At 34.5% G+C, this 288,358-nt stretch overlaps 1 protein-coding gene across 1 annotated transcript; it reads left to right on the top strand.

Moving 5' to 3' along the window:
• Positions 1 to 208,242: 208,242 nt before the first annotated feature.
• Positions 208,243 to 214,960, top strand: SLITRK6 (SLIT and NTRK like family member 6). Its single transcript, XM_014862920.3, has 2 exons — positions 208,243 to 208,848; positions 211,214 to 214,960. The coding sequence occupies exon 2, from the start codon at positions 211,237 to 211,239 to the stop codon at positions 213,757 to 213,759; it is 2,523 nt and encodes an 840-aa protein (XP_014718406.1). The 5' UTR covers positions 208,243 to 208,848; positions 211,214 to 211,236; the 3' UTR covers positions 213,760 to 214,960.
• Positions 214,961 to 288,358: the final 73,398 nt, after the last annotated feature.

Here is a 288,358-nt window from a genome sequence, read left to right as displayed (position 1 = left end):
ATTTCTTGTTTATTCTTTTTTGTATTTTCCAACTCTTTGTTGAAGTTCTCACTGTGTTCATCCAGTCTTCTCTCAAGATCATTGAGCATTCTTATGAGTTTTTTTTGAACTCTTTGTCAGGTAGATTGCTTATTTCTTTTTCATTAAGTTCTTTATCTGGGGTTTTGTCCTGTTCCCTTGTTAGGATGTATTCCTTTGCCTCCTCATTTTGCCTCTTTCTCTGGGCTTATATCTATGTATTAGGTGAGTCAGCTATGTCTCCTGATCTTTGAGAAGTGGCCTTATGTAAGAGATGCCTTTTGAGGCTCAGCAGTGTGCTTCCCTCTTGTCACCATTCCAAATGTTCAGGAGTGACCCCTGTGTGGGCTACTTGTGTCCTTCTGCTGTGGCAGAGTTGCTGTTACTGCAGGTACCCAGGGAGTCTAGTCTTTCTCTCCCTGGCTGGCTGTTTGTAAGTTGGGTTTGGGGAGCACCAGCACCATTGGCTTCAAGGTCTAATAGCACACTCCTCTTGCAGTTATTCTGTTACTTGAGTAGATACCCAGTGTAACTGGTTGCTAGGTTCAGGGGCTTACAGTTGCTGTAGGTCTCAGGCCTGCAAGGCTGTTGTCATTTCTCTTAGGAGTGCAGCTGAGTGGGGCTTTCCCTAGGCATGGTAGCACCCAATTGTTTCAGGATTTGGAAGCCAGTCCTCTTTGTGGTTGTTTGTGAAGCACAGTCTTCTGCCACTGATAAGCCCCATCCCCCACAAGTCCACACACACCATCAACACAGCACCTGTACATGCACACTTTCTGATGCCCTGGAGCATAACCAGTCACCTCACTGCAGAGGCCCCCACACTCTCCACCAATGCCCCTCATAGTTCACCAACCTTTCCCACAGGCCCTGCCCACAGAGGGGGACATACTCACCTGCCTGTAGAGGATCAAGGCACCCAGTCTATGTAGGCTGACAATTAGCCTGAAGGCTTGCTTTTGGGTGGGGCCATTGCCTAGGGCAACCTGCCTGCCCTGGCTGGACTAGATTAAATCTGTGCTCTAGTGGGTGTGGCAGACCCCAGGGCTATCAGGCCAGGGGAAGACTTTCAATGGCATCTGCCAGCATCTGTCTCAGCATGCCTGTACTAGGTCACAACAATGGCCACCACCAATGTCACAGTCTCTGGAGAGATCTCATCTCTCGCTGAGATGCACCCAGAGCCTACCAGATGAGTCTCTTTTCACCAAAAAAACATGCAGCTTTATTTTGGGTGATTTTAGGCTGCTCTCTGAGATGGGTGAATTTGTTCATAGGCCCTTTAATAGCTGAAGTTTATCGGTTTTTGTCTGATACTTTTTCTGGAGATATTCCCCCTTGCAGTTAATAGCCAGCAAAGACAGATAGTAGGACACTTGTCTCAGTTGTGCTGAGTCTGAAGGATGCTAATAATGCAAATGTGCCCCTACTAAGGACCCCACTTCTCCAGGGAGGTCTGTGTACCTTAGGGTGGCTCCTGCCTGGCTGGCTGTGAAGCTCTACCACTCAGGAAGGGGGCTTTTTTCTCTCCAGAAGGAATTTCTGCCTCTTCCGCCTCTGTCAGGACTATCCATTTTTGTGGGATTCTTTTTATCCAGTTTTCAATTTTCTCTACAGGGTAATTTTTCCAAGAATAGGTGTATCCTGGTTGTGTTTGTGGGAGAAAGTGAGATCAGAGTCTGCCTATGCTGCCATCTTGACGAGATCCTGTATACTTCTGAATTTTGTCACAGGTTGAGTTCATTTTTGTTGTTGTTGTTTTATGAGAGAGAGATAAATTTAGATAACAAAAAGTTGGTTTTCAAACAGACATGTAAAAATAATAATACAGGCCTTTCTGTCTATATGCTGCAATTTGAAATGACAGAGATCCTTAGAATTCAAGGCCTCAGTTGTTTGATTAAAGACAACTGTTTCAGAATATCAAATTTATAAATGAGAATATTATCTTAGGCTTTTCTTAAGAAATTCCAGCTAATTTCTATCAGAAAAGAAAAAAATCTGATGACAAAATCAATATTAAGTATTTTCCTTCACATACTAATGGTGAGAAAGTCTCTTAAATAATTTTAATCATTTTTTCCAAAAATTAATAATTCAGCTGATTTTAAATGCAGACAACTGACAATATTCTCAATTGAACAAAATGCATGTATTTCTAAAGGTAACTTATCTTATTTATGTCAGATAAACTAATAAGCAGAAAACAAAACTATATCATTTGAGGAAAAAAAAACCCCATGCACAAAAATCATAAGCAAGTTCTGCTTTGATGTTGCAGATAGCCTGATGATTATGGGGCTAAATTTAGAAGGAAATATTTTTAAATCACCTAAGATATACTTCCAAACATTTTACTTACTAAACCCCTTCTTTATGTACACATTTTATTCTCACTTTAGCCATTTTCAAATTTGAATGAACACTACACACCCTTTTATTGTGGATGTTATGCAGTTTATGAGCCCAAATTGCATTAGTTTGCATTCCAGTTTACTCATTGAATAGCTAGGTGACTAGGAAAGTCAATTTTCTCAGGCTTTTACAGATTTCATCTCACCATTTTATATGCCTTTTGTTTTTCAATTGTTGATTCTCAAATTTTTTTCTTTTTTTGAGGAAGATTAGCCCTGAGCTAACATTTGCTGCTGATCCTCTTCTTTTTGCTGAGGAAGACTGGCCCTCAGCTATCAATCATGCCCATCTTCCTCTACGTTTTACATGTGGGATGCCTGCAATAGCATGGATTGGTGAGCGGTGTGTAGGTCCATACCTGGGATTCAAACCGGCAAACCCTGGGCAGCCAAAGTGAAATGTGTGAACATAACCACTGTGCCACTGGGCTGGCCCCTCCAAATATTTTAATCATTATTTCTATAAAAGTTTCCTGCCTTGACTCTCTGATTATTTTTTAAAGGTAATTGATATTTGGTATTCTGAAATTTTACAATTTGATTTCATATGGGTTCCTTTATATACATTTTCCTTGGGAATCCTTAGGGTCTTTTTAATGCATATGTATATTATATATATAATATATACGAAATTATATTTTTTACATTTTAGAACTCTATTTAGCCATATATTAATTATTCTATTTTCTATATTGCTTTATTTCTCGTTAATGTGTTCCATCTCTTTGCTGCTCTACTTTCCATTTAGAATAATTTCTTCAGCTCCATCTTCCAATTCACTAATTTTATCTCCAACTCCATTTTTATGTGATTTTATTCATTCTTCCAAATTATAATCGTAATAATTAACTCTTATATAAAGTTTCTATTAGTCCTTTTGAAAATATGCATTTTTTTAAAAAAAAATTTCCTGTCTTCTATTATCCATTGTTTTATGTAGTATATTGTATACCTGACAATTCCCTCAGTAGAAAACTCAGGATTCTTATTCTGCTGTGTATTTTTTTAATTTCTTATGACTCTGTAGTAGGATAATATATTTATTTACGTTTAGTAGTTTGGGATTGTGAGCTCTTTATGACAATGTTTATTTTTGGAAATGCTGAGCAGCAAAGAGACATTTTTCGCATTCATACTAACAACATGTAGCTGCTTAACTTTAGTTTTCAGTTTCATGCTTTTCAGACTGAACAGCTTTTATAACCAGGTTTTAATAGCCATGGAATAATAGGAAGGAAGATCTGTTACCACAGTTTTGAAGAGAAATATTCCCTGCTAACCAAATCCCAGATGAGGTAAATTTCTTTTTTTCTTTTTCTTTTCTCCCTCTCTTCTCTCCTGTCCTCTTTTCTCCTCTGTCTTGCTGTATCCTTTCTCTCTCACTTTATTTTAGGTCAATTTTTTTACAAGTGAAATTTTTCTTCTTGCTTGGATCATGGCTTACATATTATCTCTTTCTTGCTAACTCCAGCGCCCTCTCCCAAAACTGTCCAGGGCAGCTATTTTTTCAGTTGAAGCTTACCATTCTAAAGATTCCATGATCCTCCCGGTCGTTTGCCTACACCCATTACTATAGGATTACTAAATGATGTTCATTATGTTTAATTCAGTATTTTAGGTATTTTGATTGAGGAACATTTTCATATTATTGAGCAAAAAATAATTTCATGTCTGTAAATAAAATAGCTTTCTAAAGTTATAATTTCAGGCATCTGAACAGTTATTGAGGGACATATTTTTATGCAAAATACCATTCAAATCACATTTTGTGTGAAAATCTTCTATAAAGCTGAAGACTAGCAGTATCCTTTTTTTGTTTTTCATAGCTTTCTATGCTAAGGAAAGAAAAAGTATTTCTAACTCAATTTTTGTACTGATTGATGTTACATCATGTTCTTACTGCTCTGTGGAAGCCAGCTGATGTTAGTGAGAAATTACTTTATTCGTATGTAAAATGGCATTTCTTCCTTGTTGGAAAAAAAGAATTAGATATATATCCCATCTTAAATTCTCTAGCACTTGCTTTTCACCATTGTATAGACCAATAGATTTGGCTATGGTAGGTAGCTTCCATAGCATTTAAATGCTAGCATTTTAAAACAGCTGACAAGATTTCCATCACATTGCACCCTCTGTCCCTTAGTTTCTTCTTTGTTGGAAATTTAAAATTTATTCCACCATTTCTGCATAATAGTGGCACCTGAACCTTATAAATTAAGAATGGAGTCAAACAGAAGTTAATTGCCTTACTCAGAGACACACACAGTAAATCAATGGTAGAATCAAGTATAAATGAATTCTTTGGTCACAAATAACCACCATTTCCTACAAGAATATAAAGCTAATGTAAATTAAACTTTAGTCAGCCTAAATAATAAAAAAGCTCTAAAATCCAATGTGTTTCAAAACAGCTGAGCCAAATAGAAGAAACTATTGCAACAAAAATATATTCTCTTTTTTATCTTTTATTCCAGGAATATCTATGGCATTATTCCTGATTAAAGCACTCCATTTTCATTGTAGAAAATAGAAGACAAAAAGCTGACCTATTTTACATGCTTACCAGGTCTAAAAACTAAACAGATTTTAATAACTCCTATCTAATTTGTTATAAGCATCTTAATTATTTAACAAATTATCTTGATTCAGTAGTTTTTAAATTTTGTGCATTATTTAAAATAAATATTATTAAATTATTGTTTTATGTATTTATTTACTCCAGAATTATTTAAAAGTTTTTTAGTAGTGTTTCTGATAGAAATGGATAGAGATAGTACCCACTCCTAATTTGCCAATTATTTACTTACTAATGCTGCATCTTTCAAAGTCTGTATGGACGAGGCATCCCAAGAAAAATTACTTTTTGCTGTCAATATTTGATTTTAAACCTATATGTAAACAGCCTTTGTGGGTGATATGAGTTAAGCCTTATGGTAATTGCAATGACCATATATATGTCATTGAAGTAAGGACTTGGTTAGAGATTTGTCAATTATTTATGCTATAAAGGGTGTAGTAAGAATGCTTTTATTCGAAGCCAGGGGAGTGACCCTCCCTACCTAGCAGGTGAGTTGTTACATATAAGTCTCCACCAAGGATAAGAGGGCATAGGCATTTCCAAGGAGAGAAGATCACACCAAATGCTCCACAGGAAAAACTTCTTCCCCAGGCTGCCACTGTCCTTAACTACTGCAGTCTTGTTCTGCAAAGGTTTATGAGCATCTGCACTATGCCAAGAGGTGGGTCTCGGGTACAGATTTCACAACAGCTGTTGAGACCAGCTGCTAATAGTCAAGTGTCATCTCAATAAAATTCCTGTGAATGCTATGTAACTAGATGAGAAGACAAGGCCAGGATTTCCAAGAAAAGCTGGAGATTTCCATCAGCCAAAAAGGACAAGGAGAATGTAGCTGTTCATTTATCTCACCTGTTAATTGATCTTATTTGGGAATAATTTATTTTCTTCTTTGTTCTTTTTAAATATAGCTGGCCTATATTAGTAGATATATTATAACCATTTAAAGAAAATTCGTCCTTTGAAATTGGCACAAAGTTGCTAATCTGTCTTGTTACATTTCTGCATATGGGAGGTGTATAACTATCTCCTTTTAATGATTCTCTCAGACATAGTAACCTGGATGAGTATTTGTATCCTCTCATCTTGCTACCTTAAACTCTCTTCATGCCAAATTTGCCACATGATGTCTTCTATACCTCATTCCTTTGAATTAATAATCAGTATTAGTACAGGTATATTAAAATTTTTTATCCTGATGTTTTAGTCATCTGAAGCATAATTATCCTATCTCTACTCCTTTCTATTTCCCAAGTGCACCAGAAAGAACAAGAATGATTATTCTGAAGTGATATTTGACCTGTCAAGACATTCTCTTCTTTGAACTCTCTCATGGTCTTTAATTGCCTCTTACATGAAATTACAACATTTAGCCCAAGACAAAAAACGACTTTTTGTCCCATTCTTTACTAAAATATTCACATTTCTTCCCTTTAGCTTGCCATATCTCTGACTCCATCATAACAATATATCATTACTTTAGCAAATTTTGTGTTTCATATTAAATATTTACAATGCTCAACTTTATTGCACATTTTCAAAATTTCATTTAAATTTCACTTTATTCATGAAATTTAATTCTAATGCAATCTTTTTGAAAGCATGCCTCTATTCCAATAATATCCTGCTTATCTTTTGTCAGAAAAACTTATTTATCTGGAATTTTTTTGTATTATTTTCTCAATTCAGACACATAATATCTAGTCAATATTTTATTAACTTACATGCAGCATTTTCTTTATTTTCAAGTCCTCAAAGTGTTTCAAGAGGCAGTGTGCTCAATTAGGGAACTCAAATGCCACTTATCAGTTACATTCTAGAATGAGTAAACATAATGTCACCTCATTAATAAAGGCTTTTTTTTGGCAAGCCTATTTGCCTTTTGGATAATTACCTTTTAATTTCAGTATTCTTCATTATATTTCTACTAAAATTGAAAATTTGCCACTTTTTCTATATATTTCTAGGCATATCTCCTTGTCAAAGTGGCAATTCAAGTTGTCTTTGTGTCATTTAGTCCTTCCTTGCCTTGAATTTTCTCCATCTTTTACTTCTCTAAAATACAATGTGTGCCTACTCTTTGATTTCATGATGAGAGCTTATTAAATGTTAAAAGTACAACTTTTCATTACTCCTGAAATTTGAGATGGCTGTGCTTAGAGGTGAATTTGAAGTTGTTGATTGAAGTGGGATAAAAAAATCATAGTTATTTTACTACTGAGATCCTCAAAATCCCATGGAGAACAGAAAATGTGAAGAGAAGTAATGACTAGAGCAGAAATGCATCAAGTACATGTAAGGCCTCAAGTTGTAATTATGGATATCGATCTGTTAGCTAATTATATCTAATCAGTTCATTTATAAATAATTAGCAGTTTATGTGGTACTTTACCTCTACCAACTAACTGAAATTTGATGATATGTAGGGTGACCTCATTTAGGGTATATTAAACAAGGAGATATCTCATATCCTTTTAACTAACATATGCCACGGAGAAGTAAATTGTGTACTTTAAATGTTTTTGAAAACAAGGAAATCAAGTCAATTTAAATTCCAGTTAACTACATCGATTAATCTCTGTGAAAGGGATAATACTAGCTATGTTGCCTTACGTAATGGGGAAAGAATAGTCTATTCAATTAGTGATGCCAGGAAAACTGGACAACCACATGCAAAAGAATGAAACTAGACACTTAACTTACATCCTACATATAAATCAACTCAAAATGGATTAGACTTAAATGTAAGACTGGAAATTGTAAAACTTCTTGAAGAAAACATAGGGAAAAGCTTTTAACATTGGCATTGGCAAAGATTTCTTAAGTATGTTGAAAGCACAGACAACAAAAGCAAAAATAGACAAGTAGGACTACAGCAAATAAAAAGGTTCTGAACAGCCAATGAAACAACAAAATGAAAGGCATCCTACAGAATAGGAGAAGATATTTGTAAACCAGTTATCTGATAAAGGGTTAATATCCAAAATACATAAGAAATTCCTACAACTCAAAGGCAAAATATCAAATAATATGACTATAAAACAGGCCAAGGACCTGAGGAGATATTTTTCCAATCAAGATATACAAATGGCCAACAGGCATATGAATAGGTGCTCAGCATCACTAATCACAGGGCAATGCAAATCAAACCCACAAGGATATGCAGATATCGCCTTACACCTATTAGAACTGCTATTACCAAAAAGGAAACGGAAAAAAAATAAGTGATGAGGATACAGAGAAAAAAGAACATTTGTACACTGTTGGTGGGAATGTAAATTGGTGTAGTCACTGTGTAAAATAGTATGGAGTTTCCTCAAGAAGTTAAAAATAACACTACCATACGATCCATCCATCCCACTCCTGGGAATGTATTGAAAGAAATTGAAATAAGGGTTTTGAAGAGATAATCTCACTCCCCTGTTCATGGCAGCATTATTCACAATAGCCGGGACATGCAAACAACCAAAATGCCCACTGATGGATGAATGTATAAAGAAAATGAGGTATGTACCTCCAAGGGAATATTATTCAGTCTTAAAAGAGAAGGAAACCCTGCCATTGTGACAACATGAACGAAGCTACAGGACATTATGCTAACAGAAATATACCAGATACAGAAGGACAAATATTACATGATTACATGAGGAATCGAAAATAATTAAATTCAGAGAAGTACCTGGTTGCTAGGGGACTGGGGGTAGAGGGAAGGGAGGTATTAGTCAGAGTGTATGAAGTTTCATTTATACAAAAAAAAAAAAGGAGTCCTAGAGATCTACTGGACACCATAGTGCCTATAGTTACCAATACTGTGTTTATCATATATTTAAAAATTTTCTGAGAGAGTAGACCTTACGTTGTGTTCTTATCACAAAATAATAATAAGAAGAGATCAGAGGGCACAAGGAAACTTCTGAAGGTGACGAATGGTCTAAGGAATAGACTGTGGTGATGGTTTCATGGCTGTATACTCATTTCCAAATTAATCAAGTTGTATACATTAAATATGTATAGCTTTTTGAATTTCAATCTTACCTCAGTAAAATGGCTAAACAAAAAAGACTAGCTGTTTATTAACCCTTCTGAGATCAGTTTCTTCATTTCTAATATCAGAAAAATAATGCCTATTTAAAATCCCCAGCAGCAGACTTAGCACTTTTATCCACAGGTCCTTAATACATAAATGGGCGGTATACTCAGCTCTCGTTTTGTAACAGGTCATCTATCTGTAAATTTCATAGGTGACTCCTCTCTACTCATTTTATGTTCCCTGTAATCTCAACCAGCATCTGAATTGTTTGTTGTTTTGGAAACATGGGATTGCTCCAATCTACATTCCAAAAAGGTATATATGTGTATATATATATATGTATATGCCTTTTTGTATACCTTATACTTTATATATATATATATATAATTTTTTTTCCTGCTTGTACGAAGTTGTTGTGGTCTTCTATTAACCTTACTAGGAGGTGCAGCATAGTAGACTTCCTGCTACCCCCCCCAAAGAGTGATACACTTTATGCAGATAATCAAGAAAAATAACACCTTAATTGCAATTTCTTTAATTGCATGAGAATGTTGAAACAGCCAGGTGGCAGTCCATAAATAAATAAATAAATAAATTCAATGGAAAAAGAATTATTCTGTCCACGAAAAAAGCATTCAACTTTTAAGTACTAAGAACTCTAAACAAGCAGAGACTAATCATGGAAATGGGAAGAGGATTTTTGCAAATGTGGCCTTAGGTGTTCCAGTGAGAGGTTTCATTAGCAATTGCAGAACTTAATTCCAGAGCCGAAGTTACTGGCTATTCCATAGATATCATCATCCATGGGTTAGTGGCACAGAGAGAACTACATATTCTTGTGGATAGAATCCCAATCTCATATTATTGGTCCCCAGCTGGTGCTATAACTGAGTCATCATGTGACTACCCCTCCCATCTCTACAACCAGCTGCATCTGGGTGAGGAGTGGTACATGCTTAGTGTATAGGTCCTATGAGTATTGGTCTACTTCTTTTATTTTTCTGAAAATGTGTTCTTTAAATGGAAGCAATGTCCTATAGGATTCCAAAGTAATAAACGTTATAATCCATAAGGACTTCTGAACCATTTTCATTACAAACAAGTTCACACACTCAAATGTCTTTGTTACCAGGTAGTAACATAAGTACAAGAAGCTCTAACCAGGGATATACCTTATAGGCAGTATTGGAAACTGTGGTCACCTGGGAAAATATATTTATTTCAATATCCCTTTTTTTCTTTCTGGCCTCAAGGTTTATATTATGTGGTTTATGAATATATTAATAAGGAAGAAAAAGATTTTCATAATGGTTTCAAAATTTCAAAAGTTACCATGCTCACAAGTTATTTAGCATTTCACACTAATATGAGAGCAATATTATTGCCTTTATTCATTTTCCTTTGCTTCTTTAAAACTATACCTTATTGAGACTACCATAAGCAAGATTAAAGAAGAGTTAGTAAATAACTCAGTTGACTACACAACCGCCTGGAAGATGTTTTAAAAGGGACACACACAGGTATTAAATGAGATACTATCATACAATCAGTTTCTTTTATGAGGCCTATTTTGGTCTGTTTTTTTTCTTTCATTTATATAGTAATAACTATTATTTAGGGAAATCATATTTGACTTCTACTTTCAATGCACAGAGATATGTTGCAATATTTTGCTAAATTGAAAGGATGCATTACATTTGACCGTGTTAACGTATGACCCAGAAATTCCACCAATAGTTGCTAGATAAAATGCCTGTATGTGTGAAAGTAACACCACCAGTACGTGGGCATTCCACAGATGATTGTTAGTAAAAGCAAAAATTCCATTAAAAAAATGTTCATCAAAAGTGAAATAGATTAAAAACATGGAATCTCCTTAAAACAGAAAATTGTGTTGCTTAAACTAAATGAGCTAGACCTACGTACAACAACACTATGTCTCAAAATCATCATATAGATGATATTTAACCAATTACAAGATGACTGGTATTAGAACACATAAAGGAATATTAATGTTGATATATATATAGTAAACATATATAACTTAAATTAGAGATATGCAACCAGCTTTAAGACAGTAATTATATCTAAAGGCAGAGATTTTTAGAATTATATAGAATGGAAAGAGATTAACAGTGTTTAATATATACATTATAATATATAATTATATATACATTGTGTATATAATATATACATTATAATATATAATTATATATCATTGTGCGGAACAATGGTTCTCAAAAGATGTCGAAGTCCTGATCACCCAAACCTATGAATATGTTATATTATGTGCTAAAGGGACTTTGTAGATATTACTGTTAAGGATCTTCAGATGGGAAGATCATCCTGGATTGTCTGAGAGGGCCTAATATAATCTACAAGGGTCCCTGTAAAAGGTCATCAGGAGCATCAGAGTCAAAGAGAGAGATTTGAACAGTCTATGCACCTGGCTTTGAAAATCGAGGAGGAGGCCACCAGCCATTGAATGCAGGTGGCTTCTACCAGCTGGACAAGGCAAGGAAAGAGATGCTCCCCCAGAGCCTCCAAAAGGAAAACAACTCTGCGAGCACCTTGTTAGCCCAGTGAGACTTCTGACCTGCAGAGCTGGAAGCTAAGAAATTTATGTTGCTTTAAGTCAACTAAGTTTGTAGTAATTTGTTACAGAAGCAATAGGAAACTAGTAGATACATATATGTTATACATACGTAAGTGTACATATAATGAAACTTTAAATGTTCTAGTCTGTTTTAAGCTTGAATTTTAAAAGAAAGACTTGCAAAAAAGAAAATTTTGAAAATGCACAGGTGAACTCAAACTGTTTCAAATCCTAACAGCAAATAACAAAGACCTTTAAAGACATGACCAGTGATAGAATTTAAATTTCAGAAAGTTAGCTAGAAGCGCTTGTTAAAAACAACTAAAGACAGAAAGTAAAAAAGAGTACTGAATGTTACATTATTCTAATCAGGAGTTAAAATTTAAAAAAAATTAAAATATGAGAATCGGTTTTGTAAGCAGAAAACTTGGGAAAACAAACAAAATCTACTCCTTTGATCTATATTGGAAAAAAGCACTGAAAGGATTCAATCTTCCTCTTTAAAAATAAAATCAACCACAAAACACACACGCACACACACACACACATCTCAGGAGATTTACAGAAATGAAAATAAAAACGTTTACTCTAAGGAAAGTTGCACAAAGTCCTGAGTACCCATTTTGTCTCATGAACCTAAAAAGCTGTATTAATTAAATATCCATGAAACAAGACTGAATGTTCTCAAAATTAATACAGAAAAAAAAAGACATGACATATATTTCAACATGATAACAATTACTTACTCTTTCCTGACCAAACAGTTAATTATGACATTTGGAAAATATTATTCAATAAAAATAAATTATGTGGAAAGATCCAATAGAGCTGTGGACCAAAATAAACTGGGGGCAAGTTCTGCATCATTCTCCGTCTTTTCCAATGTACAAATACTTACACATGGAGTCTTTGATATATTTGGCGGCATGTCAGGCATGGCCATGATTCCCTGAACAGGCTTTGCATATTAAAGAATACTTCTGATATCAATTAAACTTTCCAGTTTTACAAAATGGCTATGAACCTTGTTTTGTCTTTAAGTGATAGCCGCTCACATTTTATTCATCTATGTGTCTTTATACATTTTAATTGAATTTCCCAGATATTATCCAACTTATCGATGTGATGTTTATATGTTTATTTGTGTTTAATATAATCAATGCAAAACACCTGGTTTATAGATTATAATTCAAAAACCTATGAATACTACAACAAACTAGATTATAAAACTCCTCTGCAAAATTCTATGCATAGTGTCCTTGTCCGATGGCCTGGTCATGGAGCAGAGTTTCCGAAATATGCTGAGATGGGAAATATTCAAAACTTTTTAGAGGAAAGGTAAACTATGTTTTCCAAACTTACTTCAGATGTACTTTAATTTAACTTAGTTTAAATTTAATTTGTGTATTTTTTTAGAATAGACTTTTTTTCCAGTTTTGTTGAAGTATGATTGACAAATTAAAAAATATATCTTTCAGGTGTACATATGATGCTTTGATATACACGAATATTGGGAAAGGATTACTGAAATCAAGCTAGTTACATATCCATCACCTCACATAGTTACCATGTTGTGTGTGTGTGTGTGTGTGTGTGTGGTGGGAATACTTGAGAGTTATTCTCTTAGCAAATTGCAAGTTTATAATATGTAATTACTAACCATACGCACCATGCTACACATTAGGTCTACAGAACTTACTCATCTTATAACTAAAAGTTTATACGCTTTAACCAAACTCTCCCCATTTTTCCTACCTTCCAGCCCCTGGTAATCACTGTTGTAATCTGTCGTACTAAGAATTCAAAGTTTTTAGATTTTCACTCCACAAATGAGATCATGCAGCATTTGTCTTTCTGTATCTGGCTTATTTCACTTAGCATAATGTCTTCCAGATAACCATGTTTCTTCCAAATGGCAGGATTCTCTTCTTAAGGCTGAATATCATTCAGCCTTATATATACTTTTATATATATATATATATATATATATATATATACACACATATATGTATATATATGTATGTATAAATATGCATATATATATTTATATACCACATTTTCTTTATCCTTTCATCAATCAACTTACACTTAAGTTGTTTCCATGTCCTGGCTACTGTGAATAATGTTGCAAAAGACATGGAAGCCCAGATTTCTCTTTGAGATAGTAATTTTACTTCCTTTGGATATATACCCATAAGTGAGATTGCCGGATTATATAGTAGTTCAACTTTTAATTTTTTGAGAAGACTCTATACCCTTTTCTATAATGGCTATACCAATTTACATTCCTCCCAGCAGTGTACGAGGGTTCTCTATTCTCCATCTCCTCACTAATACTTGTTATCTTTTGACTTTTTGGCACCAGCCATCCTAACAGACATGAAGTGATATCTCACTTTAGTTTTAACATATATTTCCCTAATGATTAGTGATGTTGAGCATCTTTTAATATACCTGTTGGTCACTTTTATTTCTTCTTTGGAAATGTCTATTTAGTTACTTTGTACATTTTTTAATATGGTTATACGTTTTTCTGCTACTGAGTTGTTCAGTACTATGTTGACTAGAAATGGTGAGAGTGGGCATTCTTGTCTTGTTTCTGTTATCAGAGGAAAAACTTACCACTGTTTACTATTGAGTATTTAAAATGTGGGCTTGTCATATTTGGCCTTTACTATGTTGAGATATGTTCCTTCTATGTCCAATTTGTTGAGAGTTTTTATCATAAAATGATGTTGAATTTTGTCATATGTTTCTCTGTATCTATTGAGATGATCATATGGTTTTTTTATATTGCATTTTGATAATGTGGTGTATCACATTTATTGATTTTGAGCGTACTGAACCATCCTTGCATCCCAGGGATAAATCCCACTTGATCATAGTGTGTGATCTGTTGAATTTGGTTTGCTGGTATTTTGTGGAGAATTTTTGCATCTATATTTAATCATGGATATTGGCTTGTTATTTTCTTTTTCTTGTAATGTCTTTGTCTGTCTTTTATCAGGGTAATACTGTTCTTGTAAAATAAGTTTGGAAGTATTTGAGAAAAATTGGTGTTAATTCTTCTTTAAATGTTTGATAGAATTCACCAGTGAAGCCATCTGGTCCAGGGCTTTTCTTTGTTGGGAGATTTTTGATTACTTATTCGCTCTCTTTACTTGTTATTGGTCTGTTCTCATTTACCATTTCATCATGTTTTAGTCTTGGTAGCTTGTGTGTTTATAAGAATTAATCTGTTTCTTCTAGGTTGTCTAATTTGTTGGGGTATAAGTAGTCATAGTAGTCTCATGAATCTTTGCATTTCTGTGGTTATCAGTTGTAATGTCTCCTTTTCCATTTTCTATTTTACTTATTAATAATATCCTCTCCTTTTTTGGTGGTAAGTAAGCTGAGGAAGGTGGACAGTCACTGACTATGCTTTCACTGTCTCCTGCGGGAGAAACTGCAGGCCCAGGAGGTGTCTCTTAGCCCTGAGCTCTGCTTCCTTGAGGAAGGAGTGATGCGGATAAAGTGAAACTCTTCTTGGTACTCCTTTCAATGTGTCTAAATATTAGAATTTTTTGCTCCAGCTGTGTGCTGGGACTTCTCTGCTGGAGTCCTGGACTCCCACAAAGGCACTCTTATCACTGGGTAACTGTCAAATTGATGCTCTGTGAGGGGATGATGGCAGAAAACTATTCTGCCATCTTGCTGACATCAGTCAATGAGTAGCTATCTTATTCAAAAACAATATATACAAAGGAAATGTGAAAAATTCACAAGTATAAATACATCTGACTTTTCAGTAAGTAACTAACACCTGGAACAAAAGGCAGGACATCACTCACTCCCGCAAAGTCCGCTCATGTCCCCCTAAGTCACAGTCGCACCTCACACAAGTGTAATAATCAATACTCTTCCTTCCAGCATGATAAATTTTGCCTGCTTTTAAGTTTTAAATGGAATTGAATGATGTGTCATCTACTGCATCTGGCTTCTTTTGCTCAATATTACATTTATAAGAATTAATCCCATTGGTTTGTATATTTATAATTCATCTATTTGAGTTGCCATATAGTAGGAACTGGCAGCAATTTTGTTCCCTAAGGAATATTTGACAATGTTGGGGCACATTTTTGGTCATAACAACTAGGGAGGTATTGGTACCATCCTTTAGTGGGTAGAGAAATCTTATAGTGCACTGGACAGTGCTCCACAAGCAAAAATAGTCAGCCGAAAATATCAGCAGTGCAACTGTTGAGAAACGCTTCCATATAGGAACCCAATCGATGAATTATAACACAACTTATTTGTCTAATGTATTCTTGTTAGACATTTGGATTGATTATACTTTCAGGTTATTCTGAACAGTTCAACTATAAACATTCTTATACCTATGTTTTGGGTGCTTAAGAGTAGAACTAAAGTAGAAATCAATAACAGATAGCTCAGAAAACTTCAGTGTACTTCCAAATGTTCTATATTTTCTAACAAATTAGTTTATTTCTATTTTATCTTAAATTTAAGAATCAAATATATTTAACTTTAAAGAGCTTCCATTTAAGTCTTAGTTATGTTTATAGTATACTCCCTCAGTAAGCCATATATCTCCCTGTACATGTATATAAAGTACTTTCTAAAAATACGATATTGAGTGAAACAGAAGTTTTCTAACATTGATCATATTACTTCAGTATTTTCTTTTTCCAATGCCTATATCAAGTGCTGTCTTTCTCAGTCTTTCCATTGTCAGAAGAAAATATTTATTTTTTGAGCTTTTAAACCATATTTTAAAATCTATAATAATTTATTTTACTTTTAACTACATTATAATTAATTTTGTAAGCATTTCTCACTGTCTACATTTTTTTTTTCACTTTTGAACTACTTATTGTTACCTAAGAAAATCTCTGGCTTCAGAAAATGTAGTACAGATGCTGAATGAATGGAATAATATAAGAAATTTTCCTTTCATGTAACTTTAAAACAAATATTGGTGCATTAGTAAGTTTAGTCCGAGAGTCCAATTAAGTGTCTATTGAAAATGTTTCCAAATGCTGAGTCAATATGTAATTTTTCTATTTCTTTTGGTAACTCTAATTTTGAATGGTTTTCTTGTTTTCCGTGTATCTAAAATCAAAAATAGGAATATATTAGATATGTGGGTTTGAAACTGTATGTGATATCATAATTAAGACGACATTACCATCCTTAAGAAGTTTCAAGTGTCTGTCACACTAAAGCTCAGTTACTTTTACAAACCTAATTATGCCAAAAGCTGGCAAAATAGCCCTCATGGAAAAAATAAATTTCAGCATCTGTGATATAAACTATAAACCCTTAGATTAGTCATTTTTAGCAAACTTGGCAGATACAAATAAATGAAACACTGTAGCTGAATTTTTGACAACTACACACAAAATATTTACATTTTGAGAATTTTGAAAATATTCATAAAATTCTTCATGTTATATAGAATTTATTTTACAGTTAAAAAGTGCGAACTTCAGTTATAAAATAAGTAAGTCCTAAGGAGGTAACGTATGGCACGGTGACTATAGTTAATAACTACGCATTGTATATTTGTAAGTTGCTAAGAGAATAGAGTTTAAAAGTTGTCCTCACAAGAAAAAAAATATCTAACTCTGTATAGTGATAGATGTTAACTAGACTTATTGTGGTGAGCATTTTGCATATATACAACATCTGAAACTAACATGTCAATTATATCTCAATAAAAAGTAAATAAATAAATATTTTGCTTTGAATTAGTAACACTGATTTTCAATATCTGGTTTTCTCTAGCATAGTTTTTAAAAATGTGCACATATATTTTAAATAAGACTGAAAAATACTGATATAACAAAATTTGAAGTGACAGTTCAGCTTAAAACAACGTGCTTTTGATTTCAACTTAAGTTTTTTCAAAGTTTCCCATGATCAGTGATTATTATTACTTATATCAGGAAATAGGAAATTTCATCTTTAATGGGACAAAAAAGTAAATAACTGAGGCTTTTGGAGACAGATAGTGTCTGTCACAACACTCAGCTCTAATGTCATAGTGTGGAAGCTGCCATGGACAATGTATGAGCAAATAAGGTGGTTGTTTCCAATAAGATTTTATTTATAAAAAATGGGTGGTGGACCAGATTTGACAAATAGGCTACAACTTGTAAAATTCTGATTTTTATCACATTATACATTATATTTTTATACAGACAATAGTTAACTTTTGGAAATTATATATGGTTCTTCTTTTAGAAACGTGCAATACTAAGGATGGTTCCATTTAACATTTATTAAAAAATAATTTGGGAATGGACTATAAACTATTAAATGGATGAACTTATTAGTGCAACCGGATCTTTCCCAAGAGAACAAAACTATACTGTAAATAATGAAGAAAAAATAAAATGAGGAGTTATTAATTTAAAAACAAAGTATTTTCTCTGCCATAAACTTACTGAATTAACAAATAATTGTAGAGTAAATTTTATGAAGCAGGAGGAAAAAAAATCTTTCTTTTCTTTAAATAACTAACAAAATAAACATTAGTCTTGTGGGACTTCCAGTTTCCTTTCCAACAGGAAAAGAGCTGGTTGGAAATCATCACTCTCATCTTCGCAACAAGAAAAAAACAGAACAAAGTGAAATCAACAGCTCTTCCTAAATCCTTCAGATAATTAAGGTCTTAGGGCAAACTGTCACCCTGAATGCTGGAGAGACAAGCAAATACACAGAATCACAGCTTATACAGAGCAGCAGGCCACAGCTGGAGCCAGTATGATAGGAACACTTGAAGTTGTAATTGACGAATTGCCAAGGCTCAGTGTAGACTAGTTCAAGAGTTAAAAACTCTGAGGGAGGCCTTATGAGTTTTACCTCCGTATTAGCCATACAGAAAGCTCATCCAAATCTGAACAAGTTACTTTCTGGATATTGATAACTGATTCTAAAGTTTATGTGAAAGGCAAAAGACCAGAATAACCATCATAATATTAAAAAATTCAAAGTTGAAGGACACTACGTGATTTCAAGCTACAGTGATATAGGCAGTGTGTATGAGCAGAAAAATAGACAAGTAGATGAATGGAATAGAAAAGTGAGCTAGCAATTGACCCTCACAGATATAATAAATGGATTTTTATGAAAGAAGCAAAGGCAATCCAATGGAGAAAAGATAATATTTTCATAAAATGATGCTGGAACAATTGGGCGAAGCCCCAAAAAAGAAATCTGGCTACAGACTTTACATGTTTCACAAAATTTGCCACTAATTTTTAAAGCACAAAGCTTTAAAAATCCTGCAGTATAACATAGGAGAAAATCTAGATGAGCTTGGATGTGATGATGGCTTTTTAGATAAAATATAAAAAGCATGATCTAAGAAACAAAAATTGGTAAGTTGGACTTTATTAAGGTTAAAATCTGCTCTCCAATAGACATTGTCCGGAGAGTAAAACAACAAGCCACAGACTAGGAGGAAATATTTGAAAACCTCATATCTGATAAAGGACTGCTGCTCAAAATACATAAAGAACTCTAAAAATTTGACAATAAGAAAAGAAACGACTGAATTTAAAAATGAGCAAAGTATCTGAACTGACACTAAAGAAGATAAATAGATTGCAAAAAAGCATATGAAATGATGTTCAATATCCTATATCATTAAAGGATTGCTAATTAAAATGAGATACCACTACACACCTATCAGGATGGCTAAAATCCAAAATGCTAGCAACACCAAATACCAATGAGGACATGGGACAGCAGCAGCTCAGACAGATTGCTAGTGGGAATGCAAAATGGTACAGCCACTTCGGAAGACTGTTTGACAGTTTCTGCCAAAGCTGAACACAGTCATATGATGCGATCCAGCAATCATGTTCCTGGGTATTTCCACAGTTAAGTTGAAAACTTATTTGCACACGACTTCAACAGGAATGTTTATAGCATCTTCCTTTATAATTGCAAACTAGAAATCAATAACTGAAGAAAATGACAAATTTCTCACTAATCAATTGGTTAAAAAGGAAATTCAAAGAAATCAAACAAGACATTGAACTGAATGAAAATAAGTATAAAAATACCAAAGTGTATGGGTTATAGCTAAAACAGTGTTGAAAGGGAAATTTATATCACTAAATGTTACGTTAGGTGAAAATAAGTATTAAATCAACAGTCAAAGTTCTTACTTAAGAAACAAGAAAAGGGATCAAAATAAATGCAAAGCAAATAGAATGAAGAAAATAACAAAGACAAAAGCAGAAATCAATTAAATTGATACTAGAAAAAAACAGAGGAAAAGCATGAAACAGAAAGCTGTTTCTTTGAAAAAGTCAATAGACTTGAAAACCTCTAGGAAGACTAAAAGAGAAAAAATAGAATGCAGAAATTACTAATACTAAGAATAAAACAGGATCTCATTATGGACTGTACGGACATAAAAAGGACGAGTCCATGCTGCAAACAACTCTACACATGTAAAGTTGACAATTAAGTTAAAAGACATCAATTTCAATAAAAGGAAACACTACCACAAGTTTCCCAATATGAAATATATACTTTGCAAAACCCTATAACTGCTAAGAATATTGAATTTTTAATGAAAAATGTCACCAAGAATGTTATCTTCAGGGGCAGAGAATTCTATGAAATGTTATAAGAAGTAACACTAATTGCAAGTGGTACAAGAAAAATGAAGCAATTGCTGATAAAATTGATGGTATACATCTGGGCATATATCTTAGAATACAAAAATAGTTACAGGTGTTTTAAAAATAAAACAATTAAAAAAATCCCTGAGCATGCATTTATACTCTTAGGGGAGGTAATATATTCTTAACTGAAAACACACAATCGACATAAATTAAAATGCAGACTTTTCTCTTTGTTAAAGAATAATGACAATAACTAAAATGAGCAAGTTTAACAAAAAATATACTTTAATAAAAACATTTGCAATACAAAGACAAAGTACTTCAGAAGACTAGAACGGACCCCCTAATAGAGAAATAGACAGGAATATGAAAATGTAAGTCACATCACAGCAAATTCAAATGACCAGCATACACATGAAAAGATGCTGAAATTCACTGCCAGTAAGAGAAATGCAACTTAAAATAAAAATGAGATATCACTCACACATACCAGACTGGCAAAGTTAAAATGAGTGGTAACATCTATTGTCAGCAGGAATATAGGCAAAAAATGCTCTCCTACATTGCTTGTAGAGATGTGAATTGTTAAAAACATCTTAGAAAGCCATCTGGCAATCTCTACAAAAATTAAAAATACATTTACACTCTGTTCCAACAATTCTATTTCTGGGAATCCATCTCCCATAGTAAAAAATACACTCGTGTACAAGGATAGAAGTTCAAAGATGTTTATTGCCACATCCTTTGCAATGACAATAACAACAAACCTCAGAAATAATAGAAATACCCATTGGTCTGTGCATTTATAAAACCACTGAAAAGAATGAATTAGACCTATGTCAACTTGTTAAAGAAGTTAAACCTCGCTTTGTGTAACAAATTCAGAAAAATGTGCATAAGAACTGTGCAATATTTAAGAACACTTATGATGAAAAACATCTCCATATAGATGATTAGATGACCATAAAGCAAAACGAAGAAAATGAAACCAAAAGCTACCTTCGTTAGCATGTGTTAATAGCGTGTTGAGTGGATCGATGTGAGTGGGTGTTGTAGCAAAGGAGAGACCCAAGTAATAAAAAAAAGAGCAAAACACGTACTAAATATGTATGTCTATTTAAAAAATGAAAGAAAGCAGTAAATCAGATGAAGCTTACGGAAGGAGCTGTTTTAGAGCTGATGTCGTCTGTTGAAAGGAAACTATTTATTTTGGTTGACAAAGTGTCTGCTAACAACAGTCTGGCAGTAAACTCATTATAGAACAGCTTTCTTTTAGTGCCAGAATTTGGGTTCCCTTGGTGACTATAGTCCTTAAAGAGAAAATAACTCGAGCAGAAGCTTAAGTCTTTGAACAAAGATTTAGTGGATTTTCACAAAAGCTTCTATAGCTAAATCTTCACTCTATATCTGCATCATTTTCTTGAAGTTTCTATGATCTCTTCCCTAATCACTATGTTCTGAGAAATATCTAAAGGAATTTTAGTTTAAGAGAAATTGTATAAAGTTTGCTAAAAATTAATAACAGAAAATAGATTTAGCAAAATTACGTTTTCTTTACTCATATACTTAAATATATTTGTATTAAAAAACATTTTAGTGTTTTGTTTGCAATAATTTAAGATGTGATGATTATAAAGGAAATGCATTAATTTTGTTCAGCTAGGTAGCTTTAATTCCCTGGTTTAAGTACTAAAAGGCATTGCAATTGTGAAAACATACTTTGGAGAAAATGATCATCTTCAGTGGGAATACTAAAAGTTTTTTTGTGTTTAGAAGACACAAGTGACCCAAACAATAACTTTTCAGGAATTCTTAGCTGTCCTTGACAAAGAAGGCATCTAATGTAATTTGCCACTCTGTCAAAATCTCATTTTCTGAAGCATACTTTTGCAGCTCCCATAGCACAGCCTAGGAAAGTCAATAAGCAATATGAGCCTTAAGAAGGAAGTATTAGTACAAAAGAGATTTCTGTTAAAAATATATAATAAAATTACATGTAGCAAAAGCATAATCAAAAGAAACCATATGATATGAATTCTAAGTTAGATGTTTAGAAAAACCAAATCAGGATTCATCTGCCAACACCTAAATATTTAGCAGATAAAGACAGTGACACGATATTCAATAACTTTTGAAATAAGGGATTTTATTTAGTAATCTCTTAGTTATAAGGACTAATTGATAATAATAAAGTGACAAAAATGCAAATGCAAAATGTTGGGTAAGAAGATTAACTGTAATAGAAGAAAATACAATATTCCCATCTACCCCCCACTATAAAAATACAACTAAAGGTGGGTGAAGTTTTCACTATTAGAGGAAAGTTTGATCACTTTTGTTCTAATTTTTTCAGGATATTCCTCATGACACTTTTTTCTACATCCATTCAGAAATTATACATTCAAGAAGAATAATTTTGATACGGAGTGGATGGCTGAGACCGACTGTTGTATTCTGAATGTGAAATCACCAAGTAGAAAAGTTCCCTGTCTTCTGACATTGTGTAAATAAGATAGTCTGAAGTTTGGAGTATTTCATGCATTATTTATGATAATCACAGATATCAGGAAAGTCTGTACATGTTAATGAGCCCTCTACACCAAGATCTGAGAGTAGTAATCTATAGTGATAAGCTAGATAATAAAAGATGCTATCAGAAGCAGATCTGTGGATATACGTTTTTTACAAAATGAGAGAGTGGCCTAAGAAAGAGTAGTGAGAAAGTAGTATTTTGTTGTAGTTGAAAGAAATATTACAGGTAGAAAAAATAAGCATATATAATTAACAAAAACAAATACAATCTCATGGCACATCTACTTTTGTTTTTCTAGAAAATTCAAAGAGATGTATACTTCATGATATAAGAAGTTCAATATAAGAAAATGATTGATATAATAAAAAAACTTACAGTGATGGAAGAAATCTTAAAGTTTGATGGAAACTAAAAAGAAAAATCACAATCAAATCAGCATTAGAAGTAGTAAAGATCAAAATGGATCTGTTAGGAAGTTAGAAAAAATGGAAATATATGAATAAATGTAATAATGTTCAAATAACGATATGAATAGAAAAGTGAAGGAACTGGATGGTGTGAGATTTTGTCACACTGCTCAAAACATCGAGCGACTTAAAACTTATGGATTATTTATTTCTGGAATTTTCCATGTAATATTTTCAGAGTGGTTGACTGCTGATAACTGAAACTGCAGAAAGTGAAGCTGTGGATAGAAGGGGACTACTGTACACGATTACACACAACTATTATGCAGCTTAAAAATCAAAGAAAACCGGAGAGGAAGGAAAGAGCAAGGGACTGATGATATCTACAAAGAATCTTTCACAGCTTATCTATAATGTTTTCTTCACTGGTTACAACTTTATTGAGTAAATAATTCACAGATCTCCTTTTTACCCTTTCAAAGTGTACAACTCAATGACCTTTGTATGTTCGCAGAATTCTGTAACCAGCATCACTATCTATTTTTAGAAGATTTTTGTCTCAGGAAGAAATCTCATATTCATTACAAGTCACTCTCCAACGTCTATGAACTCCTGGGCCTTGGCAACTGCTAACCTATTTTCTGTCTCAATGGATTTACCTATTCTGGATATTTCTTGTAAGTTGAATCACGTCAAACTTATTCTTTTGTGTCTAGCTTTTTTCACTTATCATAATTTATTAGGGGCCCATCAGGCAAAGATGATAAATGTTAACATTTCTTAATTTGGGGTGATGAGTTATTGGTTTTCATCTCAAAATATCAATTTGGAAGAAATAAGTAAAGTATGCCTTTAAAAACCTATACAATATTGTGTACATATTGTTAGTAACATAGATTAAATGTTGAATGAAAGGAAATTTTATTCTTAAATTGTAAATAAATTTAAAATATAGTGACATCTGGAATGTAAAATCTCAAGGAATGAGAAACATGGAAAAGGATAAAAGACTCTTGCACATACCTTTTGCTTTACCTTTCATTGGGAGAATTACTTGATATTGTCACTAAAATAACACATGATGTTAACAATTAGAAAAATATAAGTTTAAAAGTGTTTTAATTTTTCAAGTGAAAGAAAGCAAATTTTCAATATATAGTAAACTGCATTAATTAAAGACACATATCTCTGGAGAGAAGATAAATGACAAAACAGAGAAAAAGAGAATTAGAATAATGCAAAATATTAAATATTTAATTGGAGAAGAAATATTTCAGTAATCCTGAAAACCGGTTTCATAATAAAATACAATATGTTGTTTGTGTAAAAACACAACAAAACAAAAACTTAAAAATCCACAAAAACAAAATAATAATTCCAACCACAAATCATCCAGCATAATTTTTCTATGTCCAAATGAAACGTCAATGTCTGTGTGTCCAAAATTTGACTCATAGTTGTCTTCCAAAACATGCTCTGATTTAGTGAGAAGTACCAACTTTTGCCCAGTAACTAACAAGTCATTGGACTCATCCTTGATGCCGTCTTACTATGTACTCCCCAGTCAATACATTACCACATCTTCCTTGAGATATCTCAAATTTGTCTATTTTTTTCACGTGCACCTTCCCAAATTTAGGCTCCCGTTATCCGTCATGTGGAATATTGTAAAGTGCCGTGACATTCGCCCCTGCCTTTAGCCTTGTTTCACTTTAATCATTTCACCAAAGTAAGTCTGGTGAATTTAATCAAATTTAATAATTTCTCTTACTACATTAACCCATAATTCTGATTTCTTGGTTCAAACTGTTAAAAGAATTTCTAAAGACTTTATTTGCTTACATTTTCGGCGTAAGTTTTAACAGTCTCCCACAACACATGTGTATATGCACACAGATTTGTTTCCTCCTTTCTTCCCTCTTCTCTTTATTCTTGCATCATGCAGAACTTTTTTATTCACCTCTGGTAATTCACATATACTGTTCCTTCTTTCTTAATACTCCGCATTCACCTCGCTCAATTCCCCTTGTCTTCCACCACTCAGGTTACAGACTCTCCGATGCAGGCATTGATCCACGTTTTCTTTCCTACCAAATGACTTTTATGTTCTCAGATCACAGTGTATATCCTACTTTAAGTCCACCCTGGACTCAAATTATGTAGTTGTGAAGGTCAGAGGCTCTTCTATTTATGCTGTGCATCGTTACAGCACTTTGGGGACTTACATAGTGTTTGGTACACTGGGTATACGGTAGATATTTGTCAAAGTTCTATCTCCACTTCCATAATTCCTACCTTCAATTTCTCTCCATTTATACATAATTGTTATTTCATATACTTTCCATTATAGTCAAAACGAAGATTTCTCTCATGAGTCCAATAATTCTCAGTAGATAGCAGTACGTTTTACATCATGTGGAATTAAATATATACTAGAATTAAACTCTTAAATGTTTCTATGATCAAATATATCTCAACTTCTGTGGATCCCCACTCTTTCCTTCCTCTTTCCTATAACAACATAGGTGTTTCTCTTTTTTTTTTCTTTTTTAAAAGATTGGTATCTGAGCTGACATCTGTTGCCAATCTTTCTTTTTTTTTCCTTCTTCTCCCCAAAGCCACTCCCCACCACCCCAGTACATTGTTCTATATTCTAGTTGTGAGTGCCTCTGGCTGTGCTATGTGGGATGCCACCTCAGCATGGCCTCATGAGTGGTGCCATGTCTGCACCCAGGATCTGAATCAGCAAAACCCTCGGTCAATGAAGTGGAGCACGCAAACTGAACCATTCGGCCCGGGGCTGGCCCCTAGGTGTTTCGTAAATAGTTTCTATGCTTATTCTTGTTTCCTAGGTTTGGTACCAGTTCTCATCCATTTCCTCAGAACTTGATTTTATTTATTTTCTCCTTTCTCATTAATATCCTAGACCTCCCTCTCTCTTCCACAACCATAATTTCATCTGAATGACGTAATCTTCTATGCCATTTATTCAGCATCTTGTTTTGGCTTCAATTTCCCTGTAGTGTCTGTTGTTTCTGATCCTTTCCCTTCACAAAATTTCAGAGAGAACTGTTTGCATACATAAACCCCAATTCTATACCTTTTGTTTACTGTTCAACCTTCCATCTGTGCCCCTCCACTACAATTTCAATGAGCTTCTGGCAGTAAAATGTAGTGGACATTTTCTAGTCCCTGCCCTGATCTGTAGGAGAGTGTTACATGATCTCTCTCTGCCGAAAGACTCTCTACCGAATTTCTGTGTAAGTATTTTCACTCTTTTCCTCTGGAAGTTCTAATTATCCTTACTCTATACTCAGTTCCTCCTCTTCTGCCATCTTAGAAATCCTAACGTTTTTCCTAGCCTTCCTGTTCTTCTCCTTCTGAACACTCACCTTCAATCTTCCTAATTTCCATGGCTTTGTTTACAGTCTTTATGCTGACAAGTTGTCAAGTTGATGTCTCTACTGCAATAGATGGCAGACGATCTTTAGAGGCATGTATTAATGAGTTTCTGATCAACTATCTCCACTAAGATAAATTGTGGTTTCTATCAAGATGGTTTGTATTAATATGGTTTATATCAAATAGTTCTGATACTGAAGTCCAAACCATGGACCTGAAATTTGCCCCTCTTAAGCACATCTCATAGGACTGTGAATGGCTTTACTTCCACCAAGTTGGTTAACTTTTTTTTTGTAACTCAATATTTCTCATTGTCTACACTCTATCAGTTATGATGTCTCTTCAGTTTTAATTTTAAATTTGTCCATTTATCCACCTATTTCTCTCATCTGTGTTATTCACATGCTAGATGAGGAACAATAATCTTTCCATTGGATTACTGAAAAAGTCACCCCCCACACCCCTAATGGTGAGCTACCTCAATGTTCTTGCAAATATGTCCTAATTGCATAGAAAAGTTAATGTAATTTTCTTACTACTGTAATGCATATATGATATCTATTAATATTATGTTGAAATATAGACATATAAACTCATAGCAAGCAAACTCAAAACATGGGTTTCAAGATAATCTATTTTTCTTATTTCTATTCCTCTCACATCAAGAATTTGAGCATGGTATAATTGCTGCTTGCTAAGCATAATATCTTTTTAAAAAAGACTTAATAAAACCGTATATTAAAGTGCTTCGAAAAAACTCACAGAATATAGTCCGTTTTAACTTTGAGCAGGAAAAATGTAAAAGGCCTATACAGTTTAATCTTACAAACATGAACTTTGTGTCCTATTTTTATAGCAGTCTAATCTGCACCAAGCTCTTTGTGCCACTTACATGAAATATATGATTTGTAAGCAGGCGTCTTGAGCATTTGTTAACATCTGCATCATTTGAGGTGAATTTTATGTTTCTGCTTACGAGCTGAGGGATTTTGTCTAGGATGTCCTAGATATATCATAGTACAAATCCTGACAGAGGTCCATCCTAACAGATGTCCCTCCATTTAAAAGTAGAGATACAGCACTGTAGACAACATAGTCAGTTGTTGGATTACTAGGCTTGCTATCCATAGCTCAAAATGTGCATCTTTCATGTGGACTTTGATATCAGGAAAAGCTTTTAATACTTAGACATTATGAATTATGAAACACTCCCCAAACCTCAAATATAAAATGAAATATAGCTACATTAGGATAACATAGTGTTAAAAATGATAAATAAAAAAATCATGTTTATAAATAGGAACAAGGCAGCAGAGGCTCAGAGGAATGGTTAATAAGAGGTGAGTTAGTATTACAATAAAATTTTCAAGCATGACAAAATGGATAGCAAACACATTGCATAAGTAAACATAGCATGTTTTCATTTCCAAGGGATAGAAGTTAGGAGAATATATTTCTCATGAAATATTTTTGCTTAAAAATGATAATGTGAGTTGACAAATATGAGCACACCTATTTTTGTAAGAATGCCCATTCTTGTATTGTAAAAATCTCTTTGGAAGTTCACCCTGCTATGAAAACCTTCAAAAAATCTGTATCTTGAGAGGTGTTCTAGCAATGAAGAAGTCTTTCAGCATGGGGCTTTATCTCAGCTCACACTGCTGATAGCTCTGCTTGTAATGAAAAGTTACTGCTAGGAAAAAAGCATGTAGTGGTCTTGAAGCTTAAATCTCACTAGCAAATAGAAGCCTATTTTGTGAGAAAGCACTGGGAGAAAAGATTGCAGGCAGTGGTGAGGAAATGTCTTACTTTCATACAACTACATTTTACAGAGAGCCCATAGAAAGCTAGAGTATATTGTCCTTCTTTTGTTGCTTCTCTGGACCAAAAACCCTCACTGTCCACATTGAATTACACCTTTAGTAGATTGGCAATATTATAGTTTGAATATTCTTGCAATGTTTTCCTGGCTACTTCTTCTGAGGTCCACCCACGAATTACACAGGACTCCTTGCTACTGATTGATGGTACACACTCTTATTAAGAGTTCTGAAGGAAGAAATTGAAAAGAATGTCAAATGATTCATCATCACATTATCAGCCAGCTGTCTATCACTTATGTTCAAGGGCACTATTTTTGTCTCCTAACATTTGAAATTTTTAAAAGATAGCTGAAATTTTGTTCTCAAGTGTGTAAAAACATTTTAGAAAAATGACTTGTCATGTATTACCACCTATTCATTCTCTCTGACCATTTTAATAAACCCTTCAATACTTATTGAGCAGGTATTTTGAGTCTAGTTCTGACCTAGAAACCACTAGAAACTCATAGAAGCATAATACTGTGTCCTTGATTTAAAGAATGCAAACCTAATAATAAGAACACTATGACTCAGTGAGCAACAGAAGATAATATATAAATGCTAGGCATTAGAATGTTTAAAATAGATACATCTGACAATATGTAGAGAAACATCAGTGAAGACCAGAATAGTAAGTTGAAGTGGTCAGTGATGGAAGGAACTTGAAGAATGGATATAATATAAATAAGAATGTATCATCAGTGTAGGTATTTTAAGTTGGAAGAACATAAAAGGCAAGATTAGCATAAATTCAGATAATAATTACCTACTTATTGGGAGAATACTATGTGCAGATTCCAAGATACAATACATAGAGGCACGGGCTCTATGTATTGACAACCTAGTGCAAAAAGGTCTTATAATAAATACATTATAGTTTTCTGATTATAGTAAGTAAAATGCACTATAAAACATACCATATGGGAATTAACACAAAATGAGAAAGAAAAGGATAGCTTCCAGGAGTGTAAGACACAAAATATAAGTTTTACAGGATGAATAAATGTTTCCTTGAAAAAGTCCTTGATGTCAGTCAGTTCTAGGCAGTAAACACAATTGCAAAGGGAGTGATACGCCAGAGCGTGAGGCGTGAAGGCATTGTTAAGGCAAGACTGGATCTTTGGGTTTTATGGCTCTTGGGCAGTGGAATACTCAGTAAAGACTAAGAGCCAGTGACCTTGTCATAAAATTATTTAATGTCATTCTAAAGTATTTGAATTTGAATACACTTGAGAGTTCTTGAAGGATTTTTACGAGGAGTGGTATTTTTACTCTGAAGAGTAACAGGCCTTTATTCTTATCTTTTGCATCTCTATTTGGAATATTATTTTCTCATTTTTTTAAGCATATTCTCAAATAAATGTGGATATCAAATTGTCGTTGTGAAACTATTCTCTGATTATAACTGAGAACACTGTGAGTGCGAAGTGAGTAGGACTGAGGTATCTTAATCTTTTCTTTGGAAAACCTATTAGATGGAATAAATGACATGAAGGGAGCATTGAATATTTAAGATGCGTTTGGATAAAGATGAGACGTTGTGCTGTAGATTGTGAAATAAAAGTGTAAAGAACATGGAGACATTTAGAATTGTAATTTTTTTTCACAAATTTTACTAGAACCCACCCAATTCACAAGTTCACTATTAAAATAAGTCCATCAGCAACTTTATTCATATGACTCTATTTTACCCTATGTGTAAACTTTCCTTACGGTCCAGGAACCGACCCCATGGCCAAGTGGTTAAGCTCGCACGCTTTGCTTCAGTGACCCAGGGTTTGCCAGTTTGGATCCTGGGTGTGGACCTGCACACCACTCCTCAAGCCATGCTGAGGCGACGTTCTACATAGAAGAACTAGAACGACTTACAACTAGGATATACAGCTATGTGCTGGGCTTTGAGGAGGAAAAAAAAAAGAGGAAGAATAGCAACAGATGTTAGCTGAGGGCCAATCTTCCTCACCAAAAAAACAAAAAGAAGTCCATTTGGGGAGCATGTCTAAAACAGTCTTGTATTTTCGTTAACAAGAAATTATTCTAGAAAACAATTAGCACCTAATTTGGTGCAGGTGTCAGAGTTTCCATGCTGTTGACAACATTCGGAGTGCTTAAAACACTTTTTTTTTGAGGGACAAGTTAGGTTTACTATCAGTTTAGATTTGTTATTTCTCCGAAAATATTTTATCCGTTTTTCAACAATTCTGACATTGATATTTCAGGCCATAATTTCCCTGTAGTTGTGAAGTTATGTAAATATAAAGCTGAGGAAAAAGTCAGTGCAAACAGTATGAAAATCCCTGCTAACTAGGCACCCACTTACTCCTTTTAGTAAATTCTGACTCAAATGGAGCTGGTGAAAAATCTAGGGCACATGTCCCTATTGCTTTAGGGAAATAAAAAGATTTGGCAAAAGAGTACATTGATGCAAATGATATGTAAATTAGCACTGGCTTTTCATGTACTTAATAGTAGAGACGAGAAATTGAATGGGGGCGTGCCAAAGTGGAGATTTCATGTCAAGATAAATGCAGAGAGAAAAACAAAACATAGAGTTTTCTGAATGTATGCTCTCTCTGCGAGATGCAGACGGCCAGTATTGAGCCTTATGGGCCAGTTAGCTGGGTAAATAACAAACATGTTTTGTTGTGATATCTTTACAAGTAAGCATACCAAAATATAGTGATAAAGCTATTGTCCTTCCTTCCTTCCCATCGGAAAAGACAATGGAAAATTATTGATTCCTTTTACTTATTTAAAAAATATTTTTGTTAGAAAATCTTTTTATATTTAGAAAATTAAAAAGCCAAATAAAAATCCATATTGCTCTCTCTGTAGATGCACATTTAGAAATAATGCATGATTAATTTAAAATTATTTTAGATAGTAATATAATAGCTTCTATATTATTCTTAAGCCATTTAACAAAATAAATTTTACTTATTTACAAGTAGTAAGAAACTAGATCTTGATGAATAATTTCTAATAGTGAATACTAACTTGCGTTTAAAATGACTGACAAAAAATTTCTTTTTGAATAATTAAGGACATGTTTTAGGGAACTTATTTTAGTTAAGGAAAATTAATTGTCATAAAATCTTACCCACATATAGGAAAAGTACCTGTAATATATCATAGAATGAGATAAAATTTTAACCACAACAGAGATTTACCATCTATATTTCCCATATATTAAAGATTATATATAAAGATTTTTTCCTTTGTTTTATAGAATTCAATTCATTCACATTGAAAAAAAAATTTTTCATTTGAGAGTAAACATCTCCCTCTTCTGGAATTTTTATTAAATTCAGGAATCAAAAGATTTCATTAAAAAAGCTAAACAGTTTCAGTTCACCATGTAGATAAATGTGAAAACTTATCAATATGTTTTAAATATAGCTCATGATGACTGAAATTCTATGCAATATAGCTTTAATTCATTTTATATTTGGTGATCACTACTTATAATTTTACTATTTCAATATTAGAATATGTAAAGTGAGCAATTAAAACACTATTTGGTAACAATTAAAATATATATTGATAAGTAATACGTATTTATTTTATTTTTATATCTAGTATTGTATTTCAAATTTTATTCACTTTCATAGACTTTATTGCATTCTCCTTAAATTTGTGTGTGTGTGTGTGTGTGTGTGAGGAAGATTAGCCCTGAGCTAACACCTGTGCCAGTCTTCCTCTACTTTGTGTGTGGGAGGCCTCCACAGCATGGCTGATGAGTGGAGCAGGTCCACAACTGGAATCGAAATCCGAGAACCTGGGCCGCTAAAGTGCAGTGTGCTGAACTTTAACCACTCAACCACCTGGCCGGCCTTAAGTTTTTTAAGTTATATTTACTTAAATAAAGCTCACTTATCTTCACAGTACTCATAACTAAGGCTCAAGTCACAATAAAAGCAAATAGAGAAGTAATTTTTTAAGTAAACTCAAAACAAAATAATTAAAATACTAAGCACTTTTTTTTACTCTCCACCTAAAACTTCAAGACACCTGAAAACAGTATATTGACTGGTTTTGAGCCCTAAGTTTTTCCTAATTTTTAGGAAGATTTTTTTTTCCCTCAGTCAAAAGTTGCATGCAGTAACATTAATGAATAAATCTTTTAAAAATAAAAATATACAGAATTATCCTTAGAAGCCTTAAAAAATTTATTTCTGATCCATGCATGATTTAGGTCAATTATTTGTTACTAAAATCCCAAGTAAAATTAAAAAATTTAAAAAGCCATTTTAGAAACAATTTTAGTTGTTCCCCTGTCATAAATGCCATATGGTGATCTGAATGAAAATCGTAGGTTTTGTAAAAATGTACACTTAATATTTGTAATCTATAAAACATTGGCATATAAACTTGAAAATAAAGACAATTTAAAGGGATACAAGTGTTCTAAATGTTATAGAAACTTAAAAATATCTTTTCTATTCATACAATAGAAATGGAATAAGATGTTTGATTACTTTTTAGGAAATTTATTTTGGAAACTTGCTAAATTTTTTGTAGTAATTCTTAATATCCCTTAGTATTACTTGAAACAGATAATTATTTTCTTCAGCAAAAGGAAAACAACGAAACGAATAAACTACAGGTTAGCCATCTATACATATTACAGTCAAGAGTGATTCCAAGACGATAATAGGAGTGGTCACGCATGGCGGTGCCTCAGAATGGTTGTTCTCATAAGTTCTCACTCTGAAGCTATGGTGTCACCCATCCTTGGAACAATTTTAGCAGTAGACACAGACATTGGGTGTCTTTTTATACTGTTTTCTCAAAGTTCACGTCAGTAGTTTATGACAGATAGCAGTGAGAAAGCTCTAACAATAAATGAAGCAGGAATGTAACTGTGTTCCAGAAGTGTTTAACTGTCTTTTGATCCAAGCTTCTCTGTTAATTCCTGAAGACGTGTCAACTCATGCCTATTGGTCAGACTGAACTCCTGAGGAAAGAAAAAATTGCTCCAAGAAAGGGTTGTGGTGACTCTCTTGCAGCACAAAATCAAACTACAGCTGATAAATACGGGTATAAGCCCCAAAACAGACACTTTAGAATAGTCTTTTGACACAGATAAAGGCATTGGGAAGCAGAACACCAGTTTTAGAATGAAAATAAGTTTCATCCTCAAGCTGATCACAATCATCAAATATATTTGATAACCAAAGTCATCGAATAGTTGATGTATATTGGAGCAGAATATTTGATTGGCTTTTTAATATTAGTATTATCTGCTGAACAATAGTCATATTTTGGACATGCAGACTTCGTTGAGGTTTGATTGTGAAGCCATATTAAACAAATTTTAATGTACAAGAATCTTTGAGAGTCCTGAAATTAGGATAGACTTCTCCAGTGTCAATCTGTGTTATTTATTCAAATATATATTTTATTTTTTTTGATTTAAAAGGATTATCCTGGGGAGTCCCTAAATATGTGGGTAGTATGAATCTGAAATAAAGTCTCTAATAAGAGAAGCCCATGGCTTCAAATTCCGCGAGCCATTTACCTTATTTGAAGTTGGGGAACACATTGTTTTCAAGGTTGCTTTGCTAAAATTAATTCCTCCAAGTCTCTGTTAATCTCACAAACCTTCATTATTGAATTGCGGCCCTGAGTAAGCATTTGCTTCAATGTTTCAATTTATCTGCTTCTGTGATTTCAGCTTACTCAGAAGCATATAAAATTATGTTTGTTTTCACTGTCTGTCATATGGGTAATTTGTGACTATGGGGATCTTTTCATAACACCGAAACTGCCATATTGCTAGGAGAGAAGTATACTAATTTTTGTTTTGAAAAGATAGCTTTAGTCTCTAAAAGGAATATAAATTACGTAAGAATTGAAGCTGGGAAAGAAGTTAGGAGGCTACTGCAGCAGCCTGCATTCTCCCCTGACAATGACGGCTTAGACAAGGGTGATAGGGAAGGAGATGGAGAAAATCCAGTGGAGACACATTGGATCTATTTATGCTTATGGAATGAATCGAAGCGGGAAAATGAACAAAATAGATGAATCAAGTTGATCTTCTTGGGTTATGGTTTTAGCAGCTAGATAGTTGGTGGTATCATTTTTTAAGAAATAAGAATCCAGATATAGCCAAAAATTTTGGGGCGAACAGATATACCTGGGTCCCCAAACACGTGACAAACTCTTCACTATGTTCTGTACTGAAAATATTCCAACTTAGCCTACACTCTAGACTGTCTGTGACCTAATCTTTGAATACAAGCAAGTGCGCGACGTTTATCTTCTACTGGGTCTTCTATAGTCAAACCTAGTTTGGGGATTTAATATTGAAAAAAACATACTTCATAAATTATAGAATTATTAAGCACTGCTGGTTAAGAATTAAAATTTTAATCTAGTCTTTTAGTAAACAGTATAGAATGCTGCAAATCGAAATTTGTGAGATTTAGATTTCTTTATTAATTATGTATTTGAGCTTAAACTTCAAAGTTTAACTAAACCTTGTCAGCACATCGGAGCATATATTACCTTAACATAAATAAACACAAGCAGAAAAAATACATGATTTTTTTCAATAAATATCTCTGTTTTATAACAAAATGCAGTTGTTACTGTTTTTAATTATATGTAGACTGTAGGAATGATGAATCCACATTAAGCACAAATACAAATAAAACAGGGCAGCATGATTGGTAATGAGACCTGGGGTTTTATTACAGGGACTCTTGGCTTGTGGTCTCGTACAAATGCACCTCCGTGTGAAGAAATGATGGCATTTAAAAAAGAATTCTTGCATCCTTCCAAATTTGGCTTGAATTTGATTAATTGTATGCTTGCTGTTTTTATATTTAAGAAATATCTCCAACTTCTGAATCACCCTGACATTAAAAAGTAATAAAAACAGGGGCCGCCCTGTGACCGAGTGGTTAAGTTCATAAGCTCCACTTCGGCAGCCCAGGGTTTTACTAGTTCAGATCCCAGGAGCAGACAGGGCACTGCTCATCAAGCCATGCTGAGGTGGCATCTCACATAGCACAACCAGAATATGCAACTATATATGCCGAGGGGCTTTGGGGAGAAGAAGAAGAAAAAAAAGAAGATTGACAACAGATGTTAGCTCAGGTGCTAATCTTTAAAAAAAAAAAAAGTAATAAAAACAAACTGAGTTAACCTTTGTAGTGAACAATAAGACTAAATTAGACCAATACTAGACAGTGAACAAGACTAATTTGCTGAATATATATTATCTGAAGTAGATTTTTAAATATTCTGTTGATAACTATAGGAAACTATTCATATAATCTAAATTATTACATAAACATAAATTATGATGCCCATTATACTCAAAGAGTGGGATTTTTAATTATTTTAAAAGCATACCTTGGTTTAATACATATTTTAAAAATGAAGGTAGAGGTGGAACCTTTTACAGTTCACCCAGTTAACTATATCTTCTTTTGCTTATAGAATGTGATTTGAAAAATACGTCAATACCATTCCATTTAAAGTGGATATACTCTGGTAAATAGTCAACTGCTAACCATGTCCAGCTTTACGCTTGATCAAAATCTTCTGTATGGAGCACATATGTCAGAGGCAGACAATGCCATGTAGAGGAGGTAAGACAAAGAACATCATCTAACAAGGAATATTAGATCCTCACTAATGCCTGATTAGTTGAGGGTAGTCCTTAAAGATGTGGATAATAAGATGCAAGATGAATCTGTGGCAGGGATCTGCTATGGAATTAGACAATACACTGGAATAAACAGGGAGAGACATAGTAAACAGGCACAGAATTCACATGTGCTGAAAAAATGTTTCACAGAATGAAAAAACTTTACTAGGTAATGTACAGATAAATTATATAATAGAGGCTTAAAAATATTTTAGTTAGCATATTCCTCACTTATTCACACCAACTCAAGCCTTAGAGAAATCACTATTTCTTTCAAAGAATCATTAGGCTCTAGAGTTTTCTGAAATTACTTTGTAAATTTCTAGAGCTTTTTGGGGTACATTTTGACAATAAATGTGATAATATAATATTACTCCAAATCTGAAATAACTTTTAAAAAGTATCTAATATTATTATATCTTTTATCATAATATTAGCACATTCATTTATCTCTACAGTTTAGTGAGCTTGTAGGGACTACTTATATAGTTAAAGATTCTCAAGACTCTTTTATCTGTGACAGGTAAAATAAATGAATTGATGTCTTTGTAGATTCTACAACGACTTGTTTCTATAAACCCTGCCTTCAAGTTTCTGATTATCAGCACACCTGAAATCAGAACACAATTTACTGAAATTTGATATTTTTAGTTCGTAACTCTGTTAAGTATGTGTAGGATAGTGCAAGGACATTTGCTTTGATGTTTATGACTTTCAGTTGTCCTGGACTATAACCTGTTGTAACAAAGTAAAATGTCCTTATCTGTCAGAAAGAAGCAAAAATGATTTCCCAATTTCAAATTTGAAAATATGCATTCTATAAATTAAAGTGCAATTACTTTAAAAAAAGTTTGAAGGAAGTTTTTGTTTGTACAAGAAATAGCATTATATTTTATTTTCATGGTTTGTCATTTTTATACTTAGATGATGAATCCTGATAACACCAAGAACTGTTTGTACTTTTAGCTGACTTTGTTTTCTCAAGATCTGAGAGACCACTTTGCATTTTCGGTTTTTGCTTTTGAAATAAAAATTTTAAGCAAATGGACTAGTAGAGTAACAGACGCTGCCCCAAGGGGAAAAACTAGTGTGAAAAAAAAAAGCTACAAGAAAAAATGCTTGTGGTCTTGACGTGGCACTGCTGTCATCCACATTCTGCTCCCAGGATGACACACATGAAGTCTGCACGTGGAGCCCAATGGGAAACAAGCTTCAATGCAGAAAGTTTTCGTAATATTCCATGATTCCAGCTTGTATCAATCTAAGAGAAAAATATCCATCTACATGTACCATGTTAAGAATGGGATTTTGAGAAAATTGGGCAACTTAATTGGTTATTGATATGTCTGTTCCTTCCCTCAAGATAAATAAGCAACGTTTTTATTGACTGCAATAATTGAAACAGTAGAATTCTAATCATTGTTTCTATAAGTTACAGAATTTTGGAATACATTAACATCCTCACTCCTATTCTGCAATATTTCCAGTATAACTAGGCAAATTTAAAACAGTTCTCAACAAATATCTGACGAAAATTGCAACATGCTTCTACTGAAAACACTAGACAGAAAGATTTTTGTTTTGCCTTGTTTGTTTTTTAATCTCCTTTATAATTCAGTGGTGAATTCTTTTGCTATCAATGTCTAGAAAATGATTTTAATTAGAACAATATGATGGCTGCTAGAAACACCTTATTTACAGATAAACAACAAAAATGCGATGGAGATGTGTTTTCTTCAAACTAAAGAACCTAATCGAAATGACATTTTACCCAAGAAAAAGTTGTTTGTACACTTTGTTAGGGAAATGTTGCTGCAAATCATAGTAGATATGGGCAACTTATTGACAAAGAATTCTGAATGGAGATGCTATTCATGGTCATAATGAAAAGTACTCCCTTCCTTTAGGTGGACTCATTTTGCTCTGTGCTCTCAGAAATTATCATCACCGATCACATTGGACTTTCAGATTGCAATTATTTGGGAGATGTCTCAGGTTGGCAGATGATTTCTTTAAAGTCATTGGCTTAGTTTTATTCTCTATCACCTAACACAAGGTATGCCATATTTTTGGAGTTCAAAAAGTTAAATTAATTAATTTACCCCAAATTTATCTTGCTCTTAAAAATGACGGATAAGCAGTATGCAATTATGAAGATGAAAAACATGAGTTTACTCCATAGACTAGTAGCAGAGAGAAGCCTAATGGCATGTCCTGTCTAATTCGCACTATAAGTTTCCTGAGGGAAATTCCACCAGAATAAATTGTTGTAGTGCCTCTAAAGATGAACTTGCCAAATTGAAATCCATAATCTAAACAATGCAGTAACATGAAAGTCAGTGCCTTTGGGAGTGTGTATTCCAGACCATAAAACCATTCCACAATCGGCAGTATGGTGAAACAGCTCTGACCAATGGCTTCTTCTTTCTAGCCATGCTTCCAGAGTGCGGGTTCACTGAGGGGGCTGCAGGTCCACATCGTATGCTCTACCCTGGCCCTGGGATGACATATTTTCCATTTTGGTCCCAGCACACAAGTCCAAGGTTGTCCTCCCGCCAAGGTCCTCTTTGCCACAGTGGTAGGCTCACTCGGACCTGGAATCCACAGATCCAACATCTAAAGCTTTATTCCTTTTTAATAACCCCACTCTATTTGAAGGGTCTTACTAATTCCTTGGGAGTAAAAATTGTATTGTGATAGATTAATGCAAAATTCTAAAAACAACAAAATAATTAGCAATAGATATTATAAATGTTTACAGGGATTTTGAAAGTATATCACTGTTAAGATATTGCAGTTACTATTGATTATTCTAGCTTTGAGATTAAATAGCTATGGAAACGTGAGTACGCTCCTTTGAAACAGAAAAACTATGGATTTTAATGCATGATTATGATTTTGATAAGTATGTTTATACAGAATGTTGATAATTTTCTAAAACATTTTTACATTCACTGTAAACCAGAATGAATATATTAAAGTAATGTTGAGGGGCAATAATATTTAACGTTTAAAATTGAACTAGAACTTAATGTCTCTTTACATTCTTTTAAAATTCATACCTGCACAAATGACCTGTCTGCCTACCTCCTGTGGTAATTTTAGTTTCTACAGTTATTCCATAATGAGTTCGGCTCTTATAAGCAAATGGTTACATATAAAATAACTGTGAAATCTAAATTACTAAATAAAAAGAATATTCAATTTTGCTATATAAGGAAATAGGATTTAAAAATTGAGATATAACCAAATGTATTTCTTTTTTGAGGAACATTAGCCCTGAGCAACATCTGCTGCCAATCCTCCTCCTTTTGCTGAGGAAGACTGGCCCTGAGCTGACATCCAGACCCATCTTCCTTTACTTTATATGTGGGACACCTGCCACAGCATGGCTTGACAAGTAGTGCATAGGTCCCCGTGGACTCCAGTCTCCCAAAGTGGATCACGCAAACTTAACCACTGCACCACCGGGCTGGCCCCTTAACCAAAAGCATTTTTACAGACACTCTTTGCTAGAATTTGAAACAATATCTCGAACTTCTTATGTAGACTGACCAATCAATTCTAGATTTTGATGACAGCCTGCTTCAAATTGCTTGCAATATGCAAAAGGCCAGAACAGAAAAAGGAGATAGTTCAGCAGTATATTTAAAAATTATTAGTTAGTGACAGTGTGACAATACACACAAACCTTCGTCAGCCATTTATCTTTTCTAATCCCGCACTGTCAAGGAGACAGGAGGTGAGTCTTAAGACAGTTTCTTTTTCATCTCTTCTTTCTGATATATGAAAGGTCATAGTCCTGTGAGTGACAGTAGATCTATAATCGGCCCACTTTAATGTTCCACACCAACAATGAAGAAAGAACCAAGGGCACGAAAAGAAGATCATGGCGTAAGATTTGTTCTATATTAAACTATACTGTTTACATTGAAGCTTGTATTCCTATACACGCCATTTAAATGTACCAAATTATATTGCATTAACATAGTAATAATTTTAAGTTTTTGTAATTAACATTGTGTCCCATGTATTTAATAAAATTAATCAACCTTAACATTACTAGAGTAAAATCTTAGAGAGTAAGAGGTTATGACATAATCTTCTAATATTTTAGGAAAAAATTTCTGTATTTAATGCGTATGTGAATCTAGGCAGACATTGAAATAATAACAATAAAATAATAGAATCAGCACTATTACTATTTTGTTGATCTCTTATATACAACATACTGTGCTAATCTCATGTAGAAAATATTGTTTCTTTATTTTTTAATTTTTTTTTCCGGATGTACATCATATTTTGAATTCTGTATACATTATGTCATGTTCACCACCCGAACACTAATTATAGTGCATCCCCTCACATGTGACCCTAATCACCCCTTTTGCCCTCCCCCTCCCCCTTTCCCAATGGTAACCACCAGTCCAATCTCCAATGCTATGTGTTGTTTTCTTTTTTTGTCGTTTTTATCTTCTATTTATGAGTGAGATCATATGGTATTTGACTTTCTCCCTCTGACTTATTTCACTCAGCATAATACCCTCAAGGTCCATCCATGTTGTCATGAATGGCCAGATTTCGTCATTTCTAATGGCTGAGTAGTAGTCCGTTGTGTATAAATACCACATCTTCTTTATCCATTTGTCCCTTGATGGGCACCTAGGTTGCTTCCAAGTCTTGGCTATTGTGTATAATGCCGTAATGAACATAGGGGCACAAGTATCTTTATGCCTTTGTGTTTTCAAGTTCTTGGGATAAATACCCAGCAGTGGAATAGCTGGATCATATGGTAGCTCTATCCTTAATTATCTGAGGATACTCCATACTGCTTTCTATAGCGGCTGCACCAGTTTGCACTGCCACCAGCAGCGGACAAGGGTTCCCTTCTCTCCACACCCTCTCCAACATTTGTTGTTTCCTGTCTTGTTAATTATAGCCATTCTGACTGGAGTGAGGTGATACCTCATTGTAGTTTTGGTTTGCATTTCCCTGATAGCTAATGATGTTGAGCATCTTTTCATATGCCTGTTGGCCATCTGTGTATCTTCTTTGGAGAAATCTCTGTTCAGATCTTTTGCCCATTTTCTAATTGGATTGTTGGTTTTTTTGTTGTTGAGCTGTATGAGTTCTTTGTATATTTTGGATATTAACCCCTTATCTGATATGTGGTTTGCAAATATCTTCTCCCAATTGTTAGGTTGTCTTTTCGTTTTGTTGATGGTTTCCTTTGCTGTGCAGAAGCTTTTTAGTTTGATGTAGTCCCATTTGTTCATTTTTTTCTCATCTGACCGGGCAAGGGAAAATATTATTTCTATAGAAATCTCTTAGAATTGGTCATGTTAATTGAAGTTACATCATTTATGTTTGAGGATTCAAGGACAATGTTAGTTCTAGTTCTGGGTTATTGTCATTAGAGATTTCCTCTTCATTTAGTACATTTTGAGCAGAATGACCAGTCTGTCCTTGATGTAAATGCCAGCAAAAAATCTCTGGCTTGAAGCTCAAGTGAAGTATTTTTGCCTGTTTCAAAAAATAGAATTTATTTTTATGTTACTTATTTTATCTTATTTGGTGCTTCAAAGAGCAGTAAAATATGTGTGTGTGTGATTTGAAGTGACTACATAAGTAGAGGGAGATGGATTGCTAATGGGGCCGATTCAGTGGAGTTGAAGAGCTGTGGAAAGAATGATAATCCATTATTCTCTTGAAGAATTGAGTGTGTTTGGGCATCTTTCCGAGTTACAGATACAAAAGTAAGCTGTTTTATTCTTCAAGAATAAAAAGTCTGACATACTCAATTATGAAACTACCAGGTAAGGTTGTAGCCCAGCCATCAATAGAATATTTAATATTGGAGGAGTCACTTAAATTCTCTGAGCTTAATTCCTTCATCAGTACAATGTACTTATCTGTCCAGGGTTCTTGAAATAACACCACAAACTAATCTATCCAGTGAATATGACATTACACACAATTGGATCATGTAGTTGATATTCCTGAAAGATTTGATCAAGAAACTTTGAAGAATTTTTTTTGAAGATGGTACAAATTTTTATGTGAGAACAAAAGAGGAGAGAAAAATGAATAGTGCTAGTATCAATCAAAAATTCATAAAAGAGGTGGTGTTTAAGTTAGTTCTTGCAGATTAGATAGAAACTTAAAACTAAGAAAATATAAGAGAAACAAATGACACCATATTGAAGAAGGAAACCATGTCCTGAGAAAACAGGTAGTAAAGAATGCTACAACTGAGGGAACATCACTAAGGGTACTCTGTGCTTGGAGGTATCAGGTGTGTTAAGTCAAGGGGGATCTAGGATCAGAGATGGTGATGTGACAGAGGAGATACAGTATCAGGCGATCCTCATCCTCTTCTTACAACAGTAACAATGACTGTACCAAAAAGCCATGGATGGCTGTTCCTAAGCCAGTGCAGCACACCAGAGAGAACCTCAGAATAACCTTTCAGAAGAAGGGACCTCAAAAATCAAGAATTCCCTCCATACCCCACTTGCATTTATCAAAGCAGGAGAACATTATACAACTCTCCTCAAACAAGCTTCCCGGAAGAGCGTGCTGCCTGATCATGACCACTGAAATTGATCAAAAAGTTTAACACAATGTTGAACATAGAGTCAACAATTATCATACATTTAAGGAAAGCACACATAAGGAATTTAAATTAGAGCAAGCAGAAAGAAAAGGAAATCTACGGAATAAACATCGCCATCATCATCAGAGAGTTGCAAGTGAACCATATAGACGTCTTTAAGAAAGGAATCAAATGTTTTTGCAATTAAAAATATAATCACTGAAATAATAGATACCTAAACAAATGAGAAGAAATACAGAATGAAGTCAATTGGAGAATAACTGTATATATAAATAATTTTGAAAACTTCAATTAAATGAATAGTTTCTAGGAAAAGTAAAAAAATCAAATTATATTCCAAAAGTAATAGATTACACGAATAATAAAGAAACAGAAAGAAAATTGAAAATACGTTCAAAAACCTCCTCCACAAAAAAGGACAAAGTTTAGATTGATTTATAATCAGATTTTACCAACTACTGATGGAAGAAATTTTCCAGAATGCATACAATGAATTATGTGAATAGAAAGACTACACAACACTTTCCCGGGTAACCATGCCTCTACCCTAGTCCTGGGTGTGACTATATAGGATGTATTAGTCTGCCTGGGCTGCCATAATAAAATGCCATAGACTTGGTGGCTTAAATGACAGAAATTTATTTTCTCAACATTCTGAAGCATGGAAGTCTGAGATCAGGGTGCCTGCATGGTTGATAACTGGTGGGAGCGCTATTGTTCGTTTTTGGATGGTCCTCACATGATACGGAGAGAAAGAGGAAGCCAGGTCACTGGTCTCTCCTCTTATAAAGTCATTAATCCCATCACTAGGGCCCCATCCTCATGACCTCATTTTATTCAGATTACCTAACAAAGGCCTTATCTCCAATACCATCACACTGGGGATTAGGGCTTCATCATATGATTTTGGGGGAGGGGCACAAACATTCAGGCTGTAATATTCCAGGGCATTTGGCCCTGTTCTAGGTGCTATAAAGAATGCATATATAAAGAATTTGTTCTAAAATAATTTATTAAGCATGTTTCAGGTAATGTAATCTAAGTCAATATCACTTAGGAACACATATAAATTTTTAAATAAGATAAACAAATTAAAATCCTGCATTCCAATCAAAAAACAGTAAATTAAGACCAAATTGCATTTATCCATAAACACAAAATTAGATACCAAAATTTTTTCAAAATATATGTACTTACTATTAAAACATTAAATGAGAAAAATGTAATAAACCCAAAATAATTTACAAGCCTAAATTTCCAATTTTTTGGAAAATTTACCAGGTTGTTTTTTCTGATGTTCTCTGACTACACCTTAACTGAACAGCCAGTCCATATATTGGGGTTGGGATTAGGCAGGTGGTAGGTAGTCACGACTGGGGCTTGAAGCAGGACTGTGGCTTCTACAATCTATGGTTTAAACGTCTGTCTTTTCTGTCTACACTAATATAATGTCCTGCACCTGAGCCTGTCTTCTCTTTTTTGTTTCCCTGGCTTTATTGAGGAATAATTGACAAATAATTGTGTATATATTTAAAGTGTAAGTGTTATGATTTGCTACACACCTACATTGTAAAATATTTACCACAATCAAGTTAATTACCACATCCATCACTTCATATAGTTTTGTGTGTGTGTGTACTAAGAATGCTTAAGATCTACTCTCAGAAAATTTCAAGCATACAATACAATGTTATATACTATAGTCCCCAAGCTGTACGTTAGCTCCTGAGAACTTGTTAATATGATAACTGCAAATTTGTGCTCTTTGACCGACATCTCCCCATTTCCCCTACCTGCCCTGAGCTTAGGAGTTTGACTGTTTTTCACCTTCCACATATAAGGGATACCATCCAGTATTTGTTTTTCTCTGTCTATCTTCACTTAGCATAATATCCTCCAGTTTCATTCATGCTATTGCAAATGGCAGAATTTCCTTTTTTATTGCTCTTGTGTATGTGGATGAAGGGTTTATATTTTAGTTAGTTTCCAACTTCATTTAGAATTGGTCATTTAAAAAAATTCTTTCACTAAGACTTTCTGAGATTCAAGGTTTTTAAAAAATTTCAGGGTTTCACTTTTTCCCTTAATATTGTCCAACACATTTGTGGACACAAAATAACCAAGAAGCATTCTATAGATAAGAGAGGTAAGGTGAGTTTTACTTGAGCCAGAATGAGGATTACAACCTTGGGAAGACAGTTTCCACAAAGGAAGAAAGTGTTCTGGAGAAGCATGGCTTTCAGTACAGTCTTACACCTTTTTAGAAAAGAGAATATACTTTAAACCTGCCCAGGATAATATTGACCAAAGTTTCAAAAGGGTATTTTGTTGCAAATTAGCAGATCAACTTGACCCTGATGTCAGTAAAGGGACTAAAATAGGCCATTACCGATTGGGCCTTAGGGATAGGGCCATAGGAGGGGAAGCATGCATTCTTATCTTAAGAGAATGCATTCTTCAATGGTTAAAGCAGATGCACAATGTACATTTGATAGGCCACACGTCAGACTTCTTTACTTCAAGCCAAATCACCTTTGAACCAGAGGTTACCCTACATATCTCAATATGTGAACATCTCTTGTCACATTCAAAGTCTACTTAATTTAATCCTGACACTTGTGCAGCCAAATCAGCGAGAAAAATTTTTCCTAAATAGCCCAACAATTTCTCTTTAATTTCTTCTGCCTCTATCCAAAATCTGTCTTCTACCCTCTTCACGACAGAGTAACACTCAACTAATTTACTTCTAGGCATTTGCTGCTATTACCTATGCCAGTATATCAGCATCCCATGTTTGAGGACATTATCTAGGATTTCAATACTGCACTATGCTCATGAGCTCTTCTTGTAGATTTTTCAATTTAGTCAAATAAAAAATTCTCCCCTATTTTTGCCATTGAAGTCAAAATGTCTAACACGAGTAGATGAGCTATCTTGTTTCAGAGTAGATTAATGTGTATTCTCTATTTTTATTTCTTGCTTAAGTTTTTACTTGCGGGTCAACAGGATGAAGTTTGTTGTAAACACATTATAAGACTTCTCTTACTAGATGTCATTTGTATAAATCCAGTCCCTCTCTTTGTTGGCACAGCGCTTGATGGACACAGCAGGTAGTGGGTCTGCCATCTCGGTGGGTGTAGCAGGAGCCAAGTCTATTGTCTGGAGCTGGATGGTCACAGGTGAGCGCAGCAATCAGTTCCTAGCCTAAGGAAAGATGCTTAATCCTTAAGGAAATGCCAACGTTGGGAGGGGGAGGGAAGTTGCACCTTTATCTCAAGAGCCTTTGTTCTTGCCATAGGGAATATCTAAAGCACATATACAATGCATGCTCAAAGGCCTTCGTCAGGCCCTTTCGGAAAGACAAGGTCAAGCCGAATTAGGTTTACACCAAATGGCCTACTCATATTCTCCAATATATCCTATTGATTGCCATTTCAATTTGTCAAATGTATCAAATGTATTTGATATAGTAGATAAAAATGTCTTTTTGTTTGGTTAATGTTCTAATGGTTAAATAAATGAATCAGGTTGATCCTTGAACTCAACGAGTTATCAACATGCTAAGACTTTTCTATTTTTTTGATATAAAATTACAATGATGGCATATACGAATTAATCAATGTCTATGTAAGTGGATATCCAGGAAGTAGAAAATATATTTATATACAGCAATATTAACATTATACAATCACAACATAGAAAAATTATTCAATAAACTACCCACTCTTTTTTCTAGAAATTCAAAGAGTGAAACCTTACATAGTTAAAACAATTAGAATCACATATAGTTCCAAAGTAAGGGATCGAGAGAATTGTGGAAAGGTAATATTTGAAAATAAAATTGCTAAGAAGTATTCAAGTGGTTAAAGGTAATTGTTAATTTATAATTCATTTGAACATAGGTAATAAAATTTGAGCTCTATTTTACTGATTTTTTAATAATTTTTATTATTTGATTTGCATCTTGATGCATTGGCATTTGGTTAATTTTTGTTCCATAAATTCTCAAAATTAATGTGTACCCTCTAAGAAGAAGCTTGAACGCAAGATATGTTCAGTTTCTTAGGTATGTGTTGAAATCTTCTGTATTTCTATTCACTATCAATTACTTAGAAATGTTTTAAAGGATCCTATTCTAATGATGGATTTGCCACTTTATGCTTATAATTTTTAAATGTAGTTTTACATACTTGGAAGTACATCCTTAGGTACATTATATATGCAGTCTTTACATATTTTTAATGATATAACTTTTATCACTATGAAGAGTAGGAATCAGGGTCTCAGAAGAAATAGATGGCTCATTCAAACTGAATAACTTGAGGAATGTTTACCAAAAAGACTCCCCAGAAAACTGTGGATGTTTCACAGTGGAATTTTGCTGTGCATGTCTGATGTTATGGTTTGGTAACCAGATGACAGCTGGTTCATGATAGGCGTCTCTGGAAGCATAGTCATTTGGTGCCCCATGGTCAAGATTTCAATCTCTACCAAAGCTTTGTAGCAAAGCCGGTGAAACTTTTAAATTTTAGAATATTTCGTGGAAGAAAAGGGTATAGCATTTTCTAAAACCATAGTTGTGTTCCCTGTGATTTTCCCACTGGGCTTGGCGGAAATTCCTTGGAAGCCTCTATCTGCCTGTGAGAATCTCCAATACCATTAGACATGCTGAGACATACAGTGAAAATGGCAGGGCAGTTTGCCTCATAGCCTACTAGAGAGACTTTCTTCAGTCACAATTCAAAACTTTACGTGTAACCTGATTAGTGTGTTGGAACAGAGGTCCAAATGCTATGTATCCAAATCAAAAGACAACAAAGAAGCATTTTGAGGCTTTATTTGTGATGGGCTCTTCACCTTGGGGGGCCAAGGAGTGCTGTATTGTGTATTGCTTTATGGCAAGGAAACTTACAGGGAATATGTTAACATGTGCATGACAGTGGGACCCCTTTGACTGAGATTGAACCACCTGGATCTCCAAAGATATTTACATCTTACAATGGAATATAAAGTGATTTTTACCTATTGCTCATCAGTCCAGTAAATATCATGCCATCATTCAAATGGACCAGTATCATGTTTTGTGGAATAATCAAGGTTCCTCTAGATTATCTTAAGACACATAGTAGGAGAGTTGAGGCTTCAAATCCTCTTACTTACATCACCCAGTTCATTAGGTATAATTCCTACTTTTTTCATTGAAAGTTGCTAAACTTTCTACCACATAACAAGCATCCCCCATTCTCTATGTCCTCCATTTTCTAACAACATGTGTCTCTTCCACTAAACCCTCATGCAATGTACAGAATTCTTCCAAAAGTCTGTTCAATGTGATTTAGGCTTTTACTACTGTTCTCAACAAAGTTTTTCTGATTACTGCCCACTAATCATTTCCAAAGTCACTCTCCCATTTTATGACTTGTTATGACTACACTTTAATTCTGGTAACAAAAATCTGTTTTCATTATCTATTGCTGCATAATAAGTTACCCCAAAATTTAGTGGCTTAAAACAAGAAATGTTTATTATCTCACACGTCAAGGCCTTCAGCCCATAGCCAGCAGGCATGTGAGTGAACTTTTGTGTAAGCAGATTCTCTATCCCCAGTTCAGGCCTCAGATGACTTCACCCCAACTCACATAGTGACTGAAAACATATGAGAGATGCTGAACCAGAACATCCTAGCTAAGTCACAATTGGATTTTTGAATCTCAGAAATTGTGTGAGAGAATAAATTGTTGTTGTTTTGAAAGCTGGGGTAATTTGTTACACAGCAAAGGTAACTAAGATAGCAGGTAAAGACTGCTTCCTTCTGATTATTGCAGTGGGGAAGCAAGTTCAATTCAAGGGTTTCGGGAATTAAAAGATTTCAGCCCCTTCTCTGTCTCCCAATGCCTCCATCGTATCTCAGGGCTCCAATCTTTCTCCATTACTTTCCTCAAATTTGAGTTTTGGATACGGTAGGGTTGAGCACTTAATTAATTCCCCAACACTTAGAGTCAGCCATGAAGCTTGTTCTTTGACTATATTTTGTCAGGTAATTTGAAAATGAAAACTCTTTTCAAAGGTAAAAATTGCCAGATTTTCCACATATATTGTGATTTGGACATTTAGAGTTTTCATTTTTTTTTCACTTTTTTTTTTCCAGTATACACTCTCTAGAGCCATCAGATGCCAGCCCTGATGGTCTATGGTTAAGATTCAGCACTGTCACCTTCATGACCCCCGGTCACTTCTGGGTCAGGGAACCACACCACCCTTCTGTTGATTGTCATACTGTGGCAGCTGCATGTTGCTGTGTTGGTGAAAGCTATGCCACCAGCATTTTACATATCAGGTGGGTCACCCATGGTGGACAAGTTTGAGGGAGCTTCCACACTAGACAGACTGGGAAGAATAACCTAGCCACCCACTTCCAAAAAAATGTGACCATGAAAACCCTATGAAAAGCAGCAGAACATTGTCTGACATAGTGCCAGAAGGTGAGAGGATGGTGCAAAAAGACTGGGCAGGGTTCCACTCTGGTGTACACAGACAAGATCACTAGGAATCAGAATTGACTCGATGGCACTAACAACAAAAGAGCCATAAGACAGAATCACAAAACTCTAAAAAATGTTATAGATGCTATTGTAATCCTAGTAACTAAGTGACATAGATAATTAATCTCCCCAAACTTGTTTTCCCAGTGCACTTCATCCCATGTCATTTTGGTGGTAATTTGGTATTCATTGTATACCATGTGCCATGGATACTAGAATGCCACTCTACCTGGATAAGTGGATTAGCCATGTAGAGCTCAAGTAGGTGAGGAGCCTGATCCCATTGTATGCAAAATGGGAATTTTTAAGTGGGCAGGCAAGGTTTATAGAAAGGTACAAAAGATAGTGCATTCCATAGAACTAGTGACAGTGGAAAGCCAATAACGTCTCTACTTTTAGGGGAGGCAGAAATTATTGGAATTCTGATAAAATAAGTGTTTAGATAGGACTATGTGATAAGAGGTAAGGGATTTAATTGACAAGCAGAGCCCCCTCACAGCAAACTAGGAAGAAAGAAACCAAGGAGTAAGCACCCTGACTTCACCTCTCCCTTTTCCTCTGATCTCATTCGGTGACTTCCTTTGGCTAAAGTGAGCTCGAAGCTAGAGGACAAGAAAGTCTTTCAGGACAGTCCATGCCAGTCAGCCTCCTGGATCACAGCAGAGTTGAGGCTGGTCATTCTGGAGGGCAAATGGAAGCTAATCAGTAAATGTGGTTGACCCACTCTTACTTCAATAACGTTTAAACACAGATAAATATTTTGCCTGCAAATACTTTAGTTAATTTTGGCTAATATTTGGTAAATATTTTCCGGTTACCTTTTCTCATTCTTTCACTTTCCAGCTTTGAGTGTCCCTATATTCATGTTTTTCCTATTAAGATTGCATAGCTATTTTTAGTGTGCTTGTGTATATGGGTATTTGTATATGTGTGCTGGATTTTTACTTATTCTGCCAATTTCTCTTATTGACAAGATTTTTTTGTGAAATTTTTGGCTGTATATTTTTTATGTGTTATTCATTTATTTATTTTTGCAGAAGTCTATTGAGTTCACTAGATGTTATTAAATTTCCCTTTCTTATTCTGCTAACACTTAATTTTAACTGTCCTCTCACCAGAGATGATAATCTGGTATACTCTATGTGTGCATATATTTACATACACACACACAAACACAAAAACATGTACAGGAAGGACTGTGTAATAGGATCTAAATATTTAAATCAATTATTCAGTGAATTTTCTTGCCTAAATGGCAACAGATTTTTTAACATCCAAGTTTTACATGTATATCAAAACAGAGCATGTAGTCTGAAATTTATGTCACATCAACAATACTGTACTTTATAACACATCTGTCTTTATTTGTTGTGCCAACTTAGGGAAATATGATGATGTTAATATCAAAATTCGTATCAAGAGATGCTGTAATTCTGTCACAAAACTTAAGGGAGAAATAAGGTATTTTTGTTTTGACCAATAATTCAGTCTGTATAGTAAAACGTTGTTTATGAAAATGCCACAGATAGTAGCTGGCATACCATATGCATATGCTCTTTTACTTAATGGAGCAAAAAGTCAGAAAAAAAAAGTGTTTGATATCAAACTAATGAAAACTTTAGTTTCAGTTTTTCAGAACTTGAAGTTTAAACATCATGATCTTTGATGATTTTTGGTTTCTTTTCATTCATGAAAGAAGCCACGTGTTAGAAGTAACTATATATTTTATACCAACTACTGCAGCTAAATAAAGTATTGACCATAATCACGAGAGCTCAATAATTGACATATTATTTTTTTAGGATTATTATACTATTGTATATCTATCTTACTAAATATTTTGGATGAATGTCATATGGCTCATAGTTAAAATAACTATTGTGAGACTAAGGTAAAATTTTCTTTTTCCTCCTGTTATATGAAATATTATATGGGCAAAAACATTAATTTTAGCAAAACTTCTTGCAAATAAATACCAAGAAAATTCAATAATTCTATGTGCTTTGCAGCAATTTAAATGAAAGTTGGAGGGGCCAGCCCTGTGGTGGAGTGGTTAATTTCATGCTCTCCACTTCAGCGGCCTGGGGCTTCACCAGTTTGGATCTTGGGCATGGACAGGGCACCGCCCGTCAGGCCATGCTGAGGTTGCATCCCACATGCCACAACTGGAAAGACCCTCAGTTAAAATATGCAACTTTGTACTAGAGGGGTTGGGGGAGAAAAAGCAGGAAAAAAGAAAAAGAAAATTGGCAACAGTTGTTAGCTCAGGCGCCAATCTTTAAAAAAATAAAAAATAAATGAAAGTTGGGATGCTCAGCAGATATGTATGAATAAACGAGTGTGTAGTAATATGTTGTATGTAACACATGAGTCCTGGGAATTCCTTAAGGAATTCAATATTCTACCTCCATTTGAGCAGTATAGGACCATTCTGAAGCAGTCACAAACCGGTATGTGTGTTGGATTATATTGCACACAGATATTACTAAATATTTGATTATTTCCTTGACCTATTTATAAATTTATTTCCATCAGTTGCCTAACTGACCCCCCTCCCACACACACACACATACACACTCTTTATATCAAATTTCATCCTGCCAAAATGCAAATGGTCAGTTAGGAACTGCTATAGATTGATGTTTTAGCTCATCAAAATTCATATATTGATGGGGCCAGCCAAGTGTTCATAGGTTCAGATCCCAGGTGTGGACTTAGCACCGCTCATCAAGCCATGCTTTGGTGGCATCCCACATAAAATAGAGAACGATTGGCACAGATGTTAGCTCAGGGACAATCTTCCTCACACACAAAAAATCCGTATATTGAAACCTGATCCTCAGTGTATTGGGAGGTGGGGCCTTTCCAAGGTGATTAAGTCATGAGAGTGGAGCCCTCACGACCCGGATTAGTTCCCTTACAGAAGAGAGCCCTGGGGGAGCTCCCTTGCCCTTTCTGCAGGCCTGTGAGGATGCAGCAAGCAGACAGCCATCTAAGAACCAGGAAGTAGGCTATCCCTAGACACCAGATCCAAAGCACCTTAATCTTGGCCTTTTCAGCCTCCAAAGCTGTGAGAAATAATTTCTGTTGTTTCTATGCCACCCAGTCTGTGGTCTTTTTATTGTAGCATTCGGAACAGACTAAGACAGGATCTCAGCATGTACATATGCAATTACAAATTTCCCACATGGGGTAGCTTACAAGCTTAAAAGCATAAGAAGATTGCAAAGCCTCCTGAGGAAAAATAGAGAGTATACCAGGCTAGGGTTTTTCTACCTATCTCAACAAAAAAAGGTGAAAGAAAGGTGAAAAGAGGCAAATAAGATGGACATGTTTAGATGGATTTATTTATTTATTTGTTTGATCCCACTGACTGACTTATTTTCCTTAAAACTCGAAATCATTTTTGATACCGAGTAATAAGCTTTTAGAGATTGACGTGTCATTTCAAGATGCCAATCAGAAATAGCACCTGTCAGATTGCATTTCTAAAGTAATTCTACTTTACCCAGCAGTTGGGAACAGGTCCCTCTGTTCTAAGTCTCTAATAACTTTGTGACGCTGTTGTATTCAAATATTTGAAAATTTAAGGAAACAAAATAATAAACTGAGTTAATTAACAACAAATTAACTCTGGTGTTTTGACTGTTTTTGTCATTAAAGTAACACAATCAGCATGGTACACAAAGGATTAGATGAAATGATTCAATTAATATTAATGTCAGCCTCGTAAGAGGCATTTTCCATAAAATGAAACTAGGTTGTATATATAATAAAGCACACAAAAGGAAAAAATAGTAAGATTCAAATTTAACAGCATTTAAAAAACATACACGTCAAATTTTATAACAAAATAAAAATCAATTGACATTTTCAGAGCGTTGGTTGACTAAATAATTAAATCGTTCTATTAATTAATTAAAATTTATTAGTTATTAATAACAATAGTGACCATAGTTGTAACCATTTGTTATTGAGCTCATCTGAGAATTTGATGCTGTCACCATGATCAGATAGGGAATGCCAGGAAGGAATTTAATCTAAGCAGAGCAGAGAGAGACAGAGGAAACGCTATTATTGCTGTTGCTGATGGAAATTCTTTTTCTAAGCATTTCACTGTTTCAACTGCCCTGTCAATAAGCATACATGGTTATAAAGAAGGATAATTTAACATTTTTCCTGAGATTTATGAGGAAACTTTGTATTATTTTATAGTAAATGAGATGTATGATAGATTCTAATAGTTGCCTGCTTTAAACCGAAGGCAAATATTTTAACTTTATATATAAATACTTGTCTTATATGTTATTACACCAATAAAATATAACTGACTTTTCAGAAGTAATCTTTTTAGTCACTCTACTAAAACGCTTAACTGATCAAATATAGTGTTTGTTTTGATGGAGTCAGTTGTCACAACGTATTTTATCTCTAATACAGAGAATTCTGAAAAGTTATGTATTTAACTTTTATCTATGAGTTAGCTCCATCACACAAAATCTCATCTTGAGTTTTTACTGCTATAGTGATACACTGAGAATCAGTCAAGTAAAAATAAACAAAATGTAGTCTGTAAAAATATTTTAAACATAACATACATTGGGAGAAAAAGCACAATAATTTTGATCATGAAGAGAGAAATATGTGTATATACCGAAAAATTAAATAGGAAAGATTTTACTTCAAGAACTGTCTTTGCATAAATATTCTTTCCAGTGTTCTTGTGAAATTATTACCGTATGTAAATTTTGGGATTATTACAAGGGACTGTATACTCCTTAACACAGTATTTTATGAGATGACTCCTAAAATCATCCTTATTTGTGAAAAAACTGAATTATGGTACACTTTTTCACTGTAAAAATTGTATGAAAAATATTACTATCAGCTCAGAGAATTTTAGATATTATAACACCAATATGGAGCATCTTGCATCAAAAGATAAGCCCTGTAGTATTTTTTAAAAAGTACAAACACCAATTTTTCAGGATCATTTTGAACAGATCCTTTATTTATACTTTCTCCTGTGACATAGATTACCGAGTGCCTCATCGGCATGAATAAAATTCACATGTTAAAATGTGCTTTGTGACTATATCCTAAGCTGATGGGGCACTTAATGAAAATCTTTATGCTACATCATTTCATTAAGTGATTATATTTAAGAAAACTGAAGGGAAAATAAAACTGGTTCTCTATTCTAATCTAAAATTCTCTCATTTTCCTACCTCTGTTATGAGCTTCTCTTTTTTGATGGGTTAAATTTTGGAGTCGAAAATACATTGGGAACGTTACTGTTTATAAAAATACCAAAAAATGAATGGGGCCATCCCAGTGGTGTAGTGGTTAAGTTTGCAATGCTCCACTCAGCAGCCCGGGGTTTGCAGGTTTGGCTGGCGTGGACCTAGCACAGCTGTGAAGCCATGCTGTGGCAGCATCCCACATAAAATAGAGGAAGATTGGCATGGATGGTAGCTCAGTGGCAATCTTCTTCAAGAAAAAAGAGGAAGATTGGCAAAAGATCTTAGCTCAGGGCCAATCTTCCTCACAAAAAACAAAACAAAATAAAAAAATGAGATGCTGTCTATTTTGTTAGCTTTCTCATCATACACCAATTATTTTGTTTACATTCCCCACTGTCATTTGTTTGATATACATCCTTCCATAAAAGTAAGTGTAATGTCTCTAGACTAGAAAGCCATGGGTGTAATTCAAGAGAGTGGGATAGCAGATGGGTGTTTGATGAGCGAATAGAACAGAAGTGGAATTTCTGGTTGAAGTGACACCCAGAGGCCACATTGTTGAGAATTTCATAGTGAGCACACTCAGTTATTCAATAAATATTCAGTAACCGCCTGATATATGCTAGGCCCTCTACTAAGAACTTGAGTTTGTCAGGGGGAAAACAAAGATAAATCTCTGCCTTTTGAATCTTGCTTTCAAATTGCTTTGAGGAAAAATAGCATCACTCTAGTTTGTGTGAGGAACACAGCAAAGAAGGGCAAGAGTGAAAATGTGAGACATAGCAAGCAATTATTGGAATAGCTTTGATTCACAAATGAAAGAATTGATAAGTTGGATTTCACTAAAATTAAAATTTTCTTCTCTGAAAAAGATATTGTCAAGAGAATAAAACCTATAATTTTATCTCAATATTTTTGAGAGGATTATCTCTGCAAAAGATATTTCAAGAGCATAAAGAACTATAATGTATAGCTTTAGTGAAAGCTGAGGATAAATTGAACAATTGTGGAGGTAATTTTGCAATGGTCAACTAAAATTGTTTACATGTACATTCCATTTGAGGAGCTGCTGAAATAAACAAGTGCATAAATATATACATAAGTACTGGGATTATTTACCAAAAAATATATATAAATTCTAAAGCCCACGTTGGGCTAAAAGACTTAGCATTGGGTTGGCTCTGGGCAGGAGCTGATAGTGAGACCCCCCAGAAAGTCCATATAGCAAGGACTACTCCCTCATTTACATGGAAAAAGAAAAGAAAAGAAAGACAAAAAGGAAATGAAGTTAAAAATAAATACTTGAATGATAATAGCTTGTTAGAGATAATCAGTCTTCAGGATTTCTCTTCAGGAGAGCACATACACAAAAATACTAAGGTGATCTCTCATAAGAGTGGAAATAGAATCTACTCCCAAACCTTTAGTAAGGAAATAAATCAAACTCAAACAATTTGATAGCAAGCAGGAGAATTTTTAAAAGAGAAGCTTAGAAACTAGAGGTTTATTACCAAACACAAAATGCAATGCTAGGCATAAACCTAAATCTAAAAGTAATCGTAGAATTAGCTGCTGAACTAGAATGCTTCAGTGTAAATTCTGGCTATCGCACCCACCCCACGTTTGCTTAAAATTGAATAAAATTTTGTTTCTCAATGTGTAAGGTAAGTATTTGAAAGAGTACTTGCCTAGTAGGGGTTTGCTTAGAACAGTGCTGGACTCTAACAACAGATAGAAGATAAATAAATGTATTATAATATTAGTATATCATCAGTATGGATCCAGTCAGCAGAGAGTGACCACACAGAAAGATAAACACGGAAAGTATATAAATAAATTAACCGTATCAGGAAATTCAATAACAAAGGATTGGCTGACGCGACTAAGTAGAACTCTAAAGAACACAGGAATGGAAGCTATGAGGAGGAGCCTCTTTCCCTGGGGCTGATAAAAGCACCGAAGAAAGACACCTCTGACCCCCAAAACTGAAATCCACATATTGTGGGAGAGGGCACAACCTTGAATCACTGAATTCAGAGAAGCATCATGCTTTGTGCTGGTGAAATTACTGGTAACCTGCCCTCCAAACCATGCCAGAAATGTGTCCTCTGGGGAATAGCAGGGAGGTGTCTCCATTAGTCCTTAGTCCCACTAAGGGCTGCCATTGGCAGCTGCTGGCTGCTGCTGGTTGGCAGGCTTTGGAAAAGCAGTGTGCAGCACAGGCAACCTGGCACTGGAGGAGCTGCATTCACCACAGGGTCAGGCGTGGGGGAAGCCACACACTGTGGGGACGTGTGAGGCAAGCACACTGGAACCAGGAAACAAGACTCTTATCTCCTGCTCTGGTTTCTCAAGTGCCCCCTATTGACAAAGGAAAAATGTTTAATGCACCCAGATCCATTTTCACAGAAGAGGCAAAAAAGAGAGAATTTGGAACTGAGAGGCAGTAAGTTGACCACTGATGACATTAAATTGAAAAAACATAGATTAAACAGACTGCTTTTCCAAATCGTTTTAAGAATTCAAGCTATATGCTATTAAAGAGACATCTCCAAATTATAACACATCTAAAATGTGGAAGACAGAATCCTAAAAGGTCTCCCCAAGATGTCTCAACCTAACCCCCAGGACTGTGGCCTTGATGAAAAAGCATGCTTGTGATTATCTTACATTTCATGGAAAATTAGCTTTTACGGATGCTGTCAGGTTACTACTCAGTTGACTTTAGTTGATTAACTGGGAGTTTATCAACACGGAACTAATCTAATCACATGTCTCTTTTAAAGGCAGACTTTTTCCAGCTACTGCAGAAGAAGACAGAAAGAGTACAAACACGAGAAGGCCTTGTGTCTGGTGAAGATACAAAGGACACACAACCAGGATTTGAGGCCACGAAGCCTCCTGACAGCCAGCAAAGAAACAGGCAGTTCATGCTATGAGTCACCGCATTGTGGCGCCAACCTTAATGAGCTTGGCAATGGATTCTTCCCGAGCCTCTAGGTAAGAACCCAGCTGACTAACAACTTGCTTTTGGCTTTATGAGAACTTGAGCAGAGAACTCAGTACAGCTCGCCTGTGCTTTTTTTAAAAATAGACTTTAATTTTTAGAGGCAGTTTTAGGTTCACATAATATTGAGCAGAATATTCAGAGATTTCTCATATAACCCCTGCCTGCACATCTGCATAGCCTCCCTCAACATCCCCGCTAGAGATGTACACGTGTTACAATTGATGAACCTGCATGGACATGTCATTATCACCCAAAGCCCATAGTCCACATTAGGGTTCACTCTTGGTGTTGTACGTTCAATGCGTTTGGACAAATGTATAATGACATGTACTCACCATTACAGTATCATACAGAGTAATTTCACTGCCCTAAAATTCCTCCGTGCTCCCCTTCATCCCTTCAATTCATCCCTTCCATCCCCCTAATCCCTGGCACCCACTGATCTTTCTACTGTCTCCATAGTTTTGCCTTTTCCACAGTGTTGTATAGTTGAAATCAAACGGTATGTAGCCGTTTCTGATTGGCTTCTTTCACTTAGTAACATGCATTTAAATTTCCTCCAGGTCTTTTCACATCTTGATAACTCATTCGTTTTAGCACTGAATAATGTTGCCCTGTCTGGATGTACCATGGTTTATTATTCCATTCACCTACTGAAGGGCATTTTGACTGATTCCAGGCTTGGAAATTATAAATAAAGCTTCTATAGATATCCATGTTCAGGTTTTTGTGGACGTAAGTTTTTAACTCCTAATTGGATAAATACCAAGGAAACTATGCTGAAGCTAATGATCATGTTATGTTTAGTTTTGTAAAAAAAACATAAACTGTCTTCCAAAGTTGCTGTACCATTTTGCATTCCCACCAGCAATGAATGAGTGTTCCTTTTGTTCCACATCCTCACTAGCATTTGGGGTTGTCAGTGTTCTGGAATTTGGCCAGTCTAATAGGTCTGTATAGACATCTCATTGTTGTTTTAATATGCATTTGCCTGATAACATATGCTGTGGAGCATGTTTTCATGTGCTTATTTGGCATTTGTACATCTTCTTTGGTGAGGTGTCTGGTCTTTTTTTTTCTTGGTGAGGAAGATTGTCCCTGAGTTAACGACTGTGCCAATCTTCCTCTATTTTGTAAGCAGGATGCTACCACAGCATTACTTGATGAGTGGTGGGTAGGTCAGCATCCGGGATCCAAATCCTCAAACCCTAGTCTACCAAAGTGGAGCATAAAAACCTAACCACTACACCACCAGGCCAGCCCCAGGTCCATTTTTTAATTGATTTTTTTTCTGTTTGTTGAGTTTTAAGAATTCTTTGTACATTTCGGATAACCATCCTATGTCCAACATGTCTTTTGCAAATATTTTCTCCTGGCCAATGGCTTCCCTTTTAATTTTCTTGACAGTGTCTTTTGCAAAGAAGGGAGTTTTTAGTGAAGTCCAACTTATCAATTTTTTAATTTAAGGATCATGGCTTTGGTGCTCTAGTTATAATGTCTTTGATTTCATTCACCATTTTTCTAAGATTTTCTCATAGATCTTACACATATTTTGTTAGATTTACACCTACCTGCTTCATTTTTGGGAGTGACATATAAACAGTATTGTGTTTTAATTTCAAATTCCACCTGTTCATTGTTAGTATACCGGAAGGGTATTGACTTTTGTTTATTAACTAAGTATCCTGAAATCTTGTTATAATCGCTTATTAGTTCCAGTTCTTTTTTGTGGATTCTTTCATATTTTCTATTTAGACAATCATGTCCTCTGTGAACAAACACAGCTTTATGTTTTCCTTCCCAATCTGTATACCTTTTATTTTCTTTGCTTATCTTATTGCACAACCAAGGTTTCCAGTATGATTTTGCAGTAGTGGTTCTTGATTTTAATGGGAAAGCTTCTAGTTTCTTGATGTTAATTATGATGTTAGCCATAGGTTTTTGTAGATAGTCTTTATCCAGTTGAGGACATTTCTCTCTATTCCTAGTTTACTGAGGTTATTTATCAGAAATACATGTTGGATTTTGTCAAATGTATTTCCTGCATTTATGGACAAAATCATCTGATTTATCTTTTTTAGTATGTTGATGTGATGGATTATATTAATTGATTTTTTAATATTGAACCATCCATGCATACCTGGGATAAATCCCAGTTGGTCTTGGTATACAATTCCTTTTATATTTTTTTGATTTGACTTGTTAATATTTTGTTGAGGATTTTTACATCTTTGTTCATGAGAAAAATTGGTCTGTAGTTTTCTTTTCTTGTAATATCTTCATCTGGTTTTGGTATCAGGGTAATATTGGGCTTATAGAATGAGTTAGGAAATATTCCTTGTGTTCTTATTCTCTGAAAGACATTGTGGAGAATTGGTGCAATTTCTTCTTAATTGTTTGGAAGATGCACTAGTGAACCTGTCTGAGCCTGGTGTTGTCTGCTTTGGAAGGTTATTAATTATTGATTCAATTTCTTTAATAAATATAATCCTATTCAGATTGTCTATGCCTTGCTGTGTGAGCTTTGGTAGTCTTTAAAACAATTAATTTATTTTATTTAAGCTATCACATTTATCTAAACTATCATATTTGTAAGCTATCACAAACAGAGTTGCTCATAGCATTTCTTTATTCTCCTTTTAATATCCGTGGGATCTGTAGTAATGTCCTCTCTTTGATTTCTGATATTAGCAATTTATATCCTCTCCATTTTTTCTTAGACTGGCTAGAGGCTTATTGATTTTATCGATTTTTCATAGAAATAGCTTTTGGTTTCATTGATTTTCTGTTGAATTTCTATTGATTTCCTGTTTTCAGTTTCATTGATTTCTGCTGTAAGTTTTATTTTCTTCCTTTTTACTTTGGATTTAGTTTTCTCTTCTTTTTCTAGTTTCCGAAAGTGGGAGCTTGGATTATTGGCTCTAAATTTTTCCTCTTTTTCTAATATATGCCTTTAGTGATATGAATTTCCCTCTAAGCAATGTTTTCACTGCATCTCAAAAATTTTGATAAGTTGTGTTTTCCTTTACATTTATTTAAAAGTATTTTTAAATTTCTCCTGAAATTTCTTTTTTGAACCATGTATTATTTAGAAGTGTGTTGATTAACCTCCACATATTTGGGGATTTTCCAGCTCTCTTCCTGTGATTGGTTTCTTATTTAATTTTCATGCGGTCTGAGAGCAGACCTTGTATGATTTCTACACTTTTAAGTGGTAAAGTATGTTTTATGACCCAGAATGTTGGCTTTCTTGTTGAATATTCCATATGAGCTTGAGAAGAATGTGTATTCTGCTGCTGTTGGATGAAGCTATCTACAGACCTTCATTATTTTCAGTTGTTTGGCAGTGTGTTAAATTCAACTATGTCCTTACTAATTTTCTACACTCTAAGTCTCTCCATTCCAGGCAGAGGGCTGTTGAAGTCTCCAACTATCATAGTGAATTCATCTATTTCTTCTAGCAGTTCTATCAGTTTCTGCCTCATATAGCTTGATGCTCTATTGTTAGGTCTAATGTACACATTAAGGATCATTATGTCTTCTGGAAGAACCGAACCTTTTATCATTATGTCATGTTCCTTTTTATCCTTAATAACTTTCCTTGCTTTAAAGTCTACTCTGTCTGAAATCAGTATAGCTACTCCTGCTTTCTTTTCATTAGTGTTAGCATGATACATCTTTGTGTTTAAAGTGAGTTACTTGTAGACAACATATAGTAGGATCTTGTTTTTTGATCCACTCTGATAATTTTTCTCATTTAATGGTGTGTTTAGACTATTGACATTCATAGTAGTTGCTGAGACAGTTGGATTAATATTTACCTTATTTGTTACGGTTTTCTATTTGTTGACTATGTTCTTTGTTCATATTATTTGTCTTTTGTTCCTTTTCTGCCTTTTATGGTTTTACTTGAGCATTTTATAAGATTTTATTTTCTCTTCCTTTTTATATGTGTTATACTTCCCTTTATTTTACTTTTTCTTAGTGGTTGCCCTAGAGTATTCAATATACATTTATAGGTAACATCAGTTCACTTTTAAATAACACTATCCTGCATCACAGGTAGTGTGAATACCTTATTATAGCAAAATAATCCTAATCTTCTCTTCAATCCCTTGTATCATTGCTAACATTCATTTCAATTATACATAAGCATAGTTAATTTAATACATTGTTACTATTATTGTAGCATATTGCAAACTATCTGTCAGATTAATTAAAAATAAGTGTTTTGTTTTACCCCCCCTTATTTCTTCTCTGAAGCTCTTCCTTTCTTTAAGTAGATCCAAATTTCAGGATCATTTTCTTTCTGTATAAATAGCTTCTTTAAATATTTCTTACAAGGCAGGTATACTGATAACAAATTTTCTCAATTTTTGTTTGTCTGAGAAAGTCTATTTCTCCTTCACTTTTCAAGGATAATTTTGTGGGGTAAAAAATTCTAAATTGGTAGGTGTTTTTTTTCTTTCAACAGTTTAATTATATCATTCCATTATAGTCTTACTTGAATAGTTTCTGAGAAGTCTGATGTAATTCTTATCTTTGTTGTTGAGTTTTTTTTTTTTTTTTTCTTCTTGGGCTTCTTTCTGGATTTTTTTTTTAACCTTTAATTTTCTGTAATTTTTTTTTTCCAGGAAGATTAGCCCTCAGCTAACATCCACTGCCAGTCCTCCTCTTTTTGCTGAGGAAGACTGGCCCTGAGCTAACATCTGTGCTCATCTTCCTCTACTTTGTATGTGGGACGCCTGCCACAACATGGCTCAACAAGTGGCGTGTAGGTCCGCACCAGGGATCAGAACCAGCAAACCCTGGGCCACCGAAGCAGAACGTGCAAACTTAAATGCTGTGCAACTGGGCCAGCCCCTTAATTTTCTGTAATTTGAAATGCCTAAGTGTAGTTTTTTTGGAATTTAACCTGCGTGGTATTCTCTGAGCTTCCTAAATCTGTGATTTTGTGTCTGCCACTAATATGGGGAAATTCTTAGTCATTATTGCTTCAAATAATTCTTCTGTTCCTTTCTCTCTTTCTTCTCCTCCTGATATTTCCATTATGCATGTGTTACATCCTTTATAGTTTCCGCACAGCTCTTGGATATTTGATTTTTTTTTAGCTTTGTTTTTCTGTTTCTTTATTGGATTTAGATGTTTTTATTGAGATATGCTCAAGCTCAGAAATTCATTTCTCAACTGTGTGCAGTCTAAAACAAGCCTATCAAAGGCATTCTTCATTTCTGTTACAGTTTTTTTTTTATCTTTAGCATTTCCTTATAGTTGCATTTTTAGAATTCCTATCTCTCTGCTTACATGGTCCATTTCTTACATGGTGTCTAGTTCATTCATTAGAGTCCTTAGTATATTTATCATAGTTGTTTTAAATTCCTGCTCTAATTATTCCAACATCCCTCCTTGCCATATCTGAGTCTGGTTCAGAGGCTTGCTCTATCTGTTCAAACTATGTATTTTGCCTTTTAGCATGTTTTGTGATTTCTTTCCTTATATCTGAGCATGATGTACTTGGTAAGAGGAATTATTCTAAATAGGTCTTTATAATACAGTCATAAGACATAGGAAGAGGGGAAATGTTCTATAATCCTCTGATTATATCTGTTTTTTGGTGAGCCTGTGATCAGTTTCCCAGCCCCCCTCTTAGATGGGAAAGGATGGCTAGAATTGAATGAAGCCAGACATTTCTCTTCTCCCACGTGAAAGGATAAAGGGGCCTGGGAATGATATTTCCCTTCCCTGAGGTCAGTTAAGTTCCAGTTAAATAGTTCCACCTGAGGGAAGATCTTGTTAAGAAAACTGAATATTGTGGCTTATATCCAAACAATTCCTTTTCCCCTACCACTGCCAGAGCAGAATTATTTTTCTCTAATAGTCATAGGGAGACCCTCTAGAGCTCCAGCAGCTAAAACCCACAAAAATGTGGGAGCTTCTGCCCCTCAATAACCAGGGACCAGTAGAGTTTTTATCTCTCAGAGTTGTACATGCTGAGCCTCCAGCAATTCTTCAATTATAGTTTAGGTTTTCTTACTCCAACACTAGTTCTTGTGGAGGTTTCAGCTCAAGGATTTCTGTTCTAACTTGTGATTCTCTGTATTTGCTTTTCTATTTCTTCAATTTTTGACAGTCATTACTCTCTTTGATTTTACTTTTCTCATGAATGTAAAGATATAGTTGATTTTTCAGTTTTTTAGCTTTTTACTTGTTGTTAGGAAAGAGTGGCAACTTCTAAGTTGCTGGACCAGAAATCCCCACGTGGATTTCTGACTTGCAGAGATGTGAGATAATAGACAGGTGCTATTTTAAGCTGTTAATTGTGTGATAATTTATTATACAGTAATAGAAAACTAATGCAAACAGGTTAAAGATAAATGCAGAGAAACAACTTACTGAGCAAATTTTTATCAATAAAAATGTATTAAATAAACATATTGTTAAATTAATAATAGATATATAATAGATCTCTTCCATTCCCTTCATCTCCCTTCCCTCCTCCCTTAAAGTCCAGATAACTTTAGATTTTTGCTATTTTTCTAGGACAGTAAGATAATCACTTCCTATATTACTATAGATATATACATATTCACGGTTTTTAATTGTTGGGATAAAGTATTCATTAAAATTATAGTGGTCTGACTATTTTTATAATTAGAAATGTTTTACCTTCTATTTTTTTGGGGGGGGAGTGTTTCAGTTTGTGAGGAATGGGGGAATTTTAAGGATTTGTTCTTCATTCAATTAACTTTTCTTTCTTTATTTGTCCAGTTGCCACTCCCACGGACCTTATCTTCTTACTTTATTTGAAAATACAAACCACAGGACCCAGCTCTTAGGACTCATACATAACAAGAATTTCTGTAGGCTACTGTAGTCTGAATTTGTCTTATGTTCATTCTCAGCATTCTCTCTTCTACTTCATAGGCATATTTTTATTTTTGTTTGAAATGAGTATTAAAGGTTTTCAAAAACTATTTATGCCAGTCAGAAAATGCTGTTATCTTTAATTTAGAGTATCAGGCGCTTTTATCAGCTCAAGCCCCTTGACACTGTGTGCTCCTATCTGAGCAAATGTAGCAGAAGGAAACAGTGGTAAATACAATGAAAGTAAATTCTAAGATAAACAAGGCTCAGGATATATGCCATTCATATGTTATTTTAAAATGTATTTCTTGAAGTTTATGTCCTCTCCTTGAGTAGCAGATTATGCAAAAATACACCATGCATGCATTTTAAAGTAGTAGTATAAAAATATGCTTGAGAATTGAAACAGTTAAAGTAAAGATGGCTTAACTACACAGGAAGACATATACTGTAAACCTAAATGCAGCCCCGTGATTAATGACAGAAGCTTTGCAATCCATACATCTCAATTCAAATAATGCAAGTAGTCGCCGCTAGCTGTGTCACCTTGGGTTTTTTTAAACTCTTAGTTTTGGCGTCCTAATTTGTAAGATGGGATAACATCATCTGTTCCCCCTGCAATGGTAAAATTTAAATGACACTGGATATGTGAGTGCTTATCACACAGCCTCTCGCCAATGAGGCGCTTAGGAAAAGCAGGCAGCAGAGGTGGAAAGCAGAAAGAGCAGTACTATAAAATTGTTGTCAATCTGCTTCTAACAGATTTTTAAGAGAGTGTTTTGGCCACATGAATCCCACAGCATGAGAGCTGAGTGACACAGGGTTTCACAAAGTATGTACAAGTTCAGAAATCACAGCAACTCCCCAAATATGTCCTCTAAACATCTTTCTATAAAACCCCATATCTATTATGGAGAGCTGAAAACTTTACCAGAAGAAAAAAAGTTTGCTGAACCCCCTTCATTATTTTTTTCTGGGATCTTTTATCCCTTTTTATACTAGACATTTTGGCATTCTACACTTAAGCACAAAAATATCAAATCCTAGATCGTATAGATCGTATTTAAAAGACAGTGGAGAGCTTCATTTATCATTTTGACCTTTACTACTGTTAAGGGAATGTAAACAAATGCAAATTTTAGAATTTTGCATATTTAAACAAAGCCTCCTATCTCAACTAGTTAAAGGTAAAAATGCCTAAGAATGTCTATTATGTTTGTAGACAACTATTTAAAGTCATGTTGATTGGGCAAACTCAGGCAGCATATTAGCTATTTATTCTTTAAAAAGTATTTGATAATATACTGTTTACATAATTGTATAATTACTGGAGATGCAGTAATAAACCACAGACACTAAGTTCTTTCATTCATGGACTGATGTCAGAATGGCCTGAACAACCTACAATCCAGTTAAATATCATGAAGCTGAGATCAGTGGATTTATCTCATGCTTGACAAATTCAGGACTCATCAGTATCTGTCATTACACAGGGCATACAGCCAGCACCAGCTGGAATATGGGAGATTAACCCTGAAATACCCACCAGGTTATTCAGAATTTAGCCTGCCCCAATAGGCATTCAGCTGTTACGCAGACTGTAGTAAGGACTTCAGTAATAATTGGGAGAAGAAACCTTGCCTGTGGGCAACTGTTAGCAACCCATCCAGGAGCACTGCCACACCACAGTGCCTGGAACAAACTGCAAAAGTAATCTGCCGCAGATGGAATATTATTGCAAAAAACCCTTGTTCTTGGGCAGCCTCCTGAAGAAGGTAGTCCTTGATTAAAATGTTCCAGTAAATCTACATTCGTTTAGGGGATAATTGCTACCCTTATGATTTTGAAACGAAATGAACATTGAAAATCTGAATTAACTGAAGTCTTTTTTTAAAGACTTCATTTTTTAGAGAGCAGTTTTAGGTTACATCAATATTGATCAGAAGGTACAGAGATTTCCCATATACCCCCTACCCCCACACATGCAGAACCTCCACCATTATCAACATCCCCCACCAGAGTGGTACAGTTGTTACAACTGACCAACTTACATCCACACACCATGATCACCTAAAGTCCATGGTTTACATTAGTGTTCACTCTTGATCTTGTACTTTCTATGGGTTTGGGCATCTGAATAATGATAAGTATCCATTATTATGGTATCATACAGAGAATTTTTACTGCCCTAAAAGTCCCCTGTGCTCCATCTACTCATCCTTCCCTCCTCCCTAACCTCTGGCAACTATTGATTTTTTATTTTTTACTGACTCCATAGTTTTACCTTTTCCAGAATGTCATATAGGTGGAATACAGTATGTGGTCTTTTTAGATTGGCTCTTTTCACTTACTTACATGCATTTAAGGTTTCTCCACTTCTTTTCATGGCTTGATAGCTCTTTTTTTTTTAGTGCTGAATAATATTCCACTGTGTGCGTATACACATGAAATGTTATACATAAAATTGTTCACACATAAAATTGTGTGCTAAGGTTTGTTATTGTTTCTGTGGTTTATTTTTAATTTAGCATCTTAAATAGTCTTTCTCTAGAATTTTCTATAGTAAAAACTTGTTGATGATTAACACTTTCAGTTTTGTTTACATGTAAATGCCTTTACTTTATCTTCATTGATGAAAGAGAATTTTGCTGTGTGCACAATTCACCTCTAATAATTACTATCTCTTGTTTCTTAGTGGATATGATTTCACTTCTGTCTGGCCCCATCTGTACCTATTAAGAGGTCTAGGATCATTAAAATCTACGTTATGTCTTTCGTTTCTGACATCATTAGATCTTATTTAACTTAAGTCCTATAAAGTTTCTCTAGTGTTTAATAGCTGTAGGTTTATTTTTATCTGTCTTGCTCGGGGAATTCATGTCTTCCATCAATTTTGGAATATTTATAGGCAATATGTTTTCAAATATAATTTTTGCATAATCCTTTTTATACCTTCTTCCTGACAATACCAATTAGACATGCTAATTTTTTTCATTCTAACCTTGATTCCCCTTTAGTCCTCTTTCTGCTTCACGTATTCTTTAACATTTTAAACTTTGGTGTACTACTTCTGTTTCCTTCTCTGTTGCATTGAATAAAACTACTTAGTGTCTTCAGTGAGTTTTAAAATTCAACTCTCGTATTTTTTACTTGTAAAGTTCAATTTAATTATTTGTTAAAACTTCTTTGTCAAATAATCGTAAGTAGAAACGTTTGCTCAAATTTGTTCCCATCTTCCATTTCTTTAAACATTTCCTTTAGAGTAATTTTATTGTGTTCCTGACTATGTCTTGGCCATGTAAACTTTTTTAAAATTATTATTCGGATGCCTCTCAGTAGCAGTGGCTCTTTGTTTCCTTGAAATGTAGCCATCTTTGTTTGTAAGCTCATTTTTAGTTGATCTTGCATTGTGGGAATTCCACGTACCTAAACAGGAGGTGCTTTCTTCCACTGAAAACGTGCATTGCTTTTTTTCCCCAAATCAGAAATTCTGCTCATGTCAGAAGCCTATCTTTGCTCTCAACTTAGAGAGTACCATGATAATGGGAGATTTTCAATCAATTCCCTCCATGTTGCTGCTGTCCTGAAACATAATCTCCCCCTAGCAATTCTGCTATTATCATGTGCCCACAAGAAACCTCGCCTTTTGGCAAGTTTCCTAAGACTATCAAAAAAATCAGTGAAAATATAAAATTTTCAATTATCAAAATAACTTAATGAACAAATGCAGAAGCCTACTATCAAAATGTAGTGACAAATATCTTCTCTAACACACACAAAGAATATTTACAAAATTTGCTATAAATTACACGTCATGATTTAAAAAATATTAAATCTACATTTTCTGATAAAACATTAAATTAGAAATCAATAATAGAATATCCAATAAAAAGCACAATATAGTTTATTTGATAGTCACTCTTTTAAATATCTCAAAAGTCAAAGAATCACAGGACTTCCAGTAACATTAGCCATATGCCAGCTATGTGCATTTATAGACATAAACGTCAATTTTTAGAGTTATGGAGAAACCTAAAACCAATCTTCATTTTTCACACTATAGTTTCCTGATTAGAAAAGGAATAAAGAGGTTGTGTTTTGTTAGTTTGACAACAGATGATCATCCAAGCTGTAATATATAGGCCCATAGAAAAGAAATAGTTACAAAGGGTTACTCCACATGAAACCTGTTCTGTGAATAAATTGTTGGCTTTTCACATGTAGCAACTGAGTTAAAATTGAATCTCAGTGGCAAATGAATCAATATTATTAGCCTTGATAGTTTTAACAGTATATCACATGGTTTCTTTCCATCTCTCTTTCCTACACAATTTTTCTTCTCATTTATCCAGAGGTGATCTCTTTTTTCTTTCTTTCTTTCTTTTTTTTGTCCAACTACATTATAATAAGAGCAAGATATTCCAGCTGGTGTTAAACATTTTACACATCATGTGTGACAATGTAATATGATACTTGACGTTCACTGGTTGTATGTTCTGAATGGTGTAAGAGCTGCAGAGTGCTGGTAAAATGAATAGCTGCTATTACTGAAGAATTTTATCTCTCACCAAAATACAAGAAACAGTTTAGCTGCTTGCCATTCTATCTTCCCATTCATACCATTTGTTCTTTTTAAAAATGCTTTTCTCAATTTTACTTGCTTTAATCAAGAATTAAATACATGGCCAAAAGAATAGACATGGATTTTGGCTCAAAGGGGAATTTCGTGCTTCGTGGAATTCTATTGTGTGTACTATCATAAATTAATGCCAATAATTTCTTCCCAATTCAGAGTGTTGAGACAGTGATAAGAAAGAAATCTTTCAAGAGCCTTATTTACTTTGCTAAATATTGGGAAAATTACCTAACGTTAAAAGATAACCCTAGCATTATCAGTCAGATATAACAACATGGGCAGATTAGTTTGTGTTTGGTAAAAGATATTTATTACTAGTTGTTTTTAAGCAATTCTCTCATACAGGACACCCCCTTCATATTTTTAATAATATTTTTAATAATCATTTTGAAACTTCTGCTGATATCTGAAGATACAGACTGCATCCAAAGTTATTAACAAGATAATATGAGGTTACATACTAATGAAGTTTGTCAAAGGTCGTGAATATCCAGTTGTGACATTTGTCATAACATTTTTGACAACTATATCAGTAGAAATAAACTGAATGTGTAGGATGACTCAAATGGTCTCCAAGTGGATTTTGCATTTATCGTTGCTTTTTTTCCCAAATCAGAAGGATAAGTCCACATTTAGTAGACATAGTATCTATTTGTTTTTTTCCTTAAAGGGAAAATAATACAAAAGTCATTTTACAGTAGGTTGCTGAGGTATATATTTTATTATATTATGTGCTAAATTTAGCATCTCTGTATACAGTTATATATGGAACATCTCCCTAATTCATTGACAGACTAAGAATGAATATAATCCATGTTTCTTTCATTATGAAAATTGACATGATTTTTATTTTAGTTTTGGTGATTACATATATTTCAAGCAGTTATTTTCCCCAAACACATGTTTTCAATCTCTAGGACTACAAAATCATACTTACCTAAGAGAATAATTAAATCTATTTCTTTTCAGCCAATTGGGTCTTATAAACATTAATAGAGTGTTCAAATAATTCACTATAACTTTAACTATACTGTAACATATCAAGCCTTGTGTTGTTTTATGTTAAAAGTGGAAAAATGTAAACTGACGTCTTAGATACAAGAGCCCACTGTATTTTGAAGTACTAAATTTAATCTTTATTTAAAAATACTTAAGTGTTCAATATTGTTTGTTCTTCATAAGCAAGCTTCTCTGGGTGCTCAAACTCCTTCAATAATCATTGTAAGCTTTCTTAGGCCTCTTAATAAACAATGAAACTGAGAATCCCTAATAGTGGGATAAACTTACATTATGTGTCTTCTGATATGAAGTAAGAACAACATCATAAAATGTTTTTCCTAACTATTAAGTCTGATTACTTTATCTGATGAAATCAAGAAAAGAACAACAAGATAAAAAACATACTTGAAGGATTTTAAGGATTAGCGTGTCATAGATGCTTTAACAGGTCAAATATCTGAAAGAAAATGAGAAATCAGGAAGTTGAGGAAGCAAAAATCACAGCCATGGAGAAACCATCTGTATTTATAGTTTGACTCTAGAAAGCTAAATCTTAAGAGAGTGGTGGATTGGAAGTCGATATTAGGAGGCTGGATAACCAGGCTGCAACACAGCTTCAACTCATCTAGAGAGCGCACACAATCACAAACCCTAAAACTGGTTTAAGGTGATTCCAGATTACCTCCTGCCCTAAGTGTGTGGCAGAAGCAAAGAAAAACTATTATTGAACAGAGATAATTCCCAAGGCCTGAAATTATTAACACATTTTAGTACTGTAAACACAAGGTCCAGCACACTTTTAAAAATATTTAGGTAACATACAAATATAAAACTATAGATACTCATATCAGTAAGACTGGTAGCCAGCAGAAAACAAAATCATAGGGCTTCTAGATATTAGAACAGTCAAAACCAAATTTGTAATTGGTAGAACATTTAAGAAAATTTAAATATTAAATTTAGACTAGATATTGCAATTAGTAATTTTCTTGCCTGTGATCACAGTTTCTGCATACATTTTACGTATTTCTTAGGAAACGCATTCTGAAATATGTACAGATAAAGTGTGATAATGCCTTCAGTTTACTTTGAAGTAGTAGAAGGAAGGAAGCAAGGAAGGAAGGAAGAGGAAGATGACAAAATATTAATGAGTGTTCAACATAGTTGAGGCTTATAAGGGGGTTCATATTAACCCATCCATCTATATTTTCTATACATTTCACGTTTTTTATAACACTTTGAAAAGAAAATAGTTAGTACATTTGCTTTTAGGTGTTCAGTAGTTTATAATGAGTTTTGCATCATTGTAATCTTTATAAAATGTTCATATAATAACATAATTCATACAACAAATAACCATAAAAGTGATATCTTATCATAATAGCAAGTTTTGGGGCTTGGGACAGGGTATTTTTGGGGATGTAGGGGAGGAGGACATTTCCTCTCCCCAAATGGGGGTTCGTCTGGCCGGAGAACGAATTAAATTCACATGAGACAGAATAGCAAGAGAAAATTAAACAAAGCTTTATGAGGAACCATGGCCCGGGGCCTTTCTTCCCGAAGGAAGAAAGGGCACCAAAGAAGTGGGGTGCACAGAGTGGTTATATAGCCCCCAAACGGGGTGTTTCACATGTGATTGAAAAGTCCCTTTTACAATAGTCACGAGGCTGCTCTGTCAGCACAGCGCTTGATGGAAATGGCAGATAGGTCTGCTGTCTCAGTGAGCGCCACAGGGTGGCAGGTGTGTTGCCTCGGGCTGCGGGGGGGGCGGGGGGGGGGTCACAGATGAGCGCCGCAATCGGTTCCCAGCCTAAAGAAAGATGCTTAATCTTTAAGGAGATGCCAACGTTGGGAGGGGGAGGGAAGTCAGTTACAGGAGGTTACCAGACTAGCACAATAAAATGCAGATTTTAAGTCCTTGCCTTTGGTATTGATTAAGAGTTTTTGGAGAGTAGGTCATCGCCTTTCTTCTTCCTGGTACAGAGAGGGAGGCACCTTTTACAGATAGAGATTTACCTTACAAATGTAAACGTGTCCTAACAAAGGGCAAGTTCCATTCCTCAGAGCCTCCTTGCCTGTCCCAGTTTATCAAAAGCAATGAGCCTCAAATAATCCTGATGCCAAAGACACATATCTTGGGGTGGCCAATTTCAGGTCCCCACAGGGATTAGGGATTTTTTAAAAATTCTGCCTACGAAAACCCTTTGGTGTGTGTACAATTTACCTTCCCTTTCAAACTCATTTTTATTTTCACCTATTCTTGTTTTGCCATTTTTTTAATTGTCCCTTCTTAATTGTACATGCCAGCATAATCACAGCTTCATAACTCTTGTATTCATTTTGATAATATCTATTCTAATTGAAACAAGTTGAATATCTTAAAATCTTATTTTAAATATAAATTAAAAAGGTATTAATTTAAGGTCTTTGTAAACTAGAGCTTTTCTTTTTAAGTTCTCAAAATAAACTGAGACAAATAGACTAATAGTCGCTGAAAATTGTTCTATATACAAAAGAAGTTGGGTTGGGAATAAATATTTTAGTGAGAGCTTAAATTAATTTTCTTTCTTTTCAGCAATTTCAACAAATTTTGATTTTATCTCCATTTTCATTTTCCTTTTTTTAGTCTTTATTTTCCACTTCTCAACTTACTCTTTTCTTAACTGTTAGGCTGAAACATAATATAATTTAGAAAGGATGCACAAAAGCGGAGAAAGAAGAAGTATGAAACAATAAAGTAGGAAAAAAGATGTTAAAAATAATCTCAGGAATGTATTTTTCAGTTTATAAAGAAGATTTATGCTTTTTAGATAATACTGGTGAAGATTAATAGTAGTAATAAATTAAATGATTATTATTTATTGAAAATCTGTTATTTGTAAGATTCTATGCTAAGAGCGGTACACATACCAGCTTTGTGGTCTAAATATTTTTATCCGCTATTTGCAAATGAAAAAACACTTATGAAGAAAGTGAAGCGGTTTGGACAGTTAAATAAAAACTTAGAATTCTAAATGTATATCTCGCAACTCAGCTGTAATTTTACATCCGCTTTATGTTTCACTTTCCTCTCTTAGGAAGTTGCTAGAGAAACAGCATAGTACAGTAAAAAAAGAGCACTAGGAACTGAGTTAAGCAGCCTGCGTGCTAATCTCAGCACTCCCAGTTATACCAGTGTAGTTTTGGGAAAACTTTAAATATGCCTAGCATCATTTTTCTCATTTCAACAGGCACACTGCATGCACAGTATGCTGTGCAACCACATAAGGTAGCGGAAATGAAAGTACTTCTTGTGAAATGAAAACAGCAGTGTAGCTCTATAATGCATTCATGATGGCCTGAGATACAGCAACTAAAACCATGCACAAGCTGCCCCTCTCTCAGACACCCCCCTTCACTCACCAACACCAGGTAATAAAATCTTTCCCTCTTCTTTATTGTCTTAAAGAGGGAAAACATGATTCTTTCCATCATTATTTATTGTTTAAGTAGCAAGCATAAGGGAAGTTGAAAAATAATAATGTAAATGCTAGAATATTCTATTTCAATCAGGAAACCTGAGTTTGAGTTTTGTCTTCACTAATGAAGAGTTGTTTGATTGTAAATCATCTACTTTCTCTGAACCTGACCTTCCTGATGTATAAATAAGAAATTATAACATCTTCTCTTCTACCTAAAAACTCATGAATTTTAAACACTATAAGAAGAAATGTAACCATAGTTGGTATACTATAAAAAACTATGCAATAATACTGTATGATTAGTAATGATACATTATTATACTATAAAATGATACATTAATGCTAAAATATTATTATAAATCTATTTGTAAAATGGAATCTGGAAAATGTGTAGCAAATATAGAGATATAGTGGTAAATCAACATTGAATTATTATTTTAAACACAGATACCCATATATGGTTTAAGAAAATGAATGAGACAAACTCTAGCAAAAGACAAAAGATGTGGCATACTAGGAGGAATGGTAAGATATCTGTGTAATTTATGTCATCCCCTATGCCTTACTTTGGAAAAAGAAAAGTCAGCAAGCTCACATTTTAGAGAGAATGACTCCTAGCTCCTAGTTTTCAGTAGGCTCTCATGTCAGAACAGTCTCATAAAATCAGATTACAGTGCTTCTTCCATAGTGCTTTGAGGCTACTTCTTTCCATTAGGATTTACATGCCATGAGGTATTCTTATCTTAAAGAGAAAAACATTATGCTAAGTGAGACCCATTCATAGAGCAGGAAGAAGAGGAAGAGGAAGATTATCCTTTCTTCTCCTGTATGAGCAGAAATAGGATGGATCAGAATACTAGAAGGACGACAGAGGTAGAATACAACTACATTATAATTGCCACACCTCAACGGCCATGAATACAGTAGATAAGGGATTCTTCCAGGACAATCATCTTGTAGAAGAGTCAAGGGATGGCCCAAAAGGCAGTTTGATGACTTTCATGCAGCATTGAACTCCCATTCTCCATTACTGCAAATTGATGGAAGCCCCTACCTCAATCCCAAATATACAGAGGCCACATTTAGGGAAGAGCAGGGGGAGGTAAAAATAAGAAATACTGAGAAGACTGAGCTTTTCAAAATACTCTTGAAACTTAATAATTGGCAAATATTTACATACATGCACACACCCAAACCCATTATCTACTGGTGTTGGAGTCCCTCTGGTATAAGAGATTAGTTACAGAAAATAAGAATGCTATATTCTCTCGTCACATCTGCTAAATAGAACATAAAGTTATGAATAAACTACAATTTACTACAAGATTACAGGCTAGAGCAAAAATAAGTGGATGGTTTTATTATTCATTAAAATAATTTATATGGGTATCTCTGTTGAAACCTGATATGCAAGTCTGAAGTCCCAGAGAGAGTTTAGCTAGCATCAGCATTTAAACATTCATCAGTCACATGGAAATAGATAAGAGTATGTGGAGAATAATATAAAGTTAAGGGACAGGCAGGCTTAAACAGAAACTAGCACATGCATAATTAAAAGATAGACCAATGAAGAGAAGTCCACAAATGAAATTTACCCACCAAAGATACAGGAAAACACTAGGAGAAGTTCCTTCTCAAACTGCCTGGGAGGTTGGACACATACAGGGTTATGGAGTGCATTTATGGCTGTAATAGTGAAGGCAGGCCAGGCCCAGAATTCATAAGGTGAGTCATTCAGTGGATTTAACAGCCTCTCCATGGAACCCCAGAAATGATTTGGGATGGAAAATGTAATTGGCAAAATTTCCACATCCCTAAAGTTTGACTGGGATAAAACATGATAGAAGACATGAGAGACAAATAAACCAAGAGGCAAATGTGAGTCCCAGAAAGCAGAAAAAGAAATAGTAAGGAGAGGATAACTATTAAAGACATAGATAGGACCTAATTTCCCAGTAAGGGAAGGCACACTTTTACAGATGTGCAGCAATCTCTAGGTGTGAGCATGACGAATGGGAGAGAAGCCACATGAAGTCACAGCCTCATGAAAATTCAAAGCTCTGAGGTCATTAAGAAGGCAGCTTGCAAGAAAATGTGAACAAGCCTTGACTTGAGACATGTCATCAGAACATAAGATTTCCAGAAATCACGAGGAAAGCCTCCATGGTGCTTAGAGATAAGAGGACCTGGGAGCCAGAACTCTGCACTCAGCCAAATAACCAATGAAATGGGAGGAAAAAGACAGCTGTTTTTCAGATATTCATGGACTCAAAGTTCAGGTGGAACACTCCTTTGGCCTACAGGGAGCTAATGTGACTACCAAAACAGGGGAGGTTGTAAGACAGAGAAATCCTTGCATCTTTTTCACAAATGTGTGTGCCTGGGTGACTGGTGGGAAGCAAGCTTAAAACTATTAGTGGTCCTGGAGGAATGAGACAGGGGACTGGGTGAATGTGGGATAAAAGACTGAGTGTCCTCAGAAACATCTGTGTTTTTTTCTACCCCAAGGATTGAGGAAGGCACATTATGCATTTGTATATTTGGAAAAAGAATGGAAATTAAAGAGTCGGCATGGATGTTATAAAATTACGGTTCAAATGAAACAAAGTAAAATCTAGCAAATTTTGAGTGAAAGATTCTTTTGATTTTAGAGGGAGAAGTCACTTTTAAGCGTACAGATATAAGGAATGTACCACTAGAAATGGAAATGAATTCCAGCAGTAAGTTAATTGTTCCTGTAATCTACGATAGTTACACATTTATAACAAACTTAAGCTCTCTAGAGTATTTCCTAATTTTAAAACTTTTAAGATGGTGAAAAATAATTTTACTTCAGAATAGCATGCAAACATTTTCAATTTTGATGGGAGAGATAAAGAGGTAAAGAAAAGGATGGGATTGTGATTATAGCCTAATTTGGTAGTAAGGTATGAATAGATTTGTCTAAATTAAATTGGGCAAGAAATAGATTTTGAAAATATCATTTAAATAATTTAAAGAACTAGAAACAATATAAAAATCAGTGCTCATCACATTAAAGGAAGAAATCAAGAATTGAGGTGGAATGACAGAATAATAACAGAATTATTTATTGCAACTAAATCTTTTTTTCCCCATAACTAAGAGACAATAGACAATGCAAAAGAAAATAAAATTATATGAATAGTAGAGAGAATGATGGAGTGACTACAAGAAGATCTTCAAATAGGAGTATTTAAGTAAAGTATACATTTCGGGTGAATCGGTTGAGAGTTGTAGTGCATCCTGTTGACCAGCTTTACTATAATTATATGAAAAGGGCTTTAAATATAATTGTTTGTGGATACATTAATAATAAATTTATCACAAATAAATGGACCCCATGTACCATTATGTTATAGTCATTTATCTTAAATGCCAATCTAGAATTTTCATAAAAAACTTTCTACTGTATATATTCAAATTATTTTGTATTTAGGTATTTAATACTATAATTGATATGAAAAAGTGATTCAGGGTAAACACTGACTCTACTCTTGTCAGGAAATGATAATATATTAAAAATTTATGTTTGTCAGAAAATAATTCATTTTGTATGTGGTAATGTAATGTAAAAAAGTTACCAAGACAATTCTACTACAACTTACTATTTCTTCATAAATATTTTAAGCTCTAATTTTAATAATAAAAATATGTCTATTTCTGTTAAACATAAGAAAACATAATATGAGATAATACATTAACATTAACGTGACACTATCTCATCTATTTCTCTGGAATGGAATATATCATGTTAAATAAGCATTGTTCTTTTCCTACGGGAAATGAATGTGAACAATTTAATATTTGTGCATTAAGATTCTTCATTAGAAAACACTCAAGAACTGTATAATTTAGTAGAGAATACAGAAATCAGTATTTTATCAAAACTACCTTTTGGATATGTGAAATTGCCAAATTTATGAAAATGAAATAGCATTATTCAATAGTTTGGCAAGCAGATGGATAAATAGCCTTTGGGCATGTGTTAATTTAACTTCTATATTTTATTTTATTATGGTGTGAATTTTCCACACTTTATTACAGAAACGTATTTTGGCAGCAATATGAACTACTTGCAAAAGAAACACTTTTTAAACTTTTTGTAATGGAATGCAAATAAAGACATATTGTATTCCACTAATAGATTTAACAGAACATGTTTTTAATAAGTAGCAGTGGTGATAGTTTTGATATCAAGTTTACATATTAGATAAATTTAGAGAAGTGGTATTTTGAATAGGCTGTTTGCTCGTTTGAATAGCATGCATGATAATATTATGTATGTAAGGCATACATTCTTAATAATCATTGAGTGATATGCAAGTATCATCAATTGATTTATTATGAAAGACAATGTGCCCTTCATCGATATATGAACTATGCTTATAATGTTATTTGAAATATATTTCCAATATAAATAATATATGGATATCTGTTAAACATTTAAATAATTAACAACGTCGTTTATTTTTCTTTCATTTTAAATCAGTTTGCAGGTGCGAGCCTTGCTTGGCCTTTGGATGGTAATGCAGGTGTTTTTGAACTAGAACATCAAAATTTGATTTATAATTCTTAGCTTTACAGCAAATTCAGGAACATTTTAGTTGTTTAACTTTTGGGGTTTTTTTAGTATAGTAAAGTAGCTTAAGAAATATTTATATTTTTTTGGAGGTGAGGGAATGCATTCTGTGAACCAAGCTGTCTATGTCGTAAGGTTTTATTTAATTATATTACCCAGTACTGGACTTCAGAAAGATTTAGAAATATTTGTACTAGCCATACTAATGTCTGATCATAGAGGAAAGGGAGAAAAATGTTATTCTTGGTATTAGCGTCATTCCTTCTTTCTGTGTAGGGCACCCAGTCACCTGCCCCTTTACTAAACTTTCCTGAATATTAGTAGCACTCACTCTTCTATTAGCTAGATTCAGTAAAGCTATTTATTGTGATAAAACAGGACATGTAACATTTACTTGTTTCCTAGTCTTTCAAGCATTTCAGTGGTTATCAGAAAGCAGCTCCTTGAATATTTTCAATGAGCTGGTGGGCTTTTTTTCAGACATCACTTCTGGATGCCTTATGATTATTCAGAAATCAATAATAGAAAGAGAGCTTGGAAATCCCCCAAATACTTGTAGATTTATTAACATACTTCTAAATAATATGTTTCAAAGAAGAAATCTCAAAAGCAATTTTTAAATGTTTTTAATTAAGCGAAAATGAAAACACAACATATCAAAATATTTGGGATGCAGTGAAAACATTGCTGAAAGGAAAATTTATAGCATTAAAGGAATATATTAGAAAAGAGAAAGTATCTAAAATCAGTAATCTAAGCTTCCAACTTAGGAGACTAGAAAAAGAAGTGCAAATTAAATTCATGATAAAAATTCTCAGTAAAATAGGAATAGAGATGATCTTCTTCAACTTGATAAAGAATACGTACAAAAAACCTACAGCTAAGATCATACTTAATGATGAGAAACTAGAAGCTTTCCCACTAAAATCAGGTATAAAGCAAGGATCCCCTCTCACCAATCCTTTTCAACATCGTACTGGAAGTCCTAGCTAATGTAATAAGACAAGCAAAGAAAATAAAAGGTATACAGGTTGAGAAGGAAGAAATAAAACTCTCTTTGTATGCTGATGAAATGATTGTCTACATACAAAATCAGAAAGAATCTTCAAAATACTCCAAGAACTAAAAAGCAATTATAACAAGACTTCAAGATACAAGGTTAATATACAATAGTCAATTGCCCTCCTATACTCCATTAATGAACAAATTCAATTTGAAATTAAAAACACACCACCATTTACATTAGCACCCTCAAAAATGAAATACTTAAATATAAATCTAACAAAATATACACAAGTTCAAGATGAGGAAAACTCAGATGAATTAAATAAAAAAGGAAGTATATACGTGGAGAAATATTCTATATTCGTGCATAAGAAGACTCAATATTGTGAAGATGTTAGTTCTTTCCAACTTGATCTACAGATTCAAAGCAATTCCAATCCAAATCCCAGTAAGTTAGTTTGTAGACATCATCAAACTGTTTCCAAAGTTTACATAGAGAGACAAAGGACCCAAAATAACCAACACAGTTTTGAAGGAGAAGAATAAAGTGGGAGGAATGACACTACCCACCTTCAAAGAGTAATAATAGAGCTGCAGTAATCAAGACAGCGAGTGTAGTACTGGCAAAAGAACAGAGATCAATGAGACATAATAGCGAGTCCAGAAATACACCCATATTAACACAGTTAACTGATGTTTGACAAAGGAGCAAAAACAATACAATGGAGTAAAAATAGTCTTTTCAACAAATGGTCCTTGAACATCTTGTCATCCACATGCCAAAAAAATGAATGTAGACACAGACCTTACACCCTTCACAAAAATTAACTCACGATGGCTAATAGGCCTAAAAGTAAAACACAAAACTTTATAACTCAGAAGATAACATAGGGGAAAACCTAGATGACCTTAGGTTAAGCGGTGACCTTTTAGAAACAACAACAAAGACATGATCCATGAACGAGATAATTGATAATCTGAACTGCATTAAAAGTAAAAACTTCTGCTCAGAGAAAGACAATGGCAAGAGAATTAAAAGGCAAGCCACAGACTGGAAGAAAATATTTGCAAAAGACATATCTGACAATGGACAGTTGACCAAATATAGAAAGAACACTTAAAACTCCACCATAAGCAAACAACCTGATTAAAAAACACACCAAAGACCTTAACAGATACCTCACCAAAGATGATAGGGATGGCAAATAAAAACTCATGAAAACATACTCCACATTATATATCATCAGGAAAAAACAAATTAAAATAACAAAATAACAATGAGATGCCACTACACATTTATTGGAGTGGTCAAAACCTGGAACACTGACAGTACCAAATACCAGTGAGATATGGAGCAACAGGAACTCTCATTTGTTGCTGGTGGGAATGCAAAATGGCACAGCCACTTTTGAAGAAAGTTTGGCAGTTTCTTACAAAACATATTCTTACCGTATGATCCAACAATCATGCTTGATATGTGCCCAAAGGAGTTAAAACTTATGTCCACACAAAAAATTGCACATGGATGTTTATAGCAGCTTTTCATAATTTCCAAACCTTGGAAGCAACCAAGACGTCCTTCAGTATGTGAATCAATCAACTGTGTTACATCCAGACAGTGGAATACTCAGAGCTAAAAAAATGAGCTATCAAGCCACATAAAGACATGAAGCTAACTTAAATGTATACTACTAAGTGAAAGAAGCCAATCTGAAAAGGCTACCTACTGGATGATTCCAACTATATGACATTCTACAAAAGGTAAAACTGTGGAGACAGTAAAAAGATCTGTAGTATCCAGGGGTTGGGAGGAGATTGTGGGAAAGTGATGAAAAGGCAGAGAACAGAGGATTTTTACACAATAAAAATATTCTATATGATACTATAATGATACATACATGCCATTATTCATTTGTCCAGAGAATGTATAAAACCAAGAGTGAACTGTAATATAAACTATGGACTTTAAGTGACTATGAAGTGTCAATGGAGGTTCATCAATTGGAACATATGTGTCACTCTGGTGAGAGATATTGATAATGCGGAAGCTATGTATTTGTGGGTGCAGCTGGTTTATGGGAAATCTCTGTACCTTCCCATCAATTTTGATGTCAACCTAAAACTGTCCTAAGATATCAAATTCTTAATTAAAAAAATAATGAGAGCTTTTGACATAGTAATTAAAAGTAAAACAACTGTGTGTTTATGTTTGGTACTTTTTATATTGCTATATACATAGTCAATCTCTTATTATTCATTCCTGATGGCTTGATTCCAGAAACTTATTTTCTGAAATGTCAGATATTTCCTGAAATTATCTTTATTGTGATTTTATTTTTAGATATTAATTTGGCTGCCCATATCATTCTAGTTTGGTAGATCAATTCACTCCCACGCCTTCTGATCTTTTGAAGATGTCACTCCATTTTCCCATTACTTTTTGTTGTTGTTTCATTGTTAACAAGCTGTGTTATTATAGTCTGGCATTTATTTGAAAGTACACTATCTTTTCTCTCTAGTATATATGTGATTTCCTCACTATTCTTAGTGTTTGTCAGTTTAATGAAAATGTTTTTTATTTGAATGCATGCATTTATTTGTTTATTTGTATTGGCTAAGCCTTAGTGATCTTCTTGGAAGAATTATGACTTTAATTCTAGAGAATTCTCAGTCATCATCATCTTGAGTATTGCTTCTCTACCACTTCATCTGTTTTTTCCTCCAGGATGTCAATTAGGAGTTTAATGACATCTTTCAATGTCTCCTCTTTGTCTTAATTTATTTCTCTTTCACATTTTCCTTCTCTGTTCACTGTGCTGACTTTGGTGGGAGGGCAGGAGGAGATTCTTAATATAAAATCCTAATTCACAAATTCTCTTTTGGATTACGACTAATGCTGAGTTTACTCCATCTTTGAAAGCTGATTTTAGAGTTTTGTTTATATATCACAGAGTCAGAAAACTGCTATGATAAATGCAAATGAGGGTTTTTTATATTAATGACTATGTATTTTATATATACCTGTTCTTGACATGTCATATACCATTACCTTATACCTGTTCTTCTTTTTTCCTTTGCTTTCTATTATGATCATGATTTTTCCAAAATTCATTTCAGAACCTTAAACATATATACTTTAAAGTCAGCTTGTGTGCATGTTTTATTACATTTGTTTAGGGCTGATCTTCCTATTGTATCATTTTTTTACTTTCTTTGTGTTAAAATACCTCACATGTTTGCAGTGTCATCTAGTGTCAGTGGTTTCTGTTTGCTTGTTTTATCTCTGTTCTTGCGCTTCCTTCTGCAGATGGAGGTTCTATAGATTTTTCCACCTGCCTGGTGGAACTCTAGTCCAAGGTTACACAGGTGATGTGTGGCTCCTGCTCGGTGAAATCGCTGGAGCTAGCCCTAAAGCAGTCACTGAGCCATGCACAATTCAACCCAACTTTTGTTCTAGGGTTTTCTCTAATTCCTACAGTTATGCAGCTTTAAATCATACTCAACCTCCTTTTGCTCTTCTACGGTTGCATTCACATTTGTGTTCCCTGGTTGATTTATCTTTATTTTGTGTGATCTTCATTTTCTTAACTCTTTTAAAAGTTAAATCTCATTTTGCTATATTTGGAAGAAAAGGTGAGGTTGACACAATGAACTCAAAATTTCACATTGACCAAAAGTCCACATAGTTTTCTGTTTCTTTCTAAATGTCTAGAAATTAGTTCTCATACAAATATGATTGTCTCATATAATTTGTTCCCATTTCCTCATCATTCAAGGTTTTGGAGAATAAAAGGCTTTATTCATGTTGCTGGAGTGACTACGAAAATATCCTCAATTTAGGAACACAAAGGGTAATATGAAACTCTTTGCCATCTTAGGAAAACTTCCTAGAAGACTATTATCGCTTCTTTAGTATGATCTCTCATCGCCTCCTTCTACTTTAATCCATAAATCCAGTGAAAAATCATTGGAAACTATTGGTCCACTTCACATAAAGGAAAACAAAAGGATTTAAATAAAATTGAAAATTTTAGAGATTGTTAATTTCACACGACCCTACTGTTGAGCATAAATTGGAAGAGTTTCCTAAACAACCTTATGCAGAGGCCTTGGAATGGCTGTAAAAGGAATCGGTGTGAATTATTTTGCAACCTCAATTCTTTACTTTTTTGGGGAGGAAGATTGTCCCTGAGCTAACATCCATTGCCAATTTTCCTCTTTTTGCTTGAGGAAGATTGTCCCTGAGCTAACATCTGTGCCAGTCTTCCTCTATCTTGTATGTGGGATGACTCCACAGCATGGCTTGAAGAGCAATGCGTAGGTCTGCACCCAGGATCCAAACCTGTGAACCCTGGGATGCTGAAGTGGAACGTGTGAGCTTAACCATTATGCCACCAGGCAGCCTGCAACCTCAATTCTTTTAGTTAATGTGTAGATCATCTTTTCAAAATAGTATTGCTCATGATATGACAAAAAAATAATATTTCTTTTTAGCAAAAATGTTTGGATATTTGGTACAAATATAGCTTTATAAATGATATTTTAAAGATGACTGTAAAATCAAAAGAAGGTAGTTCAATCAGTACCAAAGAATACTGAAGAAAGTTTAGCTTGTGACTGCTGAGTAAATTCAAAATGCTTATAAAAGGACACATTAAAAATAATATGCCTCATCTAGGTCCATGGTGGATGAATTTCTATTGTATCTTTTTACCTTTCACATTTTTCTGAGTTGTGATTTTATGTCCCTATGATATGGAAATTACTCCTAAATATTGTCAGAGTAGAATTATTATGAACACATAGAATTTGTTCAGTTTTTACCAAGCCTTTTGGTTATCCTAAAATTAGATTATGTATTTATTTGTGTCACAATCATGTCTCCACAACTAATAAATTTGTTACTATATGTGGATTAAAATATTGTCTTTGCCTCTAAAGTTAAAAGATTCTGTAAATTTAAGTTTAGAGTTACTAAATATTCAGTAAAATTGTTATTTCTTCCCATACACATGGAATGTGTATATTCAATAAAAATATTTTAATCAAAACAGTATAAAAATATATATCCAAGCATTTACTACAAATTTGCATCTATGGCCCATATAAATAATAATAATAATAATAATAATAATGGTATTTAATAATTATTGATATTTTGAGTGATACAAATTTAAATACTCAATAAGAATTTAGTTTATTTCATGCATTCTCACCAGAGGTAACCCAAAAGGTGGAAATCTGGGATAGGAAGAGAGAAAAATATGTTAGCTATTACAGTAGCTTGTGACCTTCCAAAGAGCCACAGTCCATAAATCCACATCCAGTGTATCTGTGGTGTGAAAATTTAATGGTGAAGGACTAGGGGGAAAAAATAGCTACAAAGCTTCCTTAGTGGGACAATAAAGGGAATAAAAAGGTTGAAAAACACTGGCTCATTTAATCTTCACAGAGAACTTATAGGCACTGATACTATCCTGACTATAGGACAGAAAAACAGAAATATAGAGACTTTTGCTGTACGTTGTAGATCTGGTCAGTCATAAAACAGGAGTGTGAAACGAGGCTGAATTGAGTCCAGTTCTCTAGGTCTCTTAGCCATTAGGTATATTGCCTCTTTATACAAAGACGTTACTCAATTTATTAACCGTATTTGATGAAATAAATTAAAATTTTGTAAAAACGTAATAAATTTATCCCATGTAAAAATCACTATTGTTAATAATTATTTACAAAAATAAGAGCTTTATAAAATTTTAAATAATTTATACTATTATTATCACTAATAATTTTAAACTACGGGTGATATGGCTGTGATTGACAGATTTAGACATTTAACAAATAACAACATAACATGTTGTCTTTATTATATTATATTTATATGTACATATAGTGTTCAATTTTTCATTTACTGGCCATACGTAGAATTAACAGTAGTTCCAGCTTGCAGAATAATGATAATTTTGAGTGTCCATTTCCTATTTCCTACTTTACCCTCCACCATTTGATAAATTTTATACAGGGAAACGCATGTGGACTTAAGCTATTATTTACATCTTAAACGTTAAAAAATAGTCTCTGTTCTCGTGTTCAAAATTTATGATTATGGGTCCTACTCTTGCAATAAACAATGCCGCTTTTTCTTCACATTTTCAGACAGACAGCAGTCAAGGCCCATTAGTCTTTCTGCTGGAGGTGAAAATTAAATTTTTATTAAGTAAAGCAAGCATTAAGTAAGCATCAAGTTGATATAATAATCTCTTCCGTCTTCATGAGTAACTGATCTACAATAACCAAAGAAAAATTGAATTAAAAAATTCAGACAACACATTTTTAGTTAATTAGAATAATATGAAAAGAGTAAATATTAGATCTGAGCAAATGAAAATAAAAACATTCTTATATTTAAACGTCTTTTTAAATATCCTTACATCATACCAAAGTATCTAAAAATAAATACAAAAAAGCCAGCAAATACTAGCCAACAAATAAAAGTTGCATTGAAAACTAAATATTCAGGATTTAATACAAATATCGTTACATGGATTGTCACAGTTGAGGCAACTTGAATTTCCCTCATGATTTGTAATAATTACAGTCACTTATAGTTAATGTCATTCCCCTAAGCCATCAATCATCAGTTGATTTTTTTAAACGGAACCTGCAGAACAAACCTAGACATGCTGTAAGCCGCCAAGATTCATAGATCACAGGCAGAGTCTCAGAGCACCTGACTAAAAACAATTAAAGGTATCTCAGACAATAAGAACTCAAGGAAAAATCTGTGCTTTGCATTTACCTACACAATTCTTACTAAATTTGGGAACTTCAGGAATAATTTTGGACTATTGTCTATTCTTATAAAAAATCTACTAGATATCTGACATACAAACTTTAACAATAGTGAGCATTAGCAGTCTGAGTAACCATGGAAATGGCAGCACTTTTGTTATAAGATTATGTTGTGGAAATACAAAAGAGATCCTGAGACACAAATTTAATAAGTATAGTTACATTTTATGACTTCTGAGTTTTTAGATATAACTCTATAATTATATGTATATGTATAATTGTACAATATGTACACATATTTTGTACAACACATAGGCAATTGTACATCTATGCAATCTGTCATGTATAATTATGTATATGTGGATATAGATTCAGCATATAATAAACCCTGGGGATTTTATTATAAGCTTGGACTTTGTTATTTAGAGTGAGAGAAAGAGAGAGCGAACAACTGTTTGAGAGACTGAAAAGGTAAGCAGAGCATCTGGTGCTCTCACACGAGGACTGGAGAACCAAAAAACTGGATTCAGGGACAAAGAAAGAGAAGACCTAGTAAGCATACAAGGCACTCAGTCAAAGCTCTGAAAGGCTTATCGTTTATGATCAGATAAAAACTGTAAATAGACTAACCATGTTCAGCCTAACATGATATGCCTGTAATCCATCTGCTCGTAACAAGTAAACCGAGTCTTCTTTGGGTGAAGACACCAACAGTCAGAGCCGCTAACATTTTGCATACACAAAGTCTAACATTTCAGTGTAATTAAAAGACATGCCAGAATATAAGATCAACTGATGGAGATACAAGAGAAAGCAGACAGGAGTTCTAGGTGCTGCAATTATCAGAGAAAAAGCTTAATATAGCTAAGATGAATATGACGGAGGAAAGAAAAGAAATGATTGTGTTGCACCAGAGAATTGAAATTAAAAACAACAACAATGGAAATCCTTGAAATAAAAATTTTAATGACTGAAAGTAAGAACTAAACAGATTAAACAATAAATTGGACATAGCAAAAGAGCCTTAGCCAGAGCATAAGCAAACATAAATTCGAGTCTGAGCACCTAAATGCAAAATGTTATTTTTTAATGAAGCTTCTTGAAGAAAATGTAGCAAAATTTTCTCATGACCTTGAGATGCACAGAGACTTTTCAACCTAAATAAAAAGACTGCCACACACAGAGTTAAGTATCAACAGGTTGACTTCAGCAATAGAGTACCTTCAGTCCTTCTGTTATTTAAAAGTCTCTACGATAAAAGTAAAGAGGCTATGTGTAATGCATATATTCAAAGAGAAATCATATGGAGGATATTGAAAGTACTCTTCTACATTAGCTATACAAAAAACTGACACCATAACTTAAAAGTTGAACAAAATCTTGAATAACACTTCACAAAATAAGATAGTCAAATGGCTAATACGTCTATTCAAGGGCTCAACATCATAGGTCATTATTAAAATGGAAATTTATAATGAGATATGAGAAGTTCTCCAGAATAGTTAAATGTGAAAACATTACAATACCAGGATATCAAGTGTTGGAGTGTCAATAACGTATACAACTGTGTACGGGGGAGGGTTGGGGAGATAAAGCAGGAAAAAAAAAAGGAAGATTGGCAACAGTTGTTAGCCCAGGTGCCAATCTTAAAAAAAAAAAAAAAAACAAAGGCTGATTCGTATACAATGGAAAATATTTACGGTTTATTTACATAATGGAATATTATATCATGATTATCAAGAGTGAATTGATGGGTTTTAAAAACATAACAGCATCTAATAAAAGTAACCATCAACATAAGAATGCATGTATTATTCCTCTCTTGTATCCTTATAAAATTCAAAATCAGCCAAAAGCAATGTATGGTAACGTTAATCCAAAGACTGGTTACTCTTAGGGATGGTGGTAATGACAGAGAAGAAAGTAAAAGTAGACTTCTTCGGGTCTGATAAAGTTCTATTTCTTAATAGCTCGCTCTGGGTTGTGATTACTGTGTGTTCAATGTACAATTTCATATAATTTTGAGAATTGTGCACTTAAAGTTTTTAAAATAAGTCCACAAACATATGTGCACATATACTCGAATATTTCAACTAATGCTCACAAAAAGAACGATAGACTCATATTTCAACCATTTAACTGACTCTTGTAATAGAAAATATGCCTAATATAGATGTATTAATAACATAGTCTTTATTAAAATTACATATTCCCCCATAGTTATTCACACATTTTCTCATTCTTACTGAGATAGTTTTTTCTCAAATAAATTATTCAATTAGCATAAGCTGTGTTTATATTCTTCTTATTCACGTATTTTTAAGATTAGAAAATTAAAAATAAAACAGTATTTTTTGATTCTCCAGAAGAGGCATATGGCCTATATTAGTGTGTGTTATCATTTTCTATTTGATGATTATATAGGAGTTCCAGCTGACAACCTGATGAGTCCAGGTTGACAGCAGCAGCAACTGCCAGCCATGTGAATGACCGTCTTGACCATCCTGTCCAATCAATTCTAGAAACGGCATCTGTTTCCAGCTAACACCTGATTCCTGCTGACATCTGATTGCAAATACATGAGCTGCTCCAAGAAATAACTTCCTGATCAAGACATTTCCCAAATCCTGATCCACATTATTGTGAGAAAAATTAAATAGTTGTTTTAATTGACTAAATTCTGTGTTACTTCACTAGAAGACTATTTCATGTTTGGGAAGCAAGAAATGGATTGACATATGGTGTTCAAAAAGGTAGAGTGGACAAACAGAAAAGTGGTGCTAATCTCTCCCTATATTATTTTTCTAGAATGTGCAGAAAGTTTCCATGCCCCAGTCCCTTTCCTGTTGGTCATGTGACTGAGTCCTGCCAATAAAAGTTAGTAAAAATTGATGTAAACTATTTGTAAATCTCCCTTCTAAATCCTTCGGCATCTAATTGATAGTTCTAAGGTTCAAAGTGGGGGGTCCATTAGATGGAAGGAAAGGGGATCCCTAAATGATTGTGTGGATTAGAACTTTATTGGACTATGGCATAAATGAGAAATGAACTTTTGTTTAAACAATTGAGATCTAGGATTCTTTTATCATAGGAGCTGATGTGTCTCACTCTAGTAAACATTATTTTTGCTTAATTTTCCACTTCTGGTCACAGAAAATGTCTTGATTTCAATGGGAGTGTTTACCAGCAAATTGCAGGTCTGTCTCCCCACAGTAGTATGAGAGGTCAATTGCTTTAAAATCATAAAGATGATGTTTGGGAGTTACCATAAGTTTATAGAATGTCAAAGCTATGTCATAAATAAAGTGAGACACTGAGTGACTCTTTCAAAACTTCTACTAATAATCTCTAACTTCTCTTTTTGGATGCTACTGTACAACGAGAAGGAGGAAATGGCATAAAGCGACATCTGCACATGCCCTTCCTGCACCTTGTAGAACACTACATATCCCGGTCACATGATCAGAATTTTCAGAGAAGAATTGAGAAGGCCCCAAACAGTCAAGTCCTGGTCCAAGTGGAAACACATATCGTATGTTTGTGTCAAATCAGTTCCACGCATGTGAATCTCTAGAATTTGTATTCCGCTTTGAGATGTAACAGAGGTGAACAGATAAAGAAAAGAAGTGGTTGTATCATGCTAATTTTTATCACTCAACATAAACACCCTAGTTTTGACTGTGTTGTGTTCAAATTGACTTTTTTATCTAGCAGAAGAAATGAAGAATTCATCCATTAGAAGTACTCCAGAATAGCTTTGCATGGACATATGGTACCACTATAGTAAGTATGACATGATAAATATAATTTTCTATCTTAGTCAGTTGGAGCTGCTATGACAAAATGCCATAAACTGGGTTGCTTAAATAGCCAACGTTTATTTCTCACAGTTGCAGAGACTGGAAAGTCCCAGATCTAGATGCCAGCAGATTCAGTTTCTGGTAAGGACCCTCTTCCTGGATGGCTAGCCACTCGCTGAGTGCACACATTGCTTCTTCTTTGCGTGTACATGCAGAAAGTGAAAGCCCTCCTCTCTCTCTCCCTCCTTATATAAGGACACTAATCCCATCATGTGGGTTCTACTCTCATGTATCGCATTGCATGCTTATATCACAAAAGCAGGCATAGACAGTATGTAAAGGAATCTGTGTGGCTGCGTTACGATAAAACTTTATGTAGAAAAAGAAACAGCAAGCCAGATTTATCTCCTGAGCTGTATGTAGTTTATCACTCCGGACTTAGAGACCGTCAGAGCAAAATCATGGAAGAAACTTGAACCACAAAAGTACCTGTTAAAGCAGAAATCCTCCTCCAGCCTACACAATTCACGTCCAGACAGTTATATGAGAGAGAAAATTAAGCTTTTGTATTTTTGAACCACGCCATTTGGGAGTCCCTTAGTTACAGCATTTTAGCCAATCCAGAACTCCTTATATCTATTCTGCTTACAAAATTACAAAACTTTTAAGGCATTTATCAATTATGATTTCTGTGAAGCTTCCTCTCTTTCTCTCACACAATTTATGGTCTATATCTGCTTCATATTTTGAAACACTTTTCCTCAAAACTATTTCACAGAACTTATTGTATTGTATTATAATTTTACAGTTTTTTTAGCAATGTATACGTCATGTTCACAAATGTGTGCTTTAAATTGTCTATCTGTTTAAGCCAAATGCCAACACATTTGCTAAAATTGAACCAGAACTTTTGTCACAATTTTGTTTTGCTGGACGTTTTTTCAGCTTGAAAATCATTCTTTGTTATCAGGAAGTAGATCCAACAGAAAATTTTAACCTACTCCTCTGTGACTCAGCTCCTAAGTCAGTATAAACAATGATATGGTTGGAAGCATTTTTTTCCTAAGCGAAGATGGTGTATAATTATCACTTGTTAAAAAAAGAATATTTACCAGTTAATTTTTATTGATATCAAACTATAGGTGTATAGTTCTCTATGGTTCTCTTGTACAGTGTCAAAGAAATACCAACAAAACCTTAAGTATCCGTGAATATGAAGCAAAAAGACGAGTCGTCCATAAGAAACATTGGAGTAACCAGCAATTTACATTTGTCATGTTCAATTTTACGTAAATTGAATGTTTCTAATGAATTAAATTGGATTACATCTGCATTAATTAGAAATAAAAATTCAGTAGTGTCATACTCATTTCTTTTCATAATCGAATACAACCATCTGTCAAACTATTTAGGTACTAAAACTCAGTTTTAAAATACGCAGTGAAGGCAATTCAGGCAAAATATGTATTTTAAGGTTTTTCATATTAAAATTTTCTTAAGGTAGTTTCTTGTAATCAGATAGTATTGACTATACTCCATGCATGTTTTTCTTAGTTTGTCTACAGGGCCCCTCAGGGGATATTCTGATGAGTTGTGTAAAATGAATTGCCAGGCTATCCAGCCACTGCAATTAACCAGATCAATCTGTCACTTCTGGTTTGGCTGTCAGGAACAGCCCAAGGCAATTTTTCTGCTTTATGAATGACTCAAAACTAGAATGAGTAGTGGAGAATGAACCTCATTGGCATTAGCACCATCACAGAATTGTCTGTGTCTGTTGCTCATCCTTCACTTTTTGGCATCACGGTCTAGACGCCAAGTGTGTATGAAGTTGGAATATATAGATTTTTAGAAACATATACCACAACATGCTGTTTATACATTTTAAAGGAGAATGATGTGTAGGACTTCATATGTGTGATATTAACATTAGACAATCAATTTGAAGAAAATGCAAATTATCCCTCCAAATATACATTAAATACTGCAGATCTATTTTTGTGATGGGAAAATGCAGAGTTAGCAGTTATATGGTTTATATGTAATTGAAGCATTCACATTGTCAAGACAATTGATAGAGTCAGATTTGAGATAGATACTGATACATGAGCCAAAATTTTATAAACAGAATATGTAATAACCTTTATACCTAGATTGGTTTCATATCACATTTCAAAATAATAATGAGAAAAATCACATTATTATTCACATTGATGAAGATAATTACTTCATCAGTTTTATATTTGATTAATTGAAGGTAGGAAGTATTCAACTACATATTTTAATGAAAAGAATTAAATAAAATATATAATTGAGAGATAAAATATACCATTCTGGAACTAACAAAACAATACCATATTTGTCTTCTATGTTTGTATTATTTAATAAATGTCTCTTGTCTACAATCGTATTCCCTTTATATTATACTTTTTTCATCCAATTTCTGTGAATAAGGCTCATTACTATCATCTGATCAGAGCAACTATGTGTAATTGTATATAAGGAAACTGAGAGATGAAAAATGAGATAATATAAAATATTATATTAACATTTCGGGCAAGCAATATAAATTCTAACTCAAATTGGCTTGAATAAAAATGAAATATATTATCTCACTAAGCTGGGAGTCTAAAAGTAGGACCATGCTTAAGCTAGGGCATATGTGCCTCCTGGGTATTGTCCAGGTAAGGGAAAACAATGCTAAGTGCATGATAAGTTTAGGATTCCAGTGACACTACCAAATTTGGGGCCCTCTCCCCACTTTGCCATTCTAAACATCAGGCATTTAACCTGGGCTCCAGAGGTGAGAAACACCCTTGGGCTCGTTGATTGAGAATATTGTGATAAGAAGTCATGTGCCCAGCAGAAGTCATCCAGGAGTCATCTTGAGAGAGAGGTAAGTTTCAGAGGCAGTAGTGAGAGAAATTCTGACAGCAACTCCTGTGCCAAGAGCCAGCAGTGGTAAGTATGAGGTCCTTACCAAGCTGCTTTGGGGGCAGGGTCTTGACATAAGCTATTAGAAAATGCAATTTGGGTAGGGCTGTTTACTATAATGCTTCTAAACCTGATTTCATGCCATTGGATATTCCAGAAAATTCTGTAGGCTAACTAGTAGCCTCTAATGAATTACTATTCTGCTTTAAACCAGAAAGCATCTTAGATGACTGACTGATATACATGGTAGATCTGTTCATTTAGACAAATAGTAATAAATTAAGACATGTTTGAACCCCTGGACTAATTATTGTCATGAAGAGTAAATCATGACGTAATTTGATTGGAAAAATCCACAGGTATTCTGAAAAAGGAGATAATATCACTTCCCTCATAAGCAGGTGAGAGAAGAGTGACTAATTCAAGAAAATCTCATATTTTATAAATAAAAAAGGAGAGTTAAGGGATATTTGAAAAGCAAATAATGAGTCAACTGCAAATGAGTTACTGCAAGAACTAAGCAGAAATAAAGCTTTTAGTGTTTCTTGAGCCATCCCTAATTCCTTAGAACCACATGCATTGTTTCAATGATACTCAGAAGTGTTAACTTCCTTTTCCACTCTCCTCTTTACAGTGAAGCTTAAAACTTACAGAGCTTATTGTTAAAATTCAAGGAAAATAAGTATAACCTTGAAATGAAAATGATGAGTAAGTGGAGAAGTAAATAATTTATTTGAAAAACATTTATTTAGTTCCTAATTTTGTATGAAGTGCTTGGGAAGCTGCTTGAGGTTACCGTGACGGCAATAATATAAAGAATAAGTTTTAACAACTTTGTTGATATAATTCTATATCATGTGATTAACCAATTTACAGTATATAATTCCATGATTTTTAGTATATTCAGAGAGCTGTGCAACCATCATCACAATAAGTTCTAGAATATTTCCATTCACTCCAAATGGAAAACATGTATCAATTAGTTGTCATTTCCTCAACTCCCAGGCCTGGAGAACCACTAATACAGTTTCTGTCTCTATCCATTTGCTTTTTCCAGACATTCTATGTAAATGCAATCATATAATACATACACTTAATGTTTTCAAGAAGATGTGGTATATATACATAACAGCATACTACTCAGCCATAAGAAATGATGAAATCTTACCATTTGCAACAACATGGATGGTCCTTGATGGTATTATGCTAAGTGAAATAAGTCAGAGGGAGAATAACACATGATCTTGCTCGTAAGTAGAAGATAAAAACCACAACAAACACATAGCAACAGAGATTGGATTGGTGGTTACAATAGGGGAAGAGGGGAGGGGGAGGGGCAAAAGGGGTGATTAGGCTCACGTGTGTGGTGAGGGATTATAATTAGTCTTTGGGTGGTGAACATGATGTAATCTACACAGAATTCAAAATGTATTACAATGTGCATCTGAAAGCTATATAATGTTGTTATGCAATTTTAGTGCAATAAAAAGTAAAAATTTAAAAAAATAGTAATGTTTTCAAGATTTATCCATGTGACTTTTAGGAAAAATACTATTTCTTATTTGTATACAGTTAATATTTTGATTACACAGTTAACAATAATATTCAGGATAAAATGTTAATGATATTTAGGTTTTATTAATACTACCAATGCTTACTCATGTCCTTTAGTTGAATATTGTCAAATTTTATTCTAAACCTTTTCTAATATTTGTTGACGAAAATAATCCATATCCAATCTATAAATGAAAATTTGGATGAGTTTATTCTGAGCTTAAATCTGAGGATTATAACCAGGGAGAGTCTTTCCACAAAGGAACAGAGAACTCCAAAGAGGTTGGGGGGGTATACAGGGTCGTTATATACCCTCAAAGAGGATGTTTCACATATGATTGGAATGTCCCTTTTACAATAGTCATGAGACTACTCTGTTGGCACAGCGATTGATGGAAACAGCAGGTAGGTCTTCTGTCTCCGTGAACACAGCAGGGTGGCAGTCTGTTGTCTCTAGCTGAGTGGTCACAGGTGAGCTGGGAGGTGAGTGCAGCAATCAGTTCCTAGCCTAAGGAAAAATGCTAATGTCGGGGGGAAGTTGCATCTTTATCTCAAGGGCCTTTGTTCTGGCCATAGGAAATGTCTAAGCAGATATGCAATGCGTGCTCAATAGCCAGTCAGGCCCTTTTGGAGGAAAAAAAGAAGTCAGGCCGAATTAGGTTTATACCAAATGGCTTCCTCATATACTCCAATATATCCTATTGCTTGCCATTTTTATTTGTCATATTCTTTGTCTCAGTCAATTAACAGTTCACGACCTTGACAAGTTTTATACTTTAGAGAATGTATTTTCACAGCTTCCCTAATAGATGATGATCTCTTAAAAAGACAGGTACTATGTCTTTTCAGATTTTTACTTTCATAATACCCAGAATTATGCTTTGTTCAAGATAAACACTCAGCAAATGTTTATTGTATTGCTTAATATATTAATGCAGTTACCTATAGTATATACTTTAACTGAGAAATACATTTAGAAGCCATAATTCTCATACATAAAGTACATTGACTTGCTTCAGGGAAAAAAAAAAAAAAGTATTTTCTTAATTTCCTTTAGAAATATACGATCTGCAACATTTTTGAAAATAAAATTTTTTCCCACGCTAGTAACGGCATCCACAGGAGACCCTCAGGTGCTGCTCTGGTATCCTGCAGAGAGACGCTGGGCAGGGGATGATAGGAGCAGTAGTGATGGTGATAGGCAATGGAACAGCCATTCCCCGACAAATGCTTTTCTCAGCAAGACAACCACATAATTAAGAGAAAATAAGAGAAACTCAAGAGTTGGAACACATATATCTGGCTCTTCCTGTCACTGACTGCCTGTTCTAAGCAACAGTCTTTGTCAGGCAAGGGTGAGTGCTACAAAGCAAACAAGAGGACGAAAAAGACAGTAAAAGTGAGATGGGCATGCTGAGTCGGCACCTGCTCATGGTCTCTCTCAAGATCAATGACTACTTTTAAAAATTTAATACTGAATCTATCAATACTATAATCAAACAAAAATAAGTCAAATACTACAGAAACACTACTTACATGATGTCTATGTTTAAAAAAAACGAAAGAGTACTAACGTGGTTACGTACAACTACTGCTTACTGGCGCTCGAGAGAAGCAAAAGAGCGTATTGAGCAGGGTAGTAAAGTTAGATAAAAGCTGTAATTCTCTGCTGCTATCAACATGTATTTATAACAGTTTTGTGTGAAATTACTATCCATTATCAAATGTTCTATTGCATATTATTGTAACAGAGATAACAGAAGTCTTTAATGAAAACCAAAATTTTCTTTAAAGTTTTAAAAAAATGCTCTGAGATTTTAAATGGTTTCTAGTTGCTGTAAACAGTAACTAAATTTTCAACACATCTTCATATATTTTTTTTTATTAAGGTACCTTTGAAGTGGTCTTCTTTAGGAAGAAATTAATTGGCATTTCTTATTTTTTTCTTTTCAGGAAGATTAGCCCTGAGCTAAGATTCACTGCCAATCCTTCCTCTTTTTGCTGAGGAAGATTGGCCCTAAGCTAACATCTATGCCCATCTTCCTCTATTTTATATGTGGAATGCCTACCACAGCATGGCTTGGTAAGAGATGTGCAGGTCTGCACCCAGGATTCAAAGCAGTGAACCTCAAGCCTCCAAAGTGGAGCACACAGTTAACTGCTGTGCCCTCTGGCTGGCCCCTATTGGCATTTCTAAACAATCCCTGATTTAAAATATGATTAGTTAAATTTTCAGTTTTTACCAGATTTAACTCATGCATAGATGGACACACCCCCAAACCCATAGAGATGTATATGGAACAAGTGTAATCAACCATACTTGTTAGAGTCTTGGAGAACTAGTACTTAAAAAAAACCCAGTGAGTTGTGGAAAGTTGTTATTGAAACTCCTGGAGTTTCTTTCATGTATCATTCCTTCCTTGCAGAATGGTCCCATAGTAACCTTTCTTCTCTAAAAATGTCAAAGAAAAACTGCACTAAATAGAGTTAAACAGGCAAGAAGGACTTTATTCAAGAATATTGCAATAAGGTAGAAATATGGAACTCCACTCTGCTGAAGTCAAAGGCAGGAGGATTTTTTAAGTGCTGGAGTGAGCTAGTGGGAAAGTACTGGAGGACACTGTGGGGAGGTTTGTCAAGGTGATCAGGCCTACAGTGTTTGTTAATCGGTGCTTATCAAATTAGGCTCCTACTGATGCTCCCACAGAAACTAGGGGAGAGGGTCTCAAGCTTTCCTGATGATTACGTTTCAAAGGAATGGCTCCCAGGTCTTTGAGAAAGACATTGTGGGGTTGTAAAATAGTCAACAAGTTGAGAGAAGATTTATATCTCTAATGGGGAGAGCAAGAATTTACAATGGGAAGTTTTCTAAAGTAAATGCTTTAAGACGAGGGAGATTGGGGTCTATAGAAACCAACCTGTTGAAAGTTTAGTCAAACTGAGGGAAATGTTAAGACTATTTTGGTCAAAGACCAGTGATTGGTTTTCCACATTCTTATGCATCATCAAAGTACACTGTGGCAATCACAAAGGAGAGGATTTGAAGTGAAATATTATAGAGGTAAAACTCCCAAGTGAATTTATATATGTTGACTTAAAAGTAAAAAGATATATTGTAAGATTTTAGGCATTTGAAATCATAACGTTCATTCAATTATCCATTCATTTAATAAATATTTATTGAGCTCTTCCACATAAGTCTTAGCAGTATCTTTTTGAATTTAATGTCTCCCTGGGCAAAGGAAACAAAAGAAAAAATAAACAAATGAGACTATATCAAACTAAAAAGCTTCTGCACAGCAAAAGAAATGACCAACAAAATGGAAAGACAATGTAACAATTAGGAGAAGATATTTGCAAATAATATATCTGATAAGGAGTTAATATCCAAAACATATAAAGAACTCACATGACTCAACAACAAAAAATCAAACAACGTGATCATAAAATGGGCAAAGGAACTGAACAGACATTTTTCCAAAGAAGATATACAGATGTCCAACAGGCATATAAAAAGATGTTCAACTAATTATTAGGGAAGTTCAAATCAAAACTACAGTGAGATATCATCTCATGCCCATCAGAATGGCTATAACTAACAAGACAAGAAATAACAAGTGTTAGAGAGTATGTGGAGGAAAGGGAACTCTCATACACTGCTGGTGGGAATGTAAACTGGTGCAGCAACTATGCAAAACAATATGGAAATTCCTCAAAAAATTAAGAAGAGAACTGCCATATGATCCAGCTGTTCCATTTCTGGGTATTTATCCAAAGGATACGAAAACACTAGTTGGAAAAGACTTATGCACTCTTAAATTCATTGCAGCATTATTCACAATAGCCAAGACAAGGAAACAATCTAAATGCCCATCAATGGATAGACCTTGAAGGCGTTAGGCTAAGTGAAATAAGTCAGACTGGGAAGGGAAAATACCATAAGATTTCACTCGTATGTGGAAGATAAAAACAACAGCAATAAAGAAGCACAGAGACACAGAGAATAGCTTGGTGGTTACCAGAGGGGAAGGGAAGGATGAAAGAGATAATAGGGCCCATGTGTATGGTGATGTATGGCAATTAGAGTTTGGGTGGTGGGCACAATGTAGTCTACACAGAAATTGAAATGATGTACACCTGAAATTTATACAATGTTATAAACTGATGTTACCTCAATAATAAATAAATAAATAAATAAATAAATGTAAATAAATACATATTGAGCATCAACTAAATAGTAAAGCCCGTGTTTCATACTAAATACACACTGGTGAGTAAAAAAAACATTATCCTTACTCATGCAACAAAGTCTTCTAGGGAAGACACAGTTACAAGAGAAATAGATATACATAGTACAAAGATATAAAAGTTATGATCAAGAAAATACTGCATGAAAACAGGAATAAATCTCAAGGAGGTGTTTCCTTGCTTAGAGGACTGGAAAAGATTTCTCTGAGAATGTGCCATTAAAGCTGAGGTCTAAAAGCTAGGTGACTGGCGGTCACGAAAATTTTCAAGGAGATTGAGTTAGTTCCTCTCAGAATAACCACAAGACTATGAACCCAGATGCCAAAGAAAACAATAAAATGATGTAACATTTTGTGTTCATTGGAAATGAGGAGAGCTCCAGTCATATAAATGAAGGTTGAAGTTGGCTTATTAAGGCATTTAAACTTCAAGTCAATGACAATGGGCATCTTTTAAGTGGATTTACACAAGGCCCTGGCATACTTATATTTGTGTTGTAGTAAGATCAGTCTGTCACTTTTGTAACATTTACTGAGACAGGAAACACTGGTTGAGGAAGAAAAGGTTTAGGGAGAGAAATGATAATAGGAAATAGTTTTATGCTGAACATTACAGTTAACAAAATTTTACCTGAAATAATTATTTGGATGTAATTCTTAGAATTGATTCTTTCTTTCTTCTTCTTCTTCTTTTTTTTTTTTTTTTTTAGGAAGATTAGCTCTAAGCTAACATCTGCCTCCAATCCTACTCTTTCTACTGAAGAAGACTGGCCCTGGGCTAACATCCGTGCCCATCTTTCTCTACTTTATATGTGGGACACCTACCACAGCATGGCTTGCTGAGTGGTGCCATGTCCGCACCCGGGATCCAAACCGGCGAACCCAGGCCACTGAAGTGGAATGTGCGCACTTCACCGCTCAGTCACCGGGACAGCCCCAGTATTGATTATTTCAGTGTAAATTCATAACTTGGTTTGTAGATGGCTGGCCCCTTTGTTTAATAAAAAATATATTTATCCAAATTGACATTTATTCTGCAGATTTTCTCATGTTTTTCAGTTTTGCTCATGATTTTAAAGAGAGAGAGAAGGAGGGAATAGGGAGAGGAAGAGAAAAAAGAGAGAGAAAGAGAGACAATATGAGATGCAGCTTTTCTGCTTTTATTCATCATTTGAAATGAGTCTATAATAATTTTTTAAAAAGTTACTTCCACAGAGACTGTTTAAACTGTATATAATAAAATGTACAAATTAGAAATAGAAAAAGAATAAAACAATGAGTACACAGAGCTTAATTCTTATTAATGTGGGAAACAATCATCAGTTCAAAACTCAGGGGAGGTTCTAAATGCAAAGCTCTCAATTATGCAGTGCGATAGCAAGAGCCTTGGCAAAGAAGAACCACGCATTAAAGATTCAGCTATGGGGAATTATGCCTGTCAATTTCTCAATTTTTACTTCCTCTTTCAGCTATAATGATCAGATGTGGTCAACAAACACAAAGGACCCTCTTGTATCGTCCCCTCTCCTGAGTGTGGACAGAATCCATGACTTGTTTTTAACTAATATACAGAACAGATATCGTGGAATATATGTATTGAATATATTGGTTCTACTGGTTCTGCTTCTCTGGTTAAGCCTCGATTGATATACCAGAGCAGCTAGAAATACCTACTTCTCACTCCTACCCCTGTGAAAAGTAGAGAAGTATGGAAAAAATGACACGTTCTTAACAGGTATTGATTCAGCAAAGCAAAGCAACTCTCATTTTGGCATATGGAGATTGTAACACAAATAGAAGTTGCCATGCACTCATGCCCTAAAGAAGTCATGTCACTAGTCAAGACACATTGATGAACATGTGCTCCAACAATGCCTTTAATTTTAGGTAACAGACCTTGGGAAAACAAACCTACAGACATCTAAGAAGAAATGCCAATTAAATAATAAATTTGGGTCATTATTTTTCAATACGAAAGTCAACAAAGAATCACTAGTTGTATGATAAAGTTCAACCCACAAAAGAGAAAAAGCAAAATTGAAGAAAAATATTTACAAATGACCCTACGGGAAAAATCTATTTAACAGTGAAGAAAAATCACCCACAGATAATTTGAAAGGTACTGAAGAAAATACAAAGTCTGTAAAAGGCAACATACTGATTTAAATATAGAGCAAAAGTTCAATGCCTTCTAATTTGAAGGTAGGAGATTGTCTTTCCTTTGGAACAAAATGCATAGATATGAAAAAATAATATAAGAAGGGATAACTCCATGCACAGGCCCCCAATTATTATAATATACATTTCAAGATCAGAAATGAAAAGGTATCACTTAAAGAAAGAAGCAACTGGAAACCACATTTATTGCATGAATGTGATTGAATAGTTTCACAAAGATCTTTACAGAAGCAAGGACGGAATCATATATATGAAAGAAGAATGGCTTGTTTTAAACAAGAACAGGCCGTTACCAAAAAAATAATAGGACATGTTGGAAATAAAATAAATAATTCATAAAATAAATTAAATGATGATCTGAATGGCTAACTGTAGTATGCAGAATAGCTAATTCTTGGCTGGGAAATTGAGCTGGGGATTTCCCTTTTAGCGAATACTGACAGATAAAAAGATTTTTAAAAATGAGATACAGAAAACAGATTATTAAGTTACAGCCCTCCATTTAATGAGGATTTGGAAAAAGAAAGTTGACACAGAGAAGAAAGAAGTCATACCGGTGAAAGATAGCCTCATATGCGGAAAAAATAAAAACTTATAACCCTGCAACAAAAAAGCTCAACTACATAGGTAAATTTACTTATTTTTAAAAAGTACACATATTTTAGTAAACTTTACAATGTCAAGAAGAAAGAGAAAATCTTAATATTTCCAAGAGATAAAAGAAATATTTAAATAAACTTTTAGTTAAATAAACTTTTACTCAAATGAAGGATTAAACTTCTGTTTAAATGCCTTGATACATGCAATATTGGATGCAGAAAAATACATGCAGGATAAACTAACTTTGCAAAACTCCAACAGTAAGAATAAATTTAAATAAAACATTTTAAGGGTGTTTATAAGTAATAAAAGGATATTAAGGATATGATAGATAAATGTTTTATGAGGGTGGTTGTCTTTGGGGAAAAGACAGAAAAAAGAGATTAGAGAGGAATATAGAGGCCACTTCCATAATGTGCTTAATTTAATAGCTCCCAGGGTGGATAGTGGGATTAACATATATGTTTATAATCATTTTTCAAAATCTACATAAATATGAATTTCAATCTTTCATACTTATCAACCATTACATAATACAATTAAAAATAAAACATATGAACAGGTCAATATAACCTTTCAATAGAGATGATTTTTATCTGTTGCCTCAAAAAAGGAAGAAGTCAATAGAGAAGGAGAAAGGAGTTTTAAATGGCATACAGTGTATCAAGAAAATATATTTGTGAATCCTGGATTAAAACATGTATGCCATCTACTATTCTGCTAAATAAGCCTCTGAAATATTTCTTTATACTTAAATAAGTTTTTACTTATATTCCTAATCATACACACAGAAAAAACAGAGCCATGCTGTAAAGTCCTGGAATTAGACTTGCAACAAAGAGAACAAAGGCACTGATGATGAGAGAAAAGCCGTTGGTATCTATATTTCACTTCTGTCCTTTGTAGTCACCAAACTCTTTGAAGCCCAGTTTCATTGCCTATAAAGTAGGAGGTGAATAATCGCTAATATTCCTCCTAATTGAAAGATTCTTGATTTCCTATAGAAAGAAGAATGTTATGAGCACTGTGGATCACAAGCCGTGGATTGATTCTGTTAGTGAAACTTTATGTATACCAAATTTATGAATGTAACATGTTTTCTAAAGTTTTGCCTGTTTGTCTCTAGGTATTACAAGTGAAAGTATGGTACCGTGAATGTCTTAATGTATTATTCAATTTTTTTACTTTTTATGAAATGTATCAATATTTTTTATTTGAATTAGTTTCTTAAATGTCCAGTTCCCTCTCTCTAGAAATCTAACATAATTTAGCTATTTTCTAATGCTACTTTTGAGACACTAATTAAATTTACATTTAAATACACTTCCCATAAATCATGGAATTTCTTATCTTACTTTGAAATATATGAAAAATAAACAGTTTGGATAACATGAAATAAATTATCCTGATTTTAGTGTACAACGATGCATAACACCTATATCAAGTTATCTGTGTGTGTTTGTATCTTCTGAATAATATTCAGAAGACACTTATGATGGCATAATATTAATTCTTTTTCTATAAGGTTATCTCTATGTTGGTAATCATACAAAAAGCAAAGCAAAATTGTTTTTTGCTGAAAAGTCTGTGTTAAATGACTATTTGATTACTTTTAAATTTAGATGCTTTAAAATAGATTATATTTCTTTTAGTATTGTGTGTTTTACTTTTGTGGCTAACTAACTACTTTAAAAATATCTTTAGATTTCCACTCTCTTAATTGTATTCCACATCATCAATATACTATGAGGCTGCTGGGTGATAAATCTGTTTCAAACAATGAATGGCACATTTGTGAATACCTCATAGGGGGTATAAAGGCATCAAAGTTGTTGGATGATTGTATATTATTTGCCTAATTGTCATTTCTCTACATTTGACCTAAGGTCAGTATCAACTTTTGACAATATTAAATATATTAAAACATATGTTTTTGGGGCCTGCCTGGTGGTGTAGTGGTTAAGTCCGAGTGCTCCGCTTCTGTGGCCCGGGGTTCACGGTTTCGGATCCTGAGTGTGGACATGGCACTGCGCATCAGTCCGTGCTGAGGCGGTGTCCCACATAAAACAGATGAAGATTGGCACAGATGTTAGCTCAGTGACAATCTTCCTCAAGCAAAAATAGAGGAAAATTCGCAACAGATGTTAGCTCAGCGTCAATCTTCCTCACACACACACACACACACAAAACATATGTTTTATTCAATTCAGTTGTATTTATTATGTACTTTAATGACCGACCTTTTTTTGTTTCATTGCAAAGAAAATTGTCATTTTTATTATTGAATCATATCTTGATGGCTAAGAATAAGGTTGGTTTCATTCTATAAATTTATATTTTACATGATAGACAAATATAAGTCAATTTGTACAAAATAAAATACTTTAAAAACGTTAATCCTAATTTGCATATGAGCTGCTGAAAAGTATATCTTAAAAAATTACCATGGTATCCTTTTTCTTGGTGACATGTTAATTTTCAAGTCTACATGTGACTATGATGATATTAACAAATGATTTCTTTATTTGTATAATAAAGAAATGGGGAAAATAATAGTAATATAAAGAGTAAAGGAAAGTCAGAGAAAGCACTTATTTATTCATCATAATTACACTAATGCAATAGATGTCATAAATTGTGCTAACTTTCTTAAGTGTGCATTTTTCCTCATGATCCTTCAACCCTCACAGTTATACATGAGGAAAATTCTCCTTTTCTGTATAATCTAAGCTTTTTTGTCGATTGCAGTTTTGACTGTCATTTATAGGCTCTGGCCTCTGGGACTCTATTGCAAACAAACACACACATACACACACACTGTCATATACACATTCTTATTGCCAATACAAAACAATTACACTGGTGACCTGGAGTAATTATTACATTACTAGCATTATTTGATGAATCATGATCTAATGAATATCGTAAGATAGAAAAATATCTCTTTAAAATATATGTTTCAAATACCTGCATCTCTAAATTTATTTATTTATTTATTTATTTTTTTTATTAATGTTATGATGGATTACAAGCTTGTGAAATTTCAGTTGTACATTTTTGTTAGTCATGTTGTGGGTACACCACTTCCCCCTCCGTACCCTCCCCCCACCCCCCCTTTTCCCTGGTAACCACAGATCAGATCTCCTTCTCAATATACTAATTTCCACCTATGAGTGGAGTCATATAGAGTTCGTCTTTCTCTGACTGACTTATTTCGCTTAACATAATGCCCTCGAGGTCCATCCACATTGTTGTGAATGGGCCAATTTCGTCTTTTTTTATGGCTGAGTAGTATTCCATTGTGTATATATACCACATCTTCTTTATCCAATCATCAGTTTCTGGGCATGTAGGCTGGTTCCACGTCTTGGCTATTGTAAATAATGCTGCGATGAACATAGGGGTGCAACGGACTCTTGAGATATCTGATATCAGGTTCTTAGGATAGATACCCAGTAATGGGATGGCTGGGTCATAGGGTATTTCTATTTTTAACTTTTTGAGAAATCTCCATACTGTTTTCCATAGTGGCTGTACCAGTTTGCATTCCCACCAACAGTGTATGAGGGTTCCTCTTTCTCCACAACCTCTCCAACATTTGTCGTTCTTGGTTTTGGATGTTTTTGCCAATCTAACGGGGGTAAGGTGATATCTTAGTGTAGTTTTGATTTGCATTTCCCTGATGATTAGCGATGATGAACATCTTTTCATGTGTCTATTGGCCATGTTCATATCTTCTTTTGAGAAATGTCTGTTCATGTCCTCTGCCCATTTTTTGATCGGGTTGTTTGTTTTTTTGTTGTTAAGCAGTGTGAGTTCTTTGTATATTATGGAGATTAACCCTTTGTTGGATAAGTGGCTTGTAAATATTTTTTCCCAATTAGTGAGCTGTTTTTTTGTTTCAATTCTGTTTTCCCTTGCCTTGAAGAAGCTCTTTAGTCTGATGAAGTCCCATTGTTTATTCTTTCTATTGTTTCCCTCAACTGAGGAGTTACAGTGTCCGAAAAGATTCTTTTGAAACTGATGTCAAAGAGTGTACTGCCTATATTCTCTTCCAAAAGACTTATTGTCTCAGGCCTAATCTTTAGGTCTTTGATCCATTTTGAGTTTATTTTGGTGTGTGGTGAAAAAGAATGGTCGATTTTCAATCTTTTGCATGTGGCTGTCCAGTTTTCCCAGCACCATTTGTTGAAGAGACTTTCTTTTCTCCATTGTAGGCCCTCTGCTCCTTTGTCGAAGATTAGGTGTCCATAGATGTGTGGTTTTATCTCTGGGCTTTCAATTCTGTTCCATTGATCTGTGGACCTGTTTTTGTACCAGTACCATGCTGTTTTGATCACTGTAGCTTTGTAGTATGTTTTGAAATCGGGGATTGTGATTCCGCCGGCTTTGTTTTTCTTGCTCAGGATTGCTTTAGCAATTCGTGGTCTTTTGTTCCCCCATATGAATTTTAGGATTGTTTGTTCAATTTCTGTGAAGAATGTTCTTGGGATTCTGATTGGGATAGCATTGAATCTGTATATTGCTTTAGGTAGTATGGACATTTTAACTATGTTTATTCTTCCAATCCATGTGCAAGGAATGTTTTTCCATCTCTTTATGTCATCGTCAATTTCTTTCAAGAAAGTCTTGTAATTTTCATTGTATAGATCCTTCACTTCCTTGGTTAAGTTTATCCCAAGGTATTTTATTCTTTTCGTTGTGATTGTGAATGGGATAGAGTTCTTGAGTTCTTTTTCTGTTAGTTCATTGTTAGTGTATAGAAATGCTACTGATTTATGCACGTTAATTTTATACCCTGCTACTTTGCTGTAGTTGTTGATTATTTCTAATAGTTTTTCTGTGGATTCTTTGGGGTTTTCTATGTATAAGATCATGTCGTCTGCAAACAACGCGAGTTTTACTTCTTCGTTACCTATTTGGATTCCTTTTATTTTTTTTTCCTGCCGAATTGCTCTGGCCAGCACCTCCAGTACTATGTTGAATAGGAGTGGTGAAAGTGGGCACCCTTGTCTTGTTCCTGTCCTCAGAGGGATGGCTTTCAACTTTTGTCCATTGAGTATGATGTTGGCTGTGGGTCTATCATATATGGCCTTTATTATGTTGAGGTACTTTCCTTCTATACCCATTTTACTGAGGGTTTTTATCATAAATGGGTGTTGGATCTTGTCGAATGCTTTCTCTGCGTCTATTGAGATGATCATGTGGTTTTTGTTTTTCATTTTGTTGATGTAGTGTATCACGTTGATTGACTTGCGGATGTTGAACCATCCCTGTGTCCCTGGTATAAATCCCACTTGATCATGGTGTATAATCTTTTTGATGTATTGCTGTAATCGGTTTGCCAAAATTTTGTTGAGGATTTTTGCATCTATGTTCATCAGTGATATCGGCCTGTAGTTCTCCTTCTTTGTGTTGTCCTTGTCAGGTTTGGGGATCAGAGTGATGTTGGCTTCATAGAATGTGTTAGGGAGTTCTCCATCTTTCTCAATTTTCTGGAACAGTGTGAGGAGAATAGGTATTAAGTCTTCTTTGAATGTTTGGTAGAATTCTCCAGAGAAGCCGTCTGGTCCTGGGCTGTTGTTTTTGGGGAGGTTTTTGATTACCGTTTCTATTTCCTTACTTGTGATTGGTCTATTCAGATTCTCCATTTCTTCCTGATTCAGTTTGGGGAGATTGTAGGAGTCTAGGAATTTGTCCATTTCTTCCAAGTTGTTCAATTTGTTGGCATATAGTTTTTCATAGTATTCTCTTATGATCTCTTGTATTTCATTGGTATCTGTTGTGATTTCTCCTCTGTCATTCCTGATTTTATTAATTTGCGCTTTCTCTCTTCTTTTCTTGGTGAGTCTGGCTAGGGGTTTGTCAATTTTGTTAATTCTTTCGAAGAACCAACTCTTTGTTTCATTGATCCTTTCTATTGTCTTTTTTGTTTCAATATCGTTTATTTCTGCTCTTATTTTTATTATTTCCCTCCTTCTACTGACTCTGGGCTTTGTTTGTTCTTCTTTTTCTAGTTCCGTTAGGTGTCGTTTGAGGTTGCTTATGTGAGCTTTTTCTTGTTTAGTGAGGTGAGCCTGTATTGCGATGAATTTCCCTCTTAGGACTGCTTTTGCTGCATCCCAAATGATTTGGTATGTCGTGTTCTCATTTTCATTTGTCTCCAGATAATATTTGATTTCTTCTTTAATTTCTTCAATGATCCATTGTTTGTTGAGAAGCGTGTTGTTTAGTCTCCACATTTTTGCACCTTTCTCTGCTTTTTTCTTGTAGTTGATTTCTAGTTTAATAGCGTTATGATCAGAAAAGATGCTTGATATTATTTCAACTCTCTTGTATTTATTGATGTTTGCTTTAGTTCCCAAAATATGGTCAATCCTTGAGAATGTTCCATGTGCACTTGAGAAGAATGTGTAACCTGCTGTTTTTGGATGAAGTGTTCTATATATATCTATTAAGTCCATCTGGTCTAATTTTTCATTTAATTCTATTATTTCCTTGTTGATTTTCTGTCTGGATGTTCTGTCCATTGGTGTTAATGGTGTGTTGAGGTCCCCTACTATTATTGTATTGTTGTTGATGTCTTCTTTTAGTTCTATTAAGAGTTGCTTTACAAATTTTGGTGCTCCTGTGTTGGGTGCGTATATATTTATAAGTGTTATGTCTTCTTGGTGGAGAGTCCCTTTTATCATTATATACTGTCCCTCTTTTTCTTTCTTTATCTGTTTTGCTTTGAAGTCTACCTTGTCTGATATTAGTATAGCGACACCTGCTTTCTTTTGTTCATTATTAGCTTGGAGTATTGTTCTCCATCCCTTCACTCTGAGTCTGTGTTTGTCTTTGGGGCTGAGGTGTGTTTCCTGGAGGCAGCATATTGTTGGATCTTGTTCTTTGATCCATCCTGCCACTCTGTGTCTTTTGATTGGGGAGTTCAATCCATTTACATTTAGAGTGATTATTGAGACGTGGGGGTCTACCACTCCCATTTTGTGTCTTGTTTTCCGGTTTTCTTCAGTTTCCTTTGTTTCTCGTCCCATGGTTTAATCTGTTCTGATGTAGAGCTGCTACTCTCTGTTGTTGTCCTTCTACTTATCTCCTCTGCTCTTGGTTTTGTAGCCCCTTTCCTTTTTTGGATTTTTCAGGAATGAGGGTTTTCCTGAGGATTTCCTGAAGAGGAGGTTTTGTGGCAATGAACTCCCTTAATTTTTGTTTATCTGGGAAAGTTTTTATTTCTCCATCGTATTTGAAGGATATTTTCGCTGGGTAGAGAATTCTCGGCTGTAGATTTTTGTCCTTCATATTTTTGAATATATCATTCCACTCTCTTCTAGCCTGTAAAGTTTCTGCTGAGAAATCTGCTGATAGCCTGATGGGGGTTCCTTTGTAGGTTAGTTTCTTTTGCCTGGCTGTCCTGAGTATTTTCTCCTTGTCGTTGACTTTTGCTAGCTTCACTACTATATGCCGTGGAGTTGGTCTTCTTGCATTGATAAAGTTTGGAGATCTATTGGCTTCTGTCACCTGAAGATCCATCTCCCTCACCAGATTTGGGAAGTTCTCAGCCATTATTTCTTTGAATAGGTTTTCTGCCCCTTTCTCCTTCTCTTCTCCCTCTGGTATACCTATAATCCTTACGTTGCATCTCCTAATTGTGTCTGATAATTCTCGGAGAGTTTCTTCATTTCTTTTAAGTCTTGCTTCTCTCTCCTCCTCTGCCTGCAACAATTCTATATTGCCATCTTCCAAATTGCTAATTCTTTCCTCCATATTATCAGCCCTACTGTTCAGAGCATCTAGATTTTTCTTAATCTCCTCTATTGTGTTCTTCATTTCCAATATTTCTGTTTGGTTCTTCTTTATCGTATCAAACTCTTTTGTGACATAGTTCCTGAACTCGTTGAGTTGTCGGTCAGAATTCTCTCTTAACTCATTGAGAATCTTAATGATGGCTGTTTTGAAGTCATCGTCATTTAGGTTATATATCTCATTTTCTTTGGGATTATTTTCTGTGTATTTGTTGCTTTCTTTCTGTTCTGGAGATTTAATGTATTTTTTCATATTGCTTGATGTTGTTGATTTGTGCCTCCGCATGGAGATAGAGTTTAGTTGCTCCTTTCACTTGTTTCAGCTGCTGCGGTGGGAGGAGCAGCTGTTTATATTTCACCAACCAGGAACCCTGTCCATAGTTGCTAACTGGGCCTGGGCCCCTCTTCGTAGCCACAGTGGCCCTTTGGATTCCCTCCTCTGCCGTGGGGGCCGTCACAGGGGGGCTTCAGGCTGCAGGTGCCTACTGTTGCAGCCCACCTAGATGTGCTCTCTCCTTGGGGTCTGCAACGGTGTTATGGGCTTTTCCAGCGGCCAGGGGTGGGATCACTTATATTTGTCTCTCCGTTGCTGTCGGCACCCACCAAATCTCACTTGTCCTCTATGGGTCGCAGGAGAGCTATTGCCATCTTCTACAGTCTGTGGTTAGTACACCTAGCTATGCTGCTTTTGCCCTGGGGTCTTCCAGCCTTGTGGCTGGCGGCTGGGTGCCTTCTACTGGTGCTGTGCAGAGGCTTTCCCTAAGGCTGCTGTGAGCCTGTAGGGTTTCCCCCTAGGCTACTAAGCTGGGTCTCTGGAACTCTCTCCAGCCCCAGTCCTCTCTGAGATCTCTGGCAATCCCTAGCCTCACGGGGTGGGCAACGGCAGCTGGGGGTCGTCCCGCCCCCTGGGATTCTCTCCGGGCCTCTCCCGGAGCCGTGAATGCTCAGCGTGGCCCCTCTGCTAACGGCAGACAGAGAGTTTTGTCTGCTGCCCGGGCGGAGCTCCGGCACTTCCCCTCCGGGTCGCAGAACCAGCCTTTGAAAGTTCCCTCCGCCCCGGTCCTCTCCGAGATCTCCGGCAATCCCTAGACCCACGGGGCAGGCAACGGCAGCTGGGGGTCGCCCCGCCCTCAGGGCTTCTCTCCGGGCCTCTCCCGGAGCCGTGAATGCTCAGCGTGGCCCCTCTGCTAACGGCAGACAGAGAGTTTTGTCTGCTGCCTGGCGGAGCTCCGGCGCTTCCCCTCCGGGTCGCAGAACCGGCCTTTGAAAATTCCCCCCGCCCCGGTCATCTCCGAGATCTCCGGCAATCCCTAGTCCCACGGGGCGGGCAACGGCAGCTGGGAGATCTCCGTGCCCTCCGTGTCTCTCTCTGGGACCCTCCGGGCGCCCCGAGCACCAGGCTGGGTCTCCCCGCCAATGGCGGGGAGAGACTCTCCCCGCGGGCTCAGGTGTGCAACTCCAAAGTTTCCCTCTGCGTTTAGGAGTAATTGCAGGGGGTTTAGATAGGGTTCTGGTCACCTGTTTCCACCGTCGCTCCTCTGTTGTGTTCTCGCTCCTGCCCTAGATGTGTGTGGATCCTCTGGGGGCGTCCGTTGGAAGAAAGCCGCTTGCGGGTACTAGGCTGCCCGTCGGGGTCGGAGAGTTTTCACCTATTTCCACATCCTCCCGGAGGAAAGTCCATCCGCCTTCCGATGTATAGTCGCGTGGGTGTCTCAGACGTCCTGAGATGCTGTCTGGATATCCTTTGTCAAGCGATAAGTGTCCAAATAATTGTAGACTCGAAGGGCGAGAGACAAAGAGGACTACTCACGGCGCCATCTTGGCTTTTCTCACATCTCTAAATTTTTTCTTTATTTTTGAGACATTACCTTAATGTGTGTTATATTAAAGAGTAAATGGACTTATTATTCCCTTGAAAAAGCACAGTTAAAATAGAGACATAGAGTCCAGCCCAGTGGCGCAGCAGTTAAGTGCGAACTTTCCACTTCGGCAACGGGGTGTTCGCTGGTTTGGATCCTGGGTGGGGACATGGTACCGCCTGGCAAGCTATGCTGTGGTAGGCGTCCCACATATAAAGTAGAGGAAGATGGGCATGGATGTTAGCTCAGGGCCAGTCTTCCTCAGCAAAAAAAGAGGAGGATTGGCAGCAGTTAGCTCAGGGCTAATCTTCCTCAAAAGAAAAAAAAAATAGAGACATTCTTGGTGGTATATAAGAATTGATATTTCTATGATCTAAAATAAACATATTTTAGAAAATTGTGCCAAATTACCTACTGGTTTGTATTTGTTATAGTTCTTTAAAGAAATGTGATTTCAAACTCTGTTCCAGGATTACTTGTAGCAACTGTTTTGGTTGCGTTGTCCTGATACAACTTCCAAGGAAATAGAAACTGTTTTCCTCCTGATTCCCCCATAGAGTTTATGGCACACAACATGAGCCCTATAATCGGCTATAAAGCAATATTGTATAAATGATGTTTACCTGCATACATTTTTTATGGCCATTTGGAGGCTTCGGTTCTGCAGGGAACCAATTTCCTTTTTACTCTGGGATCTGTTTTCATCACGATTAAACAAAGACTCTCCCACCAGCACAGCTGAGATAAAAGGATTTGCTGGGCCTCTATCACATCAGGCAGGTGATGACAGATCCCCATCTATTTCAGGAACAAACTTCAAACTAGCCACAGGTGATTTCCTTTCCATGCTGAATGGCACAGCAGACTTTATGTTTCCCACAACAGCAATCTCTAGCTTACTATTTAGCTCCATGACAGAAAACCAAGTAAACGCTCAGGATGTTAAAATATGAGCAGACATATAAAAAAGGTGAATTTATGTAATTCTCTTGAATCTTCAAAAAGCATTTCAACAAGCATGTTAACCTATATTATTAATTTTGCAAAGACATTTCAATTGTCTACTCATCTATATTATAAAAAAATAAAGGATAAATAATATAGATAAATAGATGGATGGGTAGAGGATTGATAGATGATAGATGGATGAGTCAAAGCAATATGTAGCTGAGCAAGTACAATATAAGAAAGATGAATTTCTAAACTTTATTAAAATATGAATCTACCTACTCCACACATAGTAAACACTATTGCTGAAGCAACATTCTAGAAAAAAAAAGAATGACTTTTAAAATGAGTTTATGTAGGATTTAATGAGTCCTATGTGCATTCAAGTTCCCAAGAGGACATTAAAGCAAGAATTATATTTTAGAATTTAATCATCATCATCATCATTATCATAGTAAAACTTTACTAGATTCACAATGTGTCAGGCATTCTTCTGTGTTTTTTTGCCCACACTCTGGCATTTGCCCTGCTTCACAGCTCTTTGAGGTACGAGAAAACAGAGGGTAGAGATATTAAATAACTGACTAAAGGTCATAAAGCTGGAATGCGAGTTGTGAAAAACATCACTTTGTTTCCTTGTGAACAAGAGTATCACTCATGATTTATATCTTGGCAGTTCCCTGACTGGATTGTTTATCTTTTAAATTAGTTATCAAGTTCTTGTATTGCTTCTAGCAATATGAAATTTTGTCATCATTTCTGTCCATTAGAACATTAATTCTAAGAGATAATCATAGATATTACATAAATAATAAATTTGAAAGGATTGTATTAAGGATATTTAAGCGTATTTATTTGTTATAGGAATTATCTAAGATATTCAATTGCTAACGTGTTCTGATTCAGAGAGAGGGGCACGCAGCCTCCAAACATATTTGGCCATAGGGGCATTCAGTCTCCAATCTATTTGACCATGGCGACACTTCTGTTCTTGTTTTTTTTTTTTTTCTTTTTTTTTTTAAAGATTTTATTTTTTCCTTTTTCTCCCCAAAGCCCCTCCAGTACATAGTTGTATATTCTTCATTGTGGGTCCTTCTAGTTGTGGTATGTGGGACGCTGCCTCAGCGTGGTTTGACGAGCGGTGCCATGTCCACGCCCAGGATTCGAACCACGAAACACTGGGTCACCTGCAGCAGAGCGCACAAACTTAACCACTCGGCCACGGGGCCAGCCCCTACTTCTGTTCTTGTTTTAATGAAACATATTATTTTCTTGATGAATCTGTGTTCATTAGTCTTATAATTCTATAAAATATTTTATAAAATACTGGAAAAATGGTATAAAGCACAAATAGAATGGCTGTCCCACTCTATAGCATTTAACTTCATCTAAAGTATGGCCACAGATATGACACAAAGCCAAGCAGGGCATTCACTCAGTACCTAAATATCATAAGAAATTGGGCCAATATAATGAACCAGTGGAGGAAAACCCCACCACTATATGAGAAAAAAATGAAGTCAAAGGATTTTCTCTAAAACAAATGTTAAAGAATATATGCTATCATGTCTTACTCTTGAAGATGGCATGATAAGATGGATTATTCAATTCCCACATATTCCTATGCAATAGTGAAATAAGTAGCCAGAACATAAGGTCCATACTGTGATAATAATGCCAATAAAATGATATATAATTCTGAAATGAGATATTTCAAAAGTTGTTTATTTGGGCATTCGTCTATTTAATACTTTATCTAATAAATATTTTTTGGTCATCTATGCCATAGCCTAGCCTTGTACAATGATGTGAAAAAGAAAGATACACAAATAGGTAGAATAATAATTAGAAAACAGAAATATGGGTCTTATAACTAACAGTTTTTAGATATCACACTTCCATTCATAAATTGTTACTACTACTACTGATTAAAATAATGGTTACCATTTACTTAGCACTTACTATGTTAAAGACTCGGGGAGAAATTGCACAGTAAAGGTTAAGAGCAGGAACTTTGAGTCGAAGTGCCTGTACTGGAATCAGATATGTATATCTATTAGCTGTTCAAGCATGGACCAGTTATTTCATCTCTCCACACAGAACGATTGTCATCCATTACATGAGAACAGGAAGAGAGCTGTACTGAGAAATAGTGAGAAAGAATGCTTACATTCTTAAAATTAGCCACTGAAAATTAATAAGCATTCAATATATGTTAGGTATTATCTACATCAGTGGTCTCTCCATTTTTATAAATATACCTCTAAAAGACTTTTCAAAAACTTCCTCTTTGCAACTTTTTTTAAATTGGCAAAAAAAATTAAATGGCATTAAATTTGTTATTATTTGCAGAAATAGAGAAAAATTAAAATTTCTGGATTAGAGGCTGGCCTGGTGGCGCAGCAGTTAAGTTCACATGTTCTGCTTCTGGGTGGCCCGGGGTTCACTGATTTGGATCCCGGGTGTGGACATGGCACTGCTTGGCATAGCAAGCTGTGGTAAGCATCCCACATATAAAGTAGAGGAAGATGGGCATGGATGTTAGCTCAGGGCCAGGCTTCCTCAGAAAAAAGAGGAGGACTGGTAGTAGTTAGCTCAGGGCTAATCTTCTTCTTCTTCAAAAATGAATTTCTGGATTATTAGAAATAGTAACATTAAAATTTTTTAATGGAGCTTTAAATGTGTGCAATATCAATAAAATGTCACAGCAATTTGATGCCCTACATTGTCCTTAGAAAAATAAACTAGTTCTCAAGAAAAATTATTTAAATAAATAAGTGAATGGAAATGGAAGGTGGTCGAGTAAAGCCATGTCATGCAATCTCTGAACTCAAAGCTTATATGCCAAAGTTATACAGTAATCTATAACCAGAATGTATGCCTCTTGACCTATCAACTGGTAACTTGATAAAGTCCTCCTTCAATTACCTTGAAACAAACAAAAAAAGGAAAACACCCAATTAACAAAATAACTGGTTACCCAACAATTAGTGTGGTTCACTTTCTTAATATTATATCAATATGTTAAAAATTCTTCTGTGGCTACTTTTAATTTAACTTCCCAGAACAGATGACCATAACGAGGTTACAGGCATTTCTGATTTGTGAAGTTGAAGGTGCTGTGTGCAATTTATGACAGCTGAGTTTGAAAAAGAGAACCCACAGGAAAATCTCTGGCAGATGATTATTAGGAATGAGTATGTAGAATTTGAAGTTCTGGAAATTGATTTCCCTAATGCTTTCTATTGCCAAATAATCATTAAAAAAATTTCATGTACCCAAGGAGCACAGGTCTCATTTTGAAGACGGCAATCATTTTTAGTCCTCAGAACAATCCTGTGAGTAAATAAAATAATGTCCATGTTTATAAATAAGAAAACAATGCCTTATAAAGCTTAGATAATCTGCTAAGGTGGTAAAATTAATGAGTGGCTGAGTTGGGATCTATGCCAAGGCAGTCAGAGTTAGGCTTGTCCTCATGCGACTGTATATGCTGGAATAAAATGTGCCTGAGCCATCATGTTAAGGTTCACAGTGAAAAATACACTTAAAAAATTTTAGAGAGAGATTGAATTTTTGTTAGGACATTGGAAAAAGAGCATCTTGAAAGAAAATAATATCATATGTAAAAAATACCTGTAATGCCTTATTTCATAATTATGAGCTCTAAATTATTCCACATTAAAATTAAAATTTAAAACATTTAAAATCCAGATGTATTTTGCAACCGACAGTATGACACAGTCTAATTTTCAGAGTTTTTCTTTTTAGCTATACATCGAGCATATGTATTTTTGAATTGATGATATAAAATCTAAACTAAAAAATAACAAAAACAACTAGAATTATCATTGTACAGTACACATGTGGGGAGCTTGCATGAGCTGACATTAGGCTGATTAGAAGTAAAAATATAAAAGCTAAATAAAACTTCGTTTTGGTCCCTGTGAATATATATGAATTGTATGTGCTACTTAAATACGATATAACCTCTGTCTTTTCATCAACTTAAGTGGAACAGATAACTAAATGTTAATTATTAATACTTCTGAGAAAGCATATAAGCATTAAGTTTGTACCTCACATTTCACTAAAAATATAGTCATAATTACTTAAACTTACGTTTTGAATTTTGAATTATAATCCTGTGTTTTCAAGTTTAGGGTTTTTTTCCCCCAATTATACTTTGATAGATAGTGACAAATTGACATTAAAACGAAAGATTTCTTTCAGCAAGATATAGTAGTGTCATTTATCTTCAACTTTGTAAACATTTTAATCTCATAATTTGACAAATAAGAAATAATGAAATTGAAAATCAATGAAAAGGAAATTGAAAGGAAATCAACAGAGGAAACAAACAAAACCAAAAGCTGGTTATAGGAAAAGTTCAATGAAATCAATAAGCTTCTAACTAGGCAGACTAAAGAAAAAGAGAGAAGACACAAATTACTATCAGACATAAAAGAAGGGTCATAATTAAAGATCAAATAGAAATTAAAAGAATAATAAAGGAATATTATGAACAACTATATGACCACAAATTTGATAATCCACATGAAATTCATTGAAAAATACAATCTGCCAAAACCCACCCAAGAAGAAATAGACAATCTAAATCTATTAAAGAGAATGAATCAGTAATTAATATCCTTCCAAAGCAGAAAGCACCAGGCCCATATGGGTCACTGGTGAATTTTACAAAACATTTAGGGAATAAATTTTACCAATTCTCTAATATTTTTCAAAGAATAGAAGCATAAAAAATACTCCCTCACTCACTCTATGAAGCCAGCACTAATCTAATACCAAAACAAGACAAAGATATTACAAGAAAAGAAAATTACAAATCAATATTTCTCATGAGTATAGATGCAAAAATTCTCAGCAAAACATTGGCAAGTCAAAACAAAACAAGTATAAAAAGAATTATAAACCAAAAGCAAGAGACATATATCCCAGTTAGGCAAGAATGACTTAACATTAGAAAATCAATTAATGTAATCCATCACATCAACACATTAAAAAAGAAAAACTACACGAATATATAGATAGATGCAGAAAAAACATTTGGAAAAAGTCCAACATTCACTCATGATAAAAATTCTCAGTAAACTAGGTATAATCGGAAATTTGTGTCATCTTGATAAGGACTACTTACAAAAAACCCTACAAGTCACATCATACTTAATGGTGAAAAACTAGAAACTTTTCCACTATAATCTTGTGGAAGGCAAGAATATCCTCATTCTTCATTCTTTTTCAACATTGTACTGGAAGTCCTTGCTAATGCAATAAGACAAGAAAAGGAAATAAAAGATATAAAGATAAGGAAGGAAGACGTAAAACTGTCTTTGCATGTGAATGCCATGATTGTCTACACAGAAAATCCATAAGCATCAACAAAAAAAGTTCTGAAACTAATAAGTCATTATAGTAAGTTTGCAAGGTACAAGACAAATATACAAAAGTCAGTTGCCTTCCTATATACCAATAGTGAATAAGAGGAATCTGAAATGAAAAACACAATATTATTTATGTTAGCACCGACCAAAAATGAAGTAGTTTGGTACAAATCTAATAAAATATTTACAATATCTATATGAGGAAAACTGAAAAACTCTGATGAATGAAATGAAAAAAAGAACTAAATAAATGGAGAAATATTTCGTGTTTACAGATAAGAAAACTCAATATTGTCAAGATGTTAGTTTTTCCAAATTGAGAGATAGATTTAATGAAAACCCTATCAAAAGTCCTGCAAGTTAGTTTGTGAATACTGTCAAACTGATTTTAAAGATTATATGGAGAGGCAAAAGACTTAGAGTATCCAACACAATATTGAAGGAGAAAAAGTTGAAGGACTGATGCTACCCAACTTCAAAATTTACTGTAAACTATGGCATTCAAGATAGTGTGTTATTGGCAAAAGAACAGACAAAGAGATCAATGTAACAGAATACAGAGTGAAGAAATATACCCCAAAAATATATTCAACTGATCTTTGACAGAGGAGAAAAGGCAATATAATGGGAGCACAGGCAATCTCTTCAACAAAAGATTCTAAACAACTGGACATCCACAAGCACCAAAGTCAATAGGGACATAAAACCCTACACACATCACAAAAATTAACTCAAAATAAATCAAAGACATAAACGTAAAGTGCAAAAGTATTAAACTCCCAGAAGATAACATAGGAGAAAAGCCAGATGACCTTAGGTATGGTGATGTCTTTATAGATACAACACCAAAGGCACAATCCATGAAATAATTGATAAGCTGGACTTCATTAAAATTAAAAACTTCATTAATATTGAAAACTTATTTGTGAAAGATAATGTCAAGAGAATGAGAAAACAAGCCACACTCTGGGAGAAAATATTTGCAAAAGACACATCTCATAAAGGACTGTTATCAAAACTATACAAATAACTCTTGAAACTCAACAATCAGAAAACAAACAACCTGATTAAAAAATGGGCCCAAGACCTTAACAGACGCCTCATGAAAGAAGATATACAGATGGTAAATAAGCATATGAAAAGATACTCCACATCATATGTCATAACTGAAATGCAAATTAAAACAACGAGATACTGCTACATAGCTATTAGAATTGCTAAAATCTGGGACACTGATAATGTCAAATGCTGGCAAGGATGTGGAAAAATAGGAACTCTCACATATTGCTGGTGGGAATGCAAAATGGTACAGCTACTTCAAAAAAGAGTTTGGTGATTTCTTATAAAACTAAAGAAACACTTACCTTATGATCCAGCAATCACATTCCATGATATTTACACAAAGGAGTTGAAAAATTATGTTTACACAAAAACCTGCAGGTGAATGTTTGTGGCAGCTTTTTCATAATTGTCAAAACTTATAAGCAACCAAGATGTCCTTCAGTAGGTGAATGGATAAATAAACTCTAGTATGTCCAGACAATAGAATATTATTCAGTGCTAAAAAGAAATGAGCTATCAAGTTATCAAATGACACGGAGGAAACTTAAATGCATATTAATAAGTGGGAGAAGCTAATCTGAAAAGGCCACGTATTGTATTATTGCAACCATACAACATTCTGGAAAGGGCAAAACTTATGGAGACAATAAAAAGATCAGTAGCTGCCAGGGGTAGGGGCTGGGAGGGAGGAGATAAATAGGCAGACTGCAGAGGAAATTTAAGGCAGTGAAATTACTCTGTCTAGTATTATGATGGATATACATTATTATAAATTTGTCCTAACCCATAGAATGTACGCCATCAAAAGTGAACCGTAAGGTAAACTATAGATTTTGGGTGACTATGATGTGTCAATGTAGGTTCCTCCTTGGTAATACATGCATCATTCTGGTGAGTGATGTTGACAGTGAAGGAGGCTATGCAGGTGCGGAGCAGGAGATATGTGGGAAAATCTGTACCTTTCAATTTTTTTGTAAACTTAAAATTGTTCTTAAAAAGTAGTCTACAAAAAGAAAAAAATTTCAACCAACTTCAAACCGGTACCCACAGTTTAGATGTTCCTACATGCCATGCTATGAGTAACAACCTCAGTTTCAGCATACCTTCCAAGAATTTAAACAGTGAAAATTTCTCAAAAGAAAACTGACCTTTGACTGAGTTCCTTCAATCTATTCTATAAATTTATTTATCTATCCATCCATTGAGGTAACAGTTTTTGATTGGTTTTCTTGTTTCATAGTTGTTAATAAGAAAAATCTGAAGTGTTATAGAGTTCTGGAGTTGTGTGACCTAAGGGAATTCCTTACATGATGTGTTTATAAATTAGACAATAAGTGCTTACTTCATTATCATTTATGTTTATTTGAATTTTTTATTAAATATGGATAAAGTTTTCTTAAAACATTAAAATTTCATTATATCTGAACAATGAAAGCTCTCAGGAAAAATAATATATAACCAATAATTATTGAAGATGATATATTGATACAAATGTTAATTAGTTGTCATTATTTGCAGTATCTGTAAAACCAGCACGTTCATACATCCTCAAAACAACCAATAAACATTGAGTCCCTAGTACATTGCAGATACTTAGCTGTTATTCAAAGTGCATAAATTGTCTGAAATTCTTTGTCTCAACCTACAGTTTTTGTTAATTTGTTTCCATTGCAAGTGTGTGGTGCCGTGCCTGAACCTAGAAGAGAAAGTTTGATCAAAAAGCATTTCATATCCTAGGAAATAGAGTGAAAATTCACATAGCTTTATAAATAGAATTCACAACTTTAGATTTCCTGTTTGCCTTTCAAGGTATGTCTCCATACACACTTACATGTCTCTGCTTTTCTGATCATACTAATCCTGGTCTAACTTAATGAGAAACACTGACAAAAATGGCTAACCAATTTCCCTAAGTGAACTTGAAAAGGAAGCTTCCAGAATAGTTCCAGAGTTTTATTTTTATCTCTTGTTTTTCTCAAAATCCTCTGCTTCTGGTTCATATTTGCTTATCTTTCTTCATGACATTCAATTATATTTTCTATTATCATCTCTAGTCATGGATTCCTAGCATTTATTTTGATTGATGCCTTGATCTTGTCTGAAATTCTGATTTTACTTTCAACTTTATTTGAAGTTATAAATAGTACTGTCTCAAGAAGACTTGGTCTTGCTTTCAAACCTTTTTTTTTTTTTTTAAGAGGTATCAACTTTAGCAACTGCTTACATTTCACAATTACTAATCAGGTTAATGTGTTAGATCACATAATATTTTCTAAGTGTAAACATATGCTTAAATACATTTGAGTGATAAAGATTTCTAATTGTTAAATTAATTAAATGAAGTGACCATTAGACTGAGGTGTCTCTAATGCCCTGGCAGCCTATGTAAACAAACCAAAACCTAAGCCTGTAAATGCCTCAAGATTGTGAAACCAAAGTGCTAAGGACAGCCAATCACTAACAACCAAGTATGCCTTAAGCAAGAGACACCCAGTAATTTTCTTACTTTGCTTCTGCCTTTTTGCTATAAAAATTTCTCCCTGAGTTTCTGTCGGAGTGTCCTTATCCACTTCTGGCTTGACGCTGCCCTATTTGAGTGTATTTTTGCTCAAATAAACTTTAAAATTTTAATATGCCCCAGTTTATCTTTTAACACTGCATTTGGTGAACATTGGAAAATAAAAAGAAAAATTTTACAAAATTCTGGGGTTTTGCTTTACTCTTTTAGAATTTTAACCTCATTTTACAATTTATTCTAATAAAATAGTATATGAATGTGTAATATTAAAATATGCATGCACATTCTCTTAACGTTTTAAAAAATATCAGAATATTCAAACAATAAGTATATTCCTATGTTTTGTAGCTCTTTCAAGTGATGGTGGGATAATAAAGACTAAAGATTGTGGAAAGAAAATTGATCTTTGCACTTTTATAGATATTGGATTCTGGTCCTGTTAATTGCCTTTGAAGCTTTGTTATATATTTAGAGACTGGATTCCCCTGGCCTAAGATATTGCCTTTGGTGTCCTATACTGCTCATAGTATCCTCTTTGGAAAACATGAACTGACTCCACATGGGATGGTCACCAGCACATGAGTGTCCATTGGTATACAACCTTCTGTTGATCCCTTGTTGTCTTATGGTAGTGTGACCAACTACAGGAAGTCTCTAATGTCTTACACGCAAGCCTATCACCAACAGGTTGAAGAAGATTTCCCAGATACCCATTTAAGGAATCCTGGTGATCACAGTTGTAGCCTGTTAACTGGGTACTCTGGAAGCATCATCAGAGGAAGGCAGCCCTCGAGCCCCATTGGAAAGGACTTTACCAAGTGCTCCCGACCACTGACACCCCTGAAGAACTACAAGGTATTGAACCTTGGAGATACATCTCTCAACTAAGGAAAGTTCCACCTGACATCTGGTCCTGTACCAATGCTAGAGGCTTCCAACTCAAATTGACTAGGAAGAGAAGAAGTAACCAACATCTGAGACGGACAGATTTCCCCAGATGGCTGGACCAGATCTGTACAGTTTTTACTCACTGTTGCTTCTTTCTTTATTATCTCCTTCTCTTTCCTTGAAAGACAATACTCCTATCCATGTCTCCCAGTGTATTACAAAAGCGTAAAATCTTTCTGACTGTTGAGTTTGTTATCAGAAGATTCATTCTGTACATGACTCTAGAGAATTCTTTAGTACATTTAATTACCAATCTCTCTGCCATTCCTCCCCTACTTCATTGCACTAAGTGTCTAGACATTCTTGCCTAACTAATCAAATCTTCAGAGATCTAAGAGGTAACATTTCTAACTCTTGCAAATTCTTCTTGATTTACTTGGGTAAACACCACTGGCAAGATAGAGACAGAACTAGGCAGAATGTGGGCACAAGCAGAATGGTTAAATGCAGTGCCCGCTGCCATTCAGTGGTTTGATCTCTTCAGCTGGTTCAAGACATTGCCTCTTGGCTCAAGTCTATTCTCCAATTTGGATCTAGGATTTTGTTATTATAGGAATTCTTATTGTTGTAAAACTTTCTCTCCTCTGCATAGCTTGATGTTATGAGAACACCACTCAGATAATAGTGGCTCAGCAATCCAAAATGTTTACTAAGGCTTGTGAAACTTCATATGAGAAGCTTCAAGGAACTGCAGAAGATGATTACCCTTAAAAAATCTTGATGGTAGAAACTTCCTCTGCTCTGTCACTCTTGTTCCTCAAATATGGCCTGAAGGATCCTAAGGAAACCAGTTTCCTTTCTATGTGGCACATGACATAACTGAAATGACCCTTCTTGGGGAAAAGGAACCAATGATATTTTGATGATTGATCAGCAATGCTTTCCAATAGTCTATCAGCAATACTTTCCAGTTTGATCATCCATGCTTTCGGAGAAAGATCTTGATCAAGAGGGAAAAACGTGGAAGATGACATGAGTGGAGCCATATTACTATAGAGCCACAATAGCCATTTCAGAGCAATTGCCTTGCATGTCTTGTTTTCTTTATGTTTCAGACTGGAGGAAGCTGTCAATTTTCCAAGAAGTCAGTGAGGACAAGAATATCCAGTTTGCAAGGACTGTTAAATCTGGACTTTGTTGATAACTGGATCTCTAACCAATCAATGAAATACAAGTCTAGCTTTTTGCCTAATGGTCAAATCTCAAGCCTATGTTTGTACCTATGAGGTTCAAACTCTGCCTTACTTCATCTAACACCAATGAACTCTTCTTTAATACAACTTACCTCATCCTCACTTTTTCCATAAAACCCTCTCCTGTAATATTTGGGTTGCTACCTGAGTCTGTGCTTCCAGAATTGCAATTGTTCAATCTCAGGTAAACACTTTTCCTCTTAAACTGGTTTCTGTTTTTGTAGGTTGACAAGATATTGGGCATTTCATATAATTTACCTGACCCTTAATTTCCTCATTTAAAAAATATTTACCAAAATATTACCAAAAAGGTAACCAAAAGTTACCCTTCTATTTGCAGTGTTAGATATTATTATTTTAATGTGGGCCATTTAAAAGATTAACATGTGGTCTAGTGGTTAAGATTCCTGGCTTTCACCGCCACACCCCAGGTTCCTTTCCCAGTCAGGGAAGCACACTACACATCTATTGGTTGTCATACTGTGGTGGCTGAATGTTACTGTGATGCTGAAAGCCATGCCACTGGTATTTCAGATACCAGTAGCATCACCCATGGAGAACAGGTTTTAACAAAGCTTATAGTCTATGAAGCAGGACCTGGACACCCACTTCCAAAAAAATTGGCCACGAAAATCCTATTAATGGCAGCAGAGCATTGTCTGATATAGCGCTGGAAGATGAGAGGATGGTGTAAAAAAGATTGGGCAGCGTTCTGCTGTACTGTACACAGTGTTGCTAAGAGTCAGCAGTAACAGCACTAACAACAAAAAAAATGATTAACAACTTTTATGAGTTCTAAAGAAAATTTTTTTCTTCTTTTTTTTTTTTTGAGGAAGATTAGCTCTGAGCTAACATCTGCCTCCAATCCTTCTCTTTTTGCTGAGGAACATAACATCCGTGCCCATCTTCCTCCACTTTATATGTAGGATGCCTGCCATAGCACGGCTTGATAAGCAGTGTGCAGGTCCTCACCCAGGATCTGAACCAGCGAACCACAGGCCACCAAACCAGAAAGTGCAAACTTAACTGCTGTGCCACCTGGCCGGCCCCCTAAACAAAATTTATTTTTAAGGAAAATTTCCTTTAATCAAGATCATGGCATAATTCGAGACATGTTTAAATGCTACTGTCCTGGTAAATCTAACATAGCTGTTAATCCTGAATTTAACCACTATGCCACCAAACTGGCCCCTGGAATTAAGTCTTAAGAGTAAAGACCAAAAAGAATGAATACACCATATCAACTTACATATTACTTAGAAGAAATTAGGGAAGGAGTTGTCAAGAATTGAAAAATAAAGTGCTTTTTGAGCATTGTAAATAAAGATTTGAGAGTTTAAAGTGTCCTGGAGAAAGAATGGCAATCTCTACTTCAAGAAGATCCTGTAGAAATAAATGAAGACCCATTAATTAAAAAGCAACAGCTGTTTATTCAGAGCTTGGTATAGCAAGAGAGTCAGTCGCCATCACTTGCATTTTGGCAGAGACTCAAAGGCAGGCAGAGGAGTGGGCAAGCTTCAGAGTGGAAGAAAGGAACTGCTTTAAGTGTGTCCCGATCGAAGGCTGCTGGGATGGGGAAGCTGTAGTTGTGCTAACTAGGAGGGAATCCTTTGTGATTGGTGAGGGGTGCATAGTTGGCTTCCTCTGGTTGATCCTAAGTTGGAAGTGAGGACAAAATTAGGGGAATTGTGAGTCATTAATAAACCCTGACCATTTGGAACTGATTGTTCCAAAAGTTATTGTTTGGCTTCCTGGATTGTCCCTAGAGATGGCAATCTAGCTTCCTGCAAGTCTGACTGATGGCAGTCTGGCTTCTTGGTTCCTTTATTGTGGTTACGGTGCTTTGTTTCCTGGGCAGGTTGCTGTGGGCTGAGGGTCAATGTTCTGGTTTTAGATCTGGCCATTGTCCACTTGCATATTCAATCTCTCAATTCAATGACATGTAATGCTACCTAGATGAGTGACTTTGTATGTTGTTGCAAAAAAAGCAGTCATAAGACCCATCTTGCTTAATTTTTTGCTGGAAATATAGTGAAGATAATTCTTTTTGTTATAAACCTTTCTTTATTTTCATAATAGTAAAGAAACACCAGCTCAAACTTTTTTAGGATACGTAGGTCAATCCAGGAATATAAATTACACAAAATCACCCCACACACAAACATTCACACTAAAAGAGAGAATAAAGAAAGAGAGAAAGAAGAGTTTGCCCTCTGATATGGTAATTATAAAGAAGAGCTAGGTTTTACAAAGCGTTGGGAGAGTTTTTGAATAAGGAACAGAACCACTTCTGTCAGGGTTTATTTCAGAATTACACATGGTCTACAACTAAAACCACAAGATTTGTTGATTTTTGTAATGCTATTGTTTGGGTCAACATTAATAATGTGATCTCTGAAAAGCAGTTCATCTGACTGTTAATGAACAATATCAATTCATATTTACTCGCTGGCAAAATGTGGCAATCCATCTAAGTTACCCAAGTAAGAATCTATTTTTAATCTTACAATGCCCTGATTACAGTAAGTCAGAGCCTGTAAGAGACTCCATAGTGGATCAAAAGATGAATTTAAAAGTACATAAATTTGGAATTCCTAAGTTTGATCCTAACATTACAGTTTACCAAATTGGTGACTTTGCGTCAGTTATTTAATCTTAAATCTTCATTTTTAAAAGTTGTAAATTGATAATGACCAACATATTGCTCTTAATGAGAACCAAATGAGATCATGTGCATTTAGGTAATTAAGTAAACTAATCTACATTAAGAAACCTAGAGGTGCTATACCAATATGGGCTTTTAATAACTCTATTTAGAAGAAAGTTCAGCACTTCCAAAGCTAAAGACTGGAACTGAAAATATTGTGGCACAATTTATTTAGACACAAACCTAGAAATTTAAATCACGTTTCAATAAAAAATGTGTTGCTGCTTATTTAGTTTTTGAGAATTTTTACATAACAAAATTTTACATAATTTTTCTTTTGGGACATTTGGTTAATATTAAATTCAGACATAATCTACCTAGTCCTTCTTGCAACTTTTTTAGTATTATTTTCCCATAAATATACAAAACATGCTATTATGTCAGCTCTTAATACTTTAAAACAATTATCAATTAATATTAGTCTGATATTTTAAAAAGTAGTTTTATTTGAAAGTGTTAGGTAACTATAATTTTGCATCTAATCATAAGATATATGTATGAGAAGCCTCATATTTGTTCTGTACTTTTCTTTAAACCTCATTAATGAAATTCATTGCCATCTATATTAACATTCATTAATAATACAAATGAAATAGTTGAATTATTAATTACGTGATATCGATCTCTTGCATTGTTACCCTTCACACTGGAGAGGAATGTGCAGTAAATTAATTGCATTGGTACTGCACTATCATTACCATGAGTTATTTTGGGGAGCTGTTGTTCATTCTCATTTTCAACATTCAAATATAAAACTAGAGATCAACATACTGTCTTCAAGGATAATGTTGTGGGTCTGTGCAAGTGCCAATGTTCTATAAATTAGGTTTGTTTTTGACTGGCAGTAGTCAAAAATTAAATGAAGTGAAACTAAGAATGATGAGAAGGTATAACCATGTCACTAGAATACGATTTTACTCTCTGAAGGTATGTGTTAGCCAGGAGGCTGGATTTGGAAAAAGTGTGAAAAGGAAGCCCAGCATGCATTTATTTGCAATCATGAAACTTTGTTTCACTATCAAGATAATAACAATTTATTTTGGTAATCTGGAAAATATATAGTTGACGAACTGATAAAATTTTAGTAAATTACATAAGAAACGTATGAAATAATTTGGAAATATAAAACATATGTGTTATTATTGAAACGACAAATAATGTGAATTTTTTTTCAGAATAAGAGTTTCTGTTTTAATTGTATCCCAGAGAAAATCGATTAAATTCTTTAAGTTTTCATGTTTTTGGTGGAATATAATATAGTCTACCTTATAACGTTGTTATTAGAATCAAATGAGACAATATTTTTGAAAATCCCTCTGTGAAATATAGCATTCCCTATAAACATCAGAGATTACTGCTATTTCATTATTATTACTATAAATGCATTTATGTTAATTTTGTCATAAAATGTAAGCAAAAGTCATAAACACAGAGAAAAATTTGACTGAAAGCCTAGACATCTGTATTTAAATGAGCTGGGCTAATGAGTACAATATTTTTGCAACTACAAGAGTCAAACAACATTTGAACTTGGAGTGGATGAGGAGAGGCGATGAGCAGATCTAGAGGATACTCCACATAGCAAAGGTTATTGGGGGCTCTTGTCCATAGGTTAGTGTTGACCGTAGGCTACTATAACAGACTATGATGTTTGGCCAGCAAGTAGGTGTTAGGATCACAAAATAGGAGAGGCTAAAAGATGGAACTTAACTGACAGAGCAGGGATGTAAATTTTCATAATGACTGCCAAGGTTACCTGTGGATATGTTATTTAATAATAAAATGATTAAAATTGGAAGAGAACAATTAAAACTGGCTTAAATAAGATAACAATTATTGGCCATTATAACTGAAAAATCCAAGGGAAGAACATCTTTCTACCTCTGGCACTACTGAATCCAGGACAAATTATCTTTATAGATTTCTTCTGCTTTCCCCATCTCTGGCTCTCCTATCCTTTGTGTTTGTACGACCACAAGACAGACTCCCCTTGTGTCAATGAGATATCAGTTCCAAGAATGCCTCTCATTCTCTCAGGAACACCGTTAGAGATTGCTCGAGCAATCTATGAGCTTTTAGTCTCATTTGCCAACGAGTCTTGCTTCAGGTTTGCGTCCATCCATGAACCAGTCACTTTGCACCGTGTAATGGGGGCTATAGGTTGGCCAGTTTTGAGTCAAATGACAAGCCCTGGAGCTGGGCAAAGAGTTGCTTTTTCCAAAATACGTTGGCTAAGGGAAGGATAGGAATTTTGCCTCAGGAGTTTGTGGCAGTAAAAGTACCAGGCAGGCAAAAAAATGAGATGCTTACAAGAACATTGAAATGTTTATTGAAAAAAGAGACATAGCAGCTTAAAACTGCTAATTATATCGCTATACATATACTGTCAAAAATAGAATGTCAGTACCAACAGAGACTGACTATTTGACTGCATAAGCCACGTATTTGTTACACACAATGGCGTGTGAAAGGGCAAATTATAGAAACGCATCGTTTAAATTTAGCATACAGTAGTCCCATCTTACCTGTGGTTTTGCTTTCCAGTTTCAGTTACCCGAGGTCAACGGCAGTTGGAAAATATGGTACAATAAGGTATTTTGAGAGAGAGAGAGATCACATTCACATTTATTACAGTATATTGCTATAACTTTTATCTCATAATTAGTTATTGCTGTTAGTCTCTTACTGTGCCTAATTTATAAATTAAGCTTTATTAAACATATGCACGTATAGGAAAAAACATAGCATATGTAACATTCAGGACTATCTGTGGTTTCAGGCATTCACTGGGGGTCTTGGAAGCATCCTCCATAGATAAGGGGGATTGCTATCACTCTGTGTTCAATGGCTTTAAATGTTCGTGACTTTAAATGTCATGAAACAAATACATTTACCTCACAATTTCTACCAAATTATTAAATTATTTACATTAGATTACTTTTGTGTGGGTTGATACGTGTCAAAATCACTCAAAAGAAACTATTGTTTTTACAGTGACATGGTTATTAATTTTACATGTTTTCATTATTTCAATCTGTAAACTAATTTTAAAATGGTTCTATTGGCAAGACACATCTTAACAAAGAAAATATTCATATTTCAATGTTATTCTGTAACTAACGATTTCATTCTAATGATTTTAGCATTATTTGTTTAAGAGAACATCTTTTATGTAACAAAATTGTGGTCCTTGTAATTAGAACTAAAACATTATGCTAACTAGTAATAGCAATAAAATAGGAATGCAAGGTTTCATCTAACTTTTCACAACTTTTTTGGCTTGCATTTAATACCCTAGCACAAAACTTATTAAATTATTTTATCGTTATAACTTTTGTGAGAAAAAATATGTTTAATCAGCCAATGTGTTCAAAATAAGTTCGTATAAATATAACAATAATTAGAACAGTGGGACTTACAGGGCTTTGCCTCCCAAGTTTGTCAGATTTGTAAAACATATGGGGAGAAAACTAAACATATGCTGTATTCTCATAAACAAAGCAATTCTGGAGGAAATTGCCACTTTAGGAGAAAACCCAGATACTCACAGGTTTTAATTGCTATGCTTAAAATCCAGGTATAATTATAAAAGTTGACAAAATGAAATGATAAACATCACAGATGAAGAATAAATTATGTCTAAACTAATTAAAACACTTGCAGGTATTATAGAAAATTGCACAAATTATTAGAGAATCCAGTATTTACCACTATACATTGACATGATAAGACAGATATTTCCTATAATTTTACTCATAACAATTAAGAGAAAATATTATATTATGAATTTATGTAGGATAAAATGTTATCTGGTAAAATTTTAGCTCTTCACATTTAAAAATATTATCTGTACTGTTTGTCTGCCTTCATTCATGAAAATCAAGAACATGAAACATCAAATAGTAGTGGTGACATTTAAAAAGATTTGAAATTTTTAAATTGTTTTATTTTATATTGTAAAGTTTCTATACTCAAAGGATTAAAAATGGAGGTCAGCAGGGGCCTACAGCCATTACGATCACATGTTCCACTTCGGGGGCCTTGGATTTGCTGGGTCGGATCCCAGGTGCGGACCTACGCACTGTCTGTCAAGTGATTTTGTGGCAGGCATCCCACACATAAAGTAGAGGAAGATGGGCACAGATGTTAGCTCGGGGCCAGGCTTCCTCAGCAAAAAAAGAGGAGGGACTGGCAGCAGATGTTAGCTCAGGGCTAATCTTCCTCAAAAAAAAAAAAAATGGAGATTGGTAGAGCCAAATTGTGCATCTGTCAAGTTTCATAAGAATGCAGTTTTCAAAAAAAGATGTATTCCCTTTTTTCAAAGGATATACTGGCACAGAATTCTCATTTGCACTAAAACTAAATCAATAACAATAACCCTGTCTCTATAGTAATTTTAAAACTCAACCCTAGAATAGTAGCTAACATCTTGTCGTGAACATTATCACTTTTTTGTTTAGGCAAAGTTAATCAAGTTTTATTCTATTGTGTTCTAGATTTCCAAAAGATGTGAATAGGTTTCCTACAGCCAGAGTGTATAATCAGTTACATTTTTAGAAAATGAAATAGGCTTATTTTAAAAGCTATACATACAAGCAAACTTTTACAAGACTCTGAGATTTCTCAAGCAAAGAAACATTTGTCTTTGCTTAAATTATTTGTCCACCCCATAGCCCAAACATCTTGGAATAATCCAGCATGAAGTAAGAGCACAATAAGTACATAATAAATAAACAAATCAGTGAATGAGTAAGGCACCCTCTCCCAAAGTGATTAATTGAACTTCTGCAGTTGCAAGCACCAAAAATCAACTCTAGATAATTAAGCAAAAACCAAATTTTTGTGAAAGTTAAAATCCGAAACACTGACGAAGGTAAACGCCACTAAGGATGAGGAGCAAGAGGAACGATCATTCATTGCTAGTGGGAATACAGAATTATACACCCACTCTAGAAGACAGTCTGACAGTTTCTTAAAAAGCTAAACATAGACTTTCCACAAGATCCAGTAATCACACTCCTTGGTATTTACTCAAATGAGTTGAAAATTTATGACTACACAAAAACCAGCGCAGAAATATTTATACCATCTTTATTCATAATTGCCAAAAATTAGAGGTACCAAAACATCCTTCAATAGGTGAATGAATGAACAACTGTGGTACATTCACACAATAGAATTTTATTCAGGGCTAAAAAAAAATGAGCTATCAAGCAAAGACAAGACAGAAGAAATCTTACATGCATATTGCTAGGTGAAAGAAGACAATCTGACAAGACACTATACTGTATAATGCCAATGATATGATATTCTGGAAAAGTCAAAGCAATAGAGACAATAAAAGAACCAGTCATTGTCAGGATTTGGGGAATGGTAGAAGAAGGAATGGGTGGAGTACAGGGGATTTTCAGGGTAATGAAACTGTTCTATAAGATACTATAATGGACAATACATGATATTATGCTTTTATCAACCTGTAGAATTATATAACACAAAGAGTAAACCTAATGTAAATTATGGAGTTTCATCAATAGACATGTACCAATACTGGTTCGTCAATTCTAACAAATGTACCGCACCAATGAGTGATATTAATAATAAGGGAATCTGGGGTTTGGGGATGGTATATGAGAAATCTCCATACTAGCTAGTCAACTTTTCTATAAACTTAACGTTATTCTGAAAATAAAATCTGATAGTTAAAATAATAGTAACATTTGTAACTAATATGTTTTGAATAGGGGGAGAGGTTGTTTAACAGTCTGAGACCAGAGTATGCATATTGAGTGACCCAATCAAAACAAAATCTAACAACTGCAAAAAAGTAAGATTAAATAACCATTAAATCACAAAATTAACTGTGTGTGTGCATGTGTTTGTGATTTGCAGTGCCAGAATTTAAAACAGAAGAAAAGAGAAAGGGAGAGAGAAGATAAGGACAATAATGGTTTAATTGACTCCTTATATCTAGAGAAAAGAGGAATCCTTAGAACTTTATTCAAAGATAAAGCTGGTCTTGAGGAGTATGGGATTTGAGGAGATACATCTCGCTTATCTTTTCTGAATATTCTAAGGCAGGAAATATGTTAAGACCATAAGTCAGACCATGCTAAGAGTTGGAAGATAGGTGCCCATACTAAAAAACAAATAGTTTAGAGAGTGTTGATTGTGAAGGAAATCAGAATATGTCACCTCAAGATATGCCACTTTGGCATACAGATTATTTTGCATTAAACGTACTTAAGATTCAGTAGGTTCAAGAAGGACACTCTTACTCTCCTTTTTCTTCCTGAAAGCAAGAGAGAAAACCCTGATGTGAAAGGTACCCTCCTCGTTCCAGGAGGAGAGAAGACATTCTTATCAGCCCAGAGGCTACACCAGAGGAATCTGTAAACAAACCTTACTTCATTCCATCCCTTCTGTAGTCTTACCTTTCCATAGTTTGCCACCCTTGGAAGCCTAACACTGCTTTCCTTTGGCTTGACATTTCTCTACAAATTTATTGTTCTTTGTTAAAGATGCTGTATCAGCTGGAATTCTAAGCCTCCGTCTTGAGATACTTTGGGTTTAAGTTCTTCCTGCGTGATGTGCCCTGCATGGATTAATAAACTGTTTTTCTCCTGTTAATCTGTCCTTTTGTTAGAGTCTCAGCTGAAAACCTAAGATGGGTAGAGGTCAAGTTTTGCCTCTCCTTCAGTTGTTTACCTAATGCTCATCCCCTTGTCTTTTACTTTCTGAAAGAACTCTACCCTCCTCCACTTAGTCATATTTTTGCCAAAGATAACCATGGTGGTGCCATTCCCCTTGTCAGTGACTGATTTATAAAATAAATAGTTCAACAAAATCTAGTCCAAGAGATATAAGGGGATTTCAGAAAGGCAGCTTCTAGGGCAAACAATGAAGATTGTAAAATGATACACATAGGAATATCAGAACTTTTTTATCCATGGGATTCCCTACTCTGCCTCTCACGCCAGTAACTGTATCAACTTCCTCACAGTAAGGACTAAAATGACATACTGAGAAGGACAGAGAAGAAATACAGGAGGAGCTTGCGTCTTTGATGCTGCTGAGCTTTGGAAATAACAACTCTCAGCTGTTCTGCCTCTAGAGTTCTTGATGTTTTAATGAAAAGAAAATATTTTGATTAAAAGCAGGAGATATGGATTCTAGATTAATTACTATAGATAAATTATCAATAATTATATTTATGATAACAATGATTATAATCTTAACTAATAAATTATATGTATATCACTATACGCATCATGTTGAAAAACTTCATTTATTATTTTAGATTTTCACACTCAACCTCCAGGAAATAAAGAATTATTAAGTACCATTTCACAAAGTTGTTCCATTCTAGGGAAAAGTGAAATAATCAATCACAGTTCCTGGCATATAGCTAATGTTTAGAAAATGTTTGAGAAATTTGTTTAAATCAATATTAAGTATAAAAATATATCATGCATATAATAGTTGTTAAAATATTGTCTTTTTTAAAAGTTTATTTTATCTAGCAATATTTTCAATTTCTTTTTGACTAACTCAATGCCGAGTTAGCAAATACATGGTAAACGACATAAATGCAGAGATAAATTAACATACATTAATGTTGTAATGCCTAACTATTAATATGTTGTCAAAATATAAATAACTCTAAGGAAAATCAATAAAAAACATTTTACATTCAATAAACAGTTAAGATTTTACTTTTAGATAAATCTCATCCAATTATTTTGTCAAATAAAGAATGATTAAAGAGTCTGAAGTACATAACCATAATTTAGTGAACTGTTTATTGAAGAACACATAAAAGCTAGTTTTTGTGATGTTTTTCATTGTATGCATATGAGTACCTTACACTGATAATTTTCATTACTCATAATAGTTATCTAATATAATAACTACAGTAATTTAAATTCTTATAAAGATTGTTTATTAACCTATACTAAAATATCATTATGTATAATAGTTTTTTAGGGCAGTTGTAACAAATTACCACAAACTGATTGGCTTAAAACAACAGAAATTTATTTTCTTACAATTCTGCAGTCCAAAAGCCTAAAATCCAGGTGTGGGCAGGATTAATTCCTTCTTGAGGCTCTGGAGGAGAATCTGTTTCATGCCTCTCTCCTAGCTTCTGATGATTGACAGCAATCCTAGCTTTCCTTGATTTGTAGCTGCATTGCTCCAATCTCTTCCTTCTTCCCTGTGTGGATGTCTTGTGCCATTTCTCTTCTTATGAAGACGTGAGTCACTGGATTTAGGGCCCATCTTCATCCAGTATAATCCTATCTTAAATTAACTATTTACACCTTTAAAGACTATTTCTAAATAGAGTACATTCTGAGGTCCTGTGTAGACATAAATTTTAGGGAAACACTATTCAAACCACTATAGTCTACCCTCTGATCTTACAAAATCTATGTCCATCCCCATGCAAAATATACTCACCTAATTCCAACATCCCCCCAAAGTCTTAAGCCACTCCAGCATTAAGTCTAAATTTAAAATCTCATCTAAATCTCAACAGAAAGATATTCCAAATCTCATCATTGAAACCATCTAAATTAGGTATGGGTGATACTCAGGGTATGATCCATTCTGGAGCAAAATTCTTTTCCATCTATAGACCTGTGAAACTAAACAACAAGTTATCTTTTTGCAAAAAACTATTGTGGGACAAGCATACATTAGATATTTACATTCCAAAAGGGAGAAAATGGAAGAAATAAAGGGGTCATTAGCCTGGGGCAAGTCCTGGACCCAGCAGAAGTTCCATTAGGTGTCTAGGCCTGAGAACAATCCTCTGGGGCTTGATGTCCTGCCCTTTAGGCTGGACGACTTGGCCCTCTGGGCTGGTCATGGTGTGAAGTCCTTTCTGGTTTGGCTATTAGGTTAATTCTGGTCTGACAGAATAAGTTAAGAAGTATTTCCTCTGCCTCTGTTTTCTGGAAGAGATTGCAGAGAATTGGTATTATTCCTTCTTTACATGTTTTATAGAACTTATGAGTGAAAACTTCTGAGCCTGGTTCTCTATGTTTTTAAAGGTTATTAATTGTCTATTTAATTTCTTTAATAGATTATAGGCCCATTCATATTATCTATTTCTCCTCGCATCAATTTTGATGGATTGTGTCTTTCAAGTAATTGGTCCATTTCATGTAGGTTATCAAATTTGTCAGCATAGAGTTGTTCATTCTATTTCTTTTTTATGCTTTTAATTTAAATGGGATTAGTAGTGTTGGCCCCTCTTTCATTGGCCTATTAGTAATTTGCCTTCTTTTTTTTTTATTTGTTAATCTAACTAGAGTCTTACTGATTCTAGTAATCTTTTTAGAGAAACAGGTTTTGGTTTCATTGGCTTTCTCTATTTTTTTCCTGTTTTCTAGTTCATTGATTTCTGTTCTGACTTTTCTGTCTTCTCTTGTACTTATATTGTATGTAACTTAGTCTTCCTTTTCTAATTTCCTAAAGTAGAAGCTTAAATTATTGATTTTAAATTTGTCTTCTTTCTTAACACATATGTATTAAATACGTTCTATTTGAATGTATTAATTTCAATCTTATAAATTGCTATTTAAGCACTCTTCACCACATCCCGCAAATTTTGAAAAGCTGTATTTTCATTTGATTTGAAATATTTTAAAAAAATTAGCTTGAGACTTCTTCCTAAGGCTTTGAGTTACCTTCTAGCATCCTTTCACTTCAACCTGAGGTAGTCCCTGTAGCATTTCTTAGAGAACAGACCTAGTGTTGCTGAACTCCTTCGGCTTTTGTTTATCTGGGGATATCTGAATTTCTCTCATATTTTTGAATCACATGTTTGCCAGACACAGAATTCTCAATTGACAGGTTTTCTTATTACTTTCAGAACTTTAAATATTGCCATTCCACTGCCTTCTGTCTTTTCACTCTGTTGATTGTTTCCTTTGCTTTGCAGGTTTTAGTTTGATGTAGTTCCACTGGTCTGTTTTCTTTGTTGCCTGTGCTTTTGGTGCCATATCTACGAAATGATTTCCAAGGTCAGTGTGATGAAGGTTTTCCCTTAGGTTTTCTTCAAGGAGTTTACAGTTTCAGGTCTTACATCTAAGTCTTTAATCCATTTTGAGTTGATTTTTTGTATGGTGTAAAAAAAGGGTCTAATTTCTTTCTTTTTCATGTGATATTCGACTTTTCCAACACCATTGTTGGAGAGACTAACTCTTCACCATCATGTATTCTTCACACTCTTGTCAAAGATCTGTTGATTGTACATGTGTGGTTTTATTTCTGGGCTCTCTATTTCTTCTATTGATCTATATGTTTGTCTTTATGCCAATACCATACTGGTTTGATTTGATTATTGTAGTTTTCTAATATATTTTAAAAATAGGAAGTGTGATACTTCCACCTTTGTTCTATTAGGATGACTATTAATAATAAGAACAACAAAAATTGTTGGCAAGGACATGGAGAAATTGGAACACTTGCACACCGTTGGTGGGAATGCACAATGGTGCAGGCACTATGGACAACAGTATGGAGATTCCTCGACAAGCTAAAAACAGAATACCATGTGATACAGCAATTCCATTTCTGAGTATTTATTTAAAAGAATTCAAATTAAGATGTCAAAGTGACATTAGCATGACTGTGATCATTACAGCAATATTCACCATAGCCAAGACGTAAAACAACCACAATGCCCATTGACGGATGAATGGATAGAGAAAAAGTAGTCAGCACAGACAGTAAAATACTATTCAGCCTTTAAAAAGAATGAAGTTCTGCAATATGCAACAACATGGATGAACCTTGAGGACACAATGTTAAGTGAAATAAGCCAGTCACAGAAAGATACATACTGCATGAGTCCACTTAAATGAGGTATCTAAAATAGTCGAATTCATAGAATCGAAGACTGAAATGGTGGTTGCCAGGGGCTGGTGCGAGGGGAGCATGGGGAGTTACTAATCAATGGGCGTAAAGTTTCAGTTAAGCAAGATGCATAAGTTTTTCTTCATTAAGAAAATCCCTGTTGTGGTGGATGGGAACTTGCCTTGTTAAATAAACTGCATTCCCAGCATTCTTTGGAGAAAAGTTGGCCAAAGAGATGTAAGCAGAGGTGATTGATTGACTTTATGGAAAGCTCTTGCTTTTGTCTAGTCTTTCTCATTCTTGCGACCTGGAACTTGTCAAGGTGTTTAGAGCTCCAACAAAACCACTATTAGTCAATGAGGGAAAGTCTTAGGAGAATCACAGATACTTGGTCCTGACGGCAATGCTAAACTAAAGCCAACAGCTACCTACCTCCAGGATCTTGAAAACATTCTGAAGTTCATAATCTGGATGTGGCAAGTGAACACAATTTCTTAGCAAGCTACACCAATACGCATTTTTTGAAGTTGTATTAATTTGCGTATATTATTAAGAACAATGTAAAAAAATCTACCCATCTTATGTAAAATTTAGATGCAAATATAAAAGTGAAATATGAGTTGACTAAATTCAATAGTGTATTAAAAATCATAATCTTGTATTTTCTCAGAAATGCAAATCATAATTTACTTAAACCCAAAAATTTAATTCAGCATATTAATGGATTAAAATGAAATAAAAATACAAGTATAACTACAAATGCAGAAGCATATCTTGATAAAATTTTTAACCATTTATGATTAAAAATACAACTCTCAGAAAACTGCTAATAAGAAAAAAATCTTTAATTTGATAAGGATTATATAAAAACACAACATCAAATGCATACACATCCATATATTTACATATAAAATCTTGAATCTGTTAAGAACTTGGCCAGTTTCTGGTTTCTTTTTAAAGTCAACTGTCTACAGTGTACCACCTGTATGGTTGATATTTGAAGAATATTGTCACAAAATATCAGCAAAATAAGTTGCTTCCCTGTAAGCAGGAGATGATTGTGTATCTATGGGGAGTTTGGGAATCCAAGCACCCTGAGATTTCTAAATCCCAGCTGGCCCGTGAGAAGCACTGCCCCTCTATTTACAGCTCTCCTCTTTGTTGTTGTCAGGTTGGCATCTTCTTCTGTGTCCTACAACAGCCTAGAGCAGAGCGTGCATGCTTCTACTCTCGTCTTGGTTTCTGCTCTCTTGGAGTTTGCACAGCTCAAAACAAGCCCTTGTGAAGTGACTTCTGGCTCTAGCGTCCAAACTTTATGGAAGACTTTCACCACAATTAGGTGTTTAAATTTCAAAGCAGAACTATTTATTTCAGAGGAAACATTATTGCATGCTATCTCTCCAAAACCATGGACTGAAATATCTATTTATTTAGTTGGATTGCAGGTGAATAATCAATATCATATTTTAATTAGCATGAGTAAACACATGCTCTTCCAGCTTTCGAGATTTGGGTGGGTTAATATTTAGCAGTTGATAGAGACATTTCTGGAGTGGGTATGGAGAGAAGTTGGGGGAAACATGAAGTCAGTGATGTCAGAGAAATCAATGAAGCCCAGCTCCAATCTATGCAATTACCCTTTCTATCACTTCCTGTATGTGAGCCACGGGTGAAGCTTATCAATGTAAAAAGAGACATCGGAACATGTTCAATAAAAAGGGGCACGTTATTAGAAGTCTTTCAACTTATCTATGGCTGAGAATGCATCTCTGTGGGGTTCAAAGCCTCTACATAACCTTGAGAACAATCTCCACTGATGGACTCTGTTTTTTCTATATAAATTCACTCTCACTGCAACACTAAACAGAGTGCAATACAGAAAGTACACTGTTTAGTTTTTGCATATTATTTTTTATCTTAGTGTCATATTAATATACCAACATTTGAGGATATTTTTCTATATACTAGTGTATTTTACAAATAATTATTCTTCTATTTAACTACTTTTTATTGTTTGTGTAAAAGAGAAACTGAAAATTCTTTCAATCCAGTCATCATGTTTTAAACATTTTTTGTGATTTTTATGATGTATTATTCAATGAATACTCTATCTCAAAAAAAGAATCTGACTTATTCTGAAAATCTATTCCCGGCCAATTTATAATCTCTAAAAGCAAGGACACTTCATAAATTTAGATAACTTTAGAACCAAGGGGAACTTTAGGTGTCATCTAGCCCACTGTCTTTGTTTTACAAATTAGGAGATAGAAGCTCAGGAAAAAAGGATATATTGGTTAAAATTGAATAGTTCGTATTAATTTTTAGGTTACTTTAAAGCTTAGACTAGAAATTAATAACTCGAAAGCAAAGTTAAAGGTTAAAAGAATTGGTATAATGTAGGTAAATATAAATAGTCTCAAAATGAAGAAATAATAAGTTAGCATTTACACACTAGTCGAAGAATATGATAATGAGGATATATAATATATACATATATAGTCACAAATTGAACTTAACATGTGATTATTTTCTGACAAAAAGTGAAATAAATAATAATTGAAGAAAGTTTTTAAAGCAACTGAACCATATTTTAGGAGATGAATTCAATTTCAGTTTAATCAAGGATATGCTTAAGAATTAGACACTTTTAAAGATAGCATGTGGCATTTTGCAATTCATGGTTTAATACTCATTTCATTCTAGGCTTTTAGATTTTCTTTGTCAATTAAATGAGAAGCCTTTTAGATTACATTTATAAATCCTTATGTCTATAGTTAAAAGTCACTTCTTTTCTTAAGGTGTCACAAGAATCTCTCATGCTCTTGACATCTATTGATCTCATCTACTTAATGGTTTTCTTGTCCGCTATAAATCTATGTCCTGGTCTTATTTCAAAATGGTAATGACTCTCTCAATTTTCCTTTATCTTAAAAAGAATTAACTATGACATTTTAACATTCAAACTGGACAGGAATATAATTAAATATCATTTCAGTTACTCTCAAGTAAATTATCCCATTTTTTGCAGGTATATATACATGAACATTCCAGAAATAGCAACCAAATATTTGAGAATGGATAAATGTCCATTTAATGTAGACTGAAAGTACTAACAGTGACAATATACATTCACATGTCGTGAGCCTGTATCTGAGTCCAAAACCTCCTCCTCACGTATCCCAACACTTAACTGCCTTATTTACACAATCTTCCAATATTGCTTCCCTGATTATGAAGGAATTGGAGAGTGAGTATTATGATGAATATTGATACATCTATTTGGTAGCTACGCCTAAAAGTCTTCTTATCTATCTAACTTTGGGATTTCAGAACCAGATCAAGGATTTAGGAAACTGGGAGAAATTTCTCTTGTCATTAGAACAGGAGTTATTCCAGGGTGAACAGGGAGCAGCTAAGAAGCAAGTGATTTAAAATGAAGAGAAATTCTACAGAAATGGCCTTAGTTATTGTTTAAATATTTGTAGAATAAAAATTACATGGAGTTGGGGCCAGCCCAATGGCACAGTAGTTAAGTTCACACATTCTGCTTCAGCGGCCCTGGGTTTGCAGATTCCGATCCCGGGTGTGCACATGGCACCACTTGGGCTTGGCAAGCCATGCTGTGGTAGGCGTCCCACAAATAAAGTAGAGGAAGATGGGCACAGATGTTAGCTCAGGGCCAGTCTTCCTCAGCAAAAAAAAAGAAGAGGATTGGCAGCAGATGTTAGCTCAGGGCTAATCTTCCTCAAGAAAAAAAAATTACATGGAGAGAGGACTAACAAAAATGGGCACATGGGGCCCGCAGAGATGTATCCAAACCCCAGTGCAAGCTCTTTCCAGTTCTATCATGATGCTAAAGGCTGAGGATGCACGATTAATTTGCTAGAGGTATTTTTTATGCACTAGGCTTATCTTATTGTCATTCAAGTTTATGGATAATGATTTATAATGATAATGTGTTTATGGATAATGATGCCTGCTGCTTTGAAGATTGTGCCAGTTTGGTAATATGTCTTCTTGGCATTATGCTACTGCTTCCTTACATATTAGATCATAGTATTCAAAATAATATAGTATGATTAAAAAGGTGATAATTAAAACTAAGAAGGTAATTCTCATTCCAGCATATTGGTCAGTTTCTAAGTCATAGATTTAATTTAGTTGTTCTCCATGCATAAGATTGAAAGAGAGGTAGAAGATAAAGAGGGAAGAAGAATTACAGCAAGATAAAAAGACCCAAATTTCATTAATCATCCATAAATGAAAGAAAAATAAAAGTCATGTTGCATGTACATCATTTTTAAAAATTATGACAAAAATGTATTTGCAATAATTGCACATTAAAGTTTTTATGAAAAAAATTCTTTCATGTATCTTTTTCTTCTTGCAGGAAAGGTGCTCTGACCTTGACAGTCTGTGTTTGATGCAATCATAGTGATGTCGCATGGTGATATTATCATGGGTCAATGATTTAAAGGTTTCAAAATTCCCCTAGAGAACAATGAAAACTTTGTAGTTACAAACATCCGTCATTAACACTGTAATAGTATTTTAGAAGTTTGCATGTGTATATGTTGAAGTATGAAGCTTAAGATATATATTTGCACATGTTTTCCTTCTTGGTATTTGGATAGCAGTAATTTAAAAATGAAAATTTCTGATATTTACAAATACCTTGTTATTTATGTGTCATTTAAAGTTGTAAGTGATTTTTAAAAAATCAATTGTTCAGGTGGAGAAAAATCAACTCTGAGCAATTAAATAAAAGTACTAACAGAAGAGAAATTTTTTTTTTTTTTTTAAAGATTTTATTTTTTCCTTTTTCTCCCCAAAGCCCCCCGGTACATAGTTGTGTATTCTTCGTTGTGGGTTCTTCTAGTTGTGGCATGTGGGACGCTGCCTCAGCGTGGTCTGATGAGCAGTGCCATGTCCGCGCCCAGGATTCGAACCAACGAAACACTGGGCCGCCTGCAGCGGAGCGCGCGAACTTAACCACTCGGCTACGGGTCCAGCCCCCAGAAGAGAAATCTTATGCCAAATTATTATTTTCCTCTCTAAATACTAAGTATAGTTTCTCTAATCCAGAACAAACATAATCTATGTAAAATGTTTTAATGGTTCACACATTCATCAGTTTATTCAGTAATTATTTATTAAATATTTACCATATGCTGTCCATTATTCTAAGTGCTGAGAATATAAAAATTCTCCACTTTTATGGAGTTTATATTTCACTAGTAGAGACAGAAACTGATTCTCAACACATTAAAGGTCAACTAGATCAACTAGGCTTTGTTTTCAAAATTGAATTGAATTTTTAAACTCTTGTCACATCTGAACTTTCACTCTCAGAGTAAAAAGAAAGGATTTGCTAATAAGTGATGACTATGTCATTCTTAATTATGCATATTAGTATGCAAGATTTTTGTAAACATTATAGTCAAATTTTCACAAATGATGTCAACTAAGGCATGTTTTTATATTGCCCTCACTGAGATGTTATACAGAAACAGAAGACACAGGTAAAAATAACTAATGTAGTTATTCATTAATTAACTTTCTAAATATTTCTTGACAAATTGCCAAATATTGACAATGATAGTAAGTCTAACTTTTTTCCTAGAACTTAAGTGTATTGGAGGAAAGCTCTACTAAATCAATAATTACGAATAAACTATTATGGCTGTCATAGCTGACAAAAAGAGGGAAAATAGTTTGAAATAACAACATATAATTATTGACCTTGCATAGTATCAGGATATATCAAAGAAAACATTTGCAGCAAAGTGACTTTGAATCTGAACTCGTAATGAGCAAGGGTTAGTTACTAAGGTTGAGGACAAATGGAACAATATTCAAGGTAATGGAAATACATATGTGCAAAGGCACTGAGTCCAGAAGGAGTTTTTTTGTTAATTATCAGGAAGTTAAAACAGCAGAGTACCCCTGACTTTATGATGTAATGATATGATGTCCAGGGAATAGACAGAAGCCAGAAAATATGGAGATTTTTAGGCTTTATTTAGGTTTTTCAGAATTTATCTTAAGAATAACAAGCTGTCAGATAGTGTTATAAAACAGAAACCTTGTAATTTTTTTTCATTATCCAAAAAATATTACATTAACTATTCTCTAAAACTTGATTGAAATTGAGAAAGATGGATATATGGAAATAAGTTGGTATTTATTGCAATAGTACAGGAAAAAAATATAATGAATGTTTGAACTAGTGACAGTGAGAATAAACAGGAACGTATGGGTAAAAGAAAAGAGTTGAATGGAATTGATGATTTACTGGATGTAAGATTGGCTTAAGAGACTCTGGTTAAAATCTTGCCATTTTCCCTGAGAGAGGACCCTTAATAAGAACTTGACTGGGTAAAAATCAGTTTAGTTTTAGACTGAACCTGAGTTGACTTTAAGACTCCAAAAGAAGCTATGAATTGTTAGCTGCCTATACAGACTTGATATCAGAAAAACAACTGGAATTAGCATTGATATTTATCAATGGGAGGATTATAGATGAAATTTGAATACATGAGAACTGTCAAGATTGCCTAGATGAAGAGACACTGCTGAATCTAGAGAAACTGCAAATTTTAAAGTTTGATTTAAGGAAGGAGTCAATGAAAAAAAATGTTAAAATGTGCAGCAGTAGGAGACACGCACAGTGACATAGAAAGCAAAGAATAAAGGCCAAGAATGTGCATAGGCAGTGATAGTCATTTAGTCTCTTGCCTCCTCTACCAACCTGTTTCCCTAATCGGGAGGTGCCCAAGCCAGTGGGTGCTTCCCCAATGAGTATGATCCTGGTCGGCAGCACACTAGAGTTTGTGGAATATTAGCTCATTCCTCGTCACTTCTCTGTCAGCAACACAGTTAGAAAAACGTCTCAGGGTAAAGTCAAAGAAAAAGCAGTAGCTTTAGATGTGGATGATTTAAAGAAAAGTTTTCAGTAAAGAAAGCAATGATCAGCATCTTGGTGATGGAAGGATGGCAATTAAGATCACTCAAATCATGAGGTCCCAACAAATGGGCTAAAACGTAGATGAAATTAAGGACAGTCTTTCCGAGCGTCACTTCAGAGAAAATGTGAAGAAACTTGGGAACAGGTTTTGTTCCTCACTGAACCACCACCAGGTGAAATAGCTCATTTATTTTTTTTTAAAGTAATTGTGCATGATGCATTATTCAGTGTATTTTTTATTATTGATAAAATAATTTTATTACTGAGTCTCGAGGGAATTTTGAAGGAATAAAGTTTTTATTACTGAATTAATATGACCTTATTAAGGTCATATTAACTTATGACATTGTGTAAATGTCAGGTGTACATGATTATATTTCAGTTTCTATATAGACTGCATCATGTTCACCACCAATAGTCTAGTTTTTATACATGACCACACATATATGTGCCCTTTTATCCCTTTCATTCTCCTCCCACTCCCTTCTCCCCTGGTAACCACTAATGTGTTCTCCTTATCTATGCGTATGTTTATCTTCCACGTATGAGTGAAATCCTATGATAGTTATCTTTCTCTGTCTGACTTATCTCATTTAGCGTACTATCCTCAAGGTCCATCCATGTTGTCACAAATAGCATGATTTTGTCTTTTTTATGGATTTTTTTGGCTTTTTTAAACATTCCATTGTATATATAAACTGCATCTTCTTTATTCATCTACCCATTGATGGGCGCTTGGGCGGCTTCCACTTCTTGACTATTGTGAATAAAACCATGAACTTTTCAAATGCCCATCAACAGATAAATAGTTAGAAACATAAGGCCTCCATTAAATGGTGTGAGGATGTGCTCCATCTGTATATTTTTGCAATGAATGTTTTTTGCAATGATGGGTCATAATTGTATGAAGTTTACTGTACCATTTAGTAAGGGGAATAAACAAATAAAATTATCAGAGACTATCCTTCAAACTAATATGTGATGTTGAGAGTTTGGTTCAGAGATCAATACTATTAATTTTTATATGGCATGCAATGATAAGCCAGTTAGAGCATTAGAAAACTGCTTGCCTGGTAGGGCTTTGTGGAAAAGGGTGAAGTGCTCAAATCTGAAGATCACGCCACTGTGCCCATGATGGAACTGTCTAAACCTTCCACGTACATATTTTGTCCCCAACAAGTGGATAAGTCCACGAAAAGCATCCTAACCACATTATGTAACCACAGTTTCTGAAACGAAAATCTGTTGTCAGTAGAAGACAATGAGAAAATAAGAAGGAGAGTAATAATCAGGGAACCTGAGGATTTGTTTAATATGACGCCACATGGAATGTGAACAAAATGTTAATTTGATATGTTTAAGAGAATTTCAAAACCATGGGAAGATACTGAGGGAAATCAACTCTGTTGAATGTTGTTTTCAAAGAAGTAATTTAAAAATCTTCACGCATCTATTGAATGTTCTACAATTTCTCTAAACAAAGTAGGTTTAAATTACAAATACCAGCATTACTGTCAACAGATATTGGAGAACATATGGCTTATACAGCTGGAAATATTGTTCAGAAAAACAGAGACCAAATGAAGATAATGTCAAAATTATTTTAGATATTAGATTCTAATTCCAAGATTTGCAAGGATTTAAATTTTATAATGGTAAAGGGGGATATCTGATCAGACGACAAATTTATCTTATGTTTATTTAAACCTTGTCAACATTTTATTACATGGCCATATTGGCATAAAGTGATTATTTCTAATAAAAAGTAAATATTCCAGGCAAAAATGATACTCTTTATTTAACATTCTAAGCAGATTGTCATATCCTGGTGCTTTTTGATGACTTTCATATTCCCCTGGTATCTACAGAAATTCTCTTAGGGTGGGTTCTCTCACATCAATAAATAAAATATATTAGTGGCTTACTTTGCTGCCTGGAGGACTGAATAACTTCAAATTCTAGTTGAAGAATTATTTTCCCTTCTCCTAATTTTGGTCCTCCAGATTAGAGTCCTACCTCTCCAGACACTTCCAAAGATGCTCCCTCATCCACCACTTACATCCTGTAATTACTGGTGATAACCAACTGTCTATTTAATGCTAGATTCCCTCTCATTGTGTTCTACTAACTTATCATAAAATCCTCTTTTCCCATATAGATTTTAACTAATATTTGTAAATCTGCATATTATTTTCTGGAAATTTTTATTAATTAAGAAAAATTTAAGTATACAACTGGTTATTAAACGGCTATTTATTGATTGAATTAGCAGCTTTCAGTATGTTTGGGAATACCTGGTGGGATATTGAATTCTGTTAGAGTATAATTTCTAACTTCATGCTGACATGGACAGCCATAGGCATATACTGCTTAAAATCTGAAATGTAGTTATTTTATATTATAATCCCTTTTGTTGTGTCTCTTGAATAGATTTACAATGGAAAATGAGTAATTCTGATACTTTTTAATAGAAATTGTGATACACAAAAGCAAAAAGTAATTTCAAATCATGATTCAAGTTTCTATTAAAAAACTTAAAAATAAGGCAGAACTTTCTTAGATCCAATTTGTAGACTATAATGATGCTGGAAAATCTTTGTTGTAGTAGTGAGTGAGACGGTCTCTCAGACTTGTATACTGTCCTGTGTATCTTTGCTGACTCCCACTGTATGGTGGTTAAGTTGTTCTTTTCTATAAGCACGTGCCCACAGGCAAAATCTGTGGCCTGTGAAATGCATTTAGCTTAGTCAGTTCCTAAGGGTTTTCCCAGCTCAACATCCACTGATACTGTAAATCCTATGGAAGTTTCAACATAATTGTCAATTCATCATTGGGCCAGTGGCTCAGTTTCTAGTCCTAGACTATTAGGTCACTATGTCACTGGTTATCTGTATAGCAAGCCTACTACTCAGTAAAAGCAAGCAATATCAATGCCTGCCTGTGACCTATGGAAACTTCCATATCCTTCCGGTACTACATATCTGCCATGAGTCAGGAGCTGGAACTCAGCAACTCTCTCGAGTCATCACATAACATCTTTTTCCTGCAGCTGCCCTTGTTTGATAAATGGATCCAACTGTGTGGTTGTCTTCTTGGAGATTTTCTTCTTTCTTTTTGTATTGAGGTGACATTGGTTTATAACATAATATAAATTTCATGAGTATATCATTAAACTGTGTTCACCATCAAAAGTCTAGTTTCCATCTATCACTGTACAAATGTCGTCTTTTACTGCTTTCACCCTTCTGCCAACTCCCCTTATCCTCTGGTGACCACCAATCTGTTCTCTATATATATGTGTGTTTGTTATTGTTTTGTTTCTTTTATTCTCCACATATGAATAAAATCGTATGGTATTTATCTTTCTCCATCTGACTTATTTCACTTAGCAAAATACCGTCAAGGTCCATCTGTGCTCTTGCAAATGGCAAGATTTAATCTTGTTTATGGCTGAGTAGTATTCCACTGTATATATACCACATCTTCTGGTCTAGCTAGAACAATTAGGCAAGAAAAAGAAATAAAAGGTATCCGAATCAGAAAGAAAGAAGTAAAACTGTCACTATTTGTGGATGACATGATTTTACATGGAGAACCCTCTAAAGAATCCAGCAAAAAACTATTAGAAGTAATAAATGAATACAGTAAAGTTGCAGAAAATAAAATTAGCATACATAAATCAGGTACATTGCTATACACTAACAGCAAACTAGCAGAAAGAGAAATCAAGACTATAATCCCATTTACAATTGCAACAAAAAGAATAAAATACCTAGGAGTAAATTTAACCAAGGAGGTGAGAGACCTGTACACTGAAAACTATAAGACTGTTGAAAGAAATTGAAGAAGACACAAAGAAATGGAAAGATAGCCCATGCTCATGAATTGGAAGAATTAACATAGCTAAAATGCACTTATTACCTAAAGCACTCTATAGAGTCAATGCAATCTCTTTCAAAATTCCAATGACGTTTTCACAGAAATAGAACAAAGAATTCTAAAATTTATGTGAAAGAGTAATAGCCCCCAAATGGCCAAATCGATTTGGAGGTTTTCAAATGAAAAGCAGAGTGCAAGCCTCTTCTATATATGACTTTCTTCCAAATGAATCTGTAAACTTTCCTCCACTGGAGTTTGCACAAAAGGATAAAGCTGGGATGTATGCACCTCACTGGCTGCTTCCTTTAACCCTTCACATTCTCTCCTTGTTTTCACCCTGGATCCCTTAAGAAAATGGCTTCTTGTACTTCCCCTTTCCCTCTTAAACCTCATCCTCCCATCTTTCGTTTTCAGGAATTACATATACTCTCCTGTCTTTCCTATGCCCCAAATGGTGAAACTAGTTCCTGGGAAAAATAAAAGATATTGGAGAGAAATGAAAATGTCTTAGCTTTGTTTTAAAATTATAAACATTATCTCCAATACACATGACTCTCCCTGTCTTTGGAAATATTTTTTTGAGGATCGGAGTGATGACCAGGGCATATAACAGAGGCTGGTATAAAACAAGCACTTCAAACATACCGATGAATTAATGGGAATGAAGTAAAAATATGACAAATATACAGCTATATATTGAGTACATTGGTTTTATATTATTAAAAAAAGTAAACTTTTTTGTGGTATATTTTCATTTATTTATTTATGGGAAATCAGCTTTTATTTGCTCTTTAGCTAAGTGTATTTTATTTTTAACAAATAAAACCTTGTTTATTTTGTCAGTCTAGATAAATAATATTTCACAACATATAACAACTTAGGGGAAATAATCCTAAAAATATAAATGCTGCCACTCAAAAGTTTATAACAAGATAAATCATTCAAGGTAAGTAATGTAATTTTATAAAAATATGACAAGAAATAAATTGGCTTTGCAGACAGATGTAGGAGCACAAACAAGCATGTTATTCTCTTTTCTGATTGAAATTTTATTCCATGCCAAACAAAAATAACTACATTATAATTTGTGGGGATATTTATCTAGGATAAGCATAAGATATACTTGAAGGATACCTCGACTCTTTTTTAATAATTTGATAGTAGACCATGCAATTCAAATTTAAGCTTCACAGTGGGTCTTCCATGCATCACATTAAAATTGGTATTTTGACAACATAAAAGCTTATCTGCATTTTATAGTCACTTAATAAAAATTTGAGAACCTGCCAAGGCCAAGATTTTGTCTTTTTCAAGGAGATAAATGTATTAATAAAACTCCCTTTCATCTTCATCTTAGTTTTACATGCAAGCCTGCTACTTCATTTGAAGGCAAAGTTCTGCATAGAAGCAATAACTAGTCTATAAATTCTGATTTCCTAAATCTTTATACCGGGTTAGTTGCTATAACTAGTAATAAGTTATGCTCTTAAAACGATATATTTGAAAATTAAAATTAAATCAAAGAATTGGACAAAAAGAACAGTGAGTTAAATATAGATTTCCTAACATCATTAATCAGGTTAGTGGTTAGAATTATCTAGATATATTTATAGCTTTTAAATTCACCCACATTTTAAAATACTAAATTCTTTTAAGTGCTTTTATGGATAACAGCATGGGGCACAGAACGTTGTAGAAAATATTTTTTCCACTACCCCAAATTATTTACAATATTAAAGATTAGAGAGGACTAGTTGAGTAAAATTGATCACATTGTTCTAAAGAAAGAGTAATGTTTGGTCTTGATGGGGCTAAAATTCTTTCAGAACAACTGTCTCTTTGAACCCATTTGTCAACACATACATATTCACTCATATCTTATCTAAAGGTAAAATAAGAAGGCTGGTAATTTAGTATAAGCTCCATGAGACAGGGTCCTATATGGTGAAGTCTTGAGCATCTACATATCACCAGCTCCTAGAAAAGCTTGGCACAATTAGATGCAATAAATATTTGCTGAGTGAGTAAATGGATAAAAGGCTTGCTTTATGTGGTGGTTTTGACAATTCACTGGTGAGATATTAAGTAATTTATCAATTATATGTATACATGATTCATTTTTAAATAAGTAATGACAGAGCCAGTCTCTAATATTAAGCACTGAGATTACTGTAATACAGTTTATAAAAGTCCTAAAGTGTCCTTAATAATTTGCAAACTTTAAAAAAGTGTCGTCATTGGCTATAGAAAGGTTAAGAAGATTGATATATCAAAGATTTTCAGAAAAAGTGATTGTGTACACATAGGATTTTTCCCATATACAATCATGGAGCGATAGAACAATTGTTTCATTAATGTGAATATGCTTGATAAAGTAATTATTCAAAATATTTCACTGTATAATTTAACTGTCAATCTTGTTTTCTATTTTTTGTAAGCAATATGTAATAAAATGTTTTCTGATCTATGTTTTAAAATTCTAGTTTCATTTGACTGTAAAAAAAATATAGACAGTCTCATTCATTTTACTTCTCTATTTGTATCTTCTTTTTAATTTTTATGCTATCATCAAAATTAAAGATCAAGGTACATTCCTCATATCTTCTTTTCATGAAATGTAGTTGTTAAAGCATGGATTACTGTTGCTCTCTGTTTTCATGCTAGGAGTAAGGAAAATTTGTCCCATGTTGCTTCAATAATAACTGACAAAATTATATATGCCTTTAACAGCTTGTGAGTTTAATGAAGTGTATTTTTCCACTACATTACCAGTTTAAGTCCCTATCGGCTCCTGTTATTTAGCCTCTTCTGATATTGGAAAAGTGTGAATAAGTGATATTTTAATAGCCTATCAATTTTTAACTGCCAGATTCAACCACACTAATATGTACTCAAACTACTTAGACCTGAAATATCTCTTTCCCTAGTTAGGTGCTGCCCTCTAAAGATGATCTCAAATCATTTTCAGCTGCAAATCAGTCTTCAAGAATGTCATTGTCTTTCTATATATAACAGGTCATTTTCTACCTTGAACATAGTCTTACAATTATAAATAGAATTACATATTTTTGGAAATTCTCTGAATAAAAATCAGTCTTTATTGATTTTTTAAAAGTGCATTCCTAATGTCATTTTATGTTATTAGCCTAATAAACTATTTTATTTTATTTAACATAAGATAGTAAATAAATGTCTTTTTTGAGAAATGATCAGAGTAAATTGAGTGTATCATTACTAGTACAATTTATAAGAATTAATATTCAGAATTATTATATATATACTAGATAAAAGACATATGTAAATATTTAAAAATATACTTTGAAATATTTTCTGATATAGATGTTTTTGAAAAGTACATTAAATACGTATGTCAGAAAAGTAGACATTCACGAAAGAGAATTCTGTAAATAATTTTGGCATTACAGTGAATATGTAATACTGTATATATCCATTGTTAAAGAAATTTCTTCAACAGTTTTAATTGAAGGATGTAGCACTGAGTGAAAACCAGATGAGCTAATTTCACAAAAAGATTTTCTCTAGATAAACTGTGAATCATTTAAAATAAAATAATGCTATTTTCTGCTTTTTAAAATGCCAACATACAGAGCAATACTATTAATTTAAATAAATGATAGCATGCTGCTCTGATCAGTTATAATTCACTCTCTTCTGATTTCTGGGTTTAATTTTACTAGATATTTTCAACTAAGATGGTAATTTTTTTACTTTAATATTCAGTTTCAATAAAATTAATTGGATGATTTTTTAACTTTTGAATAAATACTACCACAAAGCTTTTACTATATTTTAACAGATTATGAGAAATTTCAATTATTCAATAAATATCATCCACAAAATGTATAACAAACCATAGATTTAAGGGAATGCTTGACTAGTGACATAAATATGTCTATCATATCATTGAAAGAGTAATTTTAAATTAATTAGCAAGCAAATTGACTTTTAAGACAGTGAATATGTCCATACTGAAATGTGTATTGCCTGCCTAAGAAGTTATAAAAATAACACTAATTTTTCACTAATTCAAAGGAAACATTAGTTCAACTTTGATACGTAGGATATTTTAGTTAAATTTGTAATGAAGAAGGTGCTCTTAAGCACTGCAGAGCGTATACTACATTAAGATAAAAGCAAACTGAGAAAAGGCCACATATCCAGGTCACTTAACAGTTAGATTTGGACATCTTTTCTAGAATCAAGTCTTAAATTGTTAATCTTATCTATCTATGCCAACCTGGAGAAATTACATTTGTAACTTGGTATAATAAAGAGAAATAATTGTGAAATATTGTATACAAATTTAAACATTAAACTCTTTAAACTGAATTTTCTCATACCTCTGTGTGTGTGTGTATGTATTAAATATTTCTGGAAAAAGTAAAAGTCGTATCAGAAGTAATTTAGTGGGCTTGGACTTTCTGATGACGTTTAAGAATACAATCAAGTAATTTAAGGAAGTCCCTTTCTCTCTGTCTCTCTCTCTGCCTCTGTCTCCTCTGCTATATATTACAAACACTGGTATGGGAAAACGAAATAATCTCCATAAAGCTTAGTGCAGCTTTATGAGCATTCCACGTCCATTTACAGCTTTGAATAGAGAAAACAAGTGTGTAATAATCTGTTACTCTCAAGATCTTCTAATAAGGGTTTTAAAATATATTACATGTATTTGCTCAATGTTTTAGAGTTTATAGCACATCAAGCATGCATTACTCATTTCATTTTCCCAATAATGTGTGAACTAGATGTTATTGTCATCTCCAGTTTTTAGGTACAGGAACTGATACATAAAAAGCCTAACTGTCTTGTCACATTTATCAGCAGCAAAAAGAAAGAAGTCAATTAAATAAAGAAAATCTCGCTTACTTTCTTCAACTTCTTCCCAGAGAAGAAGTGCAAATTATTGCTCTCATTTTTTTGCTAAAAACAGATTTTAAAATATACAGATTTTTATAGCATTATATAAAACCCAGAAATTTAAAAATTATTTAACTTGTATATGAGCTGGATGCTTTAAGTGGACTTCCGGTACCCCTGAATGAGATAGCCCAGTTCTTCTCCTACTTGAAATTCTTAGCCACAAAATGTTTTATTAGAAAAGTAAAGTGTAAGGTTATTCCGTGCACTCTATGAAGAAGATGAAATAGCTACTGTGTGAAAGCATTAGGGGTGAGATTACTTTAAGATCCAGAAGAGAACCTCAGACAGCTTGTAATAGATTGGTTCTAAACCTAAGTAGGCAGGAAGCTAAAAACAAACTCAAGATTGATTTAGTTGTACAACTAGCTGCAAGATAAGAACAAGACAATAATACTAATTTTTCTAAAGCTTGGCAAAAGGTTATAGGTGTTTTGTACATTACTGAAGATTGATCAAATTTATATATATGAAAAACCAGTTTAAAAAGCAAAATCATAATAAAATTACTTGAACTGGTGAAATCATTTTACAGATATACAATAAGTCCTTATGCATTGCTTTAAATTTTAAATTTCTATGAATGCATCATACTGATTCAAGCAATTTAATATTATATGTTTTAGTTATAATAACAGCTAGCCTTTAAAAGGAAATATGCGCAACTCTCCAATGAAAACATTACGGTATTATTATTATTTTAAAAGATATAAAAAATAGAAGAAGTAGTGATTATCTTGAGGACATTTATTTTGCATGAATTTCTTGAAGTATCCCTTTATTCAAATATTCTCAACCTTGAGAGCCAAAGGTGTTTTAAGCACAAAGCAGTAAAAAAAAAATTTTTTTGTAGATAAAAGGTGTTTTTATCCTAGAGTTTACAATCTAGTGGGGAGATAGATAGGCACTGAACTAATTAAGTAAGTAAAATCTGTAATATGTTAGATGATGATATGAAATACAGATAAAACTAAGGAAGCAAAAGGCGATAGCCAGTTGTAGGCTGTTTGCAATAGTAAGTGCCATGACCAGGTAAGGTCTTACTGAGAAGGTGAAATGAAAAACCAAAAAGAGACTATGAGAGAATATTTGTAAAACACATATCTGATAAAAAATCTTCTCTTACACTTCAATAATAAGATAAATAGGACAATAAAAAAAATGGGCAAAAGATATGAATAGACATTTCACCAATGAAGATATGCAGATGATTAATAAGGACCTGAACACACATTAGTCAGTAGGGATATGCAAATCAAAACTACAATGAAATGTCATTTTTCACCCACTAGAATGACTACTATAAATAAAAGAGACAAGAACAAATGTTAGTGAAGATATAGACAAACAAGAACATTCGTACATAGCTGGTGGGAAAGTAAAATGGTACGGCCACTCTGAAAAATGTTCAGTTTCTTGAATAGTCAAACATAAAACTATCATACAACCCAGAAATTCTAAATGTAGTATAAACCTAAGAAAATGAAAACCGATCTCCACACAAAGTCTTGTACATGGATGCTCATAGAAGCATTATTCATAGTAGCCCCAAAGTGCAAACAATGTAAGTTTCCAACAAGTGGTAAATGGATAGACAAAATGTGGTATATCCATACAATGGAATGAAATGCTCTGTAGCAATGAAAAGAAATGAGCTACTGACGCATGGTACCTCATGGAAGAATCTCAAAAACGTTATGTAAAATGAAACAAACCTGGTACAAGAATCTATATGATGTGATACCACTTTATAAGAAATGTCTAGAAAAGGCAAATTTAGAAAGATAGAAAATAGATCAGTGGTTTTCCTGAGGGTGGGCTGGGAAAGGAGAGTGACTTAAAGGGGTATGAGGTATATTATTAGAGGATGAAGGTGTTCTAAAACTGATTTTTGGTCAGTTTTACTACTCAGTAAAGTTATTAAAATCATCAAATTGAACACTTGAAATGAGTGAATATTATTACATACAAAATACACATCAATGAAGTTGTTTTTTTAAAAAAGCTAAAAAGTATCCAGCTTGGAAGCATAGAGTTGCCTTGTAAAATACCGTAGCCAATATGGCTATTTCAATGTAAATTAATTTAAACTAAATGAAATTGAAAATTACGTTTCTTGGGGCTGGCCCCGTGGCAGAGTGGTTAAGTTCGAGCACTCTGCTGCAGCAGCCCAAGGTTTCACCGGTTCAGATCCTGGGCGCGGACATGGGACTGCTCCTCAGGCCACATTGAGGCAGTGTCCCACATGCCACAACTAGAAGGACCTGCAACTAACATATACAACTATGTATCAGGGGAAATGTGGGGAAGATAAAGCAGGAAAAAACAAACAAACAAACAAAAGATTGGCAACAGTTGTTAGCTCAGGTGCAAATCTTAAAAAAATGAAATTAAGTTTCTTAATGGCACTATCAGATTTCAAGAGAGCAATAGCCACATATGACTAGTGGCTCACTATAGACAGCACAAATGTAAGATATTTCCATGAATGAAGAAACATCTATTGGCTAGCACTGTTAGGGCAAACAACGTGGTACTGGTGAAGTCAGTGAGAAGTGTTGAGATTCAAGACACCCTCTGAAGACAGAAGGTATGATGTATTTGTTGTAGGCAAAGACCAAGGGAAAGTCAAGCAAGACTCAAGGTTTTGGCCTAAAATAAAGGAAGAGTGGAACAGCTATAAACTGAAATTATGAAGGCTATAGAAGGAATGGGTATCAGGGTGGGGCAGTAGATCATAACGTCGGCTTTAGGAATATAAATTTCTAGATATTTATTAGAAATCTAAAAATAAATATCAACTAAGCAGACAGATACGTGTCTGGAGTTCAGAAGTGATATCAAGATCAAGCCCCAAGGCATCTGGGGTTAAGTGGTCTGGGAAATTAGAAGTAACTAGCAATATAGCCTGGCAAGGGAAGTCAATAAGAGGGAAAGAATATTAGAAAGTATAGGGTTCTCGAAACCAATAAAGGGTGTATATCTAGGAGGATGGATTGATGGACCGTGACAAATGCTGCTAAGAGGTTAATTGAGGTAAAGACTTGGAAATTAACTTCAAATTTAGCAACATTGGTGATATTGCAAGAGCAGTTTCTGAATAGTGGCAGCAGCAAAAGCTGCTGGTAATACACTGAGAGAGAATGGGAAGAAATAAATGGGAAGAAGATAATATACAATCCTTCTTGTTGTTTGTGCCGTTGAGTCGATTCCAACTCCTAGCAACCTTGTGCACAGCACAGTGGAACGCTGCCTGGTCTATTTGCGCCATCCTCTCACCTTCCAGCGCTATATCAGACAATACTCTGCTGCTATTCACAGGGTTTTCATGGCCAGTTTTCCTTGGAAGTGGGTGGCCAGGTCCTTCTTCCTAGTCTGTAAGCTCTGCTGAAACCTGTTGACCATGGATGACTCTGCTGGTATTTGAAATACTGGTGGCATGGATTTCAGCAACACACAGCCACCACAGTATGACGACAAACACATATGGATTTTCCTGATCAGGGAATGAACCCCAGGACTCAGAGGTGAGAGTGCCAAATCTTAACCACTGGCCCACCCAGGCCGGCTACACAGTCCTTGCAGAAGAAGTTTGTTTTTCTTGTTATTAGTTTGGTTTTAATAGGAGAGGAAAAATAGAGTAGTAGCTGGAGAGAAGAAGTTTGGTCAAGAAAGTCACATTTAAGATGGTGGAAAAACATGTCTCTGTGTTGATCAAGTACGAGAGAGGAAGCAAGAGAAGAAAACTGCTGCTCTAATGCTCTTGAACACAACAGTGTGGATAGACATGATATACATGTGAAAGTGTTAGCTTTTCAATGAGTTTGAGTAACTCATGCAGAGCGACCAAAACAAGTATATAGTCAAGATGCAGGCATGTGGAAAAATTTGCTGGCTTGCATTGGGGCGGTGATGGGTGTTCACTTCTAATGATTTCTCTAGCCTAAATGTTGTAAAAGTCAGGGTCAAAAGTTGTGGCAATCTGTTTTAGAACAATGCAAATAAATTTAATACTTCTGAACCATATACCTAAAAATAGTAAAAATGGTAAATTTTATGATACGTGGGGGTTTTTTTACCATAATAAAAAATGTCAATATCATCAGCCAAGAGTGAGAATAGAGGAAAGTTGTTGGAACTTTCAAGAGAGAGAAGAAGATTTGAAAAAATTATAGAGGACAGTCAGTGAAGAGTTAAGGAGACAATAATTTCATTGCTACGTATCATAAGAACCCTATGTAAAGTTAATGATATAAATGTAGAATGAGACAAGTCAGCATGTTTTTCCTCCAGTTCTACTCAACTACACAGGAGTAGACACTATGGAGAGGAACTATGGTGGAGAGCTAATTAGTTAGAATTGTGATAAAGCAACGTAAGTATATCAAAGGGATATAATGGTTCCAGTAGGTTGGAAATGTATACAAATGACAGTAATTATAAATCATTGCAAAACTGAAACTGGGAAATCAGGAGAGTGGATATATCCAAATGGTGAGGTAAAAGTGGTAGACTCTGTGGCACAATAGTCCCAGGGAGGTATGAGAATTTTCAGAGTCATGGGGGAATGAACTGTATATATAAGAGGTTGTAGTTGGAGAGTAAGATACATAAAATTGAAACTATGAAGATGATGTCATTATTTGTAAGGATATGGTTTCAGAAGTGCAAGATTGAGGTAGCACAATGGACTACCTCATTAAAGAAAGGAGGTCAAGGAACTGAGAGACTGGGCTGTTGAGAGAATCAACTAGTAAACACTAAAATCACCAGAAATTATAGGAAGAATTGTGTTGAAGACAATGGCAATGAGTAGAATACTAGAGTTTAAAATGATGTCATACGGTTGTCAGCAGAGAATTACAACAAGAACTTTAGGGAGGGGTAGAGTTGGAAGATGTGAGACTAAAAGATGGAGATCTCTAGGAAGGAGGAATTGAAATTCATTTAAAAGCAGCAATGAGGAACAAGGAGGATCGCTCTACCATGCTTAGGCCCATTGATATAAAGTGTAGTCGAGAAAAGCATGTTCCATTCAACAATCTGCAGGAGAATCGCCCTCAGGAGAGAACTGGATTACAGTTACAGCCAGAAGATGAAGAGACAACTTTGAGAAATAAACTTTTATTCTTAACAAGTAGGATACAGCTATTGTTGAAAAGTGTGAGAAACTGGTTATGTCAAACACAAACCATGTGTTTGTTGAAAATCCTTTCCCTGAGCAATTGTTTTTTAACAGATTTCAAATGACACGTTTCTGAAGCTAACATTCTTTATGAAGAATCTGCATCACCTGTCCTTGTCTCAGTAAACTGAATATTTGATTCTTCTCATCCCAAAGCGATTTTGCAAACCCTATCATATCTAAAAAGGTTCTGGAAAATATATTGCCTGTGTTTCTCTGCTCTCTCCTACAAGAGGTTTCTGTCCCTGTGTAATGAGCAGCAGTTATATCACTTTCATTATTCAAACAGAAACTGATAACAGAAAATACGTTTCAATTAAAATTCTGCCACTTACATGGTATAAAACCTTGAGCAACTCTAAATAATGCTGTTTTCGGTCTAATGTTTTACTATGTAACTCGGTGATAAAAAATAATGTTGAGGGACCTGTCTGGTGGCAGTGCTTAAGTTTGAGTGCTCCACTTCAGCGGCCCAGGGTTTGCAGGTTTGGATCCCGGGCGTGGACCTACTCACTGCTCATCAAGCCACAATGTGGCAGCATCCCACATACAAAGTAGAGGGAGATTGGCATGGATGTTAGCTCAGGGACCATCTTCCTCAAGCAAAAAGAGAAAGATTGGCAACGGATGTTAGCTCAGCATCAATCTTCCTCACACAAAAAAATAATGCTGAAACTTATGTCTTTTGTGATAACCATGATACAGTAAAAGAATTAAAAGCTTATTTATATTTATATTGTGAGATACATTGAAAATAATTTGTTTATAATAATCAACTTCTTTTTCAGTTATCTAAAAATGATCCCAAACTGCAAAAATAAGGTTTGTAATATAAGCTCTAGTATGCTCTTGAGTAGGAGGCAATTATATACATATATGTAATATTTCATCGTTTAAATCTCAGTCCCATGGGTTAGGAAGATATGTACACACAGTAATCTGGCAAGGCTGTCAAATGCCCTATTCTTAGGTGAAGAAGGGTGGGATCAGAGACAAGTTATGTGGGCACCAAACACTGTTAAACTCATGGAATATTTTGGAACACTTTTCTTAATGTTTGTATACTTTAATTTAAAATTACATTCTTAAAGTATAAATACAAAAGAAATATAATAGATTGTCTCAAAATCTTCACAATTTTCCAGAGTTGTTATGAAGCAAAACTTCTGAAAACTCCAGGGCAAAGGTTAGGTTCAATTATTTACATAGTACTTGAAGGAGAACATACCTTGACTCCTACTCCAAGCTTTTTTGTCTAGACTATTCTCCCTTGCATTTTTAACTGAAAAATATGTTGCATTACTACACTCTATTATTAATTGACTTTATTGAAATCAAAGTTAATGTCCATTCAGTCTACCAAAAGGATACATGAAGGGGAAAAAAATCTGAGACTTTAAAAGACCAAAACACAAATTTTATTCTATTTTATCTTTACTTCTATAGCTCAGGAGGCATATTGATTCAACAAAAAGAAAAACTGAAAGAGCTTTTCTCATTTTGGAAATTACATATTTTGTGTGTAAGCATAGCGGTCTTACTCTCTGGGTTATAGCTTATAAGAAAAACAAACTTTTAAACATCCCTGAAAAGGAAGCTGGGTTGTAAAATTATAAGGCACATTTGGAAAGCTTTAATTAGGTAATTGTTCAAAGTTTCTACGGTTATCAAAGATTTCTTCTCTGTATAAAATCTGAAAAAATGGCATAATTAAAAGTGAAGTAAAAATTCTAAAAAATATAATTGACATTTAACAGCCCTAGGTACTCATTGTCTAGAAAAAAATGGTATTAAATTTAATATTAAGTTGAAGAAGTAGTACTTTATAATTAGGTGACTTTAATTCAAATATCTAAACAGAACAATTTACTGTAATAAAATTGTTCTTCTAAAATGCAAGATTTTTATTCATCTCAAATTTTCATCTCACCAAATGATATGACTTTACTTTTTTAAAAGAAAATTCTGTATTCACAACTTTATACAGTGACACCCAGCTTAGAGAATAAAACTTCTTTATATGAAATCAACCTGCTATTGCATTTAAGGCTTATTAATTGATTCTACAATGGTGCTAGGTTAGGTGATGGTTCCCATTCTTTGCTCTTCTTCTGCATAGTATTCAAATTAAAAGAGAAATCTCTAACTTCAACTAATGCCTTCTTGTCACCATAAGTAAGGTTTGAACATGTGTAAGAGGATGATGCCCTTGGTCACGGTAAAATAACAAGATGGAAGAAATCTGTGTCCTTGAACGAGCAGTTGAGCAGATCTATGCAGAACAGATCCATCCCACCAACACAGACTACTCTTCTCAGCCATATTACACAAGAGAGGAGTAGGCTGTTATCCACTCTAACTTTTGATCGATCGATTGATCAATTTTGGGACAGATTGAGATAATTCTATGCTATAGTCACCCTTTTAAAGTGTACAATTCAATGATTTTCAGCATATTCACAGAGTTGTGCAGCCATCACCATAATCAATTTAAAACATTTTCATTGCACCAAAAAGACACGCATCCCCTTTAGCAGTCACCAGACATGTCCTCCACCCTCAGGCATAAGCAACCACTTTTGTGCCTTCTGTCTATAGATTTGTCTATTTTGTACATATTATATAAATGGGATTTTACACTTTGTGGCCCTCTGTAATTGGATTCTTTCACTTGGCATGTTTTCAAGGGTCATCCATGTTGTAGTATTTGTCAGTACTTCATTCCTTTTAATGCTAAAAAATATTCCACTGTAAGATATGACACATTTTATTTATGCATTTATCAATTGATGGACAGTTGTGTAATTTTGGCTATTTAATAACGCTGCCATAAACATTTCTATGTAAGTGTTTGTATGGACATATGTTTTCACTTCTCTGGGGTAAACACTGAAGAGTGGAATTGCTGGATTGTATGCTAACTCTATAATTAACCTTTTGAAGAAGTGACAGACTGCTTTCCAAAGTGACTACACCATTTCACATTCCCACCAGCTGTAGGAATGTAATTCTCCACATCCTTGGCAACACTTGTTATTTTCTGTCTGTTTGATTATACTCATCCTAGAGAGGGTGAAGTGCTAACTGATTATGGTAGGAATATATTTATTAAATAAATTTAGCCTTTATCCTAGTCAATATGTTTTTTACCTTCACTATAATTCTTGAAAGTGAATGAGAAAAAAATAAAAAATAAAAATAAAAAACACATAAAAATAAAACAATTTGAAAAATATTGTTGTAAAGACAGAAAAGGAATAAGGTGGCAGCTGCAAGGGTGAGTGGAGTTGAGAGATGTATTAATTTTTCTTTTCAGATGTGAAAAATATTTATGCTAAAATGTATGATCTCATAGAGAGCTTTATAATTATAATATAAGAGATGAAGTAGTGACTACCAGCTGAACAACTCTTTGATGCAATGGGATCTGATTTAGTCTAAAAGTAGAAGGGGCAGATTTAGCTTTGAGACTAGACAGTTCGTTTATAGTAGTTAGAGAAAAATAGTTCATTTATAGGAATAAAAAAATTATAGAACTGATAGGAGCAAATATCAGCCGAGATTTTTTTTCAAGATTTATTTGTACTCCATATATTTACTTCTTACATTCGTATTCACTTCTCAACTCTGAAATCTAACTGCCTCAGCATAAAACGAAAGATTTAACATCAACATTAAAGATGACCTACATCTTAATAAGTCACTTATAATGATTTTATTCCTTATCCTGATTGGCATTTCAGGTAAATAAGATACACCAACCTGAAAATTCCTCTGTTCTTTGCTGCCAGATGGTCAGGATCTGTTTTTCCTTCTACATCTCCACTCCTATATCTTCTTTTTATTAATTTCCTCTAATTGTCTGTTAAATGTTTCTTTTCCTTAAGGCTCAGTCTTTAAATCTCTATTTTCTTAATTCCAAAATCTCTTTCCGCAATCTCATATTATATCTATACAGATCTTTCCCAAATCTACTTTTGTAGCTGAGAATATGGTATTACCTCACAGAAAATATCTCAGTCTTAACATATGGCTAAACTCTATCAGCTTCGCCATGTTTTTGTATCTCAATAAACAGCACCACCGTGCATCTAGTTCGCCAGAAACGTATGTCATTTTGAATGTCTCTAATTCCCACACTCAACTGTCTATTATTTATCTATAATTCTATAGAAAATAGCTTTCCAGATTATTTTTTGTCACTTCATTCAATTCCTGATTCTTGGAGTTTCTTCTTCAGAGTTTCAGAAATATGAATATTTTTGGAATTTAATTAAAAGGAAATGTTCAAAAATGTTTGCATGTTGAATGTATATATATAATCTCTTCAGGGCTATGTTTAAAATTATAGCATACTTCTATACTTCCATGTGGGCAGCATGATGGTTCAAATACAAGGGGTAACTTCCCAATTAAAGTAACACATATGTGAGGATATATGAACATGATTTTAAAGGGACTGATGAGCTGGCATGAAAATAAGGAATCAGTTAAATATGAAGTGAAGTGCAATAAAATTAAGAAAATGGCATACTAATTTAACCCAAAGCAACTTTTTGAATTGAGAGCATCTGTGTACTCTAGAGATTGTAAATTTCTGCTGTAATTGGTGAACAGTATAAAAGGGAAAAGAGTAAACACAGAGTCTTCCCAAAGGAGGAATCTAATAAAACACTGCAGCGCAAGCCTAGGCTTTCAACTTTCTAATCTGTCAATGTGAAAATGAATGATTAAAAAAAAATCACTCTGAATAAGGAAACTGCAAGAATTCCTGTATTGTCCTTAGTGTAAGGGGGGAAGGGGCACATAAATTAAAAGCAACAAATAAAACATATTTCCACTAAGACTTGATCAGCACAAAATCAGACTTCGCACATTTTTCAGAGTGTGAGATCCAAAATATCCAGCCATAGTATTTAATTTTAAATGGTTTTGTGCTCATAGCTCTTGCACCTCAAAATAACTTTTTCTTTTACTTTTAAATTTTATTTTTTTTAATTTTCAATTTTTCTGTAACACTTTTCAAACAAATGGTAAAAGCAAACATTCTTCCCGCCTACAGAAAGTAAATTTCCACCCAGACTTCAAAAAATTGCTAAGAGAAAAGTTCCATGGAAATAAATTCTCACACCCCCAAGAAAACAAGACCACTTGAATAAGATCTATCAGGGAAAAAGAACTGACAACACAGGGGAGTCATCAATACTTCTAGATATTGAAGTTATCAGTCAGAAAACATAAAATGACTTTATGTTTTGTACATTTAAGGAGAAATAAGAAATTTAAAGATAGAAATTAGAAATCAAAGACCACAGGGGAAACACAAATATGAAAAAATAATAAAATTTCCAGAAATAAAATATGCAATCAACCAAAATTAATTGAAGATTTTACACTTCAGAAGATGTAATTAGTGAACTAAAGTTAGAACTGAAGAAATTATGCAGAATACACCACAGAGAGAAAGCAACACGAAAAATATGAGTTTAAAGACGAGTAATGCAAAGAATGTCTAACGAATTGCAATTAGAATAAATAAACACATACACACATGCCCAGGTGCGCACAGATCTAGCCACATGGTAGTTACTCAAACACAGACCTAGATATGTTGTTTAATTCGGAAAACCAAAGGAAAATAGAGATTATCTTCAAATCAGTGGCACTTGTACACATAGCTGGCTTTTCAAAAGCAACATTGAAAGACAGAACATAGTGCTGTCATGATACAGTTGTTGATAAGTAACTAAATAGCAAATAAAAATACAAATTATCTTCCTAGCCTCTATATTGTATATTATCTATGTTGATAAGGTAAGAGAGAAAGGAGTTGTGAATGCCTTTAACTGTGCATGTGTACATCCATGGTTTTTTCTCTCACCTATACCTTAACCAAAACACACACATCCCCATGTTCCTTGGCTTTAATTAAGAAGCAATTTCTCATATTAATTCATCACCTGTTATATTTTTTTCTATTACTATGTAACAAATTACAACAAATTAAGCAACTGAAAACAATATACATCAATTTTTCAGTTCCTGTGGGTCACGAATCTGGACCTGGCTTAGCTGAGTGGTCAGCATCACACAGGGCTGTAATCAAAGTGTCATGTGGGGATGCGAGCTCATCTGAGAATCGATGTCTTCTTCCAAGCTCACTGGTTATTAGCAGAGCTCAATTCCTTGCAGCTGTAGGACTTAAGCCCTCAGATCTTAGAGGTGGCCTGCTCTTCCTTGCAACATAGCCCTCTCACAACATGGTAGTTTGTTTCAGCAAGGCCAACAGGAAAGTTTCTGCTACTGCTTCCAGTCTCCTTTAAGAATTCATCTGATTAGGTCAGGTCCACCGGGATAAACTTCCCTTTTTATTAACTAAAATTCAGCTGATTAGATTTCTTAATTACATCTAAAAAATTCCTTCACCATTGTTATAGGACACAACCTGATCAAGGATGTCTCATCCCATCATAAACCCAGGCCCTGCCCAGTTCAAAGGGAGATGATCATTTAAGGGCATGAGCCATTTGGGGGAGTAGGGTGTCTTGAATATTAGTGAAATAAACTTCAATTTCTACAGATGCTGTACAGAACAAAGCACATTGCAAGTAGTACTGTATTATTTAATAGACTGTTAATTCCATAAAATTGACTTTTAAAACTATTTGAATGCCTAACATATGCCACGAATTATCTTAGTCACTGGGATTGTAGCACTTAACAATACAGAAAAGGTCCCCAATCTGTTGAGGAGATAGAACTTAAAAAGCAGCAAATAATCAGAGAAAATAAATTTTGACACATTTCATGAAGACAATGAGCTAAGGGGGTTTTGAGATAATTAATAAAGTCATGGATATCAGAGGAGATCTCTTTAAAGAAACTTGAAACATTCAAAGAGGAGGGAAAAGCTACTGAGTCGGTGGTGTAGAGATGAAGAAGGAAATCAGTGTAGTGTACCAGAGAAAAAGGCAAAAGCCAGATGGTCTGGTAGATAAGGAAAAAAATGCTTACCTTCTATTCTAATTACAAAGGAAAACCCTTGGGGAATCTTTTTGTAGGGAAAATTCATGATAATGAAAGAGTTTTTGAAAGATCACTTTGGCTGTTGCTTTGGAGAATGGTTTTAGGAACTCAGAAATGAAAGCAAGGAGATCAGATGGGAGCTACCATCATAGTTGAAAACGTTTGGACCAAATTGGTGGTTGTTGGTAAGAGATGGTGACAAATTTGGAATATACTTCAGCAGCATAGCAAACAGACTTTCAGACTACCTTCAATGTGATAGGGAAAAGGAAAGAAAAAAGAAATAATTTTTTTTTTTGCTCACTTAAAAAATTAATTTAGGGGCCAACCCAGTGGCATAGTAATTACATTTGCTCACTCTGCTTCGGTGGCCCAGGGTTCATGGGTTGGGATCTGGGGTGCAGACCTACATGCCTCTCATCAAGCCATGTTGTGGTGGCATACCACATACAAAATAGAGGAAGATTGGAACAGATGTTAGCTCAGCAACAATCTTCCTCAAGCAAAGAGAAGATTGGCAACAGGTTTTAGCCCAGGGCCAATCTTCCTCACTAAAAAAATAAAATAAAATAATTTAATTTATTCAAAAGGTCAATTTATTTTATTAAGTTCAGATTTATATTTTCAGTGACATACAACCAGAGGAAAGTCAATTGAATGCCATGGAAAAATTAAAAACAAAAAAAAGCAGTTAAAATGCCTTAGCATACTGAAAATTTGCTTGTCAAATGTCTAGTAACTTAAGAAAATGTTAAATTATCATAGATTAAATATAAAGTCAAGAAAACACAGATACAATCTTTTTTATTTTTCTAATGATGTAACGTAAAATAGGCACCATTCCCTCAGGACCCATTGAAAGGAGACATCATAGGGTACAAATAATGTTCTTGCCCCAAGCTTGAATGACTGTGCCTGATGGCTCTGGTCTGTCTTTTTAAGAGATGTGCATTGGGAGGTCTGAAGCTAAGACCTGACTCCCAGTAATTCACCCAATGGGGCCTGCTGCTTGTCAGAGAGGGAGGAATGGAACTAACGTGTTTCTACAATGACCAGTGAGCTTCCCAGCATGATCAGTCAACTTCTGATAAAACTTCAATGGATAAAATATTTAACCGGTTAAGCTGATAAAATATTTAATTCCTTTAGAAAATTTATCTGTCTGCATGTGTCTTCCTATTTTCATTTAGTAATTATGGCAGTAAATACCAGTTATTAATCTCTGTTTAGCTTTTACAAATTAGAGAGGATAAACTGTCACTTAATTGTGACACTCTGGTATATTAGAAAATTTGTTTTTGTTTTTTTTTTAAGTAGCTATTGGATCAAAAGAACTGTTAGTGACATAAGCTGAATACTTTACTGTCATCCTTACAAACATTACAAGCAATTAATTTCCCCTTCATACTCTAAATTTACCTTCAAGGATAATAGAATTAACAACCATGAAAATATTCACAGACAGTCCTACCTGATGAGAGAACAAATGAGGCTAGTATGATGGACCAAGTGAAAATCTAAGAGATGTGATTTTCAATTTGCTTCTTTATTATTGTAGATTGAATATTAGTATCTGATATGGAAAGTATATTTAAAGTGAATAAATATTTGAAGAATAAATAAAATAAAATCAATTACATATACATTTCTTGATGCTACAGTTCCAGAAATTATAATAAACATAGAAAAGACAATGATATACTTATCTGCAAATGTTGTCACTTCTAAGAAGCTTTCACTGATTTGACAAAGCGAAAGTAATGCTTTTATTTTGCTGGATCTTCTTGTAGTTGAATAAACCTCCATCCTTATATGATAATGTAATGCATTATGTAGGAACTTTCCCTCCGCAACCACTCCCCTCTCCTCACTAGGGTAAGTCCCTAAGGATGAGGAAAATTCATCTTCAGCTTTCCTTTCCAGGTGCCAGTGGAGTGCAGTTACTTGATATGGGGAGAAGTTCAGTATGGGTTGATACTAAATGAAAGTGAAGAGCAGAGGGAAGAGGTGGTGGGAGGAAGAAGGAAAGAAATAATGAATGTATATCTTTCTTCTACTCAATGTATCTCTTTCCACACCACCATGGCCGTAACCTGCAAAGATGAGGGATGCAAGTCACATGGTTAAGCCCATCACCAATGTGGCAAGTTGGGTATACTCCACCCAGAGAGGGAGGGCACAGCAAGGTCACCCTGAAGCAGAGAGGAAGGAATTGAGGACAACAATCCAATCTACTGCAGGCACTACCTGCAACCATACATACGCACAGAAATGATTTATTTTGGATTCAACAACTCTAAACATTTACCACAAACACACACAGGTACATATATTCAAACACACACATAATGATTTTGTTCTATTATTTATGCTAGAGATGGCATCATCCAGATATTATTTACAAATTAGTAAGTAGATTGCCCGATTTGGAAAAAAAAAAAAAAAAAAGCCATGTGCAAGTTTCCCTTCTTCATGCAGAACAAACAGCATAACCCTCAAATCTGATGATCATTGCCTTGTGTCATCAGTAAGGCATCTAATCACCGTGACTCCCAACTTCCTTATCTGTAAACTGAATGTTGTATGTGTGAAGTCGTGCAGTTTAGACCCTTCTCCATTTCTCATCTCTCATCATTCTCATCTGGTTCCAAGCTGTCTGAAAATGTATCTCCAGATGCTAGTAGTCTGTGCTAGTCTGGAGCTTTGAGAATATTTATGTGGAACATTCTGCATTTTTCATTGTGAGGATGTACCCTAATATGTAAAATTTTATTGAGGGATCATTTAGGCTAATATCTAAGGTAACCATTTTGTGGATACACAAAAGAAAATGAGATTATATATTTATCTAGTACTACACTCATTTTTTTTTTTTTTTTGAGGAAGATTAGCCCTGAGCTAACTACTGCCAATCCTCCTCTTTTTGCTGAGGAAAATTGGCCCTGAGCTAATATCCGTGCCCATCTTCTTCTACTTTATACATGGGACGCCTACCACAGCATGGCTTCCCAAGCGGTGCCATGTCCGCACCCGGGATCCAAACCCGCGAACCCCGGGCCGCCAAGAAGCAAAACATGCAAACTTAACCACTATGCCACAGGGCTGGCCTAGTACTACACTCTTAAATGTGGTTATTAAATTAATTTAGCTTCCAAACAAGACATATATGTAGATTGTACTCTGATACTGAAGCAATTTTCATGATTTCTGAAAATGCGATGAGATCTATTCTTAAAGGGGATTAGATGTTTTAAGCCATATCCTTGCATTAATAAATTATTTAGGGAAGTATGAATCATTTAAGTTATTTGAAAATTTAGCTTTGTATATATTAGAAGAAATTGCATTTTATAACATTTACCAATTTATTGTTATATTGATTTACAAATTTAAAAACTGATTCATTGTAAGGTAGAAGACTTCATTCATGGTTTTCTTACATTTTACTTTCAAAATAAGAGAACTGTAAATTCTAAATTTGTGCTTCATATCTTGCCCTTTTTAGTTTAGATGGGGTTTAAATTTTTTAATAAAATAAAATACATCTAAAATGTTTGGTTGCTAATTTTTAACAATTATTTGTTGAGGGTCTCCTCTGCGCCAAATTCTAGTTTGAGCTACAAGGATGCATAGTTTAAAAAAAAAGGGGACCGACCCTGTCACATAGTGATTAAGTTCCACCTGCTCTGCTTTGGTGGCCCAGATTTGGTTCCCAGGCGTGAACCTACACCACTCCTTGGGGGCTGTGGTGGCGACCACATACAAAACAGAGGAAGGCTGACACAGATGTTAGCTCAGGGTGAAACTTCCTCAGCAAAAAAAGAAAAAAAAAAAAACATACACCCTGCCTCCACTGTCACACACACATATGAGGAGACCCTGCAGTCACAGGAGTGCACACCAAAAGCCATGGCCCTCTCAGCTGCTTGTCCCTTGCCACTGTCCCCTGTCACTGGCTTGTACCACTAGGCTCACCTACAGCTAGTTCCCCCAGCTGTGCATCTGCTCACTCCTGGCCTGATTCCAGACACCAGCCTTTACTGTCATGTGCTTGTGGTGAGACCCAGCAGACATGGTAGTATACACCAACAGTCAGGGCCCAGGCAGCTGCCAATATGCCTGCAGTTGGCCTCAGCCTACTAGCTGGAAGGCTAGCTGCTGTTGAGTCCAATGGTGCAGGCCAGGGAAGAGAGATAGGACTGGATCTGGGCCCACAAGCAGCTGTGGGGGCACTGGTGGTCAGTGTACACTTACATGGCTACAGAATCTGACTACTGGCACACATACATCAGTAGAAGCTGATGACAACAGGCCAGCAGCGTGTAATTGCATGACTGGAGGGGCTATCCCCAAGCATGTGTATGGCAATGGGGGTTAACTGCAGGTGATGAGGCTAACACATTGCATTCATACAGCCAATGAGGCCTGGAATGGCTGCCAGCATGGATCCCAAGCTCTGGTGAGGGTAGAGGAAACAAAACAAGAGGGATCTTGGTGGCTGGCATCTGCCAAAACAATACCTGTGAGGCAAAAACTGATGAAATCCTCAGGATGTCCACAGCAGCTGTGCTGGCCATTGGTTTCTTCAGTGATGATAGCCGCTGGGATCCTCTGCAGAGCAGATTACTGGGAACTACAGTTGCTCCTGTTGTGTGGCTGATAATGGGGACCCCTGCTATGCTTCCTTGTTCCTAGCTGTCTCTATACATCTCAGCTTTGCTGGTCTCTGGAGGGAGTGAAACCAGAGTAGGTCCTACCTGTGGTGCCCCAAAAGGCTGGGGAAGCCAGTGAGGGGAATTCTGTCTAGCTGGGGGGTTCTCTCTTGGCACTGAGCTGTGCTGCCTGGGCTAGGGGATGATACAGGCAAAATGAAGTTGTTCTGCTCTCCTTCTTCCTGTGGTTATTCTCAGGTTTCTTATTCCACTGTGTTGCTGAAGTCTCTTAAGTGGACTCCTAAGCTCTCCTAGAGTTGTTTTTATTCATGGATAGCTGTCTAATTGCTGGTATCCATGGGGGCATAGAGGTTGAGGACTCCTACTTCACCATCTTTGTGACATCACTCCCCAACTTGATGACTTGACCCTTATTTCTTTGTTTTTTTGTTGAGGAAGATTGACCCTGAGCTAAGATCTGTCACCGCTCTTCCTCTTTTTGCTTGAGGAAGATTGTCACTGAGCTAACATCTGTGTCAGTTGCCCTCTGTTTTGTGTGTGGGACATCACCACAGCATGGCTTGATGAGCGATGTGTAGGTCCATGCCTGGGATCTGAACCAGCAAACCCTGGGGTGCGGAAGCGGGGCACTCGAACATAACCACTACATCACTGGGCTGGCCCCACTCTGATTTTTTTTTAATCACATTGGCCTAAAATATATTTAATGACCACAGACTTAAGACTTTCTTATCATGCATACTAATTGAAAGGAAAGAACATAATCCAAATTTCATTAGTTTCCATGTTGATTTTCATTGTTTTACAGAGCTATAAGCATATGACCCTTGGACATGGTATAATCATTTATATTTCTCTAACTTTACAAGTAGAAATAATTTTCCCAAGCATTGTACCTCACTATTTATGTTGTTATCTGGCTACAACTATTAAAATAATAGCCTTTTTTGTATGTCTTTTACAAAGTCTAAGACATTATGAAGTTTGTTTAATTTCAGTAGTTTATCTTTGGCAAACACAAAATGTACGCAAATACTCCATTTATAAAGTTTAATTTGAAAAACTCCAGTACTGCTGATGCTCATATAACTCCTCTTTGTTTTGTTCTTGCAAAACCCAGAGAGCACTGGGGAATGATTGCAATGGATCACAAACATGAATATTTCAGTATTTTAAAGACTCCTCCTCAGCATATTGTGGAGTGTAAAACAAAGCCCTATTTAAACCATGTTAAGGAAAAACTAGCAAGTATAAGATTTTCTAAACTGAAGTCAACCAGTAGCAAATGCTTTTCTTAATGAAGAGTTACTATGATAATACAATGATATGAAGGTTGACGACTAAAATGAATCTAACATTTTTCATAAACAAATAAAAGATAATGTTTAGTCATTTTGGCCATTTTTGAAAAGGAAAGATCATGAACTAAACTGAAGAGTTGGGGGAAAGTTAGGCTGTATTTTTTTCAATCACTCTCATACTTGTATGTATTTATACCTGTTACGTTTGTTAACGGATTCTAGATATGACACCTGACTGGTAATTGAAACATGCTAATTATTATTTCCTTAATTTAAAAATTAAAAGTATAAATAGGAAAATAAATGATAGCAAAACTTAAAATAAGATATTCGAGAACCCTGATAGCTCATTTGTTCTTCTTCTGTTTCTCTTTCTTGTTGGAGACCAAATAGAAAATAGATCGTATGAAAATCATGGAAAATTCTGCTATAGTTTAAAAAGAGATGGATAAAAAATTAATAATTCTTTAGAAAGGACACCTAAACAGAATAGCAAATCACTTGAAAAAGCTATTCTAAAGAGCATACACTTAAGAGAAACCTAATGACCGCATTTGAACACATGGAAAAAAAATTAAGTATAACTTAAAATATTTCACATAGCAGAATAAAGGTCGTAGGGAGAAATGCCTAGATTTCAGTGATGATTTAATATTGAATAACTTTACTAAAATAATTTGGACTCTCCTTTTCTGAAGATGTTCAGACTAGATTTTTTCAACATAACCATTCCTAAAGAGAAGGAGTAAGTGATGTATATAAACGTTATCTCTTAGCTGTAGTGGTACAAAGCATCTTGCTGATAACTAGTGGAAGGTCTTGGTAGTAAATTAATTATTTAAGTTATCAATAACCACAACGAAAATGTGTGTGTGTATAAGAGAGCGAAACTTCTGTTTCTATTGTGTTATGGATAGTTGCCGCAGATTGCTACTTTCACGTTATCAATATGAGCCAGACGTGCTAGAATTTCATAACTTTCCTGAACCCACCAGAGAACTAACCTGCAAAGAAACATGAAGTGATCAGCCTTTCAGAAGAGAGGGGAGACCTTTGGCTCTTCTCATTATCGGCAGAGTGTTGAGAGGAAAATCCACCACCGATGAAGGTAAGGAGGAGATAACAGAAAAGCTGAGAGAAACCCCTCCTACACAGTCCATCAAAGAGATGTCTCTAAGCACAGAAAGCACAAGTCAACACTAAAGAGAAAAAGGAATTACCCACCGAACAAAAAGCTGACAGCAGGATATAGGGCACAGAGAATTTTATAGTGTGGAATGTGGAAGCTCAGCAGTAAAACACAAAAAATCTGTTGAATCTCATCTTTCCTCAGATCTGAAGTCCCAAGGAAGAGAAAGTTTTGATCTTAATCTCAAAAATATTTGAACCTAGTAGCAAACTGAATAAAGTTAAAGTTCAAAACTGCCCAGATCCTGTTCAACTATTGATCAGATTGATTCAGCTCCCCACTCAACTAATCTGGTTCAAGAAAGGGCACGCCATTTAAAAAGGTTTACAATATTACACTAGCACTGCAATACCCACAAATAAGTAAGAAAATATGACACATGGTCATAAGGGAAACTGTCAGTACAAGCAAACATAGAAATGAAATGATCACCTCTGATAGTTATGATATTATCTGATAATTATGAAATTATCAGAAAGTGACATTAAAGTAATCATAATAAAAATGCTATAAAATATACTGAAAATTGAGAACAATGTGTATTAAGATACAGAGGAATTCATCAAAGATGAAGAAACCAATAAAAAAAGAATAAAATGGTATGGGACATTAAATTAAAATACATCATAAATAAAAAATTCACTGATAATTTTTTAAAGAGAATGTACATAACGGTGGAAAAAAATAAACTTGAAGTCAATAAAAAAAACTCTACTGAAAAACAGTGAAAAAAAGCTAAAAACAAAAAGAATTTGAGATCTGTGGTACGACATGAAATGGGATAGCAGATATGTAACTGGGTTGCCAAAAAGGAGAGGAAAGAGAAAGTGTGGCAGAAGAAGTAAATACATCACAACTGAGAGCCTTCAAAAATTGATGAAATACATTCACTACAAATTGAAGAAACTGAGGAAACCAAAGCAGGATAAATACAAACATGTTGCCATGCCATGGTTAATTTTATGTGTGAACTTGACTAGGCTAAGAGATACCCAGATCATTCATAAAACATTATTTCTGAGTGTGTCTGCAAGAGTGTTTCCAGAAGAGATGAGCATTTGAGTCGGTAGACTGAGTAAAGGAGATTGCCCTCACCAATGATGGTGGGCATCATCCAATACTTTGAGGGCTTGAAGAGAACAAAATGGTAGAGGAATGATAAATTTGCTCTCTGCTTGAGCTAGGACACACATCTTCTCCTGCCCTCAGACACTGATGCTCCTGATGCCTTCGGCTTCAGACTGGTACTTACACCATTGGCCCTTCTGGGTTCCCAGTCCTTCAGGTTTGGATTAGAAATGCACCACTGGCTTTCCTGGGTCTCCAGCTTGCACATGGAAGATTGTGGGACTTCTCAGCCTCCATATCACATGTGTAAATCACTCAATATATCTCTTTCTATATCTATATCTATATGTCTATATCTATCTATAATTATATCCATGTCTATATATCTCTCCAATCGGTTCTGTTTCTCTGGAAATTCTGATTAATACACCTAGAAATAGGTGTATATCCAGGTATATACATTTGCCAAAATCCATCAAAGTGAACAGTTTTTATCTTTTCACTTTATGTTATGAACATAATAAATTAATTTTTAATAAAGGAGTGAGAAAGAATAAGTTATAGAATAATACATAAACTCAGTAACCTTATATACTCCCCTTAGTATGATATAATTTCTTAATTCCTAGAAGATAGTCAAGTTCTAAGGGAAATAGACTCAGAAAATTTAAATTATACCTAAAGAAAGTAAATTTAGGCAAAAAATGTTGAACAATGAAAATCAGTGTGAAGCGAAATATTGTGATTGGACTAATTGGCAGTCATAAGTCAATGTTAGGCATTTATAGCATTTATAAATGAATTGTCTAAGAGCGAGCAAGTAAAGAGAAATGTGGATGAGAGAGAAACAGCTAATCTATTAATATTTCTCTTCTTTCCCACACATGCCATGCTAATATATTTAGATAGCTGCCCAGTTCATACTTTGATGAATTAGTAAATTTTTGTTATTGTTGTTTGTTTTTCCCTGACTACTGGTACAACTCTATCTTCAGAATGAGCACCCGTATATCAGTTCAGCGCATCTCATTTTCTCGGGCTGTCAGGTCTGAAGCGCCTATATGTAAAGTAACTGCATTATTGTAAATTTCATCTTTTTTCAAACAACACTACTGTATAAGGTATTTATAAATAGCATAATTTATGTTCTTTCAAATTAACCAAAGACTGAAGTGTGTTATTAATATAGCACAAGATCAATGTACTGTACACTTCTAAGTGCAAACCTGATTCTTCTTTTGCTGTTCTACAAAGTGGATGTTTTCCTTTTAGATTAATGGAAGCTTGAAAGAAATAATTATCTCCATTGTACTATGAAATTTGAGAAAACAAGAACCTCATGTAGTTGATGATCATTTTATCCTATAGCCAGCTGACAAGTGATAAATAGTTACCAAATAATAGAATGAATGACTTGGGCAGAAAGTGTTGGGAAATACCTGTTTATGTTGTCCTCCATCATAGGAAGAATATTTAGATTATTTGGATTCTGGATAAATATAGCTTATGTGAATCATATTAACTCTTTCAAGTACTTTTCAATCAGATCATAATATTCTAGATTTATGGACATTTTGGATAGCCAGTCTGAACTCTAGAAAGATAAGTCATATATCAGACTGTATGTTTTCCAATTTCAAGTTGCATTTTTTCCTCTTTTTTGACAAATCCCTCTATGAGAAATTATCAGAATTTTACAAAATTACTGGGGATAAGATATGACTCAAATTTACTGTAATCATTTTAAATATATATTTTAAGTTTTACATAATACTTGATTGCATATATTTACTCTATTTCTTATGGATTTCTCTATAAAAAGAATAAAAAAAGAGATGACACAAATTTTTTTCTACTAAAAGTCTAAAATAAAGCAAACGCTTCCAAGAAGTTCTCTTATGTTACTCTCAGTGGCTCAGATTCTGATAATACACCTGAATTATTCCAATGAATATTTCAATGGAAATATTTATGAATTACTAACTCCTAAAATAAAGACAGCCTGTACAGGATATAAAACAAGAAAAAAGAAAGGAAATTACCAGCTTTGCAGAGCAGTTCCAGACAGCCCGACAGTGATATTAGTCTGTAATTCTAGTGTCATTGAGAAAGAAAGTGTCACTCTTCCACACGATAACAGTGCGGTGATATTACAGGTTTTGTAAAGACAGTAACTACAGCAGTATTTCCTCTGAAGCGTGTCTCTCTAAAACTCAAGCTTGAAATGGAGGGTCATGGATACAATTGGGTACCTACAGTGTTAAGGACTTTTTGTTATTTTATATTTGTTTTCAGTTCTAGATTTATGAAGAAGGAATAATCCACTTACTGCTTTGCAGATAAATAGCGGGGATAAGAAAGGAACTATTTTGTCACTTAGCTAATATGTATATTCCTCATTGTTTATAATGATACCTCTCACAGCTTCGTGGCTGCTTTTACTGAAACTTCAAAAAACAAAAGGAAAGACATTATATGGAAAAGGGAAAAAAGGCTCCTGAAGTTCTATCGTAATACTTGACTTTTTTATTATTCTGCCAAAAACAAAAAAGATTTTACAATCCTGTGAGGTATCAATCTTAGTGGGGAATATATCCATCACTTTTATCTGTGCAAATACAGTACACATTATGGATACTCAGAGTTGCTGAAGGTTATAAAAAGCAATAGGCAAGAGAAAGTAAAACTGAATTTTAGTCTCACTTTAATTTCGCTTTTTACCTTTTTTATGATATGCATAACTCCCTCTTTTTCACAGGTTTTTCCATCAAGGAGGGTATATGCCTACCAAAAATGGCTCAAAGGTTTTTGTTTTAGAGATCATAAAGTCGAATATAGAGAAAAGATGTGATGTAAAGATGAAGAGCTTGTTTTACAACGTTTAATATGATTTGGTTTAAGATATCTTGAAGACCATCCTCTAATTCATCTAGAAATAAGACTGATGGGGACAGTAGAGTAGGATATTTTGTAACTAGATGCAGTTAAACACACACTAGTTTATTATCTACTGCATTTATAGGAGCAACTGGTAAGGAATTAATAAAAAAGCAATAGAGAACAACAAAATGACGCCTCATTTTGGGGATGACTAGCACAAGGAGAAAAACCAACCAACAAACAAAAGTAGCTTATAGGATTATGGGTATCTTTTCTTCCAAAATAGTTGTAATTTGATGGGTGTTTCACCTCTATTCTATCCTTAGTAACTGAACAACCAGATGAATGTATTTCAAGAAAAATATTATATTTTTCTTTCTTTAGAAAAACAAACAACAAAAAAACCCCCATTTGGTATTGAGTTTTTAAAATATTTAGTAGAGAGTTTTCAAGTTATTTTTATGTTATTATATAAAGGAAACTATTTTAAGTTGACTATCTCTGTTGATCATAGTTTTATTTTTCGCAGACTTGGTATAGTATTTTTCTTGCATGATGGTAAAAAAAGATCAGTTAGTGTAAAACAATTCACCTATGCTTCAGAGTTTGAGGCGTGTGTGTGTGTGTATGAGCATGCACACATGCATCATTGTATATTTCTATATGTAGTTTTACTAGAATATGGTAACAATTTAAAAGTTTTGGAAGATTTCCTCTTATGTTTCAAAGAGTCTGCATTATGACTGTTAAAATTTGGATCACCTAGAAGTAGAAAAAAATATAATCAAGTCTAGAATATTTTTCATTTTTGCAGATTTGTGTACAGTATTTTGCTGTTTGCCTTGTGCAATGTGTTCCTGTGTGTGTGTGTGTCTATATGTGTGTAGAGCTGGATGAATAGGGTAGCAGAGAATTGCAGGGCAGTAAAGTCCACAAAGATTCACTGGAATCTGCTTATAGTGGATTAGGGATTTAGATAAAGTTTGAGGGGAAGTCTCTAATCTGCAGAGTGTTCTAATGAAATCTAGTCAATTCCTCATATGCCTCTCCTTATTCATGTCTGCCCTGATAGCCTTCATATACACTTTGACAGCAATAGATGATATCAATTTAAACTACAATTTTCCTCACAGAAATTTAAAATGTAAATACCTTTGAATCTATATCCTAAATGGACGCCAGCACATAAAATATCTGCATGGGTCTCAGGGGTTCCTTTATCCCTGGAATCATTCTGGTAAGAAAATCAACTTTTTCCCTTTTCATGGTCTTAGATTTTTTTCCTGGTCATAATTGGACATATAGAATACTCTTCTGATATACTCACCTGGTTACTGAAGAATACCTCCTGCCCTATCTTACTCAGACAAAATTCAATGAATGATCTGGGACTAAATAATATCTAAAACTTATTATTCCTCTCCAGTATTATGTGCAGAGATTCTTAGAAACAGATTTAGCTACTAGTGACCTCTTTTAGAGAAGGATAAGGCATGGATAAGAGAAGAATATTTAGGAGGAAAAGTTACTAAATCCTCCCTGAAGAACAGATGCAGAAAGTCATATAGCAAGCATCCTATTTCACTCAATTCATCACATTCATTGATTCATTCACGAAATCATACTTTTATTCAACAAATGAGTATTAAGTACCTACTACGTGCTATGAATCATAGTTACCTAGGGTTTTAAATGTTGTGCCTTGCTCAGAAAAGTCCTTAGCCATTTTAAGGTTTTAAGATTGTGAAATTAATGTGACTGGATACATTTCAAGGTTGTCTTAAGTTATCTTTTAAATCCATCTGAATTATTAGGTATATCATATGAAATAAAAAACATTGTTGCTTATTAGGTATATCATATGAAATAAAAAACATTGTTGCTGTCATTTTCTTATTGAGGCTTGTCACTTTTTTTTATTTTGGTAAAACTGATTAGACAGTTTGATCTTTTATTAAGTAGCCTGTCATTTTCCCATTGATAAGAAATGAGATATGTCCTATACACTAAAGATGATACAGTGTCATGGTCACGGGCTCAAAGTTGGAAGCCAGGTTTCCTAGGCCCAGATCTTGTACATATTTGTTAAGGCAGTTTGGTTAGGTTATCGAAACTCTCTGTGCTTCCATTTCCTCATCAAAAGAAAAAAAGATAAAAATTGCCATTTACTGTTATTTATATAATTTTCTTAATATATAAAATATATACAGAGTGATGTTTGATATAAAAAGGAACAAATTAGCTATTTTTATTTCTGGATTCACACATATTCATGGTTATTTTTATTGGCTTTTGATTGTATTTCTTTTATCTATTTGATGTTCTTGTGTTCAAATTCTGAGTTTATTTTTATATCTCTGGGCTTAGTGCTGTTTCTTCTTCTTTTGGGGGGGTTGGAGGTTGCAAATTTACTTGCTATTTAGCATATTTTCTACCCCCACTAAAACATTATTATCAACTCAACTAGTTCATATTCATGTGGAAATCCTATTAATTTTGGATAGAACCGATGTTTCTCAATATTAATTTCAGGAACGTGATATCCAGGCATTCTTTTCTGTTCTTTAATAAGGTTTTGCTGGTTGATTTTAAAAAAAAAATTGCACAATTATTTCATTAAGTTTAGTGTTAGGTATTTGATTTTATTTTCATTTTGAATAGATAATTTTCCAAATATTTTCTAACCAATTGTTACAGATATATTGGAAATCCAAGGTTTTCGCTTATGTGTTTTAAACATGTTATACCCTCTCTTTAGATTCAGAGTTTTCCAAATTAACATTATAAATCTGTGTATAGAATATTGTTTCCTCTGAGTACTTTAAATAGATTAATATCTTATAAAGCACTCTTGGACTTTGCATAGGATTTCATTTCCTCCTGTATAATATGTAATTTTTCTAGCTTTCTTCAATTTAGTTGTGATTTCCTGTTGCCATATTTGCCTACTTAAAAAGAGAAAAAAATTGGATACTGGTGCTTTATAATCATTCTAAACATTACGGACTACTCTCATAAGACTACGTATGACACGAAGCTTGGGCTCCACTGTGATGCTCTGGGGAACCAGGACTGAATAGACGTAGGGTGGCAGCACCCGAAGAAATGGGACTAATGAAGTAAATGAACTTACACAATTTCAGAAAAAGGCACTAACTTACATAAACCCAAACCTGTGTGAAAGCTTCATATTTAAGTTTTATTGACATAAATAAAGTTAACTATAAAATGGAAGCTCATCCATAAGAATCAGGAATAAATGGCACATCAACCCAGAATTTGCAATTTCAGACGTTTATGAAATTTTCCTTTTTCTTTAAGATACCATAAGATTAATACAGTGCTAAGAAACTGTAAAAGTAGATTCTTGTAGAATTATTGAAAACCTAAAAATATAAAAATTGCAGTTTATAGAATGCTTAAAAATAATGAGAAATATAAAAACAAATTCCTTATATTAAGCATTTTTGTTTTATGCGTGCATTTAGTTTTATGCTTATAGTGTGCATGCATTTGGTTTTATTAGACTTTTAAAGTGTGTATAGCACTTAAGAGAACTGAATTCATTTGCTTCCAAATGTTAATTAAAGATATAGAATATTTTGCTAAATAATTTTGTAATCAATGCATATGTGTTTGGAAAATATTACTACATTGAATCAATTTTAATTTAATAAATTATGCATTTTAATATTTAGGAAAAGTTAAATTATTTTGCATTTAAATAAATGTTAATCATTTGAAAATCATAAGCCTGATTAGTTCAGTATTAAGCAAAGCTGCAAGAGTAATGAGTGTTTTTCTTTTTATATTAGTCTTCTATACATTAACTAACCCATTGAAATTTTTTAAAAAAATACTTAATATTAATATTTTAAAGCTGCCATGGTGGCCCATAAAGACCATAGGTAATTTTTTATGGCATTTCTTGTGACAAGTAGGAGCTATAGCTGAATGTCACTCCTTTTTTGCCAATATATTTTATAGATTCTGTGTTCAACAGCAAAATTGTGCTATGGAATTTATCATGATTAAAATCTACTAGACTAATCTCCTTAAGATCAGATCTTATAATAGAGAGTCAATGAATTGTGAATGCATGCATGAAAGCAACTATTGTTTTTTTCTGCTTCATAAAAGCTAGAAATACTAGATTTTCTAATGCTCAAATATTTTTCTGTTTTTAAATCATATACATGAAAAAAAATTGTGTGCTTATATCAAGAAGGACTGAAAAGGAATATAGCAGATGTATATGAGTGTTTCCCAAATTTTGTTAAGGAAGGAAAAGTAATCCACCCCAAGATTACAAAATATCAGAACACAAAACCCTGAAAAACTTCCTTATTTCAGGGCTAGTCCAGTGAACTGAGAGGCACTATATAATTAAAAACTAAGAGAAGGCAGTGTCATTGGTGTATCAGGGCCACAAATATTCACATATACTGAATATCTTCTGTAACTTACCTAATCTCCCCCATAACTCCTTCCCCCCATCCCTCGCATGTGAATAGGGTACATAAAACATCTTGATATGTGAATGAATGCTCAGCATCTTTTAGCAATTGGATAAACATTCTGGTTTTGTTTTGTTTTAGGATTGATGGTCCTCCTTTGTCCAGTTAGCTCCGGTAGCTCTTACCAGATGTGCAGAACCTTCGAAGTCACTTCTACCTCCTCCTTCTGGTCCCTAGATAAACTACAATCCTTTTGGTCTCTATGATGTGGTCACCTCATCCCTTGCACTCAAGTGAAGCACCCAAACTTCCAAGCTTTTGAAAAATCACAGTTCAGAGGAAGTCAAAATATATGTAACAAGGAGCTATGAAGATGCTATTTCAGGGGAGGACTATCAGGGCATAACCAAGCCAAAACAATAGTCAAAGTTCAGCATCTCCATCTTGGTCGACAGCAGCCCAAGGTCTTGGCCAGAGATGATTGCAGAGATCAAAGCTGCATGTGAAACACAGCTTTGCTAGCCATGGAGGTGCTTCATGACAGGGACTTTGTTCTGCTGATGGTTCAGAAATTTTTATTATCCAAATTTGTAGGACTCAGATTGGGTCACCCAGAAATATAATGTTTAGCAATGTTACCTCTTTAAAAAGTGTCAAACTAGATTAGATATTCTTAAAAAAAGATTTACGGCTGAGTAGTAGTCCATCGTGTATAAATACCACATCTTCTTTATCCATTCGTCCCTTGATGGGCACCTAGGTTGCTTCCAAGTCTTGGCTATTGTGTATAATGCCACAACGAACATAGGGGTGAAAATATCTTTATGCCTTTGTTTTTTCAAGTTCTTTGGATAAATACCCAGCAGTGGAATAGCTGGATCATATGGTAGATCTATCCTTAATTTTCTGAGGATACTCCAAACTGCTCCATAGTGGCTGCACCAGTTTGCACTGCCACCAGCAGTGAACAAGGGTTCCCTTCTCTCCACACCCTCTCCAACACTTGTTGTTTCCTGTCTTGTTAATTACAGCCATTCTGACCGGAGTGAGGTGATACCTAATTGTAGTTTTGATTTGCATTTCCCTGATAGCTAATGATGTTGAGCATCTTTTCATATGCCTGTTGGCCATCCGTATATCTTCTTTGGAGAAATCTCTGTTCAGATCTTTTGCCCATTTTCTAATTGGATTGTTGGTTTTTTTGTTGTTGAGCTGTATGAGTTCTTTGTATATTTTGGATATTAACCCCTTATCTGATATGTGGTTTGCAAATATCTTCTCCCAATTGTTAGCTTGTCTGACGAAATCCGGCCATTTGAGACAACATGGATGGACCTTGAGGGTATTATGCTGAGTGAAATAAGTCAGAGGGAGAAAGTGAAATACCGTATGATCTCACACACAAGTAGAAGATAAAAACGACAACAAAAAAAACACACATAGCATTGGAGATTGGACTGGCGGTTACCATTGGGCAGGGGGGAGGGCAAAAGGAGTAATTAGGGTCACATGTGAGGGGATGCACTATAATTAGTGTTCGGGTGGTGAACATGATGTAATGTACACAGAATTCAAAATATGATGTACCTCTGAAAAAAATAAAAATTAAAAAAAAGATTTAATTTTTAACTTTTGTTCTTTATTCACTACTGATAATCCTGTGAAATATTTTATTCAGTGAAATAGTGTGTATTAGAGAACAAAAGACCTGAGAACTCCAAATGCAAGGTATGTCAAATTATGTCTAATAATAGTCATACAATAGAAGCACTATTTTAATTGTAACATGCTCTCTCACTGAGCTAAGCATTCACCACGGCAGAAACAAATCCTGGAAACTTAAAGCCCATGTTATAATATTTCGCAGCTGTACCAGAGGTGAAAAAAAATGCTAAATTCAAAGTCTTTTTCTTTTTTTTGGCAAGGGGTGGGGTGCGTAGGAGATGATATCTTACCATCCATTTTTTTAAATATGGATATATCTCTGTGCTAACAGAAAATAAGTATTAGTAAAAATCTAGTAAGTATTATCACCTGTCAGTCTCTGTATTATGACCTATAGTTAGTCCACTTAAAATTAAATCCAATTAAATCTTCCCAACAATTAAAGAGCAAGGGAACTGAGGCAGAGTGATTAGTATTTCAAGGTTACATAAGTTTTACCAGCAAAGTCAAGATACTGTGCCTATTCCTGGCTCTTACTTATGACTTTATAGCTCCTCTTTGAACCATTGCATGATACTGCCTTGTATCTGTAGAATTTATTCTTAAGTCTGTAATCAACTTTGTTCCAAGTTTGTCCATGACTCCCATGCCAGGAAACACCTCAGTCTTTGGCAAACTTCAACAGTTGGTCATCCTATGATGGACAGTCTAATATGCAAATTAAGAAAGTGCAGACTTTGAGAGCAGATGGAGAAGCATCATTTGTGCAGTTATGGTTGTTGATATCGATGCATGGCTTTTAATTAGAATCTTTTTTAAAGTATCATCTCAAATGCATAATATTTTAAAATATCGAAATAGAAAACCTATAATTTATGTCAGAAATATTTTCATGAAATATTCATTCTAATGAGTTTAAAATTTAAGAGTAATTGTACATACTCCTAGCTCATTAATGATCTAAATTTTTATTCTGGTAGATCTATTCCTTTCTCAAAATTCCAAGATATATGTATCTTTGGATTTGTGTATTTTAGATAAACAAGATTTTCACCCGAGAACATGACTTCAAAATATTTTCAGTTGCCTGCAGCCTGTGAAGCAAGCAAAATTGGTGGCATCGGGCATTCTCCAAGACGCCTATTTCTTGATCTGATGATATAGAAAAACTCAGGCTGCTCTTTAACTCTTCTGAAGCCACGGTGCAATTTATTGAAGGTTGCTAGGAATTGACAAACTGATTTCACAGTCAAAAACTATTAGTGAATCAATATATTTTACTAGTTAAATATATGGAACATTTAAAAAATATTCAATCTGAAAGGTTTACTTCCAGAATTTATATAAGTTTGGAGTAACTTGGAATTCTTGTACAATATTCTCATTAATTAAATAAACAGCCATCTATTCCTTGCTATACCATGTCTATGATGGCCCCTTTACAGCAGATGGCAGCACTTGCAATATTACAACATTGTATAAAGAAAAAAGTCCTAAATTTTTGATTTTCTTATTATTGAACTTAGTTAAATAAGAAATACAAAAATTTAATTCTTTTAGCACTGGTGTTATATCTGACATATTTATGAATTTAACATAATTAAGCCCATAAAAACAGCATATAATACATCTTACTGAAATATTTAAGATGAATTATTTGGGACAAGAATTATTGAATGTAGTATATAAAATCTTTACTAGTAAATCATAGAACCAAACAAAATTCAGTTATGCTCACCAAGTTTAGAATAATTTTATGTATTTAGAATAAAAATAACCTGTTGCCTATTTGCTTGGTGCCTCAAAAGACCTTTCAAAAGGTATGCAAAATGTCTTGGTAAAATTATTTGGTTGGTGAATGGCATTATAAAATTACAGCTCTTCGAGTATTTTAAATAAGATCATTTATCCATTAATAAATATTAATTAAGATAATAGAACAAAACCTTGTAAATCCCCTTTGAAGTGATTCCACGTTCATCAATTTCCATAAGAATGAAACTGGCCGTGTTAAGAACCCATATGTGTATATTTTTTGAGTTTTGTTCATTGTAAAATAAAACTCTATTTATATATGTATACATCTCTCCAAATTAGAATGCCCTTAAAGGAAAAACATTTAAATTAGTAGACAAAATACAATACTGATAATTAGATGGTGGAGTAAACATCTTTATTTTGGCCTTTTTAGTACTATGTCAAGTAGCAAAAGAAAGATCTATGATTAAAAATCCCTAAAACCCAAAGATATATACTGCTATGTAAATATTCCTAATTTACTAACCTATGGGGTAAGACAACTCACCTAGTTTCTTTTACTGACATCCCAGGCCACTGCAATGTCCTCCAACACGTCCTTATTGGTTTTTACAGTGTCTCTCCAATGCTCATAAACCAATCTGGTAATGTTAGCCATCGAGTCTGCTTTTCTTCTCCTTTTCTGACTTCTCATTTTCGTTTTCTCTATATTACTTTGAGGTGGCCTCCTCATAATCAGGCATTGTGCTTCTTCTCATGGTGAGTATATCTTTGCTATCTATGCTCCAGAGGAGTTCTATATACTGTTTAGAAACGGATGTTTTCCCCTAGTGACCCATGCTTTGTCACATATCAACAAAGAAGCAAACAAATCACCTGTGAACTAACTCCCCACCCAAAATTTTGTCTCAGGGAGCCCTTTTCCAAAATAACTTCTGATTTTGCCCATTACCTCTATCTACAGAAGCACAAAAATTAACATCCACAAAAAATAAAACCTAGGGGCTGGTCCCATGGCCAATTGGTTAAGTTTACATGCTCTGCTTGGGTGGCCCAGGATTTCACGGGTTCGGATCCTGGGCTCAGACCTAGCACCGCACATCAAACCGTGCTGAGGTGGCCTCCCACATAGCAAAACTAGAAGGACCTACAACTAGAATATACAACTATGTGCTGGGCTTTGGAGAGAAGGAGAAGAAAAAAAATCACCCAAGTGATTTCCGAGTCCCCATGTTAGGAAAAATTTTTTTAATTAAAAAATAAAACCTAAAGAAACTATGAGGTTGGACGCAACCAGTGTATCATAATGACTCTTAATTGTCTTCATCCTTTCTTCTTCCTAGTCATGGTGTACATATTCCTTTCATCCTGATGTAGGCATTCATTTTCCCCTACCAAAAATATAACTCATAATGTTCTCCACTAGTCATACGTCAGTGGGTATAACCAGAAGAATCTAAATTCCCTTTATGTAAAGCTCTCACTACAAAGTATCAAAAGAATGGACCAAACATCCATGCTTCTCATTCTCCACACTAACTTCTGATCTATGCATATTAAAATGGCCCTTATGGGGAACATTTTAATTAGACAAGATCATTCATTTAAGAGGGGCGCTGAAAAGAAGGGTTCCAAAATCAAACAAAGAGATGGGATATCTATTTTAATTGGCATGCAGAAGCCTCCAAAGGGCTTTAAGATTATAAAATAGCTTCATTGAAGGTTCATTGCAAAAGGCTAATGAAAAATTAAAGATACAGAGGGACCTAAAACAAGACTCTAAGACTGACGTCACTCCTACTGCTCCCCTCTATCCTCCTTTACCTGATTACTCTCAGTCTACTAAGCCTGCATCTGACTTGCCTTTCCATTCTAAGGAGACCACAAGACCATAAACAAAAGTCCACCAAGTTAGCTGTCTTACATCTGCAACAGTTCCAAGGCCGGAAACCTAAAACACTTGGGCCTCCCCTGTGGCGGCCTCCTAAGAGTCGGTTATCAAAACACTGGCCCAGAAATTGGTGTTTCACTTGCAATTACCTGGGACACTAGAAAAAGATTGTTTTCAAAGGTTTTGTCAAATCCTCCCATACCGACTCAAACACTCCCATATCTACCCTCAAAAGAAGGCCGCCATATGGGTCCCTCCCAGGGTTGATGGGATCCTAAGGGATTCTTCAGTAAAGTGCTACCAGTTATTCCCTTAAACAGCCAGGGGGAAGCTAAAATTAAAATTAACGGAAAATCTTGCCAATGTTTGTCAAATACTGGGCTACACTCTCTACTTTAAACCCGACTTGGTCTGTAGCCTGCAGATGGGATCCTGGGAAAAACGAGGAAGCTGGCAAAGGGTGAGGATTCTTACCAGAGTTAGATCTCGTTGATCTCTGTGGTGCCCAGCTGAGAGAGGAAAGTAAAATTGCAAGTTATCCCTTTATTAGTTATTGATTCTTTTCTCTTCCAGGGACAGCTATTGCCTTCTTGTTTATCTTGTTTTATGTCTTGAGAACTTGGCTTGGCTTTCTGCCTGCCTGTGACATTCAGGTGACCGGTTTTTGAGTCAGGTTAGGGTCTCAAAATATGGCTGGACAGTGATAAATAAATGAAAAACAATAGGATATGTTGGAGTATATGAGGAAGCCATTTGGTTTAAACCTAATTCAGCCTGATCTTGTTTTTCCAAAAGGACCTGATGTAGCCTGTTGAGCATGCCTTGTACATCTGCTTTAAATATTTACTGTGTCCCAAGGACAAGAATGATGCCCCTAAAGATAGGGATGTGGCTTCCCCCCATATCAGCATTTCTTTAAAGATAAGCATCTCTCCCTAAACTAAGGATTATTTACTGACCTGCTGTGCTTACCTCGTGACCACTCACCTTGTGACCACCAACCTGCTGACCACCAATCTGCTGTGCCAGCTAAGCATCTTGTGACAACTGTAAAGGGACATTTCTATCATATGTGATGTATGCTTTTTGGTCCAAGATGGTATATAACCACCATGTACACTCCACTTCTTTGACGCCCTTCCTTCCTTGGGGACGGAAGACCTTGGGCTACTCCTCAGATCTGGCTTGGAATAGACTCCCCCCAGTTTTGATTTATAGACTGATTATGGCCTATTTGCATTGACAGGAGAAGTAAGGGTTGCACCCCATTTGCAGCTAGATGTAGCCAGACAGAAATGTGTGTTGTGCTCTTTTTGAGGCTGGATATGACCAAACAGAAATGTGGGCTGTGCTCCACTTGCAGGGATGGTCCTACAGACTGTCACCAACTCTCTGGGGAATTTTCTAAGTCTTTTTTTTTCTTTTGGCCATCTTTGGGAGTGGCTCTGGATTTTGAGAAGGTGGTATCTTTTGCACCATCTTTGGAAATGCCTCCCCAAATGACGACGGGGTCATTCAATACTGCCAGGAAAATTTACTCTTTGTCCTGGCTGAAACCTGACAAGATATTTGATTTTTTTTTTTTTTTTTTTTAAGTAGCTGTATGGTCAGAAGTTGGCCAAGTTGGATGCTAATATTCAGAACCCGACAAGAACTATTTTTAGGCTTTCTCCCACAATCTAAAATAAAACTACGTTCCCAGAGGGAAAGAAAAACATTTCAAAGACAAACAGCTCTAATCTAGAATGTAGCTATCTTTCGATTTCTATCTTAGTTGAAAATTTTCTCTATGATATAAAGAAGCAAACTAAAGATTCTAGAGTTGGATATATTCTGGGTTGCAACCCAATTCTTTGAGGCATTAAAAACAATTGTCCTGCAAATTGAGGACAACTTATACAACTTGTGTTCCGAGCTGTATCTTTATAAGAACAGAAAAAGCCCATCTATCCTCTTTACCAATCCCAAAGCTCCCTTATTTGTCTCAGAAGGCTTGTGGGTGTTGCAAAAATTCTAGACTCAGGAAGCGAAAGTCCTATTTGGAGGAACTTGAATTCTTTTTCTGTGCTTTTGAGATGAAGGTGTTCTACTCAGTCTTCTCTTTTTGTTTGTTTGTTTTTTTTTTTTGGAGGAAGATTAGCCCTCAGCTAACTACTGCCAGTCCTCCTCTTTTTGCTGAGGAAGCCTGGCTCATGAGCTAACATCCGTGCCCATCTTCCTCTAGTTTGTACGTGGGACGCCTACCACAGCATGGCTGCCAAGCAGTGCCATGTCCACACCCGGGATCCGAACCAGCGAACCCTGGGCCGCCGAGAAGCGGAACGTGCGAATTTAACCGCTGCGCCACCGGGCCGGCCCCTCTACTCAGTCTTCTCTAGGAAATGAGAGCTCTCTGTTTGAAACACAAACTTCAGGGAAGTAATTCTTATCAGAAGGAAATAAAAAGAGGGAAAGGCTATTTGGAAACTAAGTGAATAACAAATCTTAAAAGTCTTCTCCACAAATATTAGTAAAATTTTAAGCCGTCTAAGCAGGTAACCTTAAACTATTCTACCTGCAAGAAACATGATTTAGATCTAACTGTCCTATTGTAAACTAGTGATTTTTGCATTAGCATGCCTGTCTCTTGGCTAAAATTTTAAAACAAAAGCTATAAGATCTCTATTGGCATCTGTCTCTAATGTTTATGTATGTCTAGGTATGTATGTTATAGCTGTACGATGTTTTTCTATCTCCAGATCATACTGCCAAAATTACTTTGTAAAGAGTTCCATTTAATTGGCTTAAAGAAAATTAAGCATTTGAATGAATACATAACTGAACCTTAGATAACTTTTTTGTCCCTCTAAACGTTTTGCTGGACCAGAAACACAGTATATCCAGGGCGATTATTCCCAAATGCCAAGCCAACTCTGGGCCTTCTCACCCCAAACAAGGTTGAATATGTGGCCCCAGCCATCCAGATATTTTCTATTTTTCTCTTCCTTGTTCATTATTCTTTATCCATAATGCTTCCTACCTTCCACTCCATTTTGCAGTTCTCCAAAAGGAGGCTATCCACTTCATGAAGTGTTAAATAAAGTTTGTACCAACTAAATGGTCTTCTTTAGTCATTTTTTAACAGATATAAAAGTTCAATCTTTTAGATTTTCTCTTTACCTGTTCCTCTCCAAGAAGGCCTCTGCCTGTATAGGGGAAGGGTTATGTCATCCATGGCCATGGGGAGAGTAGGGCTTAGATACAGGATCAATCCACTGCATTCCCATTGATCTTTGTCATGAGTTATCTCAACTATTCTATTTCTAGGTTGGCTTTTAATGAGATAGACTGGTTCAATTTGGCCTTTTAGAAAACTTCACGAGGGAATTCACTGCTGCAGTCATTTGATTTTTACTGCAAACAGTCTTTACATTCTGACTTCTTTGTCCTGTTACCAGCCAACCAGTCATCCTCTCACATACCTGCTCCCTTAAGTTCCCTGGCAAAGAGATAGGAAAAACATGTTTGATTTATTAAAAGAGCTGCCTTTCTCTGCCACTGCTGCATCAATGCTCCACAAGTTTCTGCACAGGCAGACTGTCACAGTAAAGCATCTTCTCTTACAGTCCTAAATAGAGATGGAAGCAAAAGACCTTGCCTTTGGATTTCCGTTTAAGCTCTCTAATATGTTCCTCCACGTGACCTGGAAACACAAAAGCAGCTCAGAACATGCTTGGCTAGGCCCCTACTTCCCTGTCCTTCCCTGTACTCTGTTTTTAACCTCTTAGAAGTTTTAGTTTTAAGTCTTTTTTTTGGCTCACCCTGTTTTTGGTATGTTCTGTCCTACTTATTTCTGGTGTAGAATTTTATCTACACCCTCTCCTTGAGCTAAAATGGCACAGTGGATACCACAGAAAATTATTTACTTGAAAATAAAATGTAAATCAGATCAAATTGATATTTCTTTATTGGAGCTCAGGTGCAGAAAATTGAGCTAAAGTCCTTAGATGATATCACATTATCATTTCAATTTACTATTGTAACACATTGCTAAAATGAGACTTGCTCCAAATCACTTTTGGCTGAGGTATTAGAAGACCAAGGGAGGTAAATATTTGGTAAGTATCTCCACATCCAAAATGAGGTGGGAGCTAGCCTGTGCAAGGTGTACAATAAAGGTGTGCATAAATCTGTTTTGAGAGCAAGGTCATCATAAGCCTTCAGGGAGTAAATAAGCTAGGGGTTGTTGTGAAGGAAGCGATGACTTCTTTGGAAAATGTTATAATTCTGTGACATTTTCCTAATCTCCGTGGAGAGGAGAAATACGTGATTTTTTTTCTCATTTCTCCTCAGAAGGGTCTCAAGGAGACCACTCAGGACTTAACCTGTGTTCTCTGATTTTAAGGCGATGCACATAGACTAGACCCACGCCTAGAGAAGCCTCAGCTGAAGACTGCGGAGCTAAGTCTCTGCTGACAGAGTAAGGGAGGGGACTTCATGGAGAATGAGCAGGATTCCTACAGTCTCTCGAGGCAAAGAACGATCAAGCCTTACCCACGAAACCAGATGTGTGCCAAGAGGGAAACAGCAGGTCTGGAGCCATCTTAAGAGCTTGTTGCCCTCAAAAGCTCCTTGGAGGCATAAGGCCGGAAGAGACCTCTCAGAAAGAAATCGTAAATGAGAGACCCTGAAGCAGGCAGCTGGAGGAGACAGTCTTCTGTATCACAGAAAGCATAGCAGAGCATTACCCGAGAGGACCACAAAACAATTCACAATTTGCACATCAAGTTAAACGGTCAGCTTTAAGCATCTGCCAAGGCCAGAGGAATGCTGGATTACTTAGCAACAGTGAAGTCATGATTTTCTTACCTCTGAACTCTCTTTACTAGAACTCATCTAGATTTGCAGGAGTCAGAAAGCAGTAGAGTGTGTATGTGGGTGGGGTGGCAGAGCAGGTGAGGCTCAATGTAGAGATATAAAGAAAGAGCTTAACATTCCCTTTTCCTTTTCCGTTTTTCCAATTAGGGTTTCCTACATCTGAAGCAAGCCCAGCTAGATGAGAATTCTTAAGTTTAAGTGAAATTAAGGGTATTTAGTGACTCATCTGGAGAATGAAGTGCGATTTACACGGACCTAAGAGTCCCAGGAATCACAGAACCACTGTCAATAATTTTCCGTATGGCCAGTCCAGCAGTCAGATTTCTGGTAATGGAGGTGCTTTCTACTCCCTGAGAGAAGCAAGACTGGAAGTGTGGAGGGACTGATGATAGCTGGCCTGTCAACTTGTACTTTCATCAACAAATTAACCCTGCACAGCTTCTCTGTTTATATAGTGTGACACCCAACACCGTCTGCTGTGGCTGCCAATTTCTATGTCATGGAGGGAGGACTGGGGAGGTAGTAAGTCTCCCAAGTGAAAACGGAAATGAAGTAAGAGTAAAATTTAAAAGCTTTCACCCAAATTAATTCACTTTGCCAAGATGTTTTCCATTCTAAGATGTCTTCACCTAAACGCGTAACAAATTATGGAAGCTTTTGTCCCCTTAGGCATTACTCAGAGTTTTTGTGTTAATCTATAAAATTCATGCTTACACATTATATTCATGGTTTCTCCAGAGTTGTCTTGGGAGTAGAAAGCCTTCTATATACATTTCTTGTTAAAATTCCTGTCACTTATCTCTGTTTTTAAAAGTTTACCGTGAACTTTTCATAGCCTGATTCATTATGTGTTTTCATCTTCTTCAGCTCTAGAAAAAAAAAAATGAAAAGCTATCTTCAGTTACACACTTAACCAAATTGTTGAGAGGAGGAAGAATATACGAAAATCTTTAATTTTTTATGCATATAGATCACAGGCTTATCTTAGTTTCTTTCCAAATGTTTATTAGTGAGAACTGCAACTGCCAGAGTCCCATATATATCTTGTCTTTTTTCAAGAAGTACCCTTATTTCACAAACGGATATATACACATAGTTAAGCCTTTTTTTGACTCATAATTTTTGAGAAAATGTCAGCATAAATGTCAATTCTATGTGGAGTATTGCTTAAATTCTCAAATCCAATTACGTCCCTATATTACAAATCAGACAATTTTTATTTTTATCACTAATAATTGTAATTAACTATACTGCTGATTGTTTTTTTCTATGGCTATTCCTGATATGGTATAATCTAGAAAAGCTAGAATATTTTTTCTTGTTGATCAATATATCCAGCAGCTCCTACTTGGTTTGGCAATGATTAAGTTCTCCATAAATAGATTTTGAATACAGTGATAAGTAAATTCATGATGACTGCCGTAACAGAAGCTATCAAAAGAGGAGTAGTAGCTTTCAAAAAAGTCAAAACTCAAAATACTGCCAAGGGTAAAGGAATATAAATGTACAGATTTTTCGGGAAGGATGTGTGTGTGTGTGCACATAATTGTGTGTGTGTGTTGTCTAATGGGGAGGTGGTGATGAGATGTTGTACACTGAATGGTTTTTAAATTGATTTTGAAACAAAAATTACAAATTTTTACTGTGTTACTTATTCTCAAATAAGATCATTGTCTAGGTTTATTTGCTATTCATATTTGCAGTAACAAAATAGTTCACAGCTGATGTTAATTTAGACATTGCTTAGCTTACCAAGGAAGATTTCTTTTAACATAGAAGGCTATTAATATTGTTGACTTATGAATAAATTTATTTGAGTGAAGAAATAAGCCACTAGGTTAGAGTTACTTGTCATTGCTCAGATTTATCTATCTGAGAGTTTTTGATAAAACTCTACATTAAGGAAAGGACCAGATGGACAAATTGCTGTTTTTTGGCAACCTGTTTTCCCTCATATAGACTAAATTGACTATTTTGCATATGTGTAGGGCAGAGTACTAAATATCTCTTTGATCTTTTCCATCACTGCAAATACTGCATATGTTCCATAGATGCCTTTTAAAGAGTATATTAAATCAGTTGGTGTTTACCCAATCATTTTGATACTTTCATATCACTTTTTAGGCATATTAAAAGGCATAGAGAAGAAAGCTGGTTAATGGTTAATGAGAAATTGCACTACTAAAATTAAATAATTAACTAATTTTGTTACAAGTATAATAATATATTTTAGTAAATGTTTAACCTTGAAGGACTATAACATAGAGTATATGTTTTCATACTACCTTTTACCTGCTTGAAATATTGTACAAACCAACTCAAGGTTGAACTTAGTTTTATAAATAGCAACATTTTGAAATGGAATAAATAGAAATAAACCAAAAATATCCCTAAAACTGGAACCGCAAAATGAGTTCAGTAAAATAAAGATAAAACACTTAAAGATACACAAATGTTTTCATTATTAAAAACATGATCAGTAAAAAAACTAAATAGCAGAATACATTTGTGTACGTAAGAATATAATTGTAATATTTAATAAGTAATTTTTTAAATTACAAGAATAAATGGAAACATACACTATAATCCAGAATGAGAAGATAGACTCAATATAAGGATGCTTTTATTTCCCATTTATTTTATATTAAATGTATTGCCATCACAAATATAAATTTATAATTTTATCATGATATCCACCTCGATGAGAAAAATATACTTTAGCTAAATTTAAGGACAACAGTAATGGAAACTCTCTCTTCTCAAATAACAAAGACACATCCAGAAATTTAAACTGTGGCACTGACAACTCAAAGGTACTTTCAAACATCTATGAACCAACTCCCAAGGGTACATGAGAACTTCAGCATCTCTTGAAAAGCTCAAGAAAGTGTGCAGACATGAGTATTTACTTAGGCTTATGTATCTATGCTATAGACATAGTTACCTGTAAGGATTCAAGTCTTAGAGACATGACCTCTTCCAGACCACATCCAAGGAAGCTCATCACTAACTGATTCATGTTTTCATGTTACTTGTTTGGAATATAGTATAACCCTCTTCAAGGTTAAGCCATGAGTTGAGAACAGAGGGATAAGGCAGTAGATATCCATGACCTTAATTTCTTACCTTTGTTTTATTTTTCTCTTCTTCCTTTGCATTCTTCTCCACAGCAAAGATGAAGCTTTCTATAGGTTTTCTTTTCTGGAAGTGGCTACCATTTAACCATATCCTCTTTCAAACTGAGGCAGAATAGGAACATACCATGGTTTTCAGAAGGAAACCTGCAACATGCTTATCAATCAAGGAGAACACAAAACATTAACACAATTGTTTATCCGAAGAAAAGGAAAACATTGATTCAAAGAGATATATGCACCACTACATTCATTACAGTATTATTTATAATAGCCAAGACATGGAAACAACCGAAGTGTCCATCAATAGATGAATGGATAAAGAAGAAGTGGTATATACATGCAATGGAATATTACTCAGCCATGACAAAGAATGAAATCTTGCCATTTCCAATAATGTAGGAAGGCCTAGAGGGTATGAGGCTATGTGAAATAAGTCAGACAGAGAAAGACAAATGCCATATGATTTTACTTATATGTGGAATCTAAAAATAAAAAAAATGAACAAATAAAACAGAAACAGATGCATGGATACGGGAAATCAAGTAGCGGATACCACAGTGGGAAAAAATTAGAAGGCAGGTGAAATAGATAAAGGGGATTAAGAGGTACAAACTCTCACTTATAAAATATATAAGTCATGGAGATGTAATATACAGTATAGGAAATGTATTCAAGAATATTGTTATAACTTTGTATGGTAACTAGACTTATCATGGTGATCAATTAGCAATGTATATAAATATTTAATCTCTATCATGTAGGACTGAAACTAATAGGATGTTATATCCCAATCATACCTCAATAAAAAAAGAAAAAGAGTTAGAGATGTCTAGTTTCTACCAATATCCAGTTCATCCAGAACTCCAATGTAAGGTAGTGAAAATGATACACACCACTTCTAGGCCTGCTCTATAATAGTCTGGCAATCTTTCATGCTCTCTTTCTTTTTCCCTTTTGCCATCACTAGAAGAGAGGGACTGGAAGGCTCTGAAATTTGTGAGCACCACAAGACTAGAGAGACCGGGCTCTTCCATTACTGCCAAGAGGAGAGATTTCTGGCCAGAAACTGCACAGGAGTCTGTGCAAGCAAGAAATATCATTTTTATTGTATGAAGCTAAGATTAACTGCACTATAAAAATTAACCAGAAATCCGTATGAGGTTTTAAAGAAAAAGTTGTAGCGGGAATATTTGAACAAACGGGGAGGCTGGAATGAAGATTGTAGTCAGAGAAGTCAGTTGTGTGCTGGAACTGGAGTGATTGTGTTGCTGTGTGCTTCTTTTCACAGCTTTACATTCAATGATATCACAATATTATTTTGCAATTAGCTGTTGTGGGAGTATTTACAACACAGAAATCGGCAAACAGGACATATCAAGTTTTGTTTTGTTTTGTTCTTTTCCCGCAGAGAGTTGGGTGTTAAACATTGATTGTTCAAATCGCTAAAGAGTGTCGTACTTGAATTCGTGAATTAAAGATGGTGCATTTGGGGGATGTGACAAGGAACAATGCGTGATCATGGAAGTGAATAGCTGGACAAGAAATTAGGGAAGAATCATTAGAGGTCTGCATGCTGGAACGATAGCGATAGCTGTCCGAATGATGAAGTGGAAGAAAAGAGAGTGAGACAGTTGCTATTTCTTTCAGTTGAAGACATGGTGCGTCCCTGGCAGAAAGTTATATTGCGGAAGAATACAAGGAAGCATCAGGGATAGTTATTGGCCCTCGGCCTCCAAGGAACAAAGATTTTTACAAACAGATCAGGGATTAAATAACTAGAAGTAAAAATGGGAGCAAACAGTGATGTTTAAGCTTGTATTATGTTGTCATTACACTTGATATTTCCATAAACAATATTATTAATTTGTGAAATTTATTTCCATGGATTGCAAATCACTTTGTGTTTTTTCCCCTGTGTTTATCTGTATTAATTTAACTTTCATATTCTCTCTTTCCTTTGATAAAAGTACTTAATTTTTTCACTTATTTTAATCTTCAAGTTTCTATTTCTTCTTGATTGTCATAAACAATAGAGAATATTAAATTATATCTATGTAATATTACCTATCACAAATATAATTTTAGGAAATAGTTTATAAAACACAATATTTATAACAAAAACAAAAATAATATATTCTTTTTAATATTTGTGCTATAATTTCAGAAACAACAATCTTGGTAATCATCTAACCTTTTGGTTTATATGTTTTATGATTGAGATTTTGTTTGTGGTTCTTAATCTCTATTATTAGAAAGTTGTGTTTGATACTGTATTTAGATTTTATCACTTTACTAATGTAGTTACTGAAAAATTATATACTTAGTTACAGTATTGTCTTATGCTGGAAATACGTAAAACTGGAAATTTTTTTCTTAAATTACAATTTATAACAGAAAAGAAAGTTAATATTTCAGTGCCAATTAATAGGCCATTTAAGTGTTTATTATTTGGAGGAATATCAAAAAGTTTGCATGTATTCTTTCATTTGTAGTAATTGTTATGTAGAAGGAAAACCTGAAACAATTGTATGACAGACATAAAATTTCAGGAGAGTAAATTAATCATATAAGTGATTCACTGTAAATTTAATGTCTAACAGTCACTATTTTTACATATTTCAAGAAAATGAAATGTTCTCTTAAATACAAGATTCACAATTTCAAAACACAGAAGAAAGATTATGAAAATTTTAATGTATTTTAGTATTTGAAATGTATGAACTTAGTCTACCCTCTAAGTAAACACATAGGCTTAAACAACTTTCATTAGTGTTTTCTAACAGCAGAGGGAGATAGTGAACTACAAAATAAGTATTTTTCAATACGCATTCTTTTGCAGAATGATCTATGCAGCCTATTAGATATTCGATTTTGAACTTTGTTTTCTTGACAAAACATCTTCTTTAACAAGTAGTTTATAAAGAAGTCTTTTCCCCAAGATGTTTCACCACCAAGTAGGTGTTTTATAAAAATCTTGAAAATTAATTTATTTACATTATGCTGATATGTCATTTGATATTTCACTTAAATGTCTCAGACTTAAACATTAAATAACACAAACCTTAAGCATGTTGTGTGTCATTAGAACTGGTTGGTGCAGTAAAGCATGTTTGTCACACTCAGCCAGACCTGAGTGGCTGTCTCTGTTCTGCCATTTACCAATTTTGTGACCCTCAGCAGGTTACTTTTCTTTCTTAACTTTCAACTTCCTCATTTGTAAAATGAAGATCACAATATTATGCCCTTTATAGGGTTGTTGTGAAGATTTAAAGAAATTGAAATACAGTAAGTGCCTAGAGCGCTAATTTTGCATCAAAAATTGTCAACATGTATTTATTAAATTCATATTACCATTACTAATTTTAGTATTCACTAAATATTTATTGTATGAGTGAATACATGAAAAATATGCAATTATTAACCATATAAAAGCTACCTTATATAAAGAAATTCTGATATTATACATTTATACTTCATAATACTTTGTGTATGATAGAATACAATAACCTGATATGACTTGTAATAGTAAAATGCAATTATAATTTGTATCCTATACCATATAATCATCCTGATATATACTTGTAATATAAAAAGTTTTATGTTCTAGATTTTATTATAATCGCTGATTATTCATTTAAAAATTTCCATGAATGTCGTCAGAACACATGCCATCCCAATTGTATAAATTTCTTTAAAAAGATATTAAAAAATAAAAGGTGGAGAATGAGATAGTACTGATACCACATGGCCATAATCTTGGAAGAATGTTACTTTTATGACCTCAAATGGAAGTATCAGACATAATTTAATTATACTGAAATTAATAAGAGTGCCAGTTTTCCTTTGGGTTCATATCATTTGAATGATTGCTATAGCTTTGATTTAAACACAACATTATTCTTTATACGATGTTTAAAGCTTGGTTCTTGTTGAATTAAGAACTTCATTTTCTGATTTCTTTTATACATATGTATATGATATGAAGGAAGTTTCTACTAAGGCCCCATTATAGAACGATGTTTTTTCCACTAGCAGGTCCTGCAGCTGAGATTTCTCCCATTTTAATTCAACTGATGAGGTAAACAAGAATCAAATGTTCCTGGTGGATGCTGGATTTGAAATTGATCTATATGGACAGATAAGACTTTGACAGTCAGGATGAGCAACAAGAAGTAATACATATTTCAGTCAGGAGGAATAGCTTAAGCAAGGAAGTTTAAGTAATGGAGGAAAGAGAGGATATTAAGGAATCAATTGTAGGGTATTATCTACTATTACCTATCTAAGAATTTAACTAGGAATCAAATTGTGTAGAATTTTGAATGCCAGATTAAGTTGTTAGATTAGTAAGAGCTCCACATGTCCCCTGAGCTGCCTTGACTTTTGGAGGCCATTTGCAGAAGCTCCTAAACAACTCCTAGGCCCCTTTCCTGCCTCCAGGAATCCTTCCGGACTACATGTGTTTGTGACTTAGAGTCCTGATAAATAATACCTCATAAAGCCAATAATATATATTATGGTGTTTACTGTTTCTCAAAGATTTCTAGTGAATGAAACACAATTATATTAAAACTTGACTTCTGCTCTCAACAAATTTTCTTAAATTTTTAAATATTCAATACCCCTTTATCAATTAAACAATGTTTAAATAGGAGGCCTATGCATGACTGGTATTTGTGACAGGCTACTAAAATTTCATTGAACCAATACAGGCATATTACAATATATAGTTGATTCTTCTTATTCACAGTTCGCAGTAGTTCTGCTTCATAAAGTTGCCATAAGCACGGAATCAGTGACCGCTAATTGTTCCTAAGGGAGATGCAAGGCTAGGTTCCTGCCAGCCTCTGGTCACAACACATATTTTCAACAACTGATCAATCCCTAACCACACTTATGTGTGTTTCCATTTAAAGATACTTCATATCATATATATTGTTGATTCATTAACACTGAACTCATGGCCAACACCATTATAATTCATGTCTGAATGAAGCTAATCTAACATGGATGTTTTCCCATAAGCACATCACAGCCTTCTTGTGCTTAGGATCATTAAACAGCACTATGCTTGAGAGCCATTTTAAACAGCAAAATCACCAAGAAAAAGCACAAAAATGTGAAAAATAAGGCATTAAATACATCGTGAAACTTGTTTACAGTATGAGAGCTCAAACAAGAAGTCTGAATGTCACTTTCTTACGCCTCTGCTAAGAATGTGCACAACTAGCACTTCCAATTTTTCACCTCTCTGTGCATGTGCATGTCAGCAAAGTGCAGCGAGTATTGATTTTGGGGTTACAGATAAATATTGGTGGGTAAATGAATTCACAAATACAGAATAAGTGCATATCGAAGATCACTTGTGTTATCATTTAATAATATCACTTAACATAGTTATTCTTCTACTATTTTATATACCAACCTGCAGGAAAATCTATCCATCAGCCGTAATATAACAACGAGAGGAAACACTCTGAATATCAGCTATGAAATTCCCTAAACGATTTTTTTGTTTTCACAAAAAAATGGTGATGATACTGCTGATTTCACAATTTCCAAGAAGATAAACGAACTATAATTTACAGGATTATGTATAAGGAAACAATTAAGAATACGTATATGTTCTTGAATATATGAATATAAACACATATTCAAAAATAAAGATAATGAATCATCCTAAATAATTTAAAAATATTTCCGCTTATTTTATGGCTTTCAAAAGAGTTCTGTACATTTTTTAGTGCAACAACAAAAAAGAACCCTGAATCTAAGGCCCATGTCAAACCTAACTGTGTTGCAATAGTGTAAGATAATTTTGAACAACTCATCGCTTGCTTTTCCTGAATTTTCATTTCTTAACATAAAATAATCACGTGAGTTAAATAATCTCTAAAATCCTTTCACATTTACATCAGTTTTTTCATGAATTATAAACTTATGAGTTGAAAAATTTGTCTGTATACAAGTACTTGTGACTTTATCAAAGTTAATATGAGTATTCGGAATGTATACTATTGTTGTGATAATTGACATTTGTTTTTTCCATAGATCAGAGAAACCAGATGAGGAGTCCTAGCTGTAAAAGTACTTTACCTATCTAGACGAGTTACAAACACAAGAAACTCAAAATACCAAAAAAGACCTTGGTACAAGACTAACTAGGTATCACATTTTTAATAAACTAAAAATTATGCATATGATACCATTGTGAATTTATTTTCTCAAACTGTATGTACATTTAAAAGACTTGTTTAGGGGCTGGCCCAGTGGCGCAGTGGTTAAGTTCACACATTCTGCTTTGGCGGCCGGGGGTTCTCTGGTTCAGATCCCAGGGTTGGACATGGCAGCGCATGGCAAGCCATGCTGTGGTGGGCATCCCACATATAAAGTAGAGAAAGATGGGCATGGATGTTAGCTCAGGGCCAGTCTTCCTCAGCCAAAAGACGACGATTGGTAGCAGATGTTAGCTAAGGGCTAATCTTCCTCAAAAAAATAAAATACAATAAATAAAAGACTTGTTTATTTGTTTTAAAGAGAGATGATACAAATGGGTTCCCTGAAAGCAGTCAGAATAAAAGTTGATCGCACAGGCAAGTATTTACTGTGATTTAAGGCCGTTTAGTGAAAGAATAACAACCTAATTAGCAGTGGGGAACTCAAGTGGTTAATCTACCTTATTAAGACAGAATAAAATAATATCCACAACCATGACTCTGAGCTACCAAGGAAAACATAGAATTTAATATCTTAAGACTTCAACAAAAAACAGCAAATTGAATCCTTAGGCGATGCTAAGCAGTATTAAGTTGTTACATTCGTTGTGAGAAGGACGAACTGGGTGATCAGAGAAGGATAGATAACATCACAGCCCCAGGATATGCCTGCTGAACACATGCTCTCATAACTCATTCCTGCTCCGATTTGTTCTTCAGATAACCCAGGGATTTGGTGCACACCTGCTCCCACCGCTAGTACGTGTCCACCTCTTCAACAACTAAAATATACCTCTATCTGTTATGGGCTAGGCTGGGGTTGGCGGGAGTGGAGGGAGGTATGTATACTATAAAGGGAAGATTATGTATCTATTGGGGAATCTTATGAAATATCTGGGGTCCACTCTAGATCAGGGAGACTACAGAGCCCCTGTGATGGAGAACATGTAAGATGCATCTGATCCAAAGGGCTTCTCCTCTGTATATTGCACAAGAGGCTCCTCCCTCAGGCATACCTCAAGTGAGCAGAGCAGGATCTGACATAAATAGATTCCCTCTCAATGTCAATCTTTAGAGCAGCTTGATTCTCATTGACTTAGAGATACAAGGACAAGGAAGTACAGATGGTTAGTAAAATGTAGTATGATGGGAAAACAGCTATTTATATACATATTTTACCACTCAACCAATTATACAGTCTTTCAGATATATCTGAGTATGTATGAGGCATACATAGGTATATGTATGTATAAATATAAATGGTTCGTCATTGTGTTTTCAACTGATGTAATGATTTGCCCACGGTCATCAACAGTTACATATTGAATAAAATATGTTTTAGCAAAGCATTTTTTATTAAAGAAACAACCAAAAGTATTCTTTCAAAATATGTTCCTCTTATATATAGGACAAAACCTGTTTTCACTACAAATTATGTCCACGTATTATTTGTCCTGAGTGGCAATGTTATCTGCTTAGTAAACAAATTTTGAAGCCAGAGTGAACTGGATAGGTTAAAATCTAGACTCGCTCTTACTAATTTTGCTACATTGGATATGTTATATTTACCATTCGATTTTCTGATGCGGTAGTAGTTTCCACATAGGTTTGTTCTAAGGATAAATTTATTACTATGTATAGAGTGATTACAGTTGTTATAAACATGGGGAGTGCTCACAGTTGCATATAAATATTGCTTATTATTAATATTGTTAATTAAACATCTAAGGTTTAAAAACTTTTACAAATCGAAGACAGTTTGGCTCTAAAAATAATGGCAGCATGCTGCTTTTTTTTAATTTGAAGAAACTTTATAATCCTTTGCAAGAGCATGATTAGTAATAAAAGCAATGGAGATCATCAGTTATTCCTACAAATAATATATTCTGTAATACTTTTCTTCTACTCAGGCTCAAATTTGGTTAGTTTTTTCTTAAAGTATACTTTTAACACACCATGGTAATTATTATGGGCCGGAGATAGAAAAAATACACACATAATTTACATATTTACAGTAAAATTTGAACAGTTAGCATGTTCCCCAACTTTCTCAGTTCTTAAGAATTTTAAAAAATACCCACTAGAGGGTGCTAAAAGAGTGAAAAAGCTTTAAACCAGGGGAGGTTTTAGGAATGATTCTCTTAATTCTTATTAATATTATACAAATATTCAAGGTTAGTTTTTAGATTGAAAATCTTTATTTTCACTTTTTCTTCCTCCTCCAAAATCTAGGATTACTAAACAATGATTTCTTCTAGCATCAAGATTTGTAATATTTTGTGAAAAGGCATGTGTTTCTATGCATAGGAAGGAAGAGCAGGTAAGTGTTATTTTGAATTGCTTCGTTTCTTAAGATAGATAAGCTGTTTTTCAAATTGTTTTACTGCTAAATAACTGTTTAAAGCTGTGAAATTTCTAAAAATCAGTGTTTTCTAAGTTGTAGTAGGTTGGAGTTTCAAATAAAAATCAAGAACTACTTGTTAGAGATGCCTCTCTGATTATAATTAGTCAAAGAAGATACAAAATATTTCAAGGAGTATTTGTTTGCTGTAGTCACATGACTTCAAGCTCAATATTGTTTGAGGGTGAAGAAATTGAAAGACATTCTTAGTTCAAATGAGTGTTTTATAAGGATTGAATTCTATTTTTTATTGCCCAGGAAAATCAGGTATAATAAATCCAAAATTAACTTGATATTTCCTTCTGTAGACTTCTCTCTTCCTCTCTAAAAAAAGAAAGGAATAGGTATCCATTTAAACAAATATAATTTACAGTAGTCATTATGTGTTAGTTTCTACTAGAATTTTATTAGTTTGTATTCTTTATTATATATTATAATGGTCTGTGTCTCATTTCAAAATAGGGAAACATGAAAATTAATAGATAATACTACCTTTATTTTCTTAGATATACAATATACATAGTAATATTATATGGGATATGTACATTTTCAAAATACGTCATGAAGAAGCCTCACTCATTCCATAGGAGATATTGGACATTACTATAGGTAAGATGTATACAGTAAAATCAGTGAGAGGATAGTTATATTAACAAAAACACCCATATTTATCTTCATGTAGGTGCATATGTACAATGTCAAATGTCCTTTTTTGTGTGGAATATGATCGATTCTGAAGGAATATCTTTTTCCAGGTATCTGAGCAAATTATTTACAACTCAAAAGTTTGTTCTCTAAGTTACATAACACTTTTTAAAATTTTATATACCAAATATGATATTTCTTATTTTGTTTTGGAGTTTTTTAGCAAGATTTCTGTTAACAAAAAAAGCCAATGTTATTCAGTGAAATCTGTCACCAATTATTTATTCATTTTCTTGGTTAATATTAACATTCCAGTGATGACAGTAATAGTTCAGTAAATGTCTTTTTATATTAATTTCATTGTTATTTAGTTAAAAAGATGAAAAATAAAAAATTAGAGTCACCTGTTGAACTATGCCTTTATAGTTTTCAACAAACATGTGTATCTTGTCAATTATTTTCTTTCTTCACAGAACGTAGATTTACTTGTAACAAAGAATTTTATTTCTATCCAAATGAATGTAAAGTTTGGTACTTAAATTTCCATGTCAACTAATCAATCTTAGGTTGGTAAACTTATTACATTTATTCCACTACGTAGAGATCATCTCCATATAGATGATCTTACAGAATAATTAAATATATATATAATCAAATATTAAATATATAAATGCATGATATTCATAGTCATGATATTTACAGCTTTAGTTTATTGAAATAATACGTTGAAATAAATGAAACTGGCATATTTTGTAAAAATATTTGAATATCCTGATTATAAGATTAAAAATATTGAAATAAATTTGCATGCCTCAGTGATATAGCAATAGGTGACAGAGAGAGGCAGTGGAGTCTGAATTGTGATTGGCAATTTGAAGAGATCTAGGAATTTAAAATCTCCTGCAGGTAGCCCAACAAATTGATAGTCTATCATGCACATTTGATTCAATGGTATTTGCTTACCATTATTATTAATCAACTGAATACAAAGCAATTTAGTCAAGCAGATTGTGTTATAATAACTGCCGAATAACAACATTTGGAAAGATGCAAAGGATTGATTTTTGATTTTTGATTTTCAATCTTGATCTTCAACATTAAGTTTTTGTTATATGGGCAACTTTTAAAAATCAATCTCTATACATTCCTAATAACAAGTAAATAAATGTCCTAAGATGACATGATAGTGAGAATATACAAAGGAACTGTTTGACTTGAAAACTAGTTATTTGACAGTTTTGTATACACAACTCACTTTATAGTACTATAGAAAAAAAATACAAAGTAGATACTAGCCTTCCCGCGAGGAGTCTGTACGGTCACAACTCACAGTCCACCGTTATTCCACGGGAACTTGTTCCCTTGAACGCTGCTCATTGTTCATCGTGGAAATAGTCATCAACATTTTTCAGTTGTTTTTTGTAATTTTTAAAAAGTTTTCTTAGTCATCCATTTGAAATAGGAAATTCTATGAAGACAGACAGCTTATAGTCCAAGCTTCCAGGAGAAAAGTTTTTGTTTCATTTAGGTGTTGCCAGGCTAAACAATGGCATCAGAGAGCTCCTTTGTGTCAACAGATTTCAAATCAAAACAGAAAGTTTGATTGTAAAACCTCTGTTAAAATAAGGTAATTCCATTATTAGTTTTATACTTCTGCTCTCAGATCAAATTGAGCATGAAGGAAACTTAAGTTTTAAATAATAAATTAATCTTTTTATTAGAGGTTCAATGCAAGAGACAAATTTCCTGAGCACACATTCATGTGTGACTTTATAAAATGTTATATCTATCATATAAATTCCCTCTAAGATGCACAGACTTTTCACTGAGAAGTCATTATTCATGGTGAACATCTGCAAATGTCCTTCTCATGGACAGAGATGCTATTGCTAAATGTGAGAAAATCTTCTATTCTTCCTCATAGAAAGGTCATGTTCCCTGAGTTAAATTGCATGTTATTGTCAGAAGTCAAGGTATCCATAATGATTATGCTCTGACTCTAACAGAACCAAAAAAAAGGAATGACGGTAAAGCGTTTGTGCTTCTCTTCCAGTGAAACATGAAAGAGAACCCTAAGTTCAAGATCGAAGAACCAAATTCAAAGTTTACTGTGTAGCACAGCAATGTGAAAGATGAAAGACAACATTCTTTTATCATTTTCTATGAATGGGATTTATGTAAATAAGTCAAATTATATATCTCAAGTAGACTTTACCTCATTAATATATTTAAAGATTTTTAAGAATTTCATAAGAGCTATTACTTTTGTATACAACAAACAGGATGAGAATACAAAATACTAAATTTTGAGTTGAATTTAAGCTATGAGATTGTTAGTAGATGTTACTGTTCTGATTTTCTTTGAATTTTCTTTAGTTTTATTATAAATACGCTTTTTAAAAAGTATATACAATTAAAATAACTTCTGATTTGAAATAGGAAAAAGGAAATATATCTTTATTAATGTTTATAAAATTAGTGTACATCTCTATGTGCCTGAAAATTCAGACATTATTTGCAAATATCTGTAACATTCTATTTTAGTAGCATTATCATGAGTTTCAATGCAATCCGCTGACAGCATAGAGCAGACAGAACTCACAGTAATAGCTTCTTTCAGAGGATTTGTGTTTAATATTTCCTTTAAAATAATTATATAAGTACTTAAAAAATAACATTGATGTAAGATTATTTCTATGTTTAAATTCTTTGTTAAAAGAATGAAATCACCAATGGATATGTAAAATCCATCTATAGTATTATCATCCCCAAAGAGTCACCAAGTTCTGTACGTTCTACCCTCAAAGTTTTAAATATGCCTCAGTCTACACAGATGGTGCAAGGGCCTCTCTTCAAGCCTTCCAGATTCTTGAGTTAAAATCAATCCAACATGTGTCTTCACTTTACCACTTAAGTATGGCACTGAAAAGGGGGGACAGATGCTCTGAGGTAGAACTAGTTCCATACAGAATGAGTAAATCTCTTTTATTGTTTAATTTTTTTCTTTCATCTTTCCAGTGCTTATTCTTGGTTTTTCATTCGATTGGTCCCACACACATTTTCAATCCAACAAGCTTCATAAAACATTCTTCGATCTGGTCTTTGTCACCAATGCATACGTGAGATGATTTCCCTCCCACTGTCCACCACATCAGGGAAAGGAAGGCATTCTCCTCAGTCCTGAGGAAGAATGACTGTGGGGCCTCACAGATGCCACTGCTCTACAGTGACTAACAGAGATAAGGTCGATTTCCTCTGACCGCTTGGTGTTCTTTAACGTAATTAAAACACTTTCACATTTGCTCCTTAAGATTCACATGCTAAAAAAGCAGTTAAAAGTCACAATAACACATAACTTATAGGATGTGATTAAAAATAATTGCTCTTTAGCATCTTCCAATATGGAGACACTGGGGTGAATTATGTGGAAAGAGTAATAAAATTTAGTGTTTATTATGATCACCTAGTAAATTTATTATTAAAACTTAGAGGAAGCTACACTGGGAAAGTTGTTTTCCGTGAAATAATTGGAAATTAAAAATACGGTTAAAATAAATGTTGTCTACCAACCATTAACACTTTCTGCCATAAGCATTTCGGAAAGAAGGGCTGCACTTTACTGTGTTAGTGCAATAACTGAGGGACTGGTTAACAAAACATGGCAAACAGTGGATTTAGTCATAATCATTTTGAAAGTGCTGTTGTATATTTTACTATTAAGTTTGAGATAATGCTGAGTAATTCATTGCCAATATTACTTCTTTGAATTAAAAGTCATAGAATGCTCCTCAAACAATAATTCTTTATCCAGCCTTTCTTTATGTTCCCGCCCAAAATTTACAGAAAAAGCAAAGAATTAATAAAAAAGTCTCGTTAGTCACTTCTCTCCTTTACTGATGTGCATAACCAGTAATTTATACACAGGAAAGAGAGCATGTAATATGGAGGCAAGGGATTCAAGATAAATAACTTTGAATATCTGCCAGGTGTTCATTATGGATAAATAGACACATGCTCAAACTGGAGGAAATGAGAGAAACCTGTGTCAGTCTATAACGAACTCAGTTCCATTTGTCCAACATGTCTGTTTGAACAAATTTTCCTCCACAGACTATACTTCCAGAACATGTCACCTGTGACTTTGCCTCCAAAACCTAAAGGAATGCATTTGGAGAATTATGCCTGTAGTGTTGGAAGGGAAATTATTCTAGTTCCTTGTTTTCCCATTGATTCTAACTCTATTTTCTCACCTCCTATCTAAATCACTAGGTTGAGTTTTAACTCAACTTGGCCATCAGCTAGCAGCCAATTGTGCCCAAGATTAATTCCTTACCTTTATTCTCTCTTATTCCTTACCTTTATTCTCTTTCCCTACCTTTCATCTGTATCATAATCTGTATTTCATCTTAAAACACACAGTGTCAAAATAAATGAGGAACTTAATGAGTGAGAGAATATAATATAAAGGAAAGTGGGAATAATAAAAATTGCCTCAAATTCCTTATCTTTTAAAACAACCATTCCATACTAAGAATATGAAAAACTTATGGATTTGAGTGCATAACTGCAGACAATCATTAAATAATAATCTAATCTGATATTCTCCCATTTTGATGATTTAAGTGCTATGAAACCTCTTTTAAAAATAGCTTTTTCTGAAATGAGATCTTATATTTTATATGTAGACTCTAGAACCTACAGGCAAGACTGTTTCTAAACATAGAGTGCTTCAAAATGAATAAATGATAGTGTCTAGTACATTCATTTTGGATGTGAAAAAGCTCAGGTACTTGGAATGTAAGAAAGGGGAGTGATTTTTAAAATATAGGCATTTGGGGAAATAAGGAATCTGACAGTTGAGAGTTTTATTAGTGATGATTCAGAAACTTTTAAAAGTTGAAGAAAAAAGTAACATTTTAAAAATAACCTTTTTTAGGAAAGAAATGCTCTCTGAGCTAGTACCATAAAAATCGAGATGTAATTTCTACGTACTCATTTAACTTGCTTCATTTTATCTGAAAAACATAATTTCCTGTTTTTGACAGTGATAAGCAGTGTTTGACTAATGACAACCATTGTAATAAAGATTCTTGAATATATTTTAAAATAATCATATTTCCCTTGCAAATAAATACTATCTTAACTGAATAAAAACACCTTATTTCTAGTCTCATTTTAGCTGTAGGGAAAGAAATAATGAAGTGTAAAACTTAAAGTCTCTGACATGAGGCTTTAAAAAATTTTTAAATGGTGAACATAAAAATGTAAATGCTGTAGGAAAGCAGTGCATGTGAACATTTTAAAAGTTAATTAGTGCACAATTTCAACCATAAATACCACTGAAAAAAAAAACCTAAAGCGACTATACTACAGTTGCTTGCAGGTTTTCTACACATGTACGCAAATAGTGCAGAACTGTGCTAGATGAGGATTGAAAACAATGTATTTTTTTAGCTTGCTATATAACACCACATATTACTAAACATTTAAAATGACATGCACTTATTTCCATCAAAATCCACTTGCACTGTATTTGGTATAAAAGGGGAGTGGAAAGACCATTTGCAGAAAGAGGAGGAGTTGAGCAGTCCCAAGGTGGAGCTGTCTCTTGTATTAAATGACACTGGCAGATTAAAGCGCTGTGATGGGGAAGGGCTTAAAGGCTGAGTCAAAAGCCAAGAAGTCTATTTACGCCTACCTCCCAGCCCTTGGCAATCTGACTAATAACAAACTGAGCTAACAAGAAAGACTAGAAAGGGAGGAAAGAGAACATTGCTGCAGCTCGGATCTACAACCTAAGAAAGCAAGAGTGATCAATCCCAGCTCTGTGAAACATCTTGTTTATTTACTGCATTCAGCAGCTTGCAAATGGTTAACTATATGCAGAAAAGACAGCACAGCTGTGAAGTATGCTGTGAATTTTAATTGGGGGAAAAAAGGACAACTGCTTCAGGATGATCTAGTATGCACTCTGCTCGAAATATTTTCAATGAAATGCTCAGCATTTTGTCTTTGACCAAAGGTTTTAACTTTATGAAGCAATGGGACTTGCCAAAAAGTGATATTTGAGAAGAAAGTACGTGGTGGTTGGTGTTTTCTCGTTTATTAAAGAAACCGAATTTACTTTGAACATCTCTTCCAGCTGTGCATTACAGATAACGTCAGGAAGAGTCTCTGCTTTACAGGTAAGATGAATGTTTTCAGGTTTTTCTGATACCTGTTTTTGCATTATCCTAAGGCGATTGAATTTATATGTTTGCCCCGTTAAAAAAATATAACTTTGCCTTAAAGAATATCTAGTTTCATTCTTGTTCACTGGCACAACTAAGGTTATAGAGACGCCTGTTTTCTCTGAGCAGCAGATATTTAGTCTAACAGCTGGCTGTAGAGAAGAACAAACAAAATAATGTGCCACTATTTCTTTGACAGCATGCAGTTTGTTATTGGAAACTAAATATGTGTGCTTTCTGAAGGAAAGATCATTTTCAAACGCCATTGTTGAATTTAAAATATAAGCAGAATATTAAAAGATTCTTTATATTTTGTACACTAGTTTTATTATTTTCTGACTTGAAAATACGTTTTCTGAGAATATGTAAATGAAGATTTTTGACCTCTTTAACACTGTATCAGACGTTGTCAATATGAAAGCACTCTTCAAATTTGTGTGTATTTCTGAAAAGATTAGAAACTGTTTCCCAGGATAATCTGAAGAACATAAAATGCATGTAAGATGAATAAAATAATGACAGGTTGGCTTCTGGAAGTTATTTACTATTTTCTCAAGATGCTATGCCTGGTGAAATGAGTAATATTCTTTCTCTGTAATGTATGGAGAAGCACTTTCAGGGTTTGTGGAAGCTAATCCACAAGTTGAAGATTCTGACTACAAGCTGCTTGATTCTGAGCACAGCACTCAGAGATGGTTAAAATCAAACTATTTCCCTATGGAAACGTTGCGTCTGGTAACTTTTCCTTCATGTAGAGAGGCACTATATTGTTTGGTTTGGTTTGGTTTTCTTTTGCCTATCAGAAACTTCATACTATCCACGTTTTCCATGAAACAGTGTGTTTTCACAGAATGAAAGTTTATTTTCAGGATTATTGATTGTGTTCTGGGATGTTTTATCTGATTGTGAATTTTAATTAGATTCAAAGTTACCGTTCACATTCCATCCAGAAAAATGAAAGCAGTTACCATTTCGAAAAGTTGAATAGTTTTAAGATGTGGTGTTTGTTTACCTTTCAATTTAGTTTGTATAAGTTTAAGGTGCATTATTTAGAGGAAGGGAATAAAATTAGAGACCATTAGAGTTATATGTATTTACCTTGTCATTGCTGTCATCTCAATCTTTTTAAAAATTGCTGTTTCGGATGCCTGTCTTAAATTTTTAAGGAGTTGGAGTATGTGATGTCGTTATCCTAACCATCATTTTTTATTTACCAGATTAGAGATATCCTCAAATATTTTAGTATGGTGCAGTTTTTTTCAGAGTGCATTGCTTGTGACTTTAAGCCTGATAATAAAGGAGATCAAACGCTTAATTATGTGATGACATTCAGTGCCCTAAAGCTTGTTTTAAGACCTCATTTGGAAGTCATTTGCTAGAAGTTTATATGTGGCATTGCTTTTTCTTTTAGAATAGCTGGAAATGCGGGTTAAAGATAATTTTTTCTTGTTTTGTTTCTATGCCATTAACCTTATTCATAACAGAGGAATTAAACAGTAGCAGGATATATCCTACCTCTAAAAATTCAATATAAAGTGTGACTCAAGTGAAATTTGAAGGGGTACTCTTAATCATATATATCTAATATGATTAGGTTTATACAAACTGCCCTGGACAGCATAGTTAAGACAAAATTCTTTTTACAGCACTCCACTTTATTACAACAGGGTCAGAGACATATTTTTCACAAGATTTTTAAGTAAATAATGAAATTAGTAAGTGTCTTAAGCCAAAATCAAAGTAGGTTAAACACAAAGTTATTAGATGTTACATTATGATATCCAGTTCAAAAATAAAAATGAAGGAAATGCATAATGCATGCATACATACATACATTCTTTCTATCATTTTTGCAATCCCAACAGTTATCTCTGCTTCTGGCTAATATCTACATGTTTGTCTCTTACTGTGATCTTTCAGCCTTAGATTCCTCCTCTTTGAGCTAAAATAAATCAGGGTTTTCTCGAATAAACACCTTTGCATCATATCAGATTATCAATGGTCCATTTAGCCAATACCTCTCTCCATCTATTAAATAGTTTATTTAACAGATGTGAATAAAAATTGATTTAATATTTTCAATTCTCCTTGACCTAAATTTTATATTTTGGTCACAAAGCAGGTTAAAAGTAAAATCAACTTGCCTGTTATAGTATTTGAAAAAAATAAACGAAAATGTCAATGCATTAAAACATTCATATTTTCAGAGTAATCAATATTTTCCTTTTTAGAGGAAAACCTATCATTTTGAAAGTGTCAGCTTCATCCTCTCCCTGCTCCTGTCCACTAAAGCCCATTGCTATTGCATTTTGTTTTACAGAGTCAGATCCATCACGCAACAACATGAAGCTGTGGACTCATCTCTTCTTCTCATGTCTCCTTGCCTGCATATCTTCACAGTCCCAGTCTCCAAAGTCCTCAGCCGGAGGTTCCTGTGATTCTCTCTGCAACTGTGAGGAAAAAGACGGCACGATGCTAATAAATTGTGAAGAAAAAGGTATCAAGAAGTTATCCCAAATAAGTGTGCCACCATCGCGACATTTCCACTTAAATTTATTAAATAATGGCTTGACGATGCTTCACACAAATGACTTTTCTGGGCTCACCAATGCTATCTCAATACACCTTGGATTTAACAATATTGCAGATATTGAGACCGGTGCATTTAACGGCCTTGGCCTTCTTAAGCAACTTCATATCAATCACAACTCATTAGAAATTCTTAAAGAGGACACCTTCCATGGACTGGAAAACCTGGAATTCCTACAAGCAGATAACAATTTTATTACGGTGATTGAACCAAGTGCCTTTAGCAAGCTCAACAGACTTAAAGTGTTAATTTTAAATGACAATGCTATTGAGAGTCTTCCTCCAAATATATTTCGATTTGTTCCTTTAACTCATCTAGATCTTCGTGGAAATCAGTTGCAAACATTGCCTTACGTTGGGTTTTTAGAACACATTGGCCGAATATTGGATCTCCAGTTGGAGGACAATAAATGGGCCTGCAATTGTGACTTGATACAGCTAAAGATTTGGTTGGAAAACATGCCTCCACAGTCTGTCATCGGTGACGTTGTGTGCAACAGCCCTGAATTTCTCAAAGGAAGCATACTGAGCCGACTGAAAACAGAATCGATTTGCCCCACTCCACCAGAATTTGAAGAACACGAGGATCCTTCAGGGTCGTTACATCTCACAGTAACGTCTTCAATCAGTGGTAGTCGTATGTCAACCAAGACTACATCCCTTTTAAAACCACCCACTAAAGCACCGGGTTTGATACCTTATATCACAAAGCCATCCACTCAACTTCCAGGACCCTACTGTCCTATTCCTTGTAACTGCAAAGTACTGTCTCCATCAGGACTTCTAATACACTGTCAAGAACGCAATATTGAAAGCTTATCAGATCTAAAACCTCCTCCGCAAAATCCTAGAAAGCTCATTCTAGCTGGGAATATTATTCATACATTAATGAAGTCTGATCTAGTGGAATACTTCACCTTGGAAATGCTTCACCTGGGAAACAATCGTATTGAGGTGCTTGAAGAAGGATCATTTATGAATCTAACAAGATTACAAAAGCTCTACTTAAATGGTAACCATCTGACCAAATTAAGTGGAGGCATGTTCCTTGGTCTCCACAGTCTTGAGTACTTATATCTTGAATACAATGCAGTTAAGGAAATACTACCAGGAACCTTTAGTCCAATGCCTAAACTTAAAGTCCTCTATTTAAATAATAACCTCTTACAAGTTTTACCACCACATATTTTTTCAGGGGTTCCCCTAACGAGGATAAACCTGAAAACAAACCAATTTACCCATCTACCTGTAAGTAATATCTTGGATGACCTTGATTTATTGACCCAGATTGACCTTGAGGACAACCCCTGGGATTGCTCCTGTGACCTGGTTGGATTGCAGCAATGGATACAAAAATTAAGTAAGAACACAGTGACAGATGACGTCCTCTGCACTTCTCCAGAGCACCTAGACAGAAAGGAATTAAAAGCACTAAATAGTGAACTTCTTTGCCCAGGTTTGGTCAATAACCCATCCTTGCTAACTCAGACTAGTTACATAATCGTCAGTACTCCTACAGCCACAACAACAGCGGATACTATTTTAAGATCGCTTAGCAATGCTGTACCACTATCTGTTTTAATCTTAGGACTGCTGATTGTATTCATAACGATCGTGTTCTGTGCTGCAGGGATAGTGGTTCTCGTTCTCCACCGCAGGAGGAGATACAAAAAGAAACAAGCAGAAGAGCAGATGAGAGACAACAGTCCTGTGCATCTTCAATACAGCATGTACGGTCATAAAACAACTCACCACACTACTGAAAGGCCCAGCGCCTCACTCTACGAGCAGCACATGGTGAGCCCCATGGTTCATGTTTATAGAAGTCCATCCTTTGGCCCAAAGCATTTAGAAGAGGAAGAAGAAAGGAATGAGAAAGAGGGGAGTGATGAAAAACACCTCCAAAGAAGTCTTTTAGAACGGGAAAATCATTCACCACTCACAGGGTCGAACAGGAAGTATAAAACCACAGACCAATCAACAGAATTTTTAACCTTCCAGGATGCCAGTTCATTATATAGGAACATTTTAGAGAAAGAGAGGGAACTTCAGCAACTGGGAATCACAGAATACCTAAGGAAAAACATTGCTCAACTCCAGCCTGATGTGGAGGTACAGTATCCGGGAGCTCACGAAGAGTTAAAATTAATGGAGACATTAATGTACTCAAGGCCGAGGAAGGTATTGGTGGAACAGACTAAAAATGAGTATTTTGAGCTCAAAGCTAACTTACATGCTGAACCTGACTACTTAGAAGTCCTGGAGCAGCAAACATAGATGGAGAGTTTGAGGGCTTTCGCACAAATGCTGTGATTCTGTCTTAGTCCCAACCTTGTAAATAAGTGCCTTATGTAAGTGTGGCATCAATCAGAACTTAAGCACAGCAGTAGTCCTATGGGAAAAAAAGAAGAAAAAGAAACTCAGGGATCACTGGGAGAAGCCATTAGATTGTCTTCAGGCAATTTTGTCTGCCCCCAATACAATAATCCTTGCATGTAAATCATTCAAGGATTACAGTAATATCTGCCCACATACTTAAAAGTGTTTCATGGAAGTCCTCTTGCACATCTAAAAGAGTCTGATATTTAAGCAACTCTTATTTTCTTGAATTGCTTTACCCATCGACTAAGTAGAATTGGATTTTGCCATTTAAGAATTATACCTGTATATGTAGTTATAACACATAAGGAATATATTGCTTCTATAACCAGTATATGTACTGCAGAAAGGTACATTGTCGGATATGCCTAATTTTCTTGCAATAAAGGTAAAAGGAACTGGAACTTAAAAATTACAAATAGTGATAGTAAATAAAAAAATGGAAGGTCAAATTATATAGGCTATGAGTGGCCCACAACTTTGAACATTTGAGGGTTAAAAAAATGCCACCGCTACTATGCTTTCTGAATTTAAAAATAAGAATGATTAATAGTTCAAGTGGAATGAATAAGCAAATTTTTTGGTTTTTCTGCACATTTTGTGTGGACAATCCTATTGTCAATGCTGCTGTGAACTAAGGTATGTCATTTGTGCTCAAAGTTTAATTCTTATCCTTGAAATATTTTTAAAATGCTACTGATATTCAGCTGTAAATATGATTAGTGCATCTATTCAGTTTGATTTCTTTCATAGAATCAGTCCTTTGTAAATTTGAATACTATGATAGAAATATGTTTCTGTGGCAAGTAATAATTCACAGGTGTAAATCAAATAGGAAAGATTATTTTATTTTTATTGATGTATACTGATAGTTGCCGTAAATTAGTAGCAAAAGGCACACATAAGGGTAAGTGGTTTGAGTTGCCTCAACAGTGGGACAATGTAGCTTTATTTTACGAGACAGTATAGCTAGATTTCTATGAACTATTTATTCTGTACAGTTTTGTATATTTTTGTTTCACAAAGGTAATTATTCTTGGGTGCCTTTCAAGAAAATTAAAAATATTGCTCACTACAATAAAATTAAAATAAAAATCCTCTTTTTAAATGTGCTTTCTTCAATTAGTCTGATCTGTAATTCAGTAAGTCAGGATTAACATATACACGTGCGTGCACACCCACACACACACACACACACATGCAAAAGGAGATTTCTGTTTGTTCTTGCCCACACAAAAGCATCCTGTTCACCATGTGCAAAAAGGCCATTCAATGTCTAAGTATGATTGACACAGAGCCAAACTTAACGTCTAACTGGTAGTGTTCCCTTTCCAGCAAATCATTTTCCCACTCAATATAAATAGAAATGATTTATTTTTCTTCTTTCTGATTATAGAATCAATTATATAGCAGATTTTCACATGGCAAAATGGAATTAATCTAGGTAATTTAGTTCTGTTTTCTGAACACCACACAGATCCATGCACAGGGTTAGGAAGGAAACATATTTCCTATTAGGAAGGACTTACTTTAATTGATTTAACACTATTTTAGTGATTCCTGAGTGTTCTCTTAAATATTTTGGTTTCCAATACTCAACTGTCTGTACTACTAGCAAAACATGCATTATTTCTTTGATCTTGAATGAGAAGCCTTCCCATTGATAAAATCAGTAGGGGCCTCTGCTGCGTGGTATAAACGCTAATTATAAGTCTATTATGAAACCATGTCACTAGGTTTTCTTTTAAATAATTGCACATATTAATAGAAAACAATAAAAAATTATGTATTAAAAGGCTCACTGAACAGAAATTTCTCCATTAATTTCCAAGTTTGGAAAGGACAAAGAAGGGAATTATTTTTTTTTTAGGTAATACTTACTAAAGGGAAATTTGTGTGCATATGGAATACTTTATGTATTTATCCACTAGAAAATATTCAGCACAATAATTAGTAGTAAATGAACAGGAACCCTCCAAAGCGTGATTGTAATGGCTGCATTCTAAAGACAAAATAAGCAAAGCAAGAAATGAATTCATGTTATTGCACTTCTCCTGCTCAGTAGGGTATCTGCCAATATTTTCTGATTCTAATCAAGCACATATAGATATTAGAAAGACTTAAGAATTTCCCATGCCTGGAGGACCCTTGGCATGAATCCATGAATACAGACAGAGACATGTCCGCAGGAACATTCTTCTCTTTTGGGTGGAGGAAATATTTTTTAAAAATATTTATTCATTGTTAACTGCTTAAAGTAACAATGTTCATTTTTCTGCTTATAATCAAGACTGAACAAAGTTGTTTATGAAGTCATGTAAATACATCCCCCAGAATTAAATACAATCCCAGGACTAAAAGCCTGTGAGAGTCTGGATATAACTTATAATGAGGTAGAAATAATTATGGTGTCCAAAGAGTAAGAGATTTTAAAGGCTTAAATGTTTCATTCATGATGAAATCTTACTTAAGCGATTTGTTTCCCTATAAGAAATAATTGAGAATTGAGAAAGTTAGCAATGGTCTTTAAGTCTTAACAGGTCTGTGACCTGTGATAATCCCTCAGAACTTTGGTTATTTTACCTGCATTTCCTATTTCTTCTCTCTCCCACTAAAGAATAATTTATATTATATTCTCTGTTTGATTATTTACCTAAGTGGCCAATGTGGTCTCTTTCTGCAAATAATTGTTAGATTCAGAGTCCTAAGTCCTAATTCAGTATCTTCAGCCTTATTCACATGTACCTGGGCATTCTAAAAAAATTAGATTTTTAATTATACTAGTTTTTAAAAAAATTTAAACGGAAGTTACATTTCACTCATTGCATATCAGTGAAGGATGTCTGAATCTTGAATTTTTATAATACTGTGATACTAGTGTATAATCCTACTGGATCAAACCTGCTTAATTCTGTCAATCTGTTGACACAAATAGTATTAATCATTAGCAAATCATTTTTCACTAAATTAGTATGAAAATACTTATGACATTTTTCTTCAGATACCTCCAGTAACCTCCACGCTGAGATGGAAATTTTACAGTCTATATAAGAAAGGATCATGTCAATGATGCTGGTTCTCCCTCTTGAATCAATCTCTTATATTGTGGAGGGGAGAAAGCCTTTCCTTGTTGCTCTAATAGTAAGTAAATTGAAGTAACATCTAGGCAGCCATTAAGCTGCCTTGATGCTTTGACTCAATTAATTTAAAAGGCTTAAGCTTTGATCCAGGATTGAAGAAAATATGAGTACCTCCTTCTCATTAAAATGCAACTTTTTAAAATAATCGTTTGTATCAAATAACAATAAAGATGACCAAATATAGATGAGATAGATAGATGATGGATAGATATGTGATAGTCATAATATACATGTAATATATTTTGTATTTGTTCTTCTATGATAACTAATAGATGTATAATCAAAAGAACTCTTAAAAGGAGGGGAATACTACTAATTTGAAGAATTGTTTGATAATAAAGTGTTTTTTTTAATATAAACGAATACCTAAGAAAGCTCAACAAAGTGCTCCACATTTAATAAGACATAATTATAATTGGAGGAGACTGTTCTCTACATGAAAAGAAAGTTATCTATCTGCATAAAATGCTGAGTATTTGGGAAGAGCAGTTTGGATGTTCCGGTAATTGGAAAATGGTTTTACAATGAATTTGAGAATTCCTCTATTTCTTTTCCATCAACCCTTTTGTGATACAGGCATGAATGGCTACAGTTTTCTTCTTGAGAAGATGGGGTATCACAAAAGGACAATCTTTTATGATAAGAAAGAAGGCAATTACAAGTCTTTCTCAGGAGGAATGGTCCTATATCTAGATAACAATATCAACAATAATCCCTTTGATGAGCAATGGATAAGGGATTAAAAATACAGTATTCCTGGAGCCAGCCTGGTGGCACCGTGGTTAAGCTTGTGCACTCCACTTCAGCACTCCAGGGTTCACAGCTTCGGACTCCAGGCACAGACTTAGCACAGCTTGTCAAGCCACACTGTGGTGGCGTCTCACATAAAATAGAGGACGACTGGCGCAGATGTTAGTTCAGCAACAATTGTCATCAAGCATAAAAAGGAAGATTAGCAACAGATGTGAGCTTAGGGCCAATCTTCCTCACACACACACACAAAAATACAATATTCCTTTTCAGTTTATACATCCTGAAACATAGATATTCACCCAAACATTTCCTGAGGTTTATAACCATAATAATATCTCAAATAAAAAAGAGAATGTAATAGCTGCTTATCATTGAATTATGACAATTATATTATTAAAATTATATTTAACAAATTTCTGTCATAAGGAAATAAACACCGTTTTATGGAACACGTCTAGTTTTTTAGAGATGAATTTATATTTATTATATATATACATCTATTTTCATGTTTATGTAACACAGAGAAAGCTGCCAGATGTAGAATCCTCTTCTAGCTGCTTTAAAAGCATAAACAGACAAATACTCTCCTGTCAGTAAATGTTTTTCAGTAGAATAGTGAACGAAGAATGGGAACAATTCAAGACAATGATTTGCACGCGCACGCACATGCATACAAACAAGCATGCATTTCCAATTAAAATTATTTAAAATTGTACATTTTTTGAATAGAGTGCTTTTATTTCAGAATTTTAAAACATGGAAAGCAGAAAGCCTGACCTTCCACAAGTGATTTTTGCCTCTTATACCTCTAAGTTTCTACCTGTGAGAAAATTGGTTATCTGTGAATGAGTAATGTGTTTTGAGTTACTTGTGTAAAATCTCAGGGCATTTAATTGTCATGTCTTCATATTTGGTGTGTATAGTTCTTGAACAGAGGTACATACAAAATGAGTCATTTTGCTGTCAGAATGAACATGCTCAATTTTAAATTCCTGGTGTTTTCAGTGATGAATCATCATTAGTGAATGGATGTTAATTGTATTTCCATCCCATTACTTGGTGTTGTAAGCAATCCAAAGACAGATAAGTTCCCATTACTACGTTTTTATGATTTATACTGTCATAAATTAATATATTAATACATGGTTGAATAAGATGAGAACAAGATGATTAACAATAAAGTTCAGAGGATTTATGACTCTAAAAGAGAAGGATCAGTTTAAATGCTACATATGATTTCACCAATTAAGACTTTCCTAGACATGCTTTGGACCTATTCCTTGCATTCTAAGTATTTTGGCTTAAAAAGTACATAGCTGAAGAATACATTGTGTTATATACAGCCAACACAATTCCCAGATATCAGCACATCATAAACTTTCGAGTTTGTCTATTCTAATTTTCTCATTTTACAAACGAAGGAGATAAGAAATTTACCTTATGTTATGTAACTGTTAAGAGTAAAAAGGCCAGCATTGGAACTCTGTTTTATTCTTGTTGTTTCATTTTGTTTTGTGTTATTCTCAGGGGAGTGGTCTTCTCTAGACTGTCTGCCACAATCATGAGTATTTACAGGCCAGATGGAATCTCAGAAAACGTTTGTCTCGTGTTTCACGTACTTTGCTTCTGTGTTTACATAGGATACTCTTCTTTTAATATTTTATTGAAAGAAAAATTAGACATTTGAGTAATGTTAGACATGGGTTTCATAATTCTAAATTATTCAAAATGATATATAAACACATATTAGATACAGGTAGAAAAAAGCTGACTGATTTAGTGAATTGGACAACATATACATGTGACAGAAACCCATTGTGTCGGATTTTTCAAAAACTCAGAATAATTAATTACTATTTATCAATACTCTATAATTTTCAAACACAATTTATTAAGAATTTGATTTCTGTTCTGTTTCATAGACTCCAACACTGGCAAAGAAAATATAACATAGATAGTTCTCATGATATTGCATTGATTTAAAACTTCATGCATAAACGATATGTAATTTAAGTGTGTTAGAGTTATCATACATATAGAGATTATGGTATCAGATATTTTCATTATTCCATTTCTTTTTTAGGAAGATTAGCCCTGAGCTACCATCCGCCACCAATGCTCCTCTTTTTGCTGAAGAAGATCGGCCCTGAGCTAACATCTGTGCCCATCTTCCTCTATTTTATACGTGGGATACCTGCCACAGCATGGCTTGATAAGTAGTGTGTAGGTCCGCACCCGGGATCTGAACCAGTGAACCCTGGGCCACCAAGGCGGAGCACAGGAACTTACCCACTATAGCCCCTGGCTGGCCCCTTCATTATTCCATTTTTTAAGACCTCTACCTGAAGTCACTTCATTTCCATGATATCACTTATATGTTAAAATAAAGATCATTATTTTAATGAATATATCATTTAAATCCTAGAAAGATAGTTTTACAATAGGAGGGATTTCTTTTTCTTTTTAAGCAAACTTTGTTTTTAGAGCAGTTGTAGGTTCATAGCAAAACTTATGAGAAAATATAGAGTCTCTGTATACTTGCTCTCCCCAGAGAAGCCTAGCTACCTGTACTATCAATATTCCCCACCAGAGTGGTACAGTTATTACAATTGGTAAATCTACATGGATACCTAATTATCACCCAAACTCCATAGTTTACATTAAGATTCACTGTGGATGCTCTACATTCTTTGAGTTTGACAAATGTGTAATGATATATATTCACCATTATAGTATCAAACAGCATATTTTCACTTCTCCATAAACCCCCTGTGTTTTGTCTAATTCATCCCTTCCTGGCAACCACTGATCTTTTTACTGTCTCCATAGTTTTGCCTTTTCCAGAATGTCATATGGTTGAAATCATACAGTACATAGTCTTTTCAGATTGGCTTCTTTCACTTAGTAATATGCATTAAAGATTCCTCCATCTCTTCTCATGGCTTAATATCTCATCTCCTTTTTGCACTGAATAATATTTCATTGTCTTGATGTGTCACAGTTTATTTATCCACTCACCTACTGAAGAATATTATGGTTGCTTCCAAGTTTGGGCAATTATGAATAAAGCTGCTATAAACATCCATGTGTAGGTTTTTATGTGGACATAAGTTTTCAACTCATTTGGGTGAATACCAAGGAGCCCAATTGCTGGATCATATAGTAAGAGTGTGTTTACTTTAGTAAGAAACCACCAAACCATCTTCTAAAGTGGCTACCCCATTTTGCATTCCCACCAACAGTGAATGAGAGTTCTTGTTGCTCCACATCTCTGCCGGCATTTCGTGTTGTCAGTGTTCCAGATTTTGGCCATTCTAACAGGCTTGTAGTGGTGTCTCATTGTTGTTTTAATTTATATTTCCCTGTTGTCATATGATGTGGAGCATCTTTTCATGTGCTTTTTGTCATCTGTATATCTCCCTTGGTCGGGTGTCTGTTAAGCAATTTGGTTCATTTTTTAATCAGGTTGTTTGTTTGCTTTTTGTTGAGTTTTAAGAGTTCTTGGTATATTTTGGATAACTGGCCTTTATCAGATATACCTTTAGCAAATATTTCTTCAGCAAATATTTCTTCTAGTCTGTGGCTTGTCTTCTCATTCCCTTGACAGCACATGTCACAGAGCAGAAGTTTTCAGTTTTAATGAAATCCAGTTTATCAATTATTTCTTTTATGGATCATTCCTTTAGTGGTATCTATAAAGTCATCTCCACATTCAAGGTCACCTAGATTTTCTTCCATGTTCTAGGAGTTTGATAGTTTGCACATTATATTTAGACCTATGATCCATTTTGAGTTAATTTTTGTGATGGATGTAAAGTTTGAATCTAGATTCACTTTTTGGCCTGTGGATGTCAATTTGTTGAAAAGACAATGTGATGGGATTTTTAAATCACATACAATTTAAAAACTGATTGTTTATTTACAATATAATTCATTTTAGTCATATTTAATACTTGAGTGCCATTAATACTACATATTACTGCATGTCTGACAGAGCATAACATATAAGACACAAAAATGTCACATTATAAAGATTAGTATCATTGGATCGGAATTACCTGAAGCTACAAGTGTGTTGAATGTGAATATAAAACAATGAGCTTAGTTGGACTTTTCTTAGCAGTCGTCCTTTATAAGGTCTGCATTATACCCATGAGTTTATATAAATGATAAAGATAGCTAAAATTTAGTGTTTGCCTACAAGACACCTATACCTACTTGCAGATGCCTTGGATATACTCAGCTTACTCTTCATAGCAAACCTGCAAGTAATACTACTGTTCTCATTTTACCTATGAAGGCGATGAAGCTCAGAAAGTTAAATTGCCCTGAATCACACACGTAGTAGTGGTCAAGTTCAGATTTCCATGACTTGGAAAATTTCTGTTTCTATACCTTACCATGCCTCATCTCTCAACGGTTTTAGAAAAAAGTTTTAAAGTGTGGATAACATTTCATTCGATTGGGGCAAATACTACACTGTGTACATTTGCAAATGTCATACTCTTTCATCACACTTATCATATTGTTTTAATTGTGAATATGTTTGTTTAGCTTCTAGTCATGCCTTAAAGCTATCATTGATATAAATAGTAATCTTTGAAATTTGAAAGATCCGAAGTCTCCATATGTTTGTTGACACTTATTCAATTAAAAGAAATTTATTGAGAAACATATGTACTTCAGAAACTAGCGGATGCTTCAATAACGACTCTTCATCATCGAAATACAAACTTTCAATATTATATTAATGATATACATGAAAGCATATGAATAAATTTGCCTAATTTTTTAATTTGATCAATATAGGTAATTAAGAATTAACAATATAAAGTTTTCTTCATAATGTAAAGCTTGGTTTTCTTTTGTAATATATATTTCCTGATTCCTCTGAATTTTTTTTCTCCTTTTTTTTTACTTTTACTTTTTTCTTTTTGAGGAAGATTAGCCCTGAGCTAACATCTGCTGCCATTCTTCCTCCTTTTTGCTGTGGAAGACTGGCCCTGAGCTAACATCCATGCCTATTTTCCTCTACTTTATATGTGGGACAGCTGCCACAGCATGGCTTGACAAGTGGTGCATAGGTCAGCACCTGGGATCCAAACCAGCGAACCTCAGGCCATCAAAGAGAAACTGCGAACTTCACTGCGCCACCACGCCGGCACCTCTGGATTTTTAACTCAGCTGTCTGTTCTCATTTTCTGCAGAGACCCATCCATAAAGGCTACTCTCAGGAAAGCTCACGCACCCTCATTAAGCAGGAGGTCATGTTTCTCAACCTGCCCCACATTATGCTGTACAAATAGTCACAACTTCACTCTGTCCTCCATCCTGTGGCTTGGCAGCCAATGGCATTCCCATCATGCAGCACATTCTTGCTGGTTATTAGGTCTCCGCCTCCACAGCTCTCACAGCTCTCACACACACTGTGAAGGTAGACCTTCTGCCACTTTTTGAAGCCTGTGTCTTTTACTGATGTCTGCCTCTGAAGATGTAGGAATGCTAAAACTAATCTATCTAGTTTCAGATTCAGTGATCCCTGTGGAACAATTCTTAAGTGATATTGAAACAAAAGAAAATGGAGTAGGAAGAGTTTATAGCAATCAATTTGTAAGAGGGTGTGATTAGAGAATTAGGAGATGGAGTTTTACAGAATAAATAAAGGTGATTTTTTTTCTGTTCCTGCCTCTGTTTTCTTGGTCCTTTTCCATCCTCGATGCTTCTTTCCCCTACCCATCATGTTATTATTAACCTCCAGTAGCCAAATGCTTGCTGGAGCTCCATGAGGAATCATCCTCTGCAGTCCCTTGGGCCATGCATTTTAGTCTTCTGTTTTTCTACCCAAGTGGATTGATTTTCCTCTTAGCATTGTTGCTATCATCTCCAAATTAAACAAAACAAAGCAAAATGAAAGTTCCCATGATTAAAGCTACACTAAGCCATGACTGTTTTAGGAAGTTTTTCAATTGAAAAACCATATGAAGCTTTAATATGTGGAATTCCAGATAAAATTATAAAGTAGCCATTTCAAGAGTGGAAAGAAGATACTTTGGAAGGAGAAAGCCAAATTATAGCCAAATTGTAAATTCAATCCCCAAATATTTGACCTAGTTCTTCAAAAGATAAGTTTTTTGAGAATATTCAGTTAAAAACATATGCCTTGTACAGCCACACTAGTACTGAAGAAACTTGGATCATCAAATTTTGAACGCTTTCTGAAACCTCCTCTTGTACTGCAGCGTTTCAACCTATTTTCAACCAATGTACTATTTTTTGCTCATGTCAGTGAACTAAAAATTTCCCGTCTGTAAGATGTGTCTGGATCACTGATAACTCGATCAGTTCAATAATTAAATTCAATATTCCTGATCTGCTATATAATTACAAAATGATATATTTAGCAATATGAGTGAATGGGTACTCCAAGAACGTCAAGTCTAGGTCTATCTAAGTCAATCAATTCTCTCTACAAAATTATGATAATGTGACACTGGGATTATGTGGAAAGAACATCTGCTTCAGGGCCAGAACACTACAAGTTCCAATTCAATCTTAGTTGTCTGCTGTGCAACTTTTTGAGCCATTTATTTAAACCTGTATCAGTCACAGATTTTTCATAATGGAAATAACAACTTACTTTTCACAGGTGATTTTATGGTTTATTAACATATACAAAGCAATTTCCTCTGCTTGTACATTTTCAGGAAAGTTTAGAGATGGTATTGTACTGTGGTAGTGGAAAAGGGAAGAGATTTTGGTAAATTTAAGGAAAGCACTTAAATTCTCTGAATTGAGTATCTTTTGTTTGTAAAATGGAAAAGAATAATAATCTTCCAATAATTGAAAGATTTTTGAAGATTCATTGAGGCACTCTATGTGAAGGGATTTTGTAAATAATTCAGCAGCATATAAATATTCATTTTTAACTACTATTGAGAGTTCACTAGCTATAATTGTTAGAAATTCCTATCATGCTTTCAACTCCAGCATTCCTCCTTAACACGTCTAACTGTTAACTTCATTTGTTTTCTACATAATAGCTAATTATATATTTACAGGAGACCATTTTATCTGTTTTTATTCATTCTCATATCATCCTTTACCTAGTAAAAGTGTATATAATATATATGTATAACTAATTACATATATTGTCATTATATATGTCATAACATATATTTGTCATTATGCATACATATTTATGTATATTCAGTACATGCACCATAGATGTGTGTATATGTATATGTATAGGTCTTTTACTTGATAGATCTTTTCTGTAAATCTTGCAATTTGCTAATGTGCTTCTTGAAACCTACCTATTAACAACGCAGGTTGAATTTTATCTGGCCACTGCAAAATATGATTACCCTTCAAGTACAAGCTAAAATTCTACAGATGCATCTAATGTGCTTAGTTAATTTTGACTGATATCATGCTTGCAGTCATTTAAATCTCTTAAATACTTTTCTTACAACAACAACAACAACAACAACAAAACCCTCGGTCTGATTTAGCCAATCTTACACATGAATAAAAGCTTTAAAGGTATGTTTATTTCTATTACTTGTCATATCAGATTCTGTCCTTGTAATTCAACTGAAATTAGGCTTTTTGTTTGAGAATCACTGTCACCCTTAATACATCACCCTTAATTTTGTGACCTTTAATATGACAGTACTGAGGGGACATAATATGCGTACGGGCAAAAAAAAGAATATATTATGTAGTAATTAGAATTTTCTAAAATGCAATTGGCAGAGTGCTCTCCTCTACTGGAGATATTCAACCAAACACTGGTAAACAATAGGACAAAACTACTTCAGCAGCATGTCTTGAATTAGTGATAAAAAGTTGGATGAGTTCTGCTGTCCCTTTTATTTCTGAGATTTTATAAAATATGGCCAATAATCTTAATATAATCTCTTGGTTTATCACATATTATTGCCTAAAAACCTTCCTCTGCTTATTAGGCGTTGATTCTGAGTCACGGAAATGTGAAATTGTTGTTCACATTGCAAGGCTGATGCTCTCATTTTTGGGTAGTAGTGGACTATTCCTGCTTCTGGCGACAGCTGTTCTATCCCTGCAATGCCAATGGGTATGTTTGGAAGAACATGTGGCAGGACACCTTATCACTCTTCTGTGGCTAAGTAACTGCATTTGTGTTAGATTTTTAAAAAATAGCTTTGGATGCAAAAATCTGCCTGTAGTTATCCTTTGAGTAATTTGAGAATAACACAGTAATGTGTCATCAATTTTTCCTTTGGTTTTATGTAATATTCTCAACAGTTTTTTGTTTTACGAAACTTAAAAGTTGAGCTCTAGAGTATAGATCAATAAATACTGTTTGGATATAAGATTTCTATTACCAGTAATAATAACAGCTAACAATTTTGGGATTCTGACTTTACACCAGGTACAGTTTTAAGGACTTATGTGTGTTAAATGATTTGATCCATATAATAATGCTCTGAAGTAGGAAATGTTACTATTCCCATTTTGCACACTAGGAAATTTAGACACCAAACTTGCTTATGTAGAAAGTGATAATATCTGGATTTCGCCTGAGGTGTGCTGAGCTTTAGAATCTGTGCTCTTACTCAAAACAGTTCACTACTTCTTCATAGAAATAAAAATTTGTAAAAGTAAAAATAATACAACTCTGAGTCAGAAAAGAAGTCTAACTTAGTTCAACTAGGTAATTTCTACCAACAATCATACAGAACAATAGAAATAGTATAGAAAAAATTAAATGTATTTTTATCAACAGTCATTTTACTTCTATAGCCTTATCATAAAAATTAAAGCCATATTTTTATGATATTAAATATATAAAATATGTATTCATATATGTAAATATTTATATATGCCAATATGCTAAATAATTTACATACAATTTTAAATAAAATTATTTTTACTATTTGAAGAAATGCTTGTATGGATCCTATAGTGGGTTGTATAATGTCCTCCAAAATTAATATCCACCCAGAACACCAGAATATGACTTTATTTCGGAATAGGATCTTTGTGGATGAAATATTGCTCATGAACACAGACAAAGAAATCCTCAACAAAACATGGGCAACCCAAATTCAGCAATACATCAAAAGGATCAAGTGGTATTTATACCAGGGACACAGGGATGGTTCAAGTGGGATATGATCAAGTGGGATTTATACCAGTGACACAGGGACGGTTCAACATCCACAAATCAATCAACGTAATACACCACATCAACAAATTGAGGAATAAAAACCACATGATCATCTCAATAGATGCAGAGAAAGCATTTGACAAGATCCAACAGCCATTTATGATAAAAGCTCTGAACAAAATGGGGATAGAAGGGAACTACCTCAACATAATAAAGGCCATATATGACAAACCCACAGCCAACATCATACTCAATGGGTGAAAATTGAACACCATCCCCCTGAGAACAGGTACAAGACAAGGATGCCCACTATCACCACTCTTATTCAACGTAGTACTGGAGGTTTTGACCAGAGCAATTAGGCAAGAGAAAAGAATAAAAGGAATCCAAATAGGGAGTGCAGAAGTGAAACTCTTGCTGTTTGCAGACCACATGATCTTATATATGGAAACACCCAAAGAATCCATCAGAAAACTAATAGAAGTAATTAACAACTACAGTAAAGCTTCAGGGTAAAAATCAACTTACAAAAATCAGTTGCTTTTCTACACTCTAATAATGAACTTACAGAAAGAGAACTCAAGCATATAATTCCATTTACAAACTCAACTAAAAGAATAAAGTACCTAGGAATAAATTTAACCAAGGTTGCTGCCACAGCATGGCCTCTGGCCAGTGGTGTAGGTCTGCACCAAGAAAATGAACCCATGCTGTGAAAGTGGAGTGTGCCAATCTTAACCAATCTTAACCACTAGGCCACAGGGCTGGCCCCTATGCTTTTTAAATAGCGTGTTATTTTCAAATAAAATCTTGTATCTTTTTGTTTCATCTGGATTCATATGACAAATACATTTCTTTATAGTGCATCTCTTTGGTATATATTCAGATGGAAATCAGATAATATATTCACAATTTGGAAAGAATATGAGAAATATATGAGAGTAACATGAGACTAATACGAGAAAAGAAGTCATTCTTCAGGAATGCTACACTTAGTGTATTAGGAATGTGTTTGCTTTCCAATAGAAAAGTATTCCCACTGAAGCTGCTAAAGCACCGTGTGCTGTTAATGTATATAATGCCAAAAAGACTGGAAATACCCGATTCCTAAATTACAGGGAATGATTTTCTTCCTAGCTCTCATATTGAGTTATATAATCATGAAATACATAATCCATCCAAATAGGGAATGTAATGACTCACAATGCCAGTATTTTGTAAAATATTAGTCTCAGCATTTCTAGGGATGGCACATTAAAAAATGAAGCTTCTAGCAATAATCCATATTGATGTATGTGTTGTTAACGTATAAAGGCATTGTAAAATAATCTCAAAATAAAGCTTCAAGGTTATGTTCATGCTGTTCACAGGTCCAAAAACACACCACCATTGATTCCTAAAGGATTCAAGATGAAGTAATGTCCAATTCCATATCTCTTAACATATCCGGATACGATTAGACTTCAGCTTTATGACAGGATCATAGTTCGCCAAACAATTTCCTGTTGCCTTTGTTTAAGTTAATGCTGCCTTTTCTGTACTCCTACCACCATTCTCTGTGAAGTTCCAGATTAAAGGAGCACACTATATTTGAGCTTCTTTACTGAATTCTCTCTCTGCAATACACTTTTTTTTCTAACCCTGGAGGAATGGAATTCTCAAGGAAAATAATTACAAATGACCTTGACCTTTTCACTTGAAAATTAACTTCTCTGATAATAGTCTTTTCGCTTTGGAGCTTAATAAAATAATAATGCAATGACACATAATTGTGTAATTAGTATTAAATTCAAAGGAAACGTATTGATCTAGGGCTAGTGTTTCATCTCAGGACATTTAGTCCTTTCAAAAGCATTATTTGTTACCCTTTTCTCTAGGGTATGAGTCACGCATACTTCTAGTGATAAAACATCAATAGAATAAAAATAAAAGCATTTAATTGTTGGAGCTCTCAAAAATTACTGAAAACTCAACCTTTTGTGACTCAATTACAAGCTGAGAGAAGTTATGAACTGATACGTGAAGATACGTGAGAATCTTCTCTGTAGATCTCATTCAGAGAACAGTAATTGGTTAGAAAAATGAAATGAATAGAGTGTAGTGTCTTGGTTGGGAAGAATGACATGTATATAATTCCCAGAGGTTGCAGATTTCTAAGAATACTTCATTTCTCAGTCATGACTATGCTAATTAGAGGTGGGAAATTTAAAAATCTAAAAGAACAAGCAAAGGGACAATAACGTATATTGCTTAAATTACTCAGAAAGTCTCATGAAAAATGGGGATGAGAGTTAGAAATTCCTCCACACATTTCTATGGCATTTCCAAAATTTTCCCATTATCTTTTCAAAAATCATCATTTGGAGCCAGGATTTAATTCACTGAATATTTAAATAATGTAATATTTAGTAATAATTTAATAATCTCACAAATTGATTATAAGTGATCTATAGTATTGAAAAAGCTTCCAATCTTCATTATTTTGACAAGAAATAATATTGTTAGATTAAGTAAGTCTGTTCTCTTAAATTTAATTTTAGTTCATAATATCAATTTTATAAACAAAGACAAAATCTTAGCTGCTAATAAAACTTCCATTGACCGCTTTGTTTGGTCTCGTCACATTTCTCCCTTATCCAGAGTTGATAAACGGAGCTTGGTTAGAAAGGAAGTAGAAACATTCAAGTAATCAACCTGTGAACAGTTTCAAAGGAATCATCCTTTTTTAAACAGCTTTGTGGAGATATCTGGCTTGTTTTAGAAAACAATATCTAAAAATACTGACCAGATGGTGGAAAGTGTATAGTTTATTCAAAAGGAATTAATATTTGTGAAAGACAAAAAATATGTCGTACCTTGATAAAATCCAAAATAAGAATTTTAACTGTTTTAATAACTTTGAAAATGTTACATTTCATTAAAAATGGTATTCTAATCTAATATTAAAGATTACAAGCTACAATACCTTTTATTTGAGGGGAGCTTATAAAGAAACCTCCATTTTGATCACTGCTATGATAAACAACAAGATTTAAAGCCTCTTATATTTTATTTTTTTAATTCTGAAATCAAAGCAAAACTCTTAAGTAATTTCCACATCTGGCACAAGCTATTCTATCTCATTTCTATTTGATTTAAGCAAGACTTTCTTCACTGTTAGATCACTATAGTACTTGTCTAGATAGCTTTTTCCATTTCTGTTTCACTATTAAAGCTGGTGTTTGGTCAATAGTGACTGAAGTGGTGAGCACTTAAGAATACAAGCTTTGCATGATGTCAAACAATTAGCACTGTTGGAGGCAATAACATAGTAGACGATTGTGCATTTACTCCCTTGTTGAGATATTCCTCACACATATATTAAAGCAGTTCTCTCCTGGGCACTTAGAAGCCTACATATCCAGCGTGTATATAAAGGAAGCCTGGGTGGCACTGTTGGGAAGCTCTGTTTGTGACAGGGTCACCATCTTAGCAAGAGTTGGGGGTCCTCACCTGGATTTCAACATCAGCATCCATTCAAATAATTCCTTTATACTCAATGACCAGAATTCCTTTAAGAAGAACTTAGGAACATTCTAACATGTCCCTAAATCATGACTAAACCGAGATAATAAATGCAATGTAACTATTTGCCTTGAAAAAAAGCATGCCTTTATATATCAAAAAGGCTAGTTGATTTTAAAACATGGCTAGATCAGAAATTGGAAGTGTTTATGAAACAGAATTTATTTTTCTATAGGTATTTCCCGACGAAGTATTTCCAGGAATGTGAAAGTTTGATTATAAAATATAATTGAATCGTGTCAGTTCAATAAATCTAGCCCAACTTACTGAACACAAATTGTAGGGTTAAGCATTATTAAGTATAAAATGTTTTAAAAATATCAAGATTGTTTTCTTCCAATAGCATTTCATTTTATAAGAGAAACTTAGCACATCAACCAAAACACATAACCAGCTGTGATTAATTTTGTACAAGTATTTTATTCTATGCCGCTGACTTTCAAACTTTAGTATTAATAACAATTGCAAGTAGTGAATGGACATTTTCACCCAACGATCATGGAACAGGCGATCCATAGACCGCAACTGGAAGCACTGGGGTAAAGCTGTAGAATCAGGGGAAGTTTCTGGAAATGGGAGAAAAATGAATATACTGGATTTAGGTAAATGATTCTGAGTAAAAGAGAAAGATAATTACTAGGAATATGGGGGAGACATAAGAAAGAGATATGATTTAGGAAATTGAACAGTCTGTAGACTATACAGAATTTAGGTGGTAACTTGTCTGATGAGGAAAGATAGGACAACTCAGAAAAATAATCATAGGTTAAGGGGTAATAAATTTGGAACATGGTGATGAGTGGTAGTAGATCAGCATAATTCCCAAACCACTTTGTGACCATTTATAGAAAATTAGACTATATATGATGGAGTTAATCCAAATGTTTTCAACATTTCTTAAAATTTAAACACATACTAATGAATAATTCATTTTACATTGTATTCAGAGACTCAAAAACTAACCCCTCCCAACTTCCCAGATGTTCTCTGATTATCCCCTCTCTGTAATGTGTTCTTCAGGAAAAATTACCTATAGATTTTTCCCTGAAGATTTCATGCACATTCACATATTGCATCTTTGGTTTATGCTATTACTTTCATCTCTAAAAACCCACAACCTCCCTTCTCAATGAGTTCCCTCTCAATATCGCCAATGACCTTCATTAGACACTAGTATATATTTCCTTTTATTATTGTGTATGTTTCTTGTCATTATCCAGTCTCTGTCATTAGATTGGAAAACCTTTGATGTCAGGAGGTATATTTTATATTTCTTTGTATTCCCACATTTAGCAGAGGAGTGTATGTAAGATAGGAACTCAAACATATATCAAGATTATATAATAGATAATTTTTGATCTTTGTCAACTTCTATTACCTGAGATCACTGATTTTCCTTTTGCATATCAATGTTGTTGAAAATCTATATTCTAAATATTCTTTAATCATTGGACAAGTCTGTGTACTAATTCACTAAGAAGTAATCTGGATTTGATACTATCACTAGTTTATTTTCTTATTAACTTATTAAGAAGTAATAGGAATTTGTTACTATTATCATGTATACTCTACATTCCAAAGTCTAATTACTGGATAAAAGAAATATAAATATTCTCTTGGAATGTTTGATTAGTCCATTATATACAAAGATACATTTTAAAAAACGTTACAGTGCTAGGAACATTTAACAGTAAATCTACTCTCCTAATATATTTTTAAGTGCACAATACAGTATCGTTAATTATAAGGAAAATGTTGTAAAGCAGATCTCTAGAAATTATCCATCTTACTTAACTGATACTTTATGTCCACTGATTAGCAACTTTCTATTTCCCCCTTCCTCCATCCCCTGGCAACCACTATTTTACTCTGCTTTTGTGAGTTTAACTATTTTAGATACTTCATATAAGTGGAATTATTCAGTATTCGTCCTCCTGTGAGGGGCTTTTTCACCTAGCATAAAAACCTCAAGGTTCATCCATACTGTCACACACTGCAGAATTCCTTCTTTTTTAGGCCTGAATAATATTGTATTGTACGCTCATACCACATTTCTTTATCCATTCATCTATTGCTGGACATTTAGGTTGTTTCCACATCTTGGCTATTGTAAATAGTGCTGCAATGAACATGAAAGTACTAATATCTCTTCAAGATCCTGATTTCAATTCTCTTGGATAAATATCTAGCTGGATCATATGGTAGTTCTATTTTTAATTCTTTTGGAACCTGCATATTGGTCGTGGGAAAACTGGATATCTACATGCAAAAGAATGAAATTGCACCCTTATCTAGCACCATACACAAAAATCAACTCAAAGTAAATTAAAGACTTTACTGTAAGTCCTGAAACTGTAAAACTCCTAGATGAACCGATAGGAGAAAAGATGTATAACATTGTTCTTCATAACGATTTCATAGATATGACACCACAAGACACAGGTTACAAAAGCAAAAATAGACAAATGGGATTCCATCCAACTAAAAAGCTTCTGCACAACAAAAGAAATGATCCACAGAGTGAAAATGCAGTGTACAGAATGGGAAAAAAATATTTGCAAACCATGTATCTTTTAAAGTTTCAATTTAAAAAACATATAAGAAACTTCTAGAATTCAAGAGGGTAAAAACTAATAACGTGATTACAAAATGGGCTAAGTACTTTAATAGATATTTCTCTAAAAAACATATACATGTGGTCAACAGGTATATGAAGAATTTTGCTGAGAAATTTCAGTACCTCAGTGATGGCGATTTAAGACAACAGCAGAAGACACGGTTACCTGTAATTTTATTCTATTTCCCTAAAATTTTTATATTGTGTGAGAATGGTGACATACTATCTTGCAGCTTAAAATAGAATTGTTTATTGGTAAATTACTAGGAGTGGGGGTGTTGCAATAGATTGGTTGTTAAAGAAATTGATGAGCAGATCTATTATATTATGTTCTCATCACATATTATAGCATCTATTTTTCCATGTTTGCAACACTAAGGGTTTTGATTTTTTTTAGCATACTATCTTCAGATTATTATAGATTGTTAGCCACATTTATGATTGTATTTTATTTATGAATTATTTTCGAAGGGATTACAAAATAATCTAAGGACATAGAGAAGGAAGAAAAAAACCTGCGAGAGGGTGGTTTAATTGAGGGTCTTTTTAAATATTTGATTCAGATTTTGAAAAATTAAACAAAGGTGTCAATGGATAAATGCAGTTTAAATAGTCTTATGCTTTAATTCAGAGTTCTATAATTCCTGTTGACACACCTGCCCTCTTTGGAATGGTGTGAAACATAAGAAAAATGGAAAATAACTCCAGAAATTCTTAAAGCTACTATTCATCAACATGTTTATATTGGATCATAAGATTATTGATAAAATATTTGGAGACAAAAGCAGAGCAATAATGAGTTGGAAGATACTGAGACAAATGAAGAAAACATATTTTTCCAAGTTGTCTACAAGCAGAAAATAGAAAATCTACTAAATAATTTTCAGTCACAAATAGTTAAGCCTATATGTAAAATAAAACATTTATTGTATTCTAACATATTACACAAATATTATTAATGCTGTATTGAATTATCTTGCTATTGAATCATAAAAATTTATTGAAATATAACTATCTTTTAAATTTCTTATTATTTTATTATATAGTTATTCTGTATTTGAAGGATATTACAACTCCAAAAACTATTATATGAGGAGATTTTTATATATCTTTATTAAATTTGTTATAATTTCTCTTCTTAATGCATAAAGTCCTGACTTTAAGCTATCTGTTTTGTGATGAATTTGCTATTAGAATTCTTTGGAATATTTTAGTTTTCTACCTGGGTCCAAATATTTTGCATATTTCTAAGTGATAAGTTATAATAGGTTCTTAAGACATATCTTTATTCAACAAATCTTTCGTTGCAGAACAAAATTTGGTTTATTTTTGTTCATTTTGTTTGATTTTTCCCGCAACTTCTTAGTAATCCTTTGATTCTTTATTTAGAGAAATATAAACAAATGTGATGTCCTCTGTCAGAAAGAAAAATACAAAGAAAATACAAAATCTTGATAAAGTCACCTAGATTGAAATATGTATTTAATATCTGGCTTTTCAAATGTGCCAGTCATTGAATGCACGAAGATGCTAAGAAGTATCCTACTGAATAAATATTATGATCATTATTTTATCCTCCCTGAGCATGATGCTTCTTTTTCTGCAATTGATTACTGTTTCCTACTAAAGGCACTTCAATTTCCTTCTTTTATTTAAATATCCGTAAGAAACGCATCGTATCCACTGAACATTCTTGATATTATAAATTGAAAATGTTACTTTTATTTATTATATCGTCATAAATTAATAGTGTTGAGATAGATCTCAGGATATCATTAACACTCTTGAAGAGTGATGGTGGCTATGAAGAGAGTAGAGAGACGTTTTGGTTTTTAAATTAAATTTTTATAGCAGCAGCTCCTTATCTGTGAATTGCATTCTTCTTGTAGGAGGTGTATTTTCAAGATTTATTTGTCTTAGTTCTAGGTTGATTTACTTTTCATTTTCTTGGTTTTTTATGGTTTCTAGTTTTCTTCTTAACTGAATTCACAATTCATATTTAGTCCTGGCAGTACCATTAAGAAGCACTATTTATGAGTGATCATTAATGATATGAATAGGTAAATATAACTTACGCTGGCAGCAGCTTACAAATCTATTAAATAAACTATATGATATTTCCAAATTATTTTTAACCTCATTGGAGAAATAGATTCAGTATAATTTTTAATTCCTAATCAAAAAACTCTAAAATCTATACCTTAAAAATATAATTGCACAAAGTTTCTTTAAAATGTTATTACACATATTAAAATGAAACACTTCACTAATTAAGTATATTTGCTTTTTATTTTTGAATACAATAATTCCATTATAAAAAGGCATCTTTGGTAGTCTGCCACAATCTGTTAAATATTCTCAAGGAGACATTTCTAGAGTTAGACATTTTTTCAAAAAACATTATTTCTAGTGTTTTCTACTTTCAGCTTTTTGTCTGTACTATGACGATGGCCTTCTGATTGCTTTCCCTATATCACTCATGCTTCTACACAATGTCTACAATGAACTTTTCAAAAATTTCTTTGACAACTGTAGTTTCAAAGGTTAATTATTTTTTGCAAGAGGTAATGAATCAAAATAAACAAAGCTCCTTCCTCAGTCCCCAGTCTGACCAGATGTCTTAATCTATAATCCTCAGACATTTTACACATAATGCTTTCTCTGCCAGGAATGACTTCCCTCTTCTCTTTAAGTGGACAGTGCTAACTAACTTATTAATTCCAAGTTTAGCCTCATCTGATGTCTCATCCAGGGACAAAATCATTGGGTGTATATATATATATATATATATATATATATATATATACTCACTGAACATTACATATCCCTTTTCAAGCACTTATAACACTTATAAATTTAAACTTATTCGTTCATTGGCTTGATTAAAGCCTCTGTTCCCCAGTAGACTATGAGCTCCACAAAGTCAGATCATTTCTTTTCTTGCTCACCATTTTATATTCTGAAGCTAACGTATAGTATGACATATAACAGACACTGGATGAATGTGTGTAGAATGAATGAACGAATAAAATGTTAAATATTCAGGAAGCAGTTTTCATTAGGTGCAGAAATCTGGCAAAAAATGTCCAAATTCCAAAATATAAAAATTTTAAAACCCCAAATTTTCATTTCTGGAAAGGCAGCTTTGGAACATAATTTATTACTAAGATGAACTCACGTGTCCTGTAAACTAGCTAAATAATTCTTGGAAATGAGTTACTAGTTCAATCTTCAACTTCTTTATCTCTAAAATTGAAATTATAAACATGTTCGCTATTGAGTAAGAGGCCATTAGGTTTATTAAATGAATAATGTATGTAAGTACTTAGGATCGTGTCTCTGTATAGAGCTTAATAGATAGCATTTATTATTGTTATCACCAATGCTTATCAAGTGTCAGTCACAAGCTAGCTACTGTGTTATAGGGACAGTAATGACCTCTCACCTTGGACCTTAGTGAAGAAGATCTGCTTCAATGAATAGTTAAATAGGAATGGGATTATAAAGAAATACAGTATAAGCACATTTCTTTGGGAAAAGAAAAAAGTATCTATTAAATCTATCATGAAGATTCAGCAAAGAATTCAATGAATAAGTAATGCATATGGTTTCCTCTAAAAGAGTAAAGTAATATTTTTCAGGTACTAAAAAGTGGTAGAATGCTTCACATAGTAGGAAAATAAGGGTATCTTAGAGAGAAAATTGTGAGCAACAGAAATTGATATTTTTAAGAGAATTGAGCCCAAATGTCATTATGCCATGCTAAGCAATGAAGACTTTATGATTAAGCACTTAGCATGGACCAAATACTCTTCACATTTTCCTAGAAATATGGTTAGCATAAAAAATTTAGAAAAATGTTAACAAAATTTAGTAAAACAATAACTGGCTGGCTCACATGAAATAGAAAGTGAGTGAGGCCTAAGTTCTAGTTCACCATCATTTTCATGGAAATAATTGCTAGAGGTCTGAGTATCAGTTTTCTATGGCTGCTCAACAAGTTATCCCTAAATTCAGAACTTAAAACAGTAGCTATTTATTACTCACTGTTTCTGTGGGTCAGGAATTCGGAGGGAGCTTTGGCTCTGGATCTCTCATTAGGTTACGGTCAAGATATTGACTGAGGTGTAATCCTATGAAGGTCTGACTGTGACTGGAGCATCTGCTTCCTGCATAGCTCACTCTTGTGGATGCTAGCAGGAGGCCTCAGTTCTTTGTAATGTGTCTGTCTCCATGGCACTACTGGAAGGTCCACATGCCACGGCACCTGGCTTCCCCAGAACAAGGGATCCAAGAGAGCAGTATGTATACCACAATGTCTTTCATGACCTAGCCTGGAAACCACACTCTCTTATTTTCTCTATAAGTTACACAAGTCAGCCCCATGGAATATGGGAGGAGAATACACAAGATGTCAATATCAGGAAGCAATGATCAATGGGAGTCATCACAGTCTGGGATCATTTAGCAATTATAGTTTCAACCAAATGCAATTAGTGATATAATTTTGGACACTCTGAATTGTATTCCACTAACCTTACCTTACAAAATGAGATACTATGAATGATTTTAACATAAACAGTAGGGTAAGTAATGTTTATTTGTAATCATATTTGATGGTCTTAATGTCTCAGTATCCCGTTCCACTCTCCACAATTCACTCAGAATTATCTTTAAAGTTATAAATTAAATATTTTCACTGTCTCTTTGTAAAAAAAGAAAATATCCTCAGTAGCTTGTCAATCTTGTATTATCAACTGTCATTCATATAACTGTACTTAATAATGTAAGGCAGTGAAGAGGATCCATGCTTTGTGTTATACACAACTCAATGTGTTCACCTATGGACTACTATACTGGAAGATGCCTGTGGAGAGTATAGCCTGTGACACTTCCTAACTCGCTCAGGCCAGCTATTGATTGAATCTAAGGGTAGATTAATATCTTCCACTATGAATACATTTTCTTCTGCTTGGTTTAGAAATAATTATCGGGCAAGTGCAAAATAAGGATAATTGTGAATGAAATTGCCAGTTTTCCCATCAGTCTAGCTAGCTAGACTCTTATTTTTTGTTTCTCTTCACTCAATATTTCAGAAACCCGAAATTCAAACTGTTTCCACTTCTTCCTAAGAAACAGTCTGAATGTGACCATAGCAAACATTTAACAAAACTATGGTTGTCATCAAGCTTCAACAAATACCACCTAATTGGTCATCACCTTGTCCACCAAGGTATTCATCCACATATTTATCCGAGGTGATGTTGCTTTGAATACAGCATCTGCTTAAATTACGGGTCTCACACTTATAGGGAAAAAATGTGGCTTGCATTTATTCTTATTCATTTTCTTTACGCAATTTTCTTCAAAGGAATTTCATCAATACAGAACCATTGCAGAATAAAAATATATATCTCAGAGTTAGGCATCTCTTTATGACCTATAAATACTATAGTGCAGGCTTCTGAGTGCAGGCACATTTGGTGAATGGTCCAGTTTCTTTGAGCTAGTGGTCCGCTCTAATGCTCTGATGCCACAAGATGTGAAGCATATGTTACTATTTATCAGTGCCTAAGAGGATTTACGGCATTTCATTAATCACCTGGAAGAGAGACAATTTATTCAGTTAGATGGCAGCTCCTCTGTGATTATAAGAAGCACATGAAAAGAAGAAACACAATTTCAGGAAAGTGAAACACATAGGCAAGTAAATGAGTGACAAATAAGAAGCTCGCAGGAAAGCATATAACATGGCATCCCAGGAGGCATCCCAGATTTTTTTTGTTTTTCAATGACTTCTTAACATAAGGAAATAGAGTATTCTCATAAGACAGTGGTATATTAACTCTATCACTTTCAACCTCTATTTTCAAAGAGTTGCTACATATGTAACTCTTTAAAGTGTTTTCAACATTTAAAAGATAACTGTTTTGTAAAAAAAAGAGGAAGAATGGACTCTTTGCCTTCACATTTAACATCACTAAAGATTAACTTCTAGCTTGTTCCTTTTCACTTAACAGTGTGATACATTTTTTGAGAAGGTTTAGACACACACAGACACACACACGTTTATTTGGTGGCTAAAATTTAACACATTTTAAATATCAAAAAATAGCAAGCTAACAATAAAATGCAGAAATAAAGATAATAGCGTTTGTTAGCTCATAAAAACAATTTCTCACCACGTGGGATTTTTTTCCAGCTATGCACAGCTGGTTAAATGTTCAGAAATCAATTAAGGTAATCCATCACACCAACAAGCTAAAGAGGAAAAGCTCATGTGACATACCAATAGATGCAAAAAAAAAATCATTTGAAAAAATCCAACATCCATTCATGATAAACACTCGCTGAAATGTAGGAATAGGAGGAACTTCCTCAACTTGATAAAGAACTACTAAAAAATCTACAGCTAACATCATACTTAACGGCAAAGAAGTAGACAAGGAATAAATAAAATTGTCTTTTTCCAAAGATGATATGATTATCTATTTAAAAATCCCCAAAATTAGAAAACAAAAACAAAAAACTCCTGGAACTAATTAGCAATAATAGGAAGGATGCAGGTTATAAGGATAACACACAAAATTAATATTCTTGAATAAGGACATAGATAAGCAACGAACAACAGGAATTTGAAATTAAAAATACAATATCATTTACTTTAGCACCAAAAAAAACAAGAAAGAAAAAAATACTTAAGTATAAACTTAACAGAATATGTGCAAGGTCCATATGAGGACTGGACAGGAAGATTCAGTATTAAGATGTCGGTATTTCCATACGTGATCTACAGATCCAATGCAATCCCAATCAAAATTCCAATAAGTTATTTGATGGATTATCAACTTATTCTAAGGCATAGAGAAACCAAAAGATTCCAAGTAACCACCAAAATGCTGAAGCAAAAAGCAGAGATTAGACACTATCTGACTCCTGGACTTAATATAAAGCTACAACAATCAAGACAGTGTGGTATTGGTGAAAGGACGACAAAACAGATAAATGGAAAAGAATAAAGAACCCAGAAATAGACCCACACAAATATGGACAATTGCTCTTTGACCAAAGAACAAAGGAAATTCTAGGAAGAAAAGATCATCTTTTCAACAAATGGTTGTGGAATAACAAGACATCCAAATGTAAAACAATGACTCTGGACACAGACCTTACATATTTCAAATAATGAACTCAAAATAGATCATAGACATAAATACAAAATGCAAAATTATAAAATTTCTAGAAAATAGCGTAGAAAAAATATCTTTATGACCTTAGGTTTGGTGATGACTTTTTAGATGCAACTCCAAAAAGGCACAATCCATGAAAGAAAAAATTGGCAAGTTGGATTTCATTAAAATTGAAAAACTTCTGCTCTGCAGAAGATACTGTTAAGAGACTGAAAAGAGGAGCCACAGACTGGGAGAAAATATTTGCAAAACATATGTCTTATAAAGGACTGTTATTCAAAATATGCAAGTAACCCTCAAAACTGAACAAGAAGCAAAAACAATTAAAAATGGGCAAAGTTCTGAACAAACACTTCACCAAAGAAGATATACAGATGGCAATAAGCATATGAAAAAATGCTCAACATCATATGACATTAGGAATTTGCAAATTAAAATAGCATTAAGATACCGATGTAAGCCTATTAGAATGGCTGAAATCCTAAGCACTGACAACCCCAAATGCTGGTGAGGATGTGACATGAAAGAACTCTCGCTCATTGCAGATGGGAAGGCCAAATGGTACAGCCACTTTGGAAGACAGTTTGTTTCATAGCAAGCTAAACACAGGCTTACTATACAATCCAGAAATCGTGCTCCTTGATGTTTACTCAAATGGGGTAACAATTTATTTCCACACAACAGCCTACATACGAATGTTTATAGCAGCTTTATTCACAATACACACACACACACACATATGGCTTCTGAAAAAATATAAATGCCTTTTCCATCTGAAAGAGCATAGCCAAAATGACAATGAACTTAAAGTTCTTTAAACAATAAAATATTGAGCATATATCTGTGATTTTCATTTCAAGAGGTATAAAGCAGGAGGGATCAACCCTCTGCATTTCTTTTTTTTTTTTTTTTTTTTAAATATCCAATAACTTTATTAGGAGACCATGATAGTTGGTGGTTGAGTTAAATGAGACTCTTATTTCTGTTCTCTGGTACAGTGTTCCTTGCTCAAGAGATAAAGTGTGAACTTAGGATGTTGGCTTCCAGATAACCAGTACTTTCTTTTTTTTTTTTTTTTTTAAAGATTTTATTTTTCCTTTTTCTCCCCAAAGCCCCCCAGTACATAGTTGTATATTCTTCGTTGTGGGTCCTAGTTGTGGCATGTGGGACGCTGCCTCAGAGTGGTTTGATGAGCAGTGCCATGTCCGCGCCCAGGATTCGAACCAACGAAACACTGGGCCGCCTGCAGCGGAGCGCGCGAACTTAACCACTCGGCCACGGGGCCAGCCCCAACCCTCTGCATTTCTGAATAGACAAAAATTGGCAGCAATCAAGATGTCCTTAGATAAGTGAATACACAAACTGTGGTACACACATACATGGAATATTATTCTGCAATAAGGAGAAATGAACTATCAAATCACAAAAAGACACAGAGGAACATCAAATGCATATCCCTAGGTGAAAGAAGAAAGTCTGAAAAGGCCACATACTGTATGATTCCAACTATGTTCTGGAAAAGGCAAGACTATAAAGACAGTAAAAAGATCAATGGTCACAGTGGATCAGGTGAAGCAGAGAGATGACTAATTGGAGCACAGGGCATTTTTAGGACAGTGAAATTTTTGTGTGTTATACCATAATGGTAGATACATGACACATGCTGTCATGTATTCACCAGACCAAAAGACTGGACAACACAAAAAGTGAACCCTAATATCAACTATAGATTTAATTAAAATAATATATCGATATTAATTCAACAATCATAACAAATGTACCACATTAATGCATGATGTAAAAACGAAGGGAAACTACATGGGGAAAGAGAGGGAGAGATATGGGAACTTTGTCTTTTCCACACAATTTTTCTGTAAACCTGAAACTGCTCCAAAAAATAGTCTATTAAAAAAAAAAAACACACATTTTTATTTCAGTGTTAAAGGTGTATAATTATATTTGTAGGAATTTATTATAAAAATAAAACGTAGTGAGAACATATCTATTTTTCATTATAAATACAGTCAATTCTGAGCTAATTATTTACACATCAACTTCCAGAGGTAAAGGTTTTGTCCTTAGAGATTTTTGTTAAAATTTAATGTGATTTTAAACTATTGCTTTAGATCCTATTTTTATTGACATTCTCTCCATCTTTTTTGTTTATTTGGGGGTTTTTTGGTGTGGAAGATTGGCCCTGAGCTAACATCTGTGCGAATCTTATTCTATTTTATATGGAGATGCTACCACAGCGTGACTTGACAAGCAGTGCCTAGGTCGGTGCCTGGGATCCGAAACTGCGAACCCCAGGCCACCAAAGCAGAGTAGAGTGTGTGAATTCAACCACTACGCCACTGGGCCAGCCTCAACATTGTTTCCATAATTTTGACTGTCTATGGAAGTACGAAAACGCTGAACCACACTGCAAGAGACCAACATAATTTCTGAAAAAAGATAAATGTCATCCCCATCTGAAAGAATACAACTAAAATGTAGATATACAACCTAAAGATAAACCATAATTTATTGAGTGTATATTCACATTTTTTATTGAAAGGTACAAAGAAGCATAAAGCAAGAGAAGTCTACTGTTTCCATTACTAAATAATTGCTCAGGCTTAATGTAGGGCATTCTGAAAATTATATTTAACTAAAATATATATTTCTTGTAAAGTTTACTTTGAATAACATAGTTCATTGATTCACTCATATATAGCCAGCCCCAGGGCCTGACAAAGAGTGGGAACCTTCTTAATATGTATTAATGAATGGGTAATTCAGTTAATTCTAACAAATGTCTCATGATCCACTGAAGTTACAATCATTCTAGCCTCCACTCAAGGTCATGAAGTTGCTAATTCATTTTGAAACATGGCATCTCGGGATCGTTACTGAGTAAGGTTTCTTCCTTCATTTCCTGATTCAAATTTTCAAATTCTTGGCAATGAGGAGAGTAAGGATGGGATAATGGTGTCTCCCTAAGAAGAATATTTTTGTCTCATAACAACCCTTACTCCCTACAAATTGAGGTTTTGAATAATAATTACAAAGCAGCCTTGACTCCACGATTTATCTTAATTGGTTTAAAATTTCATTAGCAAAATACCTTCAAGCAAAAGAAAATTTTGATCTGTGGAGGCACGACAAATATTAAAGTGCTTTAACACTTCTTGTCATCTTGGAAAAAGTATTCTAGATCTTAAGAATACAGCCATTCGTTTGGAGCATAGATAGATTTACTACTTAAAATTTACCAATTACCAAACTGTAGTCATGTTAATTGAACGTAAAATATTGTGGGAATTTATTAAGAATGTTTTTAAGCCATATGAAAACCCCTGACTTTCTTTTGGGATCTGTTGTTTTCATATAACATGAAAAAGGAAAAAAACCCTCTGAATAAGAAATAGAATATCATCCAACTTTAGATTAACAACATTATTGACGTTATTAGGAGGGGGTATTCACAGAAGAACATCTGTTTGCTCTGACTTGAATGGATAGAAGTAACTGGATTAATGTATTTAATTCTACTTACCCTTAAGAGGAAGATAAGCCGGCACCTGTGCATTGCACTGCAAAGATGAAAGAATATCCAGAAGAGTCAGAGCGTGAACCATATTGCAAATCAAAACTTCAAGAAAATCACGTTAACTTAGATGATAAGACACACAAACTTTAAAGTAATAAACACCATGCAGTCTTCAGAATATCACCTAGGAAATAACAAAGACATACACGCAACGGAAGAAGATAAACACCACTGAAAAGCAAAAAGAAAGACATGAAAAGTTTCTTCTATGTTTATAGGACCAAAACTTAACAAATACCACATCAAAGAGATGAATGTCAATTTGGCAAAAAGAAGTAGAAATCAAGGGAAAATAAATGTTTCAAATGGTTCCACTGTTTATTAACAGATCTATTTGATTAAACATCTAAAAGAACAAGTACTTAAGGTCACTCTAAAATCCATATCCACAAAACACTAAAAGCGTCCCCCTGCTCTCCCCCAGGAACCAAACCCACATTGGGCCAGATCTGGAAAAGCACTGTGTTCTCGGAAAGGTTCAGGTTAAGCTGTCACAGCTGTGGATGGATTCAGAGGCAGACTTAAATCATAAAGCCAGCAGATTAGCAGTGTAAACGTTTCAAAATAGGATGGAAACCTGTCTTACTCTGCTCTCCTTTTAGGATTTTTATCATTTGTGGGGATGGTGGGGGGGCGGGGAATGGATGGAAAGAGTAAGAGAAAGCAGATGGCAAGATATCATATTTTAGCAATGAAATAGCCTAACCAGTGAGAGGTATTGAGAAAGCAAGCACACAGTATGATACTGCAAACATTATAAGAGAAGACTATGACATTATTTGGAGCATGAAGAAGATTCTGTTGTGCTTTTCGTTTTTGTTTTATGGATAGTGTAGGATATGTCAAAAGAAGTGAAGTTGTAAGTAGAATCCCCTTCTGTATTTTCACAATTTGTTCTCTTTCAACCTCCCTTCTCACCCTGACTCCTGGAAACATTCACTTCCCTCTTGCCTTTGCTCCAAAGTTGTCTTCATTCCTTTAATTCAATAGTATTCTCACAATAAACAAAGTCTTAAAAAACACTCAGTTTTTGAGTCTGTTTGGTATCAAGATGTTAAAATTCATTAATCTCAAGTAAGTGTTACTTTCACGTTAAAAATGATAAAAAGTGAAGCTCAAAAAAGTTAAGTAACTTAATTGTGGGTAACTTAGCCCCAAAATGAAAGGACAAGTGTTCAAATTCAAGTTAACCAGGACGCAAAGAGCACACTCTTGGCCGTGCTTCTAAATAATCCCTTTTTCCTCTCTCACCTTATCAATGCTTATGTCATCTTTCTTTTCTCCTCTAGCACTGATAGATTAAAAATACATTAATTTAATTAATTCCTATAAGATATTCATTTATAATACATAATATTCTACTCTTCTGTTGGAGAACAATGTGAATTAAAAGGAATATTTGAAGAAATAGCAGTATTCTGAATAAAATATAAACAAAAAGACGTAATATGCTGAATGTGGTGAGATTGAATATTTTGTTTCCTCACAATCATGAGATCAAGCATGTTATGCTCCTGGTCTGAGAAATTGCCCATGTATGCTAAGGCTCTCTTAGTAACTTTTGGTGAAGAATAATTTGAGAGCTCTGGGCCATTCCCCTTTTGAAATCAGAGGAAAGAAAACTGCTACACAGACGCCTGGAGCCAGAACTGAGTCATGCCCTCTAGAATCCTTGGCACAAATATCTAAAAGAGATCTTGGTACATACTTAGGTAATTAGTTATTATTTATTGAACCAAAATTTTTAATTACTATCCAGACTTCCATCTAGTTATTTCAAGGACATTCCAGCATCAAATTCCTAAATCCTTATCCAACATTATCCAAACCCTATACACTTTCTAGGAATTGTATTGCCATCATATGTACTATACGTGTTCTCAAAGATTGTCATTAGATGTGATTTCTAATTTCTCTTTTGCTTTTGGGTCTATAAGGATAGAAAACTTCCTCAACCACCTCATTCAATAAATCTTGATTTGTAAAATGAAGTATTTAGCACACAATCAAATTAAGAGCCTCCATTTTCCTTCCACTTCAGAACCATTTAGTATAATACCTGTGAAATGAAAGACAGTGCCTTTTATTATGTTAACATAATAATTTCTCTTTGGAAACAGTGCAGGTTGGTCAAAGTCTAAATAACATCTCAAATTACTTAAGATTTACCTAGTAAACTTTTCCTTTTTGTAGCATTCCATTATTATGAGTTCTCATTATGAGGTAGGTAAAGATGAAATATAGGCTAGAGAATAGCAAACAAACACAATAGGAATAAGAAAAGGATAAACGATTCACAAAATAAAAGTCAAACAAGCCTCACCTGTTTTATTGCAGGTTTTATTAGAAAGGCACGCAAAATATTTCTTAATCTGTAACCATGTTTTCAGTCTTAGATTTCAAAGTAAAATCTTTGGTGGAGGAGTTTTTTAAAAGGTTTGTAATAGCTATTTCCTTATTAAGGAAAATAAACATATTGTAGTGCCAAATAAAATTTTAATATGTTTCTCTGGCAATGCTCACATCAGCAAATGTCTAAACACTAAAATGTTAAATTATCATATAAATGTATAGCTAAATTCATCTCATAAAACAATCACCAAGTTGTGCCAACTGTCAAAAAGACTAAATACAGGCCACACTAATAAAGTTCACAATAAATTGTGAAGTGGCATAAAATGAAGTCTGTCCCTGTTAGTAATGAATCATTGAAGTAACAGCTTTTCTTCTCTAGCAGTAGGATATATAATCAAGAGAGAGAAAACTATCTTGATTAGCATCTATTAATTAAGTTCATACATTAAAAGTAATGAAACAACATATTACTCACTAATTTTTACGATTATAAAATACATGTGATGGAGAAGGATGCCAAAATAGTGATGACTATGTTACCATTGAAAATTTCAGCAAAATTACTTAAAAACTTAAAAAATAGTCTGACGTTATGAAAACAATTAATATTACTTTGTAGAGCTAGTAACTCAAGCCGTCCAAAAGGTATCATGTGCATGCATGCATACTTCTTGAAACGATTAAAAACAGTCTCTATAGTCAAATCATAATACCTTCTAACAAGGAATTAACACAGAATTATTTCATTTTACTGAAGATAAAATTCCAAAACTTCAGTTTGACTTAGAGTTATCCTGAAAATTGATATACTAATGATGGAGATCGTATCTTCACTACACAAAATCAATCTTCTCTACAAATTCCACCCTCATTTTACTTCTATAACTTTTAATTCTTCAATATGTCAAATATATTTTAAACCTTAAATTTCTTTCCAAAATACAAACTACTTAATAATGTTTAGCACCTTTCTCTCTTATGACATCTATGTCATATGAGAAAAATTCTCCAAGATTTGCTCAATATAAGTACATTCTATAAGATAGTATTGGAACAGATACTTGATTTACAGACCAGTGTGTATTCTGAATCAGAAAATTTTTGAATCAGAAAACTCTGTGGCTGGAAAATCATAAAGTATTAAGAAACAGAGACTAGTGAAATGCCTTCAATCCCTCTCTAATGTAACTACCAAAACAATATTTGATACTAAATACCATGCCTCCAACCCTTTGCAAGATGGTGCAACCCGCCAATAATCTGAATGACTAGGCTAGCAAGCTGGTGTTACTAACTGGGTCACTAGGTAATAGATGACAAAAAGAACTTGGCCCCCTGTCTGCACCACACCCTCAGTGGAAAGTATTGGGCAACTATCTCAGCAAGGGGTGGGGTGTCCCTGGGGGAGAATCTTTTGAGCCATAGTTAAATTTATTTACTACTTCCTTTTGCCTCACCTGTCAAATAAGTAAACAGAGACCTCACTAATATATCTATGAAAATACGTATATAAAAGAGAATAAGCATACAAAATTCTTAAAGAATGGGTCTTTAAGTTGGGAAATGCAGACATCACCCAGTCCCTCTGATGTGACACTCTTTCAGGAAAAAAAAGCCCAATGATATTGGGTTTATTGCTTAGGGAAAATGGTCACAAACTATCATACTCATCTGGTTTCCATGTGAAGAAAAAAACATCATTATGTTATGTTGAAAGAATCTCAGCAACAACTTCAGAATTTTCCCCAAATAATCCTTGAAATAATTTCTTACTGTCTTTCTGTTTACCTCATGAGGCCAACAAACCATGGCTTCTATTGCCTCATGGCTTCTGCTTACTGCTTTCGCTCAGTGTGCAGCTTTGCTTGAGAATCTTGCTCCTCTGTCACATATTAAAAATTCTCAGTAGTAAGCGCATGACTGGAAGACCCATTTCCTTTTAGAATAAAAACCCCTGTTGAACAAAGATCTCGTGTTCATCACATTAACCGCCAGCATATGTAGAGTTATTTGCCCTTAATTGAGCCTCCAATGACTGGTCTATTTGGCTGGGAATAAAGTAGCAACATCACATGTTACAGCACATAATCATAAAAATACCTAAGATGTTTTTCAGAAGAGGTCTATAGACTTGGTAAGCACTTATATAATTGCTTATGATACGTGAGGGCAATAAACATCATTTAAACATTAATAATTATTGTATTATTCTAATATTTTAAATTAATGGCTACTAGCAACCAAAGACAATAAATAAAGCACAAAATTTAAATTAAATTTATAAATTTTATATAAATGCATACATTTTAATAATTAATAAATTTATATATGAACTTAAAATATAAGCACAAAAATGACAAACTAAATAATTCAAAGATAAAGCAAATTCACTGTGCATAGAAGAGTGAGCCACAGCCTTTAATGACTCAGTACACCTAAGGATCACATCTGCTTTATTTCAGTGGTAGTCCTTCAACAAGGCAATGTTTCTCAGGCAATGTAAGAAAATCAGAACCCTGTTGGAGAGAAAAGACGTGAAGGCAGAAAAACTCCAGTGATTCTTAGGCCAAATCTAAGGTACTTGTCTCTCTTTGGTTTAGAGTCACTAATTTAGAAAGGACAGAGGTTTTATTTGTTTATTTTAGTACTCATTAGTGCTTTTAATATTTTACAATATTTTAATGACAATATATGTGCATATATCAAAGGACAAATTAGGCAAATCGTTGTGGAATATTTTATGAACTTCTGCCTTAATGCTGAGTGAGATGAGAGTCTTTGGATGATTGTTAAGCAGAGGTTTGGTGTAATTTTGCTCAAGTATTAATTAATCATTTTAATAGCTTTATTTAAAAAGAGACTGTAGGGAGTATGGATGGAGGCAGAGAAATTCGTATTCTAGGCAGTAAATGAATGTGGCTCAGAAGAGGGTGATAGCAAAAGAATTGGTGAGAAACAGTCAGAGTCTAGATAGATTTTGTAGGTAATGTTTTAAGCTAGGTCAGTTGAACTGAAAAATTGGAAGGATGCAGTTGCCATCAACTGAGATGGAGAATACTATGGGTGTAATAAGTATATTAAACTTGAGATGCCTGGTAGATGTTCAAGAATAGATGGGAAGAAGGTATTTGGTAATATAAGTCAATTCTATAGTCCAGGAAGATAGGTGTAGGGAAATATGAGCAGTCCTATGGCACTTTAAGTCATGAGACACAACTGAGATGACTAAGGCAGTGTGTGTAGGTAGGAAACACAATGAGAGCAAGGGCTGAGTGAGAAAGCCAACATAAAGTGGTGAGAGAGGTAGACGAGCAAGTGACTGCAAAGGAGTGTGGTTTCTTGGTAGCCAAATTAAACAAGCACGTCACCAACGGGGGAGCAATTGGGTCAAATGTTTCTTATAAACAAGATAAGGACTGCAAATGAGTTTAGGACTGACATGAGGAAGCCCTTGGTGACATTGTTTAGCACAGCTTCTGAGACGCTTTAGTGAATAAAGCCTTTGCAGACGATTTTAAGAGAATAGGAGGCAGCACCATAACAACTCCTGAGGAACGTTACTGCAAAGAAGAGCTAGGAAACGTACCAGTAGTTGGTATGGGAAGTGAGGTTAAAAAAAGTTTCTTTTTTCTTTTTTCTTTTTTTTGAGGAAGATTAACATCGAGCCAACATCCACCACTAATCCTCCTCTTTTTGCTGAGGAAGATTGGTCCTGAGCTAACGTCTGTGCCCATCTTCCTCTATTTTATATTTGGGACACCTGCCACAGATGGCTTGATAAGTGGTGCAGAGGTCTGCGCCCAGGATCCGAATTGGTGAACCCTGGGCTGCTGAAGTGGAGTGCAAAAACTTAACTGCTACACCACTGTCCTGGCTCCAAAAGAAGTTTCTTTCTCGTTTTTGTTTTCCTGAGGAAGATTAGTGCTGAGCTAACATCTGTTTCCAATCTTCCTCTTTTTCTGCTTGAGGAAGATTAGCGCTGAGCTAACATCTGAGCCAATTTTCCTCCACTTTATACATGGGTTGCTGCCACAGCATGGCTGATGAATAGTGTAGGTCTGCACCCGGGATCCGAACCCAAAAACCTGGGCTGCCAAAATGGGGTGTGCTGAACTTAACCACTACACCATGGGGCCAGCCCCAAGTTTCTTTGTTTTTTAATGGAAAAATAATAGCATGTTATGTGCTGAAGTGAATGATCTGATAGAGAGGGACAATTTGATGATGTAGGACAGAGAGGGATGCCCAAAGCATTGTTCTTAAGTAGGAGATTAGAGATTAGAGGATAGATGAGGATACAGTTAAAAATATGGGTGACTTCAGCAGTTAAAAGTATAAATTGTCAGGGCACTTTTGATGGGCTGTTTGAGTCTTGACATATTGAATTTGAATGTATAGCAATAACCTCACTTCTACAACTATATTCACCATTGTTCAGTTGCTTGAACATTGTTTCAGAGTGAGAAAACATTTGGGATTACCAGTTATAGAGTTTGCTAATTAAAGTAGGGAAGAGTAACAGAATTAAGGATATTCGATGCTGAGTGATTAAAGTGTTGGACAGTGTACTGTTAACTAATCAAAGAGGAGAGGAGGTGGTGTATGAGTTGATGGACAGTAAACATATAGATGAATCAATTAAGTGGAATTTCCAGAATATTTGGAATGAAGTGACTAGGGAAATTGGTCAGTATAGGAAAGATCTGGTGGTCAGATTTGGATGTTTGAAACTGAGATTTTCAGAGATGGTGCAATTATTGGTGATAATGCCAAAAGAAAAACATGCTAAGCAAATAAAATTGAAGGGAAGAAAGGTCACTGGAGGTCAGAAAGTTAAAAAGAGAGCTCATAGTGTTGGTTAGATTACGCTTGTGGAAGTTTTGATCTCCTGAATGATGCCTAGAATAATTGTGAAGAGGATGATGGTGAAATAAGTGCCAGAATCTATGAATAAAGGGGAATATCCAGAAAGTTGGTAGATAGCCATAAAGAGAGGAAAGGACAGTAGTGTATGGGGCATGTATTTTAAAGTACTGCACTTTTTAAAATTAGAAATAAAGAGAAACATAAAAGAAGCAGAATGAGGAACGAGTAGGGTAGCTATACGACCTGAAGGCCCTGAAATAAGTGCTGTAGAAAAAGAACATCTTTCACTTAAGAGGGCTATATGAGGGAAAAATATCTTCAAGACATAAGCAGGATTCAATTAGAGCAATAAGGGGAAAAGAACAATTAGAGAATAATTAATGCTATGAATAGGAATTAGAAGGCTCTAGTAAGCAGCGTGGCATGAGAGCTAGCATCACCTTGGTCTTACAGAAAAACGTGGAGACAAGCGTCAGGATGAGGAAGTTTAGAATTTTTTCAGTGACTGGGCTGAAGAGAGAAGGGAGACATGATGAGACTGGTCCAGACAGTTTCCTAATAGTTCAAATAATTAACCAGTGTATTTAAGTGAAGAGGGAAATAAGTCCCTTTTACACTGGACATCTCAAAATTTGATGATATAGACCAAAGTTTTCAACCCGTTTGTGCACATGATGAGGAAAAGGAAAATTCTCTAAGGGGTATGACGGCATTGAAAGTTTCAAGGAAACAAGTTTTCAGATACTCAACTTCACTGGAAAATGAACATGTCTGAGAAAATAGCTTTGGTTAAAGCCTCATGATGGCTCTCCCTTTCCACTCTTGTCACAATCATGTTTCTCCCACCTTAAAAAGAAAGTATATCCCTCCTCCAATCCAAATGTTATAATGAAGAATTCCTGCTTCCTGTTTTTGGCTATGAAAGCAATCTGATGTGCCAAACAAAGAGGTAATCTAGACTTGGTGTAATGAAGCCCTCCTAAGCAAGGAACCATTGGCCTATGATAGGGTTTATATCTTTCCCTGGTGTTTAAATTAAGAGTGAAGAACCATTTTATAAATCTGGTATTTCAGCATGAGTTGGAATACTATGAATTAGATATATTGACGATTTGGGCAGCACAGTGTTGATAATTTTTATTTAAGAAATTCACATTTCCATTCTCAACTATTACTGAATATGTTCTTGTTCTTCCTGGAGAGCCCCTTGAGACTAAAGCAAAGACTTTGTTAGGCAGAAATATTGAAACGCCAAACATGTTTTTTCGAAATCCCAAACACACAGCAAGGCTCTGTGCTTTTATATATCTATTTCTCTCTCTCTGTCTTTCATCTCTCTCTCTCTCTTTCTCTCACTCTCTATCTCTAGCTCTACTTCTAATTATCTCTAATTTTCTAAATTAAAAGTGGAATATTCGATTTTCGTAAAAACCATGCTGATAGACATTACTGGGCCATGAAGGTATGCTCTCTGCATTTTCATCTTTGTCAGTAATTTTTAAAGGATTTAGTAATCTAATTCATCCATATTACAGTCTGTGTCAGTTGTATGTCTATTTTCATAATTTCAAGGAAGAAGGGGGTGAAAGTATCATGTTTCTTCTGACAAATCAATCTTATGTTTTTTAATAAAATAATATATATATTGAAGATATTGTTTTATACTTTCTTAAACAATAATTCAGACCCATAAGAAAAACAGTTTTATTAACAGTTTTCTTTCAATGTTTGTGTATTGGTAATCAATATACAATTTTTCTTCGTTGCAAGCCTACTAATTATTATTGGTAGAAAACCATATTTTTACTAGTTTATTCATTCATACAATTTACTAATTGTATATTAAAAAACTGGAGTTGTAGATTCAGTCAAAAAATACACTAACAAAATTATTCATATAACTTTTAAAGCACTATATTTTCCAGTGTCCCTTAAATGCCTCTTTTTTGTTGATGTTGTGGGTGTTATTTTTCACAGAAGGTTTTATACTGTAATCTCAAGAGTGGGGTGGGGGAGCATTTATGTAACTGTGAAGAGCAAAATGCAATCTTGGGTTTAATGTCTTGGACTTCAAAAAGCCAGCTGCATTTAATTAGGATTAATTCTACTGTCTCAGATGCTGCTCTGTTTTACTAATCCACAAGAATGCATAATTATGCTATTAATTACTTTCAACTATTAAATGAGGATGTGCATCTCTCTGTATGTATTTACCAAATTGAAAGGATTCTGACACCACTTACATCCTGGGGGTTTTCTATAGCACCAAGCAATTCTCCAACATAGTTTAGTGCCCTACAATTTAACTTAATTCTGCTACTACCTACCAGGTGATAGCATCAAATTCTGCACATTAGGGGCTTAGTTCCACTAGACCAGCCCCTCCCACTCCACTTCAGATGCCAGTTGCAAGCCCAGGTTATTACCTGTGTTTCTGACTGACCCACTATAGATTGAAGGTTCCCACCACCCCCTCCTTGGGTTGGATTAATTTGCAGGAGTGGCTCACGGAACTCAGAGAAACATTTTACTTACCAGATTATCTGTTTATTATAAAAGGATATATCAGGAACAGCCAGATGGAAGAGATGTATAGGGCAAGGTATGTGGGAAGGGGTGCAGAGCTTCCATGTTCTATGAATGTGCCACTTGCCTAGAACCTCCATGTGTTCCTGACCCCAAAAGCTCTCTGAACCCTCTCCTTTTGGATTTTTTGGAAGCTTCATTATATAGGCATAATTGACTAAATCATTGGCCATTGGTAATTGATTCAACCTCAGCATTTCTCCTCTCCCTGGAGGCCAGGGAGTGGGGCTGAAATTTCCAACCTTCTAATCACATGGTTGGTTCTGCTGGCCACCATTCCCCATTCTTAGGTGAGGTCTGAAAGTCACTTTATTAACATAACAAGAGACACCTTTATTGCTTTCATTACTTAAGAAATTCTAAAAGTTTTCCAGAAAGGGGGGAAAGACAAAATATATATTTGTTATAAGTCATAATATCACAGAAATATATGTAAATCTGTGTTTGCAGCCAATTGATAAAAACCTAAGATGCAAAAAGTACGTTTTTATGAGGTTTTACTTTTACTAAATATTCATCTAACTTTGGTTCCATAAATAAGATATATTTAAGAAATGAATTAAAATGCATAAATAAGGTCATTTTATAAGTCAATAAATCCTTCTTGATATTCCTCTGAAAAATCAAGAAAGTGAGCTATTCTAACAACTAGGTAATAAATCCTTTGCAATTGTGTTTCAAAATTAAAGGAATGCTTAATTGAGGTCTTAACTGATAGGTCCTTGAAAATATTTTTATGAAAGCACAATTTTCAAAATGTAAAATCTTAACTGTCAGACAAATATAAAATGAACTTGTATCAAAGACTTTAATTCATTACTTAAAGAGGAAGCTGGTTCTATGCCATGACCAACGCAAAGAGGAATTGAGAAGCTTGTATATTTATAGGCAATTTAGTAAGAAATGTTAGGATAATAAATCCAGGTTAGATGTAAAACTGATAAATGCCCTGTAGGTTAATTAACTTTGGGTTTATTTGTACCATTGGGTAGAAATTATATGCATTACTGGTGAAAAATCTTTCAAATTAACAAAGTCAATTTGTTACCACCCAAGGAGCGTCATCTACCCACTGCAAGACATGTCAATAGTCAAGGCAAGGTGGTAGGAGAGAAAGGGGTTTATTACAACTTGTGAGCAAGGGGTAAGATGGCTGACTAATGTCCAAAAGAACCATCTTAGAGGCCCGTTATATAGGGGGCTTGGTCTCTGAGTGGGGAGGCATCTGGTCTTAGTTCATGATACTCTTTTGTGTTACTGGATATGCATCAGAAACCAGAACAATGCCCTATACCCAGATCTTTCAGTTGTCGTTGCTAATGGCTATCAGCATAGACTCTGTGCCCACAGGTCATCACATTCCTAAAGAACTCAAAAGAACAAAATTATCAACTTATAGCAGCTGGGAGGGGCCATAAAGTCTACAGAGCTTATCTGAGTTAGTTAATGAGGTCATTCAAAGTTACAATATGGTTTCTTTTCTACAATGTGGCTTCCCTTATTTAAACCCTGTGTTGAGCTGGTATCATTTGCACTAAATCTGAGTCCTTTAATCACTAACAGTGAGAGGAACTAAGTACTTTCCCCTGATAATCTTCTTAAAGATTTTGCCCCCATATGACACTGAAAAAGTGTGCTACCCACTTTCTTGCCTATGTCCAAGCTTGGGATAATTTTTCTAACAATCGCTATTCGATAATTAGCATATAACTCAGAAGGAGCGCAAAGGATTGAGTGACATTGCAACAACTTATTTATATGAAAACATTTCACACTGCTTAAATCTAAAATAAAAAAGTAAGAATAGAATTCTTTTTGAAAGCTAGCAGAATGATATACCGATCCACAGATACATGGACTGACTGAGAATCAAAAACTCCATCCCTTTTGCTTCATTTCCACATTTCCAATGAGTGGATCATAGGAAATTATTCAATAAAACTTGCATTTTTATCTGTATACAGATTTTTTTCAAGTGTGTATAATATGGTGATCCACATAAGACTTGCAAGGACTAAAATATTACATTAGGATAACAATCTATGGGAAAAATAGAATGGAAATGACTTGAAATATAAGATGCAAGTATACAATTTTTTCCCACTATTTTAGAAGAGCTAGTTTTTTTAGCTTTTAAAAGAATATTGTAGCATCTGTGGGTATAAAAGTACTTTAGCATTTGGATTCCACTGCTTATAATTTTTAAAAGAATATCATTGATTTATTTTACAAATTTAGTAATACATTTATAGTTGGAATTGTGTAATTCCGTTATTTGCTACTAAGTAAAATTAAAAATTGTGAATATTAGAATGCAACTTAAAAATATTCAAGGAAGTACTGTGGATTAAAAGAATAGATATTTAAGAAGTATGTGCCAAAAATGTTCGAGCAGTATTGATAAAGGCGATTTTAAAATTTTTGGGCTCACAACGAAAGTAATGGAAGTTTTAATAGAATACTCACGATCATTAGATATAAATAAATGCTGTGCGAAAGAAGTCGTTCTCAGTTTTATAGGCAACAAAAAGATATGATGAAATATATTCTCTAAAAAAATTCATTTGGAGACTATGCTTCAGTCAACAGCCTGTCGCTACAATCATGAAATCTACTTGAAGTGACACAAAGAAAACATGATACTTTTTAAATGTTTAAAGCAGGCATATTGGAGTGTGTGCATGTGTGTGTCTGTTTTTTGTTTTTAGCTCTAACAGAGATAATATATGTAATCCACTATGCCAGAGAGAGGTACTTCAATGAGCATAAAGCAATAATACGATATCCTCTGTGATCTTACCTGTGATGCTCATTCAAGTTCCTTGTATTCCAAAAGACCAAACACCACCACATTTGACACAACTTTACCATGCTTATCAAGTTTGAAATCATGCAAGATTTATGTTTTAAATTTACAGAAAGTTATAATAAAATTGGTTACTAGCATCTCCGTAATTTAGAAGAAGCAGATTAAGAAGGCTAACTTAAAACAGAAAGAAGTGTCAGTTAGCAGTTGAAACAAGGTAAAGGACTTTAGTTTAAAATAAGCACAAAAATCCGGAAAGCATGCAAGTCTGAATCTAGTTTCAGAAAGTCAACCATCTGCAAAAACCTCAAAGGCCTTCCTTGATTATACCGTACTTAGATGTTCATAACGATGATCCCAAGTCATCATAAAAGCTTAAATTATGTTCATTGTTCTCTGCTGAAGATGACAAATCATTATAAAATATGCTGTAAAAAATAATCAAAAGGATTATGTTTTGAAAATGCTTCTTGCTGAAAGGCTAAAACTTTAATTAGCTGTAAAATTTGCTCTTTTGATACACTACATTGCCCAACAATGTCAGACCAGCAGACATTATTTTACTACTTCCAGGATATACGGAGCTCGTTACACCTTAAAATACTCTAACGGCCATTTTCATTTCAAATTCATTTAAAGAAAATCGCAAGTTTCACAATCTTTCTAGAATTGCCCGCCAAGAAGAAGAGTGTCTGACATTTATAGCATAAGATAATTTCACTGCAAAATATGCTCTTTTTCTGATGTTTCTAAGATTGCACATTTTCTAAATTAGCCAATTCATTTGCTGTGAAGTAAAGAATAATTTACATCCGTAATGGATTTTTGGTAGTGTAAATTTAAAGTAACTTTATGTTACCAAACTCTCTGGGCTAGTACAATCAGGAATGGATAATTGTTTCCATACCATTTTACAGATATCATTTATTTTTTCTGTATATGACAGAATGCAGCATTAGAACTTTCCATGTGTGTATGACTAATACAGCATTAATAAAAACCTCTTACATTCATTTTTAATCACTTCTATCTCATTGATGTTGAAGTAATGTATTTAAAGACAAGAATTTAACCAGTAAACTCAATTACAACATTATAAACTCATCAATTATACACAAATAAATGTAAAAATAAATAGACAAAACATGAAACAGGATATACATCAGAAATCTCTCAATATGTCATTTTTTTTTTTTGAGGAAGATTAGCCCTGAGTTAACATCTTCCACCAATCCTCCTCTTTTTGCTGAGGAAGCCTGGCCCTGAGCTAACATCCATGCCCATCTTCCTCTACTTTATATGTGGGATGCCTACCACAGCATGGCTTGCCAAGAGGTGCCATGTCTGCACCGGGGACCCCAACCAACCAACCCCGGACCACCAAAGCGGAACGTGCACACTTAACCACTGCTCCACCAGGACGGTCCCTCAATTTGTCATTTTAATTTACTTAATATTACAATTATATTAGCTTTTGGATATTCCTCATGGAGAGTGAGGAGCAAAATGTGTGAAATTTTGAAGGTTATTTTTACCGTATTTAAACAAAACTCAATGTAAAGTAAATAATAACGATCTTGATCTTAATCACATAAAATATTTTAGATGGCATCCTGAACAGTCTCTAGAAGTAGTCACACATTGGGTGAAGTAGTTTCTAGGAGAGAAAACAAAATAGGAAACAGGGGCAAAAGTTTCCATTAAATAGAACCAATCCAGTTCCTCCAGTGAAACTCTACAAAGAAACATCAGAAAAATATGACCCATCTATCCTGATGAAAGGCAACATGATGTAATCTTGCGGACATATGTCTTTGCTAACATATTTAATATAAATATAGCAACAATTTTCGTACGGATGTTTCCTATAATGTTCCTGATCAAAGGCCAGTGACATAACCAAATTTCATCAAAGCAGTTCTAAAAGTGGCCCGAACTGGAAGGTTACACTACTGTCTGAGCACCAGATGATCATTGGACATTACGTAAGTAATCGAGAGTGGTGGTTACACTGTACGTGTTTCAGGAGACCCTGCAAAATGACTGTTCTTTGCAGTAAAATGTTAGATAAGAATGAGGCAGCACAGAGTTTAGGATTCTATTATCTGATAAAAGTCTGAAGTACAAACGTGATGTCTATTGAAGTCAGGTCCATATGCCTTTCTAATTAATGTAGCAGAGTAAACAAAACTGTGGTGCATAAACAGAGAATGAAGTAGACCTCTCCAGAATTTGCGGATGAGGCTAAGACATTCCTGGAGTCCTTGGAGTTCTATGTCATAAATCAAGATAATGCTAAGCAGAGAGTGGTTAAGCAGGTGTTCAAAGATTACAAAGAAAATGTAACTGTTTGTCATAACAATAGTCAATTCATTAAAGCTCTCATCATGACACATGCATTTGAAACTAATTTCCTTTTGATTCATGCAGTATAAAAGTTAGCAAATATATAACTAGGAAATAGATGAGTTATTTTCATATGAAAAATGTTAGTTATAAGATTATTAATTGTTGGAAAATGCCTGCCAAAAATAATGATTTTTTGTTTGAAAATAACAACTCCTAAGGCATTCTCTCACAGTAATTTATAGTAGGATCACTTGATTCTTGAAATCACTCCTATTTCAAAACAATAAGATGATGTCATTAGCATGTTGTCTATTCTCTAGTACTATAGAGAAACAGCCAGCTTATTCAAGAAGTTATGAAATAATTAATGAACAAATGGGTAAAGGAAAACCAAATTAAGCACAGTACAATTTTATACCTGAAGAAGAAATTTTCCAGAACATGTTTCCTGCCAAGATTTCAGTCATTTGTTAGGGTTTGGTTTAGTTTTTAGGATGACTAACCAGAAGATATATATCGAATATGTACTAGTAGGTTTATTTATAATTCTTCATCATGAAAGCAAAGTCCAAGAAAATATCACTAAGGCCCTAAAGTATACAATTGCTATGAATCCTCCATTATTTCTCTATATATGGAGTGTCAATAGAGTGTGAATGGTAATTAGAAACTATAATCCACCTGTCCTTATGTAGAACAGTTGCCTTAAAACCACAGAGTTACAATTTTATGGATAAAAACGGTATGGTAACATAAAGCTTATAATAGGCTGTCATTTAAAAAATGGGATATAATCCATTCTGAATGAAGATCACACCATGAACCCCGTATTAATAAAAACTGTTAGAAATGGTGCTTTGCTCATATTAAGACAAGAAAGCCAGAAAATATTGAAGATTTCTCTATTTTGAAATTTGTCAGCAACCATAATCCGTGAGAAATATTCTGTACATCCTAGACAAATTGAGTCTTATAATTTAGAACATCAGACATTGCATATAACGCAGAAAATAGTAATTCTCCCAGGTGTCGATCTGCATTTTGGCTTCACTAAGCTCCTTCCCAAAGTGCAAGTCCCGGGAAATATCCCCATCTTTCTTCAAAACTATTACCACCTGCCAATATTATAAGGACTCATTTCTGAATTTTCCATGGAAATGATAATTTCGTAACAAAATTGAATTTGATTTTGAAAATCCAGGTAGTTATTCTTTATCTAAATTGCATGTTTCCAACTTGCATATTTTCTCCCTAACATGAAGATGATGTGTTTGTGTGTGTGTGTGTATGCTGTCGAAACTACCTCAAAATTCTTGTCAACACAGGTACAAGAAAACTGAGCCCCAGACTTTCACAAACACAGATGTGATGAAATTAGTTATTTCATCAACAAGATTTTGATAGGAGCGGTAACGCAGATATTGTTCCCAAGGCACCCAAAATGTTGCTTTAAGACATACTCAGCTATGCATCCATTAAAATTTGATGTATAAGGATATTTATGTCATTAAAAAGATGCTATAATAGTAAGTAAGAAAAGAAGCTCACAAACCAAGACATCTACTATAACTATCATCTCAAAATCATTATTTCTTAAATATATCTGGAAAATGATAAATTGAAATTATGAAAATGCTGTTTCTGTATAGTGAATTCTAGTTTAAAATATTATACTCTATTAATCATTAGCTTAAGTGCACAACCCTCCTATATCTTAACCTCCAAATAAAATCTGAACAGTTGTGTGAGTATCAGCAGTGCCTAACTCATGTGTACGAAGCTTTCAGCTCTTTAAGATTAATAGTGAATGTTTCTCTCTAACGCTGTCAGTTAACTTTTAGCACTAAAGATGATATAATTTAAGGAGAAAAAGTTTGGGATGATTAGAAAGCACTCATATCTGGCAAAGACCCTACATTACAAAATTTAAAGTCTGAAATCTAAAATACCAAATATATGTTTTTCCTAAAATGTAGATACCCTAAATTTAATGCAGAATATAGAAGAGAACATTTATGATCTTTTCCTTAAAGATGAGGTTATATTGCAAGAAAATTATATCAGTCATTGGAATGCCAGTTCCCCTGCTATAGGGTGGGACAGGGTGAGAGAACTATAGGACACAACACGTGAAATCGTTTGTCATTCATTAGGTTCCTCACATCTTCCTAAAAATCAAAGTTATTTTTGGAGTCATAGCATCAATTCAGAAGTAACTGAATTGCCCCCTTCTCATGGGTTAGACCCTACACCTTTATTAACTCAAGTACACATTGACTGCACTAGGGACACTAAAAGCACAATTTGGTTTTTGGTAGTACTCTTTTGTGAGATATATTTTGCTTTCCTGTTTTAACTTACAGAGCAATACTTAAGTCTAAGAATAAAGTAACATAAAAATTTGAGTTTATTGTTCAATGACAATTAATGTAAACAAGTCAACATGCCTCCATTATCTGGATGGGCAGCAAAAGGCATCTCCCTAGTAAGTCTTGTTTTGTTGCCTATATATGTGTGTGTGTGTGTGTGTGTGTGTGTATGTGTGTATATATTCTATTATTATTATTAATTTTTGATGAGGAAGATTGGTCATGAGCTAGCATCCATTGCCAGTCTTCCGCTTTTTGCTTAAGGGAGATTATCCCTGAGCTAACATCTGTGCCAATCATCCTCCACTTTGTATGTGGGATGCTTCCATGACATGGTTTGATGAGTGGTGTGTAGGTCTGCTCCCGGGATCGAAACCCTCAAACCCCAGGCTGCCAAAATGGAGCGCATGAACTTAACCACTACACCACTAGGCCAGCCCCTGTTGCCAATATTTTTAATGTTGATGATGCCAAACAATGACGTAGAAAGTGGATAATGTTATTAAAGTCCACTTATAAGTTCTCAAGATAAAGAAAAACAAACATCTCAACAGAAAAAAGTAAAATCAGCTGAAAAATAAATCCAAAAGCATAATTAACATGAAAATATTCTGTGTACGCAAAGTCTGAAAAAATACAATGACAAAAGACATTTATCCATGATCACTATAAGCTAGGAACGATACTATTTATTGCATAGCATTATCTCACTAAGTCTTCACAATAATCCCCTATAAGGAAAATAGTATCGTTCTCATTTTACAGATGAGTAAATTGTGGCAATGACAAGTTAGGACTTGCCCAAAAGTCAAATGGATTATGATTGGCAGAGCCAGACTTTGTTTTCTTGAGGTCTGTCTCTGTAGACATACACACACACACCAAGGAAACAAACGAAAAACCAAAATCCATTATTCTTATTACAGTACTATTTGTGCTAGCAAACAATTGCAGCCAACCTAAGAGAAATGGTAACATAGATCATTGGACACGCGTACTGTGGAGTTACTCTGAAGTTGTTAAAGAATATAAGTCTGTCTGGATTAACATAAGTGTCTGTGATATATCACTGGCTAAAATAGCATGTTGCTAAGCAATATAGTATGATATAAATAAGTAAAAATTACAAAAACATGTACATATGAATACATATAAGTGTGTGTATATACATATATGTCTGCACATATACATATACATGGAAAACTACCTAGAAGAATACAAGTTGTTAAACTGGGGAATGAGTTTAGGGTGTGTTTTATATGAGATAGGGCAAGAGAAAGATGGTGAAGACTTCACTTACTTTTTACACATACAAAGAACATGCATTAATGTAAATTTAAAAGAATGGCTTTTTTTTTTTTTTTGGTGAAGAAGATTGTCCCTGAGCTAACATCCATGCCAAACTTCTTCCACTTTGTATGTGGGATGCTGCCACAGCATGGCTTGAGGAGCAGTGTGTAGGTCTGCTCCAGGGATCTGAACCTATAAACCACAGGCTGCTGAAGCAGAGCACATGAACTTAACCACTCAGCCAAGGGTCCGGCCCCAAGAATGACTTTTTATTATTATATTTTTAGCATATTTACTCGTATGCTGTTAAGGTTACATTTCTGTGTGGCTTTGCTCATGGAATCCACAGAGAATATTAATTAAAAGAACCAACTGTAATTCAGCTCCAACCCATTCAGACTTTCAAGTTCCTAAGTAACTACATAGAAGTAAACAGGAAAAGCTACAAGCTAGCACACGTTGGTGATTAAAGTTCAAAGTACTTGTCACTTCTTTACATAAAAAGTCATGCCAGAGAGTAAAGCCAAGGTTGTATTTTAGATTAGCAATGATATGATGATGGAAGAGAGGATACAAAAATGTTTGGATGTTTAGTTATGAAAATAAACAGTTTTTTAAGGACTGACTTGTGTTTATGTGCTGTGTGCCTTAGTTTTCTTCTGTTGGCATGCGTTGGGAGGAAAGGTGATACTTGATACTACTAATTTACTTGTAGGAAAACCCTTTAGTATTTTTCTATTTTTTAAAATCGTGGCCTCAAATTCAGGAGATGTTGGACAATCCTAGGAATTGGAACCCTGATTCTTTCAGTAATTCACGTTATTTATCTCAAATAAATTCATTTGCTGTCTCCAATCATAGCATTAAAATGAAAAATAAGACTTTTAAGAGGTTTTTTTCTGGATAATGTATAAAGTGATTATACACTACAGCACAACAAGGTTGAAGAACTATTTTCTTTTTTTTTTTTTTAAGATTTTATTTTTTCCTTTTTCTCCCCAAAGCCCCCCGGTACATAGTTGTATATTCTTAGTTGTGGGTGCTTCTAGCTGTGGTATGTGGGACATCACCTCAGCATGGCTTGATGAGCGGTTCCATGTCCACGCCCAGGATTCGAACCGACGAAACACTGGGCCGCCTGCAGCAGAGCGTGCAAACTGAACCACTCGCCCATGGGGCCAGCCCCTGAATAACTATTTTCAATGTAACTATTTTCCTCAGGTTACCTAACACACCAGGGAACAAATCAACATCCTCACTCGATATCATTTCCACTTATCCACAAGCCAAATGCTTACACAAATGCTTCTATTTTGACTTATATAAAAAACAAGTAACACTAGTTACCTAACATTTTATATCTTTATGTTGAAAAGCAATCATACTATTTATGCTATTTTCCCTTGACAAATAACTGCTCAGAAAGCTTTACTAGTTTGTTTTTTCTTTCCAAGGATACTTTTCAGTGAAATATCAAACACTTTGTTGGTGGTTTTTATTTTTTAATTGTTTTTATTTATTTGTTTTTGCGAATTTTTTTCTCTGAGTCTTTTTTTTTTTAAAAGATTGGCACCTGAGCTAACAACTGTGGCCAATCTTTTTTTTTTTTTCCTGCTTTATCTCCTCAAATCCCCCCTGGTACATAGTTGTATATCTTAGTTGCAGGTCCTTGTAGTTGTGGCATGTGGGATGCCACCTCAACGTGGCCTGACTAGCAGTGCCATGTCCGCGCCCAAGATCTGAACCAGCAAAAGCCTGGGCCACTGCAGTGGAGTGTGCAAACTTAAACACTGGGTCACAGGGCCGCCCTGATGTTTTCAAAAATCTTCTATATTACTTTTTATCTAAGGATGTTTTTTATCTAAAAAATTTGTATTTATATTTATAAAACATACATCTCAATCACTTGGGTGATTAAATACATGACTTTAGATAAAGAGAATGCAAAGGTGGACATGGGAATACACATGATACAAATGGACAGAAATACAAATTTTTTATAACTACATTAATTTTTATGGTATACTTACCCAAAATGATTTTGATATACCCTTAATCTCTATTATTAATTTCAATTGTTAAGTATTTTATGTCAGAATGCTTTTTTATGGCAAAAAGATTATTAAACCACTTGATTTTTTAATTAATATTTTATTTAATTAAATTCAAAATTTATGAAATTCACTTTATTAAGCCCTTAGTTTTAATTTAAGAAATACTTATATTTTCATACATAATCACCAAATAATGCTGTTACTCAAATGTACTCATCATTCCAATAGTATTGAAAATATTAAAACACTCAGTGTTGCTTGTTCCTCCAAAGTTGGTAAACTGAGGATTAGCATATTTCCTTAAGCAATAAATAAGGAGCAACTTTGTGTGTAAAATTTATAGGCATAGAATACCAAATCATCTTAATCAATTCTCTTTGTGATATTGAATACACTAAATTTATCTTTTATTTTTAAACTGAAATCTGAATTAACTAAACATTTTGACTTTGAAATCACTAAGCTACTTCATAATTACATCTAAAATGCAGGATTCTTATATAATTATAGGCAATTTACATAATATACATATTATCCAAATGATTACTAAACTCATTCCTAAATCTAACATAGAGCATTAATATCTGAGCTTGAAATATTTCATGTCTTCATTCGTAGGCACACATACCATCTGCCTACCCAGAATTCCCATTAGAATGTTTAATAGACAACTAAATGTCTTAACAGATCCAAAAGTCAGCTCTCTTTCCCCCCAAGTCTGCTCCTACAGCAATCTTACTCATCTTGGTAAATGGACGATAATGATCTTTTTCTACTTTCTTAGACCAAAAACTTGGAGCATTCCTCAATTTCTGTCCTTTTGCAGTCTGTATCCAAATACAAGCTTCTCAGACAACCTCTTGTAGAATCCAACCACTTTTCACCAACTCCATTTTTTTGGTCTCTCTCTCACAGTATTATAATATTTTCCTAATTTATCCTTTTCTGTCTTTATAAACTATTTTCATGTCAAGTGGAGTGAAGATGCCATTTCCTTGCTCAATGTGCTCCAAGGACTTCCCTTCTTAGAGTGAAAACTTAACTATGTACTGCAGCTCGCCAGGACTTGCGTGAGCTCCCTCTTAACTCTCTGCTCTCATCTCCTATTTATTTCCCCATAATATTGTACAATAACCTCCAGTCATACTAACTTCCTTGCCATCTGCGCTTGTTTTCTTCTACCTGGAATTTTTTTCCCCTGGATTGCTACATAGTTCACTCCTTGAACTCCTTCATGTTTTTGTTCAAATGTCAATTGAACCATCAGACAACCACTCCCCAGTTCTCCTTAAACCCTCATTCTGGCAATTTCTCTCTATATTGCTCATCTCCATCTGATATTTATATATTTCTTCTTTCACTGTCTGCACCCCCTCCATAGATTGAAAGCTCAATAAGGACAAGAAGGGTTTTTTTTTTTTTCCTATTTATTCACTGATGTGCACTCCATTCATAGAAAAATACCTGACACTTATTGAGTTCCCTATAAATACTTGTTTTCGGAATGAGTCATTTTGAACTCCATCAGATATACATGTAGTAACATATCTGAGTACAGGGATAAGGTAAACTACAAACCTTCCACTAGATAGGTATTTGCACACTGGTAATATTTAAAAATATGAATGGACTTTCTAGAGAATCAGTAAGGCCTAGAGATAAAGATAATTACATTACAAATAATATAAAACTTTTTTTTCTTACAATTTCTTATGTAGCAATGTGACTGAAAACAAGGGCATATGAATATATACATGCATTTTATGCAATAAATATTAAAATATAATACTATTAAGGGTAACTATAGTGAAAGGCTCATTCCTTAAATCAAAAACTTAAGTATTAGAAAGCTTATTTTCATAATATCTTTTAACTTAAGGTGAATGAAGTGGTGATGGTAAGAATTAAGTGAATAATTAGAAAACAATCTGTATTTGTTGAGGTATGATCACATAAAAGGTATTTATCTAGGTATGGTCATATAAAAGGAAGGTAAGGTATTTATTCTAAAGAATAAAATAAGAATAATTCCTAGAAAATCCACTATTTAATATCATGATTGCGCTTTCTTGGTCAACTTTTATAAAAAAGAAGCTCTGTATTGTACCTCAAATGAAGTCCAAGTAAGAGCATTCTGAAAATATTAACATGCTACATCTTATATCAATATATTATATATGGATATTAATTTTTTTGCACTTGACTACATTCAGGTCAGTTCAGAGCTATAAAACATCAAAGCTAAATGCTCTCTACTGTGAAATAGAAACCACTATCAAGTAGTAAATAATCTTATTGATAATGAGAAGAATTCTTGACATATTTAGGTTGAATCAAAATATGGATTTAATTTCTAGTTCCTTGTTCACATATTATTAATAAAGTTCACCAGGAATCAACATGATAAGCAGACACTTGGACATAGGAGAGCAATTCAAGTTTCAGATCTCCAACTGGGACTTGAATGTTGGTGCTAACTGTATTGTCTGCCTGCTCTGACATGGAAATAGACTACAGTAAGTGAGCTCATTATCTAATACAGTATTAATACATTCATACATTCATTAAATAATTAACCAATATAAAAATTAAATACTCAAATAAATACTCATTGTGATGGTTATTTTTATGTGTTAACTAGGCTAGGCTATGTGCCCAGTTGTGGGTCAAACATTTGTCCAAATGTTGCTGTGAAGGCATTGTTTTAAAGATGTGATTAACTTTTAAATCAGTAGATCTTACTTAAAGTAGACTAGCCTTCATAATGTGTAAGCTTCATCCCATCAACTGAAGGCCTTAAGAGGAAAGACTAGTTCCCTGAAGAAGAAGCAATTCTATTCTCTCAAGAGTGCAGCACAGAAACCCTGCATGAGTTTCCAACCAGCAGATATCAGACTCAAGACTTCAATATCAACTCTTTCCTCCATTTCCAGCCTGCTAGGCTGCTCAGTGCAGACTTGAGTGACAAAAGAGCTATGAATAAAGTGAGAAATAGAAATCATGTGTGGATGTGGGAGAAGGGCTTTATGCACAGAAGCAAGAACAGATGTAGAAAGAAGCTTGGGACATTTGAGGAATAAGAACGCTGATGTGGCTAAAGAATAGTAGTAAAGAGGAAAACTGTAGGATCTAGGTTTGGAGAGAAAGGCAGAGGCCAGCCAAACTGGTCTGTAGCCATAGTTAGAAATTTTGATTTTATTCTAAGCCTTTGGAGTTTCTTGAATGTGGGAATGATTTCACCTGAAAAACACCAATTAATTAATCATCTCAATATTGAAAAAGCCCAGTATGACAGGCAAGCACAAATCAAATTGCAACTAATGAGCCCACTGCATGATGAAACTGATGGTGTGGTGAGTGGTGATGAATACGAATGAAGTAATGCAGTAGTCGTCCCTTATCCTCGGGGGATATGTTCCAAGACCCCCAGTGGATGTCTGACACCGGGGATAATACTGAACCCTATCTATACTATATTTTTTCCTATGCAAACATACATACCTATGATAATGTTTGATTTATAAATTAAGCACAGTAAAAGATGCACAACAATAACTGATAATGAAATAAAACATTGAGAACAATATCAGTAATAAACTGCAATACAAGTTACCAGTGATCTTAATAACCTCAGCATATGAGTTTTTTCTTTCTTTATTAAGAACTTTCATCTTTTCACAGAAAGGAAGCACTTCATGGCTTCTCTTTGGCATATCCGAATTGCCAGCATCACTACTCCTGCACTTTGGGGTCATTACTAAGTGAAATAAGGGTTATTTGAACACCAGCACTGCGATACCACAATAGTTGATCTGATAACTTAGACAGCTACTAAGTGACTAAAGGGCAGGTGGCATATACAGCGTGGATGCACTGGACAAAGGGATGATTCACATCCCAGGCGGGACAGAGGAGGACAGCATGACATTTTATCACGCTACTCAGAACAACACACAAATTAAAATTATGAATTGTTTATTTCCGGAATTTTTCATGTAATATTTTTGAAGTGCAGTTAACCACAGGTAACTGAAACTGTGGAAAGCAAAATTTCAGAAAAGGAGCACAATTATATCTGTGAAAACAACAATCATCATGTAGAGAGGACATTCACATGTTATTGCCTTTCTTCAGACCTTTAAGCCAGCCAATGCTGTCTGACCTGGTGAATCTAATTAGAAGTCCAACCTCAAATGTATGCAACATATCAATCTCGAGGTGCTATATTATGTGAACACTCATTTCTTTTTAATAGACACGCACACAAAATGTTGCCTTCTAAGCTTGTCAGTTTATCTATGGATAGAAAGCACAATGCTGCCATTCTTGCAGATAAAAATCTAGACTGCTCCAATCTTCAACTGATACATGTCTCAAACGTGCAAATTTCCTTCACTGCCTCCTTTAGGTGAATGGTCACAAGAATTCTATTTATTCTCCAGCTTCTCATGGTCCTTCTCGTATTCCTTGAGAATCTCTCTCCTCTATACCCCATCTCTAACGCTCCCTTTCATTGATAGAAACTCTATTTCCAACTTTTTCTAAGACTGACCTGAAGAGAAATGGCAGTAATAGCATGGACTGCAATGGGAAGTGATAAATGAGAAGTAAAGAAAACTAAATGCCCCTTACTATGCTGTCCCCTGGCAACACTAGGCTTCACCCACAGCTTTCTTCTCACCTACACTTTCTAAGCTTCCCTTGCTCTTCTGAATACTCTGGTCTGTCCCCACCTCAGAATCCTCATGCAACATCTGTGGTAAAATACATGGGTGAGCCATCATTTTAAGGAGGAGGAAGGAGAAGGGACGTTTGTATAGGTTTTTGAAATATAGATGATTTTTAATTTGGTTCTTCGTATATGGAAGTTCCAATCTTGATCATCTACACACTTTTATCATAGACATACTGGGTCTCTGTTGCAGTCACAGGTTGGGTTCTGCAGGAAGCTAACTAAGAGATAAACATTATCAAGAAGTGCTCCTGCAGATGTGTTATTACGGAGTATCCTTGGAATAAACACCCGTGGGAGGAAAGAAACAGAAGCAAGCTTGAAAAGAAGGAGAAGTTGAGATGTGATGCAATCCCAACCATGATCTTGGCTTGCCTCTCAGGATGCAATGGAATTGCAATGGACCATCAGAGTGGTCATGAGTTTGATGTAGAGCCTTCATCTTTATATTTCCCCATTGGTCAATCATTGGATGTGGGCCATTCTGAGAAGGCAGAGTAGAGAGAGATCTCCTTTAGAGTTGAGGTATCTCAAAGAGACCTGAAAATTAAAGGTATATTCTGACAACATTCTCAGCAGCTGAGGCAACAAGTTCTACATTGCTAAACAGAAATCTGAGCACTGCATCATGACATCCACCACAGAACAGGGAAAAGGCACCAGTGGAGAGGTGTGGGGTTACCTATTCGGGTAAATTATGACTGTGATCTCTGGGAAGAAAGAGAGTTGAAAGGACAATAAATAGGAATAAAGAAGAGACTGGGTCTGCATATAGAATTCAAGTGAAGCCAAAGACAGCTTTTATTAGAGTTTTTTTTAAACTTTCTTTTCATTTTTTTCTCACTTCCTGGATCTTTCCAAAATAATTGGCTGTAACAGATAAGTCATAAAACTGAAAAAGAAAACCATTCTTGCCTTAGGAATAGTCAAGAAAGGGGGAAAAGAATAAGATGCTGTTCTGTTTCTGCATATGGTTGGACCTGGAGAGGAGAAAGACTGGTGGCAGGAAAAGACAGGAAGAGAAGTTAATTCCCCAAGTTCAGAAGAAAAGTCACTGGATTGCTATGAAGCCTCTCTGAGCACACACAACATCTCCAGGAGGTTTGCACTATCAAAAGTATGAAGTTTCTTACCTTCACAATCCTTGCGTTTCTGTCTTTTCTCTACTCTTCTGATCAAGTGAAAATTTTAAGGTATGATAGATGTGTTTTATAACTGAAGCCTCACCTGCTGGCTTAAGGATTGGGACACAATCCATTGTCCTTGCCAGGTGTTTCTCACATCTCAAATTAAAACTATTGGAACAAGCACATTGACTTTTTTTATTTTTAAGATTGGCACCTGAGCTAACAACTGTTGCCAATCTTTTTTTTTTTCCCCTACTTTTTCTCCCCAAATCCTCCCAGTACATAGTTGTATATTTCAGTTGTGTGTCCTTCTAGTTGTGGCATGTGGGATACTGCCTCGGTGTGACCTGAGGAGAGGCGCCATGTCCGCACCCAGGATCCGACCAGCGAAACCCTGGGCTGCCGAAGCAAGCACGTGAATTTAACCACTCAGGCATGAGGCTGGCCCCACACACTGACTTTTATAATACAAACGATTAGTATTTCAGAATTACAGAGTGCAGAGAAAGGAACCAAGGATCCCGAAAAGTCAGGATAGGGAAGACTCGAGCTATTGAAAGGTGTTAAATATAATAGCATAATTGTCAAGAAGATCAAATCATAGCTGTCATATGAATGTAAATTGAACACGTCAAGTATTTTAACACTTTATTTAATTGCTGGTTCAAAGAGCATTTGAGAAGCTAAAAATCTTATAAGATGGCAAAATTGCTGGGTTAGATCAAAAGCAGCTACTGAATGTCCAAGCTATAAACTACTATCTCCAGGGGTATTTTCTCCACTAAACACAAATTGTTTGCATCTCCACTGGACAAAAATTTACAAATTAATTTGTGGTTCTCTAAATCTGAGACCTTTAATCAATAATCCTTGGGGGACCTTAACCCCCATAAACAATGAAAAGATGTGTGGCTCAATTTTTTGTTTATGTTCAAGTTCCAGATAGTTTTTCTGACCAAGGTTCAATATAAAAGTGTAGAGAAATAATTCGTTTCCATGTTCAAGAACAAGTAATTAAATAAGGAGTTGGGAAGGCAATTGTAATCTAAAGGAACTATCAAAGGTTGTAATTGAGTGATAAAATAAAGATTGAGAAAATAATCCTAAATTTTAGCATACAAATTCTCTAACTGAGCCTTTGAAAAATTCTAGTTAATAGTATGCTTAGGCCCAGGAGTGTTTTCTTTAATTTATTTACACCCTTGTTTGTTTGTACCCACCAACATTTTAAGGTACTGCCATCATTCTGATAGGTATTTGCCTAAGAGGACAGGTTACTGCTCAGTATTAAACCAGGAGATGCAGAAAAAGAGAGCTGTGATTGGTAAAGGAAAGAACAAGGTGCAGGGTGGAGCAGGGAAAGGAAATAGAAGTCAAAATCATCTATAAAAACAAGAAAGAACGGGGAATGGAGAGTAGGATTGAAACTGTAAGAAAGAATAACTTAATATTAACTCAGTTTTTACTTCCTTTTCACTCATTCAATTCTAATTTTTTCAGGTATCAACTCAAATCTTTTCTCTAGTGAAAGTGTTTTGCAGATCACGTTAGCCAGGATGAATTGTAGATTTCATAAGGTTATCAATTTTACTGATTTTTGTCTTTCACTATCCATTCAATTATATCATGTTAGTGTGGGGACCTGAAATTGGCCACCCCAAGATATGTCTCTTTGGCATCAGGATTATTTGAGGCTCATTGCTTTTGATAAACTGGGACAGGCAAGGAGGCTCTGAGGAATGGAACTTGCCCCTTGTTAGGACACGTTTACATTTGTAAGGTAAATCTCTATCTGTAAAAGGTGCCTCCCTCTCTGTACCAGGAAGAAGAAAGGCGATGACCTACTCTCCAAAAACTCTTAATCAATACCAAAGGCAAGGACTTAAAATCTGCATTTTATTGTGCTAGTCTGGTAACCTCCTGTAACTGACTTCCCTCCCCCTCCCAACGTTGGCATCTCCTTAAAGATTAAGCATCTTTCTTTAGGCTGGGAACCGATTGCGGCGCTCATCTGTGACCCTCCCAGCCCCCCCACCAGCCCGAGGCAACACACCTGCCACCCTGTGGCGCTCACTGAGACAGCAGACCTATCTGCCGTTTCCATCAAGCGCTGTGCTGACCAAGCAGCCTCGTGACTATTGTAAAAGGGACATTTCAATCACATGTGAAACACCCCGTTTGGGGGCTATATAACAACTGTGTGCACCCCACTTCTTCGGTGCCCTTTCTTCCTTCGGGAAGAAAGGCCCCGGGCCATGGCTCCTCATAAAGCTTTGTTTAATTTTCTCTTGCTATTCTGTCTCATGTGAATTTAATTCATTCTCCAGCCAGACGAACCCCGATTTGGGGAGAGGACATGTCCTCCTCCCCTACATTAGATAGATTTAACTCTTCTTTTAAACTCATGCCTACCATCCTAGAGTATATTTTAAATTCCTTGATTTGAAGAACGATGTAGTTTTGTATGTATATCAAAAATTAACAGAGCAGAATTTAGATAAACGATTGTTTAATTATTTGTATGTGAACAGAGAAGCTCCAAAGAGAGAATTACAGTGCCTGGGTGTACATTCTGGAGATGAACTGGAGTTGACTAGGGAAATAGGCCAGGCTGTTCCTGTAGGCACAGGAGAATTCCAAACTAAAAATATCTCAAAAAATATTATCAACAACGCCAATCTCCAACTAACATTGCTTACTTTTTCTCATGCTTTAGTTTCTAAATCTGACTCTCCGTATATATATTTTTTCAATAAGATAATGATATAATATACTTGTGAAATAGATTTAATAGTGTCCTTTAATGTCTTTATCTGATTTTGTTTGAGATCTTTGTGTAGATACCTAGGCTATCAATAGGATGATGTTTGTTTAAGAAATGTTCAAGCTAAACAGCACTAGCCAGGAGAAATCATTGCCAAGTAGTTTATGAAAACACAAGCATGTATGCTCTTGTCAGCATACATACACACACACACAAACACACACACAAGCATGCACGTACTTGTTAACATAAAAGAATAAACTGAATGACTGAAGAGTAATAAATCTTCAAATAAATAGATCAGCAAAGTCACTTGCACGCATGTTACTCTTTCCTTGTTTCTTCTAAGTAACAAAATGTTCACCGTTATATCAAGGATTATTCAAGAGAGCTGGAAAGATAAATGAAAAAAATCCAACTTTTCTAAACACTTGCACTATGTACAAAAAGCTTATTTAAAGAATCTAATTTAAAAATGATAAGTAGCTTCAAGGAATGCTGATAGTAGCAAATTAGAACATGCCATTTTAAAAGCTACTTTACATATCTAACAGCAGTCATTTTCACAAATTTTGATTGGTTTCATCTCAAAATAAATATCACTATTTTTACAGGGATATTCTAAGCCAGTTTCTCTAGGTTTCCAGCTTTATTTGTTTTTAGAGAAGGCTAATCCACATGTATTTAGGCTTTTATCATTTCATCTCTATTAATAATAATGGATTTTATTTTTGATTACATATTACATAAGAAAATATACAGGTTTTTGTGTTTGTTACCACATCTGATCTTCACAAAAGCCATATGGGAAAGTTTCCTTGAATTCTCAACTTACAGATAGGTGAACCAACATAAAACTGTTAAATAATTTGGCTATGGCCACAAAGCTAGTGAGTGGGAGAAAAAAACGTGGAAAAAGTAAATTTCTAGACCTGTTGTTACCATAATTGCACCACCTCCAGTGTATGATATTTAAACAACCCATTTATTTTTTTTGTGTCAATTAGCTAGTTCACTGCCACAATCACTCTATGCCTGTGAGAAACACCAGCACACTGATCATACCATTTGTTCATTGTCCATGATTATTGTCCTGTACTTAATTCTTTCCTTGTTTATCACAGAGATCCTCTCACTTGTATACACGCTCAACTCTTCTCATTGCGAGTACTCATTAATACCTGGTTTTCCTCTCTTTGTGAGCACACACACTACTGCACCTCCCAGTGGTCTTGTGATTTGGCTGGACATATGAATTGCTCTGGTCAGTGGGTTATTAAAGGAAGTGAGGTGTGTAATTCTCTGCTGAAGCATTTCATTGCCAATGTAGGATTCCGCAGTGGTTCTTTTAGCTGCTCTGGTGACAGAGAAGGCTGTATTAGCAGATAGTATAGCCAAAGATGATGTTGCCTGTTATCTTGGGTAGCTAATGACTGTTCAGAGTAGCACCTTGCTGACATGTGTCAGACACACAATATAGTTGAGAAATAAATAATTTTGTGTTAAGTCTGGGATTTTGGAAATGTTTGCTTCTGCAACATGATCTAGCTAATTGTGCCAAAGTCTCTTGTAGATCTCTCCTTTTTTGGCCACCTGGAAACATCTCTTTATCCACTCTGCTTACATAAACCCCAGCATTGGACAAGTCTTAGTGAAACACACACAGACTTTCTGTCTGACCCTCCAACACCCTTCCTGCTTATTCTTCCAATTGTAACACAGAGTTGGGCCCACCTTAATAGATCCTGGTTGATACCAACTTTGTCAACTTTTCCACTAAAGCTAAACTAGACTTAGTGCAGTCAATAATGAACTGTGTGTGTGCCAAGTGTATCTCTTTTGTAACGGCTGAAACTGAGAAATTGGGGCAGAAGTGTCAAGTGGCTCTAAGGATTGCCAAGGATTCAAGATTTGAATGATTACCGCGCACGCACAAAGAAACCTATGCAGATGACTGCTTAGTACACAGAGTAACTCAGCACAAGTATTATATTATGGCCACAGTTGACCACAACTTTAAAGGAAGAATCCGGAAGATCCCTGGAGTTCCCATCATGTACAATTCTAACTATAGGTACAATGTTGAGCAGATGCCAGTTGATTATGCAACACTTTGGTTCTAATTCTTACAAAACACAGATCCTTTGCCTTTCTTCGACCAACTTTCTCTGTTGTCAATTCATTAAACATGCTACAGCATGAACTATCATTCCCCTCACCCATTTGCTCTGTTATAAGCTGAGTATGGTTAAATACACTCACTTTTGATGCTGAAAAAAATTGCCTATCTCACTATGATCTTAAATCTCAAATAAGTCCTAATAACTAATCATCCAATCTACTACATGTCTTTATCAATCTTATCTTCCAATCTCTGGAAAACTCAGGACACATCTCCTCCTCTCCTTGTAAAACTCGTGCCACCCTCCCACTCTCTACCTTCTCACCTGATGACTGTTTTTCTTATTTCCTGAAATATGGGAGCAATTTGAAGTGAACTACCTCAAATTCCTACCATCAAATTTAATGTCCTCTCAGCCTCTGTTCCCAACTTCTCCATCTTACTCTTTAGGTCAATTGTTTTTAATCCTACCTCAAAACCAGTCTTTCACTTCTGAATAATATCATTTCCTTTCACTTCTGTGTAGTATCTAACTGATTCCATCTATTTCTCCTTCTTCAAGCATTGATTAGACATCTCTCTAGGATCATTCCAACTTCTCACAAACATACTCTCATCTAAAAGAAAACAAAAGAAAAACAACAACAAAAACTCTAAAACAAAAACACTACGTTGGCCCGTAACCCCTTCTTCTCACTATCTCCTTTCTCTACTCCTTTCATAACAGAACTTTTTGATAGAGTCATCTTGGGTTATTGCTTCTATTTTACAGCTTATCATTCCTTCTTCGATCTACTCTGAGAAAATTCAGGCTTTTGTTCTCATCACTTTTTGAAATTATATTTTTCAAACTTGCCAATGACCTCCATTTTGCCAAACTAAATAGTCAACTCTCACTATTCATCATCTTGGTCTTTCAGAAATATATAACACAGTGTAAGCCTTTTTCTTCTTGAAAGTCATAAACTCATCTTCAGGAAACTCTAGTCTTGATTGCTTTCCACCCATTCCACTGACTGTTCATTTTCCATCTCTTTGCTGCTTCGTCCTTTTCTCTCATCCTTAAATATTTGAGTACTCAGGGATTAGCCTGTGTCCCTCACTATCTATATTCATTTCCTAGGTGATCTCATTAGTCTCTTAACTTTAAATGTCACCTTTCCAAATTCATATCTCCATAGCTGACCTGTGTGTGTGACATATCCAGTTTATGACCAATTCCCGCTAGACTGTTTCACATTGATGTACAATGGATATATCAACACAGACTATTGATAATCCTGTTCCTCCTCAGTATCTTCACATGCATAAACAGCACAACCATCCATCTAGCTGTTTAGGACAAAGATGTTGTTGAATCTTCTCTTTCCTTCAGACCTCATTTGTATTTCAATCTCATTTGTTGTCTTGATGGCCAAACTATACCCCAAATTCATCCAACTTTTGCCTCTTCTTCTTACCTCTTCTTCCTTTACATGGGAGTCTGAGGCACCATTATCTTTGGCTCCTAGACCATGACAATGGATTTCTAAGTCTCCATACTTCACCTCCGGCCCCTCCTCTGCACAGTTTATCCTTGCAACATCATGAATTGTCTGATATAAATAATATCATGAATTCAATCAGGAAGAATCCTACAACAGTTTTATTTATGACTAGAATAAAACCCTAATTCCTTTTCCACTGATTTTTCTACTATGGTGACCCTTGACTAATTAGTTTCTTGAGGACACCAAGCTAAATTCTACCTCTGAGTTCTTGAACATACATACTATTTACTGTGACTAGAACATTTTTCCTCCAACTTTCTTATAGCTTTCTCCTAAACATTTTCAAGTCTCTGCTCAAATAACTCAAAAAGTATTTCCTGAGCACCCTGTCTAAATGGTCCTCCAAAAGCATTCTCCCAAAGCACAGCTCTCTCCATGTTCTGATACAACTTCATTTTTCTTCAGAAAATGTACTATTTCCAGAAATTACACACACATACACACACAAAGAGAATGGCCAAAATCCCTAATTCAGAGGTTTTCCACTGAAACTCTCTCTTGGTGGGCTTCTGTAAACTCCAAGATGGTAAAATCAAAGGAATTTTGTGCATATGTGATACTGGAGAGTCAGGAGAAGGAATAGGGGAGAAAAGCTTTGCACAGCTGACAGCAATAAAGTACAGCTTGTTAACTTTTGTGAAATGTACAGTAATGTTCCCAGCAGGGACTCAAAGTGCTATGAAAATTTCATGGTGTGTAACATCTGAGGATGCTTAAGAATATTATCAGCCCACTGAGGACTCTACTGGCCAATAATAATTCCTCTGTTCCTTCAGTTGTCTGTTTTATCAATTTTCTAGAAAAGTTCCAATAAGTTTCCCTTGTTTATCTACATAGCAAATTCTGATTTGCCTTTATGTTGATCTCTTAGCCTCTCTGCATATTTTGCCTTAATTATGAGCACCAAATAAGCTGTTTATTTTGGCAAACTAATTAGAATATCGCAACTATTTAACACATTTAAAATAACCCTACATAGAATAAAGTGCTTGAGGGCCTACATTTAGAAGTATTACTTGCAACCTAAAATGTCTACCAGTGGGTACAACGAACAGTGAAATGCAATTCTTCTATTGAATTGCCTTAAATAAGTTTTGAAGATGCTTAATATTTAACTATTTTCTTCTCACTAAACATCCATTTCACTTTTTAAAGTTTCATCAATTTAAATAAAATGAAACATAACATGAGTTGTCCTTTTCTATCCATTATTATGTATCTATGTCTATGTCTTCTTATTTTTCCTTGACAGCTTTTAGTTCCAAGCAAATATACAATGGGAAAAGATAGTTAAATTATAGTAGCAAAGAAACTTGATTAAACTTAAAAAATATAGCTATACTTTCTTCTTTTCTTTTGAGGCTATATTATTACTATTAGTCATCTATTTAATTTTTAGATAGTTGATTCTTAGTATCTCCTCTATTTGGAAAAGAAATACTCTCTCAGTGATATAAAAGCAAACGTTCCATGTCACATTTGGATGCACAATATATGAAAAGAACAGAATGAGAATAAGAAAACCGGAAAAACAGTGCCAGACAGATAGTAAATACATGTCAAAGTATGGCAAGAGTAATATTTGGCAATAAAGTCTATTACTCTCTCCCCTAATCACTATCTCTATGTCTGTCTCTAGCATCTCTTTCTCATTTTATTTATTTATTTACTTTTTGAGGAAGATTAGCCCTGAGCTAACATCCACTGCCAATTTTCAATTCTCCTCTTTTTGCTGAGGAAGATAGGCCCCAAACTAGCATTTATGCCCATCTTCGCCTATTTGATATGTGAGACACCTGCCACAGCATGGCATGACAAGTGGTGAGTAGGTCCATGCAGGGGATCTGAACTGGCAAACTCGGGCGGTGGAAGTGGAATGTGCGAACTTAACTGCTGTGCCACTGGGCTGGCCCCTTTTATTTATTTTTAAACTGGATTTAGAGAGGTTACAGAAGTCAGCTAGTGATTAATTTTTTTTTCCCGTTATTTGAAAGAACACACTTTGTTCTATTTGTAATTTATTGCATGGGCTTAATAAAATCTCTGAACCTTCTGTGCATTTCATACATATTAAAATTAGAATAGCAATTCAGGTTTTTCAATGTAGCTAATATCATTTAGATAAAAATTTAACTTTAAAAGCTTATCTAAACATACAAAAGATAAGAGATTATAGAAATAATCATTTGTGATCCCCATTAATTATTCTGGTTCATCAATGTACCAGATGGCAAATAGAAATGGCAAGCAATGTGATATATTGGAGTATATGGGGAAGCCATTTGGTGTAAACCTAATTCGGCCTGACCTTGTTTTCCCAAAAGGGCCTGACCGTGGCCTTTGAGCACGCATTGTATATCTGCTTTAGACACTCCCTATGGCAAGAACAAAGGGCCTTGAGATAAAGGTGCAACTTCCCTCTCCCTCCCAACGTTGGCATTTCCTTAAGGATTAAGCATCTTTCCTTAGGCTAGGAACTGATTGCACTCACATGTGACCACCCAGCTCTAGACAATAGACTTGCCTCCTGCTATGCCCTCCAGCCCTCCATGATAGCAGACCCACTACCTGCTGTGTCCATCAAGTGCTGTGCCTTCAGGGCAATCTTGTGACTACTGTGGGAGGGACATTTCAATCATATGTGAAACATCCTGCTTGGGGGTATATAACCACTCTGTATACCTCACTTCTTTGGTGCCCTTTCTTCCTTAGGGAAGAAAGGCCCCGGGCCATGGTCCTCACATTTTAGCACAAAATAAACTCATCCAAATTTTCATTTATAGATTGGTTATGAATTATTTTCGTCAACACAGATTAGTGTAAAATGATCAGACTGATAATGCTAACTATATGTGATTATTTCATGTTTTATGGTAGTTAAATGAACAAATAAGAAATAAATTGAGGAAATCTTTTGGCTAATTGGAGTCAAAAGTTGTTTTGCTATTACAAAATTCACAAACAATATAAGTAAAATTTTGTTGTTTCTAATGTTCCACAAGACACACAAAATTATAATATTACAGCAGAACATTTCATAGTAGACAAGAAACTTAATTCTAATTTAAACATTTTTAGTAATAAATGAAAATACATCAACTATTGTGAAAGGTGACTCTCGATTCAAAGCAATCCTTAACCATTAGTGATTGTCAAAGAAGCATCAATGTATGCCCAGATGTGAGAATTCTAAATCACTGTTATATTGCATAACCTAGGAGAAATCAAGAAAAACAAATAAATGAAAAGAGCTGGTACAATGATTAAATCTAAAAGAATATCCAAGAGAATCCTAAATCTGGAAATGTTTTCAAAGGAACCAGCAATCTGAAACCCAAGTGTTAAGGGAGGTTATTCAAGTTTATTGTGTGCCTGAGGCACTGTGCTAAGGACTTTCGCTTTCTTTTATCATTTAATGGGTCTACCATTACCAGAGATTATTACTCTCATTTACAGAGTAGTTAATCAAAGGAGAGTCTGGAAAATTTAAGAAGACTCTCCCAGGCCTATAGGACAGCCAGGGCTCAGACCTAGGCCTGTCTCTCTGTAAAGATTGCATACTATATAGTAAATTACATTCCTGAGGGCTTCTTGGCAATCTGCATATAGAGATTCACACACCCATGGGCATTTGTGTGTCATACACGTTCATATAGTCCTAATATTTGCTGAGACATTATGCAAAACTTGGTAGTAGAGGTAGGTCAGTGCAGGGAGGGGAAAAATAAACCAAAACAACAAGAGTAACAACAAAGCAATTGTGGAGAAGTATTCTACTCTCCTCTGTCTTTTACTTTATTAGTGGAATCATTAACTTCTGTATATCAACTTCCTTGGAAGCAGATCCATTAGAATTCCTAATTCTTAAGGAAAGAAAAGGTAAAACCAGCAAAAGCATCTCAGGTCTTTCTTTACAAATTATAGGAAGAAACTAAAAGCTGATGTGTTTCAACACACTGTTGATTAAAAATCAGACAGAAATTTAAATATAGAAAATGCAATAGCATAATGATTAAATGCTTATCAATTTATGTCTTTTTAAAAATTTTATTTTGCAGAGGGCAAAAAAATTTATCACATTTTTAAATTCGAAACTGACTACCCAGGTATCCTGAGTAAAATATTGCAAGGATTTGTTAAAAGTAGTTTTATAACTGGTACAAGTATACACATAAGGCAGTGATGAGTTATAGTAATTAAACTGTTTGTAATAATGGTACAGTATGGAGATTGATAATCTATAACTGAATGAGATATTTGTATTTTTAAACGCAGGATTTTCACGTGACTCTGGTATTATGTTATACATTTACAATACTACAACTGGAAGTGGATCCAGTGAATCCACAAACCTGTTTTTTCAGAGTATCTGTTAGTAATTTTCATCTCAAACTAATTTTCATCTCAAACTAATTACTCTGCATTGCATTTGACTACAGAAATATATTTGAAATATTGTTCTTATCTCTAGACAATCCATGAATTAATTTGCAAAGAAAACAAACCCACCCCATTCTCACAATTTTAGGTATCAGACATCTACAATTGTCAAGATCCTCAAATATAAACATGTATGAATTTAATAGGCTAGTGGAGGTACACAGATATTCATACAGGGTGGTGCTGTGGCTGTGGAAGGCTCTCCTTTCCTCCACACTCAGGCAATGAGTATTCTCCAAGTGAGAAGAGTTAAGACACACTCTCCCAGTGCCTGAAGTATTCCATAGATGTGAGAGAAGGGCTTTTGAGATGCCCTCAACTTGTTCATGTAACCAGCATGTAGGATAAGTCATTTAATTTCTCATAAGAATATTAGCGTTCCAGGGATCTGAAGGGCGAATGAGGCTTTCTCTGTCACTTATCTAGATTTAAATAAAGGTGGGGATAAACACAAATTGCTCTTTTGTTTTAATATTCATTTTGATGAAGGAAAAAAATCAAATATTTTTCCATCATTTGTGCATTCCTAATTTTCTGAATTTGACTGCTCCTTGAAATTTTAGGGAAGGAAAAATGTCTTTTTTTTCTATACTTTGAAGTTCTTGGCTGGAGAGCCTGTACCAAAAGACACTTTAACAAAAGAAAAGCATAGACATTTATTTAATATAAGTTTCACATGACACAGTATCTTCATAAGGAAATGAGAACCCAAAGAAGTGGTTAAACCTGCATGATTTTATGGTAGGTTTGATGAAGTGTGGAAAGTATGGAAAAATATGATAGGGCAAAGGGAGTATGAACTAAGCGTGATAAACTGGGGGAAGCTTAGAGAGGTCTGTTCATTCAGATTCTTCTCAGTATCCATCCATCTTGGAGACAAGGATGTTCCTTTCCTCTGCATCTGAGAGCATCTCTCACAAGAGGGTCTTATGACTTACTTAAGGGAAGAAGAGTGGAAGAAGGTCAGAGAGTCCTTCCTTGACTTTCTCTCAATTTTTTTCAGCTTAAGGTATTCAATATGCCAAAGTGTCATATTTTGGAGTGGTATGTCCTGAACACCATCAAGGTGTAAATGTCTGGGGGACCATTTTTAACTCATTGTCTAAGGAGTATCACATACTCCAACTTAATTGTTTTGAAACAAAGTCAAATAACATGAGTGTTATAAAGTAAGTAATAAAGAAGGCTATATTGAATTTATATCCTGCTTTCAGCATTGATATAGGTGATGAGAATGATAATTGTGAACTATGCAACATTGCCTCAGCATCTTAAAAACTGGCAATTTTAGCTTATATTGCAAAGACTTAGTTTCCATATTTTTCTGGATTATCTTCTGCCATAGTCTTCAAACTTTAAGAACATCAGAACTTACAAATTAATAATACTTAATGATTTCTAGGAATTACTCTATTTAGAAAACTTTTTTTCCTTTTGTTTAAGTAAAAATATGAAATAATTAACTTTTGTGGGCAAAAGTTCTTCCTCATAGGGAATTATTCCATTGAGAAAGCCGTGGATAAATATATATACAATTTTAAGAACATAGATTCTGAAACACTCATGTTTTTGTGAGTTATGTAAGTTTTTCTCTGTATGGTATCATCTAATAGGCAATAATCATTCAACTATGATTTATTTTGCCATTACTAAACTAGACAGAACATTTCATATCTTACCATTTAAATTGTTATTTTCTTAGTAAAGAAAATCAATATTTTTATGTATTTTGGCTTATAATAAGAAAGTTCAGAATTCTTATCTAAATTGTCTTTCAAAAAAATGAGAACTTTTATATCAATAATAAATGATAGTGAAATTACATTAAACTGATCCTTCATGAAAAATGATATGACAACTATAAGTAAATCATATAGTATTGTAATATAAAACAGCTAAATCATACTTTATAAATAAACTACTAAGTAACAATATAACTCATTATTGTCTTCATTTCTGTAACTTTTTATTTCTCAGTACATATTTTTGCATAATATTGAATTGACTTTTATAGAGAGAATGAGTACTAAATTAATACAGACAAAATCAAAGTTTATGACTGATAAAGTGAAAACAAAGCACACTAAAATTATTTATGTTGGTCATGCTGAAGGAAATTGGAGTAAGCATTGCAGATAACGAAGATTAGAAGATCTTGAATAAGACAACTTTATTTTCTGTTGCTTTAGACTGAAAGATTGTGCCCTTCAAAATTCATATGTTGAAACCTAATTCCCAAAGTGATGGTATTTGAAAGTGAGGCCTATGGGGGGTGATTAGGTCATGACGTGGAGCCCCAGTGAATGGAATTAGTGCCTTATAAGTTCCTTTGCTGCTTCCTCCATGTGAGAATAACAGTCTATGAATCAGGAAATGGGCTCTCACCAGACACTGAATCTGCTGGTGCCTTGATCTTGGACTTCCCAATCTTGAGTACTGTGAGAAATAAATTTCAATTGTTCATAAGTCACCTAGTCTATGGTATTCTGTTACAGCAAGTGGAATGGGCTAAGAATATCTGTCACTCTGTTCAAGTTGACAGACAATTTGGTGGCTTTCACATTCTCTCCTCCTCAAGCATCAAACCTTTAAGGATTTAAAATGAAAAAAATCAAGACTGAACTCATTCTCCATACAAATGTCCCAGAAGTCGGGCTTCTCGGATGGTTGATAATGACAAATGTCCAATTATTCTTGTCAATAAATTTAGCCTTGTAATACAGTTTGTTCTCCTGAGTGTCACTGGTTTTCCCTATAATTATTGTTTAGAACACTTTCTTTCTGAAGATGCAGAGCCATTCTCCAAATCTCTCTGTTCCTGGTTATTATGGCCGTTACCTACCCAACAAAGTATAGAAACATTAACAAAGTTTGAAGGCTGATATAATTAAGGACTAGTTTCTCCTGTTTTGAAGTGGTCAGTTACCTTAACCAGTGAGTCACTTAGATATTTTGCATGCACTCACACATACGTACACACGTGCTCACAATAAAGGTGTCTTAAAACCTTCGACTATACAAATTTCTCACAAGGAAAACACACTAGCATCTATTGATCGCATCCTCAAGTAAGTTATAGGAAAAGACCATCCAAATGGTGAGAATGACAGCATATTTTCAGAAATCCAATTGATTTCTGAAACTTTTGTTGATTTTTTGATGAGACATTAATTTATAAAGAAGAATGAAAATTTATTAATGTGCAATGGTGTTTATACCTTTCCAGTTATTGCCATATAAATAATTGCTATTCTAGCAACGTTATTCCAGATATCCAGATACCAAAGAATACGAATTAATAAAAGGGTCGGGTTAGGATAATATTTGCTGAATGGTCCAGAATTAATCTAGTTTTGGGCAGAGTCAGAAGTCTTATTTTACCCCATTACAGAACAGAGATCCCCAAGTGGCTGGAATACTTGAGATTGACATATAAACATAACTGTTCTTCAGAAGGTGTTGATAATAGGTAATGCATTCTAGCCCACAACACTGTGGTATGGTAATAAATTGGACTTACTCAAAAATAATTAGTTCAACTGTTTTTGTTGCATTTATGACCATTTATTGGATGAGATTTAAGACTGATGCTGCTGGGGCCAACCGGGTGTGTAGTGGTTAAGTTGTCATGCTCCATTTCAGCAGCTCCAGTTTTGCTGGTTTGGATCCCAAGTGAGGACGTACACACTGCTCATCAAGGCATGTGGTGATGGCATTCCACATACAAAAAATAGAGGAAGATTGGCACAGATGCTAGCTCAGGAACAATCTTCCTCATCAAAAAAAGAAAAGAAAAGACAAAAAACATACCAAAAAAAGACTAATGCTGCTTAATTTCATGTATTTTCACCTATTTATATTTTCTTAAAACTAAATCCAGGTCATTTATTATGCTAAAAAGTCAAGAGATGAGGACTTTGCAGCTCACTGCCCCTATACACAAACCAGATAGTTTTCTTAAATGTTGTAGCCTCTTCTCGAGAGACAAATCTGAGGGATGGACTGCTTCCATAAAACCTTTGGAAGAAAGTCTTTTCCATGTTTATTAGAATTGTCTGATATTAAATTTAAAAACTGTGGCATGTGTGCACACTTTTCAATATATTTAGCAATTGTAGAAATAATCTTGGAGATAAAATAAAAGGAAAAAACAAAAAGATATAGATTTGGGGCCAGCCCCAGTGGCCTAGTGCTTACGTTTGGTGCACTCTGCTTTCATGGCCTGGGTTTGGTTCCTGGCCACTTGTCCATCAGCAGCCATGCTGTGGCAGCAGCTCACATACAAAAAGAGGAAGACTGACAATAGATGTTAGCTCAAGGTGAGCAAAAGAGAAAGAATGGTAACTGATGTTAGCACAGGGTGAATCTTCTTCAGCAAAAACATAAATAAAAATAAAAAAGGTGTAGATTTGCTATTTGAATTCTGCTATAGAACACAATGGTTTCTCTAAAAATGCCTCAAATGTAACTTTTCTATAGACTGTCTTTCAGCATTTAGAACATAGAAACCAAACATGGGTATCATCTGAGTCATCTCATCGTGATTATATTCTATTTTTATGTCTGAGACCAATAAGCACGTGGGCAATTTTTTTGAGAAATAAAAAACTGAAATCTTAAAACTAAACGCTAAAGAAAAACTTGTTTCAAGTTTGGGAAAGTGTGTGGTACTTTCTAGCATGGAAGGTAGTTGGCAATTGAATAGCTGCTTCCAACTTTCAGCAGCATGCCCTGAAGTCTTGCAAGCATTTCAGGAAGGAATGTATTTATTTTTCAACACGTCAGCAGTTTATAACAGATATCCACCTATGCACAGCCTTTGGCTGCATCTAAACTATTGAGTTTACTAACTTGCTGATACCAAAGCTTTTCTGATCCCAGGCTTCTAGAATGCAAATGTTCAACTGCTCCTTCTTGAAAGTGAAAGCTTTTTTAATTGCCTCCGATATTTCATCAATAGACAATTAAAAAAGAAAAGAAAAAACATACAGGAAAAAAAAGAAAATTACTTCACAAAATCTCCATGGGATGTATCACATACCTAGATTTATTTTTTTCCCAAACAAGAGGCACAACTGCAAGTTATAAATTTCATTTGTGGGTATAAAATTTTAGAAAAAAAGCATTTGAAAATAACAATAAGATTATATACTTTTAAATGATGAGATACAAGTTCTAGAGATAGAGAAACAGAGCTCATTTCAGGAAATCATAATAGTGAATATTTTCCTATATATATTGTGTTAGTAAGGCAAATCATATGTTAATCCAGTGTTCTAGATGCAATGTTAGTATTATTTGGGCGTGTAGCCAGTTAGCCACTCCCATATGACCAATTAACTGCAGGCTTAATAATATCCAACAAGTTTTTCATTATATAACATGCTACAAGAGGTTTTGAAGATAGAATCTGCCAAATTCTTAAGTTATTGAGTGTCAGTCAAGAAGCAGACGAGAGGAGGAAAAATCATTGCCTTAGTAGCTCTGTTGAACTCTCCTTCAAAGTTTGTCACCCTTGGCATTAGGGACACTCTGGTCTCATAATCCACTGCTGTGGTGAGCTGTCCTATGTTTCATAGGATGTTTGACATCATCCCTAACTTCAACTCACAGAAGGCCAGTAGCCCCCCTCCCCAGGTGATGACAACCAAAAATGTCTCAGGTGTTTCCAGACATTGCAGGATGTCCCCTGGGTAGGGTTGGGGGAGGCAGAATTGCCCCCAGTTGAGAACCACTGCTCTAGTGAGTGGAAACCTAATGGCCAACACTAGACCAAAGTAGAAAAAACAGTTGTGTGTCTTTAAGTTGCAGAACCTATAGATTCTGCAATCCACCAACAGACTGTAAAATGAAATTATTTTTAGAGTTAGGGGATAGAATGTACGTAATCAAAATACAATCAATCACAGGACTTTGAGACAACGCTCCATTAAACAGGAATGGTATATATAGATAAAGTGCATACATAATCTCTAAATTTTATCTTTTAATTTGGGGCTAAATTACTGCCAAATAATTTGAATTGCAGCTCCCTTATCTTTCCTCATTCATTTTCTTGCTAAAGTGCTTATGGATGGCACAGTGCCAAAAAGACTCAGGAGGAGAAGACAGGATAATCCTTAAAGTGGGTCCTTAGTCAGTGAATGGTGGATGGCTGCTTATGGTTTGATACTTTCCATGAATTATATTACATTTATTCCTGAGCAAATATAGGAAAAATATCCAGATAACTGATTAGGTTGCTTAATTAACACAGGACCAAGTTGTGTATTGATTGGTAATTAAAAACAGAATTTTTTCTTCAGTCTACTCATGTGTGGAAAATAACTAAACCTCTAAAAATCTCTAAACATAGTATTCTTACTATTCATTCTCTAAACCCAAAGACAACTATGGTAGTACTCCAAGAAAGTTGACGTTACTCATGAATGGGTATTCTACGTGAAAGTCCTGTGGATTTATGCAGAAATGTCTAGTATGTAGTGAGGATACAAAATGAAAAATTTACTTTTGTTAGATTCTCAGAACAATATGTATCCTTCCAAACTCAGAAACTTGTACAGGACTGCTAATTTTGATTTTAAGCAAGACCAATATATGACTAAGTGGAAGAACAGTGCAGAAAGATTCTATGCTGTCATTTTGGTTTTAGATGATTAAAAGTGCTATAATTAAAAAAAAAAAAAAAAAGTACAGGGTCTTGCCCAGTGGTGCAGCGGTTAAGTTCGCACGTTCCGCTTCTCCGAGGACCTGGGTTCGCGGGTTCCAATCCCGGGTGCGGACATGGCACCGCTTGGCACGCCATGCTTTGGTAGGCATCCCACATACAAAGTAGAGGAAGATGGGCATGGATGTTAGCTCAGGGCCAGGCTTCTTCAGCAAAAAAGAGGACGATTGGCAGTAGTTAGCTCAGGGCTAATCTTCCAAAAAAAGAAAAGTACAAAGTTAATAATTTGGATGTTTGCAACTTGTCTGCAATATCCAGCCATGAGATTAATTGACAATCTTGCTTGTTATATTTGAGTGTCATTTAAACATAACTTCATACATGATTTTGCTTCAATTTTAAGATGTAAAACA

This window comes from Equus asinus, chromosome 11 (genome assembly GCF_041296235.1).
Source record: "Equus asinus isolate D_3611 breed Donkey chromosome 11, EquAss-T2T_v2, whole genome shotgun sequence".
In the NCBI taxonomy this organism is placed as follows: Eukaryota; Metazoa; Chordata; class Mammalia; order Perissodactyla; family Equidae; genus Equus; species Equus asinus.
Note: the sequence above shows the minus strand (reverse complement) of the source record. Positions and strands in the feature narration are given on the sequence as shown.

What these genes read in the sequence shown, in the direction of transcription:
- SLITRK6 (XM_014862920.3), top strand. Translation starts at nt 211,237, where the DNA reads ATGAAGCTGTGGACTCATCTCTTCTTCTCATGTCTCCTTGCCTGCATA.